Genomic DNA, 235,237 nt, shown 5'->3' with positions numbered 1-235,237 from the left:
ATAAAAAAGCTAACCTATTTGCAACTCTTTTTGTTAATAAGCTAACATCAAATAATCAAAGCAAACTGTCCACAATTCCTTTTAATCCAAGCTACCAACCACGCCCAGGATACGAGTACGTAACTAACCCATTTTCAATCCAGGAATTGAATAATGCAATACATTATATTAGGACCGAAACTAGCCGCAGCTATGACAATATACACCCTACATGGATAAAGAATCTCACAGCTTCATACAAACAAGAACTGCTAAATTGTTATAATCACGCTTGGGCATCTTCTATGTACCCCAATATATGGAAATGTTCGTCCCTCCTACTAATCCTAAAGAAAAAAAAACAAAAGATAACCCTGAGTCTTATAGGCCCATAATGATTACACCTGTGATGGGGAAAATAATGGAGAAAATGATTTATCACAGACTCCTCTGGCTTGTTGAAAGAAATAATATGATCCCACACACTCAAACTGGATTCAGGAAATACCACTCCTCAACAGATGCTTTCATTTTGCTAACAAATGCAATAAATGAATCTTTCTCAAAAAATAAAATCCTAGTGGCAGCTTTCCTAGATTTTGAAGGGGCATATGACAATGTGAACCACCAAATCCTTTTAAATAAACTTGCAAACCTTGGAGTACCCCCTAAGCTAGTATCTTTTATTAAATCCTTCATAGAAGTGCGAAGTTTCATTGTTTGTGTTGGTTCAGCCTCTTCATCTCAAAAGACAATATCCAAAGGCCTACCTCAGGGAGCAGTCCTCAGTTGCCTCCTTTTTGCCCTATATCTCTGAGACATGAACCTACCCCACACGAATCTACAATATGCTGATGATCTGGTGCTATGGTCATCTGGCAACACCTTTCAGATAGCACAGTCAAATCTGCAAAAGTCACTTTTCTAGTTTGAAAAATTCTCTCAACATTCACATTTACCCATTGCGCATACCAATTAAAAAATAATCCAATGTTACCGGAAGCGAAACCGTGTTAATGCAAAGCTAACTCTAAATACAACAACTATTCCAGAAGATAATCATATTAATTACCTAGGTCTCATGCTTGACCAAAAACTCAATTTCAACCTCCACATTTCAAACACAATAAAAAATGCTATAGAAAAACAAATATACTAAAAAGACTTCTTTCCACACCCTGGGGTTGTAAGGAGAAAACCCTACTCCAGTTTTATAAATCACATATAAGACCCCATATTGACTATGGGCTCATCGTCTATGGCGCATGTGCAAAGACCCAGATGCAAAAAATTGAAACAACACAAAATCATATAATACGTCTGAAATTTGGTCTTAGGAAACCCACAAGCACCAAGTTTCTGCTTATGGAAAGTGTATTAACAACAATAAGGGAGAGACGTAGCTTTCTCTTGACAAAACATCTTAAAAAATTAAATTAAATAGCTCACACACACTACATAATTGGTTAAGAAATCCAGCCATGTATAGAGGTATTGCAGATGAGTATGCCAATATTCAAAAGAAGTTCCCTGTACCAGCAAAGTCTATTGCACCTACTTTCCCCCAATTCCCTCCATGGAATTGGTCATTTCCCATAATAAATACTGAATTTTCAAAATGGAATAAAGATTAACCCCCATTGCTTTTGTCCAGAAAAAAATTTGCAGAACTTAATACAATTACCTATAAAAATCACTTCCAAATATTTGTTGATGGGTCAAAAATGAATGAGAAGGTTGCAAGTGGTGTTTTCCTTCCTCACCTGAAAATTGCAATGGGCGAGAGATTATTTAATAATTTATCTATAATGTCTGCTGAGTTAAATGCCATAATCATGGCATTAGAACACCTTAAGCAAAACCAATCTTTGATTGCAAATACGAATAATATTATCATCTATTCCGACTCTTTATCAAGCCTTGAGTTGCTGGCCTCAGCTCCTCAATATAAGTTGGACATTGACACTTATTACTGTCTCAGTATTATTGATAATCTTGCTTCAAGTGGCATAAAAACTTATTTTCAGTACATTCCTAGCCACTCTGGCATAAGTGGTAATCGTCAGGTTGATGAAATAGCAAAAAATGCTCTAAATATTGACCAGCCGAGTGGGAGACCCATTTCAATTAGAGATATTTACCGATGGAGGCTATCAGATATTAATTTTAATCAGATTAATCGTATCCTTTCCCCCTTTCCCCACAATTATCTCTCTAAAATTTATCATAGAATTCGTTCTGGCACAAATAGACTAAATTTTCTTGCATTCTCGTATAAGCTTTCTAATTTAAGTGGTTCAATTCCCCTGTCCCCTCTTTGCAGGCATTGTAATATGAATAATGAAACAATTGACCATTGCCTATTTGAATGTAATATGCTGACGTCTGCACAACATACCTTGCTTTGTAAACTGTTAAAATGCTTCAAACACCACAAAATCTCACTATCAGCCAAGAGCCTAGCCAACTATAACTGCACACAGAACACAGAAATCGATATCTATCATCTTATATTTGAACTCCTTGAGTCAAAAGATCTACTGAAAGATATCTGAGAATATTTAAAAAATAAGAGACAACCAAGACAGTAGCTCTGTAGCCCACAGAGTGAAGCAAAAAGAAGAGGGCTAAATAGTACCAACTGAATAGCCCGCCTGCTGTGAATTAGAAGAAGAAGAAAGGCCTGGAATAGGTGAAGATGGCCTACTAGATGAACCAATAGAAGATACTAATGTAAGTTGGGCTAGAGACTTTGGTAAATTTTTACCAAATCGTATTATTGAGTAACAATTAAAGTGAATATACCATTTGATGCCTACAATGGACATCCACCACATGGCTAATATGGGATTAAAGTTCATTTGTGATTCAAATGGATGTTGTATTTAGATTGAGGATGCAATTCTAGGTGTATATTTACATATTAGGGGGGTGGGGTATATAGGCTATTCTGTGAATATATAGGCTCTAAGAAATGGGACTCCACCCTTTGGCTATTAGGAAAAATTAGGTAAAATTCTACTTTAGTTACTTTTGGCTATCTTGGAAAGGGATTGGGTTAGGAAAATGAAACTTTCATGGATGAGTCTACATTCTAAGGTATGTCCCAGGAATGTACTTTGAAGTACCTACCTCAACTCCTCCCCCTCCCCTCTATATAATGCAAATTATTGCACATTACTAGTTGTTTTGGCTCACATTTCATCTTATATTACTATCATAATTATAAATCACTGCTTACCTTACACAACTTCAGCTTTTTACCTTGTTTATTAAAATATATTCCAAAATTCTATTTCCGTTTAATAGTCATCCCTTCAACTTATTTACTATCTAGCTGAAATTGCTTGTGGAACCCTGTTAGTGATGTCACAACTTTGCTTATCATAACCCCTTTAAAGGTAGCATGCAGGTGCCAGGGGGTAGAAGAAAACTTGATAAGCCATTTAAACTTTATTAAGTAGGGAAAGGATTTGACAAGAGATAGACCAGTAAATAAAATCCGAATCGTTTTTAGAGGACAAATTATGTTATGAGAAGATGTTTTTGTTTTTATAGGTCCATGCACTCATAAAGTTTATGTTGAGTTTATTGAAACACTAGCACGGACTTCCTGTAGTTACAGACACTCCATAAAACGTTTAAAAGTTTGAAGATGTTGAGCTTCTTGGTGACTAGAGTGGTGACTCAACACTTCCTTAGAACTCTGAATTGGGCTATCAGCACCTGCAGATTTAGCCATATGATAGATGTGGCAGGGGTTATTTGTGAAAGTTGTTGACCCAAAGAGTTAATTGTCTACATATATTTCCAAAGAGCATATCCATGCCAGGAGTTTTGTTTATATAGAGTTTTTTTTTATATAATAGAGGTTTATATGTATATACATATATATATATATATATATATATATATATATATATATATATATATATATATATATATATATATATATATATATATATATATATATATATATATATATATATATATATATATATATATATATATATATATATATATATATATATATATATATATATATATATATATATATATATATATATATATATATATATATATATATATATATATATATATATATATATATATATATATATATATATATATATATATATATATATATATATATATGTATTTGGCAACTTTAAAATTTCAGCAGAAATACTTATGTAACTTAATGTATTTGGAATTTATAATGAAAAATAAATTGATTTTGTTGGAAATATTTGGAGTAATGCTTCTTTCAAAAATCTGCAAGTGTTTAATGTTGAATAATAGAAGGGTTTTTGCATTATTTGAGCATTCTCCAGAAACATTTTAAAAGTAAAACTGTTTTTTTTGTATTCCTTCATACAAAGCAGTATGTGTTATAGGGACAGCCATCCCAAATTTCAAAGGTACTACCTGTGCATTCCTATTAAGAGATATGTGTTTCTTACTTACTTACTAACTATTGGTCACTGTTTTGTCTGTAAAAAACTTTTTAATACCTTTTTTTTATTTAATAAATGCTTAAATTACTTGTTGAAGTGAAGCTTTTTTTTAAGAATTCTCATGTTAGTTTACTAGATGATGGCCCCAAACCATTTTTGAGGCAAAACCTACTTTGTTTCCTTTGTAAATATATGAATAGAGTATGGTAGTAGAATCAGTTTAATTATTATTATTATTATTTATTGGAAAACCCGTCATACAAAAAAGGAAAAGACGGAGCAAATAAGCAAAACAAAAAAAAAGCAATACACATAAACTTAGGAGTTATACATGTGGTTTGTAGTGACGAACGCTGGAGCTAAGATATAAATCAGTTCTTAGAACAAATTACACAAAACGAGAAAGAAAAATACAATTATACTCTACTCTGTAGGTACACGAAATGTTTCTTTTCTTTTTTTTTTAGGCTCCTAAATACTGAACAAACATAAATAATATGAACATCATTGCATCAAGCCGTAATTGTTAAAAAAAAAACCAAACAATCAACGGTGAATTAGAAAATATATACTGTAGATAATAACATTAACTAGTGTAAACATGACAAGGCACCGTAAAAACAATTAAACGGCACTTGCGCCTACTGGTATTGAACTCAGATCACTCTCAACAAATTATTTATTTACTCCTATATACATAAATAACATAAACAAGGAAATTATTCAGTCACGGATCCTTTTAAAACGTTAATTAAAGCAATATGCTTAAAATAACCTATAATTAATAAACAACTATATTATTAGTAATATACGCAATATATTATCAAAAAAAAAAAAAATTGACACCAAAATTGAGAATAACCAGCGTCACTTAAATTGGACTCATACGAAAATAGACTAAATCATCAGTCAGTTTAAAAACTGCAACAATTACACTAACAATTACACTAAGCGCGAAAACAAACACTTAAAAAATAAATAAATAAAAAAACACAACAAATACATCTTAACTACTGGGCCAATACTGACGACCAGGGATGATTCAATTTCATTAAACGGGAATTATAAGCACGAGTTTGCTTTTCCACAGCTATAATGGGGTCAGCAATGCTGAATTTTCTAATCAGATAAAAATTGCGTGTCCAAGAGGGAAAACGTAAAAGATATTTTGCGAACCGGAAGAAAACTGAACGAATTTTTGACTTGTTAGAATTTGCGAGCATTTTCCAAAACGGCGATATGTACAAATAATGTGGTAGAGCGACAGAGTTAAAAAGTTTCGAGAGAAGATGGCGGTTGAACCGTAACTTATTAGTTACAAAAGGAGCATATGATAACCCAACTTTACGCTCAATGTGAGCAATTAATAGTTGTCGCGTGTGCATTACTGACGAACCAATGGGAAGACCGAGGTAGGTGATATGATCTACTTGCTTAATCCTACTATTTCCGAGAGGAATATCCCGACGCTTGCTTCCAATTGAAGAATACAACTTTGGACTTTTCAGCATTGAGCTGAAGACATAGTTTTGCATATTCAGATTGTAGCGTTGCGAAAATATCGCTAATGCGCTGGATAGTGCCACTCAAATTCAGAACGTCATCTACATAACATGCGAAAGATAAATCAAGACTGGCAAAGATGAAAGATATGGGAACAGCTGACTGTGCATCAAGAAATCCAATATTGAAGAGTGAAGGGGAGAAAATAGCACCTTGATGGGTACCTTTTTCAACATTGACAAAAATATTAGGGGTTGGTGCATAGACATGAGAGCTGTCAACTTTAGCTAATGGTTGAAGTATTAGGCGAACTTTAAGACGATAATACATGTCTCGAAGGGCTCTGATATATGAGGGGCTCACTCCACGTTTGGCTGCATGGAATAGCATAGGGGCTTGAATGAGAGAGTTAAACGCCTTACGAACATCATGCCCAGCCAACACGAGAGTTTCACCTGATGCATCAGCATCGATCAATGCGTTCGCGACAACCGACAAAGCGTGGGCACAACCGAGACGTGGCTGAAATCACTTGGCAGTGTTTGCCAAGTGAATGTGTTTTTACTCTAGGCCTATATTACATTTGAAATAAAAGTTCAAACACACATTGGACTACCACCTTTAGGTTGCTGGTTCCTAGTATGGATGATTTGGTTGCAATTCCTGATGCATTTTTAGAAGATTTTTTGCTTGTCTCAGATGATTCAGATGAAGATGAAGAGCTTTTGCATATAGCTAGTATTACACTTAATTGCAGCAACAGTTTTACTTGTATGGCCAAAGGCTTGACAATGATCCTTTGCAAGAGTAGTATAATATTCCCCCTGCTTCACTAGCATAATACTTTTTTTGGGGGGGGGGGAGCAATTGACTGCAGCATCCCTCATCTATCCTGTTAGGGATGTTTATTGCAAGTGCCAGTAGACTAAAGAAGGTATACCCTGTTGAAGGAGGCAATAGGAATCTTGCATCAACTGAAATTTCACAAAATGCTCCCCCTCCTTAGAATGGTCTGTAGAACCCTTGCAAAGAGAAAAAGAATAAAATATCAGCTACATATGTTTTTCTTCTCCCAACACCTCTTAGAAAGAACATGGCTTGGCTATGTTTTTGTTTAAGGTAGAAACACCTAGCAAAATTTGATTCAAATGAAAGTAAAATCCAATGTTCAGACTTAAAACAACAGAATAACATAAATTATTCAATATATGATGGCTACCTTTACCCCCTTCTAAATAACTTCTTTTTTTATTTCAACATATTTTACATATCCTATACCTTCAATATAGCCTACTATGAGTATTATATATGCTCTTAATAAAGTGTAATGTAACCTTTAGCTTAAGGACTGAACAGTAGGCTAGGCACAGGGACTCCACCCAAATATTAGGTATATTTCCTTTGTTTTAAGCTTGAATATTCTTTTTACTACATCTTTATATTTGACTTCCATTTTCTTTTTATATCATTAATGATGATTGTTGTATTTATTTCATGATATAATGAACATCATTTTGACTGAGATTTTCCCATAAATCCTACAGCCTCTGGTTAAATATTTTAACCCTTATAACAAACCTATAAACATGCTTCCATGGTGCAAGACTAAAAAATTTGGCATTTTCCTGGTTAGTCACTATGACATTTTATTGCAATGTTTTTGAGCATCCATAATTTGATTGCATGATTTTCATCAAAATCAAATTATTTTTATGAGTTTCTCCATTTTTTCTGAAATTATGCAAATTTACTAAATACTTTAATGTGTACATTTGAATATAACAATTTTACATATTTTGAATCTGCATAAATTGATGCAGGGTTTTTAAACAATGCCAATTTAGAAAAATGTTGGGTGGCAAAATTTTTGTATAATCTATGAGGGGGGGGGGAGGGGATTTTTTTCAATAGAAATGCAAGATAATATATTTTGACCTCCATTCCCTCAATTGGAACCCATGGTCAAATATGTCCAGGTAAATATCAATAAACTGTGCCAACACAGGACTTTTGCTCAGCCTTGACATTTAAAAAAACATACTAATCTGTTGTAATGCCAACACTGAAGAATTGAAGTTAGGTTAATCCTAATGAAATATACCTAAGTATGATAAAAATATGATACTTTAGAAACAAATTTGGACTATATATTTGCACGTTAGGGGGGGAGATGGAGGTAAAGTATAGCAGTCTGCATCCAAAATGTATTAGGCACAATTATTCTGCATATTATGCATGAAGTAAGAATTTTTTTCTAACTTAACATTGTCCAAGTACTTTACCACTCCCCATAATGTGTAAATATGTTGTACAAATGATTTATTTCCTATCTGTTCTGTCACTTATCTTTGTCTTGTCTTATGCTAAGCTAAAAGAAACTAGCAAAAGAAACCAGTCCTACAGTGCCTCAAAGGGTGCAGAACTTGAGTGTTGGCACTATAACAGTTAAATCCCTAAAAAAAAACAAGTTTGAAAAAAAATGTCATGGGTGTTCACTGGTAGAGGGGGTTATATGCCTAATATTAATCTTACTTTCCAGGAAACTTATGTATCCTAATGTATAGAAGGGAAGGTTGTTGAAATGATTTACTTTTCTTTTATTTATTCAACACAATCATATAGAAGGGAAGGTTGCTGAAACTTGGCTTAGACTCAATCTATTTCCAAATAGAGTTTGAGTATCCTGGTTAATAAACAAAATACACTTGAGGACCACCTGATATTTATTCAATACCACATGTGCCCATTACACCCAAATTGAGTCAAAGCTCATGCTGCAAAGGCCTCTTGCCTCCAAACAAGGTCATGTCTCATGCACCTTCACAAGGCAAACCCCTTTCCCCTACCACCAATTTTTAGGGCAAAGGTAGACAATTTATATCTCATTAAACCAGAATCCTTCTTGGATTTTTCATTTGTATGATTGGACAACCAAAGTGGTCTCATGACCACTGCCAACATCCCCAATTCCTCCCATCCACAGTCAACTTTGTAGGATAATGGTTGAACCCTGACCAAAGTGGTCCTATGGCAGGCCCCAATACCCCAATTTACTATGGTTTAGGAAAGCAACTGCACCCCCCCCCCCCGCTTGGGGGGTTTTAGAGGGCAACAGTCACACTGTCTGTGTCATGATTTTCTTCCTTTTTTCAGTAGTTTTTTCTCTGTTTTATTTAAGCTTAATAAAATAATTTTGAATAAATTCTGTTTGTTTTAAGTTTAATTTATTGCATAACTAGTTTTATCCCCAACTGATCTGTAACTGTCTGGGGTTGCATATATCCATAATGTTATTAGCAATTGCTTTTGAAGGGGTATATTCAGTCCCCTATCAGCACACTCTGCAGATATTTTTTGCATGAGGACTTCCACTGTTTCCCTCTTCAAACGGAAGTGACATTTAAAACACCATCTGTAATTTTTGGTATTGTCTTCTCATAATAATGTATTGTTTTTGCAACCTAAAGAAAAATAGTATAAACAATCTAAAGCGGTGCTTTGCAACATCATTCATTGTACAAGTAGAAAAAAAAGTATACAGGCACTTAAATAGATAAATTGAACATTGGAAAAATACTACAAAACGTTTTATTTGGGCAAGTGTACATTTATGTCTGTGATTATAAGAAACAATGAAAAACAATTTATGTAAATCCAATTGTTTTTTAATTTCACGCTGTCAAAATACTTAACCACCCCCCATAACGTGCAAATATATAGCTCAAATTTTATATTTCCTATCTATTCTGTCACTTGTCTTTGTCTTTGTCTTGTCTCATGCTAAATACCATGTACCAAACATTCACTTGGCTGCATTTTATTTGTTGTAATGAAATAACGGAATTGAACTGCCATTGAAATGCTATACATTGGGACAAAAAGGAAAAATTCCGCAGCAAAAGTGACAGGGTTACTGCTATTTTTCTTGCAAATGTTCAAGAAAAAGAAAATTAAGCCTCACAAGTAATGAAATTTTAAATAGCATGTACCAAATATTCACCTGACTACATTATTTATTGTAATGAAGTGACAGAATTGAACTGCCAATATTTGGCTCATAGAAATGCTATATTTAGGACAAAAGGAAAGTTTCAACAAAGGCAAGTGTCATTGTTGACTTTTTGGTAAAAGTTATTACAGTGCTTTTGTAAATCTCCTAGGAAAAAGTAGAAAATCATAAATGCTATTTGACAAACATAACAGAGGAGTAGATCTTTATCATGATAAAGAAAACAGAACCAGTTTTTCCAACTGAAAGTAAGGAACAAATTTAAAACTTAAAACAAAAAGAAATTATTCCAGATGAGAAATGGGCCTCCCCTTCCTCAACTCTTGTTCTGTATGGTTAATTCTTGATGTTTTTATGTTTTTTAATACTTCCCAATCAAATTCAACAGCTCTTGTGTTTGAACAGTCTTTCTCAAAGAATTGCAACAAAATTCAAACTTTGGCATAAAGAGCAGTGGTTGAGGAACGGGCACCCCTCAAATACAGAGTAATTTCCGTTTGATTTAAGTTTTAATGTTGCTCCTTATTTTCAGTTAATTTTTTTACCATTTTCCAAATCTTGCCAGGAAATCCCCTTCTACTCCCTGATGTAAAACTTACATTGCAAATCACTTTCATTTATTTTCCACACTTTAGATTCATCAAAAAAAGATTTGGTTTAAATTTAATTGTCCACTTGAAATGTTATATTTTAAAATATACAAAAAATATTTTGAAACTGATTCACTTCCATGACAGCAGACAAGCAAATTTAGTGACTGGCATTTTCCAATTTTGTCAGAAACAGCAAATGTAACCTAAATATAGATTTTTTGGACCTTATTTCACAACTGTATCTATACAAACAAAATATTATGTCAAAATGATGATAACAAACATGAAAATTTTTTGTGTAAATCCCTTTCAAAATTTCTTTGTTACAAATACAGAGTTGAATATCTAAGGACTATATTTTATTTTTTTGAATTGTATGTCCAAAAATTTTTCAAAGAGTGAAAGAACAAAATTGAGTAAAATGAGTAAAACTAGTTATGCAATAAATTAAACTTAAAACAAACAGAATTTATTCAAAATTATTTTATTAAGCTTAAATAAAACAGAGAAAAAACTACTGAAAAAAGGAAGAAAATAATGACACAGACAGTGTGACTGTTGTCCTCTAAAACCCCCCCCGCGGGGGGGGGGGGGCAGTTGCTTTCCTAAACCATAGTAAATTGGGGTATTGGAGCCTGCCATAGGACCACTTTGGTCAGGGTTCAACCATTATCCTACAAAGCTGACTATGGATGGGAGGAATTGGGGATGTTGGCAGTGGTCATGAGACCACTTTGGTTGTCCAATCATACAAATGAAAAATCCAAGAAGGATTCTGGTTTAATGAGATATAAATTGTCTACCTTTGCCCTAAAATTGGTGGTAGGGGAAAGAGGTTTGCCTTGTGGAGGTGCATGAGACATGACCTTGTTTGGAGGCAAGGGGCCTTTGCAGCATGAGCTTTGACTCAATTTGGGTGTAATGGGCACATGTGGTATTGAATAAATATCAGGTGGTCCTCCAGTGTATTTTGTTTATTAACCAGGATACTCAAACTCTATTTGGAAATAGATTGAGTCTAAGCCAAGTTTCAGCATCCTTCCCTTCTATATGATTGTGTTGAATAAATAAAAGAAAAGTAAATCATTTCAACAACCTTCCCTTCTATACATTAGGATACATAAGTTTCCTGGAAAGTAAGATTAATATTGGGCACATAACAGAAATATAAACGGAAAATCATTATGGAAATAAATGTATAAAAGTACAAAATTGCAAAAGAGCACAAGAATTAGTAACAGACACAATTAACAACCTGGTGTATTTTAGGTACTATTGTAGGATTACTGAACAAAATAGAATAGAAACATAATAAAAGCACCCTTCCACCACAAAAGGACAAATCAAGTAAACATTTGTACTAAATCACTAAATCGTTTGTACTAAATATTGCTTAAATATATTCTCTTGTATTTGTATTGAAAAAATCCCCTCCCCCTAAGTCGCTGACAAAATAGAATAGAAACATGATAAAAGCACCCTTCCACCACAAAAGGGCAAATCAAGTAAACATTTGTACTAAATCACTAAATCATTTGTACTAAATATCGCTTAAATATTTGGCTTTGTGCTAATTCAATATGCACTACATTTGCAGTAACACTGAAAGAATTATCATACCGCAAAAGGGGAAAATCAAGTTTAATGTTTTAGATATTGGTAAATATAGAGCTATTTTTGCACATTTTTATCTCTTATTTCTTGTAATAACTTGATTGTCCTCTCCCTCTGTTCATACCGTTCCTTGTGCCTCCTCTCTGCCTGTTCTGTAAGTTTGTGCAATATATCCGACACTGTTTTCCTTTTTTAGTTTTTCTTTTTTGACTAGCTTCTGGCTCAGAAGTGTTATCTGATTCAGATGAATTTTCAGAATCATTTTGGTCAATTTGTAAGCCGACTTCATTTGAAGCAGTAGCAACAGGGGAAATTTCTGGCTTCTTTGCCAACAAATCGTCCATTCTATCATAAAATTGCCATTTTATTCTTCCCTCTCCACTTCGTTGTTTTTTTTCTTTTTTTCTGTTTATATTGTGCCTTCAAAATATTAAATTTTATTTTGCATTGTTCCCAAGAAAATTTATACATTGAATTTTCTAATGTTTTTGATGCAGTTTCCCAAAAAATTCTTGATTAAGTACATTCCTCGTCTTTGCATAATTGTGTTAAAATCGACGTGGAACATTTATCCCACTCTTTGTTCATTGCTGGGGTATCTTGATAACTGGCATTACATGGTGTCTGTTCTAGTGGCTCAGTTTTGTCTCTAGTATTGGAACGCCTTTTGCATTTTTTGTTAAATGCTGGGGCATCTAGACAACTGGCATTAGATAGTGTTGGTTTTGGTAGTTCTGTTTTGTTTCCTGCATTAGTAGTTTCAGCCAACGTTACAATTGGTGCTCCTTTAAAAACTTCTCCAGCTGCAACAGCTTCTTTGACAGGCACCCAAAAAAACACCTAAAAAATCAGGAAATATGACATTGAACATATTTCACACTGCAATAACAATGCAGGGACATGTTTCTACTTAGAACCTTAAAGACAGAAAATTGTACTGGAATAAGAATCTAAACATTAAATACAACAGTGTTCCTTCTAAACATGGATTTTTTATGAATGATGTTTTATAGCATAAAATTTATTTTCTTTCCTCAATGGTCGTAACAGGCTATGAATGTTACAATTATTTCTTTTCTTAAATCAAAACACAAGCATTTACCAAATAAAGATCAATAAATTAGTCAAACTTCAAACAAACAGAAATTATGCAAAAAAAAATATTGTCCTACGTGAAAGATATGGAGATTGTTTGAGATCCCAATAAGCTGCATATGGTCCTTTTGCAGATGGAAATTTTTTGGAATATTTATTAATTAGGATGTTTTGGCTGATAAAAGGAATATTTGTAATTTGTATGGTTTTTCTACTTAAGTATCACAATGTTGGCCTGCATTTATGTTTTGGACCAAATTTGCAACAACATCTCATTAATTATCCCAACATACAAAAATGCCTTAATCCTGTTTATCCTATTTTGCCAACAAAAATCAACAATATCCAGTGCCTCTTTTGAGTGCCCAAATATCATTAATTCAGTTTTGGACAAATTTGGGCCCAAATAGTTACAATCTAACTGTGTAATAAGGGAATTCACCAATTCACCAAATTTTTGGAATATTTATTAATTAGCATGAGGTAACAATATTGTTTGTCAGTTTCAAAGGTTCTATGGGTAAGCAAGATCTAAGAAATTCATTTTGAAATTCAAACTGCATTAAATGGAGCGCAATCATTACACTTATTCAATAAGTTATACCAAATAATTTGTTGAATGCAGGGGAAGTTGCATTTATTGCTATAACCATGATATTGAAAACAAGTTTACATAGATTACAGTCCCTCACCTGAATCACCATCCATTAAGCACATGTTGTTTTCAGGGCAATAACCAACCAGTTTGCAAATAACAGACTTTCTCTCATCATCAGCCACTGTTTCTAGAAGAATTGGAAGCATAATTGTATGATTACAGTAAATATCTCGTAAAAAGACACTTATTCAGTATATTTTTACGATTTTCTTTTTATAATGCAGATACATCCTTTTGACAACCTGGATGCATATGGTGTCTTTTGGTTTAGTTTATCATCCCCCTCAATACTCCCTGATAGTTCCAGGCCCTCCCGTACCAATATACAACACATGTTTAAACCATTACAAATTTAAGTTATTTATAGTCATTTCCCCAGTGTCTATTCGGTTTTGTTTTTTTTACTGTTGAAAACGTAATTCTACTGTAGGCAATTTTTCTGGAAAACATCTAGCAAATCATCATCCGCTTTTCGCAGCACCCATTCTTCGGAACCATATTTGACCACGGTTTTCACTGTAGCTCCCAATATTTTAATCTTGGTTTTCATACTTATCTTCCTATTTTTCCTAACCTTTTTTAACTGAGAAAAACCTTTTTATCAGCCGTTTGTGGAAATGGTGGGCGTGAGAGGGGGGTTAATTACTCTCCGCTCACTTTCGAGCATTAAAAAGGGCAATTTCAATTTCCAATCAATTAAGCCCTTTTTGAAATTTTTACAACAACTTTCCCTATATACTGTTTTTCCCTTGATGGCAAAACTTCAACCCTTGCACTGAGGGCTCTGATGGGGTTATCACCCTAAAAGACCTAATTTCCAGAACTTTTGACTACGTTGAACAAAATGGATATCTCAAAATTTTGACTGGATGTGTTTGGGGAAATGGTGGGCGTGAGAGGGGGGTTAGTTGCCCTTCAATCTCTTTCGATTATTAAAAGGGCACTAGCCCTTTCAATTTTCAATTGAATGAGCCCTTTTTGATGTTTTTACAACATCGCCTTCTATAAAAACCTTAAATGCCCCCGGGGCATAACTTAAAACCATTGCCCTGAGGGTTGTTGGGGGGATTGGTTGTTACCTTTAAAGACATAATTTACCAAACTTTCAACTACGTTGAATAAAATGGCTATCTCAAAATTTTGATTGGATGTGTTAGGGGAAAAAGTGGGTTTGAGAGGGGGGTTATTTGCCCTCCAGTCACTTTCGACTATTAAAAAGGGCACTAGTCCTTTGGATTTCAAATCGAATGAGCCTTTTTTGAAGTTTCTACGACAACGCCTTCTACGACAACGCCTTCTATAAAAACCTTATTTGCCCCCAGGGCATAACTTACAAATCTTGCCCTGAAGGCTGTGGGGGAGGGTCCTCCTCAAAAACATAATTTCTATCTGGAAATCAACTACGCTGAACAAAATGGCTATCTCTAAATTTTGATTGGATATGTTTCGGGAAATGGTGGGCGTGGAAGGGGTGTTAGCTACCTTCCAATCATTTTCGACAATTAAAAAGGGCACAAGCCACTCAAATTTCCAATCGAATGAGCCATTTTCGAAGTTTCTACGACAATTTCTTTGTTACAAAATGCCCTGCTCTAAAGAAAATAAATAATAAATGATACATTGTGCCAACATCGTTCTTATATGCCCTCAGGGCATAACTTAAAACCCTTGCCCCGAGGGTTGTGAAGGAGTGTCCTTCTCAAAAACATATTTTCTATTTGGAAATCAACTACGCTAAAACAAAATGGCTATCTCAAAATTTTGATTGGATGTTTTTGGGGGAATGATGGGCGTGGGGGGGGGGGCTAGTTGCCCTCCAATCACTTTCGACTATTAAAAAGGGCAGGAGCCCTTTCAATTTTCTATCGAATGAGCCTTTTTTGAAGTTTCTACGACAATGCCTTCTGTAAAAACCTTATATGCCCCCAGGGCATAGCTTAAAACCCTTGCCCCGAGGGTTGTGAAGTGCCCTGATCTAAAGAAAAAAAATAATAAATGATACATTGTGCCAACATCGTTCTTATATGCCCTCAGGGCATAACTTAAAACGCTTGCCCCGGGGGTTGTGAAGGAGTATCCTCCTCAAAAAATTTTTTTTTATCTGGAAATCAACTACGCTGAACAAAATGACTATCTCAAAATTTTGATTGGATGTGTTTAGGGGAATGATGGGCGTGGAGGGGGGGGCTAGTTGCCCTCTAATCACTTTCGACTGTTAAAAATGGCACTAGCCACTTTAATTTCCAATCGAATGAGCCCTTTTCGAAGTTCTACGAGAACTCCTTCGATACGAAGTGCCCAGGTATGGAGGAAAAAGATAATACATTGTGGCAACATCGTTCTTTACTTAGGCAGCGCTATTGTGCTGCCTATGATACCATACAAGGATAAAACCTTCGCTAAAACTCTTCTATCTACAGAACTGTGTACCCGACTGACTGACCGTATTTCAAATAGGCTGTACGAAAAGTGTGGTTCAATCTCGCTTACTAGGGCTATAATTAGAGAAGGGTTGAGATGGCTTGGGCATTTTTTGTGGGTCAACACCCTATTTGTTAGCCTTTTTGTTAGGTCAGCACCCCTTCAACTTGCCCTGAAAGTTTCAACTTAATACCCTGAGACATTCTGATATTGCTGATACGCTTTGTTGCGACTGCGGCTATCGACACTGTATGATATTGCTTATTCACATTTTTGAGAACATTCATCCACACAGTTCTCTATAACTTAGTTCAACATTCCCATGTGGTATTAGTAGTGTGCGCATAGTGCGTGTTGTTAGTTCAAAATGCCTTGAAAGTTTCAACTAAATATTCTAAGCAGTTCCTGTGATGCATCGGATGCGCCACTTGTTAACATCCATACACATTTTGTGTTTGAACTGGTAACACATTCCCCTCAACACTTCCTGAAAGCTTCACCTCTGTATTCTTTGTCTCTTTGAAGACCTGGACTAAGCATGCATTATCTTTCCTCATAACAAATCGTTTATTTAAATAGTGAGGAAATTGTGTAGCTTACAGCCGTTACTCCGACAGTTTTAGGACTTTATGTCGTCTCCAGAGGCATCGTTTTTGTCACTTCTTTGAACTATGCTGAAGAAAATGACCATCTAAATATTTTGATCGCATGTCTTTGGGGGAGGGTAGCTAAAAAGGCGTGAAAAGGGGGCTGATACACTCTGACCCTTTTTGATTCTTAAATAACTCCTTACAATACTCAACTGATAGAGCCCCCCTTCAAAGTTGCTATAGCAACTCATTGCTTCCGAAAAGATATGGTGAAAAAAAGAAAAAAGGCAAAAGAATTTCAGGAAATGCAAGAATTTGCTGCACAAGGGGTCCTTTGTCAAAAACACACCCATAATCACACCAAGGACTTCTAATCCCCAAACTAACACAGTAACAAGGCCCAGCAGTAAGGATAAAACCCCATGCACGAATTGTCCTGAATACGTTAATGAAATCTCAGCTTTAACTAACACATTTGATGCATGATGGGGATCATACAGCCAATTTATGACAAGACTTGCCCAGTTAAATTTGTGAAACCGCATAAGGATCAACCCAGGAAGCCTTGGATAACTACAGAAATTCTTGAAGCGTCACATTTAAGAAATCAAGTGTATGTAGATTATTTAAATAGTAGGTGTGTCAAGAAATTGGAAGAGTTTAAAATAATACGTAATAAAGTGAACTCAATGAGAAGGAAAGCTAAAAAAGAATATTTTGCTAACAAACTGAGTTTAAATAAGGATAATGCGAGAGGAACTTGGAAGTTTATAAATGACCTATTGGGAAAGAGGAAAATGCGCCACTCAATTCGCTGCTGATTCAAGGAGAAGCAGTGAGTGATGAAACGATTATTACTAATAAATTTGCTGAGTTCTTCTCAAGTATTGGTCAAAATGTGCAGGGGGAAGGGTTAGTGAATTTTAATAATGATTCCTTGGAGGACGAATTTTTGGATGAAAGAGGAATTAGAAATGAAATTGAATTTCAACCGTGTACTCGAGATGAAATTCTGAAGGTTGTGAAAACAATCAAATCGAATTCAGCAGGGACAGATGGAATTAATTTGAAGGCTTTTAAATCAGTGATGTGTTATTTAATACCATGTCTTGTCCACATAATCAATCTTTCCCTGGAAACTGGGGTATTCCCCGATGCGCTTAAAAGGGCAAAAGTTATCCCTCTCCATAAAGGTGGGTCTAAACTAGATATCGAAAATTATAGACCTATATCAATCCTTCCCCTGTTTTCAAAAATATTTGAAAAAATTGTACATAACAGGCTGTATGATTACCTTACGAAAACAGGGATGTTAAGTGAAACTCAGTTCGGCTTTAGGAAAGGTCACTCGACGTTGGACGCCGTGCATTCTCTCTGTGATATTGTAAATAGATGCTTTGAACGTGGTGAAATCCCTTTGACTGTTTTTCTTGATTTTAGAAAGGCGTTTGATACAGTGGATTTTAAAATTTTACTCCAACGTCTACAGTCCCTTGGAGTTCGTGGTAATTATCTGAAATGGTTTGATAGTTTTTTAAGTGGAAGATCTATTCAATTTGTTTTAAATGATGCATTTTCTTCTGCCTATCAAGTGAAGTTTGGTGTACCTCAGGGATCTGTCTTGGGACCACTTTTGTACCTTGTGTATGTTGATTCAATGCGTTTTTACTTACCGGAGTGTTTTATCACGACTTTCGCGGATGATACTGCTTTAACTATGTCTAGTCGAATGATTGATGATCTATTGTTGAAAGTAAATAGGGTTTTAAAGTCATTTTATGTATTTACGAGTTTAAGCCTTTTGTCAGTAAATGTTAAAAAAACTAATTTTATGATTTTTAGGAGAGTTGGTAAGCCTCCGAGTGTTGATGGAGAGATATTTTTTAATGGTAAGCCTTTGTCACAGGTGTACGAGGTGTGTTATTTTGGCTTCCAGCTTGAATGTAATTTGTCTTGGAAGCACCATAGTGATCTTGTTGCAGCTAAAGTTGCTAAAGGTCTGGGAATTTTGCGTCGTTTGAAGCATTTTTCACCATTGTCGGTTCTTTTATTATTGTATTATAGTATTGTTACGCTTTATATTTCTTATGATTGTGTCATTTGGTCTAGCAAATTTTATGCAAATTTCAAAATAGTGCAGATTTTAAAAAACAAAAAAGTACGTCTTCTTGGGAATTATATAGAAAATGTGAATGATACAGCGTCATGTTTAAAAAAATTAAGAGTGCTTAACATTGGTCAGATTGGCGATTACCAAGCTGCTATTTTTGCCTATAGATGTTGGAATGATGTATGTCCTCCAGTTTTTACAAATTATTTTCACGTAAATAGTTCACTCCACAGGTATGCGACTAGAGAGGCGGAAAATTTTAGTGTTGAGTATCGAGACACCACACGTGCAGGTTTCGGAATTCGGTATTTGGCTCCGGCTATTTGGAATGATATCCCAGTTGGCGTTCGGGAAGCTGAACACATTGGGTCGTTTAAAGTAAAAATAAAAAAAAAATTAATTGGAGAGGGGAGGTAAATTATTATTATTGTCATCATTAATGTTTTTTTTTTCTTTTGTTAATAGTTTTTTGTATTATTGTTTTTTTTAAGAGAGAGTGTTCAAGTTTTTTTTTTTTTGTCTTTTTTTTTTTTTTTTATAATTATAATTTTTAGAGGTTGTGAATTATATGATTGAAGCCGTCTTTCATCAGGCTTTTTGAGCCTTCTCCGGGCGGTTGCTTGTATATAGTTTATTTTGTAATTAGTAGTAAATAAAGCAAGTCAAGTCAAGTCAAAACATATTCCGTCCTTGAGCATCAACTCTCAGCTAGTTAGAATGAACTCTTACTACTTCGAAATGCCCACAAATCACTCCAATCTGATATACGTAACCTCCAGAACTTAGCTGACGAAAAAACAGCAACTATTGACACCCTAATGATTCAGTTAAATCAGTTCCGAATCCTTTCTCCCGTGCCACCCGCGAAATTATGCTCGTCGCCCTTTAGCTCTGAAATGAATAATTAAATATAAGCCCCGGCATTCAGATTTGTAACACATTTAGTGACGTAAAAAGTGCATGCAGTGTGAGAATGATCTTCGATGATGAGGTTCAGGAAAGTTTTAAATTAGCTGACGTAAGTGTAACTGACGAGAATAAGTCTCGTGACCGTCAACCCACTAAAGATGAACTGCTAATTGTTTTCGAAAAAATAGTTCAACAAAAAGTTATGCGCAAGTCCTTAACTAATAAAGAACGTATTATTATACGCAGGTTTTTCGAGAGGGTTTTTTGTAGGAAAAAGAATCGTTGTCAGTATTTACGTGTTTGTAGGCATTTTATCTCAGGATGTTGCAAAAATAGTAACTGCTCTTTCGTTCATCGTAATATATGTGCAGGTTTATCTTGTGTCGACAGTGCTTGTAATTTGGCCCATGCTTCTAGGTCATCGATCACCCTTAAGAATTTAAATTTGTCAAAAAACAGAAAAGCTATCCTGGCCGTGGGCCAGGCTACGTCCTCGTCGCCCCATCGGTCCCATGCCCTCGTCAAGTATCTGAATAATATCTGCACCATTTTTTCTAGTGGTCGTTGCTATGGTTGCACTAAAGCTCACGATGAGGTTCCTCCTTCTTTTTATCTACCCCCAGGAAGAAAATTTCACCAATTTGTGAAAGATATAAATTGTTAGAGTCACTCCTTCCCCTTTGGCCGTCCTTTTTTAGTACACCGCACCCAAGCAAAAATCTCCCACCCAAGTTCGTCAAACACAGCTCAACAATCAACAAACCATCTTCGATTACCTACTCCCCCTCCTCCTTTAAGCCAGCTCCCGTCCCAAACTCTTGAACAAGAAAAATCCTCGTTCCAATATTATACCCAGCCTCTTAGAAACATCAGTACCCATTCTTCCTTCTCCTACCTCCCATCTTACCTTCCCATATCCCTCTTTCCGCCCTATCAAAAGTCCTCCCAATTTGTCTCCTTCTTACCCTATCTCCACGAAACCCCACCTCCAACCTATTCGTTTTTTCCCTCGTGCCCACTCTGTCAACGTGACTCGGGTCTGAGACCTTTTGCATTTAATAATGGTCTTGTAATAAATCCTAAATTGTTCTTACTTCCCGCCAACTGGAAACAAGTCGCACCTTCATCATCATGCTTTGTCTGTATCCTTGCCTGTTACCCCACCTCCAAATCCCCAAGGTAAATCCTTCACTTACCCTTCTTCTCCACAGCATCATAATATAAATTTAAACCCCACCCTGGAAATTCTCAATCTCATCAAGTCTCCCTGCCGAGAATCCCCAATCGGTTTGTTTTTCCTAAACTTGTAGTTACTAATGCGGAAAGTCTGAATTTTGAAAAGCTTACCGAACTTGAGGGGCTTTCAGAATCAAATCTAATAGATATTATAGCTATTACTGAAGTACAGTCCCGTGACCCACGGTCCCTGCGCCTGACAAATTATTCAGAGTTTATTAAACTCCATCCTTTAGACCACCCACTCGGAAAAAAAAGGTGGCGGTGTTTTGTTCTTTACTAAAAGTAACCTTTACCCAAAAGTTATTCGAGTCCCTACTTTATCCGAGTAAGATAAAATCCTCTGGCTAAGTATTAGACCAAAAGTTCTCCCTCGTCCATTTAATATTATTGCAATAACTGTTTTCTATTACTCCCCAAGTCAAAATATCGAGTCAAAACGTAAATACATCCATCAATTGCAGACAAGTGCTGATTTCGTTATTTCTAAGTACCCCAATACTGGTCTTTTTTTAGTTGGCGTTGCCAACGACCTTAAAATGTATTATTTTGGCTCCTCAATTAAAGTAAAGCAATTTGTTAAAATACCAACGACTCGGGGAAATACCTCTATTGATGTTATTTTAACAAATATGTATATTTTTTACAGCCTTCCCTCAGCTTTGCCTCCATTAGGTAGGAGTTATCATCTTTCGATTCTTTTATCCCCCACCTCAAATTTTAGGCATTCTTTCTAAATAGCTTATGGCGCTTATCGCCCTCTTCAAAATTCTGGTCTTCTTTCTTTTGGTATGTGGCTGAATACTGAAGATTGGTCCGATATTTTTAGTTTAAAAAATGTTGATGAGAAAATGGCTACGTTCCACAAAAAGCTAATTGATAAATATTAAATTTGTTTCCCAGAAAAAAAAATTGAAAAGCGCTCCAGTGACAAACCCTTTATTAACCAAACTATAAAAACACTAATTAGAACCAAATTGAATTTTGGTTTCAAGGGGTTTCATAACCCCTTTGGAGAAGAAAAATAGAAAGCCTGGTTTTGTAAGGCGTTCGTCCCATTACTCTTACTCCTATTTTCTAGAAACTTTAAGAAGGATTCTTTGCAGACTGGCTAAAGGAAAAAATCCACCTCTTATTGACTTGAAGTAACTCGGGAACCTAAAATACACCTCTACTTTACACTACCTCGTTTCTCTTATTGACCACATCGGGAAAATCCTCGAAAAGCCTAATTCCTGGCTAAATTTAATTTCCATCGACCTTCAGAAAGCATTTGACCTTGTTAACCATAATATTTTAATTGAGAAACTTGTCAGCGAGTTCGATATTGATCCCTTACTGGATAAATTGGTTGCCTCCTTCTTAACAAATAGATCGTAGGTTATCAAATACCAAAATCATTGTTCAAATCCTCTCCCTGTCAACAATGGTATACCCCAAGGTACTCTCCTAAGTCCCCTCCTTTTTTCAGTCATGATCTCAATGAAATTGGAGGCCTTGGACTTAGACATGATAGTAAACCCCTCAAAGTACATGATAATGCCGATTTGTTTCCTCAAATCCTCGCTCTGTTTTCTTAATCCTATCCCTCCTGAAATGTCTGTTTCCTCATTTAAACTACTTGGCGTCACAATTTCTTCAAATTTAAAGTGGGATATCCATGTTATAGATATCATCCCTAGAGCTAATGTGTCTATCGCCCTCCTTAAGCTCCTAAATAAATTCAGTGCCCCTCCCCCTTCCTACTCCTTAAGGATTTACACGTCTGTTGTCTGTCCACATCTAAAATATGCTTGTCCAATTTCGCACCTGGGCATCTCTCGCGAAGAATCAGAAAAAATCGAATCAATTCAAAAAACAGCTTTGCGAATAATTTTCAAAGAAGGCAAGGTGCCATACTCTCTGCTCCTAAAAAAGCTAGTCTGGAAACCCTTGAATGAAAGAGAGTTTCGTTGTGCCTCCGTTTTGAAAAAATACATTAACAAACCCTCGGACGGCAAATATTTTCCCGAAACGTCACTCCCCATCCAGATTATGGCTGCCTCGAGCTAATTCTGAGTCCATCCCTGTTTTGTCCCCCATTCGCTGCGTTACTTCCAGATATGAAAGAATTTTTGTCCCCTTCATTACAGAAAAAATGAATAAAATATCCCACTAAATTCTCTTTTTTTTCTTTTTTCTTTTTTTTTGTCTTTAAAACGTCACTCCCCATCTAGATTACGGCCGCCTCGAGCTGTTTCTGAGTCCATCCCTGTTTTGTCCCCCATCATACTTCCAGATACGAAAGAACTTTTGTCCCCTTCATTACAGAAAAAGTGAATAAAATGTCCCACTAGCTTCTCTTTTTTTCTCTCTCTTTTTTTATTAGCTGATGGTGCCGTCCTGGTTCTTTCACTCATTTGCTTGTCCCTTCTCTTTTTTTGTTTTAGCTCTCCCTGTAATTCTTATACATTTTATATTTCGTTCTCTTGTTTTGTTGCTTATTTATTTATTTTATCCCCCCCCCCCTCTTTCTTGACCTGTTTTTATATTTTGAACTCTTTTATTGACTTCGTGTAGTTGAATTATTGACACTTTTAATGCCCCTTTTAATTTGTATGTGTTTATGTCTCGTTCTTGTTTGTATTTATTCGCTTATTTTGCCCCCCCCCCTTTTCTTATGTCCCTTTTAATTATTTTTCTGATTTGTATTTGTGTAAGTTCGGTTGGACCATTTTTTATAGTTTTAACTTTTTTAATTGACTTTTTACAGTGTAATTATTGACTTTTAAATGGTTGTTCATTTTAATTTTTCTTTTTTGTTGTTGTTTTTTGCATTTTTGCCAGTTTTAGTGCAGCCATTCATATTGTCGACTCGGAAGTCCGAATTCGGCCCTTTGTGGGCTTGTGATAAAGATTTAAAAAAAAATAAATATCTTATCTTATTTTATAAGCTTCTTCTAATAGCTGATACACGTTGGCTTTCAATGGAAAAAGCTGTCAAAAGAGTGCTGGAGAAGTGGGCATCTCTTCTGCTTTTATTTACCGACCATGTGTAAAGTACATAAGGCTCCGGATACACTGACTAAGGGAAGAGCCATGGGCATACGTAGCTTCTTCTCTAGGGGGGTGGGCAGCCAATTCTGTGATGACGAGAGGGGGCTGAAGTTATATTGACAGTTTACAAAACCTTACATTGCCAGCAATTTCTATTAATCAATTCTTCTTGGATTAGAACTAAATCTTTCCAAGAAATTATGGATAATTGCTTCTTGTTTGACTTTTATTCCGTCCTTCCAGCTGTGTATTTCCAGCTTCTTCAACCATCTTCCTTTTATCAACTGCTTTTTTAGCTATCTACCTTTTTTCAATTGCTTTTTCAAAGATCTGCTTTTTCAGCCATATCTAGTGTAAATTTAAAGTTCCATGGGGGGGCAGCTGACCCCCTCTGCCCCCCTCACCCACTTATGTGTAAAGTACATAAGGCTCCGGATACACTGACTAAGGGAAGAGACATGGGCATGCGTAGCTTCTTCTCTAGGGGGGTGGGCAGCCAATTCTGTGATGACGAGAGGGGGCTGAAGTTATATTGACAGTTTACAAAACCTTACATTGCCAGCAATTTCTATTAATCAATTCTTCTTGGATTAGAACTAAATCTTTCCAAGAAATTATGGATAATTGCTTCTTGTTTGACTTTTATTCCGTCCTTCCAGCTGTGTATTTCCAGCTTCTTCAACCATCTTCCTTTTATCAACTGCTTTTTTAGCTATCTACCTTTTTTCAATTGCTTTTTCAACGATCTGCTTTTTCAGCCATATCTAGTGTAAATTTGAAGTTCCATGGGGGGCAGCTGACCAACTCTGCCCCCCTCACCCACTTCAGTACGCCCTAGGGAAGAGCTGCAAAAATTCCGAGGTACATGAAAGACCTACTTGTAAAAGCCTACATTTGTTTTTTGAGCTTCATGCTATAAAAAGTCAATAACATGAATACTGATTTTCAATCCTCTAAAAATCGTATTCATTTGCTTCTAAAATGTACCTGCACACTTTTAAAATCAATACTTAGATGTTTCATCAAAGTTTCTGTGATTGAGAGGCAAAGCCCATCTTCAGTGAACCTCACCACCGAAAATTTTCGCCCCCGGATGAGTTAAATTTTTGACCAAACACTATGATAAACCTGAAAAAGCACAATTGTTAATTGGGTCCTATGTTTCCTTTTGGATTTAGGAAGCACTGTTTAGCGTACATGGTAGAATTTGTTAGTCAAATAAAAAGTAGAACTGATTACAAAGATGAAACATTGAAAGCACTGTCATTTTTGGATCCTAAATTTGTCATTGGCAGTGACCGCGACAGCATTGTGTCTCTGACCAGTCGGCTATCCCACTTTCTCTGAGAAACCGAGTTTCAACAAGAGAAGGCCCGAAACGATTTTTAGAAACTTGGAAATGCATCTTTGATGAAAAAGAACACGTACTCGCGTAACCACTGCAGAAACAAATCCGTCAGTATTCTATCTGCCTTAAGAAAAAGTAAGAATGCCAAGAGGGAATAAAAATACAAGGATCTTTGTGATTTCATGCTGAATATCAAGACCAAAGTAAGAAATCGTCTTGTGATGCAAAAGAATAGTTGTTTAATGCATGTGAAGCAACTAATTTGGCTTTCTGGAACGTCGCTGGAATCCTGGATTAAACCTTTTGAAATGTGCAAGAAATACTCCGATTCGCAAATAGCTAGCAAAGGAAAAGAGAAGGGTGACTCTAATGATGAGCATAACTTTCAAAAGAAATTTTCGTCAGAAGATTAATCTTAAGCTCTCACAAGTTATATTTTAGTTTTTACCTGTTTTTATAAGTTTTGTGCTTATATTAAATGTTTTTTTTTTATTATATTTGATGTTAACTAGCTGCTTTGAAAGAGGTTTTTTAAGCGTCTTTTGATGAATATCTCAAATGATAAGAAAATAACCTTTAGTTTCTGAGATCTAAAGATGGACATATTATGGACAGATTTTAGATAAAATCTGGGCATATTTTGGCGAAAAACGGCATATTTTCGGATTCTTCTTCTTCTTCTAATTCACAGCAGGCGGGCTATTCAGTTGATACTATTTAGCCCTCTTCTTTTTGCTTCACTCTGTGGGCTACAGAGCTACTATCTTGGTTGTCTCTTATTTATTAGATATTCTCAGATGTCTTTCAGTAGATCTTTTGACTCAAGGAGTTCAAATATAAGATGATAGATATCGATTTCTGTGCCCTGTGTGCAGATATAGTTGGCTAGGCTCTTGGCTGACAATCAGATTTTGTGGTGTTTGAAGCATTTTAACAGTTTAGAAAGCAAGGTATGTTGTGCAGACGTCAGTATATTAAATTCAAATAGGCAATGGTCAATTATTTCATTATTCATATTACAATGCCTGCAAAGAGGGGACAGGGGAATTGAACCACTTGAATTAGAAAACTTCTATGAGAATGCAAGGAAATTTAGTCCCTTTGTTCCAGAACGAATTCTATGATAAATTTTAGAAAGATACTTATTGGGAAAGGGGGAAAGGATAGGATTAATCTTATTAAATTTAATATCTGATAGCCTCCATCGGTAAATATCTCTAATTGGGATTGGTCTCCCACTTGGCTGGTCAATATTTATAGCAGTTTTTGCTATTTCATCAACCTGATGATTACCACTTATGTCAGAGTGGCTAGGAATGTACTGAAAATAAGTTTTTATGCCACTTGAAGCAAGATGATCAATAATACTGAGACAATGATAAGTGTCAATGTCCAACTTATATTGAGGAGCTGAGGCCAGCAACTCAAGGCTTGATAGAGAGTCAGAATATATGATAATATTATTTTAATTTGCAATCAAAGGTTGGTTTTCTTTAAGGTGTTCTTATGCCATGATTATGGCATTTAACTCAGCAGACATTATAGATAAATTATGATATAATCTCTCACCCATTGCAATTTTCAGGTGAGGAAGGAAAACACCACTTGCAACCTTCTCATTCATTTTCGACCCATCAATAAATATTTGGAAGTGATTTTTATAGGTAATTGTATTAAGTTCTGCAAATTTTTTTCTGGACAAAAGCAATGGGGGTAAAATCTTGAGTCCACTTTGAGAACTCATTATTTATTATGGGACTTGACCACGTCCAGGGGGGGAATCGGGGGAAAGGGGATGCAATAGACTTTGCTGGTATAGGGAATTTCTTCTGGATATTGGCATACTCATCTGCAGTGCCTCTATACATGGCTGAATTTCTTAACCAATTATGTAGTATGTGTGAGCTGTTTGATTCAATTTTTGAAAGATGTTTTGTCAAGAGAAAGCTACGTCTCTTCCTTATTGTTGTTAAACCACTCTCCATAGGCAGGAACTTGGTGCTTGTGGGTTTCCTAAGACCAAATATCAGACTTATTATTTCATTTTGTGTCGTTCCAATTTTTTGCATCTGGGTCTTTGCACATGCACCATAGACGATGAGCCCATAGTCAATATGGGGTCTTATATGTGATTTATAAAATTGGAGTAAGGTTTTCTCCTTACAACCCCAGGTTGTGGTTCTAAGTCTTTTTAGTATATTTGCTTTTCTATAGCATTTGTTTATTGTGTTTGAAATGTGGAGGTGGAAGTTAAGTTTTTGGTCAAGCATGAGACCTAGGTAATTAATATGATTATCTTCTGGAATAGTTGTTTTATTTAGAGTTAGTTTTGCATTAACATGGTTTCGCTTCCGGTGAAATTGGATTATTTTTGACTTGGTGGGTGCAATGGGTAAATCTGAATGTTGAGAGAATTTTTCAAACTGGAAAAGTGACTTTTGCCGATTTGACTGTGCTATCTGGAAGGTGTTGCCAGATGACCATAGCACCAGATCATCAGCATATTGTAGATTCGTGTGGGGTAGGCTCATGTCCCAGAGATATAGGGCAAATAGGAGGCAACTGAGGACTGCTCCCTGAGGTAGGCTTTTGGTTATTGTCTTTTGGGGTGAAGAGGCTGAACCAACACAAACGATGAAACTTCGCACTTCTATGAAGGATTTAATAACAGATACTAGCTTAGGGGGTACTCCAAGGTTTGCAAGTTTATTTAAAAGGATTTGGTGGTTCACATTGTCATATGCCCCTTCAAAATCTAGGAAAGCTGCAACTAAGACATTATTTTTTGAGAAAGATTCATTGATTGCGTTTGTTAGCAAAATGAAAGCATCTGTTGAGGAGTGGTATATCCTGAATCCAGTTTGAGTGTGAGGGATCATATTATTTTTTTCAACAAACCAGGAGTCTGTAATAGATCATTTTCTCCATTATTTTCCCCATCACAGGAGTAATCATTATGGGCCTATCGGACTCAGGGTTATCTTTTGATTTATTTTTCTTTAGGATTGGTAGGAGGGACGAACATTTCCATACATTGGAGAATCTAGAAGATGCCCAGGCGTGATTATAACAATTTAGCAATTCTTGTTTGTATGAAGGTGTGAGATTCTTTATCCATGTAGGGTGTATATTGTCATAACTGCCGCTAGTTTTGGTTGTAATATGATGTATTGCATTATTCAATTCCTGGATTGAAAATGGATTAGTTATGTACTCGGAGCCTGGGCGTGGTTGGTAGGAACTTGGGTTCATAGGAATTGTGGACAGTTTGCTTTGATTATTTGATGTTAGCTTATTAACAAAAAGAGTTGCAAATAGGTTAGCTTTTCCATTATTATTGTTATAATGGGTATTATTATGTATAAGATCATACAGGAGTGGGTTGAGGGAAGTATTTTTCCCACAGATGTGGCTTATTACTTTATGTATCATTGGCTCATGCGTTTCTCTGGAGAGATTATTTGCAAAACTATTCCAGTATTTATATTTAGCATCTATTATAGTCCTTTTTAGATTAGATTCTGCTTGTAATTTTTTTAAATATGTAGTAGGTGATGGTTTTTTTTTATGAATTCTGTCCTAGCTGGCTTTTTTATCCTCCATTTATTTAGGCACTCATTTATCCACCATGCTTTAGGAATTTGTTTAGGGAATGTTTTCTTAGGTGTTGTCCTGGGGATAGCATGATTAGCTTTATTTATTAGTAAAGATGTCAAGGCTTCAGTATGTGGGTCAACTGTTGTGTTAGAAATGCATGAACTTTGGGTGAAACTTGTAATTTCATCATTTAGCTTATTTTGGAACATAGACCAATTTGCTTTAGTGTTGACATACTTGGAGGTATGAGATAAAGTTTCAGCAGGTTCATTTAGGGAGCAAACTATAGCAAAGTGGTCAGTACATAGACTATCAATTTTATTCATGTAAATTTTGTTCAACAAATTTAATGACACAATTTGTAGGTCAATTGTGGAGAATCTGCCTGTTTTGGGGTTGAAATATGTATTCAGGTTTGGAGGGGTAGCAACAGCTAATTCATTATTATTTGAAGTCATATGCTCAATTAATTTACCAGCTTTATTTGCTGGTTTATTCCCCCACAAAAGGTTGTGGGCATTGAAATCACCACAAATAATGATATTTTTTAACATATTAGAATTATTTATATAATTAAAGAAATCCTTGGCATCTATAGTTTGGCCATTAGGGTTATAAAAGCTTATTATGTAGGTTTTTAAATTATTCAGCCAAACACTGATACCAATTACATCCACATCATTTGCAAAATCTGGAAAATAGATGCCACAAAATTTTATATTATTATTAACTAATAAAGCTACCCCACCTCCTTTTCTATCTGAAGATCTATCCTTTTTCGGGATAGTATATCCCAGAGACTTAATTTGTTGATTTTGGGTTAAATGAGTTTCCTGGAGGCAAGCAATATTAATGGAATTATTATTCATAACTGATATTAGTTCATTTAGCTTATTTTCTGTGACTGATCTTACATTCCATTGGAGTATTGATAAATGTTGTGTTGTTGATTTATACTTCATATGACTGTGTATCAATGTTCAGCTTTGTTAAAACTAAAGCAAGATCTTTTTTTGCTTGAATGAGCATATCATCTGGGATGTAGATTTTTGCCAATTCTGCAATAATTTTTTTTTTCTGTAGTTGATGCATGTTCATGGCCTGAACTGCATTACAGTTTAGAATGAATAAGCATATATTTGGAGATTGCATTTTTGGTTGTGCATCCCGTTTGTGGGTTAAGGGATTGATTCCTGGTAGTGTTTCTAGTTTGTTTCTTCTTGGGAGGGGGGGGGCCAGGCTGACCTCATCTCACCGGACAAGGAGGCTTGTTGGCTTGGTGAGTCCTTCTGAGCGGGATTTGAGCGCGGGAGCTGAGAAGATGGTGTATTCTACGGGTGGCTGGATGCATTTGGGGCAAGTGACGTGGGGGTTTTGGTTGGTTTCAATACAGGCTTTGTTTGGTATCGTTGGGCAGCATTTGCTTCCATTGCTGCAAAGGGGTATGGGATGGCCTATTCTGTTGATATTTGGAGTGATAGAGCTCTTTTCTTGTATGCAGGGCATAATCAAGAAAAGAGCTCTAACACTCCAAATATCAACAGAAAAGGCCATCCCATACCCCTTTGCAGCAATGGAAGCAAATGCTGCCCAACGATACCAAACAAAGCCTGTATTGAAACCAACCAAAACCCCCACGTCTAATGTCCCCAATGCATCAAGCCACCCATATCTAGGCTGAGTGTTGTTGCAAGTTGTCAGCTCTTTAGGATGGAAAGCTTTACAATTACTACACTCTCGGAGAATTTCATTACATTTGTTTGTTGTGTGTCCCAGTTTGAAACACTTCTGACACTGGATAGGCTTAGGTTTGTATTCCTTGTGTGGTTTGATTTGCACCTATAGGAATAATTTTTCTGGGATATCAATTTTATCCATCAGTATGAATAAGAAGGATCTACTAGTTTTCACGCCATTAGAGTTAGGTTTTCCAAGTTGGGTAACATCCTCAACTGGGATTGTGTTTCCAGCCCTATCTGAAAGCCCTTCTTTTAACTCCTGAGTAGATATCTCTGGGGGAACATTATAAACTAGCCTACTATTTTTGTTGGTGATTGTTTTGGGTTCCAATTAGATGCAATAATTGGGGTATTCAGAAGGGATTTTAGGTTAATTATTGTATCTGCTGATTTCTGATCTTCTACAGCTATTAGCAGAGATCCATCATGGTTAATATTAAGAGAGAATATTTATTTTAGCAATTTAAAAATTGCAACTCTTATTGCAGTGATCATTTTTCTTTCAAAGGGGTTAGTGGGAGTAATTTTAAGGGAAATTTCTATGTTTTTGGAGGGAGGATATTGGGCAGGGAGAGGGGAAATGCTTTTAATTGGGGATATTTTTTTCCTTGTTTTATAAATTCTAGAGAGGACCTCTTGAAACCCTTTATCATCATTTATGGTTACATTAGCCCCTACACTTATCATTGTCCTATTCTCCGAATTGGAGCTATCATTTGAACTTTGAGATAGTGTGCTTGACCAGCCAAGATGAGTATCTTTCACACTTTCACTGGAATTTGATTTGGGATCTGGGGGGACTTTTTTTTTTGGAGGACTTCTAAACATTGCCTATTGGAAAAAACTTTAAACAAATAAAAGACAAAACTAAAACAAGAAGGGGAAAATAGAAAGATATCAAACCGTCTGCACTATCCTATGGGGAGGGGAAACACCACAGTATAGCCCTGAGGATCAGTTGAGCAGGATTGGTTTAGTACAACTGCAGATTAGAAGCGATAATAATTCACAAGAAAATATATTTTAATTTTCTTATAAGGTTGCTGCTGATCAGTTGAAAATTCAACTCAATTAGAGATATTAGCTGCGTTCGTTTTCGTCGTTCTATGGAAATCAAATCCTCGGTTTTACAATTAAGCCGTTCGTTTTCACCGTTCTATGAAATGTTTCGCTTATAAGCCGTTCTTTGAAATGCCGTTCTTCGTTCTTAGTACCGTCGTTTTTAGAACGACGAACAGAGCCACAAAATCAGTTCAACAACATTATTTTTACTTTTGGGCGCCAAGTTTTAAAATAAAAAAAAACAAGACAGAAAACAAGTTTATTGATATTGAATTTTGTAGATTTTGTTGATGGGGTCTTTCATCTAAAAAATGGTAGTGATTTGTTTTTCGTATATGTGGCACAGTTTTGAAATCTTCAGAAAGTTCTGGAAGCATTTTTGGGATAAATTGCTTTCCAAACTTTCAAAAATTCCTTAGGGGTCACTTGGAAAAATCATGGTAGGAATTTCTAGATATCTTAGATTACAACTAATACTAAGAAACTCCAGCTAACCCCACGTTTCAATACCCTTAGGAATATGTTCAATTGAACAAACGTCTTAAGCTAAAAATTTAGAAAGGACATTTGGCTGATTAAGTGTTAGGCTAAGTGCCACAACTATGAGTATTGTCCATATTATGGAGTAAAAAATATTTTCTTAACATGTGTCCCTGTGTGGAGTCCACTATTTAGGATTGCACCCCCATTTCAACTAATTTAATGTCTATGCCCATTCATAAGCATTCAAAAGCAAGAGTGCCCATTTGCACTCTATAGAACGGTGCAACAGTCACTCAACAGACACTTTCCTCTAGTAACTCTATTGCTTGTTTTGCTACATTCACAAGTATATTTTCCATTTTTGTTGTGCTGGTTGACTGAAATTTTATCTGTGACGTTGAAATTTTATCTGGCTAAGGAAAGCTCTTATAAGCCGTTTTTTCAGGCTAAAACGAAGTTCTTAGAACGGCGAAATAAAACGCAATTTAAGAGTAAAACCGAGAAAATCTTTTTAGTACTAAGAACGACGAACGGTGAAAACGAACACAGCTATTGATAGGATGATTAGAGATATTTATGGATCAAACACTTGGCAACAGTGGTATTTTATAAATTCACTAGAAGAAACAGAAGATACGTTCTGTACTTTTGGCTCATGCTATGAGGTGTAACATAGCAGGAAGGCGTTGATTTTCTGGTGTTAATTGCTAGAAGAAACATTAATAAAAAGAAAACTAAAGATTCGAACTTCACAATTCAAAATGGAGAGAAAAAAGTCCATGGACAGTTTTTCCATGAAAATATAAAAACGACATTTCTAAATCGAAGAAGAAGAAAAGAAGAAGAATATTAAAAATAATTGTGTTAAGAGAATTCGAAAATTTTGTGAAAAGCAGGAAGTTTGAATCAAGTGAAGTTTTCTTGATTATTTTTATTTATATAAAGTGGGGATTTTATCTCAACCATGATCCCAATGAAATGACCACCAGAGAAGGGAGATACCAATTACCAAATGCTAGACCCCGTCTCCCCATTACCAAGTGACCTTTCTGAGGACTCAGACTCCAACGAAACCATGGTCACTGTCCACTCTGAGGACTCAAATCTCCATGACGATGGCTTCAAAACAGTCACTCCTAAAAGATCCAAGAGAAAACGGTAAACCAGTTTCTCCCCATTAAAGACAGTTTCTACAACACCCCCATCTTTTTTGGAAAAAGAGCACTTCATCCACATTTTGCCTACCTCTCCTGAAACCATGTTCCAAATGAAAAACGTCCAAACAATTCGACTTGAGCTCTTCAAAATCCTGAAAATTAACTTCAACCTCAACATCAACAGAGATGGTTCAATCTTAATATATATTCAAGCAGGCTTTTAAAATGCAAAAACAACTCTTTTGTCACTTAACTCCCTTGGAGGCATTAAGGTCCATTCAAAGCAATGGATTCGCCCTCCCCCTGCCCAAGTAAAAATTGTCATATACAGTATCCCTAACGGTATTCCTGAAACTGACTTAAAGGATGGCCTTATGAACTGAAAGGCAAAAAAATATCAGTATCAAAAGTCACCAGACTTGGAAAACCCAACAATGATGGCATATACACATCTAAATCCTACCTTTTCACCCTGGACTCCACCCTAGAGACTTCAGTGAACCTATATCCCTATTTGGCCAGATAAAGCCCTACAAAGAGTACAAGGCTAAGCCAATACAGTGTGAAATATGTCTGATAATGGGTCACACAAAACAACACTGCAAAACAAACCTGAAGAGGTGCAACCTATGCTAAAAAATCCATCCTCCAAACACAGCAAACTCTGCAAACAAGAAATTATCATGCATTAATTGCAAAGGTCCCCATTCTTCTGACAACAGATTTGTATGCCCAAAATACAAGGCAAGATCAATGGCTCTCAGGTTGTCTGAAAAAGAAAACATCCCATTTCAGTTTGCAAAAATTAAACTCATGGTGCACAATGCAGTTACACCTGAATTCTCTGAACTAAACACACAACCTAATCAAAAAACTCTACAGCACAAAGCTACAAGGACCCAACCACAAAAAACATTCCCTGGAATCAAGACCTTAGACTTTCCCCCCCTTCCAGCCAGAGACCAAGACCCTGAATCTTCCATAAGTAAACCTGCAAAACCAACTTCATCAAAATCGACAAAGTAAATATCAGAATAAAATCCTAATCTACTTACAAACTTATGCCTGTACATATTCAACTTCAACTCACTCTCCAGAACATCCCTCACAGAAGATCAAAAATCCTCAATTCTAGAAGAGATGGCTAATACCTACTTCCCAAAAAATCTTAAGGACACAGCCAACACAAATTTCAGCACTATACTCAATAAACTAAATCTATCTATCAATGGCTAACCCTCAGTTACCTCTATCCTCCTCAATTTTGCAATGGAATGTGAGATCATTAAATGACTATAAAATCACTGACCTTCTTAAGTATACTTCTTCACACAACATAGACATACTATGCCTTCAAGAAACCCATTTAAACTCATCAGTTAATCTAAAAATTCCTGGTTATGATGTCCTAAGAAAAGACAGATCTTCCAATAGAATTGGTGGTGGAGTTGCCATCCTTGTACGATCTCACCTCAAATTCTGTGGTATAAGCCTCCCTGATTTCAGTCATGACATTGATGCAATTGGTGTAAAGTTGTGGCAGGCAAGCATGGATGTCACTGTTATTAATTTATATAATCCAAATGGTAATAACAATGGACATGATTTTTTCAATTTCATTTCTAATAATTTATCAAATTAAAATCTAGTGGTTGTTGGGGACTTCAATGCCCATAGTTCTATCTGGGGTTATTCACCTCAAAATAATGCTGGAAAAAACATAGAGGAAGTCCTCACCAATTTTACCAATATAGTACTAGCGACTCCTAGACACATAAATACCTACTTAAGCAAAAAAAGTGGGAGTTATTCAATTATTGATCTTCAATTAGTCTCATCAAATTTAATTAATAAAACTACTGTCAAAAGAATAGACAACCTCCTAAGTGACAATTTTGCCATATGCACGAAAATTGGTGACCCAGCCATCATTGATAATTTCATTTCCCACTATGTGTGGCAAAAAGCAGACTGGCCAAACTTCTCCCACATTCTCTCAAACCATGACTACCCTTCACTCTCCACTGACCCAAACCAACTCTCCAAAAATCTCACATCACTACTTCTTGATGCTGCAAAACTTACCATACCCCAGTCCCAATGCCCTAAAACACTGAAGAATAACAAACCCCCTAAGCCATGGTTGACATCCTCTTGCCAAGAGGCTTGACACAATAAAAGGAATGCCATCAGATCCTTCAAGAGGAATCCATCCACTGCAAAATATATTGTAGAGCTACAAGCAGAGGCCAAACCTAAGAGAACACTCAAACTTACAAAAGAAGAGGCTTGCAAAAATTTTCTCTGATCAGTGTCGCACAAAACGCAAGAGTCAAAGATTCATAAATTCCTAGACAAGATGTGTGGCAAATCCTCCACACAGAACCCCTTCCATTACCAGCTAACTCTAAATGGTCAGCAGCTGGAAACCAACGAAGAAAAAGCTAAATTTTTAGCAGATTTTTTTTAGAAGAAATTCAAAAACAACCCTCATAATCCACCTCAGATCAGCCTAACACCCCATTTTGACTTGCCTGGGTCCCAGTATCTACTCCAAGATTTTACAATGATTGAGCTGAATAAAGAAATCAATTCAATCAAACCCAAAACATCTTGCAGCAACGACCAGATCCATCCATCTATGCTCCAACACCTTCCAATAGAGTTTAAAAAAGTACTCTTATATCTCTTCAACAATGCCTCGAGTAATTCCTTCTTCCCATCTGCTTTGAAAACATCACTCATCATCCCCATATTAAAACAAAATAAACCCAAAGAGGACCCCAACTCCTTCAGACCCATTATGATTACCCCAGTTCTGGGAAAATTATATGAGAAGATAATCCACTCCCGATTGTATTGGTTTGCTGAGTCTAACCACCTCATCCCACATACCCAAACAGCATTTAGGAAATATCATTCTTCCATTGATGCATTTGTTTGCCTAACCAACGCCATATCTGAGTGTCTGAAAGACAACCAAATCCTAGTTGCAGCCTTCTTGGACTTCCAAAACGCATATGATAATATCCAACATCCACTCCTACTGCAAAAATTATCAAAAATGGGTTTTCCAATACCTGTAGTGAATTTCTTTAAAAGTTAGCTATCTGAACGCTCTTTTGTTCTCCAAGTAAATTCCTACATCACTTCCAAAAAGTCTGTCTCCAAAGGCCTTCCCCAAGGTGCTGTCCTCAGCTGTCTCCTGTTTTCACTATATTTATGGGATCTGAACCTACCCCAAACAAATATTCAGTTTGCAGATGATATAGTCCTATGGTCTACCTCAAATGATTTTGAACTAGCCCAATCCAAGTTACAAAAGTCGCTTTATGCCTTTGAATTTTTCTCCAACAATTCATGCCTACCCACCGCCCCATCAAACTCAGCTATAGTACAGTTTCATAACAAGAAACATCTCCAATCTGCCCTACTAACCCTAAATGGTGTTGTCATCCAAGAGCAACAACACATCAAATATGTTGGCCTCACTCTAGACCAAAAACTAACCTTCAGGCTCCACATTGAAAATGTGAGAATAAAATGCCTCAGAAAAATGCGTATCTTACAAAGGCTACTCAATACGCCTTTGGGTTGCCATGAAAAAACTCTAAGAAATTTCTATAAGACTTATATTAGATCTCAGATTGATTATGGACTAATTGTATATGGCTCATGCTCAAATACCCTACTATGCTGTCTGGAGACTGTCCAGAATACTATGATCCGTGCTGTACTTGGCCTCAGGAATCACACCAAAACCAACTTCCTCCTCAGTGAAAGTGGCTTCACCTCTAGTGCCATGCGTAGAGACATCCTACTTGCCCGCTACTTTACAAAAATTGATGGTAACAGTTCCCATAGATTACATGACTGGCTAAGAAACCCTGGAGCTGTTAGGGGCCTTGCACGGGAATTTGCAACCACCCAAATGACCTACCCCATATCTTCATCTTCTTTATTTCAAATTTACCCCCGGATACCTTCCTGGGCTAACCACTACCCAGAAGTGAACCTTTTGTTTGCGCTAGCTATTAAAACCGACCTGTCCCTTGCCTATTTAAAATCATTATTTCATGAGTTTGAGTCTCAGAGATATATCCACCACCTCCCAATTTTTGTGGATGGCTCCAAAACAGATTCCAGGACTGCTTGTGGAGTCCACTTCCCATCTTGATGTATAGCAGCTGCTGAAAGGCTCCAAAATGATGTGAGTATCATGACAGCCGAAATAGCTGCCATCAAAATTGCATTGGAAACCATTATAAAGATGCCGAACCCCCCAAGAAACACCCCTCTTATAATTTATTCGGACTCAAAATCAGCCCTTGCCTCAATATCACCAGAACATTCAGACTACCCAGACAATGATACCTCCACCACTCTTGTACTATTGAACCAACTACTTAAACAAGGTATATCCACAAAAGTCCAGTACATCCCAAGTCACATGGGTATAAAAGGGAACCACAAGGCAGATGAAATAGCTAAATCTGCCCTTCAGCTTGAAATAATTTCTGGAAGACCTATCCCAGTAAGAAATGTAAACCATTGGCGCCTAAAAATTTACCTAGCAAACCAATGTCCACCAAACAATTCTCCATTTACAACCCGGAAATACTCAAAGATGTACCACAGAATACGACCAAATGCTACTGGCCTTAACAGCAAGACTTACCACTATCAAAACACAACCATTCCAACAGTAATGATCCCTATTTGCCGCCTATGTCAAGCCTATGATGAGACCATCAACCATGTTCTTTTTGGTTGCCCTGTGGCAAATCTCAACCATAACAAAGAATGGCTAACTTAATATACTATATTCAAGCGCCTCAAGCTAACCCCTAATATTGACCAACTAACACAAAGGAGACACCCTTCAACTGATGATACTGAATTGTTCAAAGCTGTCTTTAACTGCTTAAATATAGGTGGTTTCATCAATGATGTATAAAGCCTATTATTGAATAATAATAGTATAATTCCTATATGTGATTTCCCAGGACACCCCTGACATAAACAGACAATACGAAAAAGGTTAAATGGATTCATTCGAAGCCTATAATCTAAGAAGAAGAAGAAGAAGAACTTCTTATTTTCTCTGTGACGTAAGTAGCCTGTACTAAGGTAAAAAACCACTATGCCTAGCCTATCAAATTGAGGAATAGCCTATTATGTATAACAAAAACCCTCACATCTTGTTAGGCTACCAAATAGGAAATTGAGCAGAATTGTAAATATCAATGAACAGCTAAAAATCTAGGTAAATTTCTAGATGGCACTATAATTTAGCTGGACATCCACCACATGGCTAATATGGGAGCAAAGTATAAACACATACTGAAAAAGTATTGACACAACTCTCCAAAAGTGACCCCGCATACCTTAGTGCCTCTAGAGGGGAAATGTTGTACTACTTAATCACTCCAAGCCAATAAATCAAACTCAATACAGCTTTTACAGAACAAGTATAATCACCTATGGAACTTGAAAAATTTAGGCACCAGGTTTGCATAGGCATGGAATCATCTCCAGAGACATGGACAAAGGGTCACTTTTTTGTGTGGAGAGGATAGGTTTTGTCAGTACTTGTTGTATGTGTTTTTACTTTGTATAGGAGTAAAGTTCATTTGTGATGCAAATGGGTGTTTTATTTAGATTGAGGATGCAATTCTAGGTATATTTTTGCACATTAGGGGGGTGGGGGTATATATTCTGTGAATTTATAGGTTCTAAGAAATTCCTTAATTTCTTAGAAAAACAAGGAAAAAATTGAAGATAAAGGCTCTCCCCCTGCAAAATGTGTTAACTAGGATTGTTCTCCATATTCTAGAGTAAGAATTGTCTTCTAAATATGTTTCCTTATGTCCAGCTGGACTCCTAGGCCTATGCTTAAAATACTGGTTGGCCAGTTGGCTAATTTAAAGATTTGTATATATATACACTGTAAAATTACCCATCTGGTGGTATCCCATCAGGGATGAAAATGAAAACATAATTTGATGCATGTTTTATGCTCTTTCATAATTCAATGATTGCTTCTGTTGCAAATCACATCTTGAGTCCTTAATGGGGCCCCAAAGGTATTTCACTTTTGTAACCACACAAAGAAGTTATCACCTCTAGTTAAGTTATTGAAAAATGGTTAAAAACATATCACTTGGCCTACTTTATAGGCTAAATAAGTTGTTCAAGAGTAATATATTCAAAAAATATTTATTTATAACAATTCAAATCTCATTTATCAGGCAACTGAAATATAAACTGTTGTTCAAATGCCATTGACAAAAATAGGCTAGTGCAGAATTTTATGATTCAAAACTTTGCTATTGACAACTTAGGGTATATATTTCCATATAAGGGGGTGGGGGAGAGGTAAAGTTCATGGTAAATTTGTAGTTGGCCATATAATTTTGCTAGGATGAAAGTGAAAACATCATTTGATGCTTTTTTATGCTCTTTTATAATTCACATAAAATACCTTCAGGGCTCAAGATACAATTTGCAACAGAAGCAATTATTGAATTATAAAAGAGCAAAAAAAAGCATCAGATGATGTCTTCACTTTTATCCTAGCTAAATTACAACCTAGAAATTTACCAAAATCAAAGCTATGCATTAATATGGTTATTATTGAAGTTATTTAAAATCAAACACTTGAAATTATTAGTTTATTGGCTTACATAGGACTGCTTTTTGGAAGAACCCATTTTCCTATTTTGATGTATATATCCTTTCAGAGTTTTAGTTTTATTCACATATTAAAAGAAAGTTGATTCTAAAAATTTAACTTACTGCTTGACCTTTAGGCCTAATCTATCAATTATAAATAGGCTATTAGATAAATTTTTTTCTTTTCAATTGCTTATCAAAACAGAGACCACATTTTTAATTTATGCTGTTAAGTTATTGGTGAAAATGTCACCACGAAATTTCACCAAGTAAAACAGGGGTGGCCCAAAAACCCTTTTCTATTTTTCCAGAATGCCAAAGAAAAGGGGTCTTTCCCTAAAAGAGGGAGTTGAGGTAAAGTTCAAACTTACCTCTATAGTCAGAATTGCATCCTGAATCTAAATTTAACATTCATTTTTGAATTGGAAATGAACTTTACCCCTCCCCTACCCTAATGTGCAAATATATACCCTGAATGGGTATATATAGGGTTGGGGTAAAGTTCATTTCTCATGCAAATAAATGTTAAATTTGGATTCAGGATGCAATTCTGACTATAGAGATAAGTTTGTTTCTTAGCTACCTGAATAGTCTTTTTATATAAACACTACTCCTGGTATTTTGGGTAAATTTCTAGGTGGCCCTATAATTTAGCTAGGATGAAGGTAAAAACATCATTTGTTTCCTTTTTTATGCTCTTTCATAATACAATAATAGCTCCTGGCATCTTGATCCATTAAAGGGGCCCCATTTCATTTTTGTATTTCAGTTTTTGTATTTCAGTTGTATTTCAGTTTCAGTTTTCAAGTATTTCATTTTTGTGACCACACAAAGAAGTTATAACCTAACCTACAAAATACTTGATTTTCAATTCAAACTGTTTTCCTACCATTTCAAGTTTTTCAAATGCCATTGACAAAAATAGTACTGAATTTTATGATTTGAAACTTAGCTGTTGACAATTCAGGGTATATATTTGCACATTAGTGGGGTGGGGGGGGGAGGGTGTTAAAGTTCATGGTAAATTTACAGTGGGCCATATAATTTAGCTAGGATGAAAATGAAAACATCATTTGATGTTTTTTATGCTCTTTTGTAATCCATATAAAATACCTTAAGGGCCCATGTAAGGGCACAAGATACAATTTGCAACAGAAGCAATTATTGAATTATGAAAGAGCAAAAGGTATCAAATGATGTTTTCACTTTCATCCTAGTTAAATATTGACAAAGACCACACTGCCTTTCCATATCAAACAAACACAATTTAAAAACAATAGGGAAATTTTTTTCCAAGACAGTGCAATTTAAATTGGTGAATATTTTGGCCCTATGTCAAAGGGCCATCTTCAGCATGAAAGAGGATGAATTCATTAAAATGAAATAAAATGAAATTATTAACTGCAAGTTTTCAAAGCTAATCTTGCTTTTTTAGCAGCTAGTCTAAAAGGCCTTTTTGTAACAGGTTCAATACTATTGTCAATTGGTTTAATAAAATATTTTGTTAGATCATTTTTAATTAAATTTGAGTATAAAGAATTCAGTGAATATTCTCCAAGTCCCTATTTAAGGAAATATTTTTATTTATTTTGAGCCTAATTTTGATAGATTCCCAAACTACCTATTTTATCCCCAAATCACTACTAATGAGAGAAGATTTTTCAAAAAGTATTGTGTGGCTGGGATTATCAAATATATGGCTTGCTAAAGCAGAATAGAAGGAGTTATTAGAACTATTAGCAATTAACGCTTTGTCTATGTCTTCTTTATGCTGGTGTATCCGTTTTTCTAGATTCTGATGAGCTCTGCCAATGTAGTAATTGCATGGTATTTGATAAACCCCCCTTTGGCGAGTAACTGGGGTTTTATCTTTACCAGACTTTAAGAAATTTGTGATTTTAAAGTTATTAGTGAAAACTAAATACAGATTATTTTTTGTGCAAATATTTTTTATTTTTGCTGTGATTCTTGGGATGTATGGAAGATAGATTATATTAGAGGGTATTTCTGGAGCCCCACATTGTGAAATATTGTTGATTTTACGAAAATGTCTTTTCAGTCTACAGTTAATCATATTATTGACAAAAGGAATAGGGTATCCATTGCCAAAAAGAATATCTCTGATAAAATTTATTTCTGCTTTTATGTGTGAATCAAGCAAATGCTCAGGGCACGGTCAATGAGAGAAGTTAAACCTGCTGTTTTAACTTTTGGGGGGTGATTTAAATTAAAATGAAGATATCTATTGTTTTGTATTGGTTTTCTATAGATAGTTAAATCTAAATTACGAGTATTACGGATAACAAGCACATTCAAAAATGGTAGTTTATTTTCAATTTCAAAATATAGGGTAAACTGCAAATTTCTATCATAAGTATTAAGATGATCTAAGAAATCCCAAAGTTCAATTTTCCCATAATTCCAAAGTGAAATTATGTCATCCATGTAACAACCCCAATAGACATGTTTTAAAAAATATGAATTTAATGCCCAATTTTCAAGGTTCTCAACATAAATTTTTGCCAGTAGGCTGGATAGAGCTGGCTCCCATTGGTAACTCATTTATTTGTTGATAAAAAGAATCACAAAACTGAAAATACACTGAAAACTTATTACAAATTTTAACAAGATTAAATAAAACTTCACAATCAATCCCTGTTGCTGAGTCTTCAATTAAGTGATAATTTTCTTCTATTTGTTTTTTTAATAATTGCTCAGAAGCAGCCACATCTATATTTGTATACATTACCATATTCCAGTACTGTTTTTCTCCCACCTCCTATGTATGATGTATCAGATAATATGGAACCTATTCTGTTTAGTGTTACAATAGCTCTAAAGGAACTTATGTCTTAATGAATATACCTGCTGATCCTGACTGCATTCATCCTAGTATCATTCATGAATATTGAACAGTCTTGTGTCAACCTCTTTCCTTGCTGTTCAGGTTATCATTAAATCTTTCAGGCTACCTCTGGATTGGAAAACAACCCATATTATTCCAATACTTCAGAAAGGTAGAAAGAACCTTGCCAAAAAATATTGACCTATTAGCATGACATCAGTGGTTGTTAAGGGTTTTAAAAGAATAACCAGTTCTGAAGTTATTAGACATCTTAAAGCACATAATCTCTTGCATTGAGAAAACAGTTTAATTTCATAATATACAGAATAATTGTAGCTAACACATTCTGACTACAGTTTCACTTTAATTCACTCCCCCTCCTAATATGCAAATATATAGCCTAGCTCAAATGATAAATTTCCCATGCATTCTTCCAACATCTCTTGTTTCAACATGTTTACCTGTAAATTAAATCAACTGTAATGAAACATGAACCAGAAAAATACAAGTTGTTGGTAGCAGAATACATGAAAGATGTATAATTTAGGCTATATGTTTGTACATTAAGGTGGGGGGGGGGGGATAAAGCATAGTGGAGCTGTAGACAAAGTGTGTTTAGCTAGAATTATTCTGCATATTGTGAAGTAAGAATGGTTTTCTTGACATCTTTCCTTCTCAATGGGCTCTTCTCTGGATCGCTTTTGTTATAATGGGTATATTAAACTGGCTATCTCCTTGGTCTACAAGTCATCCCTGTGCATGATTGAGTGCATAATTTACCAAAGTAGCCTATTATTTTAAATTAGGCTATTTCTAAAAGTGCATAATAATGGAAGGAAACATGATAATCTGATCATTAAAAACCTCCTGCATATTGTAAATTAAAAATTCATTGTTTTCTTGTTTTTTTTCTAGTCTTTAGGCATTCATTGAGCTTTATATAGGACAATTGTGTGTTTGTGGGGGGGGGTATATTTTTAAGTGAATTGATTACCACATTTGGAAAGAGTATTAAAAAGGGAACCAAGTAGCATATTCCCCATGTTCCTATGTCAGTTATGGAGTTTGTATATAATGACCAACATATTATACATTATGGGGCTCTACAAACAATGAAAATAAAACCAAACACATAAATAGTTTTTTTTTTTATATTATCTTGTATTTCACTCCTTATTTATTTTGAAATATAAGCAGTAAGCTTTAACCTGTTTTCTTGTACAAATTTGCCAATTTAGTCAGTGAGCATTGTATGCAAGAATTGGTCATCCTCTAATTAATTTGACATTGCCTAATCATCTGAATAGTTTGGAAAATTTGTCAACTATACTGTCTGTTCTCTTCCATTCCCATGTGGCTAGGAATGTATTGCAAGTACATTTATGCTTCAATTTTTGTGAGGATTTAGGGCATAGGATATAGGTCTAAGTCTGTAGAGTAAATACTAGCTGGGATTAAGGAAAGAGTGCTGATAATGAGTATGGAAGAATTTTTTGTATTGCATAATCATAGTGTAGGATGTTCTGTAAAACTATGTTATGGTCTGAGTTTCAATGGATAGTATGTACTTGCAATCAGAACTTCAGTTTAATTTATCTTCTTTTGAATTTGTTTCTAAACCCTGTGTGTTTTTTTTTTCAAAAGTGGTTTATCTCCTTGTTATATATTCCTTGTGTAAATTTTAAGTCTTTTGTTGCTTGTATTAGGGAGTCTCTAATTCCTAGATGATTAGGCAATGCAAAGAAGAAGAAAAAAATGCATTAGAAATCACTGAAAAAAACCCTAACTTCATCTCCTAATGCACTAAAAGTAAAAAGTTTTTCTTGCAATCCAGAAACAGTAAAATATTTGAGACTAAAAATAATTTACAAGATAGTTATGACATAGAAAGTCATCCCTGAATAGTTATGAAATATGTTATCTTAACACAGTATTATTTGAATTTATTTTTAAAAACATGTAGTAATGGAAAGAATCATGATAATCATCGCCGTACATCAACATCATCACCATAATTTTCAGTTTTTGAAAATGTAACTTTTTCAGCTAGAAAGAAAACATTTTTTCTTACTTTTAAACATTCAGAGATAGTACCTTCAAAGTTATTTTGTTTAATTTTTTCTTTGTTTTGTCAGTTCTTTTTGAAGATTTTATCATATGCTTTTGAAGATCTGTATTTTTAAAATTGGCAATAACTCTTCAAAAGACGCATCTACCATATGCTCTATATTGTTTTTTTTTTTTTTTTTTTTTTTTTTTTTTTTTTTTTTTTTTTTTTAGGGAGTGACTGCAGCTATTGTTTATTCAGTTAGAGAGAAGATTAAATCAACGCCTTATCTATGAAGCTTTTGTTTATAATAATATCAGTTTTTGCCTCTACAGGTAAGCAATACTTTTTCATTTTTAAAGACATTTGTTAGATTTTTGCTTTAGGCTCAATATTTTAGATTTTAGACTGGTGCTTTAACAGTTGTAATTCAGACTGACAAGTCATATCATTTGAAGGGGTAATAGCAAAATTTGTACTGAGTAAAAAAAAAAAAAATACCCAAAAACAAAATAATGAACTGTGAGATAGTGATAGCATAAAAACAGATTGTTGGACCTGAGTTACAATCAGGATTGTTTTTGAAGAAGAAAAATAATATTAATTTTGGTATAAGTTTAGCACTTTCACTCTTCAGAAGGAGACATGATACAATTCTGGAAACTACTTTAAAACATTTTAAAATGCTTTCTTCTTGGGAGTTAAAGTACTAAACAGATACCTTAATTTCAGTTATAAGAACTAAACGCTGAACTAAAATACTACTTTTTTCCTTCTAGATAGCTTGTTTATTAGTAATACCCTCATGTCCATTGTATTATTTATTCGATACTAGTACTGCTAAAAGCTCACTGCAGCACCAAGCAGCCTGAGGCCAGCACATCTACACCCTCTCCTCCTTTACCCCAATATATTCAAACCCCTCTTTACACCCTCCCAAGAAGTTCCCATTTTCCTTAAATCTTTCCTTACTACATCCTCCCACCCTATTCAAAGACAATAGGTTTTTGTTTGATCCTAGATGGTTGGCTGATAAGGATTTATTTGATACTGCTAATGAAACTCACTACTTCTATCAGCTCCAGCAAGACATCTCTTTTTCTGGAATTATATTCTGTGATAAATTCTCAAGGCTTATATAACCCAAAGACATGACCATTGTTCCAAGATTATTTATCAAAAATTTGTTGTTTTTTCCTAGCTTTGGAAGTTTTGCTGTTTTTAGTGGTGGAACACACATTTTTTTTATTTCTTTTTTTGATTATATAGATTATAATGAAAAAACTTGCTGGCTTTGTGTTTTCCTCCCTCATCTTGCTACAGTTGGTAACCTTATGTAAGGCCCCAACTTGTTTTTTTTTTTTTTTTTTTTTTTTTTTTTTTTTTTTTTCTCACAGTTTGCCAGTAATTGTACAAGCCCATTATAGTATGCACATAGAAGTTTATATCTAATAGTATTGTTGCTGAATGTTTATGTGATTATGTATAACTTATCCACCATATATATGTATAAAATAGGGACCAGTGTCTTCCCTCTCCAACCGGAAAATCCCCCTGGATAATTCTGCTCCCCATAGAAAATTCTCCCATGGGTAAAATTAAGCAGTCATGGAGAAAGTACAAAATAGGTACCTCAAAATTTCAACTAGATGTCCTTAGGGGTAGCAGAACGAACAGATATCAAAAACGGTTCTAGGACAGGGGCTGGTTAGTCTCAAATCACTCTTGACTTTAAAAAGAGGACCAGAACTCCTAATTTCTGATCAAATGAGCATCCTCTAAAGTTTCTATGGCCATAAGGGGAGGTTGAGGATGAGGAGGGGGCAGCTCCCTCCTATTCAGAATAAATTCTGCTTCCTTTGTGGTTTAACGTTACTCTTTACTTTCATAATAACAGCATAGACCAGAAATGTTACCGGAAATCAAGAGGGATTATATATCAATTTCTACCTCCTCCTCCTTAGAACTATTTCTGATTTGTCTGAAGGCTGAGTGACAGTTAGGATGTTTTGGCATTAAAATTCACAATTTGAGGTATTTGCCCCTCTCTAACTATAAAATCATCAGAAAACCCTACTTTAGAGGTTTATATCTCTCATCTACAGAAATTTGGAATTTTCTTTTTTTTTTTAATAAGATTACAGATGGTTATTTTTCAGGAATGATTATATTCAACCAAGGGTGCTAGAAGATCGGGAAAGGGCTCATTTGAACAAAAATCAAAAATTAAAGTGTTGTTTTAACTAACCAAACATGTTGGAGGGTAACTTATGAAGCAAAGAAGAAAAAAAATAATAAATGAAAATAATTTCTTAGACCACACTGCTTTTCCATTTACGAAAAATTAAGCAAGAAAAACGGGTTTTAATTTTTATAAAGCAGTGAATAAATACAATAAAATAAACACTTAATTAAACAAACACACTTCAAATATTTTGGCCCCACATCCGGGAGCCTTTCTAAACAGAAAAAAAAAGAGAGAGAATGAAACAAAAAATGTTCTTTTTAAAAACTTAACTTACATCAAAATAAAACATACTAAACACATGAAGAGAAAGAAAAAACAAAAGAAAAGAAATATAAATAAGTAGGAATCAAAACTCACATATTAAATAACACTTCCATGCACTGGCGTATAAACAAAATCGAATGTCTATAATGATACACTCGTCTCCTCGCAGTATATAAATGGAAATCTATCAAAAAATGAAGAATATATTATACTTAAACCAAAGCAATAATGGTCAGCTAACCCCCGGCCCATAACCCCTAATTGAATGATTGGAAACTGAATTTATCAGAGGGTATCCACACCCTCTTTTCCTTAAATGCATCTGATCATAGCCATTTTCTTTAAAGCAGTCCAACGATCAGATGACAAAAACTTCGGGGTCAACATAGCCCCCCCCCCCAGAACCTGGGGGAACTAAGGGTTCACAAGTTCATCAACCAATTTATGAATTATAAATTGAACGGATTCGTTTGGTTGCAAGCTTAGCTGCAGTTCGTTTACTTTTCCCAGCATTTAACCCATTCTGACCTTTGTTCGTAAGGTCAACATTCGTTTCAGAACAATTATTAAATTCAGTACCTGTTGAATATCTTACCTGCTTTTTAATTAAACTATTATAAATTGAATTAATCCTAAATTCCCCTTCATCTCTATTGATACTAATACCCCGATAGATTATCTTTTTATTTCTATAATTTCTCTGAAGCTTTGTAAAAGTCCTACAGACGTATCTGCTATTTTTGTTTAATCAAATAAAATACTCTGATGAGGAAAATTATAAACAAGTTCTGCAACAGCTGACTCAAAGTTTCCTCTGTTTTATTATGTTTTAGAGAGCAATCTATGGCATTCTTGTGTTGCTGTAGCCTATTTTCTAAAATCTGTTGTGTTCTTCCCACATAAAATTTACCACAAGAGCATAGCATTATGTATACTCCCTTTTGCATATTTCTCGGTACCTTGTCTTTCCCCTTATTTAACAGAGCTTATAGTTTGTCCTGATTTAAATGCTGTTTTTATATTATGTTTTTTTTTTAATTCTCTTCTTAATTTTTGTGACAATATTGGGATAAAAGGCAAAGCTATGTAATTTGTTTCTTGATTTGACCCATCTTCTTCTAATATTTCTGGTTCCATTAACTTTTTTTTTCTTTTTTCAATTATTTGAGAAATCATATTTTCCGGATAGCCATTACCAACTAGAATATCCTCAATAAAAAATTAGTTCATTGCTTATGTATTCTGGTGATGCTAATTTTAATACCCTATCAACTAAAGAAATAACCAAACCCCTTTATACGTGGATTGGATGATTTGATGCGAAAGGCAAGTAACGGTTGTTATTAGTCGGTTTACGATAAATTGAAAACGCTAGTTCGTTATTATTTCTATGGATCAAAATATCTAGAAACGGTAACTTATTCTCTGTTGCCTTTTCAATTGTAAAAATTAATTTTCTTCCCAAATTATTTAAATGTTCCAAAAAACCTTAACCAAGAAATATGCAAAAGGGAGTATACAAAATTCCATGCTCTTGTGGTAAATTTTATGTGGGAAGAACACAACAGATTTTAGAAAATAGGCTACAGCAACACAAGAATGCCATAGATTGCTCTCTAAAACATAATAAAACACAGGAAACTTTGAGTCAGCTGTTCCGGAGCATGTTTATCATTTTCCTCATCACAGTATTTTATTTGATCAAACAAAAATAGCAGATACGTCTGTAGGACTTTTACAAAGCTTCAGGAAAATTATAGAAATAAAAAGATAATCTATGGGGTATTAGTATCGATAGAGACAAAGGAGAATTTAGCATCAATTCAATTTATAATAGTTTAATTAAAAAGCAGGTGAGATATTCAACCAGTACTGATTTTAATAATTGTACTGAAACAAACGATGACGTTACGAACAAAGGTCAGAATGGGTTAAATGCTGGGAAAAGTAAACGAACTGCAGCTAGGTTTGCAACCAAACGAATCCGTTCAATTTATAATTCATAAATTGGTTGATGAACTTGTGAGATTTAATTAGGGGTTATGGGCCGGGTGTTAGCTGACCTTTATTGTTTTGATTTAAGTATAAATATGTTCCTCATTTTTTTGATAGACTTCCTTTTATATACTGTGAAGAGACGAGTGTATCATTATAGACATTCGATTTGGTTTATATGCCAATACAGGGAAGTGTTAAATAATATGTGACTTTTGAATCCTATTTGTTTATATTTCTTTTCTTTTGTTTTTTTTCTCTTCGTCTGTTTAGTATGTTTTTTTTTTATGTAAGTTAAGTTTTTAAAAAGAAAATTTTTTGTTTCATTCTTCTTTTTTTTTCCGTTGAGAAAGGCTCCCGGACATGGGGCAGAAATATTCGGAGTGTGTTTGTTTAATTAAGTGTATATTTATTGTATTTATTCACTGCTTTATAAAAATTAAAACCCGTTATTCTTGCTTAATTTTTCGTAAATGAAAAATAAAATCAAATAGGCGAGAAAAACGAGGGTAGTGTCAGCCAGTGGAGAAATCTGAACCGAAAAAAAAACCGGATATTTCGACAAGGACCTCTGCCAAGTTGTCTTCAGTGCTCAGAAAAAATAAAAAAACAAAATCTAACCTTTTTGAAGTGAACTTCAAAAGAAGTGAACTTTTTGTGAACTTAACTTCTCATTTGCTTTTAGAGTAGTGCTAGATGGACTTTGGCTTAAAAATGGCGAGATGAGGAGTTGACACCCCACTCATATCTAGAGTAATCTCTGTTCGTTTGAAGGTCTTTCCTTGCTTTCTTGTGAAAAACGTTGTTTGTCATTATTCAATATTTGCACTATGAGCCAATAATTTAATTTATGTTTGTTTTTGTTGGTGTATTGTGTGTAAATTTAACGTTTAAAAATAATTTTAGTGCAAAATGCACACCGTTGCTTTAGAAGTGTCTGGTCTTGGAAGCTGAGGTTTTGTAAAGCTATTTAATTTTTTAAACAAGGCCAAAATTGTGTCACAAAATAGCCAAAACAGCTGTTCAACAAGGCACAGTTGTTTTTACTTTACTAAAAGTCTTAGAATTTAGGGCAATTTTTTTTTTACCAGCAATTATTTACTTTCTGCGGCCTTAATTAGCTTTATATAATCACACCTTGGAGAAATTCATTTCCTAAGAAATTACTATTTTTCATGAGCTCTGAGGTGCGAAGCAGGTGCTACTTGCTGAGATGTAATCTCTTGAATTAAAATCAACTTGACGGACTGGGAATAAAATGTTTTAGAGCCATGGCTAATTGGAGCCATGGCTAATTGGAGACAGATAGTCTGAGTGAGAGGCAAAGCTGGCAAAAGCTTTTTTCAGAATTGTATAAAAATGATGTTATTTCGATTTTTTATAGATAGTCTCTCATCCATCCTAGGGCAAAACTCAGGTTGATAGGCATGGAGTAAGGGTCCAAATTGAAAGTTCTACGTGAATATGAGCTTTTATTTTACGCTAAAATATTTCTGTAACATAGAATATACCTGAATTTATACACCTCTCAAGTGAAGGATATTCTGTCTGATGAAGGGTTTTGACAGTCCTTCAAATGAAGAGGGGTTAGGATTAAATTTCTCCTCACCTGTGAATTCGTTCAAATGATTTTCTATGAAAAGTTGGAATTTTTTCTCTTGAAAATGCACTTTATGGGCTTTGAAATTTTTTATGTTTGTGTTTTGTGGGTTGCGTTAATACATATAATATTTGTGTTTGTGTGTGTATCAGTTTTGTTTTAAATGGAAGTTCATTGCAGCGTAAAAAAAATGCAATGTCTATAAATTCTGATTTATCTATTGGTAGGTAGCGCAATAAAATGTTACCAATGCTCAAGCAGTATGGAAGAAAAAGGCGAAGACAATTGTGGAGCATACGCTGGTTTTCGAAAAGACAAGCACATTCCTGTTGAATGCAACAGCGACGAATCTGTCACTGTAGGGACTTTTTGCGTCAAAATAACCGAACAAAGTCCCAGAGGATTTATCTGTAAGTTTCTCTATTAAATACTTAAAATGTCTGTATTAAGTTAGCATGTAAAACTGTACCCAAAGTAGGCTGTACTAAGGTGTACCTGGATATAAATAGGTCTACTAGGCTGTACTAAGGTTACTGGGTGTGTTTGCATGTAAGTAGGCATAGTAGGCTGTACTAAAGAGTACTAGGTCTACTTGGATGTAAGTAGGTTTACTAGACTGTACTGAGGTGATCCTCTGATATACCTCTGTATTAAGCTTAAAAGTGAAAAAAAACTTAAGACTTTTGCACATTTGCCGCAATATATTGCTGAAATGACACAAAACCACATTGTGAAAAAATAAATATTGTAAATAAATAAACAATTTCTGAAGACATGTGGATAATACTATTTTGCTAATTTTTATTATGTAGAATATTTGTTTTTCTTAGCATTTATGACAATTCTGCACTAAGTAAATGTGGCTATTCATTCGCTTGCTTTACCTGTGTCTTTTTTCTGTTTATCATCCTTAAGCGAAAATATTTTGAATAAGATACAGTTTTGGAAGGTGCAAGCTCTTCCTCGCGAGTACACCTAGAAGTCTTTCAGACGTTAAATATTAGTTGCAACATTCAGATATTCGTAACGACTACGAAATGATACGCATAAATAAATGGATACATGTTATAGTGCTATCTTCTACTAAAACCTCTTATATATTTTTTAGGAGGAGGCGGGGGGGGCTAAATTTCAATGAGCTAAGGATGAGCTTAGGATGGGCTTAGGATGAGCTTAGGAAATTTCAATGAGCTAAGGATGAGCTAAGGGGAACAATGAGCTAAATTTCAAATAATAAGGGTCTTTCTTTGCACTCTATGAAGGATTTTAAAAATTGCCCTATCCAAAGTGAAGTCAGAAGTGAAGCTAAAACGGTTTTTTACTTTTGGTTAGAGCAAGATGTCTTCTCAATAAGAATCTTTCTTAATTTCAACTCTTATATAGTAAAAACAAGAAGAAAAAAAATTGTAAGGGCCGCGATAATTGTCGTTATGCTCCAACTCTAAGTTAATCTTCTTTCAGGTAATGTTTTCTTTCAGGTAGAAGTAAAAAACTGAGTATAAATCAGCCTTTCCTGATCCCCAGCCAATCAACTGTAGAGTTCCCCAGGGAACAATTTTAGGCCCTCTACTTTTTTGGGTTATGGTTAAATGATTTCGAAGACCACACTGCCTTTCCATGACGATAAATAAAAGTTCAAATAGGGATAAAATCCTTTTAATAGACAGTGATGATGATAACAGTGATAGAAATTCACAAAAATACCAGATATTTCGGTCACATATACAGTGACCGTCATCAGTAGTAAAACTAAACTAAAACAATTTAAAACAAAAGTTTATATACTAAATCAAATAACATTACATATTGTTTAAATCTCTAATTCTTTTCAAAGCAAAGGTGGAAGCTAGTTTCTTTGACCTTCTTGGACTTAGTTCATTAGCGTTCAATGATATAGCATCTGGACAAAGGTCAACTACATTGGGTGAATTGAACTTTACTCTGTCAGATGTTAATAATTTATCATAGATAGAGTTCAGCCCATACTCACCTGTATCTTGATTCAGAATCCATATTCTGGGGCCGGTATAAGGATGATATAATTTCAGTATGGGATTATGGGGAGGATGAATTAAAAGGATTTTTGGAATATTTCAATTGTTTGGGGGGGGGGGATTTAAATTTTACTGTTGAAATGCAAGAGAAGGGAAAACCTCCTTTTCTTGATGTTCTTCTTTTGAAAAATTAAATAGTCTGGATTTTAAAATTTACAGAAAACCGACAAATAACAATAGATTTTTGTCTTATAGTTCCGGTCACGCTCGCCAAGTAAAAATTGGTTTGATCATTTCTTTAACTGATCGGATCTTTAGTATTTGCTCTCCCAAGTTTGTTGAGGAGGAATTGTCTTTTCTAAGGAAAATACTAATAAGCAACATGTATCCAGAATGGTTAATTAATCAGACTTTTTCAAAAAGAAGAAAAAGGTTTCTAGAGATTTCTAACGAAGTCTTGGAGACAACTCGGGAGAAGAAGGTTTTTTGTTCCTTACCATATGTACCCGGGCTAAGTGAAAAACCTTAAAAGAATTTTGCAAAGCAATGGTCTAAGGGTAGCTTTAAAGAGTAATAATACTTTGGGTAGTTTTCTAAATTCTGGGAAGGATCTAACTTCATTGGGGCAACAAAGTGGGGTTTATCAGATCCCATGTACTTGCGGAAGCTCATATGTGGGACGGACTAACCAGAGTTTGGAAATGAAATTATTACAGCATAAAGATTCTATTTCTTCGGCTTTAAAGCAAGATTCTAACTCTGAAGATTTTACTTCAGCCCTTTCAGAACATATTTTCAATTTTCCAGACCATTTTATTTTGTTCGAGAGTGTCTCTTTGATTTTTAGGGATAGGGGTTTATAGCAAAATTTTCGTGAAGTTCATTAAATAAAGAAAATATTATTCAATATTATTGCTTTGAATTGGGATACAGGTGAATATGGGCTGAACTCTATCTATGATAATTTATTAAAATCTGACAGAGTAAAGTTCAATTCACCCAATGTAGTTGACCTTTGTTCAAATGTTATATCATTGAACGTTAATTAACCGAATCCAAGAAGGTCAAAGAGAATAGCTTCCACCTTTGCTTTGAAAAGAATTAGAGATTTAAACAATAGGTAATGTTATTTGATTTAGTATATAAACTTTTGTTTTAAATTGTTTTAGTCTAGTTTTACTACTGATGACGGTCACTGTATATGTGACCGAAATATCTGGTATTTTTGTGAATTTCTATCACTGTTATCATCATCACTGTCTATTAAAAGGATTTTATCCCTATTTGAACTTTTATTTATCGTTATGGTTAATGAGTTGAAAAATGTTGAGTCGAATCGCTTTAAGTTCTTTGATGATCTATCCGTACTGAGCTAGGTGAAAAGAGTATTTCAAGTGAGGCAGACAGAATAATCGCGAGTTTATCACGCCAAGCTGAGGGGGGCAAAATGATGGTCAATCGTGAAAAATCGCTCGTATTAACTTTTTCTTTAATGAGGGTCAGTTCATCCCTTGCTTTACAGAATGTTTCAGGGATCATGGATATCAAACTCTTGGGAATATATCTCACACATGACCTGGAGTAGGAAAAAACAGACACAGGAGATGATCAAATAGGCAAACCTGGGCATCCTTTCCTTAAAACTCCTTGCTCGTCATGGTGTCCCAACCCCCCGCCTATTGCGTATTTTTCTTACATTTGTTAGACCGTTGGTAGAATATGCTTGTCCCGTTGTGTATTATGGCCTGACTTCGGACCAGAGGTACCGCCTGGAAAGGATCTAGTACTGAGCTCTTCTGGTAGTGTCGAAATCTCCCAAAGTCCCTTATTGCTCCCTTTTAAGGCAATTTTCACTTAAAACTCTTTCGACACGCAGTGATGAATTGTGTTTTAAATTTGGTGCTGGTATTTTAGGAAATCCACGGCTTCGTTAAATCCTCCCCCTTGAGCATCTCCCTTTGCGCCAAAGGCTCCCGCGACATGTAGCCCAACCGGTACCAAAAATTTAAGTTGGTACCAGCACGGCATATGCGGTACGCAAGTAGTTTTGTTCCCTCGTTCGTCAAGTTTTTTAATACTAAACTCACTCGTCAATAATTGTATATATTTATTTTCTTTGGTTCATTATTCTTTTATTCTTTTTATTCGTTTGACTATGTTTGATTCTGTTTAGTTTGAATCTGGGATATTTAAAATCACTGTATACTTTTGGATGACGATGTATGGCTGTGATTTTCATATGTTTTGTATGTTTAGTGCCTTATTATGACAAGAACTGCCGCTGATCGGCATGACCGTTTAATGGCGTTTGAAAATAAAATCGTTATTTATTTATTTAATCTTATTATCTCTTAACCATTCCAGGAACAGTAAAATTAGATCAAGAATTAAGAGTTAGAAACTATTATAGAAACTCTGAGAGACTATTTCGAGAGCCGTTCAGAGTAACTGACTAAGCAACATTTGACCATACCACGAACTATAAAATTGAGTCGAGAGTTAAGAGTTAGAAACTCCGAGGGAAGGAAAGTTACAAAATCGAAGGAACTCTGACTCTACTATTTGGAGTGAGGGGTGGTCGAAGTGACTCTAAGTAACTCATAACCATTGCAGGAACAATAAAGTAGGTCAGGAGTTAAGAGTTAGAAACTTCGAGGAAAGGGAAGTTACTCTGACTACTATTTTGGAGGGATGGTTGAAGTGACTCTAAGCAACTCTTAACCATTACAAGAACAATAAAGTAGGTCGAGAATTGAGAGTTAGAAACTGCGAGGAAATTAAAGTTACAAAATCGAAGGAACTCTGACTCCACCATTTTTGGGGGGGGGGGGGTGACGAAGTGACTCTAAGCAACTCTTAACCATTCTAAGAACAGTAAAATTAGGTCGAGAATTAATAGTTAGAAACCCCGGTAAAAGATAAGTTGCAATATCGAAGGAACTCTGATTCGAATATTTTCGAGTGCTGGTAAGAGAAAGTGACTTTAAACAACTTTTAACTATTCCAAGAACAATAAAATTAGGCCGAGAGTTAGAAACCACAGAGTCTACTATTTACTGACTGCTATTTCTTTTTTGGGAAGTGGCCAGATTAAGTGACTCTTAGCAAATCTTAACCGTTCTTAGAACCATAAAGTTAACTCGATAGTTAAGAACTAAAAGCCCTAGAACCAAAAATTAGACCCCGGCGCCGCGCCGGCGGATCGACCGAACGCCGCCGACGAGAGGCCTGTTCAAACGTCGCCGAAGATTCGTAACGCCGCCGGCGCTTCGCAGGCACGCCGCCGCCGGCAGAGGCGGCGGCGTTCGGTCGACTTTAAATTATTTTTGCGGCAATTTTTTATTGCGTCAACCGCAAAGTCGGAGCTTTTCCTTCTCGTGTGGTTTAGTATTTTGATACTCCTGATTAGAAATCAAGCAGGGCTTGCACTATCCCCGAATTTTCGGGTATTTCTCCGAAAATTTATGCGTCGACCCGAAAAAAAATTTGGTTCCCCAACTCCACAGAAATCACACAATCACGGTGCCACCCCCAGCAATACATCACCAGTGACTTTCCCTGCCAAATATTACTTTGCATACCATAATTCTTCACTACTCTCTTGTTCATTAATTTTCGTCTCTTTTGTTACTTTGCTTAAAAACCAGATAGATGCAATATGCTATTGCAAATATTGCAATATACATAGTTCTTCATATGTTGACAAAAAAAGTATCGTCTTAATGAAATGAGTTTAAATAATTTCGAATGCAGTTTCCCAATCGCTATTTCTTACATCATTCGTAGTCAAGAATTTAATTTTCAAGTTGAATAGAATTATAGAATGCATTCACTACTACACAGCTTCAGCCTTTTATTGGATTTTTAAATTGACAGCCTACTTATTGTTTCTACAGCCGAATTTTAAGTTTGCAGATTTTTTTTTTTTTTTGCTGTTTTTAGATAAGAGTTTCTTAATGTTTAATACCCAATTATTGAACGCCTGATACAAAATAAAATCTTCTGTCTGGAACCTATTTCACCCCCCCCCCCCCCCCAAAAAAAAAAAAAACAGCCTTCGATTGAGACAAAATTTAGCTATAGACTAAGCTTTGTACACGGTTGGGTAATTGAAGATTGAACCGGAAGTTACCCCAAAAATATGATTAATAAATAAAATGTAAATTATTGCCTATAGGGGGGGGATAGGGAGCTATCATTTTTAAATTATAATACATCATTTTTTTATTGAAATCAGGGATGCCAAAAAGATAATTATTTTTTTCATTTAAAGTGGAGACAGAACAAAATGATATCAAATTCCCTGGGAAACACATTGAAATATTTTGATAGACCCAGGGCCCCCCATTAGGACTTGTTCATTGTCTTGGGTATTTTGCGATTTCTCATAGGCTACTGGCCTTTTTTGGCTTTTGTGTGTGCTTCCTTTTAATTAGATTCTTTAGATCTTATTGAATGCCACGGCGAATCTATCACTCAGTTTTCCAATAATTTGAGGTATATCTGAATAATTTCGACATTTTTGTTGTTGTCTTTGTACCCCTTTACTCATACCCTCAATTTTTTTTTAAAGAACATTAAGCTGTTTAACGTTATATTGCCTGTTTGTTTGAACCATATAGTGACCTAGCTAATTTTTAAGTAAATTATTTTTCTAATGAAAGCTGAGACGGCATCCTATCAAGGTGGTATCCAGAGGGGGGGGTAGTGAGGTATTACATTTAAATGATAATAACTCGAAATTTTATTTATTGAAAGCAGGGATCCCAAAAAGTTGATTTTTTTTATTTAAAGCAGAGACGGCATCCTATCAAGGTGGTATCCAGAGGGGGGAGGGGGGTAGTGATATATCATATTTAAATAATAATATCTCGATTTTTTTTTGAAAGCAGAGTTGCCAATAAGTTAATTATTTTTTTTATTTAAAGCAGAGATGGTATCCTATCAAGATGGTATCCAGAAGGGGGGGGGGCATAGGGCGTTATTATATTTAAGTGATAGTACCATGATTTTTTTTTTTATTGAAAGCAGTGATGCCAAAAAGTTGAAAAGTTAACAAAATTAACAAGATTTTCATGATCTGTACTTGATAGAGCCCTTGAGTGGTTCTATCGCCCAAAGGGAAAGGGACATGTGCGTCCAATCCGTTTTTTTTTCAGATTGATGAAATGGGTCTACTTTGAAAACATTCATTCATAAATACCAGGTAGATTCACACTAAAACAAATTGGTGTGACGAAAGCGATATCGACTTCTCCACCTAACGTTGCGCTCGAGTAACAATGGCGCCCTTGGTCCAGTGCCCAAGTTACATTAAAAGGCCAGGTCATGATAAAAGCTTTCAATCTGGGAGGTTCAAGGAGGAGTCTTTGACAATCTTATGATCTCAGGGTACTAGATGTTGCAACGTTCTTACGTATCTACAGTGGTTTAGAAAATTCGATCACCCCACAAATGATTACCAAAACTATGCACAAATGTAACATTTGGAATATAACACTTTTTTCAAAGCTTTGAAGAAAAGCAAAAGAAGTCTAAATACCCCTAAGTACGCTTGAAAGCTATTTTAAAAAGAAACTCTTTTGAGATTTCCATGGAACTGACCATAGCAGAAGTTTTGAGCCTCGGTGGGGATCAAAGAGGAGTCTTTGAGTATTTTGACCACAGATGACTTATTGTTGCGACTTTCTTAAATTTGGTAATTTTTGGGAGCATTTGGAAATCAAAGCTCAAACTCAATAACTAATACTAAGAACTGATACTAAGTGTCCTAACATTTTTCTTGGATTAAAAGTGACGAACTAGAATGAAAATTTCAACATCTTCCTGGAGCTACTTCAGTCTGCATATTATTTCATTTAATTACACTTAAAACGGATGAGCTTTTCATTTTTTACCTAAGAAAATAGCTGGCACTTCATTTTTCTTCATAGAGAATAAACTATTAAGTTTTTTTTTGTCATTGTAATTGAAGTGTTCTCATGTGAAGTGTTCATCATGTATTTTTCAATTTGATAAATTTACTCCTTTTAGATGCAGTTTATAATTTGACTGATATTAGGTATTTATGAGTTTATAATTTGGAATGAATCCCTAAAAGAAAAAATGAATAATATCCAAAAGAGCAGCCAAAAGCAACAAAAAAGCAGTTCAGCCTTAGCCTATATGACATATATTCTATAAAGAAGCCAAGAAAAACTTTAAAATACGTTGTTTTTTTTAATTGTTATTAAAAACCAGTTTACTAATACAATAAGGCTTCTTAGGAAGCCAAAAGAGCAAAAAAAAAAAACAATCAACGCCATTGTCTCCCATTTGAACTGTTTTAAAGGTCCCGAAATAAATATAGGAATTAGGTATTACGACAAAATTAAACTTCTAAGTTCAAACTTACATTAAAAGCTTCTACTCTAAGAAATGACAAATATTGTGATACAGCAATTGAAGTTTTATATGCAGTAATGCTCGATGAAAATGACTACTAATTTTGATAATTATTTATGTTAAGATTACATAGCTAATAGATACTTCAACTACTCGTATTATGCAAGGGCTCTGAAACGCCAAAGCCATTTCGTTTTTACCAGATTTCTACTTCTCTTGATGAATAACGAAGAAGACCAGTTTCCAGCCAGCGTTTTGTGAATTTTTGAACTCAGGAATAGGCTCGAATCTGTTGTACATTTAAGCTGTGATTTGAGAAAGACTAATGAAAACATTAATGTTTGCGGTCAACATTGATCGCGCCGCCGACGTTCTACCGGCGGCGCGGCGCGGCGCGCTGTTTTTTGCCCCGCCACTACCGGTCTTCCCTCATCGGCGCGGGGCCGGGGTCTACCAGAAATGTTTCACAAGGAAGCGGACTGTAACCAACGCTCCTGTTTTGGGGAGCTGAACTGGTTAAGCGACTTACCATCAAAGACTAATTCAAGCAACCCAAATTTACTGAAGGGTGTAATCAATGATAGTGAAAGGGAAAACAAATTGGTAAAACAAGTCATTTGAGTGTATTGTATAGAAGAAAGGTGGACAAATGATTTGCATCTTATCTTAGTTTAAGTATAGGCAACCTAATTATATATTTTTAATCTCGTCATGCTATTTTTCCTGTCTGTTTTCAACACTGTAATTTATTCTTAACTACCACCACCGCCAACAACTCAAGCATTAACACTAAAACGTCCCAGCAGAAACGCTGTAGAGTATCTGTAGGTATCGGGGAGACAATTGATAATTTGACAAACAAATTGTTTGTTATCTATATAAATAGGAACGAATGTCTGTATGTCTGTCAGTACTGTATGCATTACTACACTGTTCATCCGATCGCCAAGAAAATATGAGAAGTTGTTGAGTATACTCTTACGAAGTTTATAAGTATAAAAATCCCCTCCCTCCCTAAGGCCCTCTTAATCTTCCCAATATTTTTGGTGCAAACTGAAATTAGAGACCCCTGAACACAAATACTTTGACAGTTCTTTCAGTTCAATTGTCACATTATTTACGTTTTCTGAATATTAATTATCCAAAAACGCCCGACGACTAAGTTAATAATCTTAACGTAATTTTTCAAACACTTTTAAATGTAAAAACACAATCGTTATTTTACATATGTGAAGAATTTTCCGTGGGGGGATACGATGGACCCCAGACACAACAGGGTTGTATTCAGCGATTCAACCCTCCTTTTTCAGTGAAATCAACCGAAGGCTGATGCAATACTGCTCTTTGCCAGAACAACATAATTTTTATGTCATACAGTCATAAGTAAACAGTGCAAACCGTGAAAAGAAAATAAATTAGTCACGTCAGTCAAATCTAAAACGAACAGGAACAATTAATGAAAAAGTCAAACTCTAAACAGAAAAAATTCTTGAATAAGACTGGGGTTGCTGCTCTCTTATATACCTCCATCCTTAACCCTTGATTTTGTCGGTCCCGACTTCCATCTGGGAGCAAAAAGAGCTATAGGGTGCCTTCTGGTCCATTTTGTCACTTAAAGAGGCTCTAGATCTCAGAACTTATGATTGAAGGGCCGCCTCTCCATATTTTCTATGGCTTAGGTGGCGCTGAATTGACGAATTGGTTGGCAACTGTCATAAACGACCTTGACCTTATTGGTGGATTTTGAAAGTTTGCCAGAAGATTGGAAAGCTGTTGGTTCCAGTTTGCTGAAGAACTGGCATAAGAGGGTGACAGATGGGAATCAACCTTATGGGCTAATCTGGATGCTTGGTAAGGCGTTTTTGCCTGGTAGAACTAGAAGTAAATAAGTCTGAATAACAGCGTATGTGACGAATCAAAAGTCTATTTTTATTTTCTAGGGGACGGACGGTGGAGAAGTGTTCACAGAAGATGTGCATCTGTTACAGAAACTGGTGTCGTTGGAGTGTGCAATTGGGGAGTTCGCGAGGACGGTGTTTATTGGGAAGAATGCTATTGTGCTCAAGATGGCTGCAATGGGGGAACGGATCTGAAAATAGCGTTTTCGCTTGTTTCATTTCTGATATGTGTCCACATATTATTTTAAGTGATATGCTATGCAGTTTATTTTGAAATCGTTTGAGTTATTGTGACTAATCCGTCCATTTTTTATTCCAAGTGTGTAAGTATCATATCGAGGTTTGTATAAATAAGTGTTTAGAAGATTTACTGTACTTCGATTTTTTTTTGTGTGTCCTGCTATGTTCCAGCCCGTGGAAATCATTATCAGTTCTTTGAAAATTTGCTTTTAAAGCACTGGATAATAAGACAGGGGAAATTCTTGCTGTTCAGAAGCTTACGTTGTGTTTAAGGTTGTAAGCGTTGTTACCCTGATTTCATACAGAAAACAGCTCTAGTAACTAAAGACATGCGCCCGAAGTTTTTAAGATGCTTAGTGTGTGAATTCACTGAAGTTCTGAACATTCATGGTTGAACTTATTCAACCTTGTGCTATTTGTTGTTTGCTAATTTTTTTTTTTTCAAGCGCGGGTGAAGCTCAATGTTGAGGACTGCCATTGCAACAGTATGAAACCATTGTTGTTAGAACGTTTTTTATATAATATAAAATAAACTTGAAACATTTCGAAAATAAATTGTGAGAGTGACACTTTTCATAAACCTTTGAGCATCATACACCCCCTATTTTTGTTTTGCTGCTTTTTTCAATATTTTTGGTGTTTCAAAGCCATTTTCTAAGTTTCTTGAATTTGTTGAAGTTCATGCAATATCTAAATAGATGGTGTGGCCACCGACTCTGGAATGTTGAGAAATTCTATTGTTAAGCTTTGCACACTGTGCCAAAAGCCTTTCCAATTCCGTTGGTTCGGTTACAAAAATTTGTTATGTTATTTTTCTTCAGAATTTAAGTTTAAAAAATGATTAGTTTTCTTTATTTTTATCCACTTCTCGGTACGTCTGTCTCTACTCGGATCGTACTGTCTTTTTCTTTGGTATAGAAAGTCTCTGAGTTATGCTTTAGCGAATTCTTCTAATATATACATATATATATATATATATATATATATATATATATATATATATATATATCCGCTCTACATTTAACTATCATTTTTTTTTTTTGTCTAACAGACTGTTGATTTTGCTGTTTTATTTCATTTTTGCATTCTTTTTACTTGCTGAAAACAAAATTGGTTAACCGACCAGCTTCGACTGTCCTCATGTTTTTCATATTTTGTCTATTTTATGTGTTTTACTAACTTTTAATATAAACTACATTATATTCAAGGCGTTACAAGTGTCTTTCATTAAATATATTGAAACTGCTAAGGTTTTTAAGGTTGAAACGCTTATCTGTGAAAGTCCGCGTGTCGCACAAAAGAGAGTTGATTGGATCATCTTTATAAAGTTGTATAAAGATGTTCCACTGTTTCCCACAAAGTATAGAAAATTGGTAAGAGAGGTGCTTTAACATGGGTTTAACAAGATTTAAAAATTAAGAATAAAACCACTGACATTACACTGCGTCGTTACCCAGCAGAACTAGAAACATTCACAACAAGCATGATATGAATTTACTAAGAATATGGATATCAATAAAAGATCGAACCTTGTTTAGATACAAACTTAAATTTTCTGAATATAGACATATTCTTCATTTATTAAACTATTCTTTATTGATTATAAGATAGTCAAAGCTAGTTTGATAGACATGAATTAGTTAAGTAAATTTACTTATATATAGTCCCTTTTGGAAAAAGGGTTTGGGTTATCTGTGGCCCTTTGTAAAATAAAAGTAAGAAAAAGGGGAAAAAACGGTAAATGCAGCTAAAACTGCAATTGGGATTTTTACAATTAATTTTACGATTAACGTTAATCATAACGTCGTTGATTAGTGAACGTTAAGTCCTATGACGTTGATTAACGTCATGGGGCTTGGTAAATTAGGTTTTGTCTCTTTCAGAGACAAGCTTCTGTTTCGTCTTATGAAGAGCTTCACACTCTGCTTTCTCTTCTGAAGCTTCAATTTCCATTCAATTGTGCTAAGAAATTTTCCTGGAAATACTATTTTCTTTTGGAACCCAAAATATCCACACTGTAGACCAATTTTTCACCCTATTTGGAATCGACACATAATCTATGTGTCAATTTTCGAATTGCTTTGTTACAAGAACTTTCATATAAGAAAAATGACCAGCGTTGCCATTTGGAATAATTCATGTGATCAATCTTTATTTTTTTTTTTAAATTAAACATTTTCTCATTATTTGCCCTGAAGTTTGCAGATCGTAGCGGAAAAATATTTATCCTTGTCTGTAAGTGGGGCCGATGTCGTCTGACAGTTTTTGCTTTTTTGATTATTTTCTTATGCTGAACCCTTCAGAAATTTTACAGAAGAGAACTGAACGTATTCTAGTTCAGCATTGCCACACGGACTAATTCCTGTAGTCCAGATTTCAATAACCATCGTCATTGGTCAGGGCCGTATCTAGATTTTTTTTTTGGGGGGTTGGTACAAAAAAACGCATTAAAAATTTGTTTTTTATCCATTTTTGATACGTTTTTACGAGTCTGGCAAAATTGTCGAAGGGGGGGGGTGCCCCTGGATACGGCCTTGTCATTGGTTGTAAAAATCATTTTTAATTCGTGTGATCAGAGATAGACTTTATACATTAAACTTAAAAAAAAACAAGAATTATATTCTCATTATTTGCTGTATAGTATGTAAAAATACAGCAAGGAAATAGATGGACTAGTTCGTAAGTACTTCTTATTTTGCCTATGGCCAATTACTCTGGCAGAGGCGACACCGCCCAAAGAAATTTATCACGTGTTGCCAAAATTTGTGCTAAATACTATTCAACTCGGTATTTGAACCATTTTAATTTTTGAAAGTCGAAATGCTGAGAAAACCACAAATTTGCTATTACAAAATGTTTATTTTGGACATTTTTGCTACTCTAATAACATATTTTGTATCCTAGACAGATTTATGTAAATTTAATTGCGCCATTTCCGATTATTTTCAACTTTTTGCCTTTTGGATTACAAACGCCAATGTGATTACGTTATAAGAAAAAGAAAAACTATTGGCTGGATATAGCTAAATAAACCATGGTGTAGAAAGCAACGGAAATTGGTGCTGTATTCACCTGCAGTCATTCTCTTGTGGTACTTTGTCTGACAGCAAATGAAATACATATATAGATGTTCCAAAAGTCAATTGGTGTTGACAACAGATAAAATCAGAAGTAGCGGATCTTGGAAGACATACTTAAAATGAAAGGAAAATCTAAAAACAAGTAAAACTTTAAATTAAGGTATTGAACTTTGAAAAAAAGAATGCTCTTTAACAATCACCTGTGATAATTAAAAGGGCGATATAGGCTACGTCGTTTTTGTAACTTTTCATAAGAGCCAAAATCGGAAAAAAGTTTGTCCATGGCGTATGTCTCTTTTTTATCCTCAAAGATTGTCCACATCCAAAAGTGGCCTATGTCTGTTTTTTACTTCGTAACGGTAGGAGATACGAAAATTCTGACTGCATCATTCAATTCTCGTGCCAAGTTTACCCCCAACACATACATAACTCATTTTCGACCGCAATGGTATATGTCGCCCTTTTAATTATCAGGGCCGATTAATAATAATTGTTCGAATATTTTGGCTTCTCATCTGGAAGCCTTTATCATAGGCAGCGCGCTAGCGCTGCCTAAGTAAAGAAAGATGTGGGCGCAATATGTTTTTTCTCAACCCGGGCACTTTGTATCGAAGGAGTTGTCGTAGAAACTTCGAAAAGGGCTCATGCGATTGGAAATTGGAGTAGCTAGTGCCTTTTTAAATTGTCGAAAGTGATTGGAGGGCAATTGTCCCCCCCCCCCCTCGCCCATCATTCCCCAAACACATCCAATCAAAATTTTGAGATAGCTATTTTGTTCAGCGTAGTTGATTTCCAGATAGAAAATGCCAGCGTAGCTGATTTCCGGATAGAAAATATGTTTTTTAGGAGGACACAACCCTCAGGGCAAGGGTTTCAAGTTATGCCCTGGGGGCATAAAGGTTTTTATAGAAGGTGTTGTCGTAGAAACTTCAAAACAGGCTCATTCGATTGGAAATTCAAAGGGCTAGTACCCTTTTTAATAGTCGAAAGTGATTGGCGGGTAAATAGCCCCCCCCCCCACGCTCATTCTGCCTCCGAACACAGCCAATCAATGTTTTGAGATAACCATTTTGTTCGGCGTAGTTGATTTCAAGATAGGATATGTGCTTTTGAGGAGGACACTCCCCCACTTCACTCAAGACAAGGGTTTTAAGTTATGCCATGGGGCCTATAAGGTTGTTGTAGAAGGTGTTGTCGCAGCAACTTCAAAACAGGCTCATTCGATTGGAGATTGGATGGGATGGTACCCTTTTGAACAGTCAGAAGCGATTGGAGGGCAGCAAGCCACCCCCCTACACCTACTGTTTCCCCAAATGCATCCACTAAAAATTGTTAGATCGCCATTTTGTTCAGCGTAGTTGATTTCCAGATGGAAACTATGTTTTTGAGGAGGACAATACCCGACAACCCTGAGGACAAGGGTTGTAAGTTATGCCATGGGTGCAAATAAGGTGTTTATAGAAAGCAATGTCGTAGAAACTTCAAAAAAGGCTCATTCGATGGGAAATTCAAAGGGCTAGTACCCTTTTTAATAGTCGAAAGTGATTGGAGGGCAACTAGCCCCCCCACCCACGCCCATCATTCCCCCAAACACATCCAATCATAATTTTGAGACAGCCATTTTATTCAGCATAGTTGATTTCCAGATGGAAAAAATGTTTTGAGGAGGACACTCCCCCACAACCCTCAGGGCAAGGATTTTAAGTTATGCCCTGGGGGCGTATAAGGTTTTTATAGAAGGCGTTGTCGCAGAAACTTCAAAACAGGCTCATTCAAAACAGGCTCATAGAAACCTCAAAATCGGCTCATTCTATTGGAAATTCAAAGGGCTAGTACCCTTTTTAATAGTAGAAAGTGATTGGAGAGCAACTAGCCCCCCCCCCCCCACGGCCATCATTCCCCCAAACACATCCAACCAAAATTTTGAGATAGCCATTTTGTTCAGCGTAGTTGATTTCCAGATAGAAAATGTGTCTTTGAGGAGGACACTCCCCCACATCCCTCAGGGCAAGGGTTTTAAGCTATGGCCTGGAGGTATATAAGGCTTGTAAAGAAGGAGTTGTGCTAGAAACTTCAATAAAAGCTCATTCGACTGGAAATTCAAAAGTACTACTGCCCTTTTTAATAGTAAAAAGGGACTGGAGGAAAACTACCCCCCCTCCCCACACTCCTCATTCCCCCAAACACATCCAATAAAAATTTTGAGATAGCCATTTTGTTCAGGGTAGTTGATTTCCAGATAGAAAACATATTTTTCAGGAGGACACTCCCCCACAACCCTCAGGGCAAGGATTATAAGTTATGCCCTGAGGGGCATATAAGCTTTTTATTGAAATCTTTGTCGTAGAAACTTGAAAAAGGCTCATTCGATTGGAAACTTGAAGGACCAGCGCCCTTTCTACTAGTCAGAAGGGAATGGCGTGCACCTAGGCCCCCCCCCCCCCCCCATCAGTCCCCCAAACACATCCAATCAAAATTTTGAGAGAGCCATTTTGTTCAGCGTAGTTGATTTCCAGATAGAAAATGTTTTTGAGGAGGACACTCCCCCACATCCCTCAGGGCAAGGGTTTTAAGTTATGCCCTAGGGGTATGTAAAGTTTTCAAAGAAGGCGTTGTCGTAGAAACTTCAATAAAAGCTCATTCGACTGGAAATTCAAAGGGATAGTGCCCTTTTTAATAGTCGAAAGTTATTGGGGGGCAACTAGCCCCCCTCCCCACACCCATAATTCCCCCCAAAACATCCAATGAAAATTTTTAGATGGCCTTTGTTTTCAGGGGAGTTGCTTTCCATATAGAAAACATATTTTTCAGGAGGACACTCCCCCACAACCCTCAGGGCAAGGATTATAAGTTATGAGGGATTTAAGGTTTTTATTGAAATCTATGTCGTAGAAACTTGAAGAAGGGCTCATTCGATTTGAAATTCAAAGGACTAGTAGCCATTTTAATAGTCAAAAGTGATTTGAGGGCAGCTAACCCCCTCTCACGCCCACCTTTTCCCCAAACACTTCCAATCAAAATTTTTAGATAGCCATTTTGTTCAACGTAGTTGAAAGTTTTGGAAACCAGGTCTGTAAGGATGACAACCCCTCCCCCCACAGCCCTCAGGGCAAGGGTTGTAAGTTATGTCCTGGGGGCATATAAGGTTTTTATAGAAAGTGTTGTTGTAGAAACTTCAAAAGGGCTCATTCAATTGGAAATTGAAAGGCCTAGTGCCTTTTTTAATAGTTGAAAGTGATTGGATAGCGACTAACGCCCCTCTCATGCCCACCATTTTCCCAAACACATCGAATTAAAATTTTGAGATATCCATTTTGTTCAACGTAGTTGAAAGTTCTGGAAATTTTGTATATAAAGTTTTTAATGAAAGTGTTGTCGTAGAAACTTCAAAAGGGCTCATTGAATTGGAAATTGAAAGGGCTAGTGCCTTTTCTAATAGTTGAAAGTGATTGGATAGCGACTAAGGCCCCTCTCACGCCCACCATTTTCCGAAACACATCCAATCAAAATTTTGAGATATCCATTTTGTTCAACGTAGTTGAAAGTTCAAGAAATTATCTCTTTTAGAATGATAACCCCCTCAGAGCCCTCAGTGCAAGGGTTGTAAGTTATGCCCTGGGGGCATATAAGGTTTATATAGAAAGTTGTTGTATATGATTTAGTGAATAGATTTTAGTCTTCCTCAAATCCAATTTTTATTTATAAGATATTCTACCTATTCATGAGGTAGAAACTTTGCGAGTCGCTTGCTAAACGCTGGTCTTATTCATTATTCATCAAGAGACGTAGAAATCTGGTAAAAACGAAATGGCTGTGGCATTTCAGAATCCTTGCAGAATAGTTGAAATATCTAAGAGCTATGTTTTTCTAACAGAATTAATAATCAAAATTAGTATTATTTTTTTCCTCGAAAATTACTGTATACAAAACTTCGAATACCGTATCACAGAATTCACCATTTATCTTTGAATATTAGTGCGTCAAAAAAAAACTCCTTCAGGCAAACTTCAGAAGTATATTAGAACTGCAGGATGTGGCTATAGTTATCGTAAATGAAAATTAACTTATCCACTCTGTGTGGACTGAGGCCATTTCTTTTCTAAGTCACTATCAGGCCTACCACCAAAAAAAGTCTTCCTGCGGTCACACTAGTCGCAGGAATAGACAATAACTTGCTGGCAAGTGCGGCGACGTAGGAAATTTTATCGCGATTGTGTCTTCAGCACAGAAGAACGTTGCTGTCACCGCCGTCTTTGGTTTTTTCCTATGTCTTTAAAGGGATAAAGTATAGTGAAACTTGATTTCTGATTGTTTCCAGCTCTTCCCGACTGCCTTAATTTTTTTAGACAATCTACGTGTTATCTCTTTCAGCCTTCTTTTTTTTGGAAATGTTTCTTCAAACTAAAAAAAAATTTCAAAGAAAATCATTTTTCACACGAATTCTTTTCCACACCACTCAGGAGGTAGAGGTCAAGGCGCGTTTTTTTTATAGAGGTATCGCCATTGGCCACTAATCCTCTGATTAATTTTCATTAAAACAATTATTGAAAATTTCAAAAATTGTTTTTAATGAAAATTAAATAAAACAAGTTCTTACCAAGCCAAATTTAATGAATGTATATTTTTAAAAAAATATTTAGTATGGTCCACGAAGCCTCCTTTAGAGCCCGTGGTTTACATTTATAAAATTCACATATATTGTGTATTATATTTTTAAAAAACCTCTTTTCCATACAATCCAAGAGGTAGAGATATAGGTACGTTTTTTTTTTTTTAGAGGTTTCAGCAGTTTCTTTTACTCGTTAAGATTAGTCAAATATCACTTTTAAATAGTTCAAGCAAGTGAGAAACTAGTAGCCGACTTACTAGTTGTCTACTATAGCCACTAATCCTCTCTTTGATTTTTATTAATTATATTTACTCAAATTTAATATACATACATTTTGAAAAAGTATTGAGTATCATCTTCTAAATTTTCCACAACTCAAGCTTTCCCGTATGAAGTAAGTCTAAAAAGTACGATTACTTCTAAAATAGTTTGAATGAAATATGTAACAGTCAGTTCATTTTAGACAAGACATTTTTGTTTTCTAACTGTTTTAGACATATTAAATGGCAGATTTTTTACGAACACGAAAATAATTTGAGCCTTATAGCAGTAAAATTTTTTAATGCGTATTGAAAATTCTGTTCACTAAAAAAGGATTGGGTATCATCCATGGGTGCCCATATGGGAGACAGAGGGGGGCTCCCGCCCCCCCCCCTGGATAAATGAAAATGCCTTGTATTTTTATATTTTTGTTTTGAGATTTCTATTATACAGCATTGGAAGTTACGACCAGGTAGACCAGGTAAGCCCCCCTCCTGAAATTCAGCTTATGGGCGCTCATGGTATCATCCACTAAGCATACATCAAAACCCCATTTAACAGTAATAAAAATTATCATTATTAGCAGCAATTCTTATTAATATTTGTATCTTAAACGCTGTAGTTGATTTGAAAGGTATACAGATATTTTTGTCATACCTATATTACTGACTACTTTATTTTCATTGATGATTGATAGTAATGCATGGTTGTGTTCTTACAAAATACAAAATAGTTCTTAAAAATCAGGAAAGGCTTTTAAAACATATAAAATACTTCTAACATATAAAATACTTCTTAAAAAACACAAATGTTTTTACAAAAGTGTTCATTATAGGCAGCGCGCTAACGCTGCCTAAGTAAAGAACGATGTGGGCACAATGTGTTTTTTTTTTCTCCACCCGGGCACTTCGTATCGAAGGAGTTGTTGTAGAAACTTCGAAAAGGGCTCATTTGATTGGAAATTGGAGTGGCTTGTGCCCTATTAAATCGTCGAAAGTGTTTGGAGCGCCACTAGCCCCCCCCCCCCCCACGCCCATCATCCCCTCGAACACATCCAATCAAAATTTTGAGACAGCCATTTTGTTCAGCGTAGTTGATTTCCAGATAGAAAATATGTTTTTGAGGAGGACACTCCCCTACAACCCTCGGGGCAAGGGTTTTAAATTCTGCCCTGGGGGCGTATAATAATTTTATAGAAGGCATTGTCGTAGAAACTTCAAGAAAGGTTCATTCGATTGGAAATTCAAAGGGCTAGTGCCCTTTTTCATAGTCGAAAGTGATTGCAGGGCAACTAGCCCCCCCCCCTCCCACGCCCATCATTCCCCCAAATACATCCAATCAAAATTTTGAGATAGCCATTTTATATGTTAATATGTTTTATATAAAATATATTTTTGAGGAGGGCACTCCCCCACAACCCTCGGGGCAAAAGCTTTAAGTTATGGCCTGGGGGCATATAAGGCTTTTATAGAAGACGTTGTCATAGAAACTTCAAAAAAGGCTCATTTGATTGGAAATTCAAAGGGCTAGTGCCCTTTTTAATATTTGAAAGTGATTGGACGGTAACTAACCCCCCTCTCACGCCCACCTTTTCATAGGCAGCGCGCTAGCGCTGCCTAAGTAAAGAACGATGTGGGCACAATCTGTTGTTTTTTGGGTTTTTTTTTTTCTCCATACCCGGGCACTTCGTATCGAAGGAGTCGTCGTAGAAACTTCGAAAAGAGCTCACTCGATTGGAAATTGGAGTGGCTAGTGTCCTTTTTAATAGTCGTAAGTGATTGGAGGGCGACTAGTCCCACCTCCATGCCCATCATTCCACCAAACACATCCAATCAAAAATTTGAGATAACCATTTTGTTCAGCGTAGTTTATTGCCAGATAGAAAATATGTTTTTGAGGAGGACACTCCCCCACAACCCTTAGGGCAAGGGTTTTAAGTTATTCCCTGGGGGCATATAAGGTTTTTGTAGAAGGTGTTGTCGTAGAAACTTCAAAACATGCTCATTTGATTGGAATTCAAAGAGCCCGTACCCTTTTTAATAGTCGAAAGTGATCGGAGGGCAACTAGCCCCCCCCTCCAACTCCCATCATTCCCCCAAATACATCCAATCAATATTTTGAGATAGCCATTTTGTTCAGCGTAGTTGATTTCCAGAGAGAAAATATGTCTCTGACGCGGAAACTCCCCGACCGACTTCGGGGCAAGGATTGTAAACTTTTGCCTGGAGGCATATATGGTTTTATAAAAGGTGTTGTCACAAAAACTTCAAAAGAGGTTCATTCGATTGGATATTCAAAGGGCTAGTGCCCTTTTTAATAGTTGAAAGTGATTGGACGGTAACTAACCCCGCTCTCACGCCCACCTTTTCATAGGCAGCGCGCTAGCGCTGCCTAAGTAAAGAACGATGTGGGCACAATCTGTTGTTTTTTGGGTTTTTTTTTCTCCATACCCGGGCACTTCGTATCGAAGGAGTCGTCGTAGAAACTTCGAAAAGGGCTCACTCGATTCGAAATTGGAGTGGCTAGTGTCCTTTTTAATAGTCGAAAATGAATGGAGGGAAACTAGCCCCACCCCCACGCCAATCATTTCCTCAAATATAGTCAATCAAAATATAGAGATAGCTACTTTGTTAAACGTAGTTGATTTCCAGATATACAATGTGTTTGTTAGGAAGGATCTCTCCAACAGACCTCAAGGCAAGGGTTTTAAGTTATGCCCGGGGGGCAATTAATGTTTTTATAGAAGGCGTTGTCGTAGAAACTTCAAAAAAGCTCATTCGATTGGAAATTCAAAAGGCCAGTGCCCTTTTTCATATTTGAAAGCGATTAGAGGGCAACTAGCCCCCCCCCCCCCACGCCCATCATTCCCCCAAACACATCCAATCAAAATTTACAGATATCCATTTTGTTCAGTGTAGTTGATTTCCAGATAGAACATATATTTTTGAGGAGGACACTCCCCCACAACCCTCAGGGCAAGGGTTTTAAGTTATGCCCTGGGGCATATTAGGTTTTTACAGAAGGCGTTGTCGTAGAAACTTCAAAACAGGTTCATTCGATCGGAAATTCAAAGGGCTAGTTCCATTCTTCATAGTCGAAAATGATTGGAGGGGAATTAGCCCCTGCCCCACGCCCATTATTCTCCCAAATACATCCAATTAAAATTTTTAGATAGCTATTTTGTTCAACGTAGTTGATTTCCAGATAGAAAATACGTTTTTGAGGAGGACACTTCCCAACAACCCTCAGGGCAAGGGTTTTAAGTTATATCCTGGGGTATATAAGGTTTTTATAGTAGGCGTTGTCATAGAAACTTGAAAAGGGTCTTATTTGATTGGAAATTAAAAGGGCTAGTGACCTTTTTTATAGTTGAAGTGATTGGATGGAAAATAGCCCCCCCCCCCCCACGTCCATCATTCACCCAAACACATCCAATCAAAATTTTGAGATAGCCATTTTGTTCAGCGTGGTTGATTTCAAGATAGAAAATATGTTTTTGAGGAGGACACTCCCCCACAGCCCTCAGGGCAAGGGTTTTAAGTTAGACCCAGGGGGCATGTAATGTTTTTTAGAAGACGATGTCGTAGAAACTTCAGAAAAGGGCTCATTCGATTTGAAATTCAAAGGGCTAGGACCCTTTTTAATAGTCGAAAGTGATAAGTAATATTTGTTGTTGTTGTTTAGACCAGGGCACTTCCAGGGTGTTGTTTACACCCTGAGGGCTGTGGGGGGAGGGGTTGTCGTCCTTAAAGACCGAATTTCCAGAACTTTCTACTACGTTGAACAAAATGGCTATCTGAAAATTTTGATTGGATGTGTTTTGAGTAATGGTGGGCGTGAGAGGGTGGTTAGTACCCCTCCAATCACTTTCGACTACTAAAAAGGGCACTAACCCTCTCAATATCGAATTGAAGGAGCCCCTTTTGAAGTTTTTACGACAACTCTATCTATAAAAACCTTATATACCATCAGGGCAGAATTTACAACCTTTGCCCTTGGGGCTCTGGGGGGTTTGTCATCCTTTAATACATAATTTCAAGAACTTTCAACTATTTTGAACAAAATGGCTATCTTTAAACTTTGACTGAATGTTTTTGGGGAAATGGTGGGCGTAAGAGGGGGGTTAATTACTCTCCACTCACTTTCGACAATTAAAAAGGGCAATTTCAATTTCCAATCAAATGAGCCCTTTTTAAAATTTTTACGACAACTTTCTATATAAGCTTAATTTGCCCCTAGGATATAACTTACAACTCTTGCACTGAGGGCTCTGAGGGCTTTGTCATCCTTAACGAGCTAGTTTCAAGAACTTTCAACATCGTTGAACAAAATAAATATTTCAAAATTTTGATTGGATGTGTTTGAGAAAATGGTGGGCGTGAGAGGGGCGTTAGTCACTCCAATCACTTTCAACTATTGAAAAAGGGCACTAGCCCTTTCAATTTCCAATTGAATGAGCCCTTTTGAAAACCTTATATGCCCCCAGGGCATAACTTGCAACCCTTGCCCTGAGGGCTGGGGGGGTGTCATCCTTAAAGACCTAATTTCCGGAAGTTTCAACTACGTTGAATAAAATGGCTATCCAATCACTTTTAACTATTAAAAAAGGCACTAGCCCTTTTCAGTTCCAATTTAAATAGGCTTTTGCACTTGTTTGTAACAACGCTTTCAATTAAAAACTTTTTGTGCCCCAGGTTCTAACTTACCAAACTTGCATTGAGGGCTTTGAGGGGGTAAACCCATTAAAGGACCAAATATCCATGACTACTATCAATACTGAACAAAATGAATATCTGAAAATTTTGATCGGATGTATTTGGGAAAATGGTTGGTGTGAGAGGGGCGTTAGTCGCTATCCAATCACTTTCAACTATTAAAAAAGGCACTAGCCCTTTCAATTTCCAATTGAATAAACCCCTTTTAAGTTTTACTACGACAAAGCTTTCAATAAAAGCCTTAATTGCCCCCATGGCATAACTTAAAGCCTGTGCCCTGAGGGGTCTGGGGGGAGGGTATGCCATCCCTAAGGACCTGATTTCCAAAATTTTCCACGGTGTTGAATAAAATGGGTGTATAAAAATTTTGATTGGATGTGTTTGGGGAAAAGGTTTGCGTAAGAGGGGAGTTAGTTGCCCTCAAATCACTTTCAACTATTAAAAAGGGTACTAGTCCTTTGAATTTTAAATCGAATGACCCCTTTTGCAAGTTTCTAAGACAAAGATTACAATAAAAACCTTATATGCCCCCAAGGCATAACTTATAACCCTTGCCCTGAGGGTTGTGGGGAGAGTGTCCTCCTCAAAAACATAATTTCTGTCTGGAAATAAACTACACTGAACAAAATGACTATCTCAAAATTTTTATTGGATGTGTTTGGGGGGGGGGGGGCGAGTTGCCCTCCATTCACTTTCGACTATTAATAAGGGCACTAGCCCTTTTAATTTCCAATCGAATTAGCTTTTTTTGATGTTTCTACGACAATACCTTCTATAAAAACCTTATATGCCCCCAGGGTATAACTTATAACCCTTGCCCCGACGGCTCTAAGGGAGTCGTCATCTTCAAACATCTAATTTCCAGAACTATCAACTGCGTTGAACAAAATGGATATCTCAAAATTTTGATTGGATGTGTTTCGGGGAATGGTGGGCGTAGAAGGGGTGTTAGTCGCTATCCAATCACTTTGGACTATTAAAAATGGCACAAGCTTTTCCAATTTCCAATTGAATGAGCCCTTTTCGAAGTTTCAACGACAACTTCTTCGATACGAAGTGGCCTGCTCTAAAGGGACAAATTAACTTACAACCCTTGCCCTGAGGGCTGTGGTAGTAGGGGTTATTATCCTTACAGACCTGAGTTACAAAACTTTCAACTACCTTGAACAAAATGTACATCTAAAAATTTTGATTTAATTTATATGGGAATAAGGTTTGCGTGAGAGGGGGGTTAGTTGCCCTCAAATCACTTTCAACTATTAAAAAGGGTACTAGTCCTTTGAATTTTAAATCGAATGACCCCTTTTGCAAGTTTCTACGACAAAGATTACAATAAAAACCTTATTTGCCCCCAGGGCATAACTTATAACCCTTGCCCTGAGGGTTGTGGGGAGAGTGTCCTCCTCAAAAACATAATTTCTGTCTGGAAATAAACTACACTGAACAAAATGACTATCTCAAAATTTTTATTGGATGTGTTTGGGGGGGGGGGGGCTAGTTGCCCTCCATTCACTTTCGACTATTAACAAGGGCACTAGCCCTTTGAATTTCCAATCGAATGAGCTTTTTTTGAAGTTTCTACGACAATACCTTCTATAAAAACCTTATATGCCCCCAGGGCATAGGGGAGACCAGCTCACCTTCAGCACGGCCCAGGTTCGTCATTTCAAAATTACTCGAACACTTAGTGTTCAAAACCCAGGAAACTGTGCCAATGGAAGAGCCATCTACTAGCGATACTTTATTAGTGCAGAGAATTTGCCTTCAGTTGTAAGTAAATTTTTTTAATAATTGGTATATTTTTTTCCTGCAGAATGCTATATTTTATGTCTTAGAAAAAAAGCTATTCAAGAGCTATTTGAAAAGATTTGGTAATTGTCTGTTACCTAATATATCTCTCAGTTTATGCTGCCACTCTCCTCAAAAGCATTTGGCGCCATCTATCAAGAATTACAGATTAGATCAAAACTTCATGTAGATAACCCTTTGCCCACGTTCGCCACAAATTTCCTGCTCAGGTTCGCCAGGCTAGGGTACGGCGAACCTGGGCTGGTGAGCTTTCATTTTGTTTTCATTGTAGTATTTTGTTATGTGTTGTTGTACTATTCTGTATTTTACTAGTTCTATATTTTTCAGAAATATTGTGTATTTTACTAGTAATATTGTGTATTTTACTAGCCCATCTAAATGAAGAGCTGTTACTGGCAATAATAATAGGATAAAAACAATTGGATTGAGTCGATTTGCAAGCCCAGAGGTTGCGACATTGGTTCAAAATTTAAGATATTGTTATGTTGTTGTAACATTCGACAAAGAATATTGAGACGAAACGTATTAACTTGAGGTTACTACGTAAAAAAGACCTCTTGAAATTTTATTTGATCTTTCAAGCTCAGAACACATTATATTTCTGTTAAAAACAAACTGGGCAATCCAACTAACATATTCTAAAAGTTTGAAGTAGTCAATGTTGTTTCCTTGCCAAAATAAGTAGGTTATACATCATGACAAAAGACAAGGCTAAAAACTTTGAAAAATTTAAGACTGGACATGTAGGCTAAACTTCTTCTGCAAAAGTCTTCAATGTTACATCAAGCATATTGGTGCACTATTCTGTAATTTATTAATAGTATATTTTCTTTTGTTTTCAGACATCATGCAAACGCCAAAGCCTGCTACAGAAAGGAAAAAAGGTACGACTGAACCAGAACTGCTTCGTGAAGCTGTGCTAGAAGTCATTGAGAAGCAAGTTCCAAAGGCAACAGCTTCAAGAAAATACCAGATTCCTCGTGGAACCTTACAAGATTATGTGAAAAGAATCAACAAGAACGGCCTGGAGGTTAGAAGTTTGCCTCTCTCTTTTTTTTCACCACGATACGCCACTCATAGAATTTTTACCGACGAACAAGAACGGGCTCTTGTCAAATACCTGGAAATAATATGCCATATGCATTATGGACTATCACCACTCAAGCTACGTCAACTTTGTTACAAATACGCCACGTCGAAGCAGCTTAAAATTCCAGATTCATGGACATGTGGTGAGAACAATCAAGCTGCGGGAGATGATTGGTATCGGGGGTTTATGCAGCGACACCCCGAGCTTACAATCCGACAGGCAGAAGCTACCAGTCTGGGAAGGGCTACTGCCTTCAACCGATTTACAGTTCAGCAGTTCTTTAACAATCTTCAGACTCTATACGATCGTCACTGCTTTAGCCCAGAAAATATTTGGAACGTCAATGAGACAGGATTATCGACTGTTCACAAACCAGGCACTGTCATTGCTGAAAAGGGCCAAAGGCAAGTCGGAAGGTAACGTCTGGCGAAAGAGGGCAGAATATCACGCTTTGTGTCTGTGTTAGCGCTATTGGAAATACTGTTCCTCCAATGATGATTTTTCCCAGAAAAACGTGCCCTGATATCCTACTAAAGGGAGCTCCACCAGGGACCTTTGGATTCGGAAATGAAAAAGCTTCTGGATGGATGACGACCGAGCTCTTTGTCATTTGGCTGAACCACTTTATTAGTCATGTAAAACCAACAAAATCAAAACCAGTTCTTCTTATTTTGGACAATCATATTACCAGATATTCTTGCGATCTGCTTGAGCTGGCTAAGGAGAGCGGTGTTAATCTTTTAACCGTGCCCCCACATACGACTCATAAACTGCAGCCTCTGGATCGCTCCGTTATGTTTCCGATTAAGGCATACTACAATCGAGAAGCCGCAGTTTTTATGAGCAGAAACAAATGCAAAACCATAGCCATTGCTAATGTTGCAGAAATTCTTGGCTCATCTTACTTCAAGACGGTTACTCAAGAAAGCATAATCAGCTGGTTCCACTGCACAGGAATTCATCCATTCAACCCAGAAATTTTTCAAGACCACGAATACCTAAGTTCATCCGTTTCCGATAGACCAGAAGTACCACCACTGGCCCCTTTCAGCTCAGAAGGTAACTCTGCGCGATATTCAGAAGCACCATGTGCAAGTGAACCACCCCTGAGAAACTCGAGTCCAGAACAGCTGCCTGCTACAATGTCTGGTTCTGTTAACGATAGCTATTCAGAAATTATAAATCTTTTCCCATTGCCGAAAGGATCCCCCAGGAAGCAGAAAAGAAGAACTGCAAATAGAAAGAAAACAGAAATCCTAACACATACTCCAGTAAAAGAAAGAATTCAGCAAGAGGTGGAAAAGAAAAATAAGAAACAAAAAGTGCTAGAAATAAAGAAACTAAGCAAAGCAGTTGCGAAGCAATATAAATTTCCAAAAATGAAGCTGTTTCGCAAAGCAGTTGAGTAGGAAAGCAGCTCTGAAGAATTTGTAGTTGATTCTGATTGTTGCAGTGACGAGAGTCTGAATGTTGGCGATGTCGAGGCGGAAACTGAAATATCTGGAGAGATTACAGTCGGTGATTTCATTCTCACTGGAATCGATGGGAAAAGAAGCGGGAAAACATACTATGTTGCGTCAGTGCTAGAAATCAATGGTGATGATCTTGATGTCAAATTTCTCAAAAAGGTTGAACCAGACAAGTTTGTTTATACAGATGAACAGGCTTTTGTAGAGAGACAATCAGTGGAAATTAAACTTGATCAACCCGTCTCATGCGGAGGGACTAAAAGGCAATCAGAAAAGCTGACATTTGGTGTCGATCTTTCTGCATACAAAATAAAATGATCAGACAAATATGATACGAGTTACCTGTATTAAATTTTCTTATACCAATAGCTGATGAGTATTAAACATATTCTTAAATGAGAATGGCTCTTCTGATTTTTTTAAAAGTGGTTTTCAATGCTTGGCGAACCAGAACTGGGGGATGGCGAAGCTGTACCGGGGTCGTACAGGTTCGCCATATGTGACCAAGGTCATTGTTCTTTGAATTATGGCTATAACTGATAGGCTAAAAAAAATATCAAAATTTTGCTTGATGTCCTGAATGTGTAGGTACATTTTGGTGGGAAAAAGTTTACTGTAGGTTGACAAGCATAGTAGAAAAAAATTATTTTCTAAAAAAGTGCTGAACGTGGGCGGGTCTCCCCCAACTTACAGCCCTTGCCCTGAAGGCAGTGGGGGAGTGTCCTCCTCAAAAACATATTTTCTATCAAGAAATCAACTACGCTGAATAAAATAGCTATCTAAAAATTTTGATTGGATGTGTTTGGGGGAACGATGGGCGTGGGGGGGGGGGAGCAAGTTGCCCTCCAATCATTTTCGACTATTAAAAAGGGCACTAACCCTTTGAATTTCCAATCGAATGAGCCTTTTTTGAAGTTTCTACAAAAACACCAGCTATAAAAAACATTATTTGCCCCAGAGTGTAACTTTAAACTCTAGTCATAATGACTTTAGGGTATCGCCTCCTTAAAAACACATTGTCTATCTGGAAATTAACTATGCAGAACAAAATTCCTATCCCCAAATATATAATGGTTGTATTTGGGAGACTGATGTGCGTGGGGGGGGGGGGGGGGGGCAAGTTACCCTCCAATCACTTTTAACTATTCAAAAGGGCAATAGAACCCTCAATGTACAATTGAATGAGTTTCTTTTCTGGTATCTGTGACGACACCTTTCATACGAAGTACCGTGCTCTAATGGGAAAAAATAATAAATGATACATTGTGTCAACATTGTTCTTATATGCCCTCAGGGCATAACTTAAAAACCTTGCCCTGAGGGTTGTGGGGGAGTGTTCTCCTCAAAAACATATTTTCTATCTGGAAATCAAATACGCTGAACAACATGGCTACCTCAAAATTTTGATTTGATGTGTTTGTGGGACTGATGGGCGTGGGGGGGAAGCTAGTTGCCCTCCAATCGCTTTCGACTGTTAAAAAGGGCACTAGCCACTCCAATTTGCAATCGAAGGAGCCTTTTTCGAAGTTTCTGCGACAACTCCTTCGATACGAAGTGCCCGGGTATGGAAAAAAAAAACATTGTGCCCACATCGTTCTTTACTTAGGCAGTGCTATCGCGCTGCCTATGATAAGTTCAAACTTCTTTGGGGTTGAGTGTCCAAAATTTCCTTCTTTTCTTTATTACTAGAAATATTACTAATTATATACTCGAAATACTACTAGATATTTTAGTATAAAAAAATTACTAGAAATATAAAAATAGAGACTCTGGCTTGTTTATTAATTAAAATATAATTCCAGTAAAATATTGTACTGGCACGTTAACAAATTGAGAGGGAGTAGTCAATCCGGACTTGGCCCAGTTAAATATAGGAATGGGGTCGCAATTAATGATAAGGAAAAAACTAAAGAGAGATGGGCCGAACATTTTGAGAACTTGCGAGATAGAGTTGCAGGAAAAAATATAGAGGAAAATGAAAAAGTTTGTGATACCTTGGATGTGAAGGAAGATTTGTTTTGTGAGGAGGAATTAGCAACAGTACTAAAAGGATTAAAGAATAATAAGGCTCCAGGTGCTGATAGGGTGGTAAATGAGTTTCTTAGATATGGTGGCTCTGAGGTTAGAAATAAGTTACTGATGATTATGAATATGATTTTTGAAAAAGGGGAAGTACCTAACGATTTTAGGAAAACCTTAATTATGCCACTTTATAACAAAGGTGATAAAAGTGAGCATGGTAATTATCGAGGGATTAGTTTGGTCTCTGTAGGAAGTAAATTACTTAGTAATGTAAAACTTTTAAGACTGAGAGATGCAGTAGACAAATTTTTAAGAGAAGATCAGTGCAGTTTTAGAAAAGGTGGAGGATGTGTCGACCAAATTTTCACTCTTAGGTTAATAATTGAGAAGTGCCTGAGTTTTCAAACACCTTTGGTCCTCAGTTTTATAGATTATGAGCAAGCGTTCGATTCTGTTGATATAAGAGCTTTAATAAAGGTTTTATCCTTGTATGGTATACCAGACAAATACATTAAAGTGATTAGTGCTATGTATGAGAATAACACTGCTGCGGTTAAGGTAAGAAATGAGGTTAGCTGCTGGTTTTGTATTAAATCAGGAGTTAAGCAGGGTTGTGTTCTATCCCCCTTTGTATGGATTATTTTGATGGACTTTGTTTTAAGGAGCACAGGAAAGGCAATGAGAGACCACGGAATCAAATGGGGAGGAAAAAGTCTCCTGGACTTGGATTATGCTGATGATTTAAGCATCCTAGATGAAAGTGTGAGAAAAAAGAATGAAGTTTTAGAGGTTTTGCGAGTTCAAGGTGCTAGAATTGGTTTGAAAATTAATGTTAGGGAGACTAAGGCACTAAGGCTAAGAATAAGTGAAGAAGAAAAGGTGATGTTGGGTAATGAAAAGATTGATCAGATTGGTGGGCAGCTTCACTTACCTTGGTAGTATTATCAGTAAAAAAGGTGGGAGCAGTGAAGATGTTAAATATAGAATAACCAAGGCTGAGGGTGTTTTTTCACAGTTAAAAAAAAGTCTGGAAGAATAGGAAGATAGGTCTGTAAACCAAGATTAGAATATTAGAAGCTACATTGATGACAGTTGTCAAATATGGCTCTGAACCATGGACGCTTCGAAAAGCGGACGAAGATTTGCTAGATGTTTTCCAGAGAAATTGCTTAAGGATTGTTCTGGGTACCCGGATGACTTACCGTATTTCAAACAATACGCTATACGAAAAATGCGATTCAATACTGCTTTCTAGGGCCATAACGAAAGAAAGGGTGAGGTGGCTATGGCACGCTGTGCAGATGAAGGATGACAGATTGTCAAAAATTTTCCTTTTCGGCCTACTATCTAGGGCTAAACGGAATGCTAGTCGTCCTCGTCTGGAGTGGGAGGACGTCATAAAGAAAGATTTAAAGTAAATGGGAATTTCGTGGGCGGGTGTAAAAAGGGAGGCTTTGAATAGATTGGGATGGAGGAGCGTGCGTAGCTGTGTTGGCCTCAGGTGGCTTGGTGCTGCAGTGAGTTGTTAGTAGTAGTAGTAGGGGAACAAGCTTCGTTCGGTGAAGCGAATTTTAGACATAAAACGGTTTCCTGTGGAAAGATCTACCAATACGTAAAATAGAGCAGCCAAAAGGAAAGTCAGGCAAATAAAAGGAATGAAGAAAAGAAGCAATGTGGAAATATTTTGTCTATATTCCAAAATACAGGAAAATTCTATGATGTAGAATATTCTATAGGATATATTTTTATATTGTATTTCTTTTAATTCTTCTTTTCATCTTCTTTGGGGGTCTGATAATTGCTTTGGAGTGTTACTTAGTTTTAGAGAGATTATTGGTATTTATAGATAAGAGGATGGATATGAATAAAGATGGTGGAGAATATAGATTAGTTCCAGTCTGTCTTATTAAACGAGCAATAACTGTAAATGTGAATGTATAATTTTTATTGAAACTGGCACTATTTTTTTCTCAAAATTGGCATACTAACATTTTCCAGTTAGTGGGAGAACTCGTTTCCCCTCCCTGCCCCCATAGTATAGGTTGATTATATCTGTTTAGGGTTGATTAGATCGTGTTATACCAGTTGGCATCTTGATGACTGAGTTTTCACTCCCCTGGTATTCAATTCTTTAACCTTATCTCACTTTTTTAATGTTAATAGACCCCCAAAGAAGATGAAAAGAAGAATTAAAAGAAATACAGTATAAAAATATATCCTATAGAATATTCTACATCATAGAATTTTCCTGTATTTGGAATATAGACAAAATATTTCCAAATTGCTTCTTTTCTTCATTCCTTTTATTTGCCTGACTTTCCTTTTGGCTGCTCTATTTTACGTATTGGTAGATCTTTCCACAGGAAACCGTTTTTATGTCTAAAATTCGCTTCACCGAACGAAGCTTGTTCCCCTACTACTACTACTAACAACTCACCGCAGCACAAAGCCGCTTGAGGCCAACGCAGCTACGCACGCTCCTCCTCCACCCCAATCTATTCAAAGCATCCCTTTTTACACCTGCCCACGAAGTTCCCATTTCCTTTAAATCTTTCTTTATGACGTCCTCCCACCCCAGACCGGGACGACCTGCTTTCGTTTAGCCCTAGATGGTTGGCCGAAAAGAAAATCTTCGGCAATCCGTCATCCTTCATCCGCACAACGCGCCCTAGCCACCTCAACCTTTCTTTCATTATAGCCCTAGAGAGCGGTATTGAACCACATTTTTCATATAGCCCATTGTTTGAAATACGGTCAGTCATCCGGGTACCCAGAACAATCCTTAAGCAATTTCTCTGGAAAACATCTAGCAAATCTTCGTCCGCTTTTCAGAGCGTCCATGCTTCAGAGCCATATTTGACCACTGTCATCACTGTAGCTTCTAATAGTCTAATCTCGGTTTGCAGACCTATCTTCCTATTCTTCCAGACTTTTTTTTACTGTGAAAAAACACCCTGAGCCTTGGCTATTCTATATTTAACATCTTCACTGCTCCCACCATCTTTACTAATAATACTACCAAGGGAAGTGAAGCTCCCCACCTGATCAATCTTTTTATTACCCAACATCACCTTTTCATCTTCACTTATTCCTAGCCTTAGTGACTTAGTCTTCTTAAAATTAATTTCCAAACCTATTCTAGCACCCTGAATTCGCAAAATCTCTAAAACTTCATTCATTTTGCTCACACTTTCATCTAGGATGCTTAAATCTTCAGCATAATCCAAGTCCAGGAGACTTTTTCCTCCCCACTTGATTCCGTGGTCTCTCATTGCCTTTCCTGTGCTCCTTAAAACAAAGTCCATCAAAATAATCCATACAAAGGGGGATAGAACACAACCCTCTCCTGATTTAATACAAAACCAGCAGCTAACCTCATTTGCTACCTTAACCGCAGCAGTGTTATTCTCATACATAGCACTAATCACTTTAATGTATTTTTCTGGTATACCACACAAGGATAAAACCTTTACTAAAGCTCTTCTATCAACAGAATCGAACGCTTGCTCTTAATCTCTAAAACTGAGGACCAATGGTCTTTGAAAACTCATGCACTTCTCAGTTCTTAGCCTAAGAGTGAAAATTTGGTCGACACATCCTCTACCTTTTCTAAAACTGCACAGCTCTTCTCTTAAAACTTTGTCTACGGCATCTCTCAGTCTAAAAAGTATCATATTACTAAGTAATTTACTACCTACAGAGACCAGACTAATGGCTCGATAATTATCACACTCACTCTTATCACCTTTCTTATACACTGGTTTAACTAAGGTTTTCCTAAAATCGTTAAGTACTTCCCTTTTTTCAAAAATCATATTCATAATCTTCAGTAACTTATTTCTAACATAAGAGACATCGTATTTAAGAAACTCATTTACCACCCTATTAGCATCTGGGGCCGTTTTATTTTTTAGTCTGTTTAGTATTGTCGCCAAATCTTCCTCCCAAAAAAAATCTTTCCTCACATCCAAGTTATGACGAACCTTTTTATTTTGCTCTATGTTTTTTCCTGCAACTCTATCTCGCAAGTTCTCAAAATGTTCGGCCCATCTCTCTTTAGTTTTTTCCTTATCGCTAATTGCGACCCCATTCCTATATTTAACTGGGCCAAGTCCGGATTGACTACTCCCTCTCAATTTGTTAACGTGCCAGTACAATATTTTACTGGAATTATATTTTAATTAATAAACAAGCCAGAGTCTCTATTTTTATATTTCTAGTAATTTTTTTATACTAAAATATCTAGTAGTATTTCGAGTATATAATTAGTAATATTTCTAGTAATAAAGAAAAGAAGGAAATTTTGGACACTCAACCCCAAAGAAGTTTGAACTTATCATAGGCAGCGCGATAGCACTGCCTAAGTAATAATTCAGAAATCATGTCTATATAAAACAAAGAAATGAATCTGAAAATCACAAACGGCTCTATGGCCAGTAAAAGAAAATGGAGAGAACAAAAATCAAACGAATATTTCGCCCTAATACAACAAGGCGTCTTCAGCGTGAAAAAAAAACCGTGAATATCTAAATAGATGGTGTGGCCACCGACTCTGGAATGTTGAGAAATTCTATTGTTGAGCTTTGCACACTGTGGCAAAGGCCTTTTCAATTCCGTTGGTTCCGTTACAAAAATTTGTTATGTTATTTTTCTTCAGAATTTAAGTCTACAAAATGATTAGTTGTCTTTATTTTTATCCACTTCTCGGTACGTCTGTCTCTACTCGGATCGTACTGTCTTTTTCTTTGGTATAGAATGTCTCTGAGTTATGTTTTAGCGAATTCTTCTAATATATATATATATATATATATATATATATACTATATATATATATTGTATATATATGTATTAATTAGTGTGTTTAAGTTTTATACATATTTTATTTATATTATTTTAGTTTTAGATACTAGCTTTGTTTTTTCTATGAGGAAGACGCCTTGTTCTATACGGGCGAAATATTCGTCTGATTTTTGTTCTGTCCGTTACCTCTTACTGGCCATAAAAGATTTTTTTTAACAACCTGTGAGAATATGTTTGATACCCTGTGCAACTATTAACCCTATTTTAGTACAAAAATTAACCCCTATTTGTGAATCCGAGAGGAAACAGTTTTAGAAACAAGTTTATTTTGCTTCAAATATTTACATTTTTGATAAAAATTCTACAAAAAATAACAGCATCCACCACGGTGAGGGATTTGTAAAAACTGCAAAAGGTTACTTTTTGAGACTGGATAAATTCACAAAGAAATAAAGTGTATCTAAATATGAAACATTTAAGACAGAAAGTTGAATAAGAAAAATGTATGTCAAAGTAAATAAGCATGGACAGTACATATTATAAATAACCGAATTGTAAACAACATATTATAAACACCAAATAAGAAAAGTGACAGAATGCAAGAATATACTCAAAAATAATAAAAATCATAATTGCATACATAAAATGGATTGTTTTGTCATTTTTTGGCCAGATGGAATAAACCGCTCTTTAAACTGCTCATCATGAATGTTTGCAGTAAGCACCATTGGCTACTTAACTTCTACTATTAACCATAAAAATGGTAGTTTTATCTTCTTGTTAAAAACAATCAGTTGTCCTATAAGGCTAGGAAAAAATAAGGTAGAATTATCAAAGAAATAAGAAGTATCAATAAACTATATATTTGTTTAGAACTTGACCAAATAAGGTACTAACTGTGAACCAGTCTTCAAAAGCTCTGGAGATGCCACAAAATTTCAATTATTTTCAAAATACTAAATTCAACAACAATCAAAAAACTTATAGGCTAAATAAATTCTGTTTTTACCCTATAAACAAATAATCCTTGATTCACTCTAAAATTACATTAAGGCTAGACAAAAATGTTAGCAAATTTTGAATTTTGGATGTTTTGAGAATGCAGGGGGGAAGTGAAGAGTAAACATGGCAGTGAAGAGTAAAAGTAGAATAGCCAAGTCGCAGGGTATTTTTGGCAGTTTAAAAACTTTGGAAGAATAAGAAGAAATGTCTTCAAACTATGATTAGAATATTAGATGCCATGGTAATAACAGTGGACATTTGGATGTTTACAACTCACGCGTCATTTCAATCCATTCCTCTCTTTCATAACCACAAATGTACTTAGGGAATCCCCCTAGTCAGCATAACTCTTCCTGGAGAATTCAAAAAGTTTGGCCCCAAATCAGCCTTTTAGGCCATATATTCACCCTACCAAGAAAACTTCTGATTCTTTACACAAAGACCAAAGCATTGTGCATTAGGGGGAACTGCGTTTGATCGAAGTCCTGTCCACACATTGGAAAGTATCTTCTTTTGGTGCCTTTTCCTACAAGATTTTGTTCTTGATTGGAGGAGGGGAAGTGATTTTCGGTAGTAGGGACGCTTATAACCCCACATTGAAGAAGAACGACTTTCGCCTTTTTCCACAGATAGCACTTCCTATTTTCCTATTTTTTCTTTGCTGCTAGTGGGGCACTGAAACATCATCTTTATGATCTCTATGATGTTTCTGGGGGGGGGAGTATACTCCAACTTTGGTAGTAGGGAACTGCGTTCACTCGGAGCCCTATCCGCACATTGGAAAGTGTCTTCTTTGGGAAGTTTTTCCTACAAGATTATCTTCTTGCTTCGGGAGAGGGGGGGGGGGTGAACTTACTACCAAAAACTTTTCTTGGGCAAAAATAAAGACAGTACAACAAGCAGTCTTACATGTTAAATTTGTCCCAAAATATTCATAATAACTTTATATTGCCTGAATATATTTTTGTGGTTAAAAATTACTTCTTTAAATTGTTTAATAATCTAATTTAGTTTTCAAGTTTTCTCTCCAGTAAAATTTATTGTATTGAAAATTTATTTTTTAGTTTTTGATTAATTTATTCAATTAATTAATTTTATTTTTAGATTTCACAAGAAAAACTGATTACCATTATATGTACTTAAAAATTCGATGTTGCATTAAAACAAAATATTTTCAGGAAAAGCAGTCTTACTACACTTTGTCTATGGTATTTAGCATGTCAAAAAGGACTCAAAACACAATATAGAATAGGTTACAATATTAAAAGCAATAAGAACTGTTACTACTTAAATATATTTGGGTTCAGTCAAGATTGGGTTCCGTACAACTCTAAGTCTGGAAGGGGGAAGAACGACCCAATTTTTTCCAATAAGGGAATAAGTGACAAAACCTCTTTTTATTCTTCCAATTTTCGAAAGGATTGTTCCATGATTACATAATGCTTGACCTCCAGGGAGGAGGGGGGAATAGGAATCATATTTCATCCTGTTGCTGTGTCCATAAAAATATAATACACCACAAAAAGCTTACACTATAGGAAACCATACTGTTTCAAGCACTATAAACAACAAAGGATAAGAATAAAATGAATAAGAATAAAAACGAATAAGAATAAGAAAATAAGAATAAAATAAGAATAAGAATAAAAACAACAAAGGATAAGAAATAAATTGTTCAAAAAGTAGGCTTTTACAAATCACTTATTTCATTTCCGTAGTTTTGCCTTTTCAGTCACAGTTTATTGTAAAACACAACAATATATCTGTCTCAAATTATACGCTCTGGCTGTATAAGTTTTTCTATTTCAGTTAGTTAAAAAGTCTTGTCTTTGCAAGTTTTCATTTTTAGCTTAACCCAGACACGAGATCACCAAAACCAATTTTCAATGAAAATAAATTATTTTGATAATTTATTTCTTCTGATAATCTCTAGGGCAATCAAAAAGACGACAGGAAAGATAACTGCCAGCGCCACTTTCCTAGCCAGCTGCTTTCCCTTCTTTCTTCTTTTAGTGGGTCGAGGACTATTATCATCATTTTGATTCCTTTTAACAGGATCCCCAGCATTTATATTACTTTTTGGAATAGGTAGAGTTGTTGTTTCCATGTTATTTATTAACTGATCAATGAAAATATGAGCTATGGAATCAGTTGAGTTGAAATTTTGAGATGTTCTGTTGAAGACAGCTACAATGGTAAGGTCAGACAATATCCTAGAAAATAAATATTTTAGGTTTAGTAAATTAAATTTAGTTATTTCACCTGTAAAAAAAGACTAGTTTTCTTTGTCGATTTTTAGCATTTTTAGACTGCTCATTTTATGTTCTTTTTTTATAATTAGAGTTGCATTTGTGACAATTCACCTCCATCATTCACTAGCATAGCATGGACATAAACATGTTAAACAGTTCCTGTTGCATCAGCAAATTTCGAGCCCTGATATATATCATAATACATATTTTTGATGAAGAAAACAAGAGTAAAAATAAAGAAAGAACTGCTGATTTTTGGGAAAATCTAACATCTTCAGTTTCCCATTGAAGAGATACAAAGTGTTTTATAAGTTCTTGTGGAACAGCAAAAAAGAAAAACAAGAAGGTCGAATGGAGACAATGTTTTTTCTTTTTTTTTTCTTTTTTAAATCCAAGTGCTCCAACCAATTTCCAAAGATAGCCATGGTATACACTGAGTTTATATTTCAAGAAGTAATAAAGAGTTTGAGAAGGGAAAGGAAGTACTCCAGGATTTGTTTTCATTGGTAAAAGGTCTCATCTAAGCTCACAAAAGCATCTAGAAAAACTCATTTCTGAAAAATAAAATAAAGAGAGTCAACCCCCTAATGCGAAATTTTCATCCCGTATTAAGTGTTTTTGCCACCTTAAATTACATTTGCCAGCGAGATAAGGTGGAATTCCCCCTGTAGTTGTTACGTCAACTTCAATTGATGGCTGATTTTCTGTTCAGCTTCCAGTCAACATGATCCAATCTATGTTGATTCCTGTCTTAAATGAATAGAGGTTAGCTGACTGCACTTATTTGACACCCAATCGATAGTAGCACAGTTCTAACAGAGGAAATATTTTGCTTCTCTGTTCTTTGGGACCAGGAGATCTCGAATGTTTTGCTATGACCTCTAGTATGGTCTGAGAGTGAAGGGATAAATAAATCCTTCATAGCCTCAGAGACTAACAGCTTTTGGGTCATACTTACACTGCCCTCTTCCAATCAATACGCGATGGTGGCAATCTGCATAGCTTGTGGGTGCTGTTCATATGGAGCGTGTTGCATGTTGGAGACAAATTTTCTAGCCTTTCTTGGAATGCACTTTATGGCCTTAGCATCCATGTTGTACTGCAGTGATTTTACCACCATACAAAACTCAAGGTGGCAATGGGCAAGGGCTTTATCTAATTTCTTAATCACATGTGGTTTTCTTGTAATAAAGTATGGTTAATAGACCCGACGGCTGGGTAAGCTTTGGCTACTAGAGCTTGTGTGTGACTATGAAATTTCACCTCATTCTCAATTATAACTGCAAGATGTAACTCTTCAATTACTGTTTCATGTTGATCCCCTTAATATAGAAGTGTGGCTAGTATTGTTGAGCCCAAGATGCCTTTATATTTTGAGGTGTTGGCCATGTGGCGAGTCGGTCAAAATCTCGTTGTAGGTGGGAAGTCTTGCGTTCAGTCTCAATAGCCTCAAAGAGTCTGAAATCGCCAGCATAGAGAGTAAGTTGGTTGTGCGGTCATTTATGTATATGCTAAATAGAGTTGCTCTTAAAAAGGTTCCTTGTGGGACATCTTGTGGATAACAGGAGATGGGGTTGAGTAGGTAATGTTGTCATCATCATCATACTCAATAGCTTTCTGTGAACTTCCTGATAATATGTCAATTTTAGCTTTAGAAATTTACCATGGCCTTACTGCTTCCTGTAATGGTGAGTTCATAATTGTTTTTAAAGGTTTGGTTAAACGAAAACTTGTTGTAGAGCTCAAATATATAATCTTGTTCACAATTAATTAAAAAAAAAACTTTTTCCACAAAATTAGTTTTTCAGAGAAAAGCAAAGTTAAATTAAACCCAAAATGATCAGAAATAATTTCTATTAATTTTCCGAGCCTAAAGCTACCACAAATCACCATCAATAAATAAATAAAACCCAAAACAAACAGAAATTGCAACAAATAACCAAGTCAAACTTAAAACAAGCAGAAACTAAGATGAGAAGGGCTGACGACCCTCAGGCCTTCTGGAGACCAAATATAATTTAAAGTTTACTGAAAAGAATCCTTATTTCAAGCTGAATGTTCTATTTCTCAACAAATGAATGTGGATTGACAGTTTGATATACATATACTGATCTTTATTTCTTAAAGGCTGAATAATTTGGATTTATTAAAGTAAAAAAAGCAAAAATCTTAAAATATATTTTGTTTTCAGTAAAGTGCAAATTATGTTCTGGCCTTGAGAAGGCATGGGGGTTGTCAGCCCTACTCATTTTAGTTTTTGCTTGTTTTGAGTTTGACTTGGTTATTTACTGTAATTTCATTTTGTTTCAGGTTTCATTTATTTATTGACAGTCATTAATGGCAGCTTTCTGCTTGCAAAATTATTTGACTTTATTTCTACTCATTTTTGGTTAATGTTGCTCTTTAATTTTCGTTGAAAAATTTATTATGTGGAAAGATTCTTAACTTATTTCCTGTTCAATGAAAAAGAAAAGAATGTTTTAATCTTTTCGTTTTTTTAATAGGAATCCATAGTTTAGGTTACAACTTAAATGTTGGAGAAAATGTCTCAACAATTTTTTATACCAGACACCCTTTTGAAGATCTGGACACAAACGTTATTGTTTAATTTAGTTTTACACCTCCTCAAGTTTTCCTGATAAATAAAACTTAATACCATTCCCAAAACATTGTATCTATGCTTTTATGACAACCTGGATGCACTTACACTCTTTTGATTTAGTTCAACTGTAATAGCAGAAGCAGTAATAGTAGTGGCCCTGAAAGTTTCAGCTTATACCCTTAGTCGTTCTTGAGATACTGCTGAGACATCTTATTGGCAACCAGCATTAACAAATCCTTTGATTTAGTTTTAAAGCAACATAAATTTTCTGTGAAAGTTTCCTGCTTTATACCCTATCCTAGGATAGCAAATACCCTATCCTATACTAGGGTATAGTAATAGTAGTAATAATAGGGGTATAGTAGTAGTAATAGTAGGAAGTAATAGTTGGGTCAATAGGAGTAATATTAGTGATAGCAGTATTAGCACTAGTGGTAAGCAGTAATGGTACTCACATTGCGCCTTTTTGGTCTAGTAATACATACCTTCTTCATGCCCTGATAGTTTCAACTTAATACTTTAAGCTGATCCTGAGATATTTCTGATTAGTGCTTTTGATACCTTACATGCTAATAATACGTTTTGATTTAGCCCAACATCCCCCTCAACAGTTCCTGAAAGTTCTACATTAATACCATTGGCCTTAGAAACATTAGCAATAACAGTAGTAGTACTACTACTACAAGTAGTCGTAGTATGCACACAATGCATTTTTATTAGCTCAACATACCCCTAAGTATGCTCCAAAAGTGTCAACCTAATACTCTAAGCTGTTCTTGATAAACTATTGATACTGCCATTTGTTGATACCGCCAACATTTTCTGAAAGTCTCCTTAATACCCTTTGCCTTAATATTAGTAGTAGCAGTAGAAGTACTAAAGGTAATTTACATATAGTATCTTTTGGTTGATCCAACATCCCCCTTAACATTCCCTGAAAGGTCCAACTTAATACTCTAAGCTATTTCTGATATATAGTTGTTAAGCTCTTTCGATAACCTGCATCCATATAATGTGTTTCAATTTAATTCACTATCCTCCTGAAAGTTCTATTCCCTGAAAGTTTCACCGTAATACCCTTAGCTTCAGTAGTACTGGTAGTAGTTGATGTAGTAATAGTTGTAGCAGTAGAAGTGGTAGTAGCAGTAGCTATAGTAGTGTTAGTAGTATGCATATTTTGCATTTTGCCTAGTTCAACATCCTCCTTAACATATCCAAAAAATTTCAACTTAATACCCTAGACCAGTGATTCTCAAACTTATTTAGACACTGCACCCATTTTTACCCACAAAACATTTTAGATACCCCTTCCCAGTTACCGGTACTAAGTAAACTATAGCTAAAATATGAATAAAATTGCCAGTCCTAGAGTTAAATGGTTGTTCTATTTTTTTTTGTTGGCTGGCCGTGTACCCCCTAAAAAACTTTGCGCACCCGCAAGGGGCACGCATAACACAGTTTGAGAACCACTGCTCTAGACCATTCATGGTATACAACTGATACGTCCTTTTGAAAACCTGCTTGCACAGTGAGTGTTTTTATTTAGTTCAACATTGCCCTAAACATTCTTTGAAAGTTTCAACTTCTTACCCTTAGTCTTAGTAGCAGTAATCACAGCAATAATAGTAAAATTATCAGAAGTAGCAGCAGTAGTAGTAGTGGCAGTATGCACAGAATGCCTTTTGGTTAGTTCAACATCTCTCTCAACACACCCTGAAAGTTCCAAATTATTGCTCTATGCAATTCCTGAGAAATTGCTCTTACATCCTTTTGACAACCTGAATGTACACAGTGTGTTTTGATTTACTTCAACATTTCCTAAATGTTCCCTGAAAGTTTCACCTTAATATTCTTAACCTCAGTACAAGTAGTAGTCGTAATAGTAGCAATAGTGGTAGCATGCACATAGTGCCCTTTGTTTAGTTCAACCTCCCCCTCAAAATGCCTTTGGTCAATTGGTAATCCTCCTCAATATTCCCTTTAAGTTCCAACTTAATACCCTCAGGCATTCCTGAGTTTCCCACTTTTGACAACCTGCATGCACATAACACATTTTATTTACTTAAGCACTCCCCTCAAAATTCTCTGGAAGCTTCAATTGAATGCACTTGGTTTTTTTAACACTAAAAGTCAAACGTGCTCTCTTTTCCAATAATAAATACTATATATGAACAATGAGAAAATTGCACAGCTTACAGCGTTTTCTCTGAGGGTTGTGGGGGGTTGACATCCCTAACATCCCTAGAGACAAAGTTACTGGAACTTTCAAGTATGCTGAACAAAATGGCCATCTCAAAAGCTTGATTGGATGAGTTTTGAGAATTAATGGGCTTGGGAGGGGGACTGCTTGGCCTCCAACCACTTTTCCTCTTAAAAGGGGCACTAGATCTCTTAAGTTCCAATCAAATGAGCTCCTTTATTAATTTCTATGATAGTGCTGTGCTGCCTATGATATTGCTTATATGCCCTTTGAAAACCTGCATGCATATAATTATGTTTGTTTAATTGAAACTCCCCCTAAAGGTCCCCTAAAAGTTTCAGCTTAATAACTTTAGCCTCATTAGTTACAGGAATTGTAGCAGTAGTATACAGCAATTAGTAGTATACACATAGTGCCTTTTGGTTATTTCAAAATCCACCAGAGCATACCCCGAAAGTTTTAAACTTATTAATGTAAGCTGTTCCTGTGATATTGCTGTTACATCCTTCTGACAATCTACATGCTCATAGTTTGTTTTGATTTAGTTCAATCCCAACCTAAGTATTCCTTGAAAGCTTCAGCTTACCATAGCTTCAGTAGTAACAATAGTTGTAGCAGTAGCATTAGTGACAGTACACACAAAGCACCTTTGAGTTTTTTTTTAACATTCCCCACAACACCTGCTGGAAGTTTCAACTTAATACCATAAACAATTCCTGAGACATTAATGATACATCCTCTTAACACCCTGTATGCACATAGTGCATTTATATTTAGTTCAACGCTAATTCAACATTACCCAAAATTTTTGCCTTAATACCCATAGCTTTAGTAGCGGCAATAGCAGTAGAAGTACCCAAGATATTGCCCTTACCCTGAGGGCCGTGGGGGGGGGGGGAGTTTTATCATCAAAGATATAATTTCCAGACCTTTCAACTACTTTGAACAAAATGGTTATCTCAAATTTGATTTGATGTGTTTGGATAAATGGTGGGCGTGGAAGGGGTGTTAGTTGCACTTTCGACTATTAAAAAGGGCACTAGTCATTTCAATTTCCAATCAAATGAGCCCTTTTTGAAGTTTCTATGACATCGCTTTCTATAAGAACCTTATATGCCCCCAGGGCACAACTTACAACCCTTGCCCTGAGAGCTATGGGGGAGTGTCCTCCTCAAAAACATAATTTCAATCTTGAAATCAACTATGCTGAACAAAATAGCTATCTCGAAATTTTGATTGGATGTGTTTGGGGAAATGGTGGGCGTTAAAGGGGTGTTAGTTGCCTTCCAGTCACTTTTGACTATTAAAAAGAGCACAAACCCCTCCAACTTCCAATCAAATGAGCCCTTTTCGAAGTTTCTATGACGACTTCTTCAATACGAAGTGCCCTGGTTTAAAGGGGAAAAAAAGATAATACATTGTGCCAACATTATTCTTTACTTAGGCAGCACAATTGCGCTGCCTGTGATATATAAATCTTTAGAAACAGATCTAGTGCCAAAGTGAGGCACAAAAAACTCTTTTTTGTGAGTAAAATTAATTTGGTCAATAATAAATTTGGTCAATCCTGGATTATAGATTTTTAGCAATTTCTAAATCTATTTCTTAAGTTTGGACAAAAGCCTTGAAAAAGCTTAAAATCCTGATGTCTTGGGAATTAGATTTTCATAATTTGGAGTCAAAGAAAAAAAAAGACTGAAAACCAAAAATTAGGACCTCAATTTTTTGCATCAAAATTCAGATAGGTTTTTTTACCTATCTAAAAGACCTAACAGTAAATATATACAAGATTCCATAACTGAGGTAGAGACAAGGTCACCAGACTCCTCAATGCTTTATATATGCTCTATTTAAACATAATAATTCTTTGACCTTCAATTCTGGTTTAAATCCCTTATTTTTGGCACAGGAGATGGGTTGACAAAAGTGGTTAAACATACCAAACATTTATAAATCAATTCTTTCCTAGTCAATTGTTTAAGAGGCAACTTAACAATTAACAAATATTTAAGTACTGGCATTTAGGATGATATTTGGCAATATTTTTTTTTCTCTTGGACAGGTTTTTTTATTTGTCTAAACCTTTAGACTTATAGGCTATCTAATTGTAAAATAATTTCAGATCTGTTAGATACCAACTAATATTTAAAAAGGATTTATGAATACAGATAACAATGAAAAAAAAAACGTGATAATGCTACCCCTACTAATAAGTCACTGCAGCACCAAGCTGCATGAGACCAACACAGCTGTACATGCTACTCTGTTCTAGTCTATTCAAAACTTCCTTCTGTATACCCTCTCAAGAAGTTCTTATTTCCTTGAAATCCTTTATTACAACTCCTTCCCTCCCCACTTAGGGAAAATCTGCTTTCCATCTGAACCTAGATGGGTGGATAAAAAGGATGATATTTGGCAATCTGCCATCCTTCGTCCACAAAACAAATCGAAGTCATCTTAGTCTTTCTTTTATTATAGCCCTAGAAAGCAGAATAGAACCACATTTTTTGTATAGCTTAATATTTCAAATATAGTCAATCAAATGGGTACCCAAAATAATCCATAGACAATTACAGTACTCTGTAAGACATCTAGCAAATCTTCCTCCATTTTTTTAGAGCACCCATGGTTTCAGAACCATATTTCACCACTATCATCACTATAGCTTCCAATATTCTAATCATGGTTTGCAGACTTATCTTCCTGTTCTTCCAAACTTTTTTCAACTGTGAAAAAACAACTTGGGCCTTGGCTATTCTACTTTAACATTTTCAACAGCACCCACTGTCTTTACTAATAATACTACCAAGATAAGTGAAGATGTCCAATTGATTGATCTTTTTGTTATCCAATTAAAAATAAGGTACTGAAGATAATGAATATGGTTTTTGAAAAAGGGGAAGTACATAGTAATCTCAGGAAAAGCCTAATTAAACCCCTGTATGAGAAAGGTGATAAGAGTGAGTATGGTAATTATAGAGGAATAAGCATGGTTTCTGTAAATAGCAAATTACTTAGTATGTTGATACATTTTGGACTCAGGGATGCTGTAGACAAAGTTTTTCAGAGGCAATGCTGTAGTGTTGCCTATAGTAAAGGCCATACGGCTCCAATGTTTTATTATTTTTTTTTTTTTTCCCCAGAGGCACTTCATATGGAAGGGGTCGTTTTAAAAGCTTCAAAAGAGGCTCATTCAATTGAAAATTGAGAGGTCTAGTTTCCTTTTTAATAGTCGAAAATGCATGGGGGCCAACAAGCCCTCCACCCCACGCCCATCATATCCAAAAACAAATCCAATCAAAATTTTTAGATAGCCATTTTGTTCAGTATAGTTGATTTCCAGATAGAAAATATATTTTTGAGGAGGACACTCCCCCAAAACCTTCCGGGCAAGGGTTTTAAATTATGCCCTGGGGGCATATAATGATTTCATAGAAGATGTTTTCGTAAAAACTTGAAAACAGGGTCATTCGATTGGAAGTTCAAAGGGATAGTGCTCTTTTTAATAGTCAAAACTGTTTGGTGGGCAACTAGCCCCCCCCCCCCCCCCACACCCATCATTCCCCCAAACACATCCAATCAAAATTTTGAGATAGCCATTTTGTTCAGCATAGTTGATTTTCAGATAGAAAATATATTTTTGAGGAGGACAATCCCCCAAAGCCCTCAGGGCAACGGTTTTAAGTTATGACCTGGGGGCATATAAGGTTTTTATAGAAGGCGTTGTCATAGAAACTTCAAAAAAGGCTCATTTGATTGGAAAGTCAAAGGGCTAGTGCACTTTTTAATATTCGAAACTGATTGGATGGCAACTATCCCACCCACGCCCATCAGCACCCCAAACATATCCAATCAAAGGTTTTGGGATAGACATTTTGTTCAGCGTAGTTGATTTCAAGAGAGAAAGTATGTTTTTGAGGAGGACACTCCCCCAGAACCCTCAGCGCAAGGGTTTAAAGTTATGCCCTAGGGGCATATAAGGTTTTTAGAGAAGGTATTGTCGTAGAAACTTCAAGAAAGGCTAATTCGATTTTAAATCAAAAGATCTACTCCCTTTTTTAATAGTCGATAAGTATTGGAGGGCAACTAGCCCCCCCACGCCCATTTGTCTCTCAAAAAAATACCATCAAAATTTTTGAGATAGCGATTTTGTTCAGCGGAGTTGATTTTCTGATATAAATTTTATTTTTGAGGAGGACACTCCCCCACAACCCTCAGGGCAAGGGTTTTAAGTTATGCCCTGGGGGCATATAAGGTTTTTATAGAAGGTGTTGTCGTAGAAACTTCAAAAAAGGCTCATTCGATTGAAAATTTAAAGGGATAGTGCCCTTTTTAATAGTCGAAAGTGATTGGAGGGCAACTAGCCCCCCCCCCCCTCCACGCCCATCATTTCCCCAAACCCAACCAATCAAAATTTTAAGATAGCCATTTTGTTTAGCGTAGTTGATTTCCAGATAGAAAATATGTTTTTGAGGAGGACACTCCCCCAAAACCCTCAGGGCAAGGGTTTTAAGATATGACCTGGGGGAATATAAGGTTTTTATAGAAGGTGTTGTTGTAGAAACTTCAGAAAAGGCTCATTCGATTGGAAATTTAAAGGGCTAGTGCCCTTTTTAATAGTTGAAAGTGATTGGAGGGCAACAAACCACCCCCCTCCTAAGTCTATCATTCTCCAAACACATCCAATCAAAATTTTTAGATAGCCATTTTGTTCAGCATAGTTGATTTTCAGATAGAAAACATGTTTTTGAGGAGGACAATCCCCCACAACCCTCAGGGCAAGGGTTTTAAGTTATGACCTGGGGGCATATAAGGTTTTTATAGAATGCTTTGTCATAGAAACTTCAAAAAAGGCTCATTCGATTGGAAATTCAAAGAGATAGTGCCCTTTTTAATAGTCAAAAGTGATTGGAGGGCAACTAGCCCCCCCCCCGACGCACATCATTCCCCCAAACACATCCAATCAAAATTTTTGAGATAGGCATTTTGTTCAGCATAGCTGATTTCCAGATAGAAAATATATTTTTGAGTAGGACACTCCCCCACAACTCTCGGGGCAAGGGTTTAAAGCTATGCCCTGTGGGAATATAAGGTTTTTTTAGAAGGCGCTATCATATAAATTTAAAAAAAGGATCGTTCGATATAAAATCCAAAGTGCTAGTGTCCTTTTTATTAGTCGAAAATAATTTGAGGGCAACTAGCCCCCCCCCCATGCCCATCATTTCCCCAAACACATCCGGTCAAAATTTTGAGATAGCAATTTTGTTCAGCATCGTTGACTTTCAGATAGAAAATATGTTTTTGAGGAGGACACTCCCGCACAACTCGTGGGGCAGGGGTTTTAAGTTATGCCCTGGGGGCATATAAGGTTTTTCTAGAAGACGTTGTCATAGAAATTTTAAAACAGGCTCATTCGATTGGAAATTAAAAGGGATAGTTCCCTTATTAATAGTTGAAAGTGATTTGAGGACAACTAGCCACCCCCCCACGCCCATCATTCCCCCAAACACATCCAATCGAAATTTTGAGATAGCCATTTTGCTCAGTATAGTTCATTTTCAGATAGAAAATATGTTCTTGAGGAGGACACTCCCCCACAACCCTCAAGACAAGGGTTTTAAGTTATACCCTGGGGGCATATAAGGTTTTAATAGAAGGCAGTGTTGTAGAAACTTCAAAAAAGGCTCATTCGATTGGAAATTCAAAGGGCTCGTGCCCTTTTTAATAGTTTAAAGTGATTTGAGGGCAACTAATCCCGTCTCACGCCCACCTTTTCTTAAAACACATCCAATCAAACTTTTGAGACAGCCATTTTATTAAACATAGTTTTATGGTATGGAAATTAGGTGTTTGAGGATGACAACCCCTTCACAACCCTCAGGGCTAGGGTTGTAACTTAAGGATTCTCCGAATCCTTCATATTATTTTTTTGGAAGGGATACTCGTATAAACTTTAGAGAGGACTCATTTGATTTGAAATTGAAAGTTCTTGTTCACTTGTTAAGAGTCAAAAGAGATTGGAGGGCAACTAGCCCCCCTCCTCTACGCCTTAAATGCATCAGATAAAAATTTTGTTAAAAATAGTTGAAAGGTTAAGTAACAAACTGTGGCGTCGACAAAACCCCCCAAGGCCCGGGGGCAGGAAGGGATTCTTGTATAAACTTCAGAGAGGGCTCATTTGATTTGAAATTGGAAGTTATAGTCCAGCTCTTACGAGTTAAAATCGATCTAAAGGCAAATACCCTCCCCCCACACCCTTTTCCCCACCCCTCCCGTTGAACTAATTCTGTTTATACCTGAAGGCCCAATGAGAGTTAGAATGTTTTGGTATTAACACACATCTATTAGGCATCTGCTCTCCTCCCTAACAAGGAAAGAACCAGAGAGTGTAAGGCAGTGGCGGATCCATGGGAGGGGCGAGGGGGCGCCTTCCCATAACGTAGTCTAAAGTAATGTAATTTACTTAATTAACGGAAGATTGCGTTAATTAAACTTGCTTCTAACGCAATTTGTCGGATCAACCTATTATGCCCCCCCCCCCCTAAAAAAATCCTGGATTCGCCCCTGGTGTAAGGGCACTATAACTTTTATTTTGTAATTCAATGAACCCCGGTCCAAAGTTTATGCGACCACCTCTTCCACATAAAGTGCCCCAGGAAAAATAAATAAATATTAATTCATTGAACCCTTATGGCTCTTTACTTAGGTAATGCTATAGCATTGCTTCTGACCTAAAAAGTTGATTAGAAATTTCAGCTTCCATTTTTATGAATATCAGAAATTTTCTGAGGGGAATATGTTTGGGGGAGCATATTCCACAGCTGGGAAATTTCTGCTGGGTAGAATTTATCGCGGGGGATTTATCAGCAGGAAAAGAAAATGTTCTTAGAGGGGTGAGGAATTTCCCAGGGATGGGTTTTCCAAATGTGAATCATTCAGGGAGGGGACGACTAAACCCATTCAATAATATTCTATATTTTATATCTGAAAGTTACAGGAATAAAGAATCAATGGAAATGTCAGAGATAGCACTTCAGGTTCCTTTAGACGATTTTGTTTGTGTCTTTTGAAAAAAAGACATTTTCGAAAGACAGATTAATTTCATTTGTATTACTTTCTCTGTGGCTGCTAAATTACGCATGTGAGGAGGGAGAATTCCCCCCCCCCCACCACTGTCTCCGCTAAGGTTTAATTTTATATATCAAGCCTTAAAAATGAACGCAATGCAATAAAAGTATAACTCAAAATAACATATATAGAATAATATATGCACATAACACGGAACAATTAATCAAAATTGCATATTATGAGTTGAGGTTCACCCAAATGATGGGCCAGGGAGCTCACCATTCCAAAATCTATGAAATCAATCCCGCAATAACTGAAAATATAAAGTGCTTTTGAGTATTTTAACGTCTTCCACAACTCAAGCGGTCCAACATTCTACAGCCCAATGAGTCTGTCTGATCTCCTAAATCGGGAACAGAGGAGATAAGCCAAGTTCCGCCCCGTATTGGATGAGTCTCCAACCTCACCCTCCCCCTCTCCTACTGTCTATGCTAAAGTTTTCTTGCTTCTGCCAACTACGCCGCCCCACCCCAAAGACTTTAATAAGGTAAACTTTTGTATGGGAAGAACACATAGTAAATCTATTATATTTATCCAATTATAAGGTTAAAATACATAATCTGTGGTAGACACAAAATTGCATGGGCACACAAAATCCCATTAAGGTCAATTCCAAACAGTCGTGATCCCTTTGTATCAGCAAGTGAAATGGTCAAAACACCCTCATTGGAGCTATTTTTTCAATCCATTCATTGTTGCCAATCGCTGTCCACAAGTTATGCAAGCTGTCTATTGTTCATACATAAGGTTTTTATCAAAGAGGTAATTGTATAGACTTTGAAAAAAGCCTCATCCTATTTATAAATTGAAAGTTCTAGATCCGTTTTTTAAAGTCAAGAATAATCGAACATTAAGCACCCCCCCCCCCCATGCCATAAAAACTTGAAACTTTTTGCAATCAAAAACGAACAAAAATTAATTTTAAAAAACTTTCCGAAAAATATCTGTTAAAATTCAAACTCAAAACGACCAGAAATTACTATTAAAGAATAAATGAAACCCAAAACAAACAGAAATTAAATAAACAATCATAGCAAAAAACAAACAACAAGTAATAGTATATTTATTCATTTCTATTATTACTTGTTGTTTGTTTTTTGCTATGATTGTTTATTTAATTTCTGTTTGTTTTGGGTTTCATTTATTCTTTAATAGTAATTTCTGGTCATTTTGAGTTTGAATTTTAACAGGCATTCATATCTCCTGAGCTTAAGTTTAAAATGGCCTTTACTTTTCTTTGAAAAATTTATTTTTTGGAAAGTTTTTTTTTTTAATTAATTTTAAGAAAAGAGCAGTGTAGTATTAGGAAGATAGAGAATGGTTGACCAGTTTTTCATTCTCAAGTTAAAAAATGAGAAGTGACCAAGTCATCAAGCACCTTTAGTTCTCACTTTCATAAATTATGATCAAGTGTTTATTCAGCTGATAGAAGAGCTTTTACAAAGTTCTTATCCTTGTATCCCAGACAAATACATTAAAGTAATTAATGCTATGCTTGAGAATAACTCTGCTGTTGTTAAGGTAGGAAATGAGGTTAGCAGCTGGTTTCATGTTAAATAAGAAGTTAAGGAGGGCTGTATTCTCTCCTCATTTATATGGATCAGTTTGATGGACTTTGTCTTAAGGAGCACAGATAAGGTAATGGGAGAACACAAAATCAGAATACAGGGAAGAACAACTTTCCTGGACTTAGATTATTCTGATGGTTCCAAATCTGATGGATCCTAGATAAAATTGTGAGAAAAATGAATGAACTTTTAGAGGCTTTGCAAGTTCAAGGTGCTAGAATAGGTTTGAATATGTAAATAAGACTAAGTTGCTATGTCTAGAAATAAATGAAGATGAAAAGTTGATGCTTGAAAAATGCTCTTCTCTCCTCTGATGTAGGATAATATAAACATGATAATGCAATTAATAAAAACATGATGCATATTATATAAAGTAAGAATTTTGTTGTTTAAGTGATTTTTAAGTCTTGTTTAAACTTGAATTCTTGGGCTGTCCATGGGACCATAAAAAGGGGTGGGGTGTTTACAAGTGAAACAATTATTATATTTGGAAAAATCATAAGAGAAGACACTGAGTAGTGTGTTCATGTTGTCTCTACCTTCGTTATGGAATCTTGTAGCCTATCAATGAATTTTTCAAAATCTGGAGAGGGTGAGATTTTTTTTTTTTTTTTTTCAAAGAAATGCTAAAAAAGGTATTTTGAATAGAAACCCCAAAATCTAATTTTCTAAGGGTGAACAAAAGAAAAAACAAGGTTTAGGCTATTTTAGGCCCTAGCTTCATTCCTAAGAGTTTATTTAGCAAGCTCATCTGCTTAACAAGATAGGAGAAAGCTCTTCATCTAAAAGATTAGTACCTAAGCTATATTTGGCACAATTACAGGTGTTGGGGGGATGCTTTGATCATAGTAGGATAACAGATATTATATCTGGTAGGACTAGCATAGGCCTAGGAGTTTGAATTGGGGAATGAATTGGTGATCTAATTTAGTTATGATGCTGTTTGATTCAGAAGAGCTGTAAATCTATAGTGTTAGGCTACCAGAACAAGGTGCTACTTTAAGGTTCCCTTTCATGGCTTGTATTTACTGGATTTGTAATGATAAAAATTAGTAGATTTGAAAAGAACTAGAAAGCCAAACAGATTTGATTTTTTCACCTTCTACTTACAAAAGTAGCCAACAAAACTGAATATTTATCAGAAAAATTAGCCTAGGCTAGCAACAAATAGGGTTGCCAACTGGTGAGAAAAAAATCACTAGATTCTTTGAAAAAATTCATAAATCAGCTCATAAATCACTAGATTATTGACCAGAAATCACTAATGATTATACTCTTTATCATTGTAAATAATAATTGTTTTGTTTCTTTACCTACTTCTATACAGCTGCAACTATAGGACGCGGGTAAAATTATCCCCCCTAGATGTGGAAAAATACCTTTAGACTGATGTTTTGTTTTTTTCTCAAGCAAAAATTAACCTTGGAATTTTGAGAAATACCTTTTTGCATCTTTATAAAGAGAATAGAACCAAATCCTTGCTTCCTCCATGTATGTTCCCGAATTGGTACCCTTGGCTTATACCCCAATCACTGAAAATTGGTTATCGATGATCTAATCGAAATATTTGCTTTTTCTTTTTAATTTTTTTTTCCTTGTCAGTCCAAAACCCCTGTTTTTCCCACAAAAAGTGTAGTAACTATTTTCTTTTTACTGTAGTTGAGCTAGTATAACTACTGGGACACCAGTGACAATTTTGAAAATACCCTTTTTTTAATTTCATGGAAAAAATGTATCCCACTCTTCACAAATTTTCATAAGCATCTCTTGCATATAAGCATAATCATTGTCTTACTGCTTTAAAAAAAAGGCACTTGTTAATTATACATAACACACCTAAGAAGTAAAATTATGTTGATCCTAATGAAATATGCTAAAATATGATAAAAGTACAATACTTTAGTTTATATAATAATATAATTAGGGCTATATATTTGCACATCAGGGGGGAGTGAGGATAAAGTAACCTAAGTTCGCCTCCAACCCCTTAATGTGCAAATATATAGCCCAAGTTTACAAGTCTGATGCATTATGTCGCACATTGTTTGTCTTTGTGGTTATGAAACTGGTTTTCGTAGATCGTACATTATCCTTAGCATACTTTCATCCCCAGACCTATCCTCAGAGGCTGCATAGGTCATGTTTCTAAAGGTATAGTCTTAGAACCTTTCAACTATACTAAACAAAATGCCTATCTCAAAATTTTGATTGAACAATTTTTAGGGAAGAAAGGGACATGGTAGGGGGGCTAGTAGCCATCCAATCTTTTTGGTCAAATAACAGGAACACCAGAGATTTTAATTTCTGTTCAAATGAGCCCTCTTCCAATGTTCTAGAACCATAGCTTCAATATGATTGCCCCTGGAAAAACAAAACAAATTAACATGCATCCATGATTTTTCTTCTGGCAAATAATACAAAATTCAACACTTTTGCAGATAGGGGCTTGAAACCTCTACAGTAGGGTTCTCTGATATGCCGAATCTAATAATTTGATTTTAATTGAAATTCTTTCACCTTTATTGGGTGCTTCCTCCCTTTTTCAAAAATCAGGCAAATTTTCATAGTTTCTTCGCCTTTTATGGGTAAAACTAAGCTTAATGAGGTGTGTCAATTACAAATAAAAGAATATTAAGAATTATTGGAGTTCAGATTAGATATTAGAAATAGAAATTAAAATCATTAGACAATTTCCCAGAGAAGATACCCCCCCCCCCTACTCCCAACTGACTTCAATCATCAAACTAAAATCAATTTAATCCATCTAGTTATATTAAAAACCTTACTATAAGAAGCACTAAGTCATATTTTCTTTTTCAATGATTTCTTTTTTTATTTAGAATTTTTTTTTTTAGTTATATTTTCTTGTGGTTGTGGTTTTTTTTTTTTGTTATTTATTTTTTTTTTTTTCAATGATTTCTTTTTTTATTTAGAAACTGTATAACTACTTTCTTATTTTTCAATTACTCCATTTCTGCTCTATTTGCAGATGTATAGGGTGTATTCATATCCACTATTCACTCCATTTTCAAAGGTTTTAATAGAAGAAAATCTAATTTAGAACTGACAGATTACAGAGAAAAGAAATATGAAGACAAAAATCAACCTGAGCAAATGTAGTAAAATAAGAAGTATAGAAAATTTTTGCAATTTTGTGATTAACCAAGTTCCCCTATTATCTTGGTGATAACGCTATTTCTAGTTCCCCTATTATCTTGGTGGTATATTGGAAGCTTCAAAGGTGGTATATTTGCATAAATACTAATCTGGAACATATTAGGAATTGCAGTGAGTCACTGTTTTGGTTTTTTTCTAATTAATTAGCTTCTAGTATGATTTATTTGATTGAATCATGAATCTGTGTGGTATATTGTGAAAAATCACTAGAGTTAGGAAAAGTTACTAGTTTTAAAAGAAAAATCACTAGAAATAGTGATAAATTGGACAAGGTTTATATTAACAGACTAAGCAAATAGATAAAAAAAAAACATACCACTAGCATCAGAATTTCATCTGAGTCAAAATATAACACTCATTTCTGTCACAAATTATTTTCAAAATTACTTCTAAGCTTCTTTAAGTTTCTTCAATTTTACTGTTTTGTTTTTTTTCACAGAAATGGCATGGTGGTGATTCAATTTGAAAAATGCTAAATTTTGCTGAAAGCTCTGATTTGAATTGAAAAATAATCTTGTTGAACAGTAATTTGATTTGAGAAATACTAAATCTTGTTGAGTGGTGATTTGATATAAAAAATACTACAATTTGAGTTATTCATTTTTTAGGGAAAAACTTAGCACTATCATCCAAATTTCATCCTGAATCTAAATATGACATTCATTTCTGTTGCAAATTATTTTCAAAATTGCTTCTAAGCTTCTTTAAAAACAGCAAAACTTCTTTCATCAAAACAAACACTTTATGGCAGCTACATATACAGTTTTATAAATAGTAGATAAATATCCCTTAATGTAAACAAACTAATCACTTATATCTAACTCTTCATCATCACTTTCTGATGCATTAGGGGTGTCACTGTCTGGTGCTCTAGGGGCCCTATTGATTCCAGGGGAATAGAGCTTTGCAGCTTCAATCAAAAAATTATGAAGTTGGTTTTTTTGCTCAAAATTTTGCAATAATAAGAAGCACAACATATACTACTCTATATATGCTGTTTGCAACCCTGGTCTTTCAGAGTGCTTTTTGAACCATCTCCATAGACTTTCTATATTGTGTGTAGGAATGGAACAGTCCAGCAGATCAACAAAATTAGCTGAATGATTGATTTGGTAATGAGTATATCCATGGCTGGACAATGTACTATAAGCTCCCCATTTATCACTATAAATAATGCTTCCAGGCTTAATATATTTTTTAATAATAGGAATTAAAGTTTCCTTGTTTCTTTGAGCAAGCAACAACTGTTTAATAACAATGAAGCAAGCAACAACTTTTTCAAGACTCATGGTGTCTTACCATCAACAGTAATGTGCAAAAACTGCAATATACCATGCAACTATTACACATCTGAAAATATGTGGAAATGCAGCAAGAGCTATGTCATCCCAAAGACCAAAAAGAGAAGATTTTGCAACTATTCAGTATCTGATAGAAAAGGGAGTTTCTTGCATCAGGCAAGGATTAAGCCTCATCAAATCCTGATATTTATAAATCCCTTTCTGTCAGATCATTGGGACCACCAAATGGTTATTGAGGAACTCCAAATAAGTAAGAAAACAAGTATTGACTGGAGGTCTTTTTGCTCAGAAGTTCTGATGGCTTAAAAAGGAAACCAAGAACCTATAGGAGGGCAGGGTGTTGAAGTTGAAATTGATGAAACTTTAATGGCAAGAAGAAAGTACCACAGGGGAAGGATTTTATGGCAAGTTTGGTTTTTTTGTGGAATAGAGAGAGAGCAAAAGAAACATTATTGTACCCCTGACTGATGGCCAAAAAGGCCTCCAAGGAAACAAGGAAACTTAAATTCCTGTTATTAAAAATATATAAAGCCTGGAAGCATGATTTATAGTGATAAATAGGGAGCTTATAGTATATTGTTCAGCCATGGATATACTCATTACCAAACCAATCATTCAGCCAATCTTGTTGATCCAAAGGACTGTTCTATTCATCACAAACAACAAAAGTACGAAGAACAAAAGGGATGCTAGGATTGTTTTGAAAGAATCTCCACTTTTTTGGTTTTATTGGTCGCATGTTGTTGTGAGTCTTTTTTCTTTTATATATTTTTGTCTTGCTGAGGACGGCACTTGGACATAGGGCCGAAATATTCATTCAAATTATCTCCACTGTCTTGCAAAAAGATTTCTCTGTTGTTCTTCGTGCTTTTGTTGTTTGTTGTGGAAAGGCAGTGTGGTCTTCGTCGCTATTTTTGTTCTATTCATACACAAAATATAGAAAGTCTGTGGAGACACTTCAAAAAGCACTCTAAAAGACCAGGGATGCAAACAGCATACATGGAGCAGTATGTGTTGCACTTCTTATTTCTGCAAAATTTTGAGTGAAAAGACTGACTTCATAATTTTTTTATTGAAACTGCAAAGCTCTATCCCCCTAGAATTAATAGGGCCCCCAGGCAGCACCAGGCAGTGACACTCCTAGTGCATCAGAAAGTGATGATGAAGGTTAGATATAAGTAATTAGTTTGTTTACATTAAGTGCTATTTATCTGATATTTATAGAACTGTATATGTAGCTGCCATAAAGCATTTGTTTTGATGAAAGAAGTTTTGCTGTTTTTAAAGAAGCTTAGAAGCAATTTTGAAAATAATTTGCAACAGAAATGAATGTCATATTTGGATTCAGGATGATATTCTGATGCTAGTGGTAAGTTTTTCCCCAAAAAATGAATAATTCAAACTGTTATGTATTTTTCATATCAAATCACTGCTCAACAAGATTTAGCATATTTCAATTCAAATCAGAGTTTTGAGCAAAATTTAGTATTTTTCAAATTGAATTGCCACTATGATGTTTTTTTGTTTTTTTTTTAAACAGGAAAATTGAAGAAACTTAAAGAAGCTTAGAAGTAATTTTGAAAATAATTTGCAACAGAAATGAGTGTTACATTTGGACTCAGGATGAAATTCTAGGTAAATATTTACCAAATAATATTATTGAGTTAGGAATAAAGTGAATACACCATGCAATGCCTTTTTTTATGCTGATTACAAATAGGCTATAATAATCAATTCTATGATAAATGAATTTTAGAACCCCCCCCTAACCTAACCCCAACCTCCTTATGTGCAAATATATATCCTGAATTGACATATATAGGAGAGAGGGCTAAAATTCATTTCTGATAGGCTAGAAATGATTGTTATAGGCTATTCATAATCAGCATAAAAAAGGCATTGAATGGTATATTCACTTTAGTTGTTACTCAATAATATGATTTGGTAAATATTTACCCAATTCTGATGCTAGTGGTATGTTTTTTTTATCTAGGGCCTAGGCTATCTGATCAGTCTGTTAATATAAACCTTGGGCCTATCTGATAAATCATTAGGGGTGGCAACCCTGGCAACAAATCAAGTTTGGTAGATTTCTAGGTAGCACTATAATTTAGCTAGGATGAAAGTGAAAACATCATTTGATGCCTTTTCTATTTTCTTTCATAATCACCTCTCTTGCAGATTGCACATTGAGCCCTCAAAGGAGCCCTGGAGGTGTTTTACATGAATTATGAAAGAGCAAAAAAAACATCAAGTGATGTTTTCACTTAGATCCTAGCTAAATTATAGTGCCATATAGAAATTTGCCTCAAGTTTTAGGGTAGGCTAGCCAGTTCTGATCTACCAGCCTAAATTAATCATTCACCATACAGAGCTCAGCATCAAATTCCAATTTATATAGCCCAACAGAAAACAACTTGAAAAAAAATTTACTGAAAGAAATAATCATTCAGTTCAGTTTCTACATTAGGCTACAACCAGTTCCAGTTCAAAAAACACCCTGTCTACAATGTGGGATTTTCAAATGTTTCAGCAGTAAGGCAGTATTGCCATGGAAGAATCTCTCATATATAAAATATTTTGTCTGATGTGAAAATTATAAAAATTTAAAATGTGGGCGTGACATTGATTATTGACTAGAAAATTTAGTAGACACCTAGTAAATTAATACCATTACAAACCTCAGAAACAAATTTTTCAATTAAATATCCTTTTAAATAATACATACTGTGAAACATGGTTATTCATAATGAACGGGGTGAATGGAACTAGTTTTTGTCGGTCCCTAAGGCTAGAAGTGGGGAGGAGGACTGTTAGGCTAAAAATTATTAGGGATAGATTTTAAAATTAACATTTGTATGAGGAACACATAAGAAAAACAAAGTCTTTGAAAGAGATGGGAAAAATTGAAGTAGGCTTTCCTGTGCATAGTCAATAAAGCAAATCCGGGAATGTGTCACCGACCACTTTTGGGAATCCACCAATTTCAAACTTTTTTGTTTTTTTTTCTTTTATCAGTAGCTAATCCTAGGTAACACTATAACGTTGTCTATAGTAAAGGCCATACGGCTCCATTGTTTTATTACCTATTTATTTTTTCCCAGACGCACTTCAGATAGAAGGGGTCGTCGTTTAAACTTCGGAGGGGTCTCATTCGATTGGAAATCAGAAGTTCTAGTGCTTTTTTTAAGATTCAAAAGTGATCGAAGGGCATCTAGCTCCCCCCTCCCCCTGGCTCTTTCTTTCCAAATGCATCCGATAAAAGTTTTGTTAAAAATAGTTCAAAGATCATATAACGAAGACTTTGGGTTTACACAATCCCTCATGGCCCGGGAGCAGTCGTTCTAAGTTATACCCAGGGAGCATATATGATTCTTACAGAAAGGATGTCCGTATAAGCTTCAGAGAGGGCTCATTTGATTGGAAATTAAAAGTTCTAGTTCACTTTTTAAGAGTCAAAAGAGATCAGAGGATAACTAGTCCTCCACCCATGTCTTTTTTCTTCAAACCCATCCCATAAAATTTTCGAGATAGCCATTTTGATAAAAATTAGTTCAAACCTCATATTATAAAAACTCCAGGGTTGACAAATGCCCCCCGGGCCCGGGGGATGGTGTTGTAAGTTATGTCCTGGGGGCACATATGTCTCTTATAGAAGGGATGCTTGTATAAACACTAGAGACGGCTCATTTGATTGGAAATTGAAAGTTCTAGTTCACTTGTAAAAATTTAAAACTGACCGAAGGGCACCTAGCCCCCCCCCCCGCATCCTTTTTTCCCAAAGCCATCCGATAAAAATTTGAGATAGTATTTTTGTCAAAAAATAGTTCAAAAATCAGATAAAAACTTTGGGGTCAATTTATCCCCCCTCCCTTAGAGCTCAGGGAAAGGGTTTAAATTTATGCCCTCGAGGCATATAAAATTTCATGAAGAAGTGGTCGTATAAAAATTGGAAGGTTGCCCCAGAGCCCTGGAATGTAATGTAAGTTATGCCCCAGGGGCAGATAAGTTTTTTTGTAAACCTTATATGCCCCCTGGGCCTATAAGGTTTCAAAGGAAGGGACGGCAGTATCTAATTTTTGAACAATTTCCAAAGCACTGGCTATCTCAAAATTTGTAGCGGACGGGCTTGGGGAAAAAGGAGCGTGGGGGACTAGTTTAACTCTCTTGACTCTTAAAAAATGAACTAGAACTTTCAATTTCCAATCAAATGGGCCCTCTTTGAAGTCTATACGAGAATCCCTTTCTTAAGAACCATACATGTCTTTAGGGCATAACTTAGAACGCCTTCCCCTGTGCCCTGGGGGGTTCTATTGACAACGAATTTTTTCTTATCCTATCTTTGAAATTTTTTAACAAAATGTCTATCTCAAAATTTTCATCAGATGGGTTTTGAAAAAGAAGGCGTTGGGGTGAGGGGCTAGCTGCCCTCGAAACTTTTTGACTATTAAAAAGTGAGCTCAAACTTTCAATATCCAATCAAATGAGCCCTCTCTGAAGTTTTACAAGCATCCCTTTCATACGAACAACATATGCCCCAGGGCATAACTTACAATGCCTGCCCCCGGGCCATGGGGGATTGTGACGACACTTGAGTTTTCGTTATATGGTCTTTGAACTATTTAAAAAAAAAGCTATCTTAAAGTTCTTATCGGATGGGTTTGAGGAAAAAAGCACGTGAAGGGGGGGGGGGATAGGTGCCCTCAAATCTCTTTTGACTCTTAAAAAGTGAACTAGAACTTTCAATTTCCATTCAAATGATCCCTCTTTGAAGTTAAAACGAGCATCCCTTCCATAAGACCCATATATTCCCCCAGGGCATAACTTAAAACCCCTGCCCTCGTGCACTGGTGGGTTGTGTCAACACCGGAATTTTTGTTATATGATCTTTGAACTATTTTTAACAAAATAGCCATCTTAAAATTTTTATTGGATGCATTTAGGAAAAAAGGGTTTGGCTGGTTTCCCTCCAATATCTTTTGACGCTTAAAAAGTGAATTAGAACTTTCAATTTCCAATCTAATGAGCCCTCTCTGAAGTTTGTACGAGCATTCCTTCCATAAGAACCATATATGGCCCCGGGGCATAACTTTTAAACCTTGCCACTGAAGACTGTGGGGGTAGTGTCCTGCTCGAACATATAATTTCCAAAACTTTCAACTATTTTGAACAAAATGGCTATATCAAAATTTTGATAGGATGTGTTTGGGGAAATGGTGAGCGTGGAAGGGGTTTCAGTTGCCTTAGAATCACTTTCGACTATTAAAAAGGGAACCAGCCATTTAAATTTCCAATGGAATAAGCCCTTTTTGCCGTCCCATCACTTTCGACTATTAAATAGGGTACTAGCCCTTCAAATTTCCAATCGAATAAGCCTGTTTTAAACTTTCTATGACAACGCCTTCTATAAAAACCTTATATGCCCCCAGGGCAAAACTTAAAACCCTTGTCCTGAGGGTTGTGGGGGATCTCCTCCTCAAAAACATATTTTCTATCCGAAAATCAACTACGCTGAACAAAATGGCTATCTCAAAGTATTGATTGGATGTGTTTGGGAGAATGATGGACGTGGGGGGGGGGGGGGTAGTTGCCCTCCAATCGATTTTGACTATTAAAAAGGGCACTATAACTCTCGATTTCCAATCAAAAGAGCCCCCTTTGAAGTTTCTTACGACGGACCCTTCCATATGAAGTGCCTCTGGGGAAAAAAAATAATAAATAATAAAACATTAGAGCCGTATGGCCTTTAATATAGGCAACGCTATAGCGTTGCCTCTGATTTCTGTTCGTTTTGGGTTTTATTTATTTATCGAAGCTTATTCGTGGTAGTTTCACGCTTGGTAGATTATTTTCATTTTTGCTCATTTTTGGTTTAATGGAGTTCTTTACTTTTCTTTGAAAAACTTATTTTGTGGAAAAAATTTGTTTAATTAATTCCCGTAAAAAGGGTAGAGCAATCTTTATTGAAGAATACCTGGGAAGTTACATAAATGGTGCTCAAATATATTGCTCATAATTTATGAATGAAGCACTCATTTAGAGAGGTTTGTAGAGCTCTATTTTGTCTATCCTAACTGAATGATTTGTTAACTGAAAACTAAAATAGAAAAAAGAAAAGACTGAATGTACCCAAATCTGATGGAACAAAGATTTCTTTGAATACGTTGACAAACTTACAATTTTTGTGGAAGAAAACAATTTTGTTGACCGTATGTAATGCCAACATGAATTGTTTTGCAGTTAAAATCTTGCCAGTGCAGCTGAATCCCCTCTCTACTGCAGAACTTGTATGGGATATAGATATTACCTTCCTTACCAAAGCTGCCATCCATGGTATATGGGAAAAGTAATTTTACCAAGTGGCTTCAGAGAAATTGGCAGCTCTATCACAATCAGAAGTTTTGGACCTTTTTGTGTGTGCTGCCAGACTTTGCCATTCTCATTTGGTCATTGTTATCTTGCAATGATTATTTGTTATCTTGCAATGATATAAACTCAATAAATTTTCTCCTCCCTCCACCAACTAAAAATATTATTTTATAAGCAACTAAAAACCATAGTTCTTTCAAAAACCCTTTCCATGGCCTAAGACTCGCCCCTTTCCCAATCGCAAAAAACTCTAGACTGCAACGTTTCCCATTGCGATTACAGTCCAACAGAAGAAATAAAAAAAACCTTGCCAGAGATCTGTAACCCCATTCCACCAGGCACAAACATTGATAGGATGCACAAGGTGTTATGGCTAGGTTCGCTACAGTCAAATCCAGAGGCAGCACTAAATAAAGTTATTTTGTTTAGAATATTACTAAATAAAAATTTTTCTTGCTAAAGAATTCTTTTGATACCGACTTTTTAATATTTTTTTTACTACTTGCAGCGGCTAAATTAAGTTCCCCCCCATGGGATTATTGGGGTTGTTGGTTCCCTTAAAATAACCACCGTCCCCCCACAGCGCGAAAAATGTTATTGCACTAACAAATGAAAAACAACATCACTTTAAGAGTCATGTCCGTGGCATGTAACCCCTTCCCTCGTTAAAAAAACTGTTGATACCAATCCTTCCCACCGTGATTGCAATCCGACTAAAGAGAAAACAAAATATTGCTTGCAATGTTCGAACCCACCCCAACCAAAAACAATGGAAGGATGTGCAAAGTATTGCGGCCGCATTAGCTACAGCCAAATCGGGACACGTCACTCTATAAACATTAGTTTAGGAAGATGGGGGGAAGAAAGTTTGCAATAGGTTTTGCAAAATAAATGTCAATTTATAATAAATTTTGTTTTAAGAATAATAAATTTTGGCAATAAGACATATACTTCTACGAAGCTAGTTTGAGATTTCAACATATTTCAATCTTTTTTCATTCATCCTGATTTTCTGTTAATATGAGTTATCTAAATAAACCTTTTCTGTAATCCTTAATTTGGTCGTTTTTTTCCAAATAAAAGCATGAATCGCTGAGAAATTACTACTAACTCATCGCAGCACCAAGCCGCCTGAGGCCAACACAGCTACGCACGCTCCTCCTCCACCCCAATCTATTCAAAGCCTCCCTTTTTACACCCGCCCACAAAGTTCCCATTTCCTTTAAATCTTTCTTTATGACGTCCTCCCACCCCAGACGGGGACGACCTGCTTTCCGTTTAGCCCTAGATGGTTAGCCGAAAAGAACAATCTTCGGCAATTTGTCATCCTTCATCCGCACAACATGCCCTAACCACCTCAACCTTTCTTTCATTATAGACCTAGAAAGCGGTATTGAACCACATTTTTCGTATAGCCTATTGTTTGAAATACTGTCAGTCATCGGGTACCCAGAACAATCCTTAAGTAATTTTTGTGGGAGACATTTTGTAAATCTTCAGCCGCTTTCCGGAGCGTTCATGCTTCAGAGTCAAATTTGACCACTGTTATAACTGTAGCTTCTGAGATTCTAATCTTGGTTTGCAGACTTATCTTCTTATTCTTCCATACTTTTTTTAACTGTGAAAAAACACCCTGAGCCTTGGCTATTCTATTTATAACATCTTCACTGCTCCCACCTTCTTTACTAATAATACTACCAAGGTAAGTGAAGCTGCCCACCTGATCACTCTTTTCATTACCCAACGTCACCTTTTCATTTTCACTTATTCCTAGCCTTAGTGACTTAGTCTTCCTAACATTAATTTTCAAACCAATACTAGCACCCTGAACTCGCAAAACCTCTAAAAACTCATTCATCTTGCTCACACTTTAATCTAGGATGCTTAAATCATCAGCATAATCCAAGTCCAGGAGACTTTTTACTCCCCATTTGATTCCGTGGTCTACCATTGCCTTTCCTGTGCTCCTTAAAACAAAGTCCATCAAAATAATCCATATAAAGGGGGATAGAGCACAACCCTGATTAACTCCAGATTTAATATAAAACCAGGTGCTAAACTCATGTCATATCTTAACCTCAGCAGTGTTATTCTCGTACATAGCACTAATCACTTTAATGTATTTGTCTGGTATACCATACAAGGATAAAACCTTTACTAAAGCTCCTCTATCAACAGGATCGAACACTTGCTCATAATCTATAAAACTGAGGACCAAAGGTGTTTGAAAACTTAGGCGCTTCTCAATTATTAACCTAAGAGTGAAAATTTGGTCAACACATCCTCTACCTTTTCTAAAACCGCACTGTTCTTCTCTTAAAACTTTGTCTAGGGCATCTCTCAGTCTAAAAAGTATCATATTACTAAGTAATTTGCTACCTACAGAGACCAGACTAATGCCTCAATAATTTAAGAAACTCATTTACTACCCTATCAGCACCTGGAGCCTTATTATTCTTTAATCCTTTTAGTACTGTTGCTAATTCCTCCTCACAAAACAAATCTTCCTTCATTGACTACTACCTCTCAATTTGTTAACGTGCCAGTACAATATTTTACTATTATGCCGTCTAGGTGCATCTTCTAAATCCTCGACAATTTTATCCATGGCCTCCACTTCACACCTCCTTAGTTCATATTTCAATGCTTTCTCCACTTTCTTTACATTCCTTTTGTTTTCATGCGATCTATCATTCAAATAGTTCTTGTACAAGTCCTTTCTCCTTTCTATTAAACATAAAGCTTTTTCGCTAATATTATTAGCTGCATTTCTAACTTTCTTCCCTAATAAACCTTCAGCAACTTCACAAATTATTTTTCTAAAATTATTCCAGCCATCTTCCACGTTATCAAATTTTAAACTCTAAAGTTTAGTATTCAACTGTTCCTGGAAAATTTCTCTCAAATTCTCATCCTGGAGTCTACTAACATCATAAATTCCCGGGAGGTAATTACCCTTCCGATATTTTAGCTTTAAATTAACCCTTGACAGTACTAGATGATGATCTTTACTTTTAACATCAATAACAGCACTCCTATATACCCTAATATCTTGTATTGATCCTGTCATTCTTCGGTTTATTATAACATAATCAATAAGGTTTGCTGTCTTACCATCACGTGAATACCATGTTAGCTTATGAGCCATTTTATGACCAAACACCGTATTGGTTATAACTAGATTGTTATACCAACAAAATTGCAAAAGTCTGTATCCATTACTGTTTTCTTTTCCTACACCAAATTTACCTGAGCTGGGATACCATCTATCCTCATTTCTACCAACCTGGGCGTTAAAATCTCCCATTAATAACATCATATTTCTACCTGGGACCTTGGCTATTTGCTCCTGTAACTGTAAGTAAAATTCATCTGAGTCACTAGTATCTCCATCAGTCGGTTCTACAGGGGCGTATACTACTATAACTGATACCCTGAACTTTCTAGTCATAAAATGAGCAATTAGTATTCTATTATTAATACCTTCCCAGCCTAAACAAGACTTAGCAGCTTCCTTATTCATCATGAGCCCTACTCCCTGTCTATGTACCCCATCTTTCCTTCCTGAGTAAACAAATTCTATATCACCTAATTTCATCATTCCTATCCCCGGGATATGAGTTTCCCAAACTCCAAATAAATCCAGTTCGAATCGTCTGAATTCGTCAGTCAAAATGTCGATACGATAGTCATTTTTTAATGTCGTAACATTCCAAGTTCCAATTTTCATGTTCTTTAAATCATTGAAATGATTATAGGATTACTTCTTAAACTGAATGCTATTGATAGAGATTTCGTCATTTTTTGAGAATAGCAGTCACATATTAAGTTACAAGTCGCCTCATATTATTTTTAAATAACAAAGAATGGCAAATTATGCTTCATTTTAAAGACTAATACAAAAATTTTAAAGCCCATCAATAAATTTGTTGAAACACCTGTTAAAAAAGAATCTAGCACCTAATACTGCAAAGCTGTGAATATATCTGAAATTTCGAATTGAGAATATAAGTTGTAGTCCTTTCAGCCTCTCATATTTGACTCGTCTTCTATGTCAGACCAATTTTTGCTCTAACTGGCCAACCATTCAAAATGTCAAAAAGCAGGGTATTTTTTCTTTTAATCAAGAGAGGCAGTTAAAGACCGGCCCAGGCATTCCATACAAGTTTTCTCGAAAAGTGCGACCTCTATCAGCTATAATACAAACTGATATAGTCTGAATAAATATAAATAGTTAAAATTTATACTGGTAATATTTTACAGTTAGAATACAACTTAATTAGAGCAAAAAGAGTAGTACTATTGTAAGATATATTTTATGGTATTTTATAATCCTATGTTGGGATACTGGATCAGTCTTATAAAAATATGCCTTCATTTTATTGTCACAGACTTCCGTTTGTAAAAGAGTAAACCTAGTTCTGGGGGCTGTTGAACGAATTCATTTTGGGCGAATTCATGACATGAGTTTGTAAATCTTTCCACGCCTTTCGTCTTCGTGTTCTGTGTTCTGTTTTCGCAAAGTATTCAATTTCAAATTCAAGAATGGAAATGAAACGGTCTTAATTTTCTTAAAGAGGTTACCTACTCTTTGTGTTTTTTATCTTTATATTTTCTTAACAAAATGTGGAGGCTTTAATTGAAAGATTTTCCTTTTCATTATTTTTTTCCTGTCTGGTCCACCAATTGCTAGGCTCAGGCTATCTTCTAATATCTGGGGAATTTTAATAGGCTAGACTTTCTTTAAATATCCCCACAAATCAATGATTTGGTAACAGTCTAGTGCACCGTAGCATTTTTACAATTTGAAACTCTGTATTAGGGCAATAAGCAACACAATATATTTAGACATTTGCCTATCATACTCTTGGAAAAATATTTCAATTCAAATATATTTAGCCTAGGTTCTTAATCTTGGAAACAATGTAGGCCTAGATGATTTAAGTGATCTAATAGGCCTATTTAAACTTATACAAAAGTTAGGCAACATCCTAGTGTAGTCAATTTAAATGCTCTTAGTCTTTGCAAAACTCTAGTTAATGGCCTTCTAGCTCTCCTGGAAAGTAGTTGAGTCATTTGAATTAAACTCTCAGGAATGTAGGCTATCCTGAGCCTCAATGATCTATTCTGAAGATTTCCTAAATTTAAGAAAAAAAAATCTTGATATAGCCTAGCTTAGAATTCTACTGACATAATAGGGATTACATTTTCAAAAATCAAAACCAATGCAAAACAGAGTGAAAACTCAAAATTAAGGTTAAACACTTTTTCAGGATTCAGATAGACATAGATCTGCTATAGCCTATAGCCATAGACCTGCTATAGGCTATTCAATCCACTAAAGCCATAGAAGTAAGAAAAGGGTAGACTTAGTAGCTTAGTAGGCCTAATAGCCTACCTCCAAAGATATATTTTTGGCCCTGGATTCATTCCTTCATTTAAATGGCTCAACTCCTAAGTGGCTAATCTTCATTATAAGAAATCTTGTGGGTTGCTGGTAATTTGCTCAGGGTGAACTTGGGTAAGTCCAACACAGGGGTAACTCCGACACCCCCATCTTATCTTGCTTAGTGATTAAAAATATTTGTGGTTCCATATGCCATCTCCTTTCTTCAGCTTGGATACTTGACAACAGCCTTCAATATTTCTGCCATTTTCAATAGCTTTGTCATAAAGGAATTTCAAAATTTTGTGGAAGGCATTTTGTTTGCCACAAGGTAGGTAGCAATTTTTAATTAATAGTCAAGAAGAATAGAGATATGATAAAATCATTCTAAATAGCTGATAAGTTAATAGGATAGTTTAAGTAATTACTGTAATTTATTAGTATTTTGTTCTTAGATCAATCAAGAGATGCAAGGGGTGTTGGAATTACCCCAGAAAAACACAAATTTGGGGTAAATCTGACATGTTGGACTTACCCCATACAGGATAAATTCCAACACAGGGGTTGGATATACCCTGTTTATACAATGTGGCTAGTTTTTTTGCAATTCTAGCCTAGATATGAGTATATTTGCCAACTATTTATAATGTTAACAATACATAGTAATCTGATCAGCTGCAGTATTCACTGTGGTTGTCACTCTTGTTAAATTCTGATTTCTTTGTCTCAACATATTGTTTTAAATTGGCTAGATCAAACTTTGTCTTGTCAATCACATTGCAGTTGCTATATGCTGGAATAACAATATACATATAATATATATATATATATATATATATATATATATATATATATATATATATATATATATATATATATATATATATATATATATATATATATATATATATATATATATATATATATATATATATATATATATATATATATATATATATATATATATATATATATATATATATATATATATATATATATATATATAGCATGCCACCCTCCTCTTAGTGTCTCAGCACCCAGGACATCCCTGGTAGGCAGATAATTGCTTGGGAAGCTGAGATAATCACTTCTGTCAAGGCTTTTAGAGTGTTTGAACAAAAAGAGAAAGAGAAAAAAGATAATCTCAGGAACAAAACAGGGAAAGTAAAAGAGAAGACAATCAAGCTAAAGCTGAAAAAGAAAAATGATCTTTCCAGTGAAGACTCTGACATCTCTCTGGGTTCCTCAACTGACCAAATGGACATAAGTTATACTGTTGATAGTGAGAATGAAGAAGAGCAGGAAAAGAATCTAAACAAACAGCTAAATGAATACAATGCTGTAGCATACAATACCAAATGTGATCAACAAGGCTGGTATATTGGAAGAGTGCTTGATTTTCCTGACAAAAATCTTGTTCATATAAAATATCTTTGCTGCCTGAGCCTAACTGACTATTCATATGACTGGCCAAAAAAAGATAACATTGACAAAGTTGAAGAAGAATACATCTTTGCAGGACCATTAAAGCCTTCTAGAGCTGGTCCCTTCCCTCTAAAAAATTAAACTTTAAAAAATACATCAACAATTTGTTTATATTCATTTTTGTTACATTTTTTGGATTTGGATAAACATTTAGGGGGGAGTTTAAACCCCCTAAGCTCCCCCTGGATATAGCCTTGATTCACCTGAAGGAAGCCTAAGAGGCCATTGACTAGAGGACAAAATCTTTTTTGGGTTGTCCTCTAGGCATATTTTATACTATACGTAATGAAAAATATTGTCTGAATACAATACCTTTTATACAGTCTATAATGTTATTTTAATAGTATCATCTTTTTTGCTCTTTAAATGCATTTGAATATTATATCATTCACATGAAAAATGTTTTTTTTTTCAAAATTCAGAATTGAAAGTACAGTCAGCCAAAGGGTACACAGCCTACCCTTTACCCTTGACCAAAGGGCTACCCCACTACCCACCAAAATATTGACATGCCCCACTGGCAAAGCTGCATCCCATGTTGGGAATCACCGCCCTAAGCCATACAGAAGCTCAATGGATACACTTGCCTAGGCTAATACAAGCACAACTTGGCTTGAATTAACATTTAATTTTAAACCTTGTTGATTTTTCATAAAATAGGGCTACTTTGTAAACAGAAATTAACCTTTTTTTGTATGAATGGTCAAATCAAGTTAAATTAACAGTATTTCCACATGCAAGAGTTGCAGGCTTTTTTCTTAATTTGAGGATTTGTGGTCATGAGAATCTTTGTCTCTGCTCCAAATTAGCTTACCTTGTTTGACATCTGTGTAATTTGTACAGTAAGACTTCCCTTTGAAGGAAGCTATTGGCCAAGCCTTCCAGTACTTAGACAAGACCTAAGTGGCTAATCTTCCTATAGGAAATCTTTCTGGTAGTGTGTTAATGTTAAGATGACATCCCAGTTTAGCTTCCATTCACCATTGACTTATTCTTAGTTGACCCCATTTTTGAAGGCTTTTAGGGTTTGGGACTAGACAATGGCTTTAGGGAGCTATTCTAGAGTAGAACAGCACAGCATAAAAAGGAGGGGACATGCAGCTTCTTAGAGTGCTCTCTTGTAATGCTTGAGTGGAATAGATAGAAAACTTGACTCAAGAGGTAATTTTCTAGGAACTTTCAAGTTGTTATAGTATCTTCAGGCAAGGTGGGGTACTTTCACCTCATATTTTTAATGCTTATATTGCCAATGTACTGTCTGGGATTAAAAGTACCTGTTTGACAGGTTTTCAGACTTACTGTATTTATCCTATGTAGATGCTTTGCTTTTAGTTTGCCATTCTCAAGTTGGCCTGCTGTGTTCCATTCAACTAGTTGCCTCTTCTAAACAAAATATAGGGTAATTTTTTTTATGTGAATATCTTGTGTTTAATGGTGTTGTCAGATCTGATTCCTTTGTTTGAATCCTTTTTCTTATTCTACAAGTAGATTTTTTTGCTGGCTATGTCTCACTGCTTTTAGATTACTTAGCTCTTTATGGTCTCAAGTTCTTAAGGACATTAAACACAAACTTAAGCTAGGTTATTTGAAAATTGCTGGAAACCAGAGTCATTATTGAACACAAGGTTTATCTAGACTATACTTCAGCTTTTGTGACCATTCTGCACTTTTTTATGCTGGTCTTAGCAATTCTCTTAATTAATTAAAAAAAACTTTTTTCACAACATAAGTTTTTCAAAGAAAAGTAAAGAACTCCATTAAATAAAAAATGAGCAAAAATAAAATCAAATAATCTATATAGTGTGAAACTACTACAAATCAGCAATGATAAATAAATGAAACCCAAAACAAACAGAAATTACAATAAATAACTGAGTCAAACTCAAAACAAGCAAAATTTGGGCTCAAAACCCCTATGCCTTCCCAAGGCCAAAACATAATTTGCACTTTACTGAAAAAATATAAATATTCTTATTTTTATAACTTTAAGTTCATGGGTTGCTAAGACGGATTGAAGTGGTAGAAAAATTGGCAAATGGTGTAAGACTGGGAACAACCAGTACTCGTTCTTTTGCAAACTCTGCTTGAAAAATCTTGGTTGCACAGCTGGGGTTGCTCAGCTAAACCAACATGTGCGATCTGCAGAACGCAAAGCCGCAGTTACTGCTCAACTAAATCCACTATAGCTTCACCTGACCGGAAAATCTCAGGTTGATGAAACAACCAAGGATAAACCATTAGTTGGTACAAACATGTTTTGTGAGCATGATGCCGCTTATAAAGCTGAGTTAATATGGACATTTCAGATGGTACAGAGTTCAATGTCTGCTAACTCTTCAGACCATATTGTCGCAACCTTCCATGCGATGTTCTCCGGTAAGATCCCTGACGGAATGTCCCTATGTGTGAAGAAACTCACGTATCTGATCACCAATGCGCTGCATCCGTACTGTAAGCAAATGCTTGTGAAGGACATTCAGTCATATTTTGTTCTAGAATATGACGAGACAACCAACAACGCTGGTATGAAAGAGTTACAGATGTGTGTGTGATATTGGTCCTCATATGGAAACTAAATCCAGAGCAGACATTTATGCACAAGTTTTATGGGCCATGCAACAAGTGATGACCTGTATAGGAAGATTATGTCAGCCATTGAGCAGAATCGGCTGCCACTTGAAAGACTGATCACACTTGGAAGTGACAGACCAAACGTCAACAAAAGTGTTTGGAACAAGTTCAATGCCAAAAAAAAGAAAGTGATGGGAAAGGGAACGTTGAACATTGGTACTTGCAATATCCATATAATTCATAATGCTTTCTTGAAAGGTCTTCAGGTGTTCCGAGAAGAAAGTTCCAACTTTGTTATTCTTGTGCATTCATTTTTTGACAGCTGGCCTGCACGTTGTGAAAACTATCGAAAGTGCCAAAAGAAAGTGGGAGTGCCAGAGAATGCTTTCACGAAGCATGTCCCAAGCCACTGGACGACGATCGGACACGCTTTAGCTAGAATCATGCAGAAGTGGCTGGCAATCATAGAGTACTTCTTGAACTTCATGCCGAGAGAGAAAAAACTGAAGAATCTTCTGTCCACTTCAAAATTTCTGAAGATTGTGGCTTATAGCAAAGGTGCGACGATGAAGGCACAGCTCGAGTTTGTTCTAGCCTCAGCAGAACTGTTCATGAGTTTCACCCAACTGTTCCTGAAAGAAGAGCCTCTCATTCATGTTCTGCACTCAGAGATCAAAAGACTAGTTGTGACGCTTTGCGGACGGGTCTTTACTCCAGATTTCGTGACCGAGACTGAAAATTTCTCACCAGAAATGTTGAACCTTGCTGAAAAATTTGCAGAAAAGCCCATAGTTTCAGAAAATGTGGAACGAGCTTTCGGTGAGAAAGCAACACTGAAAGACAAGGCCATTTTCTATGTCAATGTGCGAAAACATTTTATTGTGGGTAATCGCCATATTTTGAACAAATGTCCTCTGGAAAAGAATGGCTTTCTAGAGGCTTTACGCTGTTTGAGTCCGATCAAGATGAAGGATTCAAGAAGCATTGCAGACATAGCGGTTGTGGCACGCGAGATTGCGATTAGAGTAAGCTCAGACGTCGCCCAGGCTGAGTGGCTGCTTTTGCAAATGGAAACTGAACCCCGTGAGGACATTACTCGGATCGATCATTTTTGTAGCCATTATTTTGGACTGGTGAATGAGTGCTGGGACAGCAAGTATCCGGAACTTACCAAGCTTATCAAAGTGGTGCTGACGTTGTCGCATGGCAGCGCAGATGTTGAGTGTGGGTTCTTGCGTTCTGGTAGGATTCTCAGTGAAGACCAGGCCTTGATGTCTGAACGCGTTCTGGATGCGAGACTCATGGTATATGACACGTTGAGGCTTTATGGAGGAAAACCAGAACGGTTTGTTATTACAAAAGAGCTGTTGAATCTGCACGGTCTTGGTATCAACAATATCTGGATAAAAAGAAAAGGAAGAGCTATCCGAGAAGTAAAAAGCAGGTGTTGAAAAGGAAAGCAAGTAGAACTAGCAGAAGGTACACTAAAACAGGAACGAAACATAAGACCTTGAAAGTAAAAGGGAGAAACTAAGAGCATCAGAGAAAGAAAAGAGAACAGTAGCAAATACTCTACATCAGGAAGTGACCGACAGGATGAAAAAGGCTGCAGAGTCCAAGAGTCCCATAGATATTGCCCAAGCTGTGTGGTTGCTCAAAGGAGCTGTGAAGTCCAGAACAAGTGAAAGAGAGCAGATGGTGGAATCTGCGAGAACAGAGCAGTCTCTTGCAAAGAGAAAAACTGACCTCATATCGAAATTGATGCCCAAGAAGCAGCAAGAGTGATTCCAAATACTTTACCCGTATCAGTCAATCGTTGACACAGTATGTGTATCTGATTTTTTACTGGTTTTTTACTATTTGTACAGTTTGTATTTGAAAAAATAAATAAATAAATAAATGCAAAAACTCGGGAAATGACGAATTTATGTGACCAGGCATCCCACACCACCTACCACAGATCTGATCCCGAGGACTTCCGAATCCTATATTTGGCCTATATTTGGGCCCCAGAAATCCTATAAAAATAGGAATTGAAATGAACCAACCTGTCCAAACCCTGATTGTGCCAACATCATTCTTTACTTAGGCAGTGCTATTGCGCTGCCTATGATAAAATTGATTTTGAACAAGTTAAGACCAACTATTACCAGTATCTTAGATTTCTGATTTATCTTTCCTGATCTTTCCATAATAGTAATTTAATTTTGTTATATTCAGCAACATATATTATTCAAACATTTCAAATATAAGTTCTAAATTATTAAATGATGCTCCATTATGTCTCAGTCCATACAACTGTCTTATCCAGTTTTTGTTTTTGTAAATAGTTTTATTTTTTTATGTTTTTGTGGCTTTAGTATTTTTTTTTCTTTCCCTTATTTGCTCTACTCTTGTAAAGTTTTTAAGTATTCATGTATGTAGTGTATTCTATTCTCTTTTGTCATACTCCACAAATGTCATTTTTGTATATGATGTGGGTTAAAAATAAATTATTATAATTTATGCTTTGAGGAGGTTAGGATAATGTAGGGCTATCATTCCTGAAACATAGACAGGATCATCCTAATCTTGGATATGATCTGGCTAGTTTTAGATAGCTACAATTAGCTGATTAGAATATTGAAAAACTTCCTTTTCAAGAGGAAACATTATTTTGTTTTAAATATCTTATTTTGTGCTTGATGTTAACCTTGGCATATGTAAGATATTTTAGATAAAATGAGTGTTTCTTCTTGAAAGGATTATATATCAAAGATGATTTGGAAATGCAATAGCCTTTATAAAGTTAAGTCAAAAGCTATCTACAATGTTGAGATAACTCTTCTTATATTGTTAGTACTGACTTCTATCCTTGTTTATTTGTTACAGTTTATTTGTTATCCTGCTAAGGAATTTCGACACCTAATTTCTTATTCGACACCTAATATTCGACACCTTATTCGACACCTAATTTCGACACCTAATTTCTGATCCATTAAAAGTTTGCACTGATGAGGAGGAATAAGCGTTTGTTTTTGTGGTCATAGAGTGCATCAAAGGCCATTAATCATTAAAGACTTTTGGCACAATACAGGAACAGTGTCTTCTCTAAACACATCATCTACAAATGGATAGAAAAATTTTAAAATGTTTGAACAAATGGTATCCATGAGAAAGGAGCTGGAAGACCATCTACAGCCACAAATGATGACAACATGGCTTTGTAAGTGAGATGAGTGAGTACTGAAGAAGTGGCATATTATCCACGAAATATTCATGGTTCTGGCTGTAAAATCATTTATAACAGACACATATTTCGTAATATCTGCACAAGATGGGTCCCAAAACAGCTAACAGTGTTGAATAAATAAATATATTGCGAGATCTGCCTGAAGAATTTGGTTTGCTATGCTAACAAAAGTGATGGCTTCTTGGGCAGAGTCATTACTGTTGATGAAACCTGGATCCACCATTACAAGCTGAAGAGTAAATTGCAGAGTTTGCTGCCCCTGATACACCTTCCTACCACAAAAATAGATCACTGCTTGTTGTTCCTCATTGGTGCAAACTTCTTATGGAGTGGCCATGTTCTATCTGCAATATGAAATGGACAGATTAAAGAAATTAGTGTAAGAATGTTATAGCAGCACCACAACAGCATAAAGATAAAATAAACAAGGACATAGTTCAGTAGTAACAATGTAAGAAGAGTTACACCAACATCAGAGATCATTTTTGACTTACCTTGTATATATAGCAGACTTCTTGCTTTGTTGCATTATTTTTTGAGCTTTGTTTTCTTTACCATTGGATTTTATTTAAATGTGAGTTTCCTTTTGTTTTCTGTTTATTGTTTGTTGTTTATTTTTATATACTTTGTTTAGGCCAGTTTTCTCCAATCAATAATGGTTTCTATATGTGAATCCAAAATATTTGGACTTTTATTAATATTTTGTATGCATGTGTCTGTACAAATGAAATTCTAGTGAATAATTCAGATGGAGTCCAGATGTTTTTTTTTGTCACATAAACACCACTTTTCATTCTTTACCATGTTTATCCTATTTTAGCAAAGTGCAGGTAGGCGAGACAAATTCCCAGTGCCATGACTGTCACACATAAGGAGCAGTAAATTAGAGACTCTCCCTTAAATTGCTCAAAGCACAATTTAATTGCAGATATGCCCCCCTTAGAAGAGGCGACCACGCTCTGCTGCTAAAAGTATTTTGAATGACCCTAAATCCCTTAAAAATAGTGGCCAAAAAAGGTATTTTTTGTCTTTTCAATCTTTTCTCCTAGAAAAAATCCTGTCATCCCTCTCCCCCAAAAAGGGTTAGATCTTTGTGTACCTATTCAAAATAATTTATTCTTTGGAGCCATTTAGTTCAGTTTGGACATGCTTGGAAATCATGAGGGAAGAAGGCTAAAGTTCAAAATTTTGTTCTTGAGGTCGGGGAGGATACTGCTTACTTTTAGGGATTTGGTGAGCCAAAAGTGTTATAGTAGTTATACAAATTTCATTCGAAATTAGCATTTTTGCAACTTTTATTGATGAGGCCACTTTTAGTCAGTGGTGTAATTTCATCAAAATCCTGGGGAGAGGGACTGGAACCAATTTTCCAAAATCAAGCAAAAATGACAGTAAAAACTAATAAATAAGGCATTTGGTTCCATAAAGGTACTATTTAGTACTATAAAGATAAATGTAAACTAAACAAAACTGATGTGTTTCTGTTGATGCTTGAATTTTGCAGATTTAATATAGTTTCAACAAAATTAAGGAAGGAACTAAATTTCAGCTGGGGGCAGACTGGGGTCTGAGGGGACAAACGGGGGTCTGGGGGGGGGGGTGGTCAAACCAAGGTCCAGGAGGAACAGTTCTTGATCTTTTGTACAATAGCAGAATGGATTATAGCAGAACTAGAACAATGTCCTATTTTATGTTTTTCAAGAACAGATTTTGTATTTAGTGCATGTGAAAAAAAAGTTTTTATTCCTTATGCCATGAAATTATAGTTGTCAAACTGCTCTCTGATCTTTGCATTGTATATATATCGATTTTGCTTCCATTAAGTTTTTAAAAGAGTAGTAATGTTTGGAAATTTTGGGAAATAAATTCTTTCTCAAGAATTTCTAGAGAAATTTGGTAAAATTTGAAAAATTTAGTGAAAATAGAAACAACTCTCATCAGACCCGAGAAGTAAGTATGAAGTATGATAAGAATATAGACAAGGTCCTCTAGGTTAAAGCCAAGGTACTCCTATCAAAAGTGGTTAATTTGTTGTTGTTTTGATTCTTACAGTACTTGTCCTTGTAGATATTTGCATAGCCTTGAAAGAAAACTTGAGGATTGGTAGTCAAACATCTAGTTAAATCAGGTGAAAATGGGGGCCCTTGGTATGGATAGTTCAGAACTGAACCTCAGTCTTTGGTGGGAAAGAGGTGTATTTTCATTACCATGGCAGATTGGAAATGACAGTTCAAGGGGTAAGAAGAAGGATAGAGATCATCTCAAAATAGTCAGCTACAATGTTTCACGTGTAAGGTAAGTTCAAGTCAAAATTTTGATTCCAGCTATAATTTAATGCTGGGTTATATGGTACACATTTGGCTAATTTATAGGTGGGTTTGAAAATTAGTTTAGAAAAATCAATTGAAAAAATGTGTAGTTTAAGGTGAAACTTGTTTATAGAGAAAGTTTAATAGTGCATAAACATAGAAATTTTAGAAAAAGAATCAGACGGAAAATGCTCATTTGCCTCAAAAAGCCTTTAAATTCGTTCTGTTTATCAATTATCCCAATTAAAAAAAAACAACCGCCAAAGAAAAACGGAGTGGCGAAAAGCCATCAAGAATTTGACCCCAAGAAATACCAACTGATCTCAGGAGAGGGAGAGGCCCTCTTGGCATACACAAGAGGGGATAGGGATACATCAGAAAAACAGCTATAGATAAATTTATTAGAACCAATTTCAAAAATGTTTGTTTGAAAGTAAATTTTTGAGCCCACTCCAAACTTCTGGTTGTCTCTTAATGTCAAACCTGTTTGCATTTTTAAATATCTTCTTTTTTCCCTTAATTATAGAATTATCTGTTATTGTAAATGTGTTCTTTTCTTTTTTTGGAAAAGACTAATTAAGGTTTTCTTTAACCTTATGTGATGGCTCTCCTAAGAAGTGAAAGATTTTCCTTTTTAATACTCTTTAAACAATCTATGTTATCAAATCCTTATACAGATTAAGGCAGGTCCTAATTTCTTAGTATGATGGAAAAGTTTCTATGCCAAAAATGAAGAAGAAAAATAACAGAAATCTGCATTAGGGTTAAAAAAAGGGGGGAAACCACTATGGACCTATGGGGGAAACTATGGACACCACTGTCAGCGGTTTTATAAAGGTCTAAGATGCACACATAAAGTAGATACTGCAGCCAGACTTGGCTCAGCCAGGTCCATATTTGACTACAATCCACACTGTTGAAGGTTTTAGAAACCTCCACGTAGTACACATAAAGTGGATTACCTAGGCCAGACTTGACTTAGTCAGGTCTATAGTTGTCTATGGACCACACTTTCAAAGGTTTTTGAAAGGTCTAAGATGCACACATAAAGTAGATACTACAGCCAGACTTGGCTCAGCCAGGTCCATATTTGACTACAAACCACACTGTCGAAGGTTTTAGAAACGTCCACGTTGTACACATGAAGTGGATTACCTAGGCCAGACATGACTCAGTCAGTCTATAGTTGTCTATGGACCACACTTTCAAAGGTTTTTGAAAGGTCTAAGATGCACACATAAAGTGGATACCATAGCCAGACTTGACTCAGCCAGGTCCAAAGTTGACTATAAACCACACTGTTGAAGGTTTTAGAAGCTCCAAGACACAGACATAAAGTGGACACCTTGGCGAGACTTGACCTTTATAAGGTCCATAGTCGGCTATGAACTCCACTGTCAGAAGTTTTAGGAAGGCCCAAGGTGCACACAAAAAAGTGATTACCTTGGCAAGACTTGACTCAGCCAGGTCCATAGTTGGCTATGGACCACTCTATCAAAGGTTTCAGAAAGTTCCAAGGTGTACACATAAATTGGGCCTCTGCCAGGCTGTTTTTTCTTTTGGTTGAGACAAAAGGTCAGTGTGCATGCTGACAACCAATACTAGATTGAAATTAAAATTGATTAAATAAAATATCTATCCTTGCATTACATTGTGAACGTAAAATATATTCCAAGTTTCATTTGTATTACATACAGTTGTGATAGGGCGATACAATGAGCATTATGAAGGGAGTAGGTATAGAAAAAGTTCCAAAGCTGCCTGTAGCAGAATTTGGCAGAATTCCAAAACCTGCCAAATCTGCCAACAAATTTTAAATTCTGCCAACAAATTTCAGTAGGCCATGAAAACTGCCAAGTAGCATAGCTACTATGCTACCCCACTGTTCTACGACGGGAAGGGGGTTTTCCATGCGATAAAAGAGAAGTTACCATACATTAAACCATAAATGAAATAAGAGAACCTCAGGCTTAAAATTTGTAGACATTTCTCTTAATGAAAAACTAAATTAAAAGCAATTAAGAAAAGTTAAAGACAAATTAAAAAGCGAAGTCAAATTTTTAGTAATCAATATAGGAACCTCCATGATAAACCGAAATTTTTAGCCAATATTTTACTTATTTTTAAAACTCTTTAAATCAGTATCAGGAATCGAAATAGGCCATGGGAACTGCAATCTCTTGAGCTTCTTCTATTTATCTGATTATATGAATATGATAACCCTCAAGATCGTACTTGCTCCTCTTTGCTTGCAATTCGTGTAAATGTTAGGGCGTCAAGCATAACTAAGCAATGTGGACAAAGTCAACCATTTAGATTTCTCGGAAGGGGGAAAAGTTACACTATAAGTACTATATTTTAAATAATTAATAAATGAAGCGAGAAATAACCATCATATTGCCCTATTATTTTAACTTTTTAAAGCTGGACAAGTAGCCCAGATTGGTTTTCTAGTGTTAAAACGCATGTCCAATTAATCTAACGTGCTCAGTTTATGAGCTTCTACCAGTAGTGGATCTGTCCCTGTGGCTGCACAAATATGCTTTATCGAGGTGTGTTTAAAGATTCCTGTTGTTGAGCTTAGGAACATTTCTATATTATCATCTAGTATTGTAAAAACATTAAGTAATATTATCGTGCAAGTAAAACTGGATGTAAGACTGCATAATCAAATTCAAAGGGGAAAGAACCTGCACAAGAATTGTAAACCCTTGGTCTCTGTGTGTATGGGATTCAAATCTGTCAAGAATATTTTCTTTTTTAATAGATAAAAAGACATACTTCAATGGGGTTTTATAAGCAGCACTAGATCCCAAGCTTTTTTCACACTGTTGCCTGTCTTTTTTAAGACAGGCCTGTACTTGATTTACAGTGGCAACCTTCGTCAGACATGGTAATAGTCTGACATTTTGAGGCCAACTCTTTCTTATTGCCCTTGTGGGTGAAATAGCTTTGATTTTTAAAAACAGGCTCTTAGCAAAAAAATAACAACCATTAGATAATTCTTAACCACCCGGATCGTGAAAAACCCATTGCTTTTACTTTAGTAGCGTGTAAATGGACTGAGGAATAGGATGGCTGAATACCACCTCCTCCAAAGACTTGTCAGAAAGAACTCACAGCCCTTCCAACAGAATAAAGGAATTTGAGGATAAGAATGCACTGTTTATATTTTAACCCTACTACAAATGTCTTTTGACAACTATCCCCCTTAATATTTTGACCCACTTGTGTACCCGTGTCTTCCAAATAAGTTTCGAAACAAGTTCGAAACTTCCAAATAAGTCAAGAATTGAAGGTGCTTTATCAGAAAGAAGATGAAAAATAAGTCACAATTTTTTTTCTAATAAGGATAAGCCATAGACAATATTTAAAAACTTCGGGTATTTTCGCAGAGATTAATCTAATTCTAATGGAATGAAATTAAATTTAGTAATGGGAGGGCATAGCAGACGATTGAGAAAAAAAATACACATAAAATCAAGTGCTTTTTTGTCATTTAAGTTTTATTTGAGATGATGGAACGTGTATAAGCTAACAACATTTATTAAACTTTTTAATGATCACCTCTTAATCCTAAAAATTGCAATGTAGACTTTATAATTTTGCTATAATCATTTACTATTTCTTTATTGTTTAAGCACCTTGCTGAAGGAAAAGATTGAGAGAGGAGGCATTATGTTTAAAGACAGCAAGATTGGACTTCATCATGTTTCGATTCTTATCTGCGGGATTTGTCGTATTCATCGTTTACAAACTAACTTCCTCCACAGTAAGTTTACTACTACTATTTATGCATTTTACATGTATATTGCCACTAATATTTATAATTTCTTTATATAATAGGTGTTTTTTATAACACACGATTATAGGCTTGTATATAGCCATGCAAACTGGGGATTGTTAGGATAATTAAAGGATCCCATCCCCTTAGATAGTTCTGTAAGAAACGTGGTATATTTTTACAGTATCTGGAACCTTGGCCCTGAAAGCAGTGGTTCTGATTCTATGCTGAGTCATACACCCAGTTTTGGTTTCACAAGAGCTTTATATTGTATTTTAATTACAATTGGCAGTCTACCAGAAATGTTTACTTAACACTTTGAATAGTCTGGGTTGTGGTAGCAATGGTGTTTCTTGTGTACATTTGAAGTTTGGACTGTTTGACTATTAGAATACCAAGATTGCTTTCAATGTCGATTTTAGTACTGTGTATCACTATCCAGTAGCATCACAAAGCGTGAATCTTTGCTCATCATTATTGTTGCCAAAATGAACGACTTTGGGCCTGCAATCAGTGATGCCGGTACTACGTTGAGTCCAACATCTAGTTTTGGTTTCACAATATTCACGAAAATCTATGGGTGGGGGGGGGGGGCAATTTCAGGGGTAGGAAAGGTAAAGAATACGACATTGGATTTTATAATCCCTACCGACGGTGCTGATCTCCGTTTCACGGCCCTTTAGCCAGGAAGTGTCAGGGAGGCTGGGAGCCAGGCATCCTGTGCTTTCGCACAGCCTTCCTGTTTACCTTCCTCAGATTTCTCCAGGTACCCATTTAGAGCTGGGTCGGCTCTGGCTGAGCTTACAGTCATGGCACTGACCCCTGTTTTAACCAAATAACTAGCAGCAATAAAACTGGAACCTCTGTTCTCGCGGACAAAGGGTCTTACGTCATAGCGCACTCAACAATTTTAGGGCAACAAACAAAATTAATGAAAATACCAAAAAAAGGGATTTTTCAATACAAATAACAAAGAAAGGTACTTCGCAAAATCCGGGAGGGGGGTAGTGGTTGTGGCAAAACATCTACTGAGGTGACTTGCCCCCCCCCCCCGCATCTGATGCCCCTGCCTGATAATGGACTGGCCGCCTAAAAAAGTCTCTGGGTCTCAAAAGTCTCCTGTCTAGAATCTTTGTACCCTTAATCTATGGGCTATTGATTCAAATGATAGAGCTACCCAACTTGTCTTTGACTGCAAAACTGCTAATTTCTTAATTCCTTCGCAGTTTGTTTTGAAACTTAAAATTATCTAATTATTTATGAGATTTCACTATCGGCATTTTATTTCTTTTAGCCGTGTTGTAACAACCCAAGGGGCTTATCGGTCTATTTATTTTTTGTTTATGCTTCTTAAGAGTCATACAAAAAAGTATTGGAACATTTTGAAACTATTTGGTAAACACAAAAACAATGACAAAGAGAAATATCGGTATTGAAGGAAAAGGCGTTTTGAGTGAAATCGTTTGTAAACCCCTGCAAAAGCCAAATATGTTCCAAGATTTTATCCCCCTGTTTTAGACTATGGACAAAAGTAATCTGTAACTGGCCCCATTTTTTCTCTTATAAATCAAATTCCCAAACCTTATCCGAAATAGAGTTCGCCCGAACTTGAACCCATGTTTTCAAAGCATGAAAAGCTAAGTTTGACTTTAACTATAACTTCAGGTAAAAGTGTTCTTTTATTTTGGCATAGAATTTTATGGTGTTAATGCTCCTGTGCCATAACTACATTTCTTGATATTTGTTTGTCTTTTATGCCTATTGACAGACCCCAGAGCCCTTTTACCGAGATTTAGTACTCAACTGGTCCGAAGAATACACAAGATATCAGCCTCCTAGCATAACACAGTAGTTCGAATTAGACAAAAAACTTAGAGCTTTTGTCTGAGAGACCCCACCCTGCCAGTTAAGGGTTAAACTTTGAATTGAATTCTTAGAGCATGACACTATTATCTAACCGCAGTCTAATGTGATTTGGGATTTTAAAAAAGGCAGAGGGACTAAAAAAGCATGGGCCGCCTTTTTGCCGTAGTTGTTTTGTAAGATTGGCGCATAGTTTGATATAACCAGGCACAAAAGATTTAAATGTTGACCTATAACTAATCCAAGTACACTTAAATAGACCATGCGCGTGTCGTGGCGCAAGCCGTGACACGCGTAATTTTTTTTTGATTCAGTACCGAAAATTGCTGTATAAGACGCAAAATTGGGCAGCTTTAGCACTTTAGGAACTGACTGTTAACTCTGTACACAACACTACCTCGTAGTATTTCAAATAAGTTTAATGAAAAGAACCAAGAGATATTACCGATGTAACTTCATCTCCCCCCCCGCCATCACGGGATAGGCTGCCCCTCCCCCTAGACAAGATGTTGCCTACGCCCATGACTGATGTTTATTTCTCAAAGTCTTAGTAATTTTTGATTTATAGAGCTAAACTGTGAAAACATTTAAAATATATCTTATTTTCATTAAAGTGCAAATTATGTAGGAATTAGGAAGCAGGAACTAAGAGAAATTAGGAAATTAGGTAGAGAAGAAGTTAGGTCGAGTAAATTCTAAAATAAGAGGAGTCACATTTTATCAGGAATTGCAGGTTTTACTGCAAAGGCAATGAGGGACTTTGTCCTAAGGAATTTTCCCTATTCCTTATCCTAATAAGAGTAGAATGAGTAGAGTAGAATATTTTTATTTATAACACATACATAAATAAATGTCACAAAACAGCGCACATGCCTGGTGGCATACTTTAGCGCTGAAAATAATGCCAACAAAAATATACAGCCATTTTCTAACTAATTTTTACAACAACGAAAAAGAAAACCCTAATAAACAAAATGCTTGGCATGTCATAAGATATTTCTTCGCCAGTCTCAGAAAATGTCGCTTGTTGCTGCATTCTCGAACTGATGCTGGAATTGAGTTCCAGATTTTTGGCCCAGTGTGACGGATGCTGAATCCCGCTCTCGACGTCGGGCGAATTTCGCACGAAAAGTCTGAACGATGCGTAGTAGGATAATTATGAAATTGGGAATTAGTTTGAAAATGCCGGAGAAATTTACAGGTAAATTACTATAGTGATGATTGTGACAAATACTAGAGATAGAAATTAAATTAAGTTGGTCCAAAAAGAAAATTTCTGAAGTCCCATATAGGTGTCTAACTGAAGATCTGCAATCAACATTAAAAAGAATCCTCATTGCTGTATTCTGAAGTATTTGGAGAGATTTGATAACAGACGAAAAGGTAGATGCCCAAACCGAAATGCAGTAGAGAAAATATGGGTGGACGAAAGAATAATAAATAGATTTTAGAATAGCTTGAGGAAAGAAATGACGAAGACGAGTTATACGTCAATGTACTTATAAGGATAAGTATATCCTAATAAGGATAATATATCCTAATAATATCCTAATAATTCCTTTTTCTAACTCTTTTTCCTAATAAGGAAATTAGGAAGAGAAGAAGTTAGGTCGGGTAAGTTCTAAAATAAGAGGAGTCACATTTTATCAGGAATTGCAGGTTTTACTGCAAAGGCAATGATTGACTTTGTCCTAAGGAAAGGCAATGGGGGAACATTGAATCAAATGCGGAAGTAAATTTCTCCTGGACTTAGATTACGCTGATGATTTAAGCATCCGAGATTTAAGTTTTAGGAAAATGAATAAATTTTTAGAGGTTTTGGAGCTCAGGTTGTTAGAATAGGTTTGAAAATTAATGTTAAGAAGACTGGTCGCTAAGGCTAGGAATAAATGAAAATTAAAAGGTGATGTTGGGTAATAAGAAGGTCGATCAAATGGACAGCTTCACTTACTTTGGTAGTATTATTAGTAAAGACGGTGGGTGCAGTGAAGATGTTAAGAATAGAATAATTCAGGGTGTTTGTTTCACCGTTGAAAAAGGTTTGGAAAAACAGGAAGATAAGTCTGCGAACCAGGATTTGAATATTGAGAGCTACAGTGATGATAATTGTCAAGTATGGTTCTGAAGCATGGACACTCCGGAAAATGGAGGAAGATTTGCTAGATGTTTTCGAGAAAAATTACCTACGGATCTTTGGGTACCTGATTGACTGACCATATTTCAAACAGTAGACTGTACGAAAAGTTTATTACAATTCTGCTTTCTAGGGCTATAATGAGAGAAAGATTGAGATGGCTAGGGAACGTTCTGTGGACGAAGGATGACAGATTGTCCTTGTTGGCCAACCGTCTAGGACCAAACGAAAAGCAGGTCGTCCCAGGTTGGTTGGAAGGATGTCGTAAGGAAAGATTGAAGGGAAATGGAAACTTTCTGATGACGTAGCTGTGTTTGCCTCAGGCGGCTTGGTGCTGCAGCAAATTGTTAGTAGTAGTAGTACCGTTTTTAAGAGCCCAAATATTATGTAAGAGAACCCTGATATGCCAAAATGATTTTTTTAGGAAGTACGAAAATAAGGGGAAAGTAAAGAAAGTAGAAAAGACATTAAAGTATGGTTTGAGGAGGTGTACAATGGAGGCCATGGATAAAATTGCCAAGGATCTGGAAGGTATAGCCAGACACCATAATAGTACAATATTGTATTGGAATGTTAAGAAACTGAGATTAAGTAGTCATACTTGATTGGTCCCAGTTAAAGACGGGAATAAGACCTCAACTGGTGATAAAGAGATTGTTAAATAGAGATGGGTAGAAAATTTTGAGAACGTGTTAAACTGTAATAAATTTACAGGGAATGATATGGAAAAGAATGAAAAAGTTTGTGGCAATTTGGAAGTAAAGGCAGATTTGTTTTGCGAAGAAAAGTTATTGTCAGGACTAAAAGGACTAAAAATAACAAAGCCTCAGATGCTCATAGTGTGTTAAATCATTTTTTGAAATATGGTGTTTGCAAAAATAGATATAATTTACTTTAGTTTACAAATATAATTTTTGAAAAAGGGGAAACAAGGAAAACTTTAATTATACCTCTGTACAAGAAAGGTAATAAAAGTGGTAATTATAGAGGTATTAGCTTGGTTTTTGTAGGAAATAAATTACTTAGTATGATGATACTTTTTAGACTTGGAGATGCTGTAGATAAAGAAGAGAAGAACAGTGGGCTTTAGGAAGGGGAGAGGATGGGTTGACCGAAGTTTTCACTCTTATAATAATTATTGCGAAGTGCCTGGGTCATCAAACCTCTTTAGTCCTTACTTTTAACGATTCTGAAAGGTGTTTAGATCAGCCAATAGAAGAACTTTAGTGGAGATCCTATCCTTGCTTGGTATGCAGGATAATAACATAAAAGTAATTAGCGGTATGTATGATAACAATATTGCTGTGCGTAAGGTAGACATTGAGGTTAGTAGCTGGTTTGGTAGTGAATCATGAATTAAGTCGAAATTCGACGTTGATAATTCCTACTTTTGCAGATTAATTTAAAAAAGGAAAGTTTTTGGTAGAAGTAAAGAGCGAAGTTGAATCTTAAAATGAAAAAGAAAATTATGCAACATATATCTGCAAAACTAGCTCAAATACACTGACTCGTTATATATCCCTATATAACCTTTGGTATCAGAGTGGAATAATGCTCTGCTTGGCAATACGCTTCTGGGGTTTGACTCGCTGCCCCAAGGCTGGGTGACAGGAGCTGTAAAAAACTGAGACGTTTCAATAACCTGTCGACAAATTATGTGCCATCTGTGGTTTTGGAGTTTTTGTGTCCCTCTATGTGTAGTATTCCAAAAACCAGTGCTTAACTAAAAACACAAGACCGACAAAAAAAAACAAAAACAATACAAAACAGGATACTGTTTTAGGAACCGAAAAGTCCATAAGTAGCCTGCAGAAAATAAGATATTTTGTAAGGCTCTCAATAGTCTTTCACTGGCCATGATATCTATAATTTAAAATTTATGAAAAAAAAAAAAAAAACCAGGGAAGCTTAGTTTTTAGTGAAATACTAGTTTTCCTGAATTCTCACACTCCCCTCCTCTTAGGTTTGCTTGTATTCGTATGTTATTTCTGAGATAAATGGATCTCGTGAAATTCGCACATATTTGAAAAACACGAAGTTTCTTTGTTCGCATGAAGTTCAGTGCCCCTTGGACGGGGAGAGAGTGGAGTTAGTTACTTCAGATGACTAAAACGCAGGTTGAAATGCATTGCCTGAGTTGCATATAGAAGGACAAATTATAGGATTTGTTATTTTCGTAAAATTATATAATCAGATTTAAGCTCTTCCTACTATTTTCCAAAAAGCTGCATTTACAGAGTGTCTATAATGGTTTTGGTGCATTAGTTAGTTCAAAAGTTTTTTTTTTTTTAGGACTGCAGTTATATTCTGAAGTTTCAAAAATCTAAAATAACTGTATGATCGCTGTCTGGCGGTTAATCTACTTTGAGGCAATTAAAATCTAAATGTTAATTTTGCTTGTATAGGGATTGTAGATTTTCAAAATTCCCAGTTTGTGCAAATGTTTGGAGTTGGTGGTACGTTGCCTTGTATATAAACTGTTCCAATAGTTTTTCGTGTTGGTTTCTTCAGAAAATGGGAAAAGGTTGACCTCTCAGTGATTTTTTCTTCTTTTGGCTCCGTTTTTTGTTCTTTTTTATATTTTTCCCCTACACCCCCCTCCTGGAGTAGATGTTTCCATGTCATGCTTAAAACGTATATTGTAATGTTTATTTGGCTCTGAATTGGTTTTCGGTAGCCCTTGAGTGGTGGTAACACTTCACCAGTTTTTTGTTTTAGTATTTCTGTTTCTTTCATGTTTTTTTATTTTTTCTCTCTGTATCTGCATTACATCCATAGAGCCTGAATGTGATGTTGGGAATATAATGGTGATTTTTTTTTTTTTTTTTTAATAGATGAACTCTGGAGATGACAATTTTGCTTATCTACCAGTAGCTGTAAAATTCCTAGTCTATGCGCAAAGGTATATTTTCCTTAAGTTGTAATAAACTATGATTTAAACCATCTTTGTTTAAAGTAAAAAAAATTGTTTTTAAGGGCTAGTAAATTGTACAACACCTTTTCTCTAAAACCTTTTCTCAGTGTGTTTTTAAGACCACACTGGCTTTACATAATGAAGGAAAAACGAATTAGAAAAGAAACAAAAGGACAGATGACAACAAGGATAATTTTTAGGCAGTGATTGAAACATATGTAACAAAACAGGTATTTTAGGAAAGACCGTATATAGATATTTAATTCATGCTTAAGAGTTTAGTAAGTGTTTAATAAAGCCGTAGAGGAGATCATTAGGAAATGTGCAAGTCGGGTAGGCCATCTTTTTGGGATTCTGATATATACTAATTCCTGATTATACTAAAATACTAATACTGATTTCCTTGTGATATACTGATACAGAATCGAAATGAACTGAAATAATCTACAAAAGTAACTAATACCTTCTACAGTCTTTTTGGACCTCTTGTTTTGCTAATATCTTCAGATTTTTTTCAATATGTTGTCTAACTAAAAGTTGCACCGTTTGTGACGTTTGTGACATTGTCACTGTATTTTCGTCTGATTTGTGTATTGACTAGGAGACATGAATTTCATTTAGTGTTCTGTAGTACCCAGTCATTGTTTTTGTGCATTGACTAGGAGACATGAACTTCATTTAGTGTTCTGTAGTACCCAGTCATTGTTTTTGTGTATTGACTAGGAGACATGAACTTCATTTAGTGTTCTGTAGTACCCAGTCATTGTTTTTGTGTATTGACTAGGAGACATGAAATTCATTTAGTGTTCTGTAGTACCCAGTAATTGTTTTTGTGTATTGACTAGGAGACATGAACTTCATTTAGTGTTCTGTAGTACCCAGTCATTGTTTTTGTGTTTTGACTAGGAGACATGAACTTCAATTAGTGTTCTGTAGTACCAAGTCATTGTTTTTGTGTCTTGACTAGGAGACATGAACTTCATGTAGTGTTCTGTAGTACCGAGTCATTGTTTTTGTGTATTGACTAGGAGACATGAACTTCATTTAGTGTTCTGTAGTACCCAGTCATTGTTTTTGTGTATTGACTAGGAGACATGAGCTTCATTTAGTGTTCTGTAGTACCCAGTCATTGTGTTTGTGTATTGACTAGGAGACATGAACTTCATTTAGTGTTCTGTAGTACCCAGTCATTGTTTTTGTGTATTGACTAGGAGACATGAACTTCATTTAGTGCTCTGTAGTACCGAGTCATTCTTTTTGTGTATTGACTAGGAGACATGAACTTCATTTAGTGTTCTGTAGTACACAGTCATTGTTTTTGTGTATTGACTAGGAGACATGAACTTCATTTAGTGTTTTGTAGTACCCAGTCATTTTTTTGTGTATTGACTAGGAGACATGAACTTAATTTAGTGTTCTGTAGTACCAGTCATTGTTTTTTTTTTTTTTAAATCGGTTATTCAGAAAGAAATTTTTCTTTTCAGACGATTTCTTAGAATTTCTTCTACGCGTCAATCAGCTGGACTTAATGGCACCAATCTGTATCAATGCAAAGTGAGTGTGAATTAGAATAGAGTTTGCCTTTTTTAAATTTTCTTTTGTTAGATACGGTGTGTGTTGTTATAAACTAAATACTTCCTCTGGATATTGAATGTTGGAAATTAAAAAAAAAAACAAAAAAAAAACAAATGGATGTCTTTCTAATACAAAAAGAATAATAATAAACTGGATTTCGAAAGAAATGATGATAACATGTGAGGTAATTGTAAAGCTTTAATAGGGTGTAATGTAATAATTGAAAATAAAGAATAGAAAAAAATGATATTGTAAGTTCAAATACTTCCTAGAGTGTAATAAATGGCAATATATAAAAGTGAGGAGGAATGCTCCACCTCTCTTGATTGTTCCATAGCCTCTTAAAATTCAAAATGGTTACCTCCAGAATACTAGCCATGCGGTTGAAACAATTTTTTTTTTCATTCCTTGGGTATTATGTCTTGTGGTCTAGGGGAATGGCTCAAGTAAATATAAAGGGGACCCCTTTATGTAGATTTCTTTTGGATCCCTGTAATAATTCCCTTCCTATACCTGTCTCTATTTATCTTTTCCCTACACCCTACACTGCTAGTATCTATGGTATTGTTTCATCTGCTTAAATAAAAACATGCATGGCTTTTTGGTGTTGCTTATGTGTTGGTGTTGCTGTTTGGTGTCAGGCCAGGATATGTTAGATTTTTTCTAATATTTCCCAAAGCTGCATTTTTTTTCTTTTTCTACGCTTTCGAAAAGAGATAATCTTTCCAGGATAACTAATTTTGTATATCTTAATTTTGAACTGCAGTTTGGTAAAATCAACGTAAAAAAATATCTGAGCCGGATGCAAAAATAACCATTTTTACTGTTGGATCTTAAGCTGAGGACCAGGGCCCCAGTCTGGGGGGCTAGGGAGCTTAGGTCGCCCTTTATCCTCCCAGGGAATGCCTTGTGTTACAGAAATACTGTCCTGAATAGTCTATAGTAAGTGACACTTGGCTTATTGCTAACATATTTCTATTTTTGACAAAAGGAATGGTACAAAATTTCCTACTTAATATGTTTAATTTTGAACCATTCGACTTTGTATTTGAATATTTGTATATAAACGTATTAAAAAAAAAAGTATACCAAAATGTACATGTACTGAAATCCAAACGTAAATTTAAAATATACAAGGAAACACATTTTTGGTCTTAGGTCCGTAAGGGGAAGCAGAAGTATAAGAAACTGATGATAGGAAGCTCAAGTCTCCTCTTTTATGAGTAAACTCATAACTTTCCTCTCTTTGGAAGAGAAGATAGAAAACTTTCCTCTCTTATCAGGAAACTCATAATTTCCCTTTCTTTGGAAGAGAGGAAAGGAAACTTTCCTCTCTTCTGAGGAAGCTGCACTTGAGGAAGGAAAAGTGCGAGAAACTCAAGTTTGCTCTCTTAATAAGAAACTCACAAGAAAAGACGACCGAAGGCAGTTAGCATCTTACTTTCCCTTTATATTACACATCAGATAAATGATTTACTTTGGCTAAAAAGGCGCAATAAGAATAATTGTTAACTTTTATTTTTTTACCAGCTAATAAACAGCAGACTAGCCAAACTCAAACCTTTTTGTCATACTGAAAGAGTTTAGAACAAAAGAATCTGCCTACTTTCAGAAAATTGCAGTTCAGAGGATTCTTAACAGGCTTTGACTCTTGATAGAAATTCAAATTCTAATACTTTGAAATTGTACTAATTTAAGCTTAAAATTATGTACAGTTTAAAATTTAAAATAAGTGTAAAATTTTATCTAGTTCAGCGGAATAAGGCTGCACTGTCTGGACTAAATGTTCTGAGATATTTATGGTTTAATTGTTTGGGATAATATATGGGCTATAGAATCCGAGTGTGCTGAGGATGTACTCCTATCGAGGCTTGTTGTTACTTTAGCTTTTATGATGATGTATGTGCCCCACATATAGACTGCAATACTTCGAGACGAACAGATAGTGAAACCGTAGCCAAAGTAGATTATTTCCCTAGATTACAAAAAGCCCTCAAAATCTTTTGTAATCGACTTTATGAAGATAAAGTTGTTCCTTATTTCTGACTTTCACCAGAGAATGTCGACATTCACCATGCACTAATTATGAATGTTGAGCATTTGTGAGATTTATATTTTCTTCTCCGTAATTCGGTCGCGATACATTTATATATATATATATATATATATATATATATATATATATATATATATATATATATATATATATATATATATATATATATATATATATATATATATATATATATATATATATATATATATATATGTATATGTATATACATGTATACAGTGTAAGCAAAGCATGAATCTACTCATTGAACCACACAATCCCTAATATCTGAAACCTGAAATGAATTTATTCTACAATCCCAAACAAATACAATCCCTATAGTTTTGATAAATACAAATTGCACGTGTGTTAGTATACAACAAAATATAATGCATAATAAACCCATAATATAACAAAATACATAACATAAAGATTCTTCATCCCCACCTCGGATAAAATGTGTATGTTAGAGAAGCTCAGCAGTTTTTAAGTAAAGAGCAATATTCCTGTACTGTATCATTTCTATTCATTTTTGTTAAAAAATCTCATTCTACTTCAAATTCGCTTATTTCTTTTTTATGAAATTATGCTTTTATTATACTTTTTAGGGGAAAAGCTACCTCCAAATTTTTTTTATATTTATATTATATTTTTATATTTTTATTTTTCTAGGGGAAAAGCTACCCTCCAGTATGCTGACGAATCTCCATTTAAGGACTTGATTTATGATTTTATTCCTCCGTCGTCTGCAGGTAAGATATTTTACTAACTTATTTGATTAATCTATTCTGCTTCTCAATGGTTAAGGCTATTTTACGACTCCTGGATAGTTAGCAGCAGCTTCTGCTTTATACTAGGCAAGCGGTTCTCAAACTGGGCCTCGTGGTTTTGGTGGAGCCGCGAAGGTAATTAAATAGTGTAAAAATTATTTATGATTATCGATATTATCAATCAATATTATAAATAAATGATCCTAGGGTAACGCAGTGGATTGATGCTCTGTTTGGAAATACGAAGCCCAGTGATTCATCCCCGTTGTAGCAAGGTTGGGTTTATTACTTGTTTCTGTAAAAAAAAGGCCCAGCAACCGAAACGTGGATTCGACGCCGTATGCGTCAGTAATGGCTCTGGATCCCTTTTCTTCTAATAAAATAATTAGCCAATTTCGTTTTTTTTACTCTATCTTCACATCCATTTTGACAAACATGTTTATTTTGGATCATTTTGCTGATTTTTCTAAGCAACAAGCATAGTACTTCACGCTGTTTTGTTAATGTTTGTGCTTGATGTTGACGTACGTTTGTGTTTAATATATTTAAACGTGATATTAGGGCCCTTGGACCCTAGTTATCAGACAAATTTTTTTTTTTTTTAAGCTAACTTCATTCCCAATCATTGGTTATTTCATTGGTTATTTCACCTTTCATTGGTTATTTCTCCCAGTCTCACTAATTAGCTAATTTCAAAATAGATGGTCTAGTGGTGACTCATCGGCTGTTCAAAGCCAGTGTTTCACGATTAACAACGGTGGGTATTAAAGGAGAGCGCAGGCCATTGATTTGGAGTAGAGGGTACTCGCAAGGTCACCCCTTTAGACTTATGATTGACTGAATCTCTTGAGCTCTACGCGCTTCTTGCCCGAGAGAACAAATGTTTTTTTTTTTCTGTACACCTTCTCTGAGCTTGATTTGTAAATAGTAAGATTTTTTTTTCTCACTTTTCAACATAGGCTTTCTTTATCGTTATTTGACTGGGTAATGATCGAGAGAGAGAGAGAGAGAGAGAGAGAGAGAGAGAGAGAGAGAGAGAGAGAGAGAGAGAGAGAGAGAGAGAGAGAGAGAGAGAGAGAGAGAGAGAGAGAGAGAGAGAGAGAGAGAGAGAGAGAGAGAGAGAGAGAGAGAGAGAGAGAGAGAGAGAGAGAGAGAGAGAGAGAGAGAGAGAGAGAGAGAGAGAGAGAGAGAGAGAGAGAGAGAGAGAGAGAGAGAGAGAGAGAGAGAGAGAGAGAGAGAGAGAGAGAGAGAGAGAGAGAGAGAGAGAGAGAGAGAGAGAGAGAGAGAGAGAGAGAGAGAGAGAGAGAGAGAGAGAGAGAGAGAGAGAGAGAGAGAGAGAGAGAGAGAGAGAGAGAGAGAGAGAGAGAGAGAGAGAGAGAGAGAGAGAGAGAGAGAGAGAGAGAGAGAGAGAGAGAGAGAGAGAGAGAGAGAGAGAGAGAGAGAGAGAGAGAGAGAGAGAGAGAGAGAGAGAGAGAGAGAGAGAAGAGTTTTTGGAGTATAGGAAAGAGGTCCTATACTATTTTGAGATATCTCTCCCGAGGCAAGATAAAGTCGTTGGAAGGAGGTTTACACCATGGGGGAAATACTATGGCTCTTACTCATCACTGATAGTACAATTGTAGTTACTGCATCGGTCCTAGCTGTGGTCACCCTACAGCACAAATGCCGGTAAGGGGAGAACTTGCAAAAGTCTCTGCCCGTCACAGATAGTCTATGAGAGACCATGTGCCGTGTTACCTATACTAGTGGCATCAGTGCTGGCACTGGTGGCCCAGAGTATAAATACTGCTGCCAGCGTTGCCCTGTACGATAGATATTGGCAGCGGTGGCTGCTTAGAATAAAAATACTGGTACCAGTGTTGACCCTGTATACGAAAACGTGAATTGAAGAAAATAAGTTGAACATCTGTAGTGATGCCCTTGACAAGGCCAACACTAACAAAGAATTTTTTTTGCTTGAAAACAATAATTGATCTAGTAATGAATTAAATTCTAAGTGTTTATACTATTTGTTCGGGATCTACCTTCAAAGGGTATTTCAATTCAGTAGCAGTTCATACATAAAAAAAACAAACAGGCTGCAGAATATGTTTCGTTCTGAAATGTGCTTAATTGATTTTGGGCCGCAAGGGCAAATACCTTCCCTGACATTGGGACTACCAAGGACAGTGAAAATGATTACTGGTTATTTGAATTGTTTAAGTGGAAACTTATACAAACATTTGTATTTCCAAAGTTGAGAAAATGTAGGTAATTTCGTAGACCACACTGCCTGTCTATGACGATCAAATAAAAGTTCGGAATTGGGATAAAATCCTTTTTAATAGATAGTGTATAATAAATTTCACAAAAAAATGCCAGATATTTTGGTCACGTATACAGTGACCGTCATGCAGTGACCGACCGTTAAAAAGGATTTTATCCCTATTTTGAACTTTTATTTTATCGTTGCGAAAATGGGGAGTTGAATATTTAGTGAAAATGATGTCCGTATACTGTTATGCAGTTCTTGGTAGTAGCACTAAATTACACTAAATTAAAAAGCACCAAATTATGAAGCATCAAATTATAAAGCACCAAATTAAAAATCACCAAATTAAAAAACGCCAAATTATAAAGCACCAAATTAAAAAAGAAGTAATTTTGATGAAAAATCAGAAAGAAATATGCTGAACATATAGCACTAAGCAGCTTAAACAAGTGTAGCTTTCTGCTGAATGTGAAGTGGCCTTCGGGAAGCAACATATTGTTAATGTTTGAATTTTTACGGACAAGCAGCCTTATCGAAATTTAACTAATTAGTTTTTCTTATTTATTTTTATCGTTCAACGTGGCAACATTGGCGAAAACTTGATACTCTCCACAAAAACTTTGTGCTTTTGAAATATCTGAAAGAAAAATCTTAGAAAATCATAAATTTCAGGTATGAATAGACATAATATGGTTCCAGGGGACAAATATTTGTTTCTATGTTAATGTCCTTGGTACTGTAAGAAAAAAGGCTCTAAGGGTGATGAATGTTTTTACAAATATCTATCAATGTCAAACGACCTTTTCCATACTTTTTACCCTCGACAATTCGTGCCTTTCTATGTGATATTCCATCTTGATTAGGCTGCACAGTGCCTCTCTAAGTGATATGGCACCTTCATTTTCATATGATAATATTGATTTTAATTTACGGTGAAAGCAGTTGAGCAATATTTGTACTGACTGTTGTGCGAGAAATACTAAAAAGTTGAAAACCACTTTGTAGTCATACAGATAACTTTTCCCGCAAAAGTTTAGTTTATGCGTGATTGAGCCAAATTTTCTGAATCAGGCACGTACGGAGAACATGTTTGTATGTATATATGTATACATACATAAATGGGTTATATCCGTGTATATTATACAAGATAGTTTTGATAGCATCTTTTGAGTATCTAGTTTATATTTATAAGAGTAATATTGCTGCTACTAAGGTCCGAAGTAAGATTAATAGCTGTTAATTCGGGAGCTAAGCAGGATTGTTTGTTATTCCCGTTTATAAAGATGAGTTTGAGGGACTTTGTCCATACAGGCGAAGCAAAGATTATTGAGGCCGTGGCTTCAAATGGAAAGGTTAAATTCTCCTAGACTTAGATTTTGCATATTATTTTCGAAATGAATACATTTTTGGAAACCTTGAGGGTTTAGGGTCGGCCAGTAGGTTTGAAAATTATGATAAGAAGACTAAGTTTTTTACGTTACGAATAAATGAGAATGAAGAGTGAATGTTAGGTAACGAGAACATCCGTCAAATGGATAGCTTCACATACCATTGTATCAGTGTTAGTAAAGATGGTGGATGTAGAGAAAATCTAGAAAGTAGAATAGCTAACGTACAGCTTTTTTTTTGTTTGATATAAGGTTTGAAGAATAAGATAGCAAGTGTTCGAACTAGGATTAGGACACTGGAAACCACGGTAATGACAATGGTCAAATGTGACTCTAAAACGGAACGTTGCTGAACAAATGCTAGATGTTTTCCGTAATAATTGTCTAAGAATAAGTTTAGATATTTGTTTGAATGACTGTATATGAAATAATTCCCTTTTCAGAAAATACTATTCGATTCCCCTTTCTAGGGCTGTAGGGTTAAAATGACTAGGTTAAGTTTTGGGGACGAAGGATAAATATGTTGCCAAAAATAGTGCTTTTTGGCCATCCATATGGAGCCAAATCATCCTTATATGGGCTGGCGTCCTTGACGCCCAGACGCCCGCGAATGGGATGGAAATAGGTGAAATGAACTACTTTAAAGGAAGTTGAAATTTAATAGGAGGGAGTAAAGAGTTAGGTTTTGAACAGATCAGGGCAGAGGATGGCCATATTTTGGATTTAATATGCTTCCTTTTGCTAGCTTAGATTGCTGCCACCCCTTTAGCAGCGCCGCAGGGGAAATCCAAGCTCATATTTCTTTAGCATGGGCTGTTTTTCTCCGTGTTAGGAAATCCCTGTGGAACAAACATAAAGTCATATTGAAGATAAAACTGCGGATATTTGACACAATGCCGATACTACTGTATGGCTGTGAGACCTTGCCCTTAAAAACCTCAGAAGCCCGGGATCTGGAAGTTTTCTATCTTAAATTCTTTCGATATATCCTGAAGGCCTGGTGATCTGCAAAAGTCAGCAACCATGCCAACCACAGTAAAGCTGGAAACTGGCCTCTTATATCAAATATCAAGTAAACACGCCTCCGATGGTTCGCCTACTGCGATATGCCTTGACGACGCAATATCGAAGCAATACTTGAAATATTCCCCGTTGCCATCGTGGAGGAAGCGAGCCAGCGGTCAAAAGGGAATCTGGCTATCTACCATCAAGTCCGACGTGGATCTGCTTGGCGGGTTCAGGAAATACAGGAGACACTGGGATCGAGAGTAGTTGTCTATTGTTGAACCATCAGTTATGAACGGACCTTATTGGAGCCACAAATGTCTACGAACCTCAAGCGCCACAATGAGTCAAGGGCTTGCAACACGAAACAAGTACAATTAAGTACAGCTTATGCCTTTAGCACTCGCAAATAAGTGCTCGGCTTATTTATTTTCTGCAGGGCTACTCGGTTGTTCGTTATGTATGTAAAGGTGTTCCGAGACAAAATTTTGTAAATGTCTGAAAAGAAAAGATTACTTAAAGAACGTCAGAAAATCTGAGAAACAACAGAAGACTTCCAAGTCGCCAAGTTTTACAATTTTAAAAAGGTTTTTTTTTTTGTTTTTTTTTCCAAAATGCTTAAGCGCTGTAAGTGAAGTTTTCGGTAGGTTTTTTTTTTTTTTTTTTTTTAACTTATAATCCGTGAGTCTCCAAGCAGTGTTGAATTTACATATATACATGCATTATTTTTTCATTTTTAGATCGAGCTCGTCGTGCTGCAAGAGTGCTTTATAATGAGCCGCTGGATTTTAATTTTGAAGCAGAGCCAAGGGAAATCGCTGCTCGTGCAGATGATTTTCTTCTTCGAGAAGAACTGCCTCTCAGTCAAGTGCGTAAATCAAGCTTTTCTTTTTGGATTTATGTGAACTCAAATGAGGGTGTAGATGTGCACTCAGGGTTTGACTTTAAACAGTTCATGACTGGTGAAACTGATAAGAAATGTGGTTCTATCCTACGTGCAGGGGGGGGGAGTGAATTCATCACTTGCTCATAGCTGCTTATTGAAGTTCTGTTGTGTCTCTTATTAGGGGTTGAGCCAGAATGTTTAAACTATTATATTAATAGGCAACAAAAAACGTTATTTTAAGCTATATAAATGTGTCTTTTCAGTACGAATAGCAGGTAGAACGACATCTATTATAAATATGATTAAAATCTAAGGGAAATCATGATTTCGAGCTTAAAAATATTTCGCTTTTGTACTTGTTCTTGATCTAACTTGTTGAAGTCTAACTTGCCTTGACTCTCCTTATGTAACTTCACCGGTATTTTGAGTTTATAAATATAACGTCTTTGGTTAAAAATAAGAAAGTATTTGGATCATATCTGCACACAGAGGGGGGAGGCTGGCTAAGAGAGGAAGAATAAGCCTTCCTCTCTCCTAAATATTCTTCATTCCTCGGTCCTAAACTGCTCTAAAGCTCCCCCCCCCCCCATTGAAATTGGCCTTCCCCTCCCATGAGTCGAACACGTTTGGACCTATGATTCTTCAAGTTTCTGTACACCCCTGTTCTTCATTATGTCTTTATTATACTACCACTAATACTAACAATTCATTGCAGCACTAAGCCGCCTGAGGCCAACACAGCTACGCACGCTCCTCCTCCATCCCAATCTAAACTTTCCTCATAAGTTGTCGTACATACGGGTTCGTCATGCTTGTAAAAAAGTAAATAAAAAAAAAATGTGTTAAACACGTTAAAGACAAAGGAATACAAGTCACACTGCCTACAACATTGTTTTCGTAGTTAACGACGTTGGTTTGTCTACCATCTACGTCCGAAACTATTTTCCTTATTTATGGAGCTTCTCTGAGTGGAGACGATAAATCTTGTCAAGCGATGACGCTATGTATATTCAATCGAATGCTAAATGTTCAGTCTTTAGTTCTCACCAAATACATAAGCTGAATTTTGGTGTAATTTTGTTATGAGTGTGCACATAATTTCTTATATTTCATGTAATTCACCTATTCCTGTGACCTTTCAAATTTGTATTTTCTTCTTTTGAAATGTTGGGCCCCTTTGTTAGTAGTTGTTGAATGGGTATCCTGCATAGCATGATGGTGAGCCTTTTTCAAGCTTACATTTTCTAACCTTAAAGTGTAGAACATTATGTGTTTGATACCCTTTTTATTAGCCTTTATCATTTCTGCACAGTCATATCAATAAAGTTAAGTGGTGGTAGTATGAATAAAGAAAGCTGCTTTCCGTTTTTGAACTCTTCTTTTGTAAACTAAAGAGACTATTTTATTTGCTCTTTTTTTCAAATTTTGACAATCATCTAATAAGTAAAATGAACTTTTATATTACTTAAATTTGGGTAAAAGTTGGATTTCATTTCAGCTTTCAGGTTTTACTCAGACCTAAATAATAAAAAGTTTTAATTTGATATTTAGAAGATCATCTCTCTGGGCTGCTATCCTATGGTATAGACACATAAGATTACAAAAAGTTCAGATATGACTCTTAAGGAGGTAATTCCAACTTACCAGAGCAGCAAGAGTTGTAGTAGTAGTAACAAGTGCAATTTGCGTTGGGGGGAGGGGGCGGGGGCACCATAATATGACGATGAACTAACAGGAGGAAAAGGGTAAGACAAATATAATATTGGCTGAAAGTCAAAAGGAGTTCTTAGTATCAACGGTGTCACTATAGACGCAGGTATCAGAGGTGGCTGACTCATTTGACCAAATGGAAATGTTTCAAATGAGGGGGAGATCGAAGTTCTATCTAAATTTAAGAAAAAGTGTCTATTAGATTATATGTTAAGCAATAAAACAACAAAAATTATTAAGCAACGGTATATAAATAAGAAAGCTCATCTTCAATTGACAGTTTTATTACTAGTGATAGGTATTTTATGCTATTTTGTTCTGTTCAGTTTAGCCTATATGGCAGCTCTGGCAAGAAACATGATATTTATGGTAGCCTACCTGAATTTTAAAGTGTCATTCAGCTTTTGGTCTGAAGAATATAAAATGTTAGCCCTTTTTCAGCTAGCGGCCATCGGTTCCCTGCTACCGATTGATGGATTTCATAATGTTATCATAGATTTGTCTGATCAGAACCAAGGATTGAATCGCCCGGTACGTATTTTGTTTTTTTACCGATTCGCCTTATTCTGCTTCGATTTGGAACAGCCCGATCTCAAAATGAAAGGTACAAACTGTTGTCACTAATGGGCTTGATTCAAATCAGAGCTTGGTGCTGACCTGGTGAGTAAATATTGTGCTAAAAGTTCTGCAAATATTGTGCTAAAAGGTCTGTGAAAACAAAGGTCAAAATACGTGCAATTACCAACTGACTATTTTTTCACTCTGTAAAATGACTATGTTTCACTCTGTAAATTGTAAAATGTCTGAGAGACCATTTCTTCATAGAGACTCCCAAAAAGGGGATGGTTTCTCAATAGAATTTGAAGGGAGAAGCCCCTCAATCTTTTCGGATGCACAGGTGTGATTCCTTTGGTCCCCCACCCCCCCCTTGGAAAGCCAAATTTTCATCATGATTGTGCACATAATTTCTCGTATTTTTTCATGCGAGGGCCTCACAATGCATGCAATTACCAACTGACTTCTTTTGTCACTAAAAATTGGTAATAAAATTGGTAATAAATATAAAAAGAACGAAAAAAACTGGTGACTTTATTATTTAGTGAACCAGTTTTTAATTAGATTGTTATTATTTTTTAAAATTAAAGGAATGCAAAATTAAAAGGACAAAAAGCTATGCAAATATTTTTAATAAAAATAAAATATAACATATCAAAGATTTTATATTTGTGTCCCTTAGGTTTTGAAAAATGTAATATTCGCAAAGAAGTTGTGACGCAGGGCGAGATAAATGACGGTTTTTAAGATCGTTGCAAAGTTTTTGGTTGTGTACTAGTTTAACTTTAGGATAAAGAATCTGAGGCTGGGAATACGGTAGTCTTCTTAGGCTATATGTGGAGCATTCTCTGTTCGTTTTTAGTTTTAATGTCCGTTTCTACGTTTACTTAAAAAACTTATTTTCATCTTTTTTTTTTTGAAAATGTGGCGCAACAGGTATTAATGAAAAAATTGGTTCGATTTCATCAGGCTGGGCGGTACTGAAATAAATTTGAAGATGGTAGAGTCACGTTTCCCAAAATCTTACTTTTTGGCGATACTACTAGAACCTAACGAAAAGTAGGACGTCCTCGAAAGAGGGAAGGATGGGGGAAAGTTCATAACAAAGGATTTAAAGGAAAAAGAAACTTCACGAGAGGGAGTAAAGAGTGATACTCTACTGAGTTGAGTGGAGGAGCGTACACAGTAGTGTTAGGCTTAGGTGGCTTGGTGTTGTGATAAGTTGTCAGTAGAGGTAAGCCAAGTCAAGCGAAAACCTAGAGTAGCATCAAAATCACATTGGTGCACACGAAGACAGAGGGGCTCCACCTTCCACTTTTCTCTCGGGAAATTTTCCCCCTATTGCGAAGTTCTGTGAAGGAATATTGTGAGACACAAACACTTATGCCAAAGGTTACTTAAAATGCAATATATATATATATATATATATATATATATATATATATATATATATATATACAAAATATGTATATATATATATATATATATATATATATATATATATATATATATACAAAATATGTGCATTATCTTGAAAACTGTGAAACGCAGTGCTTTTGTATAATTTCCTGTATCCGTAGATACCTGGATTTAAAGAACTCAGGTATTCTGTACCTGTGGATCTCAGATTTAGTGAACTTTTAGATGAATTAAAGACACTTTGTTTCTCTTTCTTATGCTTTCGGCTTTAAGAAATTAAAATGAAAGTGGAAACTTTCCTTTTATTATTTAAATTACTTTTTTTTTCTTCTGTCCATTGGCAGCGACTTTATCTTTAAAAGTTTTTACTCGTAATTTTAAGGAATTAGGAAGCCTGTGAGATCTTATTATGTCCTCCGAGTTCATGTTCTCGATTTTGCGACAAACCGATAGCTGTAACATGCATCGAAGGAGCAGGATGCTTATGTCGTTGGGTTTGTTAGTGTCAGATCTGTCTATTTACACACCAAAATTGTCATATTACGTATAACCTTTCTTAAAGAAAGACCGAATGTCGCTTGAAAAATGACTTTTACTTTTTTCAGCGATTTTCAAATAATTTTCATAATATTTTTCAATGAAAAAAACACGTTTAAAAAATAAAATTCGGTTGACGGATAGAATTGAATCTGAAGTACCGAAGGACAGGGAGAATTACCGTCTCAGGTTGGAACATTAAAACCGTTTATTAAATGACAATTAATAGATTGTGGAATTTGGGCTCGTCTTTAGCTAAGGTGGAATTCTTAAGAGAAAGAAAATACCCAGAAAATACGAAGCTTTTTCTGGGTTGATGCTAAAATAAGATGTGTTGTCTGCTCAAATGCACGAATTTTGATGTATTCCTTGTTTCTTTTCTCAAAGTTGTCTGAAATTTGTTGTTGGAGATCACTTAGGGGAGATCCTCCCACCTTCCTCTATTTTTTAATGTATGCACAGCAAATCGTGTCTGTCTCGCAAACGTCATGGCATTGACCGCGGCGTTTGGAAACAGTGTTTGGTCTATGTTTAACAGTGTAACAGTCTATGTTTGGAAACAGTGTTGGCTGGGAAAACGAACGTTATTACTCGTTTGCAATTATAGTGATTAGCTCAGAAGAAGTCATTCACAAAACTGTTACCTTCCTAAGCATAAGTGGAAAGCTCTTTTTTCTGTTATTGTTAGGAGTTTCTGCTTTTGATGTTGTTTTCAATAAAGTCATCAAAACCAGACATAGAAATACTATTTTGTGACAAATTGTTGTTTACAATGTTCAGGAATATCTACCTTTTATAACAATAGGTGAACTACTTGTTTTCGCAATTTAAATCTTCAATCCTGAAATATAAATAATATCTATAAAAGACTATGAAATTATGTACTTTCCCATTGGGCCTCTTGGCCCATTGGGCCATGGGCCTCTAGGGTTAACCGCTATCGAGTAGGCAATGATAAATCCCGTTTTTGACGTTTTAAGCGCTTTAGAATAGGCAATGATAACGTGGTTTTCATTGCGTATACGATATTAAACTGGTTTTTTAGCGTTTAGGGGGGGAAAGGTACCTAGGTTAGGTTACGTATTTAATATATACTATGCTTTACCCCCCCCCCCCCCCCCTAATGCGCATATATATAGTCCAAATTTGTTTCTAAACTATTATATATTCATCCTATTTTATTTTATTTCATTAGCATTAATCAAACTTGACTTTTTAGAAAGGCCCATATAATGGGAAAGTACCAAAAATTATATAAAGGTTTTCAAAATTTTCCACTGTTTCTGGCACCACCTTTTTGTTGTTCCACCTTTAATGCTGTTTCAACAATTAAAATATATGTTGTTAAGATTATTAGAAACTAAGTTCTATAGATAGTACTTTATATATTTTTATATTTATGTATATGTTCTAGTTGCCCAGCTGCCGCTTTTTAGTATCCCGGACTTCAGTAAAATAAATAAAAAAGAAAAATATCTTGAGTTGAAAGATTCAGCATGTTATTTCATATAATAATTACGAAAGAATTCGAAACGTAAAGCTATTGTTCATGTAGGCTAACGGTCCAAAAGCTCCATGAAAATCCTTCAGTGTGAATTTTATTCTCATTTGCCAAAACAAGGATCTACCAAATTATGATTAGCCGTTCATTTGCTGTAGCCACCATTTTGATCTTTCATTGGCCTTTAGGCTATTGATTGAATTGAAATAAAAAACAGTTTCTTAAATTAAAATAAAAGACTAAGCAAATTCAAATTAAATTAGGTTAAAATGAAAAATTTAATTTGCCTTTAGGCAACACTGAAACTTAAAACTAACTGAAATTATTCTGTATGTGAGGGGGCTACCCCCTCCTCAATGCCTCACTCTTTACACTAAAGTTTTTTAGGACTTTTAAAAAAGTTGTTTAATCTAATAAAACGGCCCTTGTGTTTCAGGAGTCGTTTTTGAAGAATTGGGATAAAAAGTCAAAGTTTAGCGTAAAGACCGAGGTATTGAGAGAGGGTAACCCCCCTCAAATACAGAATAATTTCCGTTCGTTTTTGGTTTTAATGTTGTTCCTTACTTTCTGTTGGAAGAGTTTTTTTTAAATTTAATTTCTGATAATTTTTAAAATAATACCGAGCAATCCGGCTCCCCTCCTTGGAAAATTCCTTCCCTCCACGAAAAATTCATCCAAGTAAAGTTTTTCACACGTCAAATACCCCCCCCCCCCCAAAAAAAAAGAAAAATTCCATGGACAATTCCATCCTCCCTGAAAATTCCTCATGGAAAATTTCTTGCGGGCAATTCCGCCTTAAAATTCTTCTTAGCATACTTTTATTTAAAAAAATAAGCAGTTATTGCTTATCGTTTTTCAAATTATGCTAGAATTTCTCCCCTCTGTGGAAACTTTTTCCGGGAAGTCTACCCATTCCCAGTAGAAATTTGCTCCCACGGGAAAATCACCCATAGAGAATTTCTCCCGCGGAAATCTTTCTCCCACATTAAAAACCTCCAGACAGTTCCAACCCCGCTGAAAAATTCTCCGGAACATCCCCACACTTAACACTTAATCTTCAAAGACAAAATAAGACAAATAAAAAAAAAATCGCATCTGTGATCTTTCTTCTGGCAATAAATGCAAAATATCACAGTTTTGTATATAGGAACTTCAAACATCTAAAGTAGGATTCTCTAATATGCTGAATCTGTTGGTGTGTTTTTCTTTAAGACCGCGAGACTTTTTGGGTGTTCCCCCCTTTTTTGAAAATCGGACAAATTTTCTCAGGCTCGTAAGTGTTGATGGGTAGCATTAAATTTAGTGAATTTTTATATTTAGGACCAGCATAAAAATCTGGTTCTTTGATGTATCTATTATTATGAAAACTCTGTTTTTAGAGTTTCAGTTACTATTGAGCCGCGTTGTTCCTTACTAACAGTTTGTTACCACGAACTGTCTGAAAATAGAATTTGTCTCCTATTTCATCCTCTCTTCAAGTACAACAATTACAGCATTGCATTTCTTACCAGCGTAAAAGATATATCAGTCACTAGGCTTGAACATGTTCTCGAAGTGTATATGAATATGTTCATATACACTATATACATATTTCCCCTCTATAAATATGTACACTTATATACATATAAGTGCATCTTGAATATGTTCTCGAAGTGTAAATGAATATGTTCATATACACTATATACATATGTATATATTTCCCCTCTATAAATATGTTAACTTATATACATATAAGTGTATCTTGAATATGTTTTCGAAGTGTATATGAATATGTTCATATACACTATATACATATGTACATATTTCCCCTCTATAAATATGTACACTTATATACATATAAGTATATCTTGAATATGTTCTCGAAGTGTATATGAATATGTTAATATACACTATATACATATGTACATATTTCCCCTCTATAAATAGGTGCACTTATATACATATAAGTGTATCTTGAATATGTTCTCGAAGTATCCTTCCTGTCTACTTAGAATTTTGCACTTTAGCCTCCTCTTCCCTTGACTGGGAAAAAAAAATTCCCCAAAAGTGAATTTTAATTTAATTGATGTAGCACTAGTCGCAATGATACAAGCAGTTTTGATTGGAACAGTCGTGTGGTAGTAGTTATGAGAGTGATGTAGTAGTGAAATAATTAGTAGTAATAATTAGTAGTAATTAGTAGTAATAATTAGTAGTAATAATTAGTAGTAATTAGTAGAAATAATTAGTGATGTAGGACTGGGTGCTTTCTAGTAATTTAAGATTGTTCTTCCTTAATTGTAGAGAGGAGGTAGTTAACCGAGTTACTAACAAAAAAAATGTTTCAGTCATTAGCTATGAGCACGGTCATGGAATCTGCTTTACCTCTACCCATGTCAGAACCTGTTTTGCCTCTCGATACATCTTCCCTTATAGAGGGGAAAAGAAAGAGGAGGACGCCAAGGAAAACAGGGGACCCTTCCCAGATGGACGCAGTTCTACGTGAAATTATGAATCAAGCGTTCCCTGGCACAGAGCAACTTGAATTTCCTCCACAAGAGGCTCAGACCAATGTCCAGGTACGTTCATTTGGGTATTAATTCATTTTAAAGCTTTACTAGTTTTGTTAAAGTATAAGTATAGGATGATTGGCAGTTTTTTATTTTGTTAAGAAGGTTTTTTTGTGGAAAATATACGTCTGCTCTCTCTGCTGTTAAGCTGCTAGTTTCCAGAATGCTTAACTTTTATGAAGAGTGGGGTAAAAGTAGAGGGAAGAGGGAAAATTGGGGCCTTCGAAATCTGTACGAAAATCAAACTTAATAAAAATAAACCATCTGTACTTCCTGTTAGTGCTCATGTTAGCGTTAATTTCAGAAAGATTTTGGAGTTTTCGTTCTGGATTTTTATTTACGAAGATTTCATTCTGGGAATTTCCACCGAATTTCCATTTGGGAAAATTTGGTAAGTGGATGGACTAGTAAGGTCAGACAAATAGGGTTTATACAAATTCTTTAAAAATTTTGTCTCTATTTGCAACTTGGAAGCTTTTTAAAGAACCTTAAAGGGCACTTTTTCTTTTAGAGTAACGCACTCTAAAAACTTTTTAAGGGTTTTTTTTCCAACCTTTTAGTTTATCTTCTCTTGAAAAGAATATGGACTTTTGGTTTATTCTTCGCAGTTTCATTAGGTTAGTGTAAACTTTTCCCAAGATTACGACAAGTCAGTGTTCTTGAAAGGGGAAAGGTACGGAGGCATGAACTTGAACAATAAAAAGGTCTTGAATCACTGAAAGTCAAATTTAGCAAGCAGAAAAATCATTCAAGTAAGTAAAAAATTGCTCTTTTCTTCTTTGAACATTAAAGATCTCTCTTGACAGTAATTGGGGTATTACGCTTTTCCTCATTTTCAAAGTCTAGGGAGAGAGGACAATTGTGCGTTTCTCCCATTTTTTACGAAAATAATGAACGATTTTTTTATGTCTTGATTGAGGGTTGCTAATAGATCTAAGGAGGGAGGTTGACAGAAAGTTTAAGGGGATAGTCTAGGGGGAATCCCTCCCCCTAATCGGCTCCTCTAAGCACAACGATCTTTCAAGTAAGTGAAATCCACTCTTCTTCACATTTCTTCATTAGCAGAGCCTCAAGTAATCGTTAAAGTAAAAAAATAATTGCTAAATGTTATTGCTTTTCTTTCTTGGAAGGTGGAGGGTTGTAAAAAGATATAAGGAGGGAGGTTGACAGAGAGTTTAAGGGGATAATCTAGGGGGAATCCCTCCCCATAATCGGCTCCTCTAAGCACAACGATCTTTCAAGTAAGTGAAATCTACTCTTCTTCACATTTCTTCATTAGCAGATCTTCAAGTAATCATTAAAGTAAAAAAATAATTGCTGAATGTTATTGTTTTTCTTTCTTGGAAGGTGGAGGGTTGTAAAAAGATATAAGGAGGGAGGTTGACAGAAAGTTTAAGGGGATAATCTAGGGGGAATCCCTCCCCCTAATCGGCTCCTCTAAGCACAACAATCTTTCAAGTAAGTGAAATCTACTCTTCTTCATATTTCTTCATTAGCAGATCTTCAAGTAATTGGTAAAGTAAAAAAATAATTGCTGAATGTTATTGTTTTTCTTTCTTATTAAGTTACTTTTTTATGCACTTTATTAGTGATATTCCGCTTCTTAGAAATTTTCTTTTTGCTTCTTAGAAATTTTCTTTTCGGGAATGGTTTGTCTTACACATGACGCTTAATATTGATGGCATATCATTCCAAATTTCTAGATGGCATTTAATACTACTGGTATATCATCAAGTTATTAATAGGACACCAAAGCTTAGAGAGAAAAAGAAAGAGGAAAATAATATTTTCTCTTTCTTCCTAGTTTATTATTTTCAAATTTACTTTTGAACTAAGTGTTTGATTGAAGTCGGTAATTTTTGAAAAACTCTCATCCATATTTGTATAGTGTGTACCGTGGCGGAGAGCTTTTGACCTGTGTCGTAGAACTATCTTAAAGAAGAAGAAAAGCAGTTCCGTGTGTTCTCATCTTAAATTTTCATTGTATTAGGTAATACTTGAGGGGTTGCTGACTTCTTGCCGCCTGGTGTATATCTCGGAACACAACGCATGCTGTACAGTTCTGCCACGTTTTGTACAGTTCTATCACACTTGGCACAGCTCAGCCACACTTGGCACGTGCCACGTGCGATATCTGAGAGAGAGCAAACCTTCGGTAACAGTTTACAAAAACAAAGTAGAAACTGTAACTGTAAGTCTTAAGAGTCATGAAAATAGTGCACGTAAGGCTAATTATGGCTTCTGTATTTATAATTCTTCTATTTGATACTTTTTGGAAAAGTCGTATTTACACGCCATTCTGTCAAAAAAAAAAAAAAAAAAAAAAAAAAAAAAAAAAAAAAAGAGTTTCAATCGACTGGTGCTATCCTTTTTTCCTAATTTATTTTGAAAGGAATTTTTTCGTCTTCCAAAAATGCGAGATATCCCTTTTATTAGTTCACAGAAATATTTGAAAGTTGAACCTCTTGATGAGCGGTATTTTATCAGACCAGGATTGCGTAAAAAATTGCGTAGAGTAAAAATAAAATCAGTACACTACTAAGCATTGATTGTTCAGTTCTTTCGGAAAGAAAGTGGGGGTTGGAGAGGGAGCTCAGACCGATATCAAAGGAAAGGAAACCCCAACCCCTTCTCTATCCTAATATATGCAATAGCGATGACTTTCAATGTACCAATATTCCCAATTAGAAAACAAACATCTTTATGGTTTAGGATAGCCACAAAAACAACAAGAATAATAAGGTGTTATAATGCAAAAATAAAAAGGAATAAAGCTGAAAAGAAAAGAAAATATAAATAAAATACTTGCTATTTAGCGTTTCTTCAGTACTAAAGTAGTATATTAGTCAAGGCCGTAGCCAGAATTTGTGTTGGGGGGGGGGGAGGGGTACAAAAAAACGCATCAAAAATTTGTTTACATGCATTTGTTACGTTTTTATGAGTTAGATAAAATTTCGGGGGGATTCAAGCCCCCTAACTCCCCTCCCCCTGAATACGGCATTGATAGTACTAGAATAGGTGTAGAAGCAAAGAAAAAATTAAATAAATACAGTTAAAACACAAATAGATAACGGGATTTTACTAACCTCTATTTCTTATTTATTCAAAATTTAATATATTGCATAATTGTTGTGATTGCATTTTTGCAACTTAAACACTTTTTTGATCTCACTGTTGCCATATATTACCCCAAAAACCGGCTCTAAGATTGGCTGTGCTACACTCGATGAAAAAATCACTCTCAAGGACGCCAATATTTAATTCTGCGTTTTTCACTACGGTTCATTATATAAATTTTTAAAACTTGACATTTGATTTATTCATAATCATATGATGTCATAATCGTTTGATGTATGACATCAAATGATGTATGACAATATCCTTGTATAACCACATCATCGTAATAATTTTAGAAACCACTAGACTGCTATACTATTTGATTCCTGTAATATGACTTGTAAATAGACTGTAAATTGATTCCTGTAATTTGGTTTCTAAAATTATTACGATGATGTGGTTATACAAGGATATTGTCATAATCATATGATGTCATAATCGTTTGATGTATGACATCAAATGATGTATGACAATATCCTTGTATAACCACATCATCGTAATAATTTTAGAAACCACTAGACTGTTATACTATATGATTCCTGTAATATGACTTGAAATTGACTGTAAATTGATTCCTTTAATTTGGTTTCTAAAATTATTACGATGATGTGGTTATACAAGGATATTATCATAATCATATGATGTCATAATCGTTTGATGTATGACATCAAATGATGTATGACAATATCCTTGTATAACCACATCATCGTAATAATCTTAGAAACCACTAGACTGCTATACTATATGATTCCTGTAATTTGACTTGTAAATTGACTGTAAATTGATTCCTTTAATTTGGTTTCTAAAATTATTACGATGATGTGCTTATACAAGGATATTGTCATAATCATATGATGTCATAATCGTTTGATGTATGACATCAAATGAAGTATGACAATATCCTTGTATAACCACATCATCGTAATAATTTTAGAATTCACTAGACTGCTATACTATATGATTCCTGTAATTTGACTTATAAATTGACTGTAAATTGATTCCTGTAATTTGGTTTCTAAAATTATTACGATGATGTGGTTATACAAGGATATTGTCATAATCATATGATGTCATAATCGTTTGCTGTATGAAAATATCCTTGTATAACCACATCATCGTAATAATTTTAGAAACCACTAGACTGCTATACTATATGATTCCTGTAATATGACTTGTAAATTGACTGTAAATTGATTCCTTTAATTTGTTTTCTAAAATTATTACGATGATGTGGTTATACAAGGATATTGTCATAATCATATGATGTCATAATCGTTTGATGTATGACATCAAATGATGTTTGACAATATCCTGGTATAACCACATCATCGTAATAATTTTAGAAACCATTAGACTGCTATACTATATGATTCCTGTAATTTGACTTATAAATTGACTGTAAATTGATTCCTGTAATTTGGTTTCTAAAATTATTACGATGATGTGATTATACAAGGATATTGTCATAATCATATGATGTCATAATCGTTTGATGTATGACATCAAATGATGTAGGAAAATATCCTTGTATAACCACATCATCGTAATAATTTTAGAAACCACTAGACTGCTATCCTATATGATTTCTGTAATTTGACTTGTAAATTGACTGTAAATTGATTCCTTTAATTTAGTTTCTAAAATTATTACGATGATGTGGTTATACAAGGATATTGTCATAATTATATGATGTCATAATCGTTTGATGTATGACATCAAATGATGTATGACAATATCCTTGTATAACCACATCATCGTAATAATTTTAGAAACCACTAGACTGCTTTACTATATGATTCCTGTAATTTGATTTGTAAATTGACTGTAAATTGATTCCTGTAATTTGGTTTCTAAAATTATTACGATGATGTGGTTATACAAGGATATTGTCATAATCATATGATTTCATAATCGTTTGCTGTATGAAAATATCCTTGTATAACCACATCATCGTAATAATCTTAGAAACCACTAGACTGCTATACTATATGATTCCTGTAATTTGACTTGTAAATTGACTGTAAATTGATTCCTTTAATTTGGTTTCTAAAATTATTACGATGATGTGGTTATACAAGGATATTTTCATACAGCAAACGATTATGACATCATATGATTATGACAATATCCTTGTATAACCACATCATCGTAATAATCTTAGAAACCACTAGACTGCTATACTATATGATTCCTGTAATTTGACTTGTAAATTGACTGTAAATTGATTCCTTTAATTTGGTTTCTAAAATTATTACGATGATGTGTTTATACAAGGATATTTTCATAATCATATGATGTCATAATCGTTTGATGTATGACATCAAATGATGTTTGACAATATCCTTGTATAACCACATCATCGTAATAATTTTAGAAACCACTAGACTGCTTTGCTATATGATTCCTGTAATTTGATTTGTAAATTGACTGTAAATTGATTCCTTTAATTTGGTTTCTAAAATTATTACGATGATGTGATTATACAAGGATATTGTCTTAATCATATGATGTCATAATCGTTTGATGTATGACATCAAATGATTTATGAAAATATCCTTGTATAACCACATCATCGTAATAATTTTAGAAACCACTAGACTGCTATACTATTTGATTCCTGTAATCTGACACAAGTACTTGCTTACCCTACTACATGTAACTTTTGCAGCAACCACTATTGTCTCTCTACGCGTTGTACCTAACCCTTTTTTAAACCTCACTAAAGGCATTTTGAGTTTCTATATAATGAGAAAGTTGATATATGGTTGACGATTAAAACATGGGAGAACTGGCAGGGATAAACTGTAGGTTGCACTTTACACATAATTTGTACTTTATTGTAAAAATATAAATGTTCTTACTTTCATAATTTTAATACAGCAAATAATATAAACATTTTGATTACTAAATATCAGTATCTGTATATTAAACTGACAATGCACATTCATTTGTATTTTTTCAGTAAAGTGATAATTTGGTTGATGCCTTGGAAAGGAATAGGGGTTTTGAACCCTACTCATGTTAATTTCTGCTCGTTTTGAGTTTGACTTGGTTATTTATTGTAATTTCTGTTCGTTTTGGGTTACATTTATTTATCGATGCTGATTTGTGGTGATTTAATGCTTGCTAGATTATATGATTTTTTTTTTGCTCATTTTTGGTTTAATGGAGTTCTTTACTTTTCTTTGAAAAACTTATTTTGTGGAAAAAGTTTTTTTTTATTAATTTCTGTTCGTTTTATATTGACATAGTCTTTTCACGGAAAAAGAAAATAATGCATTATATCTTTTTTTTTAAGACTTTATAGTTAGGTATGCTGGAGAAAAATTTTCAGCAATTTTTAACAACATACACCCTTTTAAAAATCTGCACACAAATAGTAGTGTTTAATTTAGTTTCATACCTCCTCTAGTTGAACTGAAATAGAAAACTTGATACCATTCGCAAAAAAAATCTATTTACTTTTTTTGATAACTTAGATACACTTACGCTATTTTGATTTGGTTAAATTTTAAGAGCAGAAGTAACCCCAAAAGTTTGAACATAATGCCCTCAGTCGTTCTTGGGATACTGCTGAGATGTCTTATTGGGAATTATCATTAACACAGTGCATTTTAAGGCAGCATTTAGCTTTTAAGCATAATGGGCAAATAAGAGGATGGGCGTGGGAGGGGGATTAGTTGCCCTCCAATCACTTTCGATTATCAACAAGGGCATTAATCCTTTCTATTTTCAATCAAATGAGCCCTTTTCAAAGTTCCTACGACAACTCCTTCGATTCGAAGTACCCTGGTCTAAAAATAAAATAATAATAATACAGTGTACCTACATCGATCTTTACTATAAAAATGTCAAGGCTTCCAATCGCATTCTACTATTGAAAAGAGCACTAGTCCTTTCAATTTCCAATCGGATCAGCCTTTTTTTAGTTTCTACGACAGCGCTTTCTATAAACGCCCTATATGCCCCCAGGGCTTAAATTACAACCCTTGCCCTGAGGGCTGTAGGGGGTTGTCATCCTCAAAGACCTAATTTCCAGAACCTTCGACTACGTTAAACAAAATGACGATCTGAAAATTTTGATTGGATCTGTTTGGAGAAATAGTGGGTGTGAGTTGGGCGTTAGTTGCTCTCCAATTACTTCCAACTATTAAAAACGCCACTAGTCCTTTCAATTTCCAATCGAATGAGCCTTTTTGAAGTTTCTACAACAACACTTTCAATAAAAACCTTATATGTCCCCAGGGTATAACTTACAACCCTTGCCCTGAGGGCTTGGGGGGTGTCATACTCAAAGACCTATTTTCCAAAACTTTCAACTACATTGAACAAATTTGCTATCTCAAAACTTTGATTGGATGTGTTTAGGGAAATGTTGGGCGTGAAAGGGGGGTTAGTTGCCCTCCCATCACTTCCGACTATTAAAAAGGGCACTATTCCTTTTAATTTCCAATCGAATGAGCCCTTTTTGAAGTTTCTACGACAACGCTTTCTATAAAAGACCTTATATATCCCAGGGCAGAACTTACAACCCTTGCCCTGAGGGCTGTGAGGGGATTGTCATCCTCAAAGACATAATTTCCAGAACCTTCGACTATGTTAAACAAAATGACTATCTCAGAATTTTGATCGGATCTGTTTGGGGAAATAGTGGGCTCTGAGTGGGGCGTTAGTTGCTCTCCAATTACTTTCAACTATTAAAAAAGGCACTAGTCCTTTCAATTTCCAATCCAATGAGCCTTTTTGAAGTTTCTACGACAACGCTTTCAATAAAAACCTTATACGCCCCCAGGGAATAACTGACAACCATTGTCCTGAGAGCTTGGAGGGGGGGGGGGTGTTTCATCCTCAAAGACCTAATTTCCAGAACTTTCAACTACGATGAACAAAATTGCTATCTCAAAATTTTGATTGGATGTGTTTAGGGAAATGTTGGGTGTGAAAGGGGGGTTAGTTGCCCTCCTATCACTTCTATCACTTCCGACTATTAAAAATGGCACTATTCCTTTCAATTTCCAATCAAATGAGCCCTTTTTGAAGTTTCTACGACAACGCTTTCTATAAAAAAAACCTTATATATCCCAGTACATAACTTACAACCCTTGCCCTAAGGGCTGTGAGGGGGTTGTCATCCTTAAAGTCATAATTTCAAGACCATTAAACTACGTTGAACAGAATGGCTGTCTCAAAATTTTGATTGCGTGTGTTTGGGAAAAGAGTTGGAATGAGACGGGGATTACTCACCATATAATCACTTTTGACTATTAAAAAGACCACTGGCTGTTTCAATTCACAATCTAATTTTTCCTGTTTGAAGTTTCTACGACAAGCCTTTCTATAAAAAAAACCTTATATACCCCCAGGAAATAACTTACAATTCTTGCCCTAAGGGCTGTGGGGGGAGTTTCATCCTCAAAAACATAATTTCCAGACTTTAACTACGTCGAACAAAATAGCTATCTCAAAATTTTGATTGGATGTGTTTTGGGAAATGGTGGGTGTGAGAGGGGTATTCTCCAATCACTTTCGACTATGAAACAAGGCACAAGCCCTTCTAATTTCCAATTGAATGAACCCTTTTTGAAGTTTGTAAAAAATCACTATCTAATGAAACCTTATATGCCCCCAGAGCATAACTTCTAACCCTTGCCCCGAGGGCTCTGAGGAGGTTATCACCTCATATACCTAATTTCTAAAACTTTTAACTACGTTGAACAAAATAGCAATCTAAAAACTTTGATTGAACGTGTTTGGGGAAAAGGTGGGCGTGAGAGGGAGGTTAGTTGCCCTCAAATCTCTTTCGACTATTAAAAAGGGCACTAGCCCTTTGAATTCCCAATCGAATGAGCCCTTTTTCAAGTTTCTACGACAAAGCTTTCAATGAAAACATTATATGCCCCCAGGGCATTACTTATGTCCCTTGCCCTGAGAGCTGTTGGGGGAGTCACATCTTCAAAGATACAACTTTCGGGACTTTCAACTACTTTGAACAAAATGGCTATCAAAAAATTTGATTAGATATGTCTGGATATATGGTGGGCGTGGAAGGGCTGTTAGTTGCCTTCCAATCACTTTCGACTACTAAAAAGGGCACTAGCCATTTCAATTTCCAATCAAATGAGCCCTTTTAGAAGTTTCTACGACAATGCTTTCTTTAAAAACCTTATATGCCCCCAAGGCATAACCTACAAACCTTGCCATGATGGCTGGGGGGCGGGGGGGGGTGAGAGGAGGGTCATTTGTCCTCCCATCACTTTCGACTATTAAAAAGGGCACTCCTCCTCAAAAACATAATTTCTATCAACGAAATCAACTATGCTGAAGAAAATGCCTATCTCAAAATTTTGATTGGATGTGTTTTGGGAAATGGTGGACGTGGAAGGGGTGTTAATTGCCTTCCAATCACTTTCGACTATTAAAAAGTGCACAAGCCACTCCAATTTCCAATCGAATGAGCTCTTTTCGATGTTTTTATGACAACTCCTTCGATACGAAGTGCCCTGGTCTAAAGAAAAAATAAATGAATGAATAATAGATTGTGCCAACATCGTTCTTTACTTAGGCAGCGCGAATGCGCTGCCTAGGATATGATCCAAAATGTCTTCAGTAAGCCTTTAAGAAAATGTTTATAGGAATTCACACATAGCACAAGCAAATCCCCCTGGCGTCTGAAAAAATCATTATACCCAGTGCCAAAGATGGACCGGTAGTCACTTTTTGTTATTTATAGGTAGATAAATGATCTTCTTCAAAGAGTGGTAGCTAGTGCTATTGTCGTAAAATAAATCACCAGCACCACCTAGTGCTAAGAAGATCTCTGCATTTTGGTAAACTTTGCAAGTGTATTATTTTTCAGAAACTAATATCAGGCACTTATTACTACTCTAAGTGTGCTAATTACACTGATCAAACTAATTTTATTTTATTATTACATTAAAATGACAGATGGTATTGGTGGTTTTTTGCGGCGTTAGTGCCAGTTTTCGCTCTTATAAGTTACCTAAACAGTGTGGACTTGTGTTGTAATGCTGCTTGTTAAATGAATCTCTAAAATAAGACTGATATCATTTATTGCCACTGTATTTTAGGGTATCCAGATATGCTGATCGCCTTCTGATCTAGCCTACTCACCAGCCGGTTGAATACAAGAAAAAAAAGATAATTTTAAGTTTTACAAAGGTAAAATTTTGCAAAAAAAAAAGAAAAACAAAATGGCATGATACCCGTTTTCTTTTAACACTCTGAAAAATAGCCAAGTGTACATATAATTCTGTTCTGCTTATATTCCAGTGCATATATAATTCTGTTCTGTTTATATTCCAGTGCATTTCTAATTCTGTTCTGTTTGTATTCCAGTGCATATATAATTCTGTTCTGTTTGTATCCCAGTGCATATGTAATTCTGTTCTGTTTACAGCCTCCCCTCGAAGTTTTGAATGAAGTTCCAATGGAAGTCCAAGCCACACGAGACATGACTGCTACGAATGCACCCAGAAACACGGAATTTGACATATTTACTGGAGAAGTATTAGCTTCAGTTCCAATTCACGAAGCTCTTGGTTCAGTTCCAATTCACGAAGCTCTTGGTTCTCCAAAACGTCCAGACAACACAAATGAACAAGATAGAACAACGGTAACTTGAACAAGTTAATTTTATCAGGGAGGGAGTTCAAGATGACCAGTAATTTGTAGGATAGGATTTTCTGAGACAAGGAAGGAGCGGTTTTGCACCAGCCTAATAGATAATTTTAACAAGATCTGCACCATAATCTTAAATCCTGACAAATACCTGACAAGAGTCGTGATATGGATTACAAGGATATGCACGTTGTTTAAATATATTTTTAGGATATCAGAACATAAGCCTGATAGAATAAAAAATGATATTTTATAGATTCAGTACGGATCAAAGTCTGAAAAAAACGAAGTAAAAAATCAAAAAAACTTGGCTTATAGATAATTCTACTAATAGAAGCGGAATGTAAGCATGATATAATTCTATGGATTTTGTAGTGGAGGTCTCTTTTTAAGTATGGTATAATTAAGAGTTTTGACGAAACGATAAGGATCTATAACCTATAATCTATAATCCATAAAAATAATCTATATAATCTATAACGTCGAACACGGCAGCTGTGGAGGAAGGTCTCGCAAAGGTTAAAAAAGAATCCTCGAAATCCTCAGTTTAGTTTTTAAGTTTTACGTATTATTTTTAAATTTTGCCGAACTAGCGAACAGATACCGGAATAACGCTTCAGGGGAGTTAAAGCCATCTTTCAAGTTCTTTTTTGTAGAAGTCTCTTACCTTGTGTTTTTTTTTTTTTTTTTTTTTTATTCCTATGTTCACGGCGCCAGATACTTAAAGATATCTGATATGCCGCTATCCATTTACCTCATTTTGAAACCTTGAGGTTTAAAATGTCTGTTGAACCTCCTTATGAAGGAGTCAACAGAGGGATTTGCAGGAATAAGATCTCCAGGAAGATCGTTCCATATAGAAATGCAGCGCCGGATGAAGATCTTCCTCAAGTACTTGGTTCTTGGCGTGTCTTCCTTTAGTTAATTGGACCAAGCTGTGTGCCTTTGCGTCTGCCTTGTCAGTTGGACAAAGGGAGGAACAATTCGAGAGAGCTTGTTTGAGGGAGGCGAATTCATGTACTTGTAGAAAACAGTCATCGGCGCTACATCAAACCTTTGATTTAGAGGCTGGAGCGAGTCATGTTTAGAAGCGCAGCCCGCCCTGTTTGACCTATTGTAGATCTTCTGGAGTTGTGCTAACAGCGTTTTCAGGGCACCAGCATATAGCCGACATCCATATTCACCATTGGGTCTAGTACAGGACTTGTAAAGTGGGATAATCGAGCTGGATGGAAGATGGTTTTTGCAGCAAAGAGTAACTCCGAGTTTTCTTGTGCAGTAGGTTCTCACCCGATCAATGTGGTTATTTTAAGAGAGATCGGTGCAGAAATGAATCCCCAGTAGACGAAGCTCATTGACTCTCTTTACAGTTTCATTTTTGAAAATGAAACAGGGGTGTTCGCGCTGCACCTTTCATAGGGTAATAAGAAGCTGCTTTGTTTTTCGATGCATTAAAGTTGACCATCCATGTATCAGATCACTTTTCGATTTTATAAAGATCCATCTGTAGGGAAAGGGAGGCTTGTGTTGGGTATTCGTGTTTTGGGATTGCTGAGTGGGTCGTGGTATCGTCGGCAAAGTGCTGCAGAGGGCTTACAAGGTTGTCTCCCTTGTCATTTATGTTTATAAGGAAGAGTGTATGTCCCAAGACACAGCTCTGGGGAACCCCTTCTTTCACTGAATATTCGCGTGTAATGAACCCGTCGAGGACATATCGCAGTGAACCATCTGAAAGAAAGCTCTCAATCCCTCTTAAAAGACATCCTCGAAAACCGTACGTATTGAATTTCTTTAGCAGGCCTTGGTGCCATACTTTGTCGAAAGCTTTGGCAATGTCGAATGACAATCGCCTAATGCCGTACCCCCTTGACAGAAGTTCGATCCACTCCTAGTGCTGGGCCACTAAGCAGTATAATTTTGAATCTTTCCTCCGGAATCCATATTGGCGATCGTCTCGAAGGTCATTTGATCCCAGGATGTTTTGAAATGTTTATTGGAGACGCTCTTATAGACTTGGCCAACCTAGGAGAGGAGGCTAATAAGCCTATAGGAGCCCACGCTCGTTGGATTGCCTTTTAGCTTTAGGGAAGATATAACATGGGTGAATTTCCGTGTTTGCGGGAAGGTTCCGAAGCTAAATAGTCCAGCTAGTTCGGTGCAGCAGGGTTTGAGGATAACATTTGGTATATTGTCATGACTTATGGCTTTGGTCACGTCAAGATGCCGCAAAATATGAAGGATATTAGGAACATAAGAATTGAAGGGATCCAGGACAGTAAAGTTTTGGTCGGAGAAACTTGGACTCTACCGTCTTTATCCAGATTCGAGAGTTTGGCAAAAGCCTCAGAAAGAGCTCCAGCCTTATCCTGTGAATCTTGTACCACAGTCCCGTAAATCTGTAGGAAAGGATTTGAAGTACCCTTGGACGACGGTAAGGCCTCCATCAACTTTTTGCCGAAGAATGTCGAACTTTGGTGGCAAATTCCTCCTTATACCGCAACCGTACTGCCGAGGGCCGATCGCATGAACTGTCTCCTTGCGCATGTTGATGAATGAAATCCTGTCCTCTTCGCTCTTTGAAAGTAGTCATCGCTTGTTTACCATTTGCTTTGCTCGGATAGCCTTCTTATACTGGGTGTTGAACCAAAGTTTGTTCTTACTGGACACCTGGATCCGCTTTGAGGGGATATATTTTACAACAGAGTCCACTATAGCCTGCTGGTACTTCTCTGCAGCTTTCTCTGAGCCACAAGTGCCTCCCACTATGTGAAGGTTATTAGTGTAAGCTGTTTGTCTTGTGTTTGTTTTGCACCTTGACCAGCGGTGGCACAAGAGAAAGTTTCTCACAAACAGAGCTTAATATATTTGTTGCAGACATATATTGAAGCTGCATTATTGCGTTGACCCAAAGCGAGCAGAAATTAAAATGATTAGCGATCATTGCGCTGACTCAAAGCGAGCAGAAATTAAAATGAGTAGGTCTGATACCTCCCATGCCGTCTGACGACCAGAACGTAATTTGCACTTTAAGGAAAAAAAAATGAATGCGGATTGACAGTTTGATATACATATACTAAAATCTAGTCCTTGAAGTCTTAATAATTTTTGATTTATTGAAATTAAAAGAATTTAAGACATATAAAATGTATCTTGTTTTTAGTAAAGTGCAAATTATGTTCTGCTCTGGAGAAGGCACGGGAGGTGTCAGCCCTACTCATGTTAATTTCTGCTCGTTTGACTTTGACATGGTTATTTATTGTAATTTTTGTTCGTTTTGGATTTTATTTATTTATTGATAGTGATTTGCGGTATTTTTACGCTTGGAAGATTATGTGACTTTATTTTTTGCTCTTTTTGGTTTAATGGAGCTCTTTACTTTTCTATGCAAAGCTTATTTTGTGGAAAAGTTTTCTAAATTAATCTAATTTAAAAGCAGAAGTTGCCTCCTGGTTGTTTCAGGCTAAAGCCTGTGAAATTCATCCAAAAAAGGAAAAAAAGGAAAAGCTAATAAATGGAAGCTTAAGAAAGTTGTTTATGTCAACTGTGAAATTTCATTGTAGTTTGATTTTTTTGCAGCCCTAGGTTCTTAACGTTTCTACAATCTTGGAACGTTTAAACAGCAGACTTTTAGCAATATCCGTCTAGCAAGTTACATTTTTGAAACTTGCTGTGCCTTTTTTTAATTGTAAAATACTTAGATTTATCTGGTAATAGGAAACAATTCCTATTCAAAGTAAGTTTCCATAATTCCCTTCGAAAAAATCCTAGTAGTATTAAAATGTCGGTCTGTGAAGAGATAGTTGTGAAACTAATGAATCCATTAATTTGATAATCTTGTCCTATAGGTCAGCGGTCGGAGAACTTATCTAATCATTATCCCAAAATATTTCTGTGTAAGTTGATATTACCCCATGGCGAAGAGCAAAAAAACGAAATCGCCTCTTTTTAGCATCTTTTATGTTATAACCTCTCATGACAATTTTGAAAAGAAAACCTAATAACTAAAATTTAATTTAAACATCATTTATTCAATTTATCAATGTAATACCTAGTACTAGTAATACATAACGGTAATAATAGTAATATAAGTAATATATATAACAAATTGAAACCTACTGGGGTACAACTGAGGGTTGACAGTGGGTGCAGTTGGTGCAAAAAGTGAGGGTTGGGGAGCAATTTTGGGTACTCTAACAAATTATAATAATAGTAATGGCGGTACAAACAAAAATTAGAAATCAAAAATTAGAAAAAAAGAATAGGCCAATTGAAAACATTCTTCCTTCACGCTTTGGAGAAATGATGTGGTTTCATGTTCAATATCATGAATACAGTCTTCGGCGTTTAATTGATTTCTGTTCTTCGTTTTTATGTTCATTAGGGTGGAAAAGCCTTGTTCGCACAAATATGTTGTTTCAAATGGCAGCGATTTTCTAATCGCCTCTTCATGTGCAATCTTGAAAGCCTTTGCAGCTTTTCAGATCCAAAAAGACGACAAGTTTGGTTTACTCTCAAATTGAATACGTGCTTCAGTACTATATCGAAGTTCAAGAATTGCTTCTGCCAAGCCTGAAGGTTCTTCTGGTATAATAGTAAATTTACATTTAAAAGGATCTACAATCCAACTGACAGTATGTGTATCAAGATCTGGAAAGTAATCTGAAAAACCACTTTCTGAATTCGATAAGATGTCTTACAATTATCTCCTTGATGTCAGTAAAAGTAATATTTTCGCAATTTTGCAAAAACAAAGCTAACCTTGAAAATGAAGCTATCTTGTTCTGTTCTACTTTATGTCTCCAATATTGCAGCTTTAATCCAAACACTGACACTATTTCTCTCGCTGAAATGATATTAATATTCTTTCCTTGCAATTCTTGGTTTAATATTTTTATAACCTCAAAATGTCCACTAAATATGCAAGATATGCAACCCAGGAAGAGTTTTTAAATTTATCTGCTAGAATATTTGTTTGGTCAACCATAAAAATTTCGACTTCAGTTTTGAGAGTCCATATTCGATTTAGTACATTTCAGCGAGAAAGCCACCGTACTTCTGTTTAATAAAGTAGGTCCGTTTATTCAGCTTCACCGTCCTGACATAATTCATGAAATAGCCGCGTGTTTAGTGCATGTCCCTTGATAAAATTTACAATCTTGATGACATCATGCATGACAGCTTCCAATGTAAGTTCTAAATGTTTGACCATAAGGGCCTGGCGATGGATCATACAGTGATTAATTTAATTATTTGTTTTTTTAAACGAAAGCTGAAAAACCATTTATATGACCCAGCAGAGCTGGAGCTCCATCCAAAGATACAGGAATACGGTTTTCCCATTTTAAACTTTGCGCATTGAAGTATTCATTTACTTTATTATACACATCAATTCCACGAGATCTCAACTCGAGAAGAGAACAAAACAACAATTCCTCTTCAAAATTATCTGCATTTTTGTAGCGAACATATACCAATAGCTGTGAATTGCTACTGAAATCAGTTGTCTCATCAAGCTTAATAGCAAAATATTTAGCCTGTTTTAATGCGAAAATAATCTGTTCCTTCACATTTTCTGCTAATATAGAAATTCATTCTTTCACAATTCTCACTGAAAAGGGCACTGAATTCAGTTTCTTCGCTTGTCTTTGAACACACATAATCTCTGCAATTTTTTCAGCAGCTGGTTTAACCAAATCTTCACCAATAGTGTATTGTTTCTTATTTCGAGCAATTAACCAGGCTACTTGAAAACTAACCCTTGATGCTGAACGCTGATCAAATGTACCAAACAAGTTGCTATTCAATCTTTGTCTTTTAACAGATATTTCAAAATTTGCTAAGTATTCTTGCGGATTGGAGGACAGGTGTGAATGCAAATTATCTAACTGTGTCTTCAACTGACTTTTTTTTGAAAGATTCTGAAGTCGGTATCTTCATACATACAACACACTGAAGTGTCATTGTACTATTATCTTCTATTTGTGTAAAACCGTAAATAAGGAATTCGTCTTGGTATGTTCTTTTTCCATTTGCTGCCATCTGAAGGGAGACAGAAAACAATAATTAAAATAATGGAATTAAATTTTCAAATTGCAGCTAACTTTTATCGATATATTGATGATTAATGATAAAATGGTGGTCTTGTCAGCAATCAGAGGCAACGCTGTAGCGTTGCCTATAGTAAAGCCCATACGGCTCCAATGTTTTATTATTAGTATTTATTTTTTTTTTCCCAGAGGCACTTCATACGGAAGGGGTCGTCATAGAAACTTCAAAGGGGGCTCATTCAATTGCAAATCGAGAGTTCTAGTGCCCTTTTTAATAGTCGAAAATGATTGGAAGGCACCTAGCCCTCACGTCCCTCATTCCCTCAAAAACATCCAATCAAAATTTTGAGATAGCCATTTTGTTCAGCGTAGTTGATTTCTAGATAGAAAATATATTTTTGAGGAGGTCACTCCCCCACAACCCTCAGGGTAAGGGTTTTAAGTTATGACCTGGGGGCATATAAGATTTTTATTGAAGGCGGCGTTGTCGTAGAAACTTCAAAACAGGCTCATTCGATTGGAAATTAAAGGGCTAGTGCCCTTTATAATATTCAAAAGTGTTTGGTGTGCACATACCCCCCCCCCCCCCCCCCCGCCCATCATTTCCCCAAACACATCCAATCAAATTTTTGAGATAGCCATTTTGTTCAGCGTAGTTGATTTCCAGATAGAAAATATATATATTTGAGGAGGACACTCCCCCACAACCCTCAGGGCAAGGGTTTTAAGTTATGCCCTGGGGGCATATAAGGTTTTTATAGAAGGCGTTGTCGTAGAAACTTCAAAAAAGGCTCATTCGATTGGAAATTCAACAAGCTAGTGCCCTTTTTAATAGTCGAAAGTGATTGAAGGGCAACTAAACCCCCCACGCCCATTATTCCCCCCAACACATCCAATCAAAATGTTCAGCGTAGTTGATTTTCAGATAGAAAATATATTTTTGAGGAGGACACTCCCCCACAACCCTCAGGGCAAGGGTTTTAAGTTATGCCCTGGGGGCATATAAGGTTTTTATAGAAGGCGTTGTCGTAGAAACTTCAAAACAGGCTCATTCGATTGGAAATTAAAGGCTATTGCCCTTTTTGATAGTTGAAAGTGATTGGAGTCCAACTAGCCCCCCTCCCCCCAACGCCCATCATTCCCCTAAACACTTCCAATTAAAATTTTGAGATAGCCATTTTGTTCAGCGTTGTTGATTTTCAGATAGAAAATACGTTTTTGACGAGGAAACTCCCCCAAAACCTTCAGGGCAAGGGTTTTAAGATATCCCCTGGGGGTATATAAGGTTTTTTATAGAAGGCGTTGTCGTAGAAACTTCAAAAAGGCTCATTCGATTGGAAATTCAAAGGAATAGTGCCCTTTTTAATAGTCGAAAGTGATTGGAGGGGGAACTAGCCCCCCCACGCCTATCATTCCCCCAAACACATCCAATAAAAATTTTGAGATAGCCATTTTGTTCAGCGTAGTTGATTTTCACATAGAAAACATGTTTTTGAGGAGGACAATCCCCCACAACCCTCAGGGCAAGGGTTTTAAGTCATGCCCTGGGGGCATATAAGGTTTTAATAGAAGGCGTTGTCATAGAAACTTCAAAAAAAGCTAATTCGATTGGTAATTCAAAGGGATTGTGCCCTTTTTAATAGTAGAAAGTGATTGGAGGGCAACTAGCCCCCCCCCCCCCACGCCCTTCATTCCCCCAAACACATCAAATAAAAATTTTTAGATAGCCATTTTGTTCAGCGTAGTTGATTTCCAGATAGAAAATATGTTTTAAGGAGGACAATCCCTCAAAACCCTCAGGGCAAGGGTTTTAAGTTATGCCCTGGGGGCATATAAGGTTTTTTATAGAAGGCGTTGTCGTAGAAACTTCAAAAAAGGCTCATTCGATTGGAAATTCAAAGGAATTGTGGTCTTTTTAATAGTCGAAAATGAGTGGAGGGTAGCTTGCCCCCCTCCCCCCACGCGACTCATTTCCCCAAATATATCCAATCAAAATTTTGAGATAGCCATTTCGCTTAGCATAGTTGATATCTAGATAGAAAATATATTTTTGAGGAGGACAATCCCTCAAAACCCTCAGGACAAGGGTTTTAAGTTAATCCCTGGGTGCATAAAGGTTTTTTATAGAAGGCGTTGTCGTAGAAACTTCAAAAAAAGCTCATTCGATTAGAAATTCAAAGGGCTAGTGCCCTTTTTAATAGTCGAAAGTGGTGTTACTTGGGCCATTTTGTTCAGCGTTGTTGATTTCCAGATAGAAAATATATGATAGGTTTATATATTAATAGATAGGTTTCGATGTTTTATTGTATTTTTAGTTGTGCAATAAGATCAGTGAAAACAGGACCACCAGCTAGAAGGTTTTGCACAGCCAGTCCCGTCCGCCCATCCCTTTGCACTAAACTCGACCCCTTCACCCTTTTTTTGCACAAATGGGATGATATCTCTACATTATGACTGCTACGTGCTACCTATTTTGGATATATTTGTTAGTTTTTAGTTTTTAAATCAATGTTATCGTTTCATGCGTCTTAGAAAATAGTAAACCAATTGTCATAAAGAAATATATAGATTTATTTTTTATTTTGTCTTTGTCTATAAAATACTCAGTTTGTTAGTAACCTCACTCCACACTTTCCCCCACCTTAGCCTTAAACCTGACCCCCCTAATCTCATCCCATTTGCAGCGCAAATCGGAGGATAGGTTTATATGCTGCAATAATTATACATTTCTTTCTATGTACTAAAAGATTTTTTCCGGTTGTTGATTGTGCCTCCATCTAAAAGAATTTTCTTATCGGCATAAAGGCAAAAAGCTTTTGATTTTTAGTTTCGATTTTTAGTTTCGGTTGTATTGTTTTTAGTTTCGCAATAAGATCAGTAAGAACAGGGCCATCAACTGGAAGGTTTTGCACAGCCAAAACCATTGGGCCTTCTTCTAAGAACTCCTCATTTTAAAAAAAACAGCTCATTCGACTATTTATCACGTTCATTTTAAGAGTCAAAAGTTTTGAGAGGGCACCCCCCCTTACACCTTTTTTCTTCAAATGGACCAGATCAAATCTGGAATAGCTATTTTAGTTCAAAATATTCCTAAGGCAAAAAAATCACAGTGACATATAAGGTTTTCTTATGAAGAAAATAGGGCATGTTTGATCAAATTAATTATGATATCCTCCCATTTGCAGCGCAAATGGGAGGATAGGTCTGTCCAACCCCATAATATTCTCGCATTTGTTTATTTTAGTATATGCCCTGGGGGCATATAAGGTTTTTATATGCCCCCTGGCTGGGAAATTTCTGCAGGGTGGAATGTAACGCGGGGGAATTATCAGCAGGAAAAGAAAATGTTCTTGGAGGGGGGAGGAATTTCCCAGGGGGTGAGTTTTCCAAATGTGAATTATTCAGGGAGGGGACGACTAAACCCATTCGATAATATTCTAAATTTTACATCTGAAAGTAACGGGAATAAAGAATCAACGGAAATGTCAGAGATAGCACTTCAGGTTCCTTTAGACGATTATTTTCGTGTCTTTTGAAAAAAAGTCATTTTCAAAGGAATAATTATTTACATTGGTATTACTTTCCCTTTGGGTGCTCAATTATGCATAGGCGAGAGGTCCTTTCCCCTCAACACTGGCTACTCTAAAGTTTCAGTTTTTATTTCAAGTCCTAAATAGGAACACAATGCGACAAATGTATAACTCAAAATAACATATATACAATAATATATGCACGTAATACGGAACAATTAATCAAAATTGCATATTATGAGTTGAGGCTCATCCAAATCATGGGCCAGGGGGCTCACCATTCCACAATCTATGAAAGCAATCCTGCAATAACTAAAAATATAAAGTATTTTTGAGTATTTTAACGTCTTCCACAACTCAAACGGTCCAACATTCTACAGCCCAAAGAGTGTCTCTAATCTCCTAAATCGGGAACGGAGGAGATAAGTGAAGTTCTGCCCCGTATTGGATGAGTCTCCAACCTCCCCCTCCCCGTCTCCTACTGTCTATGCTAAAGTTTTCTTCTTTATGCCCACTACGCTGTCCCAACTCCAAAGACTTCAATAAAGTAAAATTTTGTATAGGAAGAATGTATAGTAAATCTATTATAAAGTACTAAAAATTACAGCCATACTTAAAATAAGGTTTAAATACATACTTTGCAATAAATGCTAAATTATTGTGGCACAAAAAATCCGAAAAATGGTCTAATCAAAACGATGTTGTTCTTTATGCATCAACAAATGGAATAACCTAGCAAGATCAATTAATTGTTGCGTGAAAAAATCAGGTTGGATATTTCAGAGGCATGTAAATTAAGCTGTGTATAGTAAAGGCCATAAGGCTTTAATATTTTATTATCATTAATTTAAAAAAAACCTTACATAAAAATAAGTTTTCTAAGAAGAGTAAAGAGCCATATTGAACTCAGGACCTGCAAAAATTAATTCCTATTATAGTTAAAACTCAAAAAGACCAGAAATAACTGTTAAAGAATAAACAAACCCCCGAACGAACATAAATTAAAATTAACTATCTTACAAACGTAAAGATAACCGGTGCAAACATAAATAAATGAAAAAATGTTATATTGCTTCAATATTTTTATTATTTTCCCCCCAGAGCTGCTTTATACTCAAGGGTTAAAAATACCATTTTGTGAAAAATAGTTGAAAGGTTAAGTAACAAAATTCTGGTGTCAACAAAACCCCCCCGGGCCCGGGGGCAGGAAAGGATTCTCGTATAAACTTCAGAGAGGGCTCATTTGATTGGAAATTGTAAGTTCTAGTCCAGCTATTAAGAGTCAAAATTGATCGAAGGGCAAATAAACCCCCCCCCCCACGCCCTTTTTCCCAACCCCTTCCTTTGAACTAATTCTGTTTATACCTAAAGGTCCAATGAGAGTTAAAATGTTTTGGTATTAACACATACCTATTAGGCATCTGCTCTCTTCCCTAACAAGGAAAGAAACAGAGAGTGTAAGGCAGCGGCAGATCCAAAGGAGGGGACACTCCCCCACAACCCTCAAGGCAAGGGTTTTAAGTTATACCCTGGGGGAGAAGGCGGTGTCGTAGAAACTTCAAAAAAGGCTCATTCGGTTGGAAATTCAAAGGGCTAGTGCCCTTTTTAATAGTTGAAAGTGATTTGAGGGCAACTAACCCCCCTCTCATCCCCACCATTTCCCCAAACACATCAAATCAAAATTTTGAGACAGCCGTTTTACTAAACATAGTTTTAAGTTCTGGAAATTAGGTCTTTGAGGATAACAACTCCCCCACAGCCCTCAGGGCAAGGGTCTTAATTTAAGGATTCTCCGAATCCTTCCCATTATTTCTTATGGAAGGGATACTCGTATAAACTTTAGAGAGGGCTCATTTGACTGAAAATTGAAATTTCTTGTTGACTTTTTTAATAGTCAAAAAAAACTGGGGGGTAACTAGCCCCCCCCCCTTCTCCAAACCCTAAATTCATCAGATAAAAAATTTGTGATATAAATTTTGTTAAAATAGTTCAGAGTTCTGATAAAAAAAACTCTGGTGCCGACACAACCCATCAGGGCCTGGAGGTAGGCGTTTTAAGTTATGCCCTGGGGCATAACCTATTAAGGGGGATTAATAACTTATGGAAAGGGTGTTTATATGTGAAGAACTCATAGGAAATCAATTATGATTATTTAATTATAAGGTTAAAATACATACTCTGTGACAGACGCAAAATTGCTTTGGCACACAAAATCTTATTAAGGTCAATTCCAAACATTTGTAATGCCTTTGTGTCAGCAAGTGAAATGGTTTAAACCCCCTTATTGGAGCTATTTTTTCAATCCATTCATTGTTGTCAATCCATTGTTGTCCACAAGTTATGCAAGCTGTTTATTGTTCATATATAAGGTTTTTGTCAAAGACGTAATCGTATAGACTTTGAAAAAAGCCTCATTCGATTTAAATTGAAAGTTCTAGATCTGTTTTTTAAAGTCAAGAATAATCGGACATTTAGTACCCCCCCCCCCCTTGCCATAAAAACTTGAAACTTTTTGCAATCAAAAACGAACAAAAATTAATTAAAAAAAAATTTCGGAAAATAAGTTTTTCAAAGAAAAGTAAACGCCATTTTAAAATTAAGTTCAGGAGATACAAATAACTTTTAAAATTCAAACTCAAAACGAACATAAATTACTATTAAAGAATAAACGAAACCCAAAGCAAACAGAAATGAAATAAATAATCAGAGCAAACAAACATCAATAGGTACTATTATAAATGAATAAATAAATCCTAAAGCGATTAAGGCTTCAATTGAATATGAAAATCAAGCTTAAAACGAAAACAAATATTTTGATATTAAAGTATAAACGAAACTTAAAAGGAACAGAAATTAGATAAACAATCAATGCGAAAAAACATACAATATATATTAATGTAAATGAATAATTAAGTCTTAAAACGAGTGAAACTTAAAAAGAATATGCAAATCAAGTTTGAATCGAATAAAAATAACTACACACAAGAGTTTGGGTATCGCCTCACTGCAGAAGCCTAAACCTACTGCGTCATTGGTGCATTACTGAAAACGAATTATATTACAAATGTTTTCTTTTGTACTTATTATTGAAAATAAATATTAAAATTACAGTAAAATTTGTAACTGATGAGCTTTTAGCAATTAATATCATTATGCATCAAATATTCAGTTTAATTTATTAGTTCTTTTCAAGATTGGTCAAGACAAATATAGTTTCACTACAAACAAAATTTGGATACTGCCCCCTTCTTTAACTGTAAAAACCTAAAGCCTTCTGCATCATTGGTGCTTCACTGAAAACGAATTACTCGTATATTACAAATTTATTATTTTCCAGTTGTTACAGCATTGAAAATGAAAATAAAAATTACAGTGAAAAAAAAAAATCTTTAACTGATGGATATTTCAACAATTAATATCATTATATATCTAATATTCAATTTGATTTTGTTTATACTTTCCAAGACTGTTCAAGACTCATATAGTTTTCCCAACTAATCGTGTTAGTTTGTTATGAAAACATTCTATGGCTTCTAGGCATTTCTATTTGAGCGGAAAACTGCACCTCAAACTTTGTGGAACATGCATTTTCTTGCATGAAACACCAAAATATAATAAAATGTCAAGTTTCGGAGTGTTCCACCACTCGCAAGCAATTGCCATTGGTATTTTTGAATCTGCCTGATCAATTTAAGGGGTGGAGGGTAGGCTAATTCTCGTAGCAGCCCCATTCCGTCGTGATATGATTCACATTTTCAACACCTGGCGTCCGGACTATCATATAATCTACCAAGCATACAACTACCCCAAATCAGTATCAATAAATAAATGAAGCCCAAAACGAACAAAAATTAAAATAAATATTAGAGTCAAACTCAAAACGAGCATAAATTAATATGAGTAGGGTTCAAAACCCCTATGCTTTCTAAAAACCAGAATATAATTTGTACTTTACTGAAAAAAAATTCAAATGAGTTTACTGAAAAAAAAATGTAAATTGTCGATTTAATATACATGTGCTGATATTTATTCACTAAAATCTTAATTAATTTTTGATTTCTTAAAGTTACAAAAGTGAAAATATTACAAAGAATTGTTTTCTGTAAAGCACCAATGACGCAGTAGGTTTTAGGCTTCTGCAGTGAGGCGACACCCAAACTCTTGTTTGTAGTTATTTTTATTCGATTCAAATTTGATTTGCATATTCTTTTTAAGTTTCACTCGTTTTAAGATTTATTTATTCATTTACATTAATATATATTGTATGTTTGTTCGCATTGATTGTTTATTTAATTTCTGTTCGTTTTAAGTCTCATTTGTACTTTAATAGCAAAATATTTTTTTTCGTTTTAAGCTTGATTTTCATATTCAATCTGAGCATTACTCGCTTTAAGATCTATTTATTCATTTATATTAATACTTGCTGTATGTTTTTCGCTATGATTGTTTATTTAATTTCTGTTCGTTTTGGGTTTCATTTATTCTTTAATACAGGGTGTCTCAAAAAATGTACTCATGCTTAGAATAACGAGAAATCCTTTATTTATTAACATACAGTGAAATGGAATAGCTTCGAATATAGAAGACAAATGTGATTAAGGAATTACGTTCGAAAATGTTTGAATTGATGATCATTATTGCCCAGACAATATTGGTAACGCACAACAAGGGATTCGCAAACATCACAAAACAGGTCATTAGGAATATCATGACATTGTCTTTCAATTTCCATTTTCAAAGCTTCAATTGTTCTTGATTTGGTGTGATAAACTTTGTCTTTGACATATCTCCACAAAAGGAAGTCCAAGGGCATGAGGTCCGGGGAACGTTCAAGATATACAATGGCACCCCTTTGGCCAATCCATGTGTCTTGAAAAGCTGCATCGAGGTGAGCTCGTAATTCGCGATGGTAGTGGGGAGGTGCACCATCTTGCTGAAAGTAAATTTCGCCGTCATCACCAAACATCTCTGAAATTTGTAGACAAACAAACTCCTGAAGCAAGTTAAGGTAGGTCTCACCAGTGACCGTTCCGTTAATAAAAAATGACCCTATGATGCCCAGTGCAGATATCCCACACCACACTGTTACTCCTGGCAAGTTGACATGGTGTTCAAGTGTTGCATGAGGATTTGCAGGAGCCCAGCACGCGCAATTATGGCGATTAATGGTGCCATTTAATTTAAAGGTTGCCTCATCGCTCCAAACAATTTTGTGTGGAAACCCTGCAACTTCTGCACATTTTGCCAGGTACCATTCACAGAATTCAACTCGCCGGTCAGGATCGTCTTCGTTTAGGGCATGACTTGGTGTTGGAATGTAGCATTTCCAGTGCAGACACTTCATGATACGATGGACGCTATCTTTTGAGATGTTTGTTTCCCAAGCAGTTTGTCTAAGTGATTTCTGTGGTGATTGTAAAAGTGTTTCCTGCACTTTCTCTTCTTTTCCTGGGCTCCTAAATGTCCACAGTCGTCCAGAATGGTTCTCGTTGACATTCTGAATGGTTCCCTCTGCTTCAAATTTCTCTTTGATGTAAGCAATGGTCCGGCGCGTTGGTGGCGATCTTGTGATTTCCGTTCTGAATCGTCTTTGCACTTCAATGGCGTTTTCGGTCTTCCAATAACATTTCAGGACAAACTTCCTCTCTTTAAAGCTAAGTTGATTTCTAAGACAGCATATTAGCAACGATTAATGAACATGATTCCTTAATCATATTTGTCTTCTATATTCGAACCCATTCCATTTTGCTGTATATTCATAAATAAAGGATTTCTCGTTATTCTAAGTGTGAGTACATTTTTTTTAGACACCCAGTAGTAATTTGTGGTCGTTTTGATTTTGAATTTAAACAGGTATTTGTACCTCCTAACCTTGAGTTTCAAATGGCCTTTAATTTTCTTAGAAATACTTATTTTTTGGAAAGTTGTTTTTAATTAATTGACTAGAAAAACTGGCTCTCTGGCTTGTCAATGTTTTTGTGTCTTGACGGCATGACACGGACTGAGCAGGTAGCTGGGGCTGTACTTTACTGCGCAAACTTTTAACTCGAGAACATTCTAGTGGTGGGGAGTGAGATGGCGTGGCCTGCATATGTTGCTAAATTGTTTAAGTTGAAAAAAAAATACTAACAGGTTTATAAAATAGCAAATTAAAAATATATACTTTTTACTCACATAAGTTTTACTTTTACCCTAAAAATTTTATTTTTACCCCATTTGGAGTAATTTACCCCGGTTCCCCGACCGCTGCTATAAGTGGAAACTACAGCTATAGGCTTGTCGCAAAATTGTATGTTTTATAAAGAACATGAAGATGAAAGAAGAACAATAATACTACGAATGCTCTGTGTGTATACGGATAATCTTCATAATCTCCAGAAAGGGGCGTCGTCTCATAATGTGAAGAACGGTCGAAGGACCCTATATTCATCCTTTGGAAGGGTAGTGACAACCCTCTGTTCCAAAAGATTTCCCGCGTATTTTGCTTTAAAGCTTTGTTTTCGATGACTTTATTTTTGTGTTAATTTTACAGTTTTGGATTATGTTGTATGAAATATTTAATGTTATTTTCATCGCAAGTTTCAGTTTGAGATTATTAGCCGAATTTTGGGAAAAATTGTTGTCCTCGGATAATTTAATATAAACTTCAAGTTTTGAAAAAACGAATCAGGAATCTTGATTGCTCACATCTCAAGAGTACGAAGACATTTCTTACGAATCAATTAATTTAATAATCTGGGATATTGAAGGATGTTATAAAAGGGAGTGGGATATTGAGATGTTAAAAAGTTCCAATTTTTGATCTATTAAGATTCTAGTCGTCAAGGCTTCGTTAATTAAAAAAAAAAGAAAAAAGTCCCTTTGTGGAAAATTGCAAGGTTTATCTACAGGATATAAGCTAGTTCTATAGAAATTTGCAAATATACTATATTTATTGTGAAATAATCCCAGAACTGGCTCTCTTATGCTCGACACAATGCAAAGCAAATGTGAAATTAACAAATACAACCAATATTTGCATTGTGTATAATATAAAGTACTATTCAAAACATATTTAATAATAAGTGAAATTAGTTGTAATGTTTTGCCCGTGAAGTTTGGAGGGTATTGACTTTTTTTTATACCGAGATAAGCTTAATTTCCTGTTATCTATATCCAATATTCTTTGAATTAAACTTTCCCTTCAGGAAAAGTTTAGAAAACGGCATGAAAAGAATAAATATAGATCAATTCAATTCACAGGTGAGAGACCTGAGAACGTCAATGCCACTTGAGCCACTGCTCGACCAATCTGAAGCGAAACGTCTACCAAAACGTCGTAAGGCTGGAAAAGGGAACTTGATTGTAGATCAACAGCTTATGGTCAATCTCTCTACTTTTGAAGAGTATCTATCTGATAGAAATCGCTTCGCCGTAAGCTTTTCCCCTTTTCCTTTCAATTTTTGTTGGTAATGTCACTGTATTTCTACGAAATTAGGCTGTAATTTAAGGAGTGTGCTGTATCTAAGATGGAGTATTTTTTCTATGTATTTTTATGGTATGTCACTGTATTTTCAAGAAACTGCGGTGCAATTAAGGAAGGGGCAGTTTACCGTGTGTGTTGCATTTAAGATGCAATGTTTTCTTTGTATATGCTCGAAATCCCCAAGAAGGGAGTAAGATTCAGTTCCTATTCTCTGTATTTTGAGGACTGCTACCTAGCCAAAATTCTCACAGAAGTCAGAGTTAGGAAAAGTTTGTAAATTTGGGCGTAGGGCGTACAATAATGAAATATTGTGAATGTTGGAATTTTACTTTTTAGCCAATTTTTTATTTGAAATGGGCAAACAAAATTGCTTGCGGAAAAATTCTATTCGACCAAAGACGTCGCTATCCATTCAAATTGCTACTCATAACCTGTGCTGCAATTCTATTCGAGTTTGATCTTCATTTTTTGTATAATCAAAGAGAAAAAAAGGAAAAGGGAAAAGGAAATTAGCTGAGGTAAGAAATGAATCAGTAACAAAAAAGTCGTTAGTGAGTTGATGACGAAAAAGGCAGAAAAGAAAAAGTATCCTTTTAATTCCTTGATTTCAAGGAAATTCAAATCCATACCGCCAGGAATCGTTTAGGAAACTTCCAGGGAATGTTGAGGGAAATCATGAACTAAACCAAAAGACCCTTTGTACATCCCTGTTGTCAAAAATGTATATCTGTAATATCCTGGGAACAGCTGTGGGAATAAGTTGAAAATTTCTAGGAATGTTGAAGCAGATGTTAAAATAAATAAAGAAACTTTGTACATCCAAGCTGTCAAAAAGGCGTACCTGCAACGGGTAAGGGTATTAAGTTATTTGATTGCTTGTCTTATTCATACCTTTTTTCTCACCCCTTTCATTGACTGAAGATGTTTGTTTGAAGATATAAGCTTGTTGCGTTCTTCAACGTACTCTGAAAACTCTGTAATAGTCAAAAATGAAAAACCTAAGGATCGCTATTGATTCTTAGCTATTATTAATTAGCCTATCTTTAGCTTACTGTTAAGTAACCTATGCTACTTGCAAACAGGAATCACGGAAGTAAATTTGTTGGAACTAATAAAGTTATATATCAACTGTTTTATTTTCTTTCTACTTCTTTTGAGGAGAGAGGCTCAAATGTCATAAAAATGTCGAATTCAAAATTTTGTTGTCATTGTTGTCATCAACTTGTCATTGACTGGTCATTTGTCCTCGTTTCTAATCTGTTAGAACCTGCCTCAACTTCTCATACTGGATGTTTACTGGCTATCTTCTTACGGGCCTTAAGAATGCATGGATACTTCATACTGGCCAGTTTTATCGCGAATTTGAATCTTATAACCTATATGGTTCTGAAATGTGGGCACTCCAAAAGACGGAGGAGGATTTATTGGATTTTTTTTACAGAAGAATTGTCTACGGATTGTTTTAAAACTCGTCTCATTGACCGTATCTCAAACAGTAAGCCGTACGAAAAATGTGGCTCTATCCTGCTTTCTAGGGCTATATTGAGAGAAAGGTAGGGATAGCTAGGACACGTTCTGTGGATGAAAGATTTCAGGCTGTCAAAGTTCGTCCTTCTCGGTTAACTATCTTGGAACAGACGAAAATTAGGTCATCCCTGAGTTTGGTGAGAGGAGTTTCTAAAGGAAGATTTAAGGGAAACTCAAAATTCTTGGGAGGGTCTAGAGAGGGGTCTAGACATTTGCCCCCTCCCCGGCGTATTCCTTCAGAAATCCTCCCTCCCCCGTGGAAAAATCTCCCCGTGTATTCCCCCTCAAAATCCCACCCCCCCCCTCGCGAAAAATTCCCACCCATATTTCCCTTATTTACACTATTAATACTTGTAAATTGGTTAGTAGCTTCCCGCTTTTTCAGTTTTCTGCTTGAGAATTCAAATATTGGTTTGTAAGTATAATTTTGGACAAGATATGATTTTTTAGTTATAATTTTCAATGAACAGTAGTTTTGTTGCAAGAGTTATTAATATTCAACAAATATTTAGGCGGATGTTGAACTAAATCAAAAGGAACTATGAGCATGTAGATTTTCAAAAAGGTGACAAAGCAGTATCTCAAGGACGGTTTTCATAACTAAGTCAGACCTTTAAGGGTGGCTTTGTGGCCGATTTGGAACTAGCCAGAAGACACTGTGTGTATAATACTCTTTAATTCAGCCGAACGAGAAAGACTTAATACTACCACTACAGTTACTGTTACCATGACGCTAATGGTATTAAGGTGAAACTTCTAGGGAACGTTTAGGGGGAGTTTCAGGGATTGTCCGTTTAATATACATATACTGATATTTATTGCATAAAGTCTTAATAATTTTTATTTATTAAAGTTATAAAAACGAAAATATTTAAAATATATTTAGTTTTCAGTAAAGTGCAAATTATTTTCTGGTCTTGAGAAGCCATGGTGGTTTTCAGCCCTACTCATGTTAATTTCTGCTCGTTTTAAGTTGAAATGTAAAATTGATCATCCAAAGATGAAGAAAGACAAATAAAAAGAAACTTGTCGAAGAATTCAGGGAAATTCTTCCCAGAAATTTTTTTCCCAACTGCAAATTTCTCACGAAAAATCCCCTTCCCGCAGAAAACTCCTTTTTGAAAAATGTCCTGTGTTTCCGGATGCTATAACATTGCTGATTCCTTTTGATAACCTGTATATTCATATACTTCTTGAAATTTTCATCTCAATGCTTTTAGCTTTACAAGCAGTTGCAAAAGAAGTAGTTGAAGGAATAGTAGTAGTAATAGTAGTAGCAGTAGTAGTAGCAGTAAATGTAGTAGTGGTAGTATTATTAGTAGTAGCGTGCAGGGGCGTCCTGAGGCTCATTTTATTGGGTGGGGGGGGGGGGGCGATCTTCGTAAATTTTACTGAATCGCTACCTGATTTATGCCAAATTTTCTGCAGAAATCAAGAATTTTGTTAATTTTCGACCGATTCTGTAAAAATTTTGCTGAAATTTTTGCCTTCGGTGAAAATTTTACCGAATGCAAAAAAAGTTGGATGGGGGTGGGGTGGCGCCCCCCCCCCATGTTTCTACCGGCACAGAGGGGGAAGAGGTGATGAAGGGCATCATGGGCCTTGCGAGGAAATTCTTGGGGGGTGGTTGGTAACAAGTACTACCAGGAGCTTTGTTTTCACGTATTCCTCTTCTCCTGTACATACGGTTTTAATGTATTTAAACAAACCCATATAATTTATTTAAACACAAGAGAACACTATTGTGGAGGTCGTGATGGCTTCAGCCACGTAGAATAACATGTAGTGCAGAACTTCTATACTCATGAACAATAATACCCGTCTCTGTCCACCCAAATTTTTTCAGTAAGATTATTATTGAGAACTTATTCAACAAAACTACTGGTCATCGAAAATTTTGACTGAATAATCAAATCTTGTCCAGCATTTTACTTACAATCTAATATTCGGATTCTCAAGCAGAGCACTGAAAAATCGAAAGCTTATAACTTTAAATCTCCCTTCTAATGAATATCTGGAATTATCCAGGGGGAATATGGGTGGGAATTACCCGGGGGAGATTTTCTGCGGGGGGAATACGCCAGCTCCCGTAAAGAAGGAGGCTTTGAAGAGATTGGAAGTACTTGCAGTGAGTTCTTAGTAGTAGTAATATTGTTTGAACTAGTTCTGAGTTCTGGCCTTGTTCAATCTGAGCTGATCATACTGGTTGATCAGGACGGAATTGAATCAGACTAGTCCCTTGTCTAACTTCAGCATTTTTCAGTACTGTCTGACAAGTTTTATTTTGTGGGATATCCTACATTAAGTTCCTTGTACTTGATTCGGATATATCATAGACGGGTTCAAGTTTGGGTTCTAAATATAGAACATAATATTACCTCTAAACAATGTCCTTGGCACGGACCAGAAAACTGCCAGAACTTTTCTGACGAGCACTGTTGGCCCGAATTCAGATGTAATAGGAGTTATGGTTCTGTTCAATATTGTCTGAGACGGGCGCATACGTATGATTTCCTTTATGTAGGGCAGAGTGGCGGAGGGTATCGAATTTGTCAAAGTGGCTTAAAAAGGATGGAAGTCATGGGAAATCGTGGCTTCAATAAGAGTTTACTAAGAGCTGTGTCTACTCCGACTCACATCGGTTAATTTTATTTGTGGTTCAATCTTTTATAGTGATTTTCAGTACGCCTAATCAGTTAGTTTTCAAGTTTTCTGACTAAAACGTTGCAATACACTTTGACTTGACATACCTTGACTTAAGGCTCTTGCTATCAGGTGGTTGCGCAGTTAATCGTTCAATAACTGCTCTGTTTTATCTGAGGATTTAAGCGTCAATAGGGTCGATTCGGTGGGTAGTGAGGTGACCTTGGATAAATGTGATCACCTACAGCGGTAATATCAAAAGACGGAATGCTAATTTTTGTGCCACACTGACATTCTTAGCTCCCTTCGACTCACCACGTTCTCCTATGTCTTAATTATCTCTGTAGATGCTTAGAAAGTATTGTTTTTACAGAATGCTTTATCGCTTTGTTCACTCAAAAATAGTTACAAGAAAAATATTTCGGTATCGTAACTGTTGTGCCGTATCTGTGCTTATCAAGCACAGTAAATAAAAGCAAAATAGAGCTCAGTTTTTTCCCTTCTTTGTTCTCCTGTGGAATTTTTGTATTTGAGCACAAACCATCAATACTACCACAGAGAATGAGTAACTTGTAAGAGTGGAAACGAGGGCTAGCGTCGGCAAAAAAAAAACAACCATCAACGCCATCTGGCGTTTGGCGTGTCTTGGCATTTTGTCAAGCTTTGTAATTGTTTTTCTGTCAGAAAGTGAGACCTGACACTTATTACTGCGCTAATTTTACCAAATCCACCAATTAAATTTATTATTCTTATTATTACCCTAAAAAAAAAAAAAAAAAAATAATGCAAAGACACGCCAAACGCTTGATGGCGTCCATGGTTTTTTTTGTCGATATTAGCGCGAGTTTCCGCTCTTGTAAGTTACCCATACTCTTTGGGTAGCCTACTACTTCGATGAAATATTGTTTACCATTAAGTGTTAAATTGTATCGCCAATATTTAGTAATTTCTTATATTCAGGGATTATCGAAACGTGAAATAGTTATAGCTCCAAGTCCTTCTTAAGTTTTGAGTTTGAACACTCGTGATTTTATGACAGAATTTGCAGCGCTAGCTCACAAATAATACAAGACCTGATGCCCCACTATTTAGCTTGCTCTATATAAAACTCGTTGCCATACATTCTATCCTCTGTATTGAGAGGTGAGGCGCTTAATTAGTATATCGTGGTAACCTTGGTAACGTGGAAACAATAAGTGGCAACTTCATCAGTTACAAATAATAAAGTTTGGTGTTATCAAGATCTAGCGACTCTCACCTTATATTATCTCATTGGTTATATCAAATGACTATTGCAGTAAACAATATATGAAATATATAAATATTTAGTCGTCTCTTTAATGTATATTATTAAATTATAGATTAAATTAAGTATTTGAAACCTATCAATTGGAGAAATTGGCTAGAAACCTTCAAACATAAAGCATCTTTCCAAAATCAGCAAGTTACATCCATGGAAATGATTTAATTAACCATTGCATTACCATAAACTTATTTGAATAATGATGTTACTGGGGACAGACGGGTCAAAATGGACAAACACTTTACCTTTGCTAAATTTCTGATTTTACACATGTAATAATTATGTATTATAATGTAGGTAATTTCCCTATCAACTATATAAAAGGATTTATCCCTTATCGAACTGTTATTTATGTATTATAATTTCAGGGCTTATCTTAATGGCTTGTGTATATATAATATTTGATGTATATATCCTCTTATTTTTTTTTATTGTCTTCTTTTTTCTTATATATATATATATATATATATATATATATATATATATATATATATATATATATATATATATATATATATATATATATATATATATATATATATATATATATATATATATATATATATATATATATATATATATATATATATATATATCTCAATGACTTACCTTGTGTAAATATCTTGTTTTACACATGTAACTAGTTATTTATTGAAATTTCAGGGTTTATCTTTGCCTGTCAACCATATCCTGCTTGAGTCACGAGATTTAATGAAAAAACCTGGACGTGCCGTCGGTATCTCTCTTCGCCGTATGTTCAACAATCGATTCATGTCTCATGTTCCACCCCTTCACGAAGAATTTGATGGATTTGAAGTACCTCGACACTTGCCACCTACTTTACACCCGCCTACCGAGACGTTGCGTAATCAGCTTGGCAGAGTAGATAACGAGGTTCGTTCTTTTTTTTTCATTTTTAAATGCTCTTTGAGCGGGAAAACTTTGCGGAATTAGCTTGACAAAGGAGATAATGAGATGGTTTTTTTTTTTTTTTTTTTTTTTTTTTTTTTTTTTTTTTTCATCATTTTTGAATGCTCCTTGAGAAGAAAAAAAAGTTGCATAATCAGCTTGGCAGATTAAATAATGAGGTGCTTCCTCGGTTTCTCTTTCGTATTTTTAAAGGCTCCTTGAGAGGGAAGAACTTCTGGTTTTTAATCAGAATTACATGGCAGCTATCCTTCGCCAAACCCTGGCATCTGTATTTTTCAGGTTTTCAATAAAATTGCAAGTCCTTTTTTTGTTTTATTTTTGGAATGGGAGAAAAAGATGGTACAAAATTTTGTCAATTAGTTTTTTGAAGTCTGTTTCGATCCTGTCTTAGCCACTCAGTTTTTTCTAGAATGTAGATGTTTTGGGTGTAGAAAACCAGTGAAGCTTTTTTAACCCTGTAGATAATTGGTCGTTTTTCAAAAAGAATCCCAGGTAGAGAAAATTCTGACTTGGCCCTTCAAATCATCTTGTCGATACTAGGGGAGGTCCATTCTTAGCTTAAAATCAGTTTTCTGTATGGGTACTAAATTTTGGCAAAGGGCAGCTGATGGGTTTTAAAATTCTTCGAAATGTGGTTTAAAAGAATTTTTCTATAGTCTGTATCTTCCCCTACTAATAAAAAATCTGTCTACTTTTCTTGAAAGAACTACTCTTCTTTTAATATTCTTGAACTAAGATTCTCGGGAATAAATTTCAGGGGATGTCAACCCTAGTGTCTAGGTCAGAAGTCCAAAGTTTTCTCCTTCTTTTTTTTTTGGGGGGGGGGGGGTTAAGCCTCTGTATACGTTGCTGTAAACACTGAATCATTGTTTAGGTAAATCCCTGATGCATATGTTGTAATCTCAAATCCAGATTTAACTACTGCATTATTCAATATCGTTCGGTGCCATAGGATTATCAATTTCCCTATCAAGTTTCTAGTTCGTTATGAAGTTTCTTTTTTCTGTACAAAGATTATGATAAAAACACTGGCAAGTGGCCCTTTTAGTTAAAAGCGTGGTTTGGTCATCATTTGTAGCAGTATATCAAAATTTGCATGCAATTTTATTGTATTTATATGTTACCGTTAATGTTCAAAATCTGATTAATGTTGACATTCACCGGTGAATGTCCGAAATTCCTTTTTCTCTGCTTGGATACAATTAGCTTTGCGAGTCAGCTTTTTTAGTCTTATGCAAACTATGATGGTGAAAGTTAAAGTTAGGTCATGTTAGTTTAGGTTAGATTAGGGTAGGTTGGGTTAGTTTAAGTTAGCCTCAATTTGGTTATAAATATCAGAAATGGGGCAAAAACTTAACCTAACATAACCAAACGTAATCTAACCTAGCCTGTCATCATCAAACCTTGCACTAAACTGAAAAAGTTGAGTGGTAAGGCTGACTAAATCCAAGGAGAAGAGATTTTATTTCGGATATTCACCAATTTTGGACATTCATAGTAACATATATAATAAAAAACTTGACCGTTTTTCCTACACCGTCGAAATGTGACTGCAGAAAGGTTGGCCACTGTGGTAGCATGTAACAAGAACTAGAGGAGCAGGTTAATAGCGGTATTTAACAGTCAATAACGGTCAAAAAAGGAATAACGGTCAATAAAATAACTGTATTTAGTTGCTGAGTTTCTTGTTCCTGTCAGAACAACATTCTATTGCTGTAATATGGTGGCACCAGTTGCTTTCTTGATGTCAGGTGACTGTAATTAAATAATTAATTATAATAACATAAAATAATTGTTACTAAATAACAGAGGAGCATGTTAATACTGGTATTTAACAGTCAATTACGGTCAGTAAAAAAAAAACGGTATTTAACTGCTGATTTTGTTGATGCTGTCAGAATGACATTCTATTCCTGTAGTTTGCTGAGACCAGTTGCTTTCGTGCTGTCAATTGACTATAATTAAATAATTGTTAAAACAGTAATAAATCATTAAAATTATATTAATTAAAAATGAATTAATTATTAAAACTGTAGTTAATTATTATTGCTGATAGCAGCAGTAAAAAAGATAGTATTCAAATCTTTAACGCGAAAATTTCAAAATATGATTTGTGTTGGATTTCGAAATTAGTGTCCTAAGAACGTGTTGGGCAGTATTTTGTCTCCTACCTCGCGTTGAACGGATGCTAATAGTTAACCTTAATAAGTGTGAGGGGGAAGGGGGGGGGGGGGGTCGAGGCTATCCCCTCCACTTAAATTCTAAATTTTTCAGGATTTTACCTCGCTTTGAAGGATGCTGATAGTTAACCTTAATAAATGTGGGGAGGGGCTCGAAACCTTCTCCCTCCCCTGAAATTCTAAATTTTCTCGGATTTCTCGCCACTTCTTAAACAGTCAGCTAATTCTATGCACATTTTTCTAGGTTAAATGGTACATATATATGTACATTTTTCTTTGGGAAAATTACATTTATAATGATGCGTATAAATGATGTGGGACCAAAAATTTTAGTCAGCAAAATAGTGGTGCGTAGGGACTACGTAACTAATGAAACATAATTGACATATATGCATTTTTCTTTTGCTTGGTCCCCGAAACAAAAACAAAATGTTTTGAATTTGTTACTCGTTTGAAGGCAAGTTTTTTTGTGAAGTTATCATAGTAACTCTAGGTCAAATTTTCGAAAAAAGGACTAAACTGTACTCAAAAAGAAATTGGAACCTTAAGTTATACTACGTAATTTTCACCAAATAGGGCAATAGTATCCAATCCACAGCTCACGGGCTGGTCGGATTAAGAGGGTATAAGATAAAACATGGTAAGAATCATAAACACTATTGCTAATGTTGCTACTAATAATCCACTTTGGCAACAAACCGGCTGAGGCTAACACCGCTCCGCAGACTCCTCCTCCATTCCAATCTATTCAAAGCATCACTCTTTACCCCCTCTGTGATGTTTCATTTTCTTTTAAATTCTTTCTTATGACCTCCTCCCAGCCCATTCGGGGACGAACTGCTTTTCGTTCGGCCCGAGAGGGATGACCGAAGAGAACAATCTTTTACAATCTGTCATCCGCCAAACGTGTTTTAGGCGTAACAACCTTTTTTTCATTATAGTCATAGAAAGTTGTAATCACGTCTTAGTTATAGATTTTAACATTCTAAGTTAATTTTGTAGCACATGCTTGGTTTATCTGAAGAGCTTGTTGCTTTTGTCATACTCAGGCGGGAAGGATGTGACGTATAGGCAGGAAGTAGGGCTAATGATGAATAAGGAAGCCTCCAAGTCTTGCTTAGGTTGGGAAGGTGTTAATAATATAATTCTAGTTACTCATTTTACGATTAAGAAATGCAGGGTATGAGTCATAGTAGTATATACCCCTGTTGAACCAACTGACAGATGGCATTGACTCAGTTGAATTTTCGTTACAGTTCTGGGAAAAAATAGACAGGTTCCCAGGTAGAAATATTGTATTTTTATTAGGGGATTTTAATACCCAGGTTGGTAGGAGTATGGTAAGATGATATCCTAGCCTAGTTAAATTTGGTGTTGGAACAGAAAACAGTAATGACAACAAACTGCTGCAATTTCGTAGTTATTACAATCTAGCTATAACCAATAAAGTATTCGGTCTTAAAATGGCCAATCAGTTAATATAGTACTCACGTGATGGTAAGATGGCCAATTTTATTGATTAGGTTATTTTAAATTGAAGACTGACAGGATCGATACTAGATACTAGGGAATAAAAAAGTTCTGTTATTAATGTTAGAACTGAAAAGATCATCTTTTAGTAATGTCTAGAGTTAATCTGAAGCTGAAATTTGGGAGGGGTAACTACATTCTGAGAAGTTATGACTTCGGTGCGGGACCTTAATTAGTGATAAGAAAACTGTTAAAGAGAAATGGGTTGAATATTTTGAGAATGTGTTAAACTGGGATAAAGTTACAGGTAGTGATATAGAAAAGAATAAAAAGATTTCTTACAGTTTGGAAGTTAAGGAAGATTCATTTTGCAGATAAGAGCTACAGACAGTTTTAAAAGGATTAAAAATTAATAAATGATTTTTTTTTTAAAATAGGGTGGTTGTGAAGTTAGACATAATTACTGAAGATAAGTTGTGAATATGATTTCTGAAGAAGCGGAAGTACCTAACGATTTTAGAAAAACTTTAGTTAAACCCCTTTATAGGAAAGGGGATAAGCCTGAGTGGTAATTATAGAGGAATTAGCTTCTGTGTTTTCTGTTTGTTTCTGTTTCTGTATTTGTTTCTTTAGGAAACAAATTATTAACTGTAATGATACTTTTTAGACGCAGAGATGCTGTAGATAAACTTTTAAGACAAAATCAGTGTGGTTTTAGGAAGGGTAGAGGTTTTGTTGGCCGAATATTTGCTCTAATGATTAGATAGATAGATATTTATTTCAAGAAATTACTATCACAAGCCCTGAAGGGCCGAATTCGAATTTCGAAGTCCATAAAAAAACAAACAAGCAAGAAAATCATAACAAAAGCACAGCAACTAAAAAATTGGCAACCAATGCAAAAAACTAAAAATAAATAAATAATTAAATATCGGAATGCTATATGATTCCTTTGTCACTTGTATTAAAAACTGCAAAATGGCAACTAGTTAAAAAGATAAAAACTGATAAAACTGGAAAAATAAATAATATACACATTAACAAATGTTTAAAAAACAACATAAAAAGGGGATAGGGGGGGAAAAAAAGAGTATAAAGAAAAACGAGCTGTTTCTTTTATTATATAAGAGAAAAGACAAAATTTATGCACAAATTAACAACTATTTATTATATCAGTAAAAAAAAAGGGATAAAAGATTTCTTATACCGCGAGGTAGTACAGAGAATGGGAGATAAGGTGGGAATAGGCTGTGACACAGTACGTGGAGGACAACTTGTATCAGGTACTTGGTATTCAAGGAAAAGGTTCGCAGTACAGGGGTTCAAAAGTGCCAACTTACCAAAACCAAGGCACAAATTATTTCTTCGTCTCTCGAGGGTCTCTAGGTTTGAAATATTTAACAAATGCAAATATGGTATCTTACTCTATTTAAATATAAGTTCGTGGCTTTTATTTTAGACATTTTAAATCTTCTAGATTGCGTCATTAGAGTGATCAATGTGTTCCATAGCAGGAGCTCTCTCGAATTTGATGCACGTAAACAAAATATGTAGCGGAGTTAAATATTATTAAAGACCACTAAGTTTGTTTAATATTAGATTTATTATTATTATTATGATTAATTATTAGATAATATTAATTAGATAATAATAATAGTTAAGAAGTGCATTAGTCATTATACCCCTTTAGTCCTCATTTTCATTAATTGTGAACAAACGTTTGATTCAGTAGATAGTAGAGCTTACGTGGAGGTCCATGGTATATTAAATAAATATGTTAAAGTGATAAGTGATAAGTTCGCTATTAAAACGGAGATAAGAAGGGTTGTGTTCTATACCCATCTATATGGAACCTTTTGACGGAATTTGTCTTAAGGAACTCTGCAAATGCTATGGGAGAGCATTGAATTAAATGGGAAGGTAAAACTCTGCTGGACTTAGATTATATAGATGAGTTTAGTGTCCAAGATGTTAAAGGTAGAATAGACAAGGCTCAAAGAGTATTTTTAACAGTTAAAGAAAGTTTGGAAGAATAGGAAGATTGAGTATGCGAACTGAGATTAGAAGATTGGAGGCTACAGTGACGACTGTTGTCAAGTATGGTTCTAAAACGTGTGGGTTTCGCAAGACGGAGGAAGATTTGTTAGATATGTTTTCTGTGGGTAGTTTTGGGTACCCATTTTACTGACCCTATTTCAAACAACAAGGTCAGGTGGCTGACAACCACCTGACAAACAACAAGGTCTAAGAAAAATGTGATTTTATTGCACTTTCTAAGGCCGTAATGAGAGAATGTTTGAGATTATTAGGATACGTTTTGTATATGAACGATGACAAACCGCCAAAAATCGTTCTTTTCGGCCATCCATCTAGGATGGCCGTTTATTTCGACCATCTAGGGCCAAACAAAAACAGGCCATTATTAAATGGGGCTGGAAGACATCACAAGGAGGATTTAAAAGGAGTTGAAACTTTTTTGGTGGGGGTAAAGAGGCTTTGAGCAGACCGGTATGGAGGAGGAGCTTCCATAGCTGTGTTGTCCTTAGGTGGCTTGGCGCTGAATTGAGTTCTTAGTAGTAGTAATTGTAATAATGATTATTCAACCTCCGTTTTACCTACTAAACTACTGAATGGTAACGGCTTGAGAGTTTGCAAACTATTAAATTTGTGAACTTGAAGAAAGTATTCAAAATAAACTACTATGCCTTTTTCCAGGATCTAATATATCTATAAGCGTTTCAGTACCCTATCTTATGCAATTGCAAGATGACTTTTCTCTAGTATCTTCCTAATTTTCCGCTTTGGAAGATACCTTTCCCAACGTTCCTAGCATCTTTCGAGTCACGATATTTCCAATGGATGAGGGTGGGGTCTGTAAAGTTGACCTTAGAGGGAATACTGGTATCCCCTACTGTTTATGGTTATGTTTATAACATAGTATCTGTTACTTTAGATGACCAATTTAGAGAGTAAGTTTCAACAGTCAACGACTCTTCCTAATCAAACTACTGAACAAACTTTACCTACGATCACCCTCTCAGAGCCAGAAGTCATCCGAGAAGCCAACGAGAAAACCAATATATTAGATGAAAGATTCCAAGGTAGAGTAAAATTGACTATAGGCTTTTTTTTTTTTTTTTTTTTTTTTTTTTTTTTTTTTTTGTACTCAGCTTTAAATGAAAAAAAGAGCATGAAAGGTCATTTTTAACTTCAATCATTTGCATGAGAAAGCTGATCGCAGTGACTTAGTATTAGAAACAAGACTAATATTCCTTGCGCCAATAGGAGATAACCTTGATTTGAAGCCTGGAAGAGAGTATATTGCTAAGGCTAGAAGAAACGACGTTCCACATCTATGCTCAATTTGTGGATTTATTGATGAAAGTTTGTTCCTTTTGATGTGCGATTGCAGAACATTGAAAATTTTGAGAGATTTTATCTTTGAGTCTGAATCATGAGTGCCTGTGAATTGTAGATGACGATATATGTTGGGATACTATCGCGTAGCTGGGAAGATTTCTGAGAGTAGCTATGGATTGCTTACCATAAAATGAAGATGAATTGGAGATTAACCGCCTATTTGTATATTAGGTTCTGGCTAATTTATTTTCCAATCATATATACATAAAATACTTAGTATACCATATCTGGCAGAGAGGCTAGCTTGTACCGATAAAACATCTAAAATAATAAATAACGAAACCTATGGATACTCACCACACCACAGCAGATATCCCACCCGACGGTAAAAAAAAAATTCCAACCAGCAATGGGACAACAAGAGGAAAATGAAGACCCGAGAAAAAGACCCAAAAACAAAACAAACATCAAATTAATAATAATAATAAATATAAAAATAAATAACCATCCAAAAGGAAGGAGTTCAACTTATTTTGCGAAATTCCTAACGACAAATCAAAATGGAAAGCAGACTCGTATTGGTTCCATGCAGCAACTACACTATTTCTTGGAGAAAAACAGGACCTCTCTGAGATTATCAATGGTCTGTGTAGTTTACATGTATTGCGAGTTAGGTACAAAAATGACACAGCAATTGGGAACAGATCAAAAGAAAAGAAATAGCTAGGCAGTGTCAGAAGATTGTGCTTAACTTCAAGTAATAACGAATGAAAAGTAACTGCCAGTTCAACAGGAAGAATATTCAAAAAAGAATGTAAACTCTTTGTAGAGGACTTGTTTGGAAGAGTCGCGGGGGAAGGAAGAAAACTTTTTAAAATACGAAGCGCCTTATTGTGTTGTTTTTGGAGTGGAATAAAATGGGATCTGAAAATATTCAATTAAATAAGTGGGCAGTAATTTAGGTAAGAATGAACAAGTGCAAAATAAATACAACGCATAGCTTCCAGAGGCAAAACAGATTTCATACGGTGCATAATGCCTATATTCCTTCCAAGCTTCAATCTTAAACTATTAATATGTGACTTCCAAATTAAATTCGAGTCAACCAGTATACCTAGGTAACAAAAATATCCACACGTGATATCTCTGTACTTGACACAGAAGAGTCAATCAGCTTAAGACATGGAAGGGCTCGTGATGTAGGTGAATATACTATAAATTTAGTATTCAAAGTATTCAAAGCACTCAAAGTATTCAAAGTATTCAAGTATTCAATGCACAGTTTATAGACAGTAAGCTTATCGCAGATAATTTCTGGTCTTCGGTCTCGGTGCGAACAAAAAACTCCTCCCACTTGTTTCTGCCTTAGCGGATTAGTCTGTTATCGTCAATCACTGAGAAATGGTTACCAAGTGCATTATTCGTAATAGCGGGTTTCCATTTGTTTCGTGTCCAAGAGAAATCTGACTTGTCTACCCGCGAAAAGATCTGATAACGCCTATGTTTCTATCTGCAAAAACGTTCTCCGGAGCACTCGCACCCCTGTCCGGGTTTTTATAATGGGGGAGATAGAGAATGATCATACTGCTAATTCTATAAACTGTGATTCAAAGCTTGCCTATTTGCCGTAAACCATACTACTAGTCTATCAAATGCATGAGTTAAATTATGTTTTACACTATCTTCATCAACTCCAGAAACAGTACAGGCTGTGTAATCAGCGAATAGCGTGGTCAGCCTCAGGCCTGCAATTGAATTACTAAAATCATTAACATTTATTAGAAGCAACAGAGGGCCTAGAATTGACCCTTGGGGTATCCCAAAATTATTTGACTGATTTGAAGACAATCATTTAACATCACCCCCGTCAATACACTGAACTCTATCTTTTGAATATGACATTATTAACACATTAGCCTGACCTCGTATACCACAATTTGACAATTTCTTATTTAAAATTATATGACTTATAGTATTAAACGCTTTCCGAATGTCCACAAATATAGTAGCTGGAATTTCATCCTTATCCAAGGCAGCATGTATAAACGGGGTTACTGCCAAAATAGCATTTTATGTGGAATGGCTTTTGCGAAACTCAAATTGGGACTTACTAAAAACACTATTCTCTTCAAGAAAATTAACAATTCTTAGAAACAAACAAGGTTGCGATAATCTTTCCATAAGCAGATAGGATAGATATAGGTCTATAGTTAGACGGGTCACTCACATCTCCCCCTTTTTGCAGTGCAATGACACGGGTGGACTTCATGCTAAAAGGAAAAACACCATTCTTGAAACAAAGATTAATTATATACACAAGAAAACTAACTATACTAGGCATAATCGATTTAAGTAAATTTTTAGAAGATCTATCAATTCCTTCTTATTTTCCATTTTTGAGTTTATAAGGTACTATCATCAATTCAGCAGATGAAACTAGGGGAGGATTGTGGATCGGTGAGTGGGGGGGGGGGTTTAAAACTTTTGAAGTCAACAGAATTTGGTGCTAAATTTTGTGGTGCCTCTTCTGACGTCTATTCACCTATTTTGGCGAAGTGAGTGTTGAGAATGATAGCAACGTTAATTTTTCCTTTAATAGCTGTATTACCATCCGGGGTTGTCATCTCGTCTAGAAGAGAATTCATCTTTTTTTGCCGATACGATTTTTTATTAATGAGCACACCTTCTTAGGAGATCCATGCGCATAATTGAATGCCTTCAAATAGTACTGCTTTTTAGCAGACCTTATAGCTTTAGTCAAGCAATTCTAGTATGTTTTAAAAGAAGCTGAACTTATCTAGTCTGGACTAGACAAATATTTTTTAAATAGCCGGTTCTTTAATTGGATTGACCTTAGTAGTCCTCGGCTTGTTGGGTCTATTGTAACGTCTTAAACGGTTGAAGACATGGGACAAGCCAGACTGAGTGCTTTGATGAATTCTTGAACAAAATAATATGAAGCTTGACTTGTATCCTCACAGTCTAAGCATGATGATGAGTAGATTTTAAGGAGCAGTTCATTCAATGGCTGAACAGATGCAGTGTCTAGTCTTCTAGTTGTCTTGATTGGAGTTGCCAATTGCTGACACGTATGAATCTCCATTAGAAGCATAAATTGGTCTGACGTTTCATCGATAATAACATTGCATGAGTCAAATTCAATATTAAGAAAAATATTGAAAATATACAAATATTGAAAAAAAATATATATAAGAATATTGAAAAATATAATGTTCAGTATGCTCCTAAAGTTTCATGTTCAGTACCACATTCATCAGCGGGAAGCCATTTATCTGTATATAAATATACTTTATATAACTGGTAGTTTTTAGAACTGGCTGCCAGCTAATCTAAAAACTATGCCATAGAACAGTAGAGCTGTGAAGCTATAGAACAGGTAACAGTTTCTCACAATAATCTTGAAATATTTTCGATGAGGTCAGTCCATTGGTTTTCCCATGTTCATAGTAGAGTACATGTTTCTCTTTCGCTTCTGAACCTAAAAACAAGTGATTTTGCCTTATAGACATTGCAGGCCTCAATAGGCTTCATTAAAAGGAAACGAATTTTGTGTCTAACTAGATCTTTCATATTTTGGAAGAGTAAGATGACTTAACATTTAGGGTAAAGGGATTAAACTGTTTTTTTCTTTGGTCCTCGCTGTAAACGCTAAGTTTATTGTTTTTTTTTTAATTTATTTTTTGTTTTTAATTATTTTTATGTTATGTTCGTCGTCCTGCTCGATCTTTGGCTAGTTTCTGTATGAATATCTGTTCTTTTCCGTGCTAGCATAAAAAAAAATGTAAAAGTTATGTGATTATGAATACAAAAAGTTTTCTTTTCTTTTGTAAAATACATTTATTTTTCCTTTTTTTTTCCGAACACAGATTCGTGACCCTATGTCATGTTACTTTAGTTTTTATCCCTTTTCAGATTAAATTTATGTGTTTTAACTTTCCTTGTCAGTTTTTTTCTAATTTAAATTCATTAAAAAAGGGGGGAAGGTGTTATTTTATAGCCGAATTATGATTTACAACAGCGTTGTTAATTGATTTCTAATTTTGTCGTGAAACATAAGTTCGGCAGTCTTCGCTTGTCATAGCTCTTGTAAATAAACAATTCTTCTTATCTTAATTTAAAATAATTTCTATTATAGTTACTGATCAGCCTGTTTGTAAAAACACACCACTGGAAGGACGTGATTTAGTTCCTCTCCAGGCAGTCGATCCTCGGATGGATGGCTCTCTTATGGAAACGTTAAATGAACCGACGAGGATTTTACCCGCAGATGAGACCCAAGTCATTGCCCCTATTGAACATATTATAGCTCCCATCCCTATAGAAGTAGAAGATGAAGATAAAGAGAACAAAGATGTTGCCGGCAATAGGTATTCCTTCCTACCACTTGGTTATAATGTTGGTATATGTTAAATATTTATATTTCTGTGTGGTTCACTATCAATATGTCAGAGGAGAGGGGATCAGTAGTAATAAAAGGTATCTATTTGAGGATTTAAATAATAAGGATCCAGAATTTAAAAAATTGGAATTTGAAGGCACCCCCTCCCCCTGCTCCAAGGGTATCCATGGCAGGCGCGTGTGCGGGATTTATTATTGGAGTAGAGCGCGTCAATGTTAAACTAAGGAATTGAGGATTTAAATAACATGTGCCTAGAAAATAAAAAAAGCTTCGGGAGTTTTAGAGGTGAGGGGCTCCGAGTTGAATCGAAAAAATAATAACAAAAAGACACATTCCATAAAATTTGAAAATAAGGTTTTTTGAATCTCCATTATAAAAAAGATTGAACAAATCTTGGCTGGCCGTAAAAGCCCCCTTTCCTTGATTTTGAAAATAGCCTTGTTTTGATTCTTTATTATAAAAAAAAAGAAATCCAGGTTGTCCCTGCGACTGTCCGTGGTATTTGTAAAAAAAATAATCTAAAAGCTGGAGAAGCGTTCTACAAAATTTGATTTGAAGTTCTAAGTCGCTTTTTATGATTCAGCTAGATGGAAAAAAAAGTGTTCTTAGATGTTTCATAATAAAAATTAAAAACAAAATTATTCTTTCAATTTACCAGCTAGTTTTTGAAAGTTTAAAGTCATAAAATGAACAAAAACTACAAAATATATGAATAATAAACACGAAAGAACGAACTAGTTGTAAAGGGACTAAAAACAAAGTTTTGAAAAACAGAAGACAACTCTCTTTCTCTTTTCTTAATCAAATCTCTTTTTAGATTTATTGAATTGCATGAAAACAGCTAAAAATTCTAGAAAGTTTGCGTTTGAAGGTTTAGGAGGTACATTATAAATGAATAAATGATTTTTATTACCCATCTTTAACAATACAAAAAAGTAAAAATGGAGTAGAGAGAAAATGAAAAGAAAACAACAAAACACATCGAACAAACGAACAACTTAAATTAATACTTCAATAATAATAATAATAATAATAAAAAAAAAAAAAAACAATGGTGAAACTATTTACATAAAAAGACAACCATTACACATTGTTGAGTATAGCTTCATACATTTTTTTAATGATCACAATTAAACAAAGACCAGAAAGGTGACAAAGCTAAGATATGAGGGCTGGCAAAGGAATTTAAGATCCCTGCTAGAATGCGGCGGTTATATAGGCGTTTGCATTACAAAATCATCCCATACGCTTTTCGGACTTTCTATTTGAGATCATTTATTAGACAGGACCGGGTAGCTTTAAGATTAGACCCAATTGGCAAGCCAGGGTAATTCATTGACGCTGCTACAGTAACTGTATTACTACCTAGTGCAAATATGACAGGCGCCAACTCTTTCTTACGACAATTAAAGACGACCACCTCGATTTTGCTGGAGTTGAATTCTAGGCCTATTTTAGCATATTCGTTAGACAAAACTCTGAAATTACTCTCTATGCCACAGACGGATCTACTCAGATTTAAAATGTCATCGGCATAATTAACAAGAGACAAATCAATTCCACGAAAAATAAAGCACGTTTTCACCGGCTTCTGGGCCTCGATGATACTGTTATTATAAAGAGGCGGTGATGATAAAGCCCCTTGGCGAATGCCTTTCCGTACTGGTATGAGGAAATCGGATACTGTCGGGCTCTGGTTTTTTACTACCCGTACTCTAACCTTCAACTTAAAATACATGTTCCTATAAGCAGCAATTATAGATCTGTCGTCGTGGCCTGCAAGTACCACGGTTTCTTCTTTAGCATCTGCGCCCAACAAAACATTAGACACTAGGCGATGCACGTGCTCGTGGCTAATATTTCTCTTGAAACCGAACTGCGAATCTGGCGTACTGCAAACATACTTTATCTCCTCAATAACTAATAACTCCATTCATCTACAAAAAACGAGAGCAACGGTTATCGGGCGGTAAGAACAACATTCAGATGGTTCTTTACCTTTCTCGATGACAGGGGTAATTACACCGGTGCAAAAAATATCTGGCACTAGACTGCAGCTAAAAATAATTTGGAACATAAGTGCTAGATGTACTGTTAACAGTTAACTACTGAGAATCAGATGCATACCACAAATATTATCTACTCCTTTAGAGTACTTCATTTTTAGTTTAAGGATAGCCGAACGAACATCCGACACACTGACTACGTGACTAAGATCCGGTTCCAAAGATTCTAAACAGATCAAGATCTCTTTCAAACTTGCACTCCAATTCAGGATCAGGTGAAGCAAACTCGCTCGTGAAATAACTATTCCATTCACTTTGACTAGGGGCGGATTCGTTACTGGGTGCTTTTGCAGATAGGTTCTTCTTGATTAATTTCGAAATTTTATTTGGATCGACTCGTAGCGACTCACTGTTTTCATCAATCACACGAGAGCGATGCATTTGGAGAACTGTCGCTTTATATACAATCGAACACTGTTTACGACGCCTTGTTTAGGCGTCGAATCAATCCACACTCTATAGCACATTTTACCTTGTTGACACGCATTAACCAAAGCTGGGTTTCCCAACCATCCTGGAACTTCTGGAACTTATATTAAGCTTATGGTTTATACCTTTTTTATGTAGTGCATATGTATTTGGGGCTGTCAAATATTTCACCTTTAGTAAAAACTGAGACTTTGGTTACTATAGAGTTTAGTTTACTATTGGTGCAGGTTGATCATTACTTACAGCTCCTTACTTGGAACAGTTTCATTACAAACAAAATAAAAATGAAGAATGAAGCGTTTTGCGCTGAGGAAAGGACAGGGTTCTCTGAGGGGGGGATGCCACAAAGGTATGCGTGGTTCTCGTAAAACCAGCTTTAAGGTAAAAGATTCTCTTGAATATTCCCCTTAGAAGAATGTTATTCCGTTACTAAACGGAAAATGGCACGTTTGTATCGTATTTAAAAGGGTTCCCAATTGTAAAAATGAGCCCTTACTAAAATTTTAGAGTTCTAAAGCGCATTTCTAGCTCTATTGCAGTAAAAAGGACTTGTAATTATCAACTTATCAACTTTCCTTATCAACTGATGAGTCTCAACTAACCAAACTTTCGACTTTTTAACTTGATATTTTATATCAGGTGCTTCTCCAAAACTCAATTTCTTGTTTTTGGTTCTAATCAGCCTGCAGACTTCAGGATACAGGTTGGCCCTGTCACTGTTTTTGCTTTCATGTCTCTTATGTAACTCATGCTTTCACTACGGTGTATTAGTTCGGGTAAAAAGGATAGCTCATTACTAACATCTTACTGGAAAATACCTGTGAACTATTATCCAGTGTGAAAGATCACTGAAAACAGAATGCTGAAATATATTCACCGGTGAATATCAACAAACACCAAATACGTCAGTGAAAGACCAGATATCTCATTACATTCTTGTGTTTTCGGACCCTCACTGGTGTATGTCGACAATCACAGGTATGCTCTGGTGAATATCCAAAAGAGAGGATAAAGCTCCAATCCTTAAAACTCAATCCTAAGAATGTCTGGAAGAGAGGAAAAAAACCCACTCCTTAAAACCCTTGTCTTATGCAAAGTTTGATGGTGACAGCAACGTTTGTTTAAATTTTACTGATGGCCGATACCCTGATTTATACAGAACGGATATTGCAGTGAATCGTGATCTTTTTTTGAAAAGTTAAATGCATTAATTGTGGGTAAACGAGAAGACAAGTGCTTTTATTTTCTCAAGAAAAGTAGTCTAAAATACTTTCTAAAGTGGTTTCTAGTAAAATTAATTGCAACATACCTTTGGATCCAGACAAATAAAATGTTTCGACGCTATAAATATTGAAATCACGTTTTTTAAACGTCTTGACGTTATAATATTGCAATCAGATAATGGTAGTGAATTCAGTAATCAAGTCATATCAGAAAGTTGCGGTTTGTGAAATTTTTTATAACTATTATTTTTTTCTCATTAAAAATGTTGTGTGTTTTGCGTTCTTAGTCATTCCTCCCAGAACGAGCGGCGAAAAATCTATCCCAACTGAATTACGAAGAAGAAAATATAAGTTTCAGAAATACTCAACATTCACCATTAGTGCATGGTGAATGTCGACATTCTCCGATGTAAGTCAGAAATACAGATATTCAACCAACATTACGGATATACGCCAAGCAACTATGTTTTTTGACATTCACCGGTGAATGTAAATTTTTCTGAATGGAAACAAATTGGTTTTCTGTTTTCCCACTTCGCAAACATCTGTTTCGCATTTCAATTTTGGAGAAAAAACAAAAAAAGAAATTCGAAAACATGTGCCGTATTTGCTAGACTTTGATCCATTCAGTAGTTGATTTTCTTAAATTGTGAATTATGCTATAGGATTATAGTGTCACATTATAGGATCCCTTGTGATCTTCGGCTTCTGAAACCTGAAAATAAACTTTGGGAAACCTTTGTTAGTTCTATTGGGGAAAAGGCAAGCAGCTCGCGAAAACACATCCTGTCTATAGTCTATTGTAAACTACAGTAAAGGATGATAGTATATCATAATACAGGATCCCTTGGTTGTTTCTTCTCATCTTAAACCTGGAAATAAACTTTGGGAAATCTTTGTTGGTTCTATTGGAAAAAAGGCAAGCAGGTCGCGAAATCACGTCCTGTGTATAGTCTATTGTAAACTACAGTAAAGGATGATAGTATATCATAATACAGGATCCCTTGGTTGTTTCTTCTCATCTTAAACCTGGAAATAAACTTTGGGTCTCTTGCCAGTCTCTTTCTGGCATTTGACCTTTTAACACCTATGCTGGGTTAAATTTTTGAAACCCGTTTGGAAGTTATTATAATCCAAATTTCAGTCATTGAACAGTTTCGAGCTATATTAACTGGATTTATTGTTTCACTATTATGTCAAGGCCCATGAAATTTACATGCTCAGAGTGCAGACTTCGTGCCGCTAGTGGAACAGTGCATTTAATTCTCTGTGTCGGAAGGCCAAGTCTCAGTATTATCACAGGAAATCTTCTGAGTGTGAAAAAGATGTTGGGAAGACACAGAAAATTATTCATCCTTTACTTAGACCAACTCCCCCTCCGTCCTTGGTTTCAACAATGCTATTAGTCGATGCTAAAATTGTCCAAGGAGAAGCAAATGTTCAGCTAGAGCTTATGCCTTATTTTAATAGTACTAGAAAGACAAAAGCTTCCTCTGTGAGCTCTACAGCTCCTCGTTGCGATTTCAGAACCTATCTTGGACCTCCATGTTTAAAGTCAATGGTCTTGAACCCAGTTTCTGAGTTTGAGTTAGCTCGGATCGTAAATGCCCTTAAAGGTTCATCGTCTTCAGGGCCAGACAGAATTCCTACAAGGGTTATCCGTGCCGTTTTGCCTGCTATTCTGTCACCATTGACTAAGCTTGTCAATCTGTCTTTCGAGAAAGGAATTTTCCCTGAATCACTCAAGCGAGTTAAGGTTATAGTGCTGTCTGTATAAAGGTGGGTCCCGGAGTGATCCTGCTAATTATAGGCCAATTTCTCTTCTATCTGTTTTCAGCAAAATTTTTTGCTATCCAGGTTTCTTAGTTTTCTGGATGTCAAAAAATTTTTCCATGATTTCCAGTTCGGATTCCGAGCGAATCACTCTACAGAGCATGCTTGCGCATCTCTATTGAATTTCATTCATTTGGCAATAGATTTTGGTCTTATCCCGGCAGCTTTATTTTTAGATCCTCGTAAAGCCTTTGATTCTTTGACTGGTTAGATCCTTCTTTGGAAACAATCACATGTTGTTCTCGAATAAAATGCTTTTTATTGGTTTGAGCCACATCTGTCTGTGAGACTTATTCAAATTTATCCGCTTTTCCAGATCCATTCTGGAATACATTATGGCGTCCCACAGGGATCTGTTCTTGGCCCCGTTATATTTCTGATTTACGTCAATGATCTGATTTCAGCAGTCAAGAACACCAGTCCTCTAGTATACTGCAATCTGTGTGATCCGGATGTTCCTTCGTGTCCAAATGCTACTTCTAATGAAGGTTGTCTCATTGTTTCTTCTGATGAAAGCACTTTTGGGGCTCTAGCGAAAACGGGATTTAATATCGGGTCTAACCTGGTTGTAATATTTGAGATATAAGTTTCATGGTTTGATGTGAATTACTTGGCCCTGAATGTTACCATGTTAAATTTTATTATCTTGTCTTGAATTGGTGTAGCTTTCCTTCTACTGACACATCTTCAGGTGTCACAAGGCTCCTTGTGTAGACCAAAGAATCGGTTGGTCCGGTTTCTTGGTATCCTGCTTGATGAGAACCTTTCGTTTAGACACCATATAGCCATGATTAGTGTTGAGGTCTCACGGAGTTTGGGTGTCATTCGAAAACTCAAACACACCTTTCCTGGATCTATTCTGAAGCTTCTTTTTTTCTGCCTTGTCCAGTCATATGTCTCTTATTGCCCCATAGTATGGATGTCTACTTTTCCTTCTACACTGCGGTCGCTTTCTGTCATGTATAACAAAACACGGCGTCTGGTTATGGACACCAACCCTTCTTCACCAAGACCGCTTCTAAATCTACAGTCTATCTAAATTCTTTCTTGTGCTTCTTTTGTTTTTCATCAGCTTCATGGCAATTTTCCAAAATCCCTTCAAAAAATTTCTCAGTTTATTTCTGATTCAGCTCCATATAACCTTCTTTCGTCACATAATATCTGAATTCATCCTACTCCCACTGTGCGGTCAGATTTCAATCCCCTCATCGCTTGTCATCAGGTTTGGAACTCCCTGCCTTCTTCAGTACAGCAATGCCACTCGTTTGGCGCTTTCAAGAGGATTCTTAAGGACTATTTAGTTAAGAATCAAACAGAATACTTCTTTTTTTTTTTTTTTTTTTTTTTTTTTTGTTTTTTTGATGTCCCCTGAATGTTTAGTTTTGTTATATGGTGGTCTTCTCTGCGCTATGACTCCCAGGCCTCAAGTATGGTCTCTTTTTAATTTTATATGTTGTTTGGCGATTGATTTCTTTTTTATGGTTGTTTGGATATATTGTATTATTTTTTTTTTCTCATTCCTCCTTGTATCCCTGGCCATTGAGCCTTTCGAGGGGGATTAGGAGTGCTGTGATTGGATTGTGTATGTATTGTGGAATAAAAACTCTGAACTATTGTAAACTACAGTAAAGGATGATAGTATATCATAATACAGGATCCCTTGGTTGTTTCTTCTCTTCTTAAACCTGGAAATAAACTTTGGAAAACCTTTGTTGGTTCTATTGGGAAAAAGGCAAGCAGCTCATGAAAACACATCCTGTATGTAGTTCATTGTAAACTACAGTAAAGGATGATAGTATATCATAATGCAGGATCTCTTGGTTGTTTCTTCTCTTCTTAAACCTGGAAATAAACTTTGGGAAACCTTTGTTGGTTCTATTGGGAAAAAGGCAAGCAGCTCATGAAAACACATCCTGTATGTAGTTCATTGTAAACTACAGTAAAGGATGATAGTATATCATAATACAGGATCCCTTGGTTGTTTCTTCTCTTCTAAAACCTGGAAATAAACTTTGGGAAATCTCTGTTGGTTCTATTGGAAAAAAGCCAAGAGCTTCTTCTGTTTGTAATTTTTCAAAATCTTTACAGATGATAACCTTTGTTGGTGCCATGGAAAAAAGAGGGCAAACAGCTCGTGAAAACACATCCTGTCCGTAGTCTGTAATCAATTATAGTGTAAGATCATAGTATATAATAGTATAGGATCCATTGCCAGTTTCTTCTGCTCCTAAAACCTGGAAATAAATTTCAGGAAACTTTTGTTGCTGCTATAGAAGAAGAAGAGCTTATAGCTCCTGAAAACACATCCTGTCTGTAGTCAATTGTAAACTAATACGTTTATGAGCAATTTTTATATTTCAAAATTTAAATCCAATATTCTATAAGATGCAATATCTGAATATATAAGGGATAAAAGATGTAACTTCCAGACAATTTCAGTCACTTTTGACAAGTCATTTAGGAAATTAAAAGAACTTATCTTTAAACAATAATAATAATAATTAAAAAAAAAAAAAAATCAAACTTTAAGATGACACCCATGAATTCCTTACAGCAAACCTCCCATTTTTTTTTCAAAGAAGTCACTTCCGCTTTGCTGCTCTGATGTCACAGATAAAAAATCCTTTCATGATTCTTTTTTTAAAAAGCTGTAACATATTTATCTTTCAGCTAAGAAGTAGGTGGGGATGTTACTGGAGTCCTGGGCCTATTCAGGTCCTCCATTATACAGATTGAAAATCCTGGCACCCTTCTAATTTCTATGAAAGCTGGTTAGTGATAACATTTGTAATTACCAATGAAACTAATCCTTGCAATTTATCGGTGAAGGTTTTTTTTAAGTTTCAGCTCCTTTAACTCCTGCAGTAAATCCATAGTGACTCCTTAAAATGCCCAGCAAAGACAAGGTGGGATTGGCCACGCTCTGAACTATTATTTTCTTCGACAAGTACAATTGGTTATCATTTTGTTTTACTTTCCCGTGATTATAAATTATTTTTGTCAATTTCAGAAGGAAGCGGAAGGAACAGAGAGATGTTGACGGTGGAACAAAAAAGAAAAGGAAGCCTCTTGGAAGCCAAACATCTCAGGAATCTCAAAATCAGGTTTTTTTTTACTTTGATTTTGTACAGATAACAGTTCAATAGCAGTAAATCCTTTTATTTGATTATGAAACAAAAAAAGAAAAGATAGCAGGAATGAAGAAATGATAGAAGAAAAGAAAGGAAGCTAAACATTTTATGCTTTTTGGGATAAATCCTTTTATTTGATGATGGAACAAAGAGGAAAAGAAAGGCTCTTGGAAGCCAAACATCTCATGAATCTCAAAATCAAGTGTTTTTTTTTTTTACTTTAATTTCGTACAAATAACGTTTCAATAGGAATAAATCCTTTTATTTGATGACAGTGAAAACAACAAAAAAATTCTGGATATTTCGGTCACGTATACAATGGCCGTCTTCAGCGGAAAAAACTTTTTCTTATCCATATTGAACTGTTATTTGTACGTCATGGAGAAAGCAGTGGAGTCTTCGAAAATACTTACTTTAATTTAATATGTTATTACGTGAATATTCTCTGCAAAAAGGAAAAGAAACAAATCAGTTATAAAAAGGACGATTTCTTGTTCCTAGTTATCTTGGACCTACGCTCAAGTTTTCTATTTTATGTTATTATTTCTATGAGGAAATTTAAAGAGATTCTTTTCTAAAAATGTACTGTTTTTTAAACCGCCCCGCCTTCAGCTCCAATTGTTCAAGAAAAATAATTAACCACAGTCGAAAGAGGAGAGGTTACTGGTCACATTGCTTCTCTGATATCACGGATAAAAAAAAAAAAAAAAAATCTTGCGTGATTCTGGTTAAAAAAAATGTAAAATATTTACCTTTTGCTGCATAGTCAGTGGGGAGGTTGGAGGACCCACGGGCCATTTGCGTCCTCGTAACTATGCAGGTTGAAAATTCGTGCATAATTTTGGTTCAAATAAGTTGCAACTTGCATACATTTGGGTTAAAAAGTTGTTAGTGGGTGCGGTGAAGAACTGCTTAACTTCATTTTATTTTCTTTGAAGGGTGGGCGGGGGAAAAACTGTCTAAACATAGTAAAGCAATGACTGTATTAGTATCAAACTGTAGACGTGCAGTCATTATTTTACGCTAATTTTTTACTTTATTTTTATTATTTGTATATTTATTTGTGCCGCGTATTGTTAAATAAAATAAGTAAGTATTTAACTTAAATCTCATGACTTTTGAAGCAATAGCCCTCTCTAGGTCAAACCACTATTACAGAATTGTATACAAGATGTCTCTAAGCAACCTTTATACTAAAACTCAGAAATCACCCCCTATTCCAATTGATTTTAGATCAAATTAGAATAGCAATGCTGTATGTTGTTTTTGTTGGCGGTGCTTCTATGCTCCTGTTCAGTCAGCCGTGCCAATTCATTTTTTTTTATACCGTGGGGGGGGGGGTAATTTTTTCGATGGTAATACCAAAAAAGGTATCTTGAAAAATCTAGGGGGTACGTGCCCCCCACTAATTAACGCCTTTGTTGCGTATTGCTTATGCTAAATGTCCAAGGAAACAGTTTCTGAAAATTTTAGCCACAACGATAACAATAACTTGATTTTATACACCAATTTGATTTTTATAAAAAAATTTTAAAGTTTTTTTTTTTATTTTATACTGAGGGCAAATCCTCTGCTAAAGAGTTAAGACCGTTACTGTCTTCTTCTCTTCATCAGAGCAACAAGTGGTTAAACTATAAAACATAATTTAAAAGTAAAAATTATGTGACAAGCCCTAAAAATATAGGCACCATAAAATTAATATAAAATATACAATACATAAAAACCAAATTATCAATATGATAAAAACTAACAAGTCAACTTTATAAGATTCAATTTTTTTTTAAGTAAATTCTCCAATAGTTAGACGAACTATTTTTGGCCCAACATTGAGCATTAGCAGAACCTAAACAATACTTTAAAGGGAACAGTAACTATGGAATAATAAATACATCAGACATTAAAATAAAATAAACACATTCAGCATTAATTGACGCAAACTATTTCGTCTAAAGCCCCGTTCACATGCGTGCTTATCTGAACATCAGCACTAATCCGCATATGATCAGCCCAATTTCGTGATAATCTTACTTTTTATTGCATTATTGGCAATTAAAAAAGAAATTGAATTGTCAAATTCTAGCTTAAGGTTCAATAAGGAAAAAAAAACTAGCAAAAAACATGTAGGCTCATGTAGGCTCACCGTGAAGACATTATTGTATAATAATTTGCAGCGTTGTAAATTAGTCCAACATAATTATTCCATCATAGTCAGTCATAACTTAGAATCTAAAATGCTATAATTTAGACTCTAAATTCGGAGATAGAGATATTCAGTTTTATTGAAGTTTACATCACCAGCAAGTGTGAATTTGTTTTTTTTTTTTTTTTTTTAAACAGAGCAGAATTTCCTTTTTAAAGTTCAGGAAAAAGAGGTCCTAAGTTAAAAATCAGCTCAAACGAAATGTCATTTGCACAATTGTCAAATGTCACAAATGTCATTGGCAGATTTGGGAGTCCCTTGTGGTGGTACCAGCTGTGGTTTTTGGTGACACGGTGGACGTATTATTTCTGCTTCATGTACATTAAATAGACAATACTTTGCTTAATAATAAACAAGAGTGTATTTTGTTTAAACTAGCCTCTTATTAGCTTTTCGAACTGTTGACACATTCAAGATCTCATATCAGTTTCTACCAATTCTAAGGGAATATCATTTGACTAATTCGGCAGCTTTGAGAGTTCCCTGAAGTGCTGGAAAAACTCGCTAATGGGACCTTTGTTTTTTAGACGGTCAGCCAACGTTGAAGCTTACAAAATGATGTTTAAGGTATCGAGTGGCCTTAATATCGATTCATTTAATGCAGCATCTACTCTGCTTGAATATCTAGGATCCTAAATTCCATTTCTTTTTAGACCCTTAGTTTTGTGAGTGTAACGACTCGTTTTCATCTGCCAACCCGTGAGAGTATTTTTCAGATGGTTGACGAAGGTCTCAACAAAGGGTTAGACAACTTTCATGGTATATTCAAGGATCTCAGCCGTCCTCAGGCAGCAACTGCTTTCGGATTTTTGCTCGGTAAGCTTTTTCTTTCAGAAAATATATTTTGGGAGGAGTAGAGGATAGTAAGGATGGGAGGAGTAGGGATAGTAGAAGTCATTGATAATAAGACAACAATTCCTTTAAAGAAAGAAAAAGTTCTCTAAGATGCAAAAATTAAAAAGAAAAAACTTATATATCCTCCTTACATACATTAACCAGATGATCCTCTCTTTGAGAACAGCCTAGTAGACAAAAATCCCAGAAGGATGAAAATTTCAGATACGACCTTTAGACGTGACGGCGACAATATCAAATATGAATCAAATATCAAATAGCAGGTTTTTTTCAAATTCTTTGGGGGATATTAAAAGTATATTTTGGCGTAATTTACTCAAACTAATAATGCAAGGTTTCTTTCAATATATTGTTATCTGTCTATAACACCACCTGACAAAGAATAGACGAATTTTAATTGTACATCAAAATTTTAATAATTCTATACAACTGCAATAGATCCTTGAGGTCCCAACCACTAACGCTGTTAAAGCTGGCTATTTAAAATCATTCTATACAATTTTATATCAATTCTTTACAACTGCAATAGATTGTTGAGGTCCCAACCGCTAACGCTGTTAAAGTTGACTATTTAAAATCATTGCTTAAGCTTCAAAGCTTCGATCATTGCTTAAAGCTTCAGTCATTACTTAAAGCTTCAATCATTGCTTAAAGCTTCAGTCATTGCTTAAAGCTTCAATCATTGCTTAAAGCTTCAGTCATTGCTTAAAGCTTCAATCATTGATTAAAGCTTCAGTCATTGCTTAAAGCTTCAGTCATTGACTAAAGCTTCAGTCATTGCTTAAAGCTTCAATCATTGATTAAAGCTTCAGTCATTGCTTAAAGCTTCAATCATTGATTAAAGCTTCAGTCATTGCTTAAAGCTTCAATCATTGCCTAAAGCTTCAGTCATTGCTTAAAGCATCAATCATTGCTTAAAGCTTCACTCATTGCTTAAAGCTTCAATCATTGCTTAAAGCTTCAGTCATTGCTTAAAGCTTCAGTCATTGCTTAAAGCTTCAATCATTGCTTAAAGCTTCAGTCACTGCTTAAAGCTTCAATCATTGCTTAAAGCTTCAATCATTGCTTAAAGCTTCAATCATTGCTTAAAGCTTCAGTCGTTACTTAAAGCTTCAATCATTGCTTAAAACTTCAATCATTGCTTAAAGCTTCAGTCATTGCTTAAAGCTTCAATCATTGCTTAAAGCTTCAATCATTGCTTAATGGGAAGGTTCAATCATTAGCCTTTTTTTTTTTTTTTTAAAAAGGGAACGAAGCTGAATACACGCCCAAGCAGCGTCTCAGTAGCCAATGGAATGTCGTCCAAGTTTCCCTGTGTTCAAAAAATTTAAAGTTGCAGTTATCCTCGAGAATTCCTTCAGAATAGATTTTTTAGAAGAAATCTTAATCACAAGTATTTGGTTCTGTCATTATCTATTCGATTTTTTCAAAGCAATCTAGTATACATCTCAACTTCAAATATCATTCCTAGTGTTCCTTTTTTCTCGTAATATGCTTCCCGAAAATAGTATTCTAACTTGCGCACGGTCGTCTATAATGGGCATATATAATTAGAATTTAGCTAAAATGCTCTTAATGAATATTTAAATTATTTAACCAATTAATAAGAGAAAACGCGTAGAAGATATATAAGTCTGGATGAAGAGGAGAATAAAGAGATGACCTCACTAAAGAGCTCCAGACGTGCTGTGAATAACGAGATTCACATTGACTGCTACTAGTCCTGTATCCTATACATCATACAAATATCTTTTTTAGCATAAAATTTTCTTTATCTTCTGTAATAGTTTTTAAGTAATTTTCGTATTATAATGATTATATTTGTTATCAAAGAATATTGAATAATTTAATATGGACCTTTCACACTGTGTACGTAATTTTCTATGGTAATTGATTACGTTAAATTTTTTACTCTAAAAGTCTTTTCACTCTAGGCTAACGTAAAAATCCATAAAACCATCATAACTATCGTCTGTAATCATACCACTCATCATAAGCAAACTATTCAAAATTTAAAATGAGGGAATAGAATTGGTGAGTCATGCACTGTTTAAAGGTGAATGTTTTGTAGGATTGTTAAATTATTTTCAGAATTTATCAATTGCTTGTCCAAGAATTCGATTTTGTTGCTGCTGTGTCGACCTTAGATAACGTAACTTAAAAAAAATATGTAGAGCTTGTGTCTACCTGACTTGCATAGATTACGGACCAAATTTGCTCCGTAATATTAGCTAACATAACGTTAAGCCATTGCGTAATCATTGAAGTTAGGCTAGGGCTAAAGATTCTATGGCGTAATGTGAAAGTAAACTCTTAAGAAGAAGTTTGGTGGTATCAGTCGCAATGACACTAAGGGGGAGGAAATCTGCTGTTTTACAATAAGAGCTATCTTTTGTTTTTTATTCTTATTCGCTTGGTTTTTGTTCTTAAAAACAGGTAAATAGGCAAGTTCTTGATATGAAGTGACTAATATGGATCCTTTTTATATGCTTTTGGATTTTGAATTATTTCCTCTTTTGGCGGGGGGGGGTATTTATGATCTTTGGTTATATGTGTACATACAATGCTATTTGTCTTGGTCAGCATTTTTAGATTTTCCATAATGTCTTTTTTGTCGGCTGGGGGAGGAGGGGATTTTCGGTCGTCTGTATAGCCTGGATGAAAAAGAGTTTTTGTGGAAGATGTGGGAATTATGCTCCGAGTCAAAGAAAAACAATTAATTTTGTTAAAATAGTTATTGTTGGGAAGTACGTTGGGAAACATCTTTAGCGTTTTAATGTAGCCTTAAAAAAATTATTTCCATTGGGACAATATTCTACATGGCACCGTGGATTTCATATGGATCTTAGGATGAACCTTTCTTAATCACTAATTACTTTTTGTTGGTATATAGTTTATTGAGATAGGTATTTTACCGTTTTTGATTAACTCAACCCCCGTTTAACTCAAACCATTTAATTGTATCCTCGCTCAACTTAACCCCAATTCAACTTAACCCCCATTCAGCTCAAAACCATCTAAATCAACCCTCATTCAACCGAACCCCGTTAAACTCAGCCCCATTAATTCAATCCAGTCCTCTAAACTTAAGGTGTGACCTGATGCTTTAATAATTTTAAAGAGTTCAAGCTTTAAATGAAATTAAATAAAAAAAACAAGTTTTTTAAACTGAAAGTAAGGAGCGACATTAAAACTTAAAACGAACACAAATTATTCCGTATATGACTGGGGCTGTCCCCTCCTCAACGCCTCGCTCTTTACGCTAAAGTTTTTTATTTTTTTAAAAAATAAAGTTGATATACAGAGTCAAACTTTATCGTAAAGAGCGAGGCGTTGAGGAGGGGGCCGCCCCTTTCATATACGGAATAATTTATGTTCGTTTTAAGTTTTAATGTCGCTCCTTACTTTCAGTTTAAAAAACTTGTTTTTTTATTTAATTTCTGATCGTTTTTTAGTTAATGCAGCTTTTATTTGCATAAAAATTTTACTTTTCTTTTGCTAAATGGATGTCTTTACAAATTAACTTACGTAACTAACTTCTATATTCGTATATTTTTCTTCTGGCAAAAAATACAAAGTTGCAGATTTTTGCAGATATGAGCTTGAAACCTATGTAATAGGGTTTTCTGATACGCTGAATCTGACGGTGTGATTTTCATTAAAATTCTTTCACTTGTAGGGGATGTTTCCCCCTCTTTAAAAAATTGAGTAAATTTTCTCAGGCTCGTAGCCTTTGATGAGTAATACTAAACTTAATAAAATTTATATATTTAGGATCAGCATTATAAACACATTCTTTTGATACATTTATTGACATCAAAATTCCGTTTTTAAAAGTTTCGATTACTATTGAGCCGTATTGCTTGTTTTTTTATTGTTTTTTTTATTACGTATATGTTATTACGTATATGAGGGGGTTCTCCCCTTAATCAATACAACGCTCTTTACGTTAAAATTTAAAAAAAATTTGATTAAAAAAACCCTGAAAAAAAAATGCCTTTTAATTATAATATTTATATATTTTGAAAGAACTAAAAAAAAACTTGAGGTTAAAGAGTGAGTTATGGCCTTGGGGGATAACCCCCTCACATACGTTATAATTTCTGTTGGTTTTAAGTTCTAATATTCCTTCTTACATTTCAGTTGAAAAAACTTGTTTTTTTTTATTTAATTTCTGCTAATCTCTTAAATAATGCTTGGAAATCCGGTACCCCATTCATAGAAATGTCTCCTACCCCCAGGAAACATCCTCTCCAGAAATATTCTCTTGATTAAGCACCTCATCTAGCCCCCCCCCCTCCAGAAAAAATCCTTCCTGAAAATGATTGTATACTTCCCAGTAACCAATAAATAATGCTGGCAAGTCCGGCGCCCCCTTCATGGCGATTTCCCTTCCCCCATGAAAACTTCCTTCATGAACAGATCCTCCAACATAACCACCGACCCACTTTTCCCTCCCACTACCAGAAAAAAACCTCCTGAAAACTTCTGTATACTTCTCAATAACCAATACTATATGTTCACATTGGGTAAAGTTCATAACTTTTAGCCCTCCCTCTGGGAACTTCGGGGGATTAAGTCATCCTAAAAGACATATTTATCCTATTTTCGACCATGTTGAACAAAATGGCTATCTCAAAATTTTGATCGGGGTGACTTTGGGAAAAAAATGAGCGTGGGAGGGGGCCTAGTTGCCCTCCATTTTTTTGGTAACTTAATAAGGGAACTAGAAATTTTAATTTCCGTTCCAATGAGCCCTCCCACAATATTATAGGACTACTGGGTCGATACGATCGCCCCTGGGAAAAAAAAACAAAAAAAACAAACAAACAAATACACATCTATGATCTTTCTTCTGTCAAAAACTGTAAAATTCCACATTTTTGCAGATAGGATCTTGAAACCTCTGCGGTAGGGTTCTCTGATACGCTGAATATGATGATGTGATTTTCATTAAGATTCTATGAATTTTAGCGGGTCTTTCCCCCTTTTTTGAAAATCAGGCAAATTTTCTCAGGCTCGTAGCTTTTGATGGGTAGCACTAAACTTGATGAAAGTTATATATTTGAAATCAGCATTGAAATCTGATTCTTTTGATATATCTATTGGTATCAAAAACCCGTTTTTAGAGTTTCGGTTACCATTGAGCCGGGTCGCTCCTTACTTACAGTTCGTTACCACGAACTGTTTGATCATACTTTTCAAAGTTTTTGTGGTAAACGTTTTGGTGGCTAATATGTCGAATGTTCAACGTGTTTGCTAGTTGAAATATAAACATATTCTGAGCATAAACATACTCAGACCATTTTCTGAGTGGATGCCAAAGTTTGGCGAATTTTAGGGATAAATTATTCCATGGGGATGTACCGCTGCTACCGGGTGTTTTGGGGACAACTTCGAGGGAACCAAATATTGCGTTAGGTTGTTTTATAGAGAACAGTCTGATGGCGCGGAAAGAAGCTGTAGTTTGAATTTGTTAAGTGTTATTGTTCTTTCCTTGTTTTTTTTTTTTTTTTTTTTTTTTTTTTTTTTTTTTTTTTTTTTGTATATGGCCATTGGTTTTTAAATACACGCATGTATGTATGTATGTATGCATACCATTTGATTTACCATCCAATGCTTTTGCCAAATAATAACCACGTTTTTGCGGTAAACGTTTTGGCGGCTAATATGTCGAATTTTCAACTAGTTCGCTAGTTGAAATATAAACGTGCCATTCAATTTATCATCCGACGCTCTTGCCAAACATAATAATCAACACCACATAATTGCGTCCCAGCTCTTAATTACATCCCGTCCAGAATTGTATGATGGCGTTGTAATAATGAAATTATAATAACTAATTACATGTGAACATTAGCTTTTATTGACTTCTTAAACAGCTATCTACGATGTTCCAGTGCCCTAATAGTGCTGGAGAAATAATAAAGGAAGTTTATCAACGTTTCCAGCTTTTTTTCAAAGTTCTTATAAATTTGTTTATTCAATAAGCTTTTACTATTAAGATGAATCAATGTAACAGCTATTATTTCTGAATCAGCATTAACGGCAAATTTTCCATACGAGGTTTTTTTTAAGCTTATTCCTGAATCAGCATTAACGGCAAATTTTCCATGCGGGGCTTTTTTTTAAGCTTATTCCTGAATCAGCATTAACAGCAAATTTTCCATATGGGGCTTTTTAAAGTTTTGGGCTACTATGGGCTCTGGATTTCTCTTTAGAAGATTGCATCTATTGCTGCAACCTAATGCAGAGAAACAGACAGCCCTAGAAAAGTCTTGCTAACTTCAAATATATGAAACTGAAGAATAATTTGGTTTTTTAGAGGAGGGGGGGGGAAGAATAGTCTTCCTTTAAAGTAGCATAAAATGAAATAAAAACACCGACATCAGAATTAATCAATTAATAAAGATTATTTAGTTCTCCCCCCCCCCCCGTACAATGAGGTGATAAGATACCTTTTATCACCTCCGACAAAACGGGTTGAATCACTTTTTTTAATTAAATTATTGGTTTAAGAGTGTTTGTGCTAAATGGGGTTAATTTGTTTTGGTTAGGTAGAGGCTAATTTGAATGGGGTAAATGTTTTTGACACGAAGTATAAGACACTTGCCCGTTGCTTTCAGTTTGGTCCTAAGTTCAGGTCCTAAGTTCAACTTTCAGTTTGATCCTAAGTTCGTGTCCCAAGTTCAACTTTCATTTTGGTCCTAAGTTCAACTTTCAGTTTGGTCCTAAGTTCAAACATAGTGTAGGGTCTTTTGTGCCCGTGCCTCTTACGGATTCATGGAACTTGGCTAACTCCTTTAATATCTTAAATTCCTGGTTTAATATAACTAAATTACGGTGCTTTCTTTGAATTTGTGTTCCTGAAATACAGCATTTCTTCCATAAAATATAGTTCTAAGCATCTGCTTTGATGCTGCAAGTAAAACCGCAAGCCACTTTCTTACCATCCTGATTTACTTAAGTCCGATTCACATGCATGGTAGGCTAAACGTCAATGTTTAGGTTTAATCATTTTTTTACCAATGGTAATTTGTTTCCTCTTATTATAAGTAGCCCTGATTGGTCCATAGTGATGCTGGCTAGAAATTAATGTCCAGCTGAGCACACATGTGGACGCGGTTTTAGACGAATCGATTTGCGTCAATAAATGCTTATTGTATTTATTGCAGCAAGCCATAATTTTGCAATTTTGATTTGATAAAGAGAGTAAAAAACTATAAGAGACTAAAACAAGTAAGAAGTTAAATGAAATTTAAAAAGGGGAAAGTTACTAAAAATAAAGAACAAATCCGTTTTTTAAAAAGAGGTCTGTGATATGCACAGAAAAAAAGAAATACAGCAAAAAGAAATATTAAGCTTAAAAATTAGTTTTATTTCAGATATGCAGCGAAATAGAATGATCAAAATATCTCAAAGTCCAAGTGAAGATGGTAATTTCGGAAATCCAAGGTCAATCAAGATTGCAAGGATGTGAATGTAGCTTTTTCTCTTTCTTTTATATTTTATTAATTTTGCCAATTCGATGGCCCAAGGCTAATAGTTTATATGTAATTATTCCGCTTGTTTATGAATTTTTCTTTCTTTTTATTGTTGCTTTCATTTATTTTGGTTTGAAGTTTTTGGTTATGTTTGCTCTTATTAGTTTCCATAGAAGCAAAACTGTTTCATAAAAGCAAAAAAGTCTTCTATTATATATATATTTTTTTAATGAATGCTATACAAGAACCTTTATTGGCTCTTTAACATACTGGCTATTTTAAGCCATTTTTATGTGTCCTGTGCATCGTTCAAAAATATTTTTAATTTTACTCTTTTATAAGTAAAATAGTAATATTTTGTGAGTAATCAGTTTTTTCTAATATTTTTTAAGCAACTTTCTTTTCAGGATAATTTGATGCTTTACCTTGTGTGATTTTTCATAAATACTTATTATTATTTACATTTATTTCTAAACTCTTTTAATGGGATAAAAAAAAGACTTATAGATATATTTTACAACTTTTGAAGTTCTGTAATTGGAATACATTTGGGACCACTCCAGGTTATAAGGAGACAGATTAAGAAAAAAATTCTTACTTCAAAATATGCAAAATTATCCTAGTTAACATTTTATCCAAGGGGTTAATATCCTTACTATTTTCCTTGTTGTTTCCAGTTTTACAATCAGATTTTTCATGTTTTGTCATTTCTCCAAGTCTTGAAAATTGTTTTGAAAGAAATACCCAAGAGCCATCTAGCCAATTAAGTCTATCCTAAATTTATTCAAATTACCTTATTTATATATTTTTGGTAGATGGCAGTGATGGTGTTGGCATTGATGGCATTGGTGGAAAATATGTTAAATAGGATTATTTTCCATGTTATGAAGTAAGAATTGTTTCCTTAAAATGTCTCCTTATGACCTGGATTGGTCCCGAATTTATACCTTGTAATTTTAATGTAAGTTTTCTCTTTTTTATGTTAATCTTATGGTTCTCCATTAACTTTAACTTTTCGAGCATTTTTTAATTATTTTTAGATCCAACTCATTAAATATCTTAGCTTTTTATCTCTTCCTTTAGTCCTCTGTTTTATCTCTTTTTTTCAGTCCCTCTTGGTTTTAAACTCCTCCCTCTGTGTATACTGTTTTAAAGTCATTTAATCTTTTAAAAGTACAAATATTCGATCAAAAGCAAAGAATAATGTGATTGAAGTAAAGTGATATTGAAATAAAACAAATAAATGAAATAAAATAAGAACAAATCTTGTTTTGAAAAGTGTTTTAGAAGTGAAAGTAGTTTGTAGAGAAAAGAAAGTCTTTTAAATGTTCCATTTTGTATTCTTTTTAAGGCCTTTTCTGCCGTCCCAGCAAAAAATTATTTGTGACCTTGTATGAGTAATGGCTGTATTTCCTCGAGTCAACTGTAAATTGTTTTTAACAACTAGTAGTGAGATTTTGTTATCGGTTCGAAATGAATTAAAATGAAATGAATTAAATTTAGGGCGCAAAGTTCTAAAAATCAGAGGAATAAGAAAGTAAAACTTAAAAATAAAGGAATAAACTTCCCTATATAGAATAAGAAATAAGAAAGGAATAAGAAAGTAAAACTTAAAAATAAAGGAATAAACTTCCCTATATAGAATATTTGAAAGCGGAAAATGCAATCAAATATGTTAATTTTTCAGAATTTTGTTTAAAATAATTGTATAACAGTAAAAATAGAGATGATAAAGGTGCTCCCCCTGGAAAATATGTTAAATAGGATTATTTTCCATGTTATGAAGTAAGAATTGTTTCCTTAAAATGTCTCCTTATGACCTGGATTGGTCCCGAATTTATACCTTGTAATTTTAATGTAAGTTTTCTCTTTTTTATGTTAATCTTATGGTTCTCCATTAACTTTAACTTTTCGAGCATTTTTTAATTATTTTTAGATCCAACTCATTAAATATCTTAGCTTTTTATCTCTTCCTTTAGTCCTCTGTTTTATCTCTTTTTTTCAGTCCCTCTTGGTTTTAAACTCCTCCCTCTGTGTATACTGTTTTAAAGTCATTTAATCTTTTAAAAGTACAAATATTCGATCAAAAGCAAAGAATAATGTGATTGAAGTAAAGTGATATTGAAATAAAACAAATAAATGAAATAAAATAAGAACAAATCTTGTTTTGAAAAGTGTTTTAGAAGTGAAAGTAGTTTGTAGAGAAAAGAAAGTCTTTTAAATGTTCCATTTTGTATTCTTTTTAAGGCCTTTTCTGCCGTCCCAGCAAAAAATTATTTGTGACCTTGTATGAGTAATGGCTGTATTTCCTCGAGTCAACTGTAAATTGTTTTTAACAACTAGTAGTGAGATTTTGTTATCGGTTCGAAATGAATTAAAATGAAATGAATTAAATTTAGGGCGCAAAGTTCTAAAAATCAGAGGAATAAGAAAGTAAAACTTAAAAATAAAGGAATAAATGAATAAGAAAGTAAAACTTCAGCATTTAAGTGTCAATTTTTTAATTTGTTGCCCGATTTATGCATTTCTTCAAACTTTTACTAACAAACCTATGATAGTTAACAGATTCCATTCCCATAATGTGTTCGAAATTAACGTATCGAAATCATAACAGTTGGGACAGTGGAAACCCGCCTTTTATTTTTCTTCTTTAACTTCGTGTCAACGTTCTGACGTTTAACGTCCCTTTCTTCGTGTTTTGTTTCTTCTTTAATTGGTAAAGCTAAGAAGCCTCATTCTTCTACAGTTCAAAATGTTTTTGACTTTAAAAGTTAGTGTCAATCTGTTCTTTGATTCTCCACATCTTTTTCTTCCCTTTAACGTGGATTCTTCCCGTTTTTCTTCCCTTTTTCTTCCACTTCCTTTTAAAGTGATACTTTAGGCTGTCGTTTAAAAGTAGTTACTATGAGCCATCATTTGGTTATCATTCCACATTTTTAATTTTAAAAGGGGTTTTATGCTTTCTAGTCCTTAGGATAGACCCTTAGAATGTCAGTGTGATCTTTTCCCTTTTTCATCCTCCATTTATGTTTAAAAAACTTGATTTTGTTCAACACATTTGAAATGTCGTGTTTTTTTGATTTTTTTTTTAAGCACAAAGGACACTTGCGTTTTTTTATCCTTTGGAAAAAAAAAACAAAACACTGCTCATGACGTTTACATTCGCATGCTACACATTTGTATACAGCACAATTCAGCCAAAACTGGAAAGTAAATCAGCAAATGAAACTCCAAGAAAAATATTTCTCAATCTCTTTGGTTGATTTAATTTTTCAGTTTTTTTTTTTGGCACAACGCCAAATGGAAACACAGCTTTATTCTTATCATTTTTTACTCTAGTCACGCTACTATAGTCACAGCTTTGAAGAAAAATAAAATCAGGATCCATAAACAGTCGGTGTTCTTTGTTCGAATATTTGTGTTCCCCGGGCATTAAGCTTTTCATATGTTTATACAAGAAAACTATCAGTGACTTACGCTTTACCTGCAAGAGCCTGTTGGTGTTTGGTGTTTTCTGGTAAACTGCGTTGGAAATCTAAACACTCAATCAAGATACACGGAAAAAATGAGGGTTAACGCCGCGCCGCCTCAAGCACTATTGTTTAACTGAGTTCCCCAGTTTTCTTGAAAACGTAAACGATCATTAGAGGTAGCGACATTCAAACCGAGGGCATGCCTTCAGCAGTTTCTAGGTCAGTAAGATATGTATGACAGAATCTCTTTGTCAAACTTCGACTATTCGTTTTACCATCCCCTGATGACAGAAACTTTCATGGCACAAGCTGGTAACAAGTGGTTGTGTTCGAAAGCGTGCCTTTTATAATAAACTTTATTTGACATTATTGTATATAATATGTTTAATTGAAGGGCTAGCAGGGCTATTGTTTTTTATTAAGAAATGCCCATTTTGTTCAACTGATCATTTTTGTGTTTTTAATCGCTTGATGTTCCTACTGCTACTTCAAAGGCAGTCTTCTTCAGTGTCTACAAATAATTTATGTGATTACCTTTAAATGAATCTCTTTGCATACTGTGTTTTTAAGTTTTAAATATAAAAAGCATTCTTTTGACACTTTTCAAGTTGGCTTAACTATAAGATTAACGGAGTTTAGATCACTATGTCAGTAGCATTTTGAGTATATATATATATATATATATATATATATATATATATATATCCCCTTCCTCTGAAAGTAGACCAACAAATTATATTTTGTCAGAATATCTTAAACTAAAAGGTCATATAAACAGTGACATGGAGCCTTAAGAAGAACGATAGCCATGTTGAAAATTTTCTGTGTTGATTTGTGACGTCCAAAATAGACCCAACTTCGTTTTGTCTCTGGTTAGCTAACAATGAGCATATATGCTGGGTCAAATCACTAGTAGTAAAAAATTGTAAAAAAAAAAGAAAAAAAAGAACTGGGTTGCAATGATTTTCGAAACCCAAGCCAACCACTGTTTTTCTCTAATTGACGTAAAAATTTCAGGGAAAGCTAACTTGAACAAGGGAATCGTAAAAAGTAGAGTAAATTTTGAAAGAAAAATATGGTTGCATAGATTGTTGACGTAAAAATATGATATTTTTTTTCCACTCTGATCGGCTTGAAAATTTTAGGCCGTGTAGACAATAGATTCAGGGCAATAGAATCTCAACTAAGACAAAAAAAAGTAATAATAATTATATATTAATAATTAAAAGTAATGATAATTAAATTAAAAGTAATAATAATTATATATTAATTATAATAATAAATAAGACAAAAAAAAGTAATAATAACAGAACAAATCTGGATGTTATGACTCATGACGTCCCTTGTTTGTAAATGCAACAAATCAAAATATTTATTAAACAACATATACCAAAAACTTAACATGAATTGTTTCTGTTAGTAAAATAATGGATCAAGATACGTGTATATTTAAAGGATGTCTATAGGTCGGATCAATGTGGTTTCGGCCCTATGGAAAACCAGGTATTATGTAAATTTTCAATTTCTATGACTTTTAATACTCATCCCCATCCACCCGATTTTCTTTATTAAAGCAACACTAAACATATATTGCATAAAACTACTGCCCAATTTCGACTGAATATTCGAATCTTGTCCAAAATTAAAACTACAGTCCTTTGCTTTATCGTATTAAAACCTGAATCGAGCAGGTTTAAAAACAATTAAAACGAGGGGAAAATAAAATGAATAATTACGTCAAACATATAGATGAGAAATTCTCCAACGGAAGAAAAAATGAATCCTAAATTAAACAAAATGAGAATGAATTAAAAAGTCTAACAGTCTATAGTGAGGAGTAGTCAACAGTCTAAGCCTGGAGAACAGTCAATAGGTTTGAGCTAATTGTTCTGTTTGGAGTAAGAAATAATAGTGTCAACTACTCCCGGTTTACTCATCAATAAAAATTATCGTGCTATTACTGGTTCAGCTGTGACAACCCTAAAGCCGTGATTCCCAACATGGGGCGCAGGAACCACCGGTGGGAAATGACAAGATTTTAATATTATGGCCATGACAAGATAATAACAAATTATCGTGCTATTACTGCTTCAGCTGTGACAACCCTAAAGCCGTGATTCCCAACATGGGGCGCAGGAACCACCGGTGGGAAATGACAAGATTTTAATATTATGGACATGACAAGATAATAACAAATTATCGTGCTATTACTGCTTCAGCTGTGACAACCCTAAAGCCGTGATTCCCAACATGGGGCGCAGGAACCACCGGTGGGACATGACAAGATTTTGATGGGTCATGGACAGGATGTGTACCCTTCGTCTGACTATACCTAGAGCTTTAATTTTGAAAAAAAAATTATGTGAATGACGTCATATTCAAATGCATTTAAAGAGCAGAAAAGAAACATGATAGTATTTCAAGGATATTTTACGTTGTATAAAAGGTGTTGCATTCAGACAATAATTTTCATTATAAAAAAAAGTATGCCTAGAGGATGACCCCAAAAAATACCAAATTAATGGCCTTTTAAGCTTTCTTCAAGTGAATATGCACAATATTTTGGGTGACAAAATTTGAATATCGCGAGGGAGGATCAGGATTTTAGAAGTGTCTAGGTGGGGCATGGCCCATAATGGATTGGGAACTACTGCTCTAAGGGTGTAGTATGATTTTCATTACGTTTCATTTTTAGTGATATTTTTTGCGAACCTATTTGAGTTCAGAATGTTCATTTAATTAGTCTTGATGCATGCCGTATATAGTTGACAGATATAGCTGAATTAAATCTTTTCTGGAGTATTATTCTAAAACAGTGAGGCGTCGTTCAACTTGTGAAGAACGAAGTTGAAATGTCTAATCAGACCGTAGTAGATTGGAGCAGTTTTCGCTGGGAGGTTTGCCTGAATTTCTTTGAAAGATCTTAAGCCGAAGTCGCCAGTCATGAGAAAAAACCAACAAAGATAAAAATCTCAGTAAAAAAGAAGAAAAAAACAACAACAAACGAGACTGCGGCCAGTGGAGAGAAAAGACGAAAAATGTAAACCAACGCGGATATTTCGCCTGTATCCAAACAAGGCGTCTTCAGGACGAAAGAAACACAAGAAGAACAAGATAAAAAACCAAGCTAAAACTAAAAACCACCACCAAAAAAATACAATTGGCGCAAACTGATCCACGTAGGGAAAAGATGCTATTACCAAAACGATTTGCTTCACTAATAGCCAACAAAAGGATTATTTCGCAACAGAATAATTAAAGTAATTTCCAGTTTTTTATTTTTCCTGAGTAACTCTGGTGTTCTCATTGAAGTAACTCTATAATAACTATAAGAGAAATCCAGAAAGTGTTCGACCTAATTGACCACAATATCCGTGTAAATAAACTGCTGACGGAGTTTCAAGTGAGTCCTTTTCTAGTTAAAATTGTTGCCTCCTTCTTAACAAATCTTTCTCAAGTGCTTAAATACAGAAATGTTTATTCTGACTCCTTTCCTATCTTTTGTGGGGTCAGCCAGGGAACTCTGATGGGTCCCATTTTATTCCTTATAATGGTTAATAGCCTAATGACTGACCACACAGAGCGATGGAAGTATGTGGACGACCTGTCTGCACTTGATGTTTGCCGACGAAATATCAAACGCTCAATTATGACGTTGCTTGACGATGTCACACAGGAGGCTTCTCTGTCGAAGATGAAAGTTAACGCTAATAAATTGTCAGTTATGACAGTTAATTTTTTAAAATCACTCCCTTCTTTCACAAATCCCATTCCTCCCAAAGTCTCGGTCACATACATTAAACTACTTGGGGTGACAATTACTCCTGACTTGAAGTGGGATGCCCATGTTCAAAACATCCTCAAACAAGCTTCCCCTTCGGTTTCCCTTCTCAAACTTTTATAGAATATTCTTGCCCCCCTAAGGATCTTCTCCAACTTTATTGTTCTTTCATTCGGTCAATACTGGAATTTGCTTGTCCAGTGTGGGATTTTGGTCTTTCTTTAGAGCATATTTATAAGATTGAAAATGTCCAAAAACTAGCACTTAGAATCATAAATGGTGAAGGGAAGGCTCCATATCATCATCTAAGCAAGTTCAAGCTCACCCCGTTGGTCGAGAGAAGGAACCTCCTGTGCTTTCGTTTCGGTGCCAAGACCCTGTCTGTTCCCCGATTACATTCCATCATCCCCGAACCCTACCTTCCTGCCCGCAACAGACCGTCCCGTATAAAATCCCAAAAAGTTCCCGAACTGACTCCCATGCCCGCTAGACATGAAAAATATCGGAGGACTTTTATTCCGAACTTTGTTGAGTTGTATAATAGCCAGAAACGCTAGTCATTAATTTGTTGTTATTAATTTATTTTTCTTTTTGACTTATTAACAAGTTTTGATTCATCTTTTTTACGTATTTTGTACAATGGATTAAGTTTGACGGGAAGGCCAAATTCTTTCGATATATATATATATATATATATATATATATATATATATATATATATATATATATATATATATATATATATATATATATATATATATATATATATATATATATATATATATATATATATATATATATATATATATATTTTTTTTTTATATATATATATATATATATATATATATATATATATATATATATATATATATATATATTTATATATATATATATATATATATATATATATATATATATATATATATATATATATATATATATATATATATATATATATATATATATCAGTCTCCAGAGTGATCGCATCTTTTTGGATTTATTGAATTTTAAAACCTGCAGTATTAATCCAGTGCCTCGAACTTTAATATATTCAGTGACCTTGAGTGATGACAGAAGTTTCACAATACTCTGCTACGGATTAAAATCTAAAGTGACCTTATAGTTATGGACTAATTATCGATAGCTTTGTTTGGATTTGATAATACGGTAGCAACAACAGGTAGGACATTTCTGTGTCTTCAACTATTTTTTAATTCGAATTTTATATATATATATATATATATATATATATATATATATATATATATATATATATATATATATATATATATATATATATATATATATATATATATATATATATATATATATATATATATATATATATATATATATATATATATATATATATATATATATATATATATAAATTATTAGCCAAATTGTTTCATAGCAGATATCGGTAGTCGAATATACCCTTGTCTGGTCTTTTGATGCCATCTGTCATATATCGTTTATTCTAATGGCTCTACGCTTAAACCCTATTTTGTACTTCCTCCAGTGAAATAGAATGTTGGATTTTGCTTTGCTGTCGAAAATGACACTCGACTTTTTCGAGCTAGCTGCATTACCTGAAGCAAAAATGGCACTCCTTGAATTAGCCTTTCCTGCACGAGTACCTCAAGCTACAAAAAGCCGAACAAAGGTTTCAGCAATTTAGAATTGTTGGAAATTCTAGCTGATTGTGACAGGGAAAACATTCAGCTTCCAACTTTTGTAATATATGGGACACCATTCGAGTGTCCACCAGATTCCTGAAACAAATTTCTCTATTTTACTAGGAGAAATTCAGGATCTCAAAAGCTCAATGTCGGTGATGAAACAGTACACTAAAGTTATCCATCTGGCAGCTTTTCAATCAACAGTCACTGCTATACCTAAAACGAGAGAAACCCCAACCTGTTCTGTAATCAGAGAAGATGCTCCTTGCATTGACCCTTTGTCCAGACAGCGGGCATTTTGTCAACTGCAGTCCGAAATTGGGGACACAAGGGGTCAAACAGTGAAGAAATAACAAATTACAAGTCAAATTTAGTGACATTGTTAAAGCTAAAGCTTTTTGCAAGAAGGCCTCTATCGCTCTTTCTACTAAATTACCAAATGATAGCCCAAATAATGTCAAGAGTAAACTTAGAAATGAAAAAGAATTTGATGTTATACGAGGTCTTTCTACGGACATCAGTGCAATTTTCCTGGCAGTAAGCAACCCGGCCCTCACAGAGGAAGCTTTGAGCTGTGGCCAAACCGAAACTGTCAATTTGACTTTCAAGAATAGACAGTCATTGAACTTGGCATTCTCTAGCGGAATTATATTACGATCCGATTTTTTCCGACTAGTTAAGTACAAGCAAGCCACACGAAGATGCTTTAGGTGCCAAAGCTTTGAACACCTTATTGAAGCTGTAAATGTAGTACCAGATGTGCTATATGCTTCCGGACCTCACACCAGTAGCAAGGACTTGCCATGTAATTCAGAACCCAAATGTATCTCATGCAATGAACCACATGTCTGTCTTAGCCTAAAATTTCAGAAACTAGAAGAAATTTTGAGAAATAAAAGTTACTCATTAATAGTTCTATAAAAGCTCTAAGCCTGAATATTAATGGGTGCTACAATAAAGAAAAGGCTCTGGATGATCTCCTTCAACTGTACGATATGCTATTCATTCAGGAATATATGCTCTGTGGATCGATTTCGTATTTCTTTAATAGATGCAAATTGCACGGCCTGTTCATACATCCTGTTACGTTGACAGCAGGTCGTCTGTCTCGAGGCCTTACATCATACACAAGGAAAGAATTATCAGCTAATGTTGTCAATTAAAAACAATAACTTCTTGTCTGTTTTTGCTATGGGTACTGAGTTATGGGTTATGGCTGGTGATTTCAACTGCAACCCAGAAAAAGACAATATCCACTCAGACATTTTTACAAATAGCTTACCCGCTTCCTTTCAGATCTGGTCAAAGTCTTTGGATTTTACCTATATCCATTCTAGTGGACATACATCCAATATTGACCATGTTCTGTCGTGTAGATCCATTCCCTGTCTCCCCGTCACAGTATACACAGATGATCGAATTAGCGATCATCTTGGACTATCTTTTCATCTACAGCCATCACGAAAGATTAATATTCAAAAGACAAGAAGGTTGGTGCAGAAGAAGAATTGGAATAAATACGAGGTTAATTTAAATATGATCACTGTCTCCTCTATTCTTTCTTGCATCAAAGAGCCATTTCACTTACTATGCTCCAGTCCTCCTGAAGCCTCTGCCATGATTGATCTTAACACTTTTTACTATCAGATTGTTCATGCCATGAAAGTGGTAGAATCAACATCAGTCCCTACTGGAAGTGTCAATATTCGCACAGACAAACTGAGACGGTTCAAGTCTGTTGAGCTTCAGATAGCAAAGAAACGAGAAAAAATATGGCTGAGTCTATGGATTGATTGTGGAAGACCCGTATATGGGAATGTTTTTGAATTGAAACGAAAGACTAAACGGAAATATAAAACTGAACTGAAAAAATACCGTATTATCGGAAAACATTTCACCGGAAATAAGATATCATGGCAAAATATAATCCGAACTGATGGAAGTTCACCTAGTTCTTCTCTGACTATAGATGATTGGAATTCTTATTCTACGTCAGCTTGCAGGGTTAAGAATCTTACCATAAGCAAATATAATGAGGAGAAGGTTACTATCTGGCTTGTACGTTTCTCAGGAAAGGATTGTGTTGTCGCTATATCCGTGAAACAGGTTAAAACCGCCGTAAGGTAACCTCTGTCTAAAGGTAAGAACGGGATAGACGATGACGGCCTTTAAACAATGCACTTTGAAAGCTTACCTGATAGCTTTTATTCTCATCTCCAAATTCTTTTCCAAATGTGCGTCACTAGGGGCATTGTTCCCGACAATTTCTTAAAAGGAATTATAACATCGGTTGCGAAGAAAGGGAAAAATACCAATGACTGTAAATCTTACAGACCTATCTGTGTATCGTGCATTTTGAGTAAAATATTTGAATATGCTATTTTTCCTGAGCTAGACACCGGACTTTTTGGAGATAACCAGCTTGGATTCCAAAGAGTTGTTGGTTGCCCAGAGGCACATAGATTACTAGCAAACGTGCTACTGGATTCAGAGAGTAAAAAGTCACCTCTTTATGTGTGCACCGTTGATTTATCGAAAGCGTTTGATAGTATTGATCACATGCAATCTCTTGACGCTCTATTCCACAGCAGCGTAAGTGTGAGTGTCGTCAAAACTATAAAATTTTGGTACGCAAATTCAACAGTATCTGCCAAATGGAGAGATACAGTTTCAGAACAAATTAAAGTCAAAACAGATGGGAGGCAAGGCAGTGTTCTTAGTTCTGTCATATTTAAACATGCGATTTCTCAGATTCTGAACTACATCTCTTCATGTCTTCTACTTCACGGTACCGACTTATCCTATATATCTTACGCCGATGACGTTCTGAAACTATTACGACTGTGACTAGTTGTGACTACGTCTCAGTTGCAAGTAGTCCTCTTCGCAATCCCAAGTAGTTGCAGTCACAGTTGCAAATAGACACATTTGCTGATGGCTCCCAACATCCCCCTTAATATTTCTGGAAAGTTTCACTTCAATACTTTAAGCTTTTTTAAAGACACATAACAAAACATACCTCCCTTTCGCAATAGCAGATGGTTGCAATCGTAAGTAGTTGAAGTCGCAAGTAGTCGCGAGAGGTCCAAGACGCAGTCACAAGTTGTTGCAGTTGCAAGTAGCTTCCTTGGCAACCACAAATAGTTACACTCACAGTCGCAAGCATTTGCAGTTATAAGTTGTTGTGGTTACAGGTACTCGAAGTATTAAGTAGTCATAGTTGCAAATAACTGCTATCCCAAATAGTCGTTATCGCAAGTATTCAGTAGTTGTAAGGGGTTGCATTCACTACTAGCCGCAGTCGAAAGTAGTAACGGTAAAATTCGCAAGTAGTCATACCACAAGTTGTTGCAGGTAGTCATAGTCACAACTCGCAAACATTCACAATCATAAATAGTCGCAGTCGCAATTTTTTGCAGTCACAAGTAGTCGTAGTTGCAAATAGTTACAGCTTCAATTTTGAGTAGTCATAGTCGTATGCAGTCACTTGCAAGAAGTCGCAGGATACAGAAATTGTCTTGATTTAGTTCAATATTCCCTTAACTTTGACTTTAATACCCATAGCCATTTTTGACACACCCAGGGTCAAATACTCCCCGCTTGTCAATAACAAATCCTCTATTCAAACCATATGCAAATTGCATGCTGTTCAACTCTTGTCCCTTGGACTTTGGCGGATCATGTCATTCCCAGAGGCACAGTTATTGGACTTTTTGACTATTTTAAAGAAAATGCTCATCTCAAAATTATGATCAGTGTAGACTAGAGGAGAGAAAAACATCTAAAAAGGGCGAGAGGGAGCTGGCTCTCCTCCGATCACTTTCAATGTTCCCTAAACTGGTCCTGAGTGTTTCAACTCAACACGTTTTGTTGTTCCTGAGACAATGCTGATGCGCATTTTTGATAAGAAGCCTGCACACATTTTATTTGGCCAACATACCCCTTAATATTTCTAGAAAATTTCACTTCAATACCTTAAGCACTTTTAAAGACACAGAACGAAACATACCTCCCTTTCCCAATATTAAATCCAATATGTAAACATTAGACAGCTTCCACTACATACGCGCATTATCCCAGGCGATCCTACCATCCCCGAAAGCATAGTTGTTTCACCTTTAGAATATTTTGAATAGAAATAGACATAGGTTTATTAAGATCGAACAGCGTAGCCATGGCTAATTTATGTCGTCTACAAGGGTTCCTGGGTCGGTCGAAAACAGGATCAGCCGCTTTGTGGCATGTTTAAAACAGGTTTGATGCGGCATGGCCGCTTAGAAACAAAAATGAATTCTTGTCGAAAAGGGGCATGTTTAAAAGCTGACGTCACAAG

The 235,237-nt window shown here is 35.4% G+C and overlaps 3 protein-coding genes and 1 pseudogene across 6 annotated transcripts; 3 read left to right on the top strand and 1 right to left on the bottom strand.

The window, feature by feature from the left end:
* Window positions 1-33,092: 33,092 nt before the first annotated feature.
* On the top strand, window positions 33,093-62,308 carry LOC148951755 (uncharacterized). 2 transcript variants are annotated; one of them, XM_089088706.1, is made up of 5 exons: window positions 33,093-33,190; window positions 38,692-38,707; window positions 45,397-45,498; window positions 51,498-51,680; window positions 61,589-62,308. In XM_089088706.1, exons 3-5 carry the CDS (start codon window positions 45,456-45,458, stop codon window positions 61,792-61,794), a joined length of 432 nt encoding a protein of 143 aa, XP_088944832.1. In that variant the 5' UTR covers window positions 33,093-33,190; window positions 38,692-38,707; window positions 45,397-45,455; the 3' UTR covers window positions 61,795-62,308. The 2 variants fall into 2 exon arrangements, with proteins under 2 accessions (XP_088944832.1, XP_088944833.1); XM_089088707.1 differs by lacking the exons at window positions 33,093-33,190; window positions 38,692-38,707 and adding an exon at window positions 38,930-39,276.
* A 15,090-nt stretch (window positions 62,309-77,398) lies between these two features.
* On the top strand, window positions 77,399-78,759 carry LOC148951754 (uncharacterized; annotated as a pseudogene).
* A 7,191-nt stretch (window positions 78,760-85,950) lies between these two features.
* Window positions 85,951-109,394, bottom strand: LOC148951753 (uncharacterized). Of its 2 annotated transcripts, none has more exons than XR_016141782.1 (2): window positions 109,305-109,394; window positions 85,951-88,856 (listed from the first exon to the last, which is right to left on the bottom strand). XR_016141782.1 is itself a non-coding variant. In XM_089089317.1 (2 exons), exons 1-2 carry the CDS (start codon window positions 109,251-109,253, stop codon window positions 88,541-88,543), a joined length of 333 nt encoding a protein of 110 aa, XP_088945443.1. In that variant the 5' UTR covers window positions 109,254-109,366; the 3' UTR covers window positions 85,951-88,540. The 2 variants fall into 2 exon arrangements, 1 of the variants encoding a protein (XP_088945443.1); XM_089089317.1 differs by having other exon boundaries at window positions 109,237-109,366.
* Window positions 109,395-117,789: 8,395 nt separating this feature from the next.
* Window positions 117,790-222,518, top strand: LOC148951752 (uncharacterized). Of its 2 annotated transcripts, none has more exons than XM_089089316.1 (16): window positions 117,790-117,819; window positions 127,982-128,209; window positions 131,865-131,995; window positions 140,403-140,472; window positions 143,219-143,298; window positions 148,701-148,828; window positions 150,998-151,087; window positions 156,896-157,126; window positions 167,652-167,867; window positions 184,692-184,862; window positions 191,051-191,281; window positions 197,921-198,068; window positions 202,484-202,715; window positions 211,309-211,402; window positions 214,283-214,445; window positions 221,870-222,518. In XM_089089316.1, the coding sequence occupies exons 2-16, from the start codon at window positions 128,049-128,051 to the stop codon at window positions 221,962-221,964; spliced, it is 2,241 nt and encodes a 746-aa protein (XP_088945442.1). In that variant the 5' UTR covers window positions 117,790-117,819; window positions 127,982-128,048; the 3' UTR covers window positions 221,965-222,518. The 2 variants fall into 2 exon arrangements, with proteins under 2 accessions (XP_088945442.1, XP_088945441.1); XM_089089315.1 differs by lacking the exon at window positions 221,870-222,518 and adding an exon at window positions 215,732-215,862.
* Window positions 222,519-235,237: the final 12,719 nt, after the last annotated feature.

The sequence above is a fragment of the Artemia sp. Qi Xiang Cuo genome, chromosome 5 (assembly GCF_049724085.1).
Source record: "Artemia sp. Qi Xiang Cuo chromosome 5, ASM4972408v1, whole genome shotgun sequence".
Classification (NCBI taxonomy): Eukaryota; Metazoa; Arthropoda; class Branchiopoda; order Anostraca; family Artemiidae; genus Artemia; species Artemia sp. Qi Xiang Cuo.
Note: the sequence above shows the minus strand (reverse complement) of the source record. Positions and strands in the feature narration are given on the sequence as shown.

Coding starts and splice junctions, on each gene's coding strand:
- LOC148951755 (XM_089088706.1), top strand. CDS start 45,456: ATGAAGCTTTTGTTTATAATAATATCAGTTTTTGCCTCTACAG. Junction 45,499..51,497: donor ATCAGTTTTTGCCTCTACAG/GTAAGCAATACT, acceptor ATCTATTGGTAG/GTAGCGCAATAAAATGTTAC. Junction 51,681..61,588: donor AAGTCCCAGAGGATTTATCT/GTAAGTTTCTCT, acceptor TTTATTTTCTAG/GGGACGGACGGTGGAGAAGT.
- LOC148951752 (XM_089089315.1), top strand. CDS start 128,049: ATGGGGGCCCTTGGTATGGATAGTTCAGAACTGAACCTCAGTCTTTGG. Junction 151,088..156,895: donor ACCAAGGATTGAATCGCCCG/GTACGTATTTTG, acceptor AAAATGTTTCAG/TCATTAGCTATGAGCACGGT. Junction 202,716..211,308: donor AAAGATGTTGCCGGCAATAG/GTATTCCTTCCT, acceptor TGTCAATTTCAG/AAGGAAGCGGAAGGAACAGA.